General features: G+C 34.1%; 1 protein-coding gene across 1 annotated transcript; it reads left to right on the top strand.

Annotated features, from left to right (window-relative positions):
- The first annotated feature begins 67,889 nt into the window (after positions 1-67,889).
- LOC149575100 (agamous-like MADS-box protein MADS1) lies at positions 67,890-207,878 on the top strand. Its single transcript, XM_089812167.1, has 8 exons — positions 67,890-68,098; positions 134,317-134,389; positions 206,545-206,612; positions 206,714-206,813; positions 207,075-207,104; positions 207,252-207,293; positions 207,526-207,644; positions 207,812-207,878. The coding sequence occupies exons 1-8, from the start codon at positions 67,917-67,919 to the stop codon at positions 207,876-207,878; spliced, it is 681 nt and encodes a 226-aa protein (XP_089668293.1). The 5' UTR covers positions 67,890-67,916.
- Positions 207,879-288,358: the final 80,480 nt, after the last annotated feature.

Raw genomic sequence — 288,358 nt, 5'->3', positions numbered from 1 at the left:
TGATGATGATATTGAAGATATTCTAGGGGAACTGCATTCAATGATGATAAATGTTGAGGAAGAAGACAAGGAAGATGAAATGGAGGAAGAAAAAGCTGAACAAGCTAAGGAGGAAGATGATCCTATAAAAATTGCAGCCAAAGTCATTGCATCTCTTCCTCACTCTCCACCTAAAGTAGCTACATCAACTGTGGAGATAGCTTCTACTGGTGAGATTGTGTGCACAATAGCTTCATCAATTGCTCAATCTTCACCTGTCTCCTCTCAGCTCTGGGTACCATCTATGCAAGTTTCTACCACTTCATCAACTGAGCTGCAACCATCTTCATTGACCGAGTCATCATCATCTACAGCAGTAAGTTCATCAAGCATATCAACTTCTACTATAGAGTGTACAGTAAATGTACCCACTGGTACTTCAATTTTGACAATTTTATCTGCTCCAATTTTTGCATCTGTTAGTTCTCCCATTCCAACCTATACATCAATCTTGGGAGGAACATCAATTTTTGATACTATTAGCACTTCTCTCAGTCTTCCTCTAGTTAGTCCTATTCTAGTCTTGTCAGCTAGTCCAACCTCATCAACTATTGTTTCAGTTTCAAAGGGAAAAGGTGAAGTCACCGTAGGAATAGCAAAAAGATACATGTTTTCCAGCAAAGCAGTGGATGAGGAAATAGACTTGGATAAGGACATTGTCATTCCTAAGATAGATCTAGATACTACATCAGTCAATGAAATAAGAATGTTCAGTCAGCTATTAGAGCAGAAGGCAAGGCAAAAACAACTGAGGCATGAGAGAGACCAGGAATATAGTATTATTGAAAGTGCTAAGAATATTCTAACAGAGGCTATAAGTGTTGAAGTAGATTCTACTCAACACATTTTTATTTAGTTAGAAGAGGTTGTATATAAATTCAATGAGGATACCTCCAGCCAAGAAAAATTGATTGAAAAGGCAGAGAAGAAATTTGACAATAACGTGCTTGAGAACATTGCTCAGCATATTGCATTAAAACAGGTAGAATTGTCTACAATTTTGAGTAATTTTGAACATTCTTTTAATAATGTAACTTTAATTTTTGGCAAACTTTGTGATGTTACCGAGTATACTAAGGAAATCAAAGAAAAGTTGAAAAAAATTAATGAGGATATGAAGGTTAGTGCCCAAATGTTGCAGCTTGACCATAGTTCAAGTTCATCCCATCATCTCAGAATAAGATTTTTGTTAGAGAAACAGGTAGCATTGTTGAGTGAGGAAGAGAGGATCAGGTGTACTCTGATTGACAACCAAAATATGATCCTTCCTATCATGGACACAATGCAAAAGCATATTGCCCATTCCAAAACATTGATTCATGACAAAAACTTCTCAATTGCAGATCATATGATTGAACTCTCTGCAGAAGTTCAAATAGCACTCTCCACCAGCAAACTTTTGCAAGAAAATTGGGATAAGACATTGAGGTACATTATGAGTTTATCTCTCATCTAAAATCTCTGTGTAAATATATATTGTTTAATTTGGCATTATTGTCAGAAAGGGGGAGATAGCATTATAGCACACTCCAAGAGATAATTGTGCAAGAGATATGTGTAAACTATGCATATTGTATGGGGGAGATACATGTAAGAAAGATATGTGTAATAAGACTTGCAAAGATCAATTTTGAAAATTCTAAACTGTATGTCAATTTTTGCACATAAACTTTGAATCATAATTGTTTTTGTCACTAATTCCAAAGGGGGAGATTGTTGGCATAAAGTTATTTTCCATTAGTGACAACACTCGTCTTACAGTTCTAACTGAGCACCGAGTAATACAATTCAAACTGAGTGATGGCAACTCAGTTCAAACCGAGCACAGAAGACACAGTTAAAACTAAGCACTGAAGACATAGTTCAAATCGAGCATCGAAGATATAGTCCAAACCAAGCATCGAAGACACAGTGTTAATCGAGTGAAGAAGTACTTAGTGTTAACTGAGTGAAGATGCACTTAGTGTTAACCAAGTAAAGATGCACTCAGTATTAACTAAGTGAGGAAGCACTCAGTGATGACCGAGTGAGGAAGGACTCAGTGATAACCAAGCTCAGGAGGTTAATGAAGAAGTTAGTTTCTACCGAGTGACACTATATCTACTGAGTCACCAATGGTTACCGAGTTCCAGGAAAATGTTGTATGACTAGTATGAACTAAGCCCCTACCTCTACCGAGTGCATGACGATGCCGAGTAACATAGTGGATGCCGCGTATCAGAAGGTCATCAAGTCTATCTGAAGAACCTGAGTTTTTTCTACTATTTGGCCGACTCAGTTATATTTTGTTTACTTGTGTTTGGCCGACCTTGCATGAATAATTATTGGAATGGTATATATATGTAATGTATTATATCATTCAAAAGATAAAAAGAAAAAGAATATTGCACAAAAAAGGGGACATAAGATATGATATCAGAAGTGGAATATATGGAATTATGATAATGCGAATTCATCAGCAGTAAAGAATACTCAGCAAGGTCTACAAGGAGTAGAAATGATTTCATCAATCACAGAAGGTGATCTACAATAAAGAATCCAGTCAAGTTGTAAGTTGATCCATTGGTTCATCCTAACAGGTGAATCATTCTTGTAAATCCTTTAACATGGTAGACTTAACTGTCTTTATTCAAATCTCCTAACAGAGTGCATACTTGTAAAGTATGTTTGTAAATCCTTTAACAAGGTGGATCTAGCAATCCTCAGTGCTCCTAACAGGGCAGATCACCAGAAGTAATCATTGTAAGCCTTAACTGGCCAACTTCATACTACAGTAGTGAAGCTTTGTGGGTATCATCCCCACCCTAGTTTTACTTTCTATTTTGAAAGGTTTCTGGGTCACCAAATCTCTGTGCATATATGGTTTAAATGTTTAATAGTTCTTTTATGCAGCAGGCTAGATGAGTGAATGTTGTATATGGTTATTCTAAATTGACTTAAAAGTTTTATTGTTACTGATTGACCCCTCCCCTCTCAGTAACCTATTATATCTTGAATATTTCCAACATATACATGATGTACATTCTTTATGTTTGTATATATTATAATCAAGTTATGTTAGATTATAACTAAAATTTTTATTAATTAAATGTTGTAACATGTATTCTTTACGTCATACACATTCTAAGTTATATGTTCTTATTTATGTACATGTATGTTATATTCATACCTATACATGCAAATTAATCTACATTCTTATATATGTATAATTTAGGATCTCCCCTTAAGACACATGTCATCGAATTATATAGTTAATTATATACTTAGATTATTAAGACATTAAAAATAATTACACATTTAAACATAAATATTGAAAACATACATGTATGCACATCTATATCTAACACATGAACATATTTACATGTACATTTATGAAATAAAATATACATTTTAATCTACATTCTTATACATACATAATTTAGGATCTCCCCTTAAGACATGTGTCATTAAATATAGTTAATTACACTTAGTTATAAGAAAAATTAAGATCAATAGTTAACATATATATATATATATATATATATATATATATATATATATATATATATATATATATATATATATATATATATATATATATATATATATATATATACAAATTATACATATAAAAATGTGAATTTATTAAAAACATGTACATACATCTACTTTTAACCATGAACAAATGTACATGTACATCTATGTTCAAAATAAAAAATTATACATTCTAATCTATATTCTTACATGTTTAATGTAGGATCTAGACCCTTAGGATATGTCATTTAATTAAACTTCTAAGATTAAGACATTAAGATGAATTCGATGTATATATACTTATAAACATGAATATCGAAAACATACATGTCTACATTTAACATTAACATACATATATATCTATGAAATGAAATATGTATATTTTAGTCTGCATGAACGTATGTATAATTTAGGATCTCCCCTTAAGATGCATGCCATTAAATATAGTTACAATTATGTACAATTTAGATTAAGGCGCATAAAGATGAATAACATACACATAAACATGAATATAAAGCATTCAGATGAATAAAATATATACGTAAACATAAAATATTAAGATGTATTATAAAATCAATAACATACATATATTAACATTAATAAATTTATATGAATATTGAAAATATTTTTCTAAATTTTTTTAAAATATTTTTCTAATGTTTTCTAATTTTCAAGACTAATGTTTTTTCTAATATTTTTCTAATATTTTGTAATGTTTAAATCCTAATTTATTTTCTCATAGTTTTGCAATATAAAATTCTAAATTATTATTTTTTAAATATATTTTCTAATGTTTTTCTAATATTTAAATGTAAATTTTTTTCTAATGTTTTTCTAAATTTGTTTTTCAATTATACATTATATTATTATTAATTTTCTAATGTTTTTTTAATATTTTTCTAATATTTTTTCTAATGTTTTTCTAAATTTGTTTTCTAATTTTTATGTTATTATAAATTTTCTAATGTTTTTCTAATGTCTTTTTCTAATGTTTTTATAAAATTTGTTTTATAAAATTTATATTATTATAAATTTTGCAACGTTTTCCTAATATTTATTCTAAATTTGTTTTCTAAAATTTATATTAAATTTTTAATTTTCTAATGTTTTTATAATGTTTTTTGTAAAATTATTTTCTAAATTTTATATTAAATTATAAATTTTCTAATATTTTTGTAAAGTTTTTTTCTAAATTGGTTTTTAAATTTTATATTAAATTATAAATTTTCTAATATTTTTTCTAATGTTTTTCTAAATTTGTTTTCTAAATTTTATACTATTATAAATTTTCTAATTTTTTCTAATGTTATTTCTAATTTTTTTTTTAATTTGTTTTCTAAAATTTATATTATTATAAATTTTCTAACATATTTCTAATGTTTTTTCTAAATTTGTTTTCTAAAATTATATTAAATTATAAATTTTCTAAATTTTTTTAATGTTTTTTCTAAATTTATTTTCTAAATTTTATATTAAATTATAAATTTTCAAATATTTTTGTAATGTTTTTTCTAAATTTTTTTTCTAAATTTATATTATTATAGAATTTCTAATAATTTTTCTAAATTTTATATTATTATAATTTTTTTACTATTTTCCCTAATGTTTTCTAAAATTGTTTTCTAATGTTTTTTATATTATTTTTTTGTTTTCTAAATTAATATAAATAAACAATAAGAACATTAAATTAAAAAATTTAGATATGCTTTCAAATCATTAAAAAGTAAATAACATTCAAATATGATTTTAAAATATTAAAAAAATGCTTTGAAAATATTAAAATTTACTTTGAAAACATTAAAAAATGCTTTAAAAACGTAAAAAATATTAAATGAATAATATTTTAACATACCTGAAGATAAGAATTAGAAGGAAAGTGGCAGGATGATGCTGACGAAGGCAGTACAAATCATGGATTCGCTCCAACCCCTAAACTGCACAATGACCGCCGTAAAAATGAACAAAAAGGGTTAGAAAAGCGATTTTAACCGCTAGAAGTCGGTGCAACATATGTTCGCCCAAACATATTATATACAAATGTTCACCCGAACATGGCAATATATTTATTAATATGTTTGTTCGAACACATGCAAATGATATATTCATTCGAACGCTTGAACTATGTTCATGCGAACATGTACCGAATTGAGTTTCATTATTGGCTAAAAATTTTCAATTTTGTTTATCCCACTAAAGTGGAACCCATTATTGTGGGTTCACTCTTATGTAGTGTTGGATGATATTCCAAAACTTGATGTTCCATCCATTCCTCATAATGTGCAACAACCACAACAACAAATACCACACACATCGGTGAATGTTAGATGGTCAACAAGGAAAATGAGACCTCTAGAAAGATTTTCTCCCTCTTTGTATTATATTTTATTAATAGATGCTGGTGAACTTGAATGTTATGATGAAGTTGTATAAGTGGATACTAAGATTTGGTGGCAGTCTGCAATGAAAGAAGAGATGGACTCCTTGATGAAAAATAAGACTTGGGATTTATGCAAATTGTCTACCAGTAAAAAGGCTTTATAGAATAAGTGGGTTTACAAGTTGAAAGAAGAGGTAGGAGGTAAGAAAATATTTAAAGCCAAGTTAGTTGTGAAAGGATTTGCACAGACAAAGAGAATTGATTTTGATGAGATATTTTCTCCTATTGTTAAGATGGCTTCTATCCATACTATTTTAAGTCTTGTGGCTACTAAAGATTTGCATTTAAAGTAGCTTGATGTTAAAATAGCCTTCCTTCATGGTGATTTGGATGAAGAGATATATATGGCTCATCCATAGGGATTTGTAGTCAAAGGTAAGGAGAACTTAGTATGCAAATTGAAGAAAAGTTTATATGGCTTGAAGCAAGCACCTCAGCAATGGTATCTAAAATTTTATACTTTTATGCATGAGCATGGTTACAATAGGTGTCATTCAGATCATTGTGTTTACTTTAAGAGGTTGGATGATGATAGCTACATTATTTTATGTTTATATGTTGATGATATTCTTGTAGTTGGTTCTAACATGGATCACATTAAGGGGCTAAAATGCCAATTAGCACATGCATTCTCTATGAAGGATTTGGGGGCAGCAAACAAATCTTTGGTATGAAGATTTGTAGAGATAGGAAGAATAGAACATTGATGCTATCTCAGGCTGATTATGTGGAGAAGGTGTTGCAACATTTTTCTATGGAGAATTATAAAGCTGTCAGCACACCTTTACCTAGTCATTTGAAGTTGACTAAGGAGATGTGTCCTAAGACATAGGAAGAGGAGGATAAGATGTCCAAGGTACCATATGCTTTAGTTTTAGGAAGCTTGATGTATGCTATGGTATGTACTAGGCCAAATATTGCACATCCAATGGGAGTCGTTATCAGGTATATGAGTCATCTAGGAATTGAGCATTGGAATGCCATCAAATGGATGCTTAGATATTTGAGAGGAACATCTAATAAGTGTTTACACTTTGGGGGCTCTACTACTGATTTACAGGGCTATGTTGACTCAGATTTGATAGGGGATATTGATACCAGGTGGAGTACTACAGTTTATGTCTTTACTATTGGTGGGGTAGCCATGAGTTGAGTTTCTAGGTTACAAAAGTTTAATGCTTTATCCACTACAAAGGCAAAGTATGTAGCTACTACAGAGGTAGCCAAGGAGATGATATGGCTCTAGTTCTTTTTGGAAGAATTGGGACACCCTCAGAAGGATAATTATTTGTTTACAGATAGTCAAAGTGCCATTCATCTTGAAAAGCATTCAGCTTCACATTCAAAGACCAAACACATACAGTTGCGGTATCATTTCATTTGGTTAGTTTTGGAGGATGGACAAGTAAAGCTGGAGAGGATACATACAAATGAAAATCTAGCAGATATGTTGACAAAGATAGTAACAAGGGAGAAGTTGAACTCCTCTTCAGCTTTGGTTGGTCTTCTAGACTAAACATGAATAAAAGAATAGTATATTCTAGGGCGGTTTGATCTAGTGGGAGCCTCATGGAGTAGCAACATAGCTATAGGATTAGTCTCCAAGTGGGAGATTGTTGTTTAGTGTGAAGCCTAATCAGTTCCCAAGTGGGAGATTGTTAGATTGTGGTGACTGATTAGGAAAGTACTGTACATACTTCATAATTTTGTTGGGCCTTATTTTATTAATATTTTGGGCTGACATATAATTATTAATTATAACCCTAAAGTGGTAAAATACTTGTATAAAAGGGCTTAGGGTTAGGGATTATTTCATATTTGTGATGCAAAATTGGTTCTCGCAACGATATTGAGCTATAAGGGGTTATGGATTTTAATTAGGTTATAATCATTGGATTGTAATAATATCAGACTTTCTGTTTGGTGGACCTAGCCTAGGGATTGGGTGAACCATGTTAAATCTTGGTGTCTTGTGTTCTTTTCTGTGTGATCTATTATTTTTTGTTATTGGTTATATTTGCATGTAATTGTTATCTTTGTCTGTGGCTTAATCCTAACAAGAAGTTTCTAGCTAAGGATTGGGCTAGGGTGCTTCTGGTTGGGAAAGGAAAGGAAAAGGATGAAAAATAATATGATAGCCATTGAGGGTATTATGGCCCTAGTTGTTGTTTTGTTTTCGGTTGATATATGGTTTGTTGGTTTACAGCTATTACTCAGACTTGGGTTGGCTTGTTTACGCCAATAGTTTTATATTATGAACTTTAATAGTATGATTAGTAATATAGTTTTCAACACTAGAATAGATGTTACTTTGATAGATGTAAATGGTAGTGTGTTGTTTCTAGGATGGGTTGGTTTGCTTATGCCAACAGTTTATGCTTTGAACAATCATAATGTGGTTAGTACTATAGCTGTTAATTTAGTTTGGTTAATTCTTTGCTAGCTGGTAGTTTCTTGGTTATTAGTGTAGTTCTCTATTGCAACGATGTCTCCTGCTTGTTTTTGTTGGTAGTGTGTTGGTTGACAGCATTTTGTTTGTAGGGGTCAACCCCCTTGTTTTGGTCACTTTATATTTCAAAAATAAACTTTAACTTAATTTTCAAAGAAATCAAATTTTAATTTCTCACTAGTTTCTACACTCAATAAAAAAATTACATTAATATAATAATAAATTACTTCTAATAATATTTATAGGTTTAAATTTTAATAATTACTATTATATTATAACATTATTATATGTAATTAAGTGATATAATTTAAAGATATAATATGCAATTTTTGTAAAGATATAATTTAATTACTAAAAATAAACAAATGTAAATAATGTTATTAAATGTTTTCATATTCAATACATTTATTTTAATATGTATACGAATAAAATATTTATATATTATTATGTGTCAATAGACTATAGGTTTAAAATGCATAGTATTCAAATTTAATGGCTCTCTAGTTTATTTTACTTAGTTTCAATTCATAAACACATCACACTAAAACTACGTCTTTACCATTCTTATGTAATTCAAATATTTCTACAAATTATGTTTTCTCTCTATAAAACTAAAAAATTTCTTCCATTTAATAATAAGAATATAAATATATACTTCTAACTTTGAAAACAAGATTTTTTAATTACTATAAAAATAAAAGTATATTAACAAAATTCAATAGAAATTACATATGATTATACAAATAAAAATATTTAAATATATCATAAATAAATAAATTATATAATATATGATAATTTTAAGGTATTATCTATCTATATATTTATTTAAAAATAATATAATATTATTATTTTCATCAAAAAAATTTTTATAAAATCTCTCAATTACATATTCTATATTATAATATAATTATGATTCATATATTTAATAATTAAAAAATTAAACATATTTATATACTCAAAAGTAAAAAGCTAATTGGTATATCATAAATAAATAAATTATATAATATATGATAATTTTAATGTATTATCTATCTATATATTTATTTAAAAATAATATAATATTACTATTTTTATCAAAAATATTTATAAAATCGCTCAATTACATATTTTGTATTATAATATAATTATGATTCATATATTTAAAAATTAAAGGATTGGAGAGGAGAGAGAGAGAGAGAGAGAGAGAGAGAGAGTAGGCAATGGGAGAGGGAGTAGGAGAGGGAGAGCGAGAGAGAGAGTGGGGGATGGGAGAGAGAGAGAGAGTAGGGGATGGGAGAGGAGAGAGAGAGAGAGAGAGAGAGAGAGAGAGAGAGAGAGTAGGGGATGGGGGATGGTGGGCTAGGGAGATATTTATTTTCACATAGTGCATACATGCTTTATAGTTTGTACAGGCTATAGTGCATACGCACTATGTGAAATCACCAAAAAATAGTCATAAACCAAGTTTGGGTCCCTACTGATCCATATTTTGCTCTTTGTTTGTTGTGCATTCTATTGTTTTGGTAGAAAATATAGGTTTCAAGCTATTGGAAGTTAGCAAACACTATTTGAAGACTTTTGAAGCTAGCAAACACCAAATTCAATCATTGGATTTGTTATTTGAAGGCTTTTTGAATATTCTTTCTACATAAAAGGTTAGTGCAATCCTTTTTAAATATTGTTTGTTCATATATAGAGACAAATTTGATTATAATTTGACATGTTGTTTAATATATAGTGAATTCATTAAAATTTGTATGTTTGAATAAATTGTTATTTGGAAACGGTTAAAAATTTGGCAAGTTGTTTAATATATATTGTGTATTGATTGAAATAATTATAATTTTTATATGTATTTGAATGATTTATAATTTACAAATTGTAAGTAATTCAAATGTTTGAAAATTTTGACATATAGAAATCATTATCATGCCAAGGAAGAAACCAAAAATTCAAACAAAGGAAGAGAGGGAGATAGATTTGGCAATTAAAAGAGATAAAATGAAACTACTACATGAACAAAGAAAATTGCAAAGAAATAATGAAGAATTGACTTTCGAAGAGGAAAAAGAACCACTGATACAAAGAAACAAAGAGGAAGAATTGGAAAGACAAAGAGAACAAATGAGATTGTTATGCTCAAGAAGACAATTGAATTGTGAAGCTACACCATCTTCCAATGCTGGAGTCATATCATCCTCTCATGTTGAAGAGATGCTAATTTGTAGATTTGATGATGTACACACTCCATCATGTCATGTTGAAGGCACAACATCAACATATGAAGTAGGTGATATTCCATCTTTTGCATCTTATTGCCAAGGCATATCATCTTCAGTTCAAGGTACGCAAAACACTCAACCTTATGTTGATGTTCAAAATGTTGAGGGAATGCAAGAGATTATAACACCTTCTAGAATTCATTTTAGAAGACCAAAATATTTGATTGATATTGATACTAACATTTTGAAATCAATGTCTGACAAGAGTAGCAAGCATACTTGTTAAAGAAAAGTTAATCATATGTGGAGATTATTCTTTGAAGAATTAAATATTACAGGTCAATGTCAATTATTTGTTGAAATGATGAGAAATTTTAAATTTAGGCCTATCAAGAAAATTTTTGGGCTAAGAATGATGGATGATTCAAATGAAAAAAGCATTGTAAAGAATCTAATGAGTGCTTATGACAAAGTGGGTTCTAAATCATGCACCAAAGATAGTAATATCACAAGACAAGTACTTACATCAACAATAGTAAGTACCCAAATGAAGAAATCTCGACTCATGAGAAAGACAAGAAAAACATTGAAAATTGGTAGAGGTACTCTAAGGAGAGCCATGCTAAGGCATGAGAGATTGTAAGATCCAATGAAAAATGAGTTATGGACATTTAGTGGTAGACTACTGGAAAAGGATAAAGAAATTACTGAATCTTTGAAATCATTGATCGAAGATTTTTGGAAAAATAACACATGTGTTTCACCTAATCAAAGAGATGTTGTAAGGAGGATTGGTAGCCAAAATCACAACCCACATGTGAAACATTTTTTGGACTTAACTTAGACACAATTTTTTGCAAAATTTATTGGTATGTATTCTCAAATTTGAGTAAGTCATAGATTTTTTGAGATGGTAAACCTTTTTATGTGAAGATAAATCACACATGCACAACGTCTTGTTGTAGGATACATATTGAATTTTCTAACCATTTTGATGTTTTTAGGCATATATGTGTGTTTTTGCATTCAAAGTTTATCTTGCAAGATTGTGACATGAATGAGCCACCAAGATCTCCAAGGGAATTCATATCCAACATTTTATATAAAATAGGAGATGGCCAAAATTTTTACAAGGCATCATGCTTGGATGGTACATGCTTATTTTGTGGTTTTTTACAACTTTTATCAACTTGTTAACATATGGATAGTACACATGCAATTGGAAATGAAATAGTAGATTAAAAAAAATTTAAGATAGTGACATATGCTCTAAAAGATGGGAAACAGGGTAAAAGATGTGATTTAGTCATTGAAAAGATTCCAGTGTATGAGTTCATGAAGATTTTTTGTGAAAAGATTATTTACAAGTATGCAAGGCATACACATAGAGCTCGATGGCTAGATTTGCAATTCAAGTTGTGCAAGGATACATTTCCACTGGATACCATTATTTCATTTGTAGAGTTCATAGAGAACTACACACTATAGCCACAAAATGAGGTGCAAGCAAAGTATTATATTTCTCAATAGGTTCCCATATTTGTTCACATAACATTCATACATTCACCTACAAGTACAGAGGATGATAAGAAGCTTTTGAGAGAGTACCATTTTTTACATCAGCAATGATCGATCACATTCTATAGAGTTTGTACATGGTTGTTTTCAACTATTTTATGGAGATTTGGATAACATGGGCATACCAAATTGCTAGCACATTATTTGGTCAAACAATTGCGCATCTCAATTAAAGAATGCACAGATGTTCTATTGGTTGAGCAAGGTGCACAAGTTGTGTAGAATACAAAATATGTGAAATTTCAAAGAGGATGGTCATGGAAAGGGAGAGCATGATGGTGTAGGCACATGCATCAAAAGAGCCTTAGCTCATGAAGAACTAAAGTAAAAAGATGGAACAATATTGACAAATGCAAAATCCATCGTCCAATGGTGTAACAGTACAATGGGTCTAGGTAAGGAAGGTGAGTCTACAATTCATAGATTTTTTTGGTTGATAGATAATACTAACATTGCACCATACGAAGATTTTTGCACACTAATAGGATCAAGTGAGTTGTACTCTTTTAGAAGCTCTGATGCAGGTTCATGGAGTATCCACACATGAAAAATGGCATGCTATTGTCCATCATGTGCAGAGGAAAATTGGGATGACTGTGAGTTGACTGAATGGGTGGACAAATGGGATATATGGGTTTTGGACCCAATTGACACCTATCATCCCCCACAAGCACTGGAAATTGTAGAGATTGATTCATCTATTGACTTTGATCGCTTGTCTAATCTAGTGCAACTTGGTAATACATATATTCATATATCTTTGTAATTTAAATATGTAACTTTATAACTTTAACCTAAGTATTTTCTAAATTAATGACAACATTTTGTACACTTATCACTATAGGCCATGTTTTTGTTGTTATTGCACCTGAAGACAATGAAGAAGGGATAGATTATTATTTATGTCATTGTGTCCAAGCCAAAAAAAATTTGGATCACTTGATTATAGATGGTGAAGCTTTAGAGTACCATATCAGTGTGGTGGTTGTAACCAGCACATGGCTTAGACAATATTCTATGAAGAACTCTAACTTGTGGTTATTCGATGATTGGCAAACAGAGAGGAAGATTATTCATTATTCAAACCTTGTTGTTGCATAAAATGTCCACTTGATAAAATATGGTGGAAAACCACATAATAAGACTCTTTGGAAAGTTCATGAGTCAGACCATGAGGTAATATTTGAGACATTAAAATGTAGAGTAGATCTAGTTGGTTCATTAGATTGAATAGGGAGAGAGGGAGAGCAAGAAAGAGCAATCAATTGGATCCTTGGTGTTATTATAAGCTAGGATACCAAATTGAACCAAAGGTCAAATCTGAGGAATTTGAGTTATTTTGTTTGCAAAAATAATTTTTTAGGTCTTTACATAGATTTAAATGCCTTGGGATCTTTGGGAAAATATTTAGGTGTCTACAAGGTTATTAAAGCAAAAATGTCAATGTTGTCATGCAAAGGAAATGCAAAATGACAACTTTTCTTGCTAAATAATTAAAAAGGAAGTTGAACATTGATATAAAAATTTAAATGATAGTTATGACCATTGGAGGCAAGAAATACATTTTTTAAAATGTTGTACATGGAGAGGACAACATAGTTGTACAGACTAGTGAAGATTTACATGAATAAAACTCTGATTTTCTGCCTTTTTCTCTATTTTTCTGAGTTGTATGGATGTGTAAAATTTTTTGAAAGAGATAAACTATCATGGTTGGATAGCTTGATAGACTAGGTCTTATTATCATTTTTTTTGAAGGTTATATCATTTCATTTGCTTAAGTTATTGCAGTTTTTGTGAAGGTTTCTTATTTGGGCCTGAATTCAAGGGTTTTGGCAAACATGTGCCTCTAACTTGCAAACTCACAGTTGGAATTTAATGCCTCTTAGAGGGACAAAAGTTAGGGGAGTGTACTTTGATATGGCAGTTTCACACCTAGAGGAATTGGTTTGATATTTTTACCAGTCGGCCCTAGGCTTAACATCCCTATGTGATCAGCCAGGAATTGAAGAAGAAGTGGCATTTAGGCTTCCAAATTGATTGTCTAAACCCAAGTGAAGGATGAAATGGAGTTATAGGAAGGAGGGGAAGATTTCCATGGGGTTGAGTTGATTCTATGAACCCATCTTCAAGTACTTGCTTTGGAAACCCAACCTAATTAAGCCTATTAGGTCTGTGGACTAAAGTGGAGTTTGGGTATCTTGGAATGGAGCTAGTCATCGATCCTTTGAAGGCTTCAAGAACTAAGTAAAAGGTATTTGAAAAGGTGATAAGTTGGAATAATCCTATGGAAAGTTTGGAAGTTTTCCAAGGAAAACTAAATTTTGACCTAGTAGGATTTCTATGCCTAAGTTAGGGATATTAATCCTTTGAAGGTGTTGGGGCCTTGAAAGTGCATGGATTCTAGTGGTTTAGTCCTAGAAATGTTGAATCAAATCTAATTTTTAAGTCTTGAAACCTTTTACTTATTTTTCCTTATTTGGCCTAGTTGAGGGCAAGTGTTCCTAAAGCCATATTTTGATCCAAGTTTCCCAAGAGCCCTAGGAAAAGGGAAGGACCTTAGGAGAGTGGATTCCACTTGGATAAGTAAAGGTCATCATTTGAAAAAATTTGGTAACCAAAACATCATCCTAAAGTGGGTTTGGGTTCCCTTAGAGGTTTAAGAACCAAGTGGCAAAAGTAAGTTGTGTGCTCTGCTTCAATAAGGGTCATTAGACCTAGGTGTGATAGCTAGGGTGTAGGAAGTCACAATGTATTTGGAAGAGTCACTAATTGGCCTGAAAGTCAAGGCATATCTTACCATAGGGAAATGAGCAACTTAAGGGATAAGTCTCTAGCTTAGGGAAGGGTCCCTAGCATGGAATTGCTAAGGGATAGCCCATTTAACAAGTTGGAAGTGTTAGAAAGTATTTTGCATGTAGTAGAAGTTTGAATTATATAGGCGAGAATAGAAAACAGTAAAGAACATATGAAGAAAGAGAATTAAACAATGCACATATTGTTTCATCTTAAATAGTGAAGTATATTGAGATGTGACTTTCTTTAAAAGGGTTGAAAGGTAGATTGAAGGTCATCATCAACATTATTTTTGTTTAACATAACATATTCTTTATAGAAACTTGTAGGAAAAGTGATGCAGAGCAAGATGGGCCCTTCCAAGTTCTATGAGAAAATACTCTGAACAATGTGTTTTCCCAAAGGTTTTCAAATGCAACCTTAAGGCTTAAGTTTCCCAAATCAAATAAATGACTTATCCAAAGACTTATTAGTAATATAATGGTTTTGATTACCCTAATGTTAGTGTAGTTTTTTATTTTTCCTATTTTTCTAGGTTTTTCCTACACTTCTAATAATCTCGCTTAGGTTAATAAAGCATGTCTTATTAGGTGAATGGTTGTGAGGTGTCACCTTCCTACATGTAAGCATCCATTAGCTATCTTGGGAAGATACTTTTCTATCTTTAGTCCGATAGATGGTTGCTCCTCATTGGTTGGTGTTGACACCTCCTCCCTCTTCCTAGCCTATATAAGCATGCTACCTGGCTTGTATTTGCATCTCTTGTTTTTGCATCCTCTTAATGCTATTTTGCTTCTAGCATTTGCATTACTCTCTTGGAGACTAACTCTATGATGCTATTTTGATTTTGTATCATTTGCATTCATAGTTTAGATATTTACTCTTTGCACTAGTTTTATGGGTTATTAATCTTTTTAGATTCTAACATGGTATCAGAGCTTTTCTATATGCAAGAGTAGATTTTAGTTTCCTTATTTGAGAGATTCGGGGTGGGCAAATAAACTTTATTGTAGTTTTTTGAAAATCGAAGTATGCTCTTCTCTTGCATCTTTGGATGATCCTGAGAATTAGAAAAGTTTTGACAAAAACAGTTTTTCTCTGGGGTTTCAATCTCAAATTTGACAATCAACTTGCATATTTGGAGTTTTCAATCAGTTTTGTGAGTTCCAGCATGCCATTGATGGACTTAAGAAGCTGATCCAGCATTTGCATGTCATATTTTGGTTGCTGGGGTCGTTTTTTGATTTTTGGAGCCGTTTTTTACTATTAAAAGCGTTTGATTTACACTACAGCAACATCTTCTGTACATCAGCAAGAAAAATGCTTTCTGGGTTTTGTTCGCAGCCTCGAAAAACCATCTGGGTATCTTTTAGATTTTTTATGAAAGCTGTATATTTTTCAAAATCGAGCATGCAAAGCTACAGCCATACCCCTCTCTGTTGGCAGTCGCAGATTTGAACGCAGTTTTCAAATGTCTCATTCTTGCTCATATGGACTCCGATTTTGATGATTCTTTTTATGATCTTGGCTATTTTTTTGTGCTCTATCCACTAGTGGAGTTGTTTTTTGATTTTCATGCATAAATTCTTCAGAACTTGCAGATTTTCAGTCGTGACTGTGCACAGTTCTCGTTTTGGAAACTTCGAAGGATCATAACTTTCTCATACGACCTCGTATCAAGGCGATTCTTGTTTTAAAAGTGCATGATTTTTTGAGTAGATCGCAGTAGTGCTATTTGTTTCCTTGATTATTGTGCCTAAGTTTCACTTTTAGCATATGCTCTTCATGAGGAGGCCTTGTCGATTTTTCTTCCGTAACTTGAACATACGGACATATTTTTTCAATCTGAAAAATGCATCAAAAAATTAGTTCTAAGATGGAGATGATGGTACAAGTTTTTTTTATTTTTGCTACATTCTGGTTGCCTGTTTTGGCAGTCAAAGCCAGATGTTCTATTTTGCCTTTTGGGAGCCATATCTCGCTCATTCAGACTCTTTTCTAGGCTCGCCAAATATTTTTGGAAAGCTGATTCTGTGAGTTATTCAGTTGCAGAGGTCTTTTATCCAGATTTTGCTCTAGGTTCTTTCTCCTTCGAGTTTTGCACTTTCACACTCTAGCGGATTACTTGGATTCTACAGGTCCTGGAATCTCTTCTTCTATTCTTTTGGATCACTCTTCTTTCTAACTTCTGAGCATTGTATGCTTCTATTCTATTGCATTCCTTTTTCTGTAAACGCACTGAGATAAAGTGCCTGCTTTTGCATATCTGGGATCTTGTTCACCTTGTGTTTATTTGTACTCGCACTCAGTTATAAAGGGCCATCGGGGGTCATGATGTTTTTCCATTTTGTGCTCATCCACCTTTGTCAAGAGAATTTTTCTTACACAAAATTAGCCCATGCAGTGTGTCAGTGACACTGCCCTTTATCCAGTGCTTGTACTTCTATTGCACTATTGGTGTTCCTGATTCTTCTTCTTGCAGATGTTTTTGGCATTGCATTTCAGTGTTCCTGTCACCCCTCTCTCTATTCAACATTATGGGGGGGTTCACCTGTTGGCTCTATTGCTTCTTTGGTTCGGTTGAGTGATCTACATATTCAGTTTTTGTTCCTATGTACTAGGCGGATGCAGTGGCTAGGCACCTATGCATTTCAGTGAGATGGTTCATCTACTATATAGACACTCATTCATTCCTACCTTTGGAGTTCACCTCTTTGATTGATCAGCTCTTCAGACTTTGTCTTCTCTACCTGGTCATGCACTATTTCAATAAGGGTTCCAGCAGTTTCTTCTGACAGTGTTTGCAGCTTTATGCTTCGGAGATGCTTCATGCTCTTTTTTGTTCCTCTCTTTGGGACATTTCCTAGATTGGAGGCTTAGTTTCCTTCATCTAGTTCTTTTTCTTGTATTGGGTACTTGATCAGGCCTTGTTGCCGGGACCCATTTTTTTGCTTTCATAGCTTTGCTAGGTTAGCATCCACCTAAGCTTCGCTTATGGGGGGGTGTTAGTGTAATTTTTTATTTTTTCTATTTTTCTAGGTTTTTCCTACACTTCTAATAATCTCGCTTAGGTTAATAAAGCATGTCTTATTAGGTGAATGGTTGTGAGGTGTCACCTTCCTACATGTGAGCATCCATTAGCTATCCTGGGAAGATACTTTGCTAGCTTTAGTCCGATAGATGGTTGCTCCTCATTGGTTGGTGTTGACACCTCCTCCCTCTTCCTAGCCTATATAAGCATGCTACCTAGCTTGTATTTGCATCTCTTATTTTTGCATCCTCTTAATGCTATTTTGCTTCTAGCATTTGCATTACTCTCTTGGAGACTAACTCTATGATGCTATTTTGATTTTGTATCATTTGCATTCATAGTTTAGATATTTACTCTTTGCACTAGTTTTCTGGGTTATTAATCTTTTCAAATTCTAACACCTAATACACCCCAAATAACTAGTTTACCAAAAACCAAGAGCCTATCTCTAAGGTAAACCAATCATTCTAGCCTACTAGGCCTATAAGCCCTAATTAGCCCTCAAATGTTGCCCTCTTGCATTTTTCTCCACATTTCCTCATAACATTAAGAAAATAATTTGAATATTAGGATACCCATTTGGCTTCTCTATAACATATCAAAAGAGGAGGTATGGTTTTTTTGGACTAAGTCTTTGCTGTTACACTATGGGCCACATTTTAGGCATAAAAACCCCTCCATTTACAAAGAAACTATATGGAATAATTATCCCCCAACCATAAAACTTGGTAAAGTATCTTAATATGATCCTAAAGTGAAAATTATTCAATTTTATTGAACCCATCTACTCTCTATATGTGCTTTTTATGAAACCCTCACCAAACAAGGCCAAAAACTAGGCCTCTTCAAATCTGACCAAGAAATCACTTCTAGGACCTATTAGTTGATCCTAGACCATGTTTATGATAATTAATTTGACTTTTTTTACATAAAACCATGGCCTCTTTTAGGTAAATCTCCCATTTTTATACGTATGGCATCAAATTTAATGCATTTTCATGCACCCAAGCACTCCAAACTTATCCAGTTGGATGATCATCTACATCCTCTGATTGTTCTCTATATTAGTATGCATAATTAATTATTATACATGTTAATAATCCATCCCCAAGTCACAGTTAGAACAGAAAGGGGACGGTTACATGATTTTTCTTAAAGGAAACTGGTGCAGGGCACCAAGGCAAATGGATAGGGGTCCTAGTTTTGGATTTGGAACATTAATAAGACCAAAATGTAAGATCAATTGGACTTTAGGTGCCATTATAAGCCAGAGTGCTAAATTGTACCATTGGGTCAAAAATAAGCAATTTTGGTAGTTTTAAAATGCAAATAGGATTTTTGTGCTCTAGAGAAGGTTTTAATGGTCCTTAGGGTCATTTGGTCAAGTCCTAGGTGTATAGAAAGTTAGTTGTCAAAAATTGTCAAAAATTGCAAAAACTGTCAAGCAAAATTGCAAAAATGCTGACAACTTTGCAATATTGTTGCAAAAATAGTTGTACATTGGCATAACCATTTGAAATATGGTTATGACCATTGAAGACATAGAGGAAATGTTTAAATATGTTGTACATGAAGAGGAAAACATGATGGTATGGACTGGTGAACATTTGCATGAATGAAACTCTGATTTCTTGCTATTTTCATTTTTTTTGTGTTGTACAGAACCATACAGACTGGGAGAAGGGATTAGTTGACATGGTTCGATAGCCTAATGAACTAGGCTTCATTTTCTTTTGGTTTAAATGATTTATCTTTCCATTTGTTCAAGTTATTGCATTTTTTGTTCAAGTTGCTTGTTTGGGGCCAAATTCGATGGTTTTGGCAAACATGTGCCTCTACCATGTAATCCCATACTTGGAATTTGATTCCACTTGGAGGGATACAAGGTAGGGGAGTGTAATTTGATATGGTAGAGTTTCAGGCCTAGAGGAGAAGGTTTCATATTTTTACCAACCGGCCCTAGGCTGAACATCCCTATGTGTTCAGCTCAAATTTGTAGGAGAAGTGGTGATTAGACTTCCAAACAAACTGATCTAACCCAAGAAAAGGGTGAAATGGAGATGTGGCATGGAGAGGAATAGTTCCATGTAGTTTTGTTGGTTCTATGAATCCATTTCCTAACACTTGCTTTGGAAAGCTAGCCTAATTAGGCTTATTAGGTCTATGAACCAAGTGGGAGTTAGGACATGCTGGAGTAGATACAACCCAAGATATTTTGGAGTCTTCAAGAACCTAGTAAAGGGTATTTAAAAGGGTAATTTTTTTGATAACTCATTTGGAAAGTTTGGAAGTTAGCCATAGAAGATTGAAAATTGACCTACAAGGATTTCTACGCCTGATTTTGGGAATTTGGTCTTTTGGGGGTGTTAGAACTCTAAAGTGCATGAATCTCTATGGTATGGGCCTAGTGATGTTGATCCTAGCTTAAGTTTGGAGTTTGGAAACTAGATTTCACATTTTGCCTCATTTGGCCTAGTTGAGGGCTAGTGTCCCTAAAACCTATAATTGACCTAAGTTTTCTAAGAGCCCTAAAGAAGGGGAAAGACCTTAGAAAAGTAGAGTTGACTTGGAGAGATAGTGGTCAGCATTGGGTAAAGGCTAGTAAGCTCGATTGGCATCTTGCAGTGGGTTGGGTGCTACTAGGCACTTAGGAAGCTTTTGGTGAAAGAAGGTTGTAAGCTCTGCATCAGAAACAATGTGAAAATGACTATCTATAGCACTTCGTCTAAATAAATGAAAGCTTCAAATTGGACCTAGGTGTGGTAGTATGGGTATTGGATGCCATTTATTGCAAACTTGCAAACATGAAGAGTTTTATTGTTGCATTTCACCAATCTCACTATGTCCATGGTCATTGTTCTCTTTTCATTCATGTTTGGGGGTATGTTCTTGGTATAGAGCACCAAGGTACTTGGTTTATATTTTGGTTTTCATGTTTCTTTTTATCTACTTAGGCTAGAATAAACAACCCTTGGATGAGAAGTCCATGCTTGTCAAAGAAAGACACCATTTTGTATGCTTAAGGCACTTTATGCAATTTATAAGCAAGAGTTGCTGATTAGGAAAAATTAGGATTTTTTATGTTTTTTATCAAGAAATCCTAGGACTAAGTTTTTTTTAGTTAGTTTTAGGTATGTTGGATCCTTTTCCAAGTCCTAGAGGTGGAATCAAGTGAAAAATGTAAAAATTACACTTTTTGTGCAAAGTTGCATTGTTGAAAATTGTAAAAGTTGCTCAAATTTGTAACTTAGTGGGAAAAGGGTTATAACTATTAAAATATTGGTTCTAACCATTAAAATATACATAGGAGATATATATACCTCATTTGTGAGGTTTGGAGGACATTAATACACAATTTGGAAGAAGTTGTAAAGAAAGAAATTCAGTTTTTGAGCCATTTTTACTGTTGTTTTCACATTGCATGAAATGTATAAACTTTCAAACTAGATGTGATGGATCTTTGAGATAGAGCTTTGAATCAGCTTTCTTTTGCTTCTAGTCTGATCGTTCTACGTGTTTTTTAACTCAAGTTATTGCATTTTTAGTGAAACTAGATTTTTAGGACAACATTTTGGTGCACATGGAAAAAATGGGCCTCTAACTACAATTTCCTTGGCCACTTGGTAAATGGTAGTTAGTAGGGCTCTTTTTAAGATTCCAAGGGTTCAAGACTAGAGGATTTGTTTCATGATTTTTCCAATCAAGCCCTAAGTCAAGTACCATGAAAGATTTGACCTCTTGTAGCATGTTGATTTGTGAATGGCAGGAATTTGGGAATTGGTGAAGGGCTAAGAATTTGGAAATAAGTTATATTAGTTTTGTCAAACCTTCTTGAGCATTGATTTTAGTTCCAAAACCCTATTTCCTATTGGTTCCTTTGTAAACCAATCATCTACTTGACTAGGACATGTTTGGGAACTGACAATCTCCATTTAAATTGAAGTCTTCATTTAAAGGTGGAAATGAGCTTTTTGTTGTTCTATTAAGATAATTAATATATTTCATTGAAAATTTTGAGGGATCATGCCCAACTTGAGTATCCTAGCTTCCCAAGTCCTGTAAAATGCAAAGTTGCAATGTTGCTCAAAAAGTTTCTTGAGCAACTTTTGTAATTTTGTAAAAAAGTTGCAAATGGAAGTTTGGAAAGTTGTAACTATTCATTCTTAGGTATATGAGCATGGGAAACATTTTTTTGAAGGTTAGAAGGTTTCCAATCAGATTTTCATTTTTAAGCAACTTTTGCAACTTTTGCAATTTTGTACAAAGAGTGCAACTGATGCAAAGTTCATTAGATTTCACTTTTAGGATATGGAAAAGGTTCCAAACTATTAAAAAAATAAAAAAACAACTAATCCTAGGCTATCTTGACCAAAAATTCAAAAAGACTGAATTTGGCCTAATTAGCGACTTTTGCTCATATCTTGCACAAATTGGCCTAGGCATACATATCTTGCTCATATCTCTCTCACCATTCATCATTTGATCAAAATATCTATTTCGTTAGCTCTAGGTGGATAGGTAAACCCTAGCCCCATGTTCATCCTATCCCATTGAGTGCTCAAACATTCTTGGGCATGCCAAACTAAAACATCCCTAAGGGTCACTAAATAGCATAGGGCAGTGATCTTTGACAGGGCATATCTTAGAGCTTGTGTGAGGTATGGATGTGATTCTAGATCTTATAGGACCATGTTGCAAAGACATACAATAACCTCTCTCACTTTTTGGAGATCTTACTCCATTTTGATTTTTTTATGCCATCTTGGGTGATTCTGAAACTCGTAGTGTTGGCCAGCACAAAGTTGTCAACTACCAAATCTCCCTCACCATTCATTGTGGGATCGAACTCTCTATTTTGTTAGCTCCAAGTAGCAAAGTAATCCCTAACCTAATCTCATTCGATCTTGTTGAGCACTTGAACGTTCTCAGGCATGCCGAACTGAAATGTCCCTAAGGGTCACTAAATGTCATAGGGAAACGATCTTTGATGGGGCATATCTCGGAGCTCATGTGAGGTATGGATAAAATTATAGGTCCTATACGATCATGTTGTAGAGACCTACAATAACCTCTCTCACTTTTTGGAGATCTTACTTAGTTTTGATTTTACGATGTCATCTCAGGTGATGCTAAAACCTGTAATGTTGGCTAGTACAAAGTTTCCAACTGCCAAATCTCCCTCACCATTCATCATGGGATCAAACTATCTATTCTATTAGCTTTGGGTGGTCAAGTAAACCCTAGCCCCAAGCTCATCCAGTCTTGTTGAGTGCTCAAACATTCTTGGAAACACCAAACTGAAATATCCCTAAGGGTCAATAAATGCCATAGGGCAGCAATCTTTGATGGGGCATATCTTGGAGCTAATGCAAGGTATGAATGTGATTCTAGGTGCCATGGGACCATGTTGCAGAAACCTACAATAATCTCTCTCACTTTTTGGTGATCTTACTTCATTTTGATTTTGCAATGCCATCTCAAGTGATGCTGAAACTTGTAGTGTTGGCCAGTACAAAGTTTCCAATTTCCAAATCTCTCTCACCTTTTATCGTGGGATCAAACTATCTGTTCCATTAGCTCTAAGTACTTAAAATGTAAACAATTAAAACAATATGTATATTATAATGTTGGTGCCCAATATAGACACAATTTTTTAAAAATTAATTTATGGTTTCGAACCGCTTTGAACTAAGGTCCAAATTAGTTCAAAGTGGTTCAAAGAGGCATCTTGCAAGTTTAGTTCAAGCAAAGTTCAGAATCCACATTTGATTCAACACTAGAATTTAGTGGTTATCAAGATTGAAGTTTAGCCTCTAGTTTTAGTCTAAATTCAAAAGGCTTAGGAGTCAATGTTCAAAAGATAAAATACAGAGTTTTTCTCAATTCCATGTGTGATGTTGTTAAGGGAGATCCAGGCTAAGTGTTAAGAAGAAGAAAGACATTGAATCTTTATATACAAAGCAATGGAAATTACAGTTGTCTATCATGAGATGATCAGACATTGATAACTTCTAGAGACTAAAAGTAGAAATTCAAGATCTTTTCTTAAGATTCATGGTACCAGTTGTGAAGACCAAATTCATGAGGTATGCTAGGAAAATGGACTTAAAGAATATGTAGAACTATCATAGTTTGGAAGAAGAGAATAAAGTGCATTGGTTACCATTAATATCATGAGAGGCACCAAAAAGCATTTATACATTCACTCAACAAGTAGTGCAGTTTTGAATACAAAGTAGACAAATCTAAAAATGTGAGAAATGATGATGTTAGGTTGCAAAAAGAGACACTCGTTATTCTGGGATGTATTGATTATTCCCCATTTTTTATTCACATGGCCAGATACAACAATGTGGATATGCTCTTTCTTCAATATAACTTGTTTGTTTGAATATTGGTGGAAATTTAGTAGAATTAATAAAGAGACTCGGGTACATTATCTCATGGATGAAATCATTCTAGGGTGATTAGCATCTTGATCTCCACCAAGCCATTCACATGAAAGATGTAGGTTAGTTGCCCCACCAAGTATGGGAAGATATAATAGAAAGCAAAGCCATTCTATGATGACTAATCGAGACCCCCGATCCCCTCTAAGAGGCAAAAATTGGTTTGCTAGTTTTTAACACCCAAATGAAAATCACAGTTTATAATTTAGCATTAAAAGGTGAGATTCAATGCCATCATCTCCATGTTCAAAACACTAACAAGTAGAAACATGAGTGTGAAGAATTGTAAATTCATATTCACCATTCAGTTGGTGCATCCCAAGTTAAGAAGTTGGACTTAACATGAAGCCTTGGCAAGGAGGAGTCTCAAATTTAAATAAAAGAAAGAAGATTGATGCTCATCTTCTACCATGAAGAGGCAAAATTTACCAGGGAGAATTTAGAAATCTCACCACAGAATAGTCCCTGCTTGCTCTACACCAATCTGGCTATAGGTTTAAAAACAAAGCTAGTGACCTGAGTGCAAAAAAAATCATTAGATCAAATTTATTATGATGACTCTTCTTTCAAATACTGGCACCATACACTATCCATTAATGGGATTGGATCAAGCCTTGTATAGACAAATTAAAGTTTAACCCACATCCATCAAGTGTTAGTTAAAACACCTATGCACTTGCATTGAACATGATCTAACCCTAGGAGAACCTACAAGCAAAGTAAAAAGAATGTGTGTTGGATTTTATGGAAGGCTCTCGAAGACATAGAAGATAGCCACTATATAAGTGATAGAGAATTTGTGATCTTGAGGGAGATACAAGTGTATAATAAATTTTGAACTAGTATCCACTAATGTATTTCCTTTTCCTCAAGTTGGAGTAACGGTGAAAATGGTTCAATCATTAATATAGATTTGGGAGGAGGAATGTTTGAGAATAGGCATAGACATGAATATAGAGAAGGTTGACAATTAGAAGCCATCTTCAAAAAGAATATTGAAAACCTTCACATGGACAAGAATATCATAAATCATTGTTAAAATTTGTTAATATGGATAAGCAAAAAATAAATTATTTGAAATACTCACTCCTACTGTCAGAATAAAATGACACAAAATACTAAAATGAAGGATGTAGATAAGGAAGTAATCGAGCTACTAAGATGGTTAGCATCATCCCAAGCTAACACACAAAGACTCAAAGCCATGGAATTCAAATAGAAGGCAGGAGTTTTTCATGACAGGTCAAGTTATTAAAGATTCAAAGGAATCACAATTTATGGAGCACCCTCACCAAATTCAAGCCTTGTATTCCTCATCAAAAGATGACTGTCACAAATCAAAAGTTGTGGGGAACCCAAATAATGTGGTTAAAAGAAGATGTGGTGTTGGTAAACAATGACATGTGGAGGTTCATATACAAAGTACAAAGATTCCTTTAAACAAGTATAATTACTTATTTCCTAACCAAATATATATCTGAAGATGGTATCCATTTTATAAAAAAGAAGCCAATGTAATGCTAAAAGTGAATCATAATAAAATGTTAATTATGAATTAAGCACTACACACATATAGAAGTATAAGAGAATAGAGGGAGGTGGTTTTCTTTCAAGAATCAGTTATTATAACTAATAAGACCCATCAAAAAGATGAAAACTTATATAAAGGAAGAGAGCCAAAGGTAGAGGGTTCCACTTTTCTTTCCTGGGGGTAGACTGGGGTGCTATAGTAGGAAAGAGAGACAACAAATTTTGGGACTATAGGAGAGCTAATCTTTATTGTCTTTTCTAAACTTTTTGTTAGTAAGAATAGGAAATTTTGATTTTAGGTGTAATGAAGGGAGATTCTATTTTATTTTAGATAGTGATTTTGATGCAATATGTGTTGAGGTCTGTTTAATCTTATACATGTTAGGGAAGGGAAATTTAAGAGAAAATTGTATACCAAAACTTCGCATTTGGGTAGATTTCTTTCCATTTACTGTTATCTTGGTAGATTTCTTTCCACTGACTATATATTTGATTTCAAGATACCTTTAAAGTTTTGATTCTTCACTTTCTTAGAATTTTCATTCATTTTTTAATGCAACATCCAAGCAAATAGATTTTGTGTTATTTGTTGTTCTTTTCTTTCAGTCACATAGTTTCCACATCTATTTCGTGTTTACAAGTAGATGTTTGTAAACCTTTTGTGTTTTCTAGTTAAAAGAATCCATATTTAATTCATTCTAAATCATATACGAGGAGTTGTACTTGATGAAATTCAGAAGAAGGTTATCAATTCAATGATACCTATCCAACTGTTAGTGTTGATTCAATCTTCCTATCTGGGCATTTAGAGTTAATTTTTATTTATTTCTTTAGAGGATAATATGTTCACTAACATATGATAACCAATAATGTCATACATGAACAAACATATAATATACAATGTTACATGGGGATGGGGGTACTTGGGGTACTTAGGGTATGGGTATAGGTACAACTATTGTTTATAATAGGGGATGAGGGTACTTGGGTATGTCAAACTTTATTTTTAATTATACTTTTATATTAATAGAAAACCTAAATTTATGAGTCATGACAATGATTTTTCAAATCAAGAATAGTGATAAAGTTTGCAAATGTAGTGTATTTTTTTTAGTTTCAAATTTGTTATATGTTTGAAATAATAATTTATGATAAATGTTTAGATGTATAACATATAAGGAAAACTTTAAACATGAAAAAGAAGATCATAAATCATATGACAATGACATATTGCAAATGATAAACTTTTGGCTTTAACATTGATAAAGTTTATTGTTGATCAATATTGTATCAAACTTTCAAACTAATTAGGTATTGAATTAAGCTTGATAAAAAAATAACAGAGAAGGAAAAATTTAAACATGAACAAGATCATAAATCATATGACAATGACATATTGGAAATGATAAACTTATGCTTGAACAGTGATAAAGTTTATTGTTAATCAATATTCTATTGAAGTTTTGAACTAATTAGGTATTGAATTAATCTTGATAAACAATGAGATGATACACAAACAAAAAATCAAAAATCCCAATCAAGGTCCTCAGCTATGATGCTCTCCACCGAGTACTCGGTACTTAGGTACATGGGTACGAGTACCAAGGGTGTGGGTACAAGTACCCATGCAACCTCATAATATATTATGATAACCAATAATGTCAAACATGGATGAACATATAATATATTATGATAACCAATAATGTCATACATGAACAAACATATAATATATTATGATAACCAATAATGTCATACATGAACAAACATATAATATAAAATGATAACCAATAATGTCATACATTAACAAACACATATTATGATAACCAATAATGTCATACATGAACAAACATATCATATATTAGCAATAATGTCATAATTCTAATAATGTCATGCATCAAATATATGTCATACATCAAATATAAAATATCATATATACATCAAATGTATATCGAATATGTCCACTGACATAAAATCCAACATATATGTCCACTAATGCCTATACATGTGTGTCTATCAACTATATCTTCTCCTTCCCATGAGGGGAAGGAAACAAATCCCTAGAGGTCTTTGGTCATCATGTGGAGGGAGATGATGGGGATGATGGGGTCTTCCTCACATGCTCACTTGCCCTCTTGTTTAGGCTCTTCTCTAACTCAAGCTGATACAAAAAAAGTAGATATGAATCAATATTATTATACTTTGAAATCAAATATAGGAACACACAAAATTAATTATTTTCTTACCACTATCAAATAGTCACTCTGTATGTCCACGTCAAAGGCTCGTGGATGATCGGGTGTAACGGGGCCCTACAACAATTCAATGAATATAATCACTTATAAATAATATTATAAATTTTGATACTAACTATTATAAACAACTAAAAAAAAGAAAATTATTTCATACCTTAGTCAATGGCTCTGAACTAGCCATCACTATAGTAACTCCATGATCGATGGACTACCGAAGATGAGGAGGAGTCTCAAATGTCAAGAGCTACATGTCATACAATACAAGTTACATGTAACATGAAACATGAAAAAAAATATAATCAAATGAATTAAATTAACATGAAACAAATGTACCTCTACGAAGCTCATATCACGTCTAGGCTCAAAGTTCCTAGTGAATGTTGATGGTCATGTAGAGAACTAATGCACATGCATAAATTTTATTTGTCAATCCTTCATATGATTACTTAATAAATATATGTATTAATTTAAATGATTAAATTGATTCATACCTCTAGACTCATTGACGGGATGGAAAATGGGGTGGGGGGATCTCTACTAAGGCTACCAACACTCTTACCCTAAATTTTGAACAATGTAAATACATGCTAATTAATTAGTCATTCACTATACATACAAAATGTAATCAAATTAGTTTATTATAATTGTAATTTACATGTGTGTCAATGCCAAATGTCTGACTCGGGAATTGATCAGTGACTAGCCCATCATCCATACTATCTCTAGCATGACTGTCAAATGTGCATAAGGATCCACATGATGTGCACATGTGACTGTGATGCACAGAAGGCTCCTCCTCAACTAATGGACTCATGCAATGAATGAGGGTCTACATCAAAGAATTAATAGTCCCTAGAGTGCTAGTCTCTACATGTTTCTTCACAACTGAAGGAATAATCACATGCTCACCCTACGGCTTGACAACAGGTGCCCTAACTACATTAGGGTCATGACATGCCCCCGACCTCTCAAATGATGACCCCCCACCTCTACCCTAATATTCTAATATATCAATATAATTGAGGATCTCCCCAAGGACAAATTCACAATACAATTTCCTTAATAAATACATTGGGACCTTATGATTATTGCAAGGAAGGGCGTCAAAGACCATCCACCATCTATCCCAAAAATTATTTCTAATACCATTTTCTATGCACCAATGGATGGGGAATTGTTTAGTTGTCTCTCTAATAGCATTTTGTTCACCAGGACTTCTAAACAATGCACAAATTCTACCTTTTGGTATTTCTTTTCTTTTTACATCTTGATATGATAATTTTTTTTTCATAATATCTTTTTTGTTCATCCCTCTTAACACCCCAAAATATTCAATTGACCACTAACAGAAGCTACATGGGTCATAATGGACTCGAGGGAGGATGCCAATTGTGCTCTTATTGGATTGGCTTTTCCACAAGTTTTCAACATACCAATGAGTACTTCTAATTCATTTTTCCCTCTTTCCATTTCATTTATTATGTTATCTTGTGTGCCAGGAAGAGGTCTTCCAATCAGTTTAGGTTGCAAAATTTCTTGTTCTTGTTGTGGAGGGTTTTGATTCTCATCTTGTGGAGGGTTTTCATTTGGATCTTTTGGATGGTTTGATTTTGATCTTGTTGGGGATTTGCAAGTTCATTATTAACATTTCCTAATAAGAAACCAATTGCAATCTAAATAAATAAATAAATTTAAAGAAAATTTGAAAAAAACCTACAAAATAGGATAAAAACATACAAAACAATGCAAAAACAAGGGTAGAAAACATACAACATGATCTCGATCTCAAACTTTGGTGATGAGGAGGCATTTTAAGGAGGTGGGTGGCAAAAATCTTCAATTCCTTCAACTCACGTATGCATTGTGAGGAGGAAATCTTGCAAAATGAAGTTAAAATGAAATGGGTTGTGGGTTTGCAGCCTATTTATAAAAAAAAATTGTTTTATAAAGCACGTACACGCTATAGCACGTACACACTATAGTGCATAGGTGTTATGGCATGGGCAGCCCAAGCCATAGTGCATGCACACTATAGCGCATACACGCTTTTGAAAACTAGAAAAAAAAAAAAAAAAAAAAAAAGGTGTCATCTTTTTGGCACCACAAATTGGTGTACTTACCCAGGGCTTTCCTATCGATTTCTTGCCATTCAATGATTTCAATGGCAGATACTTGATCACCTATTGGTTTAGGAAGGGTACCATATACATATTGAGAAACTCCTTAATGCATTAAATGACACCACATTTTAATGGACCATATAGCATAGTTATGTAGAGTTAATGTTGGAAACTTAAAATTTTCCATGATGTAGAAAATGAAAGAAAGCTACAGAAAAGAAGAACACAACACCAAGAACACACCCCCCCCCCCTTTCACTAAATCAAGAAACCCCACTCAAAAAAGATGCTTTGGGAACTTTATATGTAGTATGATTACAATGGCCACTTGCCAATTTTGGCGTTCATGGACTTGTGATTTTGCTTTTTACAACTTCCTTATGGAGTTCAAAATTGGAATAGTACAACATATCTTAGATATACAACAATTTTAAAGATATATCAAAGTATTAAAATGCAGAAAAGGACCTAATTCTAAAAGTGACACTTTTGTCCATACAACCCTATAATCTGATTGTAGATCTAAAAAGTAGATGAAAAATAATGCATGTTGGAGATCTGATTGAAAAGCTCATTGTTGAAGATCTAAGAGGGATATTATTGCAAAGTAGGAAGATTGTTGTTTTTAGTCATTGTTTTGTCATTGATGTCAAACCTACTATTTGTAGGAATGACATTTTCTTATAAGATCCAAGTACTATCACTTAGTTGATTGATGAAGAGGATTTGATCAACAAGATGTAACAAGAGCACCTAAGGGAAAGGTTGAGTTATGATGTTGTAATGAAGTGAAAGGATTAGTTAAGACAATGGTTAAATGATGTATTAATAACATACTTAAAGATACAAAGGATGGTCACACTTAAAAACATTGGAGGAAGAAGTTGTAACAAGGTTGACTGCAAATTAAGCTTAAACTAAGATCATTAGTGGGTGCCGAGCAAGTTAGTTAAAGTCAATAAAATTATCAATTGGAGCTGAGTAACAAGATATTCCAATGTCTGCCAAGTGATCTTAAGGTGTCTAGTGAGGATCAGGTGCCAAGCATCAGAAAATCTTAGTTGGTGCCAAGTGATCTTCAAGTGCTAAGCATCAAGAAAAACACAATTGATGCCAAGTAACATAGTATGTGTTGAGCACTAGTATTTCAAAAGTGTTGAGCTACTGCATTATTTTAAATGATGAAGATTCACCAAATCTAAGCCAACAAAGTGGTTACCTTGAATTTTGTGAACTAGTTGGAAGATAAGGATGATGAGTTGGTGGCATAGAATTCTATGTAAACTATTTCAAGGCAAATTCAAGAGGATTATTCAAGAAGTTTCTAGAAGAAACAAAATATGGGTTAGATACAATAAATCCTACCTAATCCATATGAATTGAAATTTAGGAATGGAAGGATTGAGCAAGAAAAGAACTCCAAGACTTCTATTTAAGGAGTCACAAACCAAGAAGCAAATGTTGTTGATGCTACTGCTGCCAAAGAGCCAAATTACAAAGTAGTTAGAAGGGTGTCAAGGAGAAGATATCTAGGAGAAGGAAGATCATAGAGGCTTTGCTTCTACGAGTGGTCAAGAAGATATGATTGCACTAGTACATTGAGCATGAAGACTCAAGGAGACTAAGCTTGAAAAGAGGCCAAGCTATCAGAGTTGCAGAGATTGAAGGCCAAGCAATGGTATGAGTAGAGAAGTGATCTGAGATCTACAAGTTAAGTTGTATGTTGAAGTTAAGTCAGAGATTTTCTAATACTCTTTAGCAATTGTATTAGATATGAAAATCCTATGGTCTTAGGTTGGTTTAATAGCTATTTGTAAATCCTTTAATAGGGTGGCATTCCAAGTGAATGTTCTAAAGTCCTCTAACTAGGCCCACTTCTAACAGGGTGGTTAAATCCTCTAACAAGGTCACATTTAACAGTGTTTTGTAAGCCTTTAATAGGGCAGGCATTTTACATGGTGTCACTTTAGAAGAGTGAGAATTGAGTAGCATGTTGCTGGTGGTTTTTTTCCAAATTGGTGTTTTCACGTAAATCACTATGTTATGTGTTGTGCTTGCATGTTGATTTATAGTAACGTGTTGATTAGAAAAGTTAAAGCTTGGATAAATAAATGGTTGAATGGGATCACTATACCTAGTGAAAAGTTTGAATAGGACATTTGGACCTTGAATAACTAATTTACCTCCCCCTCTTAGTTATTCTAAAGCATTTCTAACAATTGGTATCTGAGCCATCTACTGATTTAGTTTCAAGGTACTAGAAGTAGTAAGATCAAGATATCCAAAAGAGAAGTTCTCAAGCACAACAAAGACAACTTTTCTACATCACAGAGTCTGATAAAATTGCACCTTGGATTAACAGGTGACTATGCACAAACCTCAACTAGAATAGAACATGTAAATCTAGTAGGACCTCTTACTATAGATGATTTGAACAAAAAGAAAGAGCACAATCAAGAAATGTTGGAGATTGCCTATGCACTTAGTTATGTAGAATATGATAACATTAAAGATTGTGACACTACATTCAAGATGTGAAAAGCCTTATCAGATATCTATGGAGGAGATCAGAATGTCCAGAGAGCAAAGAGAGAAAGCCTAGGAGGAAAGTTTGGTCACATGAAAATGGAGGAAGGTGAGAATGTTGCTCAATATGCTGCAAGAATGAAAGAAGTGATGAGTGCAATAAGAATTCTAGGTGGTCAATTGGAAGAAGAAATTTTCATCAGAAAATACTTAAGAACTTTTCTCCCTATCTATTCTATTAGAGTTTCAGCTATTCAAGAGCTAAGGTGTGTACAAGGAAACACACTAACCTTTGAAGGAATAGTGGGAAGATTTACTGCATTTGAATTGTCCAATTTTGATAACTACAGATTTGAGAACCTTGAATCTACCTTCAATGTAAAAATGACAATAAAAAACATTGAGGAAGATATATCAAGCAAGAAGAGAAGAAAGGGAAAACATGCATCTAGTGATAGTAGTGCAGATGAGGAAGATGTGGAATAGTTAGAAGCACTAATGGCTAGGAGATTCCATAGAGGCAAAGGTAAATTCAAACGTAAGCTCCCTATCATATGTTTCAATTGTAATGAAGTAGGTCATATTGTTGCAAGATGTACATAGAAGAAGAATTATAAAGAAGGAAACAAGTACAGATACAAAAGTGAAGATGATAGAAAAGACTACAAGGAAAAAGGAAAAAGATGCTACATTGTCAAAGAGAATTCAGATGAGAGTGATGATGAAGTGGTTTATGTGGCCATGAAGGATGAATTAGATAAAGATGAAGATGAAGCAACAACATTGGTTACCTGTGTGAACAAGAATGATAAGTGGATCATAGATAGTGGATGCTCACATCACATGATAGGAGATAAAAGTAAGTTCATTACCTTTACTCAATATGATGGAAATAGTGTTAGATTTGGTAATGATGCTCCATTTCAAATAAAACAAAAAGGTTCTATTAAACTCATAGAGAAAATTTTATGTGATAATGCATACTATCTTGAAGGATTGAACTACAACTTGTTGTGTATCACAGTTAGGTAATGTAGGCTGCAAAGTAGAGTTTGAAAACAAAATTGCCAAGATCTATGACACTGAAGGAAATTTGATAGGAAAAGGTGAACAAACTAGGAGTAATCTATTTTACCTAGATATGGAAGATGCAACATGTCTTCTTGTTAGACTTGATGATGTGTGGTTGTGGCATAAAAGGCTATATCATGTTAACTTTGATAATCTGATTAGTATCAACAAGAAGAAGAAGGTCAGAGGGTTGCCCAAATTAAAGAAACCTAAAAAAAATGTGTAAACAATGTCAATGAGGGAAGATGACTAAATCTAGCTTCAAAATAAAAACATACACTTCTAAAGAAGTACTATATTTAGTCCATACAAACCTATGTAGTCCAATAGAAGAGCAAAGCTACCTAGAAGACAAATACATAATGCTACTTGTAGATGAATATTCCAAGATGATGACTACTATGTTTTTAAAGAAAAAATCTGATGCATTTCAAATGTTTAAGTGGTATTTGGCCAGAGTTGAGAAGGAAATAGGAAAGAATCTAAAATGCCTAAGGTCAGATAGAGGAGGTATCAAAAAACAAACATCAGCACCAAGAACTCCACCATAGAATGGTATTGCTAAAAGAAGAAATAGGTCAGTGATTGACTATGCTAGAACCTTGATGATGCAGAAAAATGTTGCACTAAAGTATTGGAGAGAAGTTGTAAGTACTATAGTCTACACACTGAATAGAGTTCAAGTTAAGAAAGATACAAATGCAAAACCTTTTGAATTATGGTATGGTTAATCACCTAATGTCAAACATTTCAAAGTATTTGGTTGTAAATGCTATATTCTTAAAGATACTAGAAATGACAAGTTTGATGCAAAAAGTGATGAAGACATATTCCTTGGATACTCCACTAGAAGTAAGGCATATAAGTGTTTGAACACTAACACTAACAAGATTGTGGAAATTGCAAATATAAATTTTGGTGAGCATGCAGAAGTCCAAGTTGATGAAACTAAGCAATTGAAGGATTATAGATCCTTTGTATACTTCTATGAAGGAATGATTGTTGAAGACAATGTTGTAAATCAAGTTAAGAATCAGCAAAAAATTTCAGTATCAGCTGAGTCAAAGCCAGTGAATGTCAAGTTGCATTCAGAAGCCAACCTACAGAATGTAGAGAATGTACATTCTAATTCTAAAAACAATAGACATGAGAGGAATGATGAAGTGCCAGATGAAGAAGAACAAAATGACTCTGAAGCTAAAGGATCAAACATGGAAAGAAGGACAGAACCAAGGTTAGCCAAGTATGTGAGAAGACATCACTCTGCAGAACAAATCATTGGTGACAAGGATGTCATACCAATGACAAGGAATATACTAAGGAATGAATCATGTCTGCTAAGCAAGGTTGAACCTAAAATAGTGAAGGATGCACTACAATATGATGACTGGTATAAAGCCATGGAAGAGGAGATAGATTAGATTGAAAATAACAAAACATGGACCCTAGTTCCTAGACCAGGTGATAAGAAAGTAATTGGTACCAAATGGGTGTTTAGAAACAAACTTGATGAGAATGGTGAGATAACAAGAAATAAATCCAGACTAGTTTGCAAAGGCTATGCACAAGAAGAAGGACTGGATTATGGGGAAGCATTTGCCCCTATTGCAAGAAGGGAAGCAGTAAGAACATTACTTGCATATGCTGCATACAAAGGTTTCAAAGTGTACCAAATGGATGTGAAGTCTGCTTTTCTGAATGGTATACTAGAAGAGGAAGTCTATATAGAACAACCAAAGGGATTTGTTGATGAGAAGAACAAGGACATAGTCTGCAAACTACACAAGACACTTTATGGATTGAAGCAAGCACCTAGAGCATGGTATGAGAGATTGTAAAAATATCTTGTAAAGATAGGATTTGAGAGAATAGATGACAACAACTTGTACATCAAAGTTGAAAAAGGTAAAGACATTTTGATATCAGAAATCTTTGTTGATAATATAATATTTGGAGGAAAATATGTTCTTTACAAAGATTTTGTTGATCAAATGAAGCATGAATTTGAGATGTCAATGTTTGGAGAAATCAAATTATTTTTTGGATTGCAAGTACATCAATTGAAACATGGCATATTTGTGACCAAATCCAAATACATCAAGAAAATACTCAAGGAATTTGGGCTAGAAGACTCAAAAGTAGTCAGCACACCAATGGAAACAGGACATAAGCTATCCAAGAATGATGTTTCTATTGAAGTGAATTAGACATTGTATAGATCAATGATTGGAAAGCTACAATATGTTGTACATAGTAGACTAGACATTGCACTACCTGTTGGAATAGTAGCAAGATTTTTTGCAAATTCAAGAGAAAATCACTTAATGGCAGTAAAGAGAATACTATGGTACCTAAAAGGAATTGATGACTTTGGTTTGTACTACAAGAGGAGTAAAAAAATTGAACTAAAATCCTACACTGATTTAGATTGGGGAGGTAACATTGATGATAGAAAAAGCACCAGTGGAGGAGCACTTTTCTTGTGAAAAAGGTTGATTACATGGACTAGAAAAAAGCAAAGTTGTACGTCACTATCTATTGTTGAATCTGAATATGTTATGGCTACTATAAATTGCACCAATATTGTATGGATCAAACATTTGTTCTAGGGTATGAAAGAAGAGGTAATTGAGCCTATGATACTTTATTGTAATGCATGCTAAAACCAAAGCACCCTATAATGCATGCTAAAACCAAGCACATTGCAATCAAGTATCACTATGTAAGAGAGTTGGTGGAAGACAAAAAGTGAAGATGGAATATGTTAGTTCGAAAGAATAGATTGTTAACATCTTCACAAAAGCACTACCTAAAGATTCTTTTGAGTATCTTAGAGGTAAGTTAGGGGTGATTCCCCTAGCCAAGGCTACTTGAAGCAAAAGTAAGAATGCCCTGCATCAAATGAGTTGATTGTTAACATAAATTAAACATTGATGCAGAGGATGTTTACTTTAGGATTTCATTCCTAAAGTAGTAGAAGTGTTGAAGTTCCAAATCAGTCACAAGCAAGGTGACAGAGGGAGAAATTGAATGAACCTGCAAAAGCTACACTTGCATAATAAGATGCTAATATGTCTTTGGCATTATTGTCAAAGAGGGAGAAAGTGTGAGAAACTAATCTAATGTTGATGATCTAGTGATGAGAATCTGATCAAATGAAGATAGAAGGAGAAGTTGATTAGAACAGTAGAAGATAAGTAATATAGAGAGAGAGAAACAAAGAATAAGGATACATCAGCAAAAAGGGAGAAGAAAAAATCAAAACTAATAGTAGAGGGAGATGTGAAAATTGATGGTAATACAATTACTTTTTGGCATTTGACTTACTGTTCTAACCTACTTAGCCTATGGTTGAATAGTTTAGTCTGATGGTTGATCAGTTTGGTTTTCCATCAATGTCAAAGAGGGAGATTGTTGGAAATCTAATTGAAAAGCTCATTGTTGAAGATCTAAGAAGGAGATTGTTGTGAAGTAGGAAGATTGTTGTTTTCAATCATTGTTTTATCATTGATGTCAAACCTACTATTTGTAGGAATGACATTTGCTTATAAGATCCAAGTACTATCACTTAGTTGATTGATGAAGAGGATTTGATCAACAAGATATAACAAAAGCACCTAAGAGAAAGGTTGAGTTATGATGTTGTAATGAAGTGCAAGGATTAGTTAAGAAAATGGTTAAATGATGTATTGATAACATACTTAAAGATACAAAGGATGGTCACACTTAGAAACATTAGAGGAAGAAGTTGTAACAAGGTTGATTACAAAGCTTAAACTAAGATCATTAGTGGGTGTTGAGCAAGTTAGTTGAAGCCAAGAAAATTCTTAGTTGGAGCCAAGTAACAGGAAATTCTAGTGTGTGTCGAGTGATCTTCAGGTACCGAGTGAAGTTTAAGTGCCGAGCATCAGAAAATCTTAGTTGGTACCGAGTGATCTTTAAGTGTCGAGCATCAAGAAAAACACAATTGATACTGAGTAACATAGTATGTGTCGAGCACCAGTATTTCAATAGTGTCAAGCTGCTCCATTATTTTAAATGACAAAAATTTGCCAAATCTGAGTTGACAAAGTGGTTACCTTGAATTTTGTGAACTAGTTGGAAGATAAGGATGATGAGCTGTTGGCACAGAATTCTATGTGAACCATTTTTAGGCAAATTCAAGAGGGTTATTCAAGATTTTTTTAGAGGAAAAAAAAAATGGGTTAGATATAATGAAACCAACCTAATCTATACAAATTAAAATTAAAGAATGGAAGGATTAAGCGGGAAAAGAACTCCAAGACTTCTATTTAAGGAGTCACAGACCAAGAAGCAAATTTTGTTGATGTTGTTGCTGCTAAAGAGCCAAATTGTGAAGTAGTTAGAAGGGTGTCAAGGAGAAGACATCTAGGAGAAGGAAGATCACAAAGGCTCTACTTCTATGAGTGGTCAAGAAGATATGATTGCACTAGTACATTGAGCATGAAGACTCAAGGAGACTAAGCTTGAAAAGAGGCCAAGTTGTCAGAGTTACAAAGATTGAAGGCCAAGCAATGGTATGAGCTGAGAAGTGATCTAAGATCTGCAAGTTCAGTTGTATGTTGTAGTCAGGTCAAAGATTTTCTAATACTCTTTAGCAATTGTATTAGATATGAAAATCCTATGGACTTAGGTTGGTTTAATAGCTATTTGTAAATCCTTTAACAGGGTAACATTCCAAGTGAATGTTCTAAAGTCCTCTAACCAGGCCCACTTCTAATAGGGTGGTTAAATCCTCTAACAAGGTCACATTTAACAGTGTGTTGTAAGCCTTTAATAGGGCAGGCCTTTCATAGGGCATCACTTTAGAAGAGTGAGAATTGAGTAGCATGTTCCTAGTGGTTTTTCTCAAATTGGGTTTACATGTAAATCAATGTGTCATGTGTTAATTTCTTATGTGTTATGCTTGCATGTTGATTTATAGTAACTTGTTGATTATAAAAGTTAAAGCTTGGATGAATAAATGGTTGAATGGGCTCACTATACTTAGTGAAAAGTGTGAATAGGACATTTGGACCTTGAACAACTGATTCACCCCCCTTCTCTGTTATTCTAAAGCATTTCTAACAATGCACTTTCAAATATAAAAGAACCTATTTTTTTGTATAGATGAGCCTATATGAAGCGTTTAAAGTTGTAAAATGTACAATTGAATAGATACAGTTACCAAAATATGCAATTTCTGAAAAATCCTTGCACCAAAACTAGAAAAGAACTACACCACTAAAATTTTTAAGAAATTCTAGCCAAAATAAAAAAAAATTGCATAGATTTGGAGTTCGGATGACTGAGATATGGCCTCCCAAAGTCAAACTACAAAATCAAAAATCAATCTAGAGAGGGGTTGCATTAGCAAAATATAGGGTTAAATTTGTCAATCATATAGCCATTGCAGCAATTCAAATTTTCCCTAGAATTACAATCAAACATTCGTCAAATTTAGGGTTGTAAAATTGATGATATCAACAAAAACTCCACCGATAGATGACATCAATGGTATATAAAAGTATGGATTGTATAGATAGGTACAAAAAAAAATGACATGGCAGGGTATAAACTAGTTGACTTGGAGTCCACCATGGTGGCTAAGTCGGATGCATTGATTAGGTTGCACTAAGTCACTGATGAAGTGGCATGACACTTGTATAAGGTCTTGTTGCCATGTGGAGGGCAGGTTGGACCTTGTGGGTGGATGCGTGGATGGGTGCGGATGTTGCCACATGTCTACTATAGTTCGCACACGAAAGGATTAAATGTGACCGCCAGTTATAATCTACTAGTGCCAGAAAAAAGACTTCCGCAATAGGAAGAAAACCACCGGACTATGGAGAATATTTTAGGACCAGATTTTGCTCACCTACTAGAAGAGCATTTGTGATCATCGGAAGGTATTTTTTAGGTCATTAGAAATGTGGATAATTGTCCCACATTAATTGTGGGTAGAGATCCACAAACATTTAAATGAAATACCACATAGTTGTTAACTCAAACGAGTTTTCGCTAGATTATGGTGAGATGACTAGTTGCTCACCGGTGATGGCAGTGTGGTCCACTAGTGTATATTGTTGGATTATGTTGTTGGAGATGAATTTTTATTATCCACTAGTATTTCTAGAATAAATAGAGAAGCCCACTGATTCTTAAATATACAATATTATGACAAAGTTGCAGGGCCAGGGTGTCACTACCTAGTTCTGCAAAAAAAAATCTCTGCTAGCCTAACTGGGTGAAAAAGTTTTGAAATACAAATTCAAAAAATAGTGCAGAGAATTAATTAAATTTAGATGTGAAAATAAATGGACAGATAAATCAAAATGACCATACTCGGACTTGCAAATTAGGCCTTTGGGTGCCGATTTGCAAAAAAAATTGCCTCACAATCAACTTTAGCCCAACATAGGTGAATTTATAGTCAATCTTCACCAAATCGATGTTCCAAACACAATGGTGAGGTTTGATTTGGCTCTAGACACTCCCAATTTTTGCAGATTCTTTGGATTCAAATCAAGGTGTTGAAGCATGAATAGTCTTGAAAAGCTATGTGAAGAGAATCTCCCCGATCTCTGATACCATGTAAGAATTTATCTTAGGAAAAATTCACCCAAGATCAAGGAACTCAAACACAAGCACAATAGTAAACCAAAGAGAGTATGATCAGACTGATGATATATTCATTCAATATTCAGTTTGAAAGTACACTAGGAGTACCTATATATAAAGGCCTCTGGAAAGCTTCTAGAATGCATAGAAGTCAAAAACATGATAAGTCATACAACCAGATAGATGTCCACCAGATATGGGTTATCCTTCATTAAGCACAAGAATAAGTGTGATGATGAGAGGACAAGCCTAAAAAGGTGTAGCACACAAAATAATGTTCTAAACAACATGTGCTAAAATGCGAGTACGAATAACTATGTTGTCTACATGACAACTCAATGAATGATGCAAACTCTAGTGTTATAGACACCATGTACTAAATTAGACTTGTGTACTTCTATGTTGTCAACATGACAACTCATGAGAGTACACAAACTCCTAAAAGTCTCACTTAAATAAATAATAAAATAATATAATATAATAAAATAATGCATTAACCTAAGTAAACTTAAGTAAAGTGTAAAAGGTAAATACTTATTTACACCAACATATCTCATCATGAATTAGTAATTATTTTGTTACCAAAATTATTCCTCAAGTTGTACAATCCAATTTTCCATTGTGCTTTGTTTTGCACTATGTAATACTCATGTTGGTATTTTGATCATAACTCATGTTGTATTATTAGTACATACCTTCACATTGGTACATGTCATCATGACATTTTCATAGAGCTTTCATCAACTATGCATAAGCTAACTCTCAATGAGGTATTTGTAGTCATCACATCTTCTCTCTGTGCTGCTACAAACTATCTAACACCTAGACAATTTTCTATCTCTAAATGCATAAATGAAATGTTGAATACATGTTTCCATAAATGAAAACAATCAAGACATTTATATTACCATTTTGCAAACAAGATTTGCTAATATCTAAATTTTGGTGTGTTGGTTGACTATGTAGGGGTTTGCCTTTATGAACTCCCTGTTTTGGTGGTTTCCACCTCTACATATGGTTGATATGTTAAATGTAATATGTGTGATGCTTGTGTATGAACTTTGAGTGTGCATTGCAAGGATCTAAATCCTTAGATCCAAACCCTGGAATGAAGATTTATTCTTGAATGTAAATGAAGTAACAATGCATAGATCCAAGGATAACTAAAAACCATACTAAGCCCCCATAGCTAAAGTACTCTAATCTCTACTAATGAAAAATTGGAAAATATTCTTTTAAGGGCTTCAAATGAAGCCCATGATTCAAATGAATCCCCCTTATGGCTTCATTTGAATCCATGGCCATAAGGGCTTCATTCAAAGCCCCTTATGCCAACTAGCATATGGGGCTTCAAACAAAGACTTAGGGCTTTAAATGAAGCTCTAAGGGCCAATAGGTGGCTAAAAAGTGGGCCAAGGGGCTTCATTCATGTTGTCTAGTGTGGAGTCTGATCAGTCCCCAAGTGGGAGATTGCTAGTTTGTGGTGATTGATCAGAGAAGTATTGTACATACTTCATAATTCTTTGGGGTTAAAAAAAAATTTGGGCCCTATTTTATACAAGATTTTTGTCATTTGTAGTGACTGATTAGGGAAGTACTATAAAAATATTTTGGGCCCTATTTTATTTAGGGCTGACATGTTGTAATTAATTATAACCATAAATTGATAAAAATCTTGTATAAAAAATGCTTAGGGTTAGGGATTTTCATAATGTGTGATGTGAAAATTGCCTCTTGCAGCAGTATTGAGCTGTAAGGGATTATAAATTGTAATTAGGTTGTAATTACTGGATTGGAATAATATTGGTCTTGTTTTTTGGTGGATGTAGCCCAGGGTTTGGGTGAACCATGTTAAATATATATGTCTTGTGTTCTCTTTTGTGTGATTTATTATTTTTTGATATTGGTTATATTTGCATATAATTGTCATTTATGTCTATGGTTTATCCTACCAAGTGGTATTAGAGCGAGGTTATTTTTTAGTTATTCTATGTAGGAGTCTCACAGTTGAGTAGGAGTGATGGAAGACAAGATTAAGCTGAAGGTGGAGAAGTTTAATGAGAAGAACTTTCGGTTATGGAAGATGTAAATGGAGGACTATCTTTATTAGAAGGATTTATGGAAGCTATTGGAAGGAAAAGCCAAGAAATAGGGAACTATGAAAGATGAGGACTAGGAGATTTTAGATAGAAAGACACTTGGAAGTATTTGGTTATGCCTGGCACCATCAGTGAAATTTAACAATACAAAAGTGAAGACAATGGAAGAGTTGATGGCAACCCTAGCAAAATTGTATCAAAAGCCCAACACTTCAAACAAGGTATTCTCATAAAGCATTTATTTAATATGAAGATGACAAAAGACAGATTTTTTGTGGATCATTTAAATGATTTTAATACAGCTACTAGTCAGTTATCTTCTATGGGTATTAATTTTGATGAAAAAATTAGGGCTCTCTTGATTTTGTATTCTTTACCTGAAAGATGGAATGGCTTGGTAATGGTTGTGAGTAATTCTATTTCTAGATCTAATACCCTAAAATTTGATGATTTAATTAGTGTTATTTTGAATGAGGAAACTTGTAGGAAAACCTTAGGTGGATCTACATCAGGAAGTGTTTTGAATGCACAAAGCAAAGGTAGAATGACTGAAAGAAGAAACAATTTTAGAAACCATGGGAAATCAAGAGAAAAGTCAAAGGGAAAGAGGTCTCAATCTAGAGAACCAAGAGATTGCTAGTACTATGGCAAATTGGGGCATAAGGAGAAAGATTGCTAGAACTAAAAGAACAATGAAGGAGATAAACTAGAAGGGAGCAAGGAGGAAAATGTGATAAGTAACAAATCCAAAGAGGATGCTTTGATTCTTTCTTTAGAAAGTGTTGATGATTCATTGGTTTTAGATTTTGGTGCTTCATTTCATGCTATACCTCATAGAGGTTATTTTATTAATTATGTCCAAGGGAATTTTGGGCTTGTTTATTTGAGGGATAATGAATCTTGTCAGATTGTTGGAAAGGGAAAAGTTAAGATTAAGTTGTAGAATGAGAATCATTGGCTACTACATGAGGTAAGACATGTTCCAAGGTTGAGCAAAAATTTAATTTTAGCAAGGAAACTCGATGATGAGGGCTGTGTCATTACTTTTAATGATAAAAATTGGAAGGTTTGAAATTTTTTCCTTGTAGTAGCAAAAGGTTGGAAAGTAGGCACCTTATAGCTTTGTATAAGTCATATTGTTCCTTCTACTTCGATTGTTTCAAAGAAAGATGAATGTTCAAGAACAGTTGTTGTAGTTGAACAGGGAGAACAAAAAAATGTTGTAGATTCTGATGCAGTACTATGGCACCACAAACTTGGGCACATGAGTGAGAAAGGTATGAAATTACTTCATTCAAAGAAAGTCTTACTAGGTTTGAAATGTGTTAACATGGATTTCTATGAAATTTGTGTGTATGCAAAATAAAAGAGAGCGAGTTTTGTGAAGAGTGAGAAGGAAAAGAAAAGTGGGAGATTAGAGCTTGTCCATATAGATGTATGAGGACTAGTTCAAGTATCTTCCCTTGGTGGCTCTCATTATTATGTTACATTTATTGATGGTTCAACCAGAAAATTATGAGTTTTTTTCCTTAGACATAAATCTTATGTATTTCAAACTTTTGAGAAATAGAGATGTTTGGTTGAAAATGAGACTGGTAAGAAATTAAAATGTCTCAGATTTGATAATGGTGGTGAGTATTGTAGTCATGATTTTGAAGATTATTGCTCCACTAATGGTACTCATAGAAAAAAAAAAGCATTCCAAGGACTCCACAGGAAAATGGAGTGGTTGAACATATGAATATGAATATAATGAAGTGTGCAAGGAGCACGAGGTTGCATGTAGGGTCATCCTTAAACATGTGGATAGAGGAAATCAATCTTATTGTATACTTGATTAATAGAGGTCCCTCTACTCATTTGGGCTATGGAATTCTAGAGGAAGCATGGACTGGTAAGAAGGTGAGTTATTCTTTTCTCAAAACCTTTGGTTGTGAATCATTTTCTCATATAGATTATGAAAATAGAACCAAGTTAGAAGCTAAGTCAAAGAAATGTGTATTTGTTGGATATGACATTGATGAATTTGGTTATAGGTTTTAGGATTTTGAAAATCATAAAATTGTAAGAAACAGGGATGTCAAATTCAATGAGAAAGTGTTATACAAATATTTGTTGTAGCAACATGAGAAGAAATAAGATGATTATGTAGTGTTGGATGATACTCCAAAAGATGATGTTCCAACAATTTTTCATGATCTGCAACAACCACAACAACAAATACCACACACCCCAGTGAATGTTAAAAGGTCAACAAGACTAAGTAGACCTCCAACAAGATTGTCTCCTTTCCTATACTCTATTTTAATAATAGATGTTGATGAACCTAAATGCTATGATGAAGTTGTGCAAGTGGATACTAATATTTAGTGGGAGTCTACAATGGCAGATGAAATTGACTCCTTGCTGAAAAATAAGACTTTGACTATAGGTAAACGGGATTTACAAAATAAATGGGTTTATAGGTTGAAAGAAGAGGATGGAGGTAAGAAAAGATTTAAAGACAAGTTAATTGTAAAAGGATTTGCACAGTAAATAGGAATTTATTTTGATGAGATATTCTCTCCTATTGTTAAAATGACTTATATTCATATTATTTTAAGTATTGTGGCTACTGAAGATTTTTATTTGGACTAGCTTGATGTTAAAACAACCTTCTTTCATGGTGATTTGGATGAAGAGATATATATGGTAGAACTATAGGGATTTGAGGTCAAGGGTAAGGAGAACTTAGTGTGCAGATTGAAGAAAATTTTATATGGCTTGAAGCAAGCACCTTGGAAATGGTATCTAAAATTTGATAGTTTTATGCATGAGCATGGATATAGTAGGCATCATTTAGATCATTGTGTTTACCTTAATAGGTTGGATGATGACAACTACATTAGTTTATGTTTATATGTTGATGATATGCTTATAGATGGGTCTAACATGGATCATATATATCTATCTATCTATATATATCTATATATATATATATATATATATATATATATATATATATATAAGGGGCTAAAATGCTAGTTAGCACATTCATTTGCTATGAAGTATTTGGGGGCAGAAAAAAAAATCCTTAGTACGAAAAATTGTAGAGATAGGAAAAACAAAAAATTGACTTTATCTCTAGCTGATTATATTGCGAAGGTGTTGCAATGTTTCTCTATGGAGAATGTTAAAGGTGTTAGCACACCTTTACCTGGAAATTTGAAGTTGACTAAGGACATGTGTCCAAAGGCACACGAAGAGGAGGATAAGATGTCCAAGGTACCGTATGCTTCATCTTTAGGAAGATTGATGTATGCTATGGTATGTATGAGGCTAGATATTGTGCACATGTAGTGGGAGCTATTAGAAAGTATATGAGTCATCCAGGAATTTATCATTGGAATGCAGTTAAATAGATTCTTAGATATTTGAGAGGAACATCCAGTAAGTCTTTATATTTTGGGGGCTCTAATACTGATTTATAGGGCTATGTTGACTCAGATTTGGTAGCAGATATTGATACCAAGAAGAGTACTATAGGTTATGTATTTACTCTTGGTGGGGTATTAGTGAGTTGGGTTTCTTGGTTGCAAAAGGTTAATGTTTTATCCACTAAAAAGGCAAAGTATATTGCTGCTATAGAGGCAGCCAAGGAGGTGATATGGCTTCAGTTCTTCCTAGAAGATTTGGAAAACCCTTGAAAGGATAATTATTTGTTTATAAATAGTCAAAGTGTCATTCATCTCGTAAATAATTCTTCTCTACATTCAAAGACAAAATACATACAGTTATAGTACCATTTCATTCGATTAGTTTTGGATGATGGACACTTAAAGCTAGATAAGAGACATACATATGACAATCTAGTGGATATGTTTACAAAGGTAGTGAAAAGGGAGAAGTTGAACTACTCTTCAACTTTGGTTGGTCTTCTAGACTGAACATAATAAAAGAACAACATAATCCAGGGTGGTTTGATACAGTGGGACCCTCATGGAGTAGCAGCATAGCTATAGGACCAGTTTCCAAGTGGGAGATTATTGTCTAGTGTGGAGCTCGATCAGTACCCAAGTGGGAGATTATTAGTTTATGGTGACTAATCAGGGAAGTATTATACACACTTCATAATTCTTTAGGGTTCAAGGCATCACCCCAAAGAAAAAAAATTGGGCCCTATTTTATACAAGAGTTTTGGGGTGACTGATCATGGAAGTACTATAAAAAATCTCTTGGCCCTATTTCATCAAAAAATTTGGGCTGATGTGTTGTAATTAATTATAACACTAAAGTGGAAAAAATCTTGTATAAAAAGAGCTTAGGGTTAAGGATTTTCATAATGTGTGATGTGAAAAATTGCTTCTTGCGGCGATATTGAGTTGTAAGGGATTACAGATTGTAATCAAGTTGTAATCACTGGATTGTAATAACATTGGACATATTATTTGGTGGACATAGCCTAAGGTTTGGGTGAAACACATTAAGTCTTGCTTGTGTTCTCTTATGTGCGATTTATTATGTTTTGATATTGGTTATATTTGCATGTAATTGTTATTTATGTCTATGGTTTATCCTAACAATTTGAAGCCCTCATGGGGCCACCCATATCATCCCTAGGAAGTGTCCAATGAAATCCATTCATTCAAATCCTCTCCAAGGACTTCATTCAAAGGTCCCAAAATAGGAATTTTTTACAAACTTACTAAAAATTTTGTCAATGTTTTCCCTTTTGAGGGCTCAAACAAGAGCTAAATAGGTCCATGTTCTGAAACTAAATATACAAAATCTGTGTACTCTAAATAAGATTTCTAATGAATATATTTTTAGTATATATTGTTCTTATCATGATGTTTTATTTTTAGTTTTATTAAATATAGGTTGTCTAGCCATTTCACAAATCTCGATTTGAAGCTTCAAGAAAAATAGAAAATGAGAGCATAATTTTTTTCAAAAATATGTTCATCAAAGGTATGTGTGTTTCCTTTCTATAAAATCAATTAATTTTTTTTTATTTTGATAAATACAAATCAAATTATAGAGATTAAAAAAAACATGTCTAAATTATCATTAGCATCACTTTGCCACTGAATAAAATCTATATTTTTTTAATGAAATTGATTGAAACTAACTAAACTTGTTAGAAATTGATGTTACCATTCTAGCCTTGAAATAATTTTGTCATTATCATGTTTTTGAAAAAAAGTTATACTGACCGAATGACCCAGCACTCTTTGAAAATATCAATTTTCATATAAACCACTTCTCAAAGGAGATGGAAAAATGGAATTAAAATGAATTAAAAAAATAAAATAAAAAACTGTTAGAAGCTAGAAATAAAATTCTAAAAATCACTAGTTTACATCATCTTCAAATTCTTTACGGTTTTTCAATAATACACATCTAAAAATGAAGATTTTTTTAAAAGTATCTATTTCAGTGTCAAAGTTGGCCAAAAGGTGGGAACCATTACTATGGATTGACCTTACCCCATGATTGAATCTTGAATTCTTGAAAGATAAAATACAAAGAGGAAAATGAGGAGATCTCTTCCTATAAAATATGTTTCCAAGCCTCCTTGCTTCCACCTTGCAATTCTACTAAGAAAAATTGAGATGTTTATAATGAGTTGTCCACATGGGGTATGTTTATGCTTGATTCTTGATGTTAATGAAATGTACTTGTGTATGCATACTTAGTTATTCATTCCTTCCCAAATGAAGTAATTAAGGGTGCTTATAACCGATTGTAAATTAACTTTCTCTTACAGGCTGACCAAGCTCAAAAAATTTGCTCTAGACCAATCCCTAGGAAGGGACCAATGACCAGGACCCAAAATGGAACCTATGTAGGGATGCACTACTGTTAGAATTCTTTAGAATAACTAAGATTGAATCATTTATCCAAGGTCCAAATGCCCTAATAATACTTTTTCACTACTTTTAATGAATCCATACACTTTTCATCCATCCAAACTTAAAACAACCATATTAGCAAGTTACAATAAATCAACATGCAGATATAAAACATGCAAGATTAACACATGACACAATGATTTACGTGGAAACCCAATTTGGAAAAAACCACCAGTAACATGCTACTTGATTCTCACTCTTCTAAAGTGATGTCCTGTTAAAAGCCTACCCTGCAAAAGGCTTACAACACACTGTTAAATGTGATCTTGTTAGAGGATTTTACCAAACTGTTAGGAATGGGCCTGGTTAAAGGACTTTAGAACATTCACTGGAATATCACCTTGTTAAAGGATTTATCTCATGGCTATTAAACCAACCTAAGTCCATAAGATTTAAACTAACTGTTACAATTGCTCAAAAGTAACGATAATGGCCTTTTGATCTGATATAACTTACAACATACTTTGCAAATTTCAAATCACACTTTCAGTTCAATCCTTATGCTTGGCTTCAATCACTTCAGCTCTGATTGCTTGGACACTTCCTCTCAAGCTTCGTCTCCTTGAGTCTTCTTACTCATCATGCCAATGCATCCATATCTGGGGTATTCTTATTGAATAGAGTAACTATGCTCTCTTTTCTCCTTAGTACCTCCTTCAGCATTTTATGCTTTCATTCTTGACCGCCTCTCTCTCTTTTTTCATGACCTTATGACTCCTTAAATAGAGATCTGATTTGCCTTTGTCGCTCAATTCTTCTTCTCTAATTTTAGGGTTTCAAATGGATTAGGTAGGATACAATGTATCTACCCCATATCTTGCTCTTATCTAGAAACTTCGTCAATTGTATCTCTAAAAATGTTCTACATGGTGTTTTGTGCCACTAGCTCATCATTCTTATCTTCCATTTAATTCACAAACTTCTAGATAACAACCTTGTCAACTTAGATCTGGTGAATCTTCAATTTTCAAAATAATGCAACAACTCGGCATTCTTGGTTTACTGGTGCTCGGCACATCTGTGTTACTCGGCACTATTGGTTTACTGGTGCTTGGCACCTCTGTGTTACTTGGCACCTATATCTTCTCAGCACTTGTATTTTCTTGGCACTTGATAAACTCAGTATCACTTAGCATCTGAAGTTTATGATATCACTCGGCACCCGAAGTTTACTCAACATCTGTTACGATATCACTCAGCACCTGAAGTTTACTCGGCATCTGAAGTTTACAATATCACTCGACACCTACTAGCTTGCTCAGCTCCTCTCTAATGAACTTTAGTTAGGCTTTACATATGTCTTAGCTAAAACCTTAAATCTTTGATATGTTCTAGTGTGCCCATTCTCTGTGTCTTATAGTGTGTCATCAAATACACTTTTTCATCAATGGCTTAGCTGATCCTTGTACTTCATTACAACATCATAACTCCAACCTTTCTCTAGGTGTTCTTGTTACATCTTATTGATTGCCTCCTCCTTGTCAATCAACTTAATTGATAGTATTTGGATCACTAAAGAAATTTTCATTTCTGCAAGTAGCAAGTTTGACATCAATGACAAAACAATGATTGAGAACATTCTTTACCAATTCCATATATCATTCCAACAACTTTCCTCATGATCTTTTCAATCATTTCCAACAATTTCCCTCTTTGGCATTGATGGAAAACAAAACTGATCAATTAATCCACTTAGTTACCACCAAGATTGTATACGTTGTCTACTACTTTTCTTGGCTGCTGCATCTTTACTACTGATCTCATATATCTCCCTCTTTCATATATATCTCCCTATTGCTTTGTACTGATCAAGTTTCTACATATTTCTCCCTCTTTGCCATAAATGCCAAAGATGTAGCATCTTTATCATGAAAAATATAAGCTTTGGCTTCTTGATGTTTTCTCCCTTTGTCACCATGTTTGTGACTGATTTGGAGTTTCTGCTCCTGCTGTTATCCTCTGCATCATTATGTTGATATTTCAATGATTTTTTGTTGTTGATGCAGGGCAGCTTCCTTGTTGCTTTAAACTACTTGAGTTAGGGGTATTGCCCCCAACTTGCCTCTAAGATATTCATAAGCATCCTTGGGCAATGGTTTGGTGAAGATATCTGCAGTTTGTTCCTTTGTATGAATGTATTCCAACTTCACTTGTTTGTCTTCTACCAATTCTCTGACATAATGATACTTGATTGTGATGTGCTTGGTTTTTGCATGCATTACTAAATTTTTGGATATATTTATAGCACTTTTGTTATCACAATACAATATCATAGATTTTGTTACCTCTTGTTTCATTTCTTTCAATAGATGTGTGAGCCACACAATGTTTGTGCAATTGACTACTGCTGCCACATATTCTAACTCTGCAGTGGACTAGGATGTGCATGTTTGTTTCTTGCTAGTCCAGGTAACAAGCCTTTTGCGTAAAACTAATGCACCTCCACTTTTACTTTTTCTATCATCAATGTTGCCTCCCCAATCTGCATCTGGATATGCATTGAGCTCAAATTTTCCATTATTTTTGTAGTACAGACCAAAGTTATCAGTTCCTTTAAGATATCTCATTATTCTTTTTATTGCTATGAGATGATTTTCTTTAGGATTAGTAGAGAATCTAGCCACTATTCCAACTGCTAATGCTATGTTTGGTCTACTATGTACAACATATTGTAGTTTTCCAATCATAGATCTGTACATTGTTTGATTGACTTCAACTGATTCATCATTTTTGGACAGCTTATTTCCTGTTGCCATTGGTGTGCTGACTAGTTTGGACTCCTCCAATCCAAACGTTTTAAGAATCTCTTTGATGTACTTTGATTGTGTCACAAATATACCATGTTTGAGTTGATGTACTTGCAATCCAACAAAAAATTTGATTTCTCCAAACATAGACATCACAAATTCATGTTTCATTTTGTCAGCAAAGCCTTTGCAAAGCACTTCCTTTCCACCAAACACTATGTCATCCACAAAGATTTCAAATACAATAATATCCTTTCCTTCTTCTACTTTGATGTACATGTTGCTATTATCATCAGTTCTTTCAAATCCTATTTTCATTAGATACTTCTGAAGTCTCTCATACCATGCTCTAGGTGCTTGTTTCAAACCATAGAGTGCTTTATGTAGCTTACAAACCATATCCCTATTGTTCTCATCAACAAATCCTTCTGGTTGTTCAATGTAGACTTCTTCTTCTAGTATACCATTTTAAAAAATAGACTTTACATCCATCTGATAGACTTTAAAATCTTTATATGCAGCATATGCAAGTAAAGTTCTTACTCCTTCCATTCTAGCAACAGGGGCGAATGTTTCCCCATAGTCTAGTCCTTCTTCTTGAGCATAACCCTTGCATACTAGTCTAGCTTTATTTTTGGTAATCTCACCATTCTCATCTAGCTTGTTTTTGAATACCCACTTGGTGCCAATCACATTCTTGTCAACTGGTTTGGGAACCAAACTCCAAGTTTTGTTTTTCTTTATTTGATCAATCTCTTCTTCCATAGCTTTATACCAATCATCATCTTGGAATGCACCATATACTATCTTGGGTTCAGATTTTCTGATCAGACATGATTCATGTCTCAGTCTATTCCTTGTCATTGGTCTTGCATCTTTGTCACCAATTATCTGTTTAGCAGGGTGATGTCTTTTTACATATTTGGATAATCTTGGCTCTGTCCTTGTTTCCATGTTTGATCTTTCAAATTCAGGATTACTATGCACTTCATTGTCAGGTTGTTCTTCATTTATTTCATGTGTACTATCTTCAGAATCAGATTGTGCATTTCTTTCATTCTACAACTCGGCTTCTGAATGCAACTTGGCATTCATTGGTTGTGACTCGGCTGAGACTGAAATTTGTTGTTGAGTATCAATTTGATTGACATTATTCTCATCAAAAGGCATTCCTTCATAAGAATACACAAAGGTTTTGTACTCTTCCATTTTCTTTGGTTCTTCAGCTTGGACTTTTGTGTGCTCATCAAAGTTTACATTTGCACTTTCCACAATTTTGTTAGTGTTAGTATTCAAACACTTGTATGCCTTACTTCTAGTGGAGTAACCAAGAAATATGCCTTCATCACTTTTTGCATCAAATTTTCCATTTCTAGCATCTTTAAGGATAAAGCATTTGCAACCAAACACTTTGAAATGTTTCACATTGGGTGAGTGACCATACCATAATTCAAAGGGTGTTGGATTTGTACCTTTTGTTGACTTGTAGTCAGTTCAGTGTATGAACAACTACACTTACAGCTTCTCTCTAGTATTTTAGAGAAACATTCTTTTCCATCATTAATGTTCTGGCATAGTCAATCACAAATCTATTTCTTCTTTCAGCAATTCCATTCTATGGGGGAGTTCTAGGAGCTAACGTTTGTCTTTTGATTCCTTTATCATTACAAAATATCTCGAATTCATTTGATGTGAATTCACCACCTCTGTCTGATCTTAGGCATTTCAAGCTTTTTCCTGTTTCCATTTCAACTCTAGCCACATACCACTTAAACATTTGAAAAGCATTAGATTTTTGTTTTAAAAACATAATAGTCATCATCTTGGAACAGTCATCAACAAACAACATTATGTATTTGTCTCCTCTATAGCTTTCTACTTCCATTGGACCACATAAGTCAATATGAACTAACTCAAGTACTTCTTTAGATGTATAGTTTTTTCTTTTGAAGCTTGACTTTGTCATCTTTCCTAGCTGACATTGTTTGCACATGATATTATCAAGCTTCTTCAATTTTGGTAAACCTCTGACTTTCTTCATTTTACTGATGTTGACCAGATTGTCAAAGTTGACATGACATAATCTTCTATGCCATAACCATTCATCATCAAATTTTGCAATAAAACAAGAAACATCATCCATATCAAGGTAAAATAGATTACTCCTTGTTTGATCTCCTTTTCCTATCAGTTTACCATCAGTATCATAGATTTTTGCAGTTTTGTTTCCAAATTCTACTTTGCATCCTATATTGCCTAACTGTGAGACACTTAGCAAATTGTAGTTTAATCCTTCAACATAGTATGCATTATCACATGAAATTTTCTCTATGAGCTCAATGGAACCTTTTCTTTTGATTTGACATGGAGCATCATTACCAAATCTAACACTATTTCCATTATACTGAGTAAAGTTAACAAACTTACTTTTGTCTCCTGTCATGTGATGTGAGCATCCACTGTCTATGATCCACCTATCATTCTTGTTCATACATGTTACCAATGTTGTGGGCTCTTCTTCATCAGATTGATCTTTCATGGCTACATAAACAACTTCATCATCATTATCATTAGAATTTTCTTCAACAATATAACACTTCTTGCCTTTTTCTTTGTAATCTCTCTTGTCATCATCTCTTCTGAATTTGTTTTTGTTGCCTTCCTTGTAATCCTTTTTCTGTGAACACCTATCATCAATATGACCTACTTCATTGTAATTGAAACAAATGATAAGCATCTTACCTTTGAATTTTCTTTTACCTCTGTGAAATCTTCTAGCAAGCAATGCTTCCAATTGTTCCACATCTTCCTCATCAGTGCTACTGTCACTGGATACATATTTCATTTTTCTTCCTTTCTTTGATTTTACCTATTCAGCATCTTTTAGTGATAGGTTGGCCTTAAAAGCAGATTCAACATTCTATGGTTTGTAGTTGTCAAAATTAGATAACTCAAATGTAGTGAGTCTACCTATTATACCTTCAAAACTTAGATTGTTTCCTGGTACACATCTTAGTTCTTGTATTGCTGATACTCTAATAGCATAGATAGGGAGCAAGGTTCTTAAGAACTTACTATTAATAGTATCTTCATCCAATTGACCACTCAAGCATCTTATTGCACTTACCAATTCTTTTATTCTTGCACCATATTGAGCAGCATTCTCATTTTCCTCCATTTTCATATCATCAAACTTTCCTCTGAGACTTTCTCTTTTTGCTCTTTGTACATTCTGATCTCCTCCATAGATGTCTGATAGGGCTTTCCACATTTTGAATGCAGTGTCACATCCTTTGATATCATCAAATTCAGCATAGTTGAGTGCAAAGGCAATTTCCAGCATTGTCTGATTGTGTTCCTACTTGTTTTTCATGTCTTCTACAGTAAGAGTACCAGTTGGATCTACATGTTTAGTGACAATTGAATTTTGGGCATAATCTCCTATGGATCCAAGATGTAGCTTCATCAAGCTTTGCCATGCAACAAAGTTGTCTTTGTTGAGCTTGGGAACTTCTCTCTTAGGCATTTTGATCTTTTCTGCTTATAGTCCCTTTAAACTGAATCAACAGTCTTGCTCTGATACCAATTGTTAGAATTCTTTAGAATAACTGGGGGGGGGGGGGGAGGGGAATCAGTTATCCAAGGTCCAAATGCCCTAATAATAGTTTTTCACTACTTTTAATGAATCCATACACTTTTCATCCATCCAAACTTAAATCAACCATATTAGCAAGTTATAGTAAATAAACATGTAGATATAAAACATGCAAGATTAACACATGACACAATGATTTACGTGGAAACCCAATTTGGAAAAACCACCAGTAACATGCTACTTGATTCTCACTCTTCTAAAGTGATGCCCTATTAAAAGCCTGCCCTATAAAAGGCTTACAACACACTGTTAAATGTGACCTTGTTAGAGGATTTTACCAAACTGTTAGGAATGGGCCTGGTTAAAGGACTTTAGAACATTCACTTGGAATGTCACCCTATTAAAGGATTTATCTCATGGCTATTAAACCAACCTAAGTCCATAGCATTTAAACTAATTGTTACAATTGCTAGAAAGTAACGATAATGGCCTTTTGATCTGATATAACTTACAACATGCTTTGCAGATTTCAGATCACACTTTCAGTTCAATCCTTATGCTTGGCTTCAATCACTTCAGCTTTGACTGCTTGTCTTCCTCTCAAGCTTCATCTCCTTGAGTCTTCTTACTCATCATGCCAATGCATCCATATCTGGGGTCTTCTTATTGAAATAGAGTAACTATGCTCTCTTTTCTCCTTAGTACCTCCTTTAGCATTTTATGCTTTCATGCTTGACTGCCTCTCTCTCTTTTTTCATGACCTTATGACTCCTTAAATAGAGATCTGATTTTCCTTTTTCGCTCAATTCTTTTTCTCCAATTTTAGGGTTTCAAATGGATTAGGTAGGATACAATGTATCTACCCCATATCTTGCTCTTATCTAGAAAATTCATCAGTTGTATCTCTAAAAATGTTCTACATGGTCTTCTGTGCCACCAGCTCATCATTCTTATCTTCCATTTAATTCACAAACTTCTAGATAACAACCTTGTCAGCTTAGATCTGGCGAATCTTCAATTTTCAAAATAATGCAGCAACTCGACATTATTGGTTTACTGGTGCTTGGCACCTCTGTGTTACTCGGCACTATTGGTTTACTGGTGCTCGGCACCTTTGTGTTACTTAGCACCTATATCTACTCGGCACTTGTATTTGCTCGGCACTTGTATTTGCTCAGCACTTGATAAACTCTTTATCACTCGGCATCTGAAGTTTACGATATCACTTGGCACCTGAAGTTTACTTGGCATCTATTACGATATCACTCGACACCTGAAGCTTACTCGGCATCTAAAGTTTATGATATCACTCGGCACCTGAAGTTTACTCGGCATCTGAAGTTTACAATATCACTTGGCACCTACTAGCTTGCTCGAATCCTTCTCTCTAATGAACTTTAGTTAGTCTTTATAGATGTCTTAGCTAAAACCTTACATCTTTGATATGTTTTAGTGTGCCCATTCTCTATGTCTTATAGTGTGTCATCAAATACACTTTTTCATCAATAGCTTAGCTGATCCTTGTACTTCATTACAACATCATAACTTCAACCTTTCTCTAGGTTTTCCAGTTACATCTTATTGATTGTCTCCTCCTTGTCAATCAACTTAATTGATAGTATTTGGATCACTAAAGCAATTGGTATTCCTGCAAGTAGCAAGTTTGACATCAATGACAAAACAATGATAGAGAACATTCTTTGTACCAGTTCCATATATCATTCCAACAACTTTCCTCATGATCTTTTCAATCATTTCCAACATCACTGATTGGTCTAATAGGAATGCACTATATCCCTGATTGAATAGGGATACACTACATCCCTAACAACCATGTGTAACAACCCTTGGAGAAGTCTTGGTCCCCAAAATAGGTCCTAGAATCTTGAAACCAAGTCTAGATTATGCTAAAATATCAATTTGGTGTGGAAAAAGAGTTATGTTAATTGAATGAAAGGAAAGGGGAGGAAATAAGTAAATATATATTACCTCAATTTTTACTTGGTAACATAGGAATACCCAGGAGGACTTATTAGGTCCTACTTAGATCCCATTTAAGAAGAAGATATGATAGAGGTGCAAATATATCTTAAATGAAAATTTATCATTGAATTACATTAAATAAGTGCTAAATAGTCATAAATTGAAGGTCTTCTAATTTATGATGGTACACTAGTAGGACACATTGGGTTCCATTAGAACACTTAGGACCCCTTACGACCCTTTAGAACACATTACCTATTATACGACACCACCATGACACATATAAGTGGTCCTAACATATCATAAGGGGACATAAGTTCTCCTAGGACCCATTATGACCTGCATGTGTCTAATTTTTCCTAATTAATAAGGGTCCTTATCTAGGAAACACGCTTTTTTATTTTCTCATCCCTATGTCATGATTTTAGACTTAATGTTAAAAATGCCTCCATTTTAGTTATAGATTAGGGTTTTCTTACCCTCACTACACAATATGCCAAATCCATTTCTATTTATAAGAACCCTACTCATTAAACTTGGAATGAATTTAAGGAAAATATATATTCTCATTATGGGGTTTTCTCCACTAATTTTGATGACATTACTACTACTATGGGGGCATGTTTTCATTTAGGCCAATGAAAAACTCTAAAAATGTTACCCTAACCCACCATATAATTATTGTGTTGGATCAAGAGTACTTAAATTATATCTAATTTGAAGGATTTGTTTGTAATTCATATGGCTCTGGTAATGATGCTATGGAAAAGGGTAAATTTGGAGGTTCTCATTTGTCAGCTAAGGGAAAGTGAAATATTCATACCAGGTATAATTCAATGGGTGGTGGTAGGGATTCCTCTTTTCTGAAGAAACTCAAGAAGAAATTTGATATGAGCACTAATCTTATTTTGTAGTCCCCTATTTTGTGGCCTCTAGCTATTGTTGATCCTAAAGTTGGTATCCATACTAAAGTTGTAGTAAAAAATGGTCACAATTCCACTTTAGAGAAGGGTTCTTATGTTCTTGATACTATAATACTATGAATATGAAAACATATATCAAGGAAGTTATAGATATTTAAAGTGCCCTACCTTTGTGGATCATGCATGAGATTAATGCTTTAATGAATAAGATTGTTCATACTCCTTTTGCAAATGGTATGGATACAATTCTTGTAGGTACTTAGCATCTGACTTGGGGCATCAATGAGTTGAAGGGAGGGCATGAAAACATTACATCAAAACCTTGGAGTAGTCCATTACAATAAATATAGAAAAATGAGGGCCATTGTGGTAGTAAGTCACATGTGACCATGGACAATAACGTTGAAGGACTCAAGTAGTTGAATACCCAGAGTTGAGGCTAGACAAGACCTTCTGAAAGGTGTATTTGGCTCCCTACTACCAATGTAATGTTTCAAAATAATGTTCCTATTTATGAGAAAGCTTCTAGCTCTATCCCTAGTCCAACTACCAGGTTTCATAGTAAGGACAAGGGTATGAGTCCCATTGACAATATTATCCATAAGGCTCATAACATCAATGAAGATATCCTTTAAAAAATGAAAGTAAATAATGAAAAATTATATAATATTTGGGGCTTTATTCCCTTATTTTTTGCTACTTTTTATGTCCAATAATCCATTAGCACACGATTTATTTTAACTAGATGATTTGTTTGTAAAAGGTTTTACGGCCCTTGAAAATAGATTTTCCTTTGATCAAAATATAATTATCTTGTGAAACTAAATAATTCTTATCATAGTTTCAATCTATTCATATAATCCATAATTATTCAAAGTTAATAATAAATATGCAAACCCCAAGGTACTAATAGATCAAAATAAGATTATCAAATACACACATTAATTATAAGGAAAAGGTGATGCCCATTTAAAGTAATGCAAAATATTCTTCTCCTAAAGTTTTATGTTATAGGTTATGCAAAGGAAAATATAAATTCAAGGTTGTGCTTGAAATATAATGAAGAAAAAAGTTAAATATCCAATTTGAGTAGAATTACAAAATAATTTGTTAATTCTTGTTGTTACAATCTAAAGACTTAAAAAATGCAATCAATTGAGTATTATATTTATTAAAAGTGCATGATTCTTTGTAAGAAAAGGTAACAAGCTAATCTAAATAATTCATCTAATAACTTTTGCACTTACTTTTTAACATTTATTTAGATGGGGATCAAGCCTATAGAAAGTAACTTTGAACTTTCATGTATGAATTATTTGATTTGATTTCTCAATGATGAGCCTCTCATCTATATATATTTTTTTAATATTTATAAAATCTTATAGTTAAACCCTCCAATTTAAGCATTTATTGTACCACTTGTAAGGATGAACTAACCTTTTTAATAATAATGTGCACTATTTAATAGATAGCAACATATTTGTATTTATATATATTAAATTATATTAATTTGAATTAGAAAATCAGAAGATTTTTTATAGAGAATAATCCAAATTACATAGGCATGGAAGTCTTTATCATCATATAATGAATTACAACATTTTAAATGAATTACATAATGTTAGTTAGTGGAAGATCATTAGTACTTGCAAACCTCAATTTTACATACTTGTAAATCTAAACTTTATATCAAATGTATACAATTTTTTCATTTGTCTTTGTATGCAAGTTGGCATCTTAACAAATTTTCTTGGCTTTTCAATATTAACAAATTTTGTTGTAGAAATTTCAAGCATTGAAGGATAAAAATGTAGCCATTCCAAAATGTTCCCCAATACCTACTCAAAGATTCAACTAGAACCATTCAATCAAAATTGTTAGCACTTGTGAACAAATGTCTGAATTTTTGTGTACAGTTCTTCCAATAGTGATCCACAAATAGGCCAATTACTAATGAAAAATGCTAAAAAATGATTGGCTAATGACATCTGTGTTACCATTTTTGAGACCCCTTTAAAGTTAGTAATCGAAGAATCAAATATACATTTAGAATGTGTTCAGTTACCAAGTGAAGTGATCGATTAGCTGCACAAGAAAACTTCAAGCGCCTACAAATCCTGAATCGCAAGTTGGTTGTTGACATTTTTTTTTGTATAAGTTTGTTTGCGATTTAATTACTGAAAGTTAAGGTTTCACCTTTTGGGTATTCACGAATCTCTATGTAGAGACCATCAAACACTGAGTGGTCAAAAAATAACCTTTTAAAAGAGTCAATTAATACCCATTATACTCTTGCATGCTAGTCCTTGTGGTCCCAGTGTTCTTTATGCAATCTCTCAAAAGTGATACAAAAATAGGCCAATCAACAACCAAAAACTCCAAAAAATAATAGACTATTGGTACATGTGTAATCAACTATTGATACATGTTAATGGAGTCCCTAACAATCATTAAGTGATGATTATTGAATCCTTTCCTTAGCACTCTTCCCTAAGGGTCCATTTAGTTCATGCAAGATGACAAGAATTGGATTTTTCAAAATCCGGATTTAATATTTTTTACATTTGTTTCAAAATTGGCAAAATGGAATTAGAATACCAGACTTCTAATTTTGTCTCAAAACTAGGTTTTTTAGACTTCCTACTAGCAAGTTGGATTTGAAAATCAAAACCTAGCTATGCTTTTTGAGGAGTGTAAAAATAATAGATTGAACTACTTTTTGGATTCTACGTGCAACTCCAAGCTTATGCATAAAAATGTGTCTTCCCACTCACCTTCTGAGTGAAACAAATGATTCAAGTAAAATCCCAAAAAAAAAAATGAATATTTGCAAAACCTTGATTTGGCTAAATCAAGAATTGTAGAAATCTTGATTTCTATAATTCCACAAACCAAACAGACCCTAATGGTCATTTGGTTTATTTGAACTAGACTGGAATTGACTTTTGCAAATACTCAATTTGGAAAATTTTGCATTTGTGCCCAAAAAAACAAAATAGAATTAGAACTCCTGGAAACTAATTAGATGTAGCCCAAACCCCTTTCAAAACAATACTCAGAAAATAACAACACAACATAGATTTTTAAAACACCAAATTCTTCATTCAACTTCTCCAACTCTATATCTCCCTTCCAATGAAAGAAAATGCCTACTTATTACAATTTTGAAAATTACCATATTTGGTAGATTTTTAGAAAAAATAGAATTTTTCATTTTTGATAATTTCTAAAATCCATCCTACGAGTCCCAATTTTTCCCAAGAAAAGCCCCAACTAAGGCAAGATGAATTGCCAACTAATCTATGAAATCAAGAGTATGATTTCATATTTATTAAAAAAACAACTTTCTAAAAAATTGGAAAAAAAATATACAAAAACTCAATTTTAGAAGTCAAGATGAGATTTTAGGATCCCAAAAAAATGTCAAAATGGCCACTATTGAGCTGAGCTCTATCAAAAATCCAAATAACTCCTCCTCACATGACTGCCTATAAAATTTCAGCCAAAACCCATATCCAAGTCAAAAGTTATGACTCCCAAAAGTTGATACATCATTCTCCCCTTCTTGAAAGAAACACGTCTCCTACAAGTGACTATCTATGAATTGTTGCAATTTTACTAGATTCAAGTGCATTACTACCCACTCAGATAACCATGTACTCTCTCTTTTAGGTAACCTATCCCACTATATGAGGTATCTATTATGATGACCATGCCTTGTGGAGGTAGTCTGCTTGTCAAGAATGTTGGCAATCTTTTCCTTCTTCTTATTGGGGAGGTGATGTTGCCAATCCACTCCCTAGCCCTCATCTGTAGTGGGAACATCTCCATGGAATGTGTATAAATCAGAAACATTAAAAATAGGGAAAATGTCAAGATTTGTTGGTAAGCTGACCTCATAAACATTTTCATTAATCTTTTTGATGATTTTGCAAGGCCTAATCTTTTAATACTTCAATTTATGATGGGTGTTTGTAGGAAATCATTCATGCCTCAAGTAAACTATCACCAAGTCACCAACATCAAATATTTGTTGTCTTTGAGTAGCATCTACAAAAATCTTGTAATTCGCATTACTATCCTATAACTTTTGTTAGACATCTTGTTGGAGCTAGTGAAGGTGTTCATCAAAAGCAACTCCAACATCACTAATTCTTTCTCCTGATGGAAGTGACACAAGATCCAGAACACCTTAAGGGTTTTTACCATAGACAATTTGAAATGGAGACTTTTTGGTGGATCTATTAACATAACTATTATAGGAAAATTATGCCTAGGGTAATGCCAAGTCCCACTATTTAGGCTTGTCCCCCATACTGTAGTGTAACTGATTTCCCAAGCTTTGATTAACTACCTCTATTTGTCCATCCATTTGAGGATGATAAGCACTACTAAACTGTAATTGTGTTCCTAATTTCCTCCAAAGAGTCCTCCAAAAATGGCTCAAGAACTTAGTGTCTCTATCAGAGGTAATGATCTTTAGAAGGCCATGTAAATAAACAAGTTCTAAGAAGAAAAGTTCTACTACTCTAGTTCCATCGTTGGTCTTTTTACAAGAGATAAAGTGGACCATTTTTGAAAATTGATCAATAACCACAAAAATAGAATCATTACCTCACTAAGTGTGTGGGAGAACTAATACAAAATCCATACTCACGTTAGTCCATGGTTCGATGGGTACTAGTAAAGGCATGTATAATATTGTATTCTATGAATACCCTTTAGCCACTTGATAGATTTTGTACCTTGCCATGTATTTAGTGATGTCTGTCTTTATCTTGGGCCAATAATACTTATCTTCAACCAAGTGTATTGTTTTGTCCTTTCCAAAGTGTCTAGCTAGTCCACCACTATGAAATTCTCTGATAATGTTTTCCCACATGGATCTGCCTAGCATACATAGTTGTTTACCCTTAAAGAGGTACCCATCCTACATAAATAGTCACCTTTCACATGATCCAACTTACTAGAAGATGAAGCCTTTAGCTATTCTACAATTTTTGAGAAATCATTGTTAGTTTCCTACAAGGTCTTGATAGCATCAAAACCAGTGACCTATGTTTCCATTGTGATTAATATTATAGCGCACCTGCTCAAGGCATCAGTAACCTAATTTTGTTTTCCAGATTTATGCTTAAAGACAAAAGTGTATCCTTGTAAGAAAGATACCCACTTGGCATGTCGACTATTAAACTTCTTTTGTGTGTTGAGATGTTTCATAGCAACATGATTAGTAAACAACACAAACTCATGTGGGACTAGATAGTGCCTCCAATGTCTTAATGCTTGAACAATTGCATAAAACTCCAAATCATAGGTAGAATAATTCTTTCTTACTTCATTCAATTTCTCGCTAAAGAATGTCACGGGCTTACCTTCTTGGCTAAGAACAACACCTATCCTAACATGTGAAGCATCACACTCTACTTCAAAAACTTTGTCAAAATTTGGAAGTGTCAATATAGGAGCTTCAGTTACCCCTTTTTTCAAGAATTTAAAACTCTCTTCAGCATCTGGTGTCCATGTGAACTCCCTTCCTCTGGTACAGTCTGTTATGGGTGCTACAATATTGCTAAAATTTTGGATAAACTTTTGGTAGAAAGTTGCCAACCCATGAAAACTTCATACTCCTGTTATACTGGAAGGACTGAGCCATTCTAGGATTACTCTTACCTTTTTTGGATCCATTTGAATAGGTCAGCTTGAGAAATGACAAAGCCCAAAAAGGTCAAACTAGTTTGCATGAACCTACACTTCTTCAAGTTTGCAAAGAGCTTCTCCTTCCTTAACACACTCAATATGATCCTCAGATGTTGTAAGTGTTCTTCCTTGCTTCTATTATAGATCAGAATATCATCAAATTAAACTACAAAAAACTTACCAATGTAAGGTTGCATCACTGTATTCATCAACCGCATGAATGTGCTAGGTGCATTTGAAAGCCCAAAAGGCATAACCATCCATTCGTACAAACCATCTCTTGTCTTAAATGTTGTCTTCCATTCATCTCCCTCTTGAATGTGGATCTGGTGGTAACCACTTTGGAGATCAATCTAATTCATCCATCATGTCCTCTATCCAAGGAATAGGAAATCAATACTTAATGGTAATCTTATTGATTGCTCTACTATCAATGCACATCCTCCATGTGCCATCCTTCTTTGGAGTCAACAATGTAGGTATTGCACACGAACTCATGCTTTCCTTGACCAGACCCTTTTGCATCAGTTTTGTTACTTGTTTATTCAACTCTACATGTTGTGTTGGATTTAACTGATAGGCTACCTGATTAGGAAAAGTTGCTCTCGGAATAAGATCAAGATGATGTTGAATATATTTTTTGGGTCGGAGACCATTAGGTATTTTCTCAGGAGCAACATCAACAAACTCCTCTAGCACCTTCATTGCCTCGAGTGGCACCACGTTTTCTCTTTTTTTCTCCTCCTTTTAGTACTAGTGCATAACAACAACTTGTTACTTTCATTTCTTTGACAACTTCTCTTGTAGAAAACATGGTTTCATTCTTCTTTTCATCCTTAAGAGGCAACAAAACCACTTTAGAGTCATCCTTCCAAAATGTGTAAGTGTTTTTCTCCTCGTCATGCATGACCTTCCTATCATACTGCCCTAATCTTCCCAACAACATATGGTAAGCATCCATAGGGATAACATCACACCATATCTCATCCTTATTAAATTTTCCTATGGTAAATCTAACTAAACATCTTTTATCAACTGTTACTTCATTTCCTTTCTTAAATCATGCAATACGATAAGGGCAAGGGTGCTTCTCACATTGTAAATTTAATTTCTCTACCATTTCTCTAGATACCATATTCTCACAACTACCCCCATCAACAATAACTTGACATACCTTTCCACTAGAAGTGCATCTAGTTCTGAAAATGTTGGTCTGGAGCCACAAACTGTCACAGTTGTTTGTAGGAACCCCATCTTTTTTGGGGATGATCATTGATCTTCTCATCATGATGGTTTCTCCCGCATCTGGTGAGACTTCTTGCTCCTCCTCCTCTGGCTGAGCTAGGCTCACTCTAGGTTGTCTTCCTTAATTTGTTTTTGGCATGTTATAATTTGAGCATTCAAAAGTTCTATGTCCTTCTTCTCTACATCTGAAATAGGTAAAGAGCCTCCATTGGGTTTCTCATCCTCTTTCGCTACCATAACCTCATCCTCACTAAAATCCCCTTTTGCTTTCCTATTTTGCGAGATCTTGTCTAGAGTCTGTATTTCTTTCAAAGTCTTGGGAGAATTCTCCTCAGCTGTAGTTAGAACCTCCTCGAAATGGTGTTGAGGGACCCCTTCTTCCTCCTCTACTCCTCTAATTATATTGTCAGTTTTTCTTTTCTTCAACCTTTAGAGCTAATTGGTAGGCTTCCTCCATACTGTTAACACGATGCATGCTTAGTTCATCTTGGATAGAGAATTTAAGGTCATTTGTATATCTAGTAGCCACCTACTCATCATCTTCTTGATGCTCTGTTCTCATGGATAGCTTATAGAATTCATCTGTGTACTCTTGTACAAAAGGCAAATTTTGCTTCAAAGTTTGGAACTTACGAAATAGGGTTTGTGAGTAGTCTAATGGTAAGAACTTTTTCCAAAGCTTTTTCTCCACCTTGCTCCACTTTTTGATCTTTTCCTTTTGTTTTTTGGTCTCTTCCTTCTGGAGGTGATCCCACCATATCATTGCATGTCCCTTTAATTTTGTGCAGGAAAACTTCATCTTCTTTCCCTCTTCCATAGGCTTCCATTCAAAAAATGTTTCTGGCTAGTCTATCAACTCATCTGGCTTAAGAAAACCAACATAGTCTGAGACTTCGATCTTGATCCCTTCATTTTCCCCTTCTAAAGCCCGAAGCACTCTATCTTCATAGCTCAACTCTTCTAAGGGTTCTTCTTCATTTTCTTCATTTTGATTAACACCTCTTCGATTTCCCTCTTTATTTGATTCGTCCTCTCCTTGTGCTACTGGTATTCCTTGATTATCCATTCTCTCATTCAGCTGTTCAATCTGCCCTTGCATATTCAACATAAATCTTTGCATTGGAGTGACACCTCCTCTTCCTCTTCCTCTTCCTCTCCCAGCCATCTTCCCGCTCTGATACCAAATGATGTAGCCCAAACCCCTTTCAAAACAATACTCAGAAAATAATAACACAACACGAATTTTAAAAACACCAAATTCTTCATTCAACTTCTCCAACTCTATATCTCCCATCCAATGAAAGAAAACACCTACTTATTACAATTTTGAAAATTATCATATTTGGCAAATTTTCAGAAAAAATAATTTTTTTCATTTTTGGTAATTTCTAAAATCCATACTATGAATCCTAATTTTTCTCAAGAAAAGCCCCCAACTAAGGAAAGATGAATTGCCAACCAATCTACAAAATCAAGATTATGATTTCAGATTTATTAAAAAAAACTACTTTCTAAAAAATTGGAAAAAAAAATACAAAAACTCAATTCTGAAGGTCAAGATGAAATTTCAGGCTCCCAGAAAAATGTCAAAATGGCCACCTATCGAGCTAAGCTCAAGCAACAATCCAATTAAATCCTTCTCATGCGACTGCCTATAAAATTTTAGCCAAAACGCATATCCGAGTCAAAATTTATTACTCGCGAAAGTTGACACATCATAGTTTTACCTCAAAATTAGGTTATCACTCTTCCCTCTAGCTACCTAGAATTCAAAATTGTATTGGGTGACACTTTTTGGAGGAGTGTAAGAACTTGGATTCTACAGTTTTTTGAAGTTCGTCCGTAACTGAAGCACATACAAATGTGATACTTTTATCTGTTGGGTTAAAAAATAGCATCAACATTCTTTTAGGGTCCTTTTGGTTGCTGGAATAGGAATAAAAATTTTAGAATATGTTTTCTATTCTCCATTTGGTTTGTCAAATGGAATAGGGAATAGGAATACATATTCTCATTTTACCTCTAAAATGAGCTTATACCCATTCCAAAAAATAACTTTTATTAGAATAGTAATTCCTATTCCCAATATTGCATCCCTATTCTCCATTTTTATGCCTGCAACCAAATGAGCCCTTAATAGATTGACAGATTTCTCCATTCATCACATTGATCGATTGTTGAGATGTACTATTAATGATACATACTCATTCAGAACTTCTTAGAGGTAATTTTCCTTCATCAAAAGCAAAGTTTCTAAGGCAAACAAGCTTTATCATCATAGTGAGCAATACATTCACAAACTTAAAAGGAGAGATTGAGAAGGAGATAGATTAAGTTTTGCATAAATGTAAACAAATAGGCTGCAAATTTGTATTACCCTAAACACATAGCCTGTCACATATCTGATCTATGATAACACAGTTGTATAATTTATACACTAGGTTTTGGTTGTAATAGATATTTGAGCTTAGGATTTTGTTTTAGGTTTTTCTCTTGTTTGATTTGTTTTTCTAGGGTTTGGAAGGAAGAAGTGACAAATGCAATGACCTTAGAAAGAAATGATTTTGTTCTATGTAAGAACCTAACTCCAATTCCAATTTTAATTTGAGAAACCAAAAGCATATAATGTATCTTCCCACTCATCTTCTAGATGAACCAAACAATTCTAAAAGAAAATAAAAAATCATTTTGAAGATTCACAAATTTTAATTTGATTAATTCAAAATTGATGAAAATTTCTACAATTCCACAAACCAAACTAACCCTAAGAATTTTCTACAAATAAAAGTCCATACAAATTTTAGGCTAAAAGAACTTCGTCTTCGATGAATCTTTAACCATGAATGTGGACTGCCCATTTCAACAACTTACCAAATTAAGCGTTGTTTTGTCCTGTCCATTTCATTTCGTACGTTCTCTGCATGTTGTTGGTGACATGATTATGAGGAGGATTAAATTGCGGTTGAAAGCAGCACCTACCCATTGTCTTATCGTCCTTCAATACGGCTTAAAATTGCAAAGATAGTTATTTCTATTGCCCGTATCGTTCAGCTGGTTACGATTTTTGGGCAGACTTGTTTCTGTGGCAGACCATCCGCTGCACCGAAAAAGGAAAGAATGGGGAGAGGAAAGACCGAAGCCAAGAAAATTGAGGACAAAAAGAATAGAGTAATAACTTTTTGCAAAAGGCGAAATGGTCTAATGAAGAAGGCGCGTGAACTCTCCGTGTTGTGCGACGCCCAAGTTGGTCTCATTATCTTTTCTCAAACCGGCAAACTTTCTCATTTCCCCAACCCCAGGTATCTCTTCATACCCAAATATTGCTTTCAGAATTTGACTCTGTAATTTTTTTTTCAAATTCATTAATCTATGTTTAAAAGTAGTGATTCATACATGATTCCATCTTTCACTAAGTGATGTTCATAAAGATAAAATATAAGGACTTCTCCGAATCATCAATCTCAATGCTGTTTGAACTCAGAGGCTTTGTTTAATTATTTCAAATGTTTTTAATTTACATTATGTTAGTTTTTTTGATTCAATATTTCCAATCATAGTTTGAGATCTGTTATCAGAATGAGAGAACTAAACACACTCTATGGTCAAGATAAGATAATGTATCACAATATTAATCCCAAACATCTTGAATAGCTCACTATTATACAAGTTGTATTGTATTAGCTTGATTGGTTATGTAGATTGTAGATTTTCTGATGCAGTAGTTGGGTAAGTTCCTCCATTGATAAATAGGAGATACATTTCTAGGCTTTTGGATTAACTTTGTGTATCTTTTTGAATCAAAGTTTCTGATTGTATTTTATGATCTATCATCAGAATAGAAGTCATATTATCTGAATGATGGATCATCTAGAATGATCTGAAATGTGGAACTTATTGATCCATTATAAGAATAGTATATTGTACACTATTCTGATGATGGATTGTAGAGTATGATCCCAAACGTTGATTCAAGAAGCGTACAAGTATATCTATTATCCGAAATGTGTAACTCCATGATCCGTCATAAGAGTAGTATAGACATTGACTCGAGAAGCCTACAAGTATATCATTATCCATGATCCGAAATGTGTGATTCCATGATCCCTCATAAGAATAGTATATTGTATACTATTTTGATGACGGATCGTAGGGTATGATCTCAAATGTTGATTCAAGAAGCATACAAGTACATCATTATCCACGATGTCAAATGTGAAGCACCATGATCCATCATAAGATTAGTATGTATGGTACCTTGAAAGTTGATTCAAAAAGCCTGCAAGTACATCATTTTAGACTGGAGAAACTTATTTTCTTTTAAGTAGGAGATGTTTTTTTCAATTAAGTCAAATTTGTGTTATTCCAGTGTGTAGTTTTTAAGTCAAACTCATTAGCTTGCTTATATTTCATGGAACACAAGAACCTCTCATTAAAATAAATAGAACATTTAACATCACTACTTCAATATAATCCATGCAAAAATAGAATAAATACTAAATCCATTTTGAAGTCTTAGGTTAGCTATGTTATCTCCTTAAAACTCACTCCCACAAATTCACACTTGGCAGCTTTGAATTAAGCATGAGCCTTTTTGAAGAACATCTAGTATAGCTTTCTTATGAATCTTTGTTTCTCCACATGTACTAATGATTGATTATTTTTTAATTTTCTTAGTTGCTGGTCGATCTATTTGTATAAAAATTATTTTAAATTTTAAACTTTTTGACAAATTTCAATGTAAGTGTGAAAAGTTCAGCGAAAAATTTGACAAGGCCAGCCTCTACGGGATCGTTTCCATAACTGTTATTGGCATTCAATAATTAATCAGGTAAAACAGGAAACTTAAAGTACAAACAATTAATTAGTAATAACATCCGAAGTAGGTTCTTTATTGTTTACAGGACGCCAGACTGTGCCTTGTTTAGCATTTGTCTCCTAATTTATGACTGCTGCCAAGCATGTGAAGCGAAAGAATGTTGGGTATAAATTCCGCCATGTCATAAATTTTTTTTCTAACTTTTAGACAATAATGGGAAGTGGTAAGGCAGAGCGGAACGCCATTAGGTAGATTTCAGCATCTGACATTAATATGTTGAGAATTGATTCAAATTATACGTATTGAGAATTGATATGTTAAGTGGGAAATATCTACAAGTTAATATGCTTTTTATCGACTATTAAGATTTCAATTATTTTTGAATTTAATTATGTACAGTTGTGTTATTAATTTTTAGATATATTTATGATCAATTATTCTAAAAGTAAATGAATTTCCTATCAATGGCCGGTAGAATCCAAGATCTTGTTGGCCACTCATGTTTATATCTCATCTTCTTGGCTGCCCCTCTCAAACCTGTTACACTCAATTGACTCAGTTTATTAGAAGGTTTCTTTGGAACAAATGGGGAAATACCAAAGGTTTGCCAATAACTTTTTGGATGCATTGTATCCAACCAAGGGACAAAGGTGGTTTGGGCATTATTGATTCATACACACAAGGCATTTGTCTCAACACAAAATGGATTGTAAGAGTCTTAGAGTGTGATACGCCTTGGAAAAATCTGGTTCGATACCATATTCAAACAGCTACTGCTGGGAATTCATGGCATGCGGTTAGTTGGCAAGATAAAGCGTTGTTGGCCCCCTATTTTAAAACCCATGGTTCAGCTCCTTTTAATTCCATTTGGAGGGCTTGGCAAATTACTTCAAAAAAATTGTGTTGGTATGATCAGACTTTAAGTCATGATTTAAGTTTTGCGTCCTCCTCCATTTGGTGGAACCAACTGGTCTAGGAAAACAATAGTCCTCTGGCTATCTTAAAACATCTCAAGGGAAGACAATTGTTTAAGAAAGGTATTTGTGTGTTTCACGACTTGTAGGACCCCCTTAGGTTTGACTGGAAATCATGGGAGCAAATCAAATCACAGTTCAATCTGTCTTCCACTTATAGAAGACCAATCCTTCAAATCCTTCAATTGTTGAGTCCCGAGTTGTTGTGCCTCATGTCCACACCTTGCCATGATAGTTTTTTAAAGGATTGGAGATGGCCCAACACTCATACTTTTCAGAGTTTCCCGCTCAGAGCTGTGTATAAATAGTTGATCCCTACCATTCAGTGTTCCCAGTGACTTAACACCAAGTGGCAGTGTAATCTCAAAAGATACCCTTGGAACAAATTAAGCGCTCTCATCCGGAAGTCTAAAGATGATGCTTAAGCTCAGTTGTTGTCGTGGAAAATTTTGCATGTCAAAATTCCAATTGGCGACAATCTCTTTTTTATTAACCCTCCTCCAAGCTACCCATTTTGCCGTAAAAGAGAGACTATTAAGCACACCTTTTGGTTCTGCCCTCATGCCCAGAAACTTTGGAGGTGTCTCCTTTCCACCTTTTTGGCTTTGTTTCCTCCAAATTGGTCTTGGAAAAATGCATTACTTGGTTTTTCTCTAGCCCCTAATATTATCATTCAATCCTTCAGGCACATTATATTTAAGCAAATTTGGCGATTAAGGTGTATGGCTGTCTTTGCTCACACTTTACATTCACCTAAGGTTGAGTATTTGATGGTTACTACATATTTCTTTCCTTTGCTCCTTACTTTGAACGTCGTTGTTCAGACCAATATAGTTCTTAAAAATTCGCTTGAACATATAACTCATCAGCTTTGTGCTTTTGAAGAAAAGTTTAAAATTCAAGCTAATCACGATGTCATCAATTAGTTTTGTGCAATATGGTGTTCGAGTCTATGCTTTCAGCTTGGAATATGTACATCTTAGTTGCAACTTTAGTCATGGCTATTGATACTTTGAAGGAATTGCCGAGTGCATTGATGGAGATTTGGAAGCAATTGCATTATTCATCTTTAATATTCTCAATGCCGATGTTAACTGAGATGATTATTTATTGTAATATAGCTAATGTTGTTATAGTAGTTAGCACTGTATCTGCTGTCATATATTTGTAAATGTTTATTTTTGTTAATAAAATGCTTCTTTCAATAAAATAAAAAAGTAAATGAAATTTTTCTTTGAAAATTTGTTTGAGTGGTGCCATATGGCAGTTAGTCTTTTGCTGACTGGATGAGGTTTTGGAGTAGTCATAATTTACTTTTTGTATTGAATACTATTACCTGGATATTTTATTGCAAGAGTTAGTTAAATTAATTCCAGAGAGAGAGAGAGAGAGAGAGAGAGAGAGAGAGAGAGAGAGAGAGAGAGGTTAATTCCCAACTATTCAAAGCTACCTCTCTCTACATGATTTTCTCTCTCCACATACTAAAACTTTTCTCTCTCCCCATACTAAAATCATCTCTCACTATGTACTACCTCTCTACACTCAATTGACTCAGTTTATTAGAAGGTTTCTTTGGAACAAATGGGGAAATACCAAAGGTTTGCCAATAACTTTTTGGATGCATTGTATCCAACCAAGGGACAAAGGTGGTTTGGGCATTATTGATTCATACACACAAGGCATTTGTCTCAACACAAAATGGATTGTAAGAGTCTTAGAGGGTGATACGCCTTGGAAAAATCTGGTTCGATACCATATTCAAACAGCTACTGCTGGGAATTCATGGCATGCGGTTAGTTGGCAAGATAAAGCGTTGTTGGCCCCCTATTTTAAAACCCATGGTTCAGCTCCTTTTAATTCCATTTGGAGGGCTTGGCAAATTACTTCAAAAAAATTGTGTTGGTATGATCAGACTTTAAGTCATGATTTAAGTTTTGCGTCCTCCTCCATTTGGTGGAACCAACTGGTCTAGGAAAACAATAGTCCTCTGGCTATCTTAAAACATCTCAAGGGAAGACAATTGTTTAAGAAAGGTATTTGTGTGTTTCACGACTTGTGGGACCCCCTTAGGTTTGACTGGAAATCATGGGAGCAAATCAAATCACAGTTCAATCTGTCTTCCACTTATAGAAGACCAATCCTTCAAATCCTTCAATTGTTGAGTCCCGAGTTGTTGTGCCTCATGTCCACACCTTGCCATGATAGTTTTTTAAAGGATTGGAGATGGCCCAACACTCATACTTTTCAGAGTTTCCCGCTCAGAGCTGTGTATAAATAGTTGATCCCTACCATTCAGTGTTCCCAGTGACTTAACACCAAGTGGCAGTGTAATCTCAAAAGATACCCTTGGAACAAATTAAGTGCTCTCATTCGGAAGTCTAAAGATGATGCTTAGGCTCAGTTGTTGTCGTGGAAAATTTTGCATGTCAAAATTCCAATTGGCGACAATCTCTTTTTTATTAACCCTCCTCCAAGCTACCCATTTTGCCGTAAAAGAGAGACTATTAAGCACACCTTTTGGTTCTGCCCTCATGCCCAGAAACTTTGGAGGTGTCTCCTTTCCACCTTTTTGTCTTTGTTTCCTCCAAATTGGTCTTGGAAAAATGCATTACTTGGTTTTTCTCTAGCCCCTAATATTATCATTCAATCCTTCAGGCACATTATACTTAAGCAAATTTGGCGATTAAGGTGTATGGCTGTCTTTGCTCACACTTTACATTCACCTAAGGTTGAGTATTTGATGGTTACTACATATTTCTTTCCTTTGCTCCTTACTTTGAATGTCGCTGTTCAGACCAATATAGTTCTTAAAAATTCGCTTGAACATATAACTCATCAGCTTTGTGCTTTTGAAGAAAAGTTTAAAATTCAAGCTAATCACGCTGTCATCAATTAGTTTTGTGCAATATGGTGTTCGAGTCTATGCTTTCAGCTTGGAATATGTACATCTTAGTTGCAACTTTAGTCATGGCTATTGATACTTTGAAGGAATTGCCGAGTGCATTGATGGAGATTTGGAAGCAATTGCATTATTCATCTTTAATATTCTCAATGCCGATGTTAACTGAGATGATTATTTATTGTAATATAGCTAATGTTGTTATAGTAGTTAGCACTGTATCTGCTGTCATATATTTGTAAATGTTTATTTTTGTTAATAAAATGCTTCTTTCAATAAAATAAAAAAGTAAATGAAATTTTTCTTTGAAAATTTGTTTGAGTGGTGCCATATGGCAGTTAGTCTTTTGCTGACTGGATGAGGTTTTGGAGTAGTCATAATTTACTTTTTGTATTGAATACTATTACCTGGATATTTTATTGCAAGAGTTAGTTAAATTAATTCCAGAGAGAGAGAGAGAGAGAGAGAGAGAGAGAGAGAGAGGTTAATTCCCAACTATTCAAAGCTACCTCTCTCTACATGATTTTCTCTCTCCACATACTAAAACTTTTCTCTCTCCCCATACTAAAATCATCTCTCACTATGTACTACCTCTCTACACTCAATTGACTCAGTTTATTAGAAGGTTTCTTTGGAACAAATGGGGAAATACCAAAGGTTTGCCAATAACTTTTTGGATGCATTGTATCCAACCAAGGGACAAAGGTGGTTTGGGCATTATTGATTCATACACACAAGGCATTTGTCTCAACACAAAATGGATTGTAAGAGTCTTAGAGGGTGATACGCCTTGGAAAAATCTGGTTTGATACCATATTCAAACAGCTACTGCTGGGAATTCATGGCATGCGGTTAGTTGGCAAGATAAAGCATTGCTGGCACCCTATTTTAAAACCCATGGTTCAGCTCCTTTTAATTCCATTTGGAGGGCTTGGCAAATTACTTCAAAAAAATTGTGTTGGTATGATCAGACTTTAAGTCATGATTTAAGTTTTGCATCCTCCTCCATTTGGTGGAACCAACTGGTCTAGGAAAACAATAGTCCTTTGGCTATCTTAAAACATCTCAAGGGAAGACAATTGTTTAAGAAAGGTATTTGTGTTTTTCACGACTTGTGGGACCCCCTTAGGTTTGACTGGAAATCATGGGAGCAAATCAAATCACAGTTCAATCTGTCTTCCACTTATAGAAGACCAATCCTTCAAATCCTTCAATTGTTGAGTCCCGAGTTGTTGTGCCTCATGTCCACACCTTGCCATGATAGTTTTTTAAAGGATTGGAGATGGCCCAACACTCATACTTTTCAGAGTTTCCCGCTCAGAGCTGTGTATAAATAGTTGATCCCTACCATTCAGTGTTCCCAGTGACTTAACACCAAGTGGCAGTGTAATCTCAAAAGATACCCTTGGAACAAATTAAGTGCTCTCATTCGGAAGTCTAAAGATGATGCTTAGGCTCAGTTGTTGTCGTGGAAAATTTTGCATGTCAAAATTCCAATTGGCGACAATCTCTTTTTTATTAACCCTCCTCCAAGCTACCCATTTTGCCGTAAAAGAGAGACTATTAAGCACACCTTTTGGTTCTGCCCTCATGCCCATAAACTTTGGAGGTTTCTCCTTTCCACCTTTTTGGCTTTGTTTCCTCCAAATTGGTCTTGGAAAAATGCATTACTTGGTTTTTCTCTAGCCCCTAATATTATCATTCAATCCTTCAGGCACATTATACTTAAGCAAATTTGGCGATTAAGGTGTATGGCTATCTTTGCTCACACTTTACATTCACCTAAGGTTGAGTATTTGATGGTTACTACATGTTTCTTTCCTTTGCTCCTTACTTTGAACGTCGCTGTTCAGACCAATATAGTTCTTAAAAATTCTCTTGAACATATAACTCATCAGCTTTGTGCTTTTGAAGAAAAGTTTAAAATTCAAGCTAATCACGCTGTCATCAATTAGTTTTGTGCAATATGGTGTTCGAGTCTATGCTTTCAGCTTGGAATATGTACATCTTAGTTGCAACTTTAGTCATGGCTATTGATACTTTGAAGGAATTGCCGAGTGCATTGATGGAGATTTGGAAGCAATTGCATTATTCATCTTTAATATTCTCAATGCCGATGTTAACTGAGATGATTATTTATTGTAATATAGCTAATGTTGTTATAGTAGTTAGCACTGTATCTGCTGTCATATATTTGTAAATGTTTATTTTTGTTAATAAAATGCTTCTTTCAATAAAATAAAAAAGTAAATGAAATTTTTCTTTGAAAATTTGTTTGAGTGGTGCCATATGGCAGTTAGTCTTTTGCTGACTGGATGAGGTTTTGGAGTAGTCATAATTTACTTTTTGTATTGAATACTATTACCTGGATATTTTATTGCAAGAGTTAGTTAAATTAATTCCAGAGAGAGAGAGAGAGAGAGAGAGGTTAATTCCCAACTATTCAAAGCTACCTCTCTCTACATGATTTTCTCTCTCCACATACTAAAACTTTTCTCTCTCCCCATACTAAAATCATCTCTCACTATGTACTACCTCTCTCTATGTACTAAAACCTTTTCAAAGGTTAAGGTTAGGAAGTTTGAGTTTGAATCCTAACTTCATCTAAAAGTTTTCTTCCCTAACCCAAACCTCAATTGTATAACTATCTTGGAAGTGCCATTTTGAAACAGATGCAATGCTTCTTATTTGGAGGCATGTAATATTTTGACAAAGCAAGGCACATGAATAGTTTGGCTTCAACTGTAAATAAGGAAAATGAACTGCTTGGCATTATATCTCTAGGCAAATGCAATGATAAATGCAACTAGTAGGTACAAAGTGTTGATGTCCTCACAAATCTATGATTTGATGGTAGGCAAAGCATGTGAGCCATTTGATGAAGTGTTTCTTAATTAGTCCAACTATAATCATATGCAAGAATTATTTGATAGAATGCTCATTGAATATAATCAAGGTGAATCATGAACCATGTGTGTATACAATTGGTCATAAGTTGCAATCTATCAAATACCCACACTAGCTTGATAATGAACTTCCTATGTAACCCATGGCATTTAGAACAATGGTAGATGACCATGAACAAGTGAAGCCATCGACAAGCTCCCATCCATCCAAGTCTTCCAGCCCACAACATTCATAGTGATGGTAGATATGACCATAGACAAGGCATGTTAAATGTTTGGTGAAGTGCTTGTGCATCGACCGGATCATAGATTGGATATGGGGACTGTTTGACCAACTTTCCTTCATTTTCTAGCAACAAAATTCAAGATGGTAGTGGCAATTATACTCACAAATAAAGCATGTGATAATCAAGACACATGTGAATTGTTTGATAGAATATTTTCATAATCATCCCAACACCATCCAAACAAAGTGCATAGCATTACATCTGTATGGTGGTATGGTCAGTATTGGTCGCCATATGTTTGACAAAATGCTTCGATCTCCAACTATGATATAAAGGAGATATCATGTATTATCTATGATGGAATGCCTCAACTTTCAACTCTCAGCATGCCATTCATCCAGAAAGTTTGTGCATAAAGGGACTATTTTGATATGGTAAGAAAAGTGCCTCTCATTGTTTGATGTGGGTGTCTTAAGGAGGAAACTTTAAGGAAATATGGATCCATGGAGTTGCGTAAAAGTGTTTGACAAAATGTTGTGACCTTTGTAGAGAAGATGCCTCAAGATGTAAAGCATATATGATAGTCTACTAGCTCAGTAAAATGATGAGAATGTAAAGGATGTGCGCCATTTAGTATTCCAAGCCAGAGCCTCTAAAAATATCTGCTACCTTGGCTAGAGATTATTCTATTTCTCCTAGGCCAAGTGGAGATTTTGTTCTGCAAAGACTATGTGCAAAGGATGACATAAGAATTGTTTGAAAAAAAAAAGAAATAATTCCAGAGAGAGAGGGGGGGGGGTGCGGGGGGGGGGGGGGCGTGGGCGGGGGCGGGGGCCGGAGGGGGGAGGAGTTAATTTCCAACTATTCAAAACTACCTCTCTCTACGTACTTTTCTCTCTTCACGTACTAAAACTTTTCTCTCTCCCCGTACTTAAATAGATGCAATGCTTCTCATTTAGAAGCATGTAATATTTTGACAAAGCAAGGCACATGAATAGTTTTGCTTCAACTGCAGATAAGGCAAATGAACTACTTGGCATTATATCTCCAGGCAAATGCAATGACAAATGCAACTAGTATGTACAAAGTGTTGACGTCCTCACAAATCTATGATTTGATAGTAGGCAAAGCGTGTGAGCCATTTGATGAAGTTTTTCTTAATCAGTCCAGCTATAATCATACACAGGAATTGTTTGATAGAATGCTCATTGAATATAATCGAGGTGAATCATGAACCATGTGTGTATACGACTGGTCATAAGTTGCAGTCTATCAAATACCCACACTAGCTTGATAGTGAACTTCCTATGTAACCCGTGGCATTCAAAACAATGGTAGATGACCATGAACGAGTGAAACCATCGACAAGCTCCCATCCAGCCAAGTCTTCCAGCCCACGACATTCATAACGATGGTAGATAGGACCATAGACAAGGCATGTTAAATGTTTGGTGAAGTGCTTGTGCATCGACCCGATCATAGATTGGATATGGGGGCTATTTGACCAACTTTCCTTCATTTTGTAGCAGAAACATTCAAGATGGTAGTGGCAATTATACTCACAAATAAAGCATGTGATAATCAAGACGTGTGAATTGTTTGACAGAATATTTTCACAATCATCCCAACATCATCCAAACAAAGTGCATAGCATTATATCTGTATGGTGGTACGGTCAGTATTGGTTGCCATATGTTTGACAAAATGCTTCGATCTCCAACTATGATATAAAGGAGATATCATGTATTATCTATGATGGAATGCCTAAAATCTCAATTCTCAGCATGCCATTCATCTAGAAAGTTTGTGCATAAAGGGACTATTTTGATATGGTAAGAAAAGTGCCTCTCCTTGTTTGATGTGGGTGTCTTAAGGAGGAAACTTTAAGGAAATATGGATCCATGGAGTTGCGTAAAAGTGTTTAACAAAATGTTGTGACCTTTGTAGAGAAGATGCCTCAAGATGTAAAGCATATATGATAGTCTACTAGCTCAGTAAAATGATGAGAATGTAAAGGATGTGCGACATTTAGTATTCGAAGCCAGAGCCTCCAAAAATATCCGCTACCTTGGCTGTAGATTATTCTATATCTCCTAGGCCAAGTGGAGATTTTGTTCCGCAAAGACTATGTGCAAAGGATGACATAAGAATTGTTTGAAAAAAAAAAAGAATTCCAAGATCTGGATGTAAATATAGATGCACACAGCACACATGAAGTTCATCCTCTAGTTATAGTGCAACATAGTTGACTTAGATAATGAACAGGTCACCTATATTGTCATGTTTTGTGCCATGCTCTCCGCAGGTGAGATATATTCATAGTGAGAAGCATCGGCACAACTGAGCAAACACATCAAAGAATAGTTCAGTACTATCATAGTATGCTTACTTGAAACAATCAGACCAAACTTTTGTAAAGGGTGGTGCACAAATTCAACAAGTATGCAAAAACATCTAAATATCATGGGTGTGTCGAATAGAAGATGAAGAAATGTTTGATTGAATTCCAGTCATGGTGGAAGCTCATGGGGTACATGTCTTCCTCAAATATTCCCCATGCCCATGAAAGGTGAAAGAATTAATGATCAAGATGATGCATATTATGATTGTATCCAAATTCATTTTCTCCTCCTTGAGATGGATGTAAAGCAAAGTGATTCCTCCAACTCTTCAAACATAATTAGGATCCTTCACAATCTAAGCAGAGAGTGTTGGCTATGATTTCTAAGGGGTTGATTGAGCATCAATAGAAATCTCCATGTATCAAGCTTAAGTGATCTAAAAAGCTATGAAATGGAATGATCACCTTAAGATTTCAAACTTTTAAAAGAATCCAAAATTATTAAGGAACATGTGTGTTATGCTGGTGAAATGATGATAAACAAAGAAGAAGCATATGAAGATAGAAGACTACATCAACAAAACCAATCACACAAATATCTTTAAAATTGCATATTTTAAGTTATGGAGATGTCACGTGTAACTCATAAGTTAAATTTTTTACCTTGGATTTGTAAAATGGTTAGAGTTGGTTGCAATATGCATTTCAAATATCTAAACTCTAACTTTTGAGGTAGTTATGAACCCAAAAGTTTGGTCATTCTAGAATAGCTTTAAATTCTTGAATCTCAATGTAATAGGGGACTTTTTTGGAATTTGGAATAAGGGAACACTTTTTGATGATAAGACAATTTTTCGAAAGTATGTATAGAGGTTGTCTTTGTAATCGGTTTCGTCTTATGTTTTCGGTGTAGGAAAATAAAGGAACGTAGATTTTGTATTCTCTTTTCTTCAAAGTTTGAACTGTTTGTGTGTTGATTCTTGTTGTAATTAATGTTTTCACGATATGGTGTAGATGTTAGTGAATGATTGAATCATCATGAAGCTAATGCTAACCTTCAAGCATAGTTCTTGATTGTTCTTATTGGTGGTTTAAGTTAATCAAGAAAGCTGTGAAGTTGTGTGGTGCATTCGTCATCAATAGCTTTCTCTCTATCTTTCGAAGTTTTGATTCATTTATGTTGAAAAGTCAAATACACACATCATACGAGGGAGCTGGCCCTCTCAAATGCATAGGAAGATTGTTATCTATTAATGATCGGTTTCGATCTCTCCAACTGTTGGCACAATTGTCACTGTTGACAAGGCAAATAGGGTCAGTTTTAGATGTAACTATCATAGTGACAAATCTATTTACCAAAAAATACATAACAAGTTGTAGAATTGTTTTAACATTCTCCTAAATTAGTGTGCATTCATCAAATAAATAAAAAATTCTCATGTAATCATTATTATTCCTTTAATGTTCTAAGAATGTTAATTTGTTGAAATATTATATTAATTTTCTCAATATAAGGTAGTATATGGAGGAAAAGATCTAGTAATCATCAATGGAGTTAATAATATAAAAGTAGTAATCATTAATCATTCTCATCTTCAACTTAGAGTCCATCTCTTACAATGAGACCAATACAATTAATGAAAACCAAGAGTCACAACTTAAAATTCCACAAAGACGTCTCCAGTAGAATATAAATTTTCTAGTAGAAATTTTCTACTATAATGTATGTGAATATACAGATACTAATGCAATCAAAAAACTAAACTAATTACCTTGAGGCCAGAACTAAACTATGGAAAAGAATATGAACTAAATTATCTATATTGGAATATGTCTAATTCAAAAGCTACATAGAAAAAACAAGTGCCACATAGTAAAATATCTCAAATAGAATATGTTATTTTAGAAATAATTAAAATATTGACTATGGAATATTAAGAACATGTTTTGTTAATGTTAATGAGTTAACAAAATTTACTAAATGACATTATAGCCTTAGTTTTTAGCAATATTAGATATAGGTTAAAATGTGATGAAATATTATTAATTATGTGAATCATATAACTTTATTTTTGAATTTAAAATTTAAAATTTAAAATAGTTTGTAATCACTTTTAACATATTTGATTTAATATCTAAAAAAAATTCACTTCTCCAGAATTTGAATTAATTTGTACCAATCGACTATTAGTATATACATATATATCTAGCAAGACTTTAGAAATATTCAAGTTGTGAAAAATACTAATAGTCGATTGGTACAAATTAATTCAAACTTTGGAGAAGTGAATGCAGTAGTACATTACATACGACAAGTACACCAAGTGTTACTGAGTGGTTTATTACTTGCCTTAAGTTTTAGTATAAAACTTTAATTATAGATATATATATATATATATATATATATATCAAGACTTTAGAAATATTCAAGTTGTGAAAAATACTAATAGTTGATTGGTATAAATTAATTCAAATTCTGGAGAAGTGAATGCAATAGTACATTGACAAGTACAACAAGTGTTACTGACTGGCTTAGTACTTGCCTTTAAGTTTTAGTATAAAACTTTAATTTAATATTTTACTATAATATATTAAATATTTAAAGTAATAAAAGTATTGTATAGTTATGGTTTTGGTAATTATATTAATCGATATATTTTTATTATTATTATATAAAAAATTATCCATTGTTAATTATAAAATATAATTAATTTTAATTTTATTTATAAATATGTTCATTGATATATATATATTCTATTCAGAGGTTACTATTATATTATAAAAAAATTATAAGATCAAAATAATAATGTTTTTATAATATAATAATATAAAATAATATTTCTTAAAATGTCATATAAGTATATATTATTGTTTTAACATTTTAATTGAATGACAATTTAAAAAAATATAATACTATAAGTATAAAAATCTAAACTAAATATAAAAATCTCTTTTAAAAAAATATGTTTAAAAAAGTACATGATTTTAAATATATGAAATCCCACCCATATAAGAGTGTAATCGGTTTGTCCAATCAAATTATAGAAAAATATTTTGTAAAAATTATAAAGCTAAAAATCTTGCATCTATATTGTACACAATTTATTAATTTTATAATAAAACTTAAAAATGATTATTTTAATGGTGGAAATGAAAAAAATTTAATCACTAGTTAACACATGAAATCCAAAAAGTGTCACAATAGTACTTAGCCTACCGGCAAGTACTAATAACAAGTGTTATAGAATGGTTAAGTACTTGCCTCTTTAGTTGTAGTAGAAATATTTATTTGGTTAGGGGTGGATTTCAAATTAAGTTATAATAGTAACTTCATTAATAAGAAATTAATGTGAAACATAAATATTTGTATATTAAAGAATACTATGTTTTTTTTGATGAATAGTCCTTTTCTATTAATAAAAATATACTCATAATACAATTCACAAAAAAGGGGTTGGGGGATACAAGATCACCTCGCGAAAGAGTTCACACGGCCGAAGCTGAATTTAAAAACATGGCCTCAGCCAGAAACATGAACTATTCATAAAAAAAAAAAAACAAAATAAGCATCCTTAGGCTGCCAAAGTAGTGCCAACTAAGGGAGGAGGATCATCTTTATTAGGAAAACCCCCCGCATCAATGGGATTGTGGGGCGGGCTAGGAACAGACTAGCCATCATCAGCAGTAGTAGGATCAGTGACAGTCTCTGCATCTTTAACCTCGGGCCACAAAGGAGAAATCGCCAAGGCCAGGCAAGGATACTTTCCAAAATGTGCCCACCAAGGACCAAGAGGAGGATTCGGGGACCAACCAAAACCCCCACAGGGTGGGGAAGCAGAGTGGTGACTCCATCTGCCATCACCACCACTGGGAGAGCAGTGGTGAGAAGCTTGGGAGCGTGGCATGCGTGAGTGGTAGCTTGAGGACTAGCGCCAAGAACGGTGGCCACGAGGTGTCGAGACATCAGTTGAAGCATCAAGAGGCACTTTGGCAATAGTGCAGGGAGCATTGCCCCAATGATTTAACAACTCTTGTAGGTGAGCAACTTCTAGGGAAACCTTGTTAGCTTGCACCTGGATCTGCATAATAACATTGTTACAAATGCATGCCTTAGTGTACATAGCAATGTTAACATCCAAAAAACTATGAGTGAGAAGAATAGCATTCCTATCTTTCCATAGAGAAATTTTTTTTTCCATCCTCAAGGTATGCCAAATCTGTGTGAACTTCCGAGGAATTCTGGGGGAATCACCCAGCAGGATCATGTGCCATGACAATGGTTCAGGCCTAAAAGGCTTGAAAAAATCATGAATCTAGTGCCAATAGTTTTGAGCACGCTTACAAAACCAGAATATATGCAAAAAGGACTCTGGTTGACCACAAAAAGGGCATTTGGGATCAGGAACCCCAATGTGCTTGAGCCAAGGCCCCAAGGAAGACCTTGGAAGGCAAGGCACCATAAAAAGTGGGTAGTCTTGGGTGTTGTAATAGCACTCCAAATGGTGTCAAAACATTTTCTCCATTGAGAAAGTGAAGATTACAAATGCCAGCGCTGGTTAAGCATGTCTACCATTGAAAGATGGGGTGAAAGCCATTTGTACCCCATATTGGACTTGTAATTGGAAAATGGAGTGGCAGGATACCACTTCCAATTATGCCACCAAGGACAGACAGTCTGAATCCCCACTTTATGAACTAAGTGCAGGGTAAGTGCACAAAGTTGTGGTGCCAAAAGGGGGGTATAAGTGGACACCTTTTTCCTAAAATCTGCAAATTTTGAACTTCAACAAGAATTTGAAAATAGTTACGCTCAAAATTTTCAGATATGACACAAAAAAAGTCGTAGTCCTTTGAATCTAGTTTCTAAACTACTAATTTTTTTTCAAAATGGTTTAGTTTTAGGTCCTCAAAAAAGGGGGCCACAAAAAGTGGTACTGTTTATTCCAAAAAAACATAGCACAGTACAAAGTGTGGCCCCCCTAAAATTTTAACTTTTTTTTTGAAATTTTTTAATCGCTCTGGTCAAAAGTTACTTAACACTATGTAGTTTATTCCAGATTTTTCAAGTAATTTTATAATGTCTATTTTTTTTTTTTTCGAATTTTTAAACTAGACACACCCCAAAAACGTGAAATATCTGTATGCTCTCCCTAGAAATAACTGAAAACTAATCTAAAATCAAAACTTTTTTTTTTAAAAGTGTGTAGAATGGAGTCTAGTTTTTGAAAAACTAAGTTGTTACAAAATTCGATGAACGAGCTAAAATCTATAGGCCAATTAGTATGTGGTGGTTCTTGACAAAAAATGAACATACATTCAAAAGAAATTATAGATGAAAGGCTTGAAATAGTTAAAATTAAAAATAAATTATATGGTTAGATAGCTAACACAAGACCTATAATGCTATGTAACCTGATCTTATCGATACCCAACCACGAGAAATCTTGAAGGGGAGCACAGAAGAAAAAACAATCATTTTTTGTATGTTTGTTGGAAAACATGTCTCAAGCCTATTCATCAAATCCAAACCTTTGGGTTAGATCTCCAAGGCAAAACCAAGCCTTAGGCTTGGGTTTGATTAAGGTTTGAATAGCGCATGCGCCCTATAGCACGCACGCGCTATAGTGTGCACGCACTATTTAAACCTCAGCTCTAAATAGCGCGTGCGGGCTATAGGGCACAAGCACTATAGTGCGCATGCACTATTAAGATGTAAGTTGCAAAAGAGAACTAGGTGGGGGGGGGATAGGGGAATGACTATGTGTGTGCATGAAAGAGATAGAGAGAAAGTAGGGGATAAGAGAGGGGAGATAGTACAAGATGGGAGAGAGAAAGTGAGAAAGAGTAGGGGTGGCAAAGAGAGTATAGGATGAGAGAGAGAGTAGGGGTGACAAAGAGAGGAAGTGTGAGAGAGAGTACGAGTGGAAAAGAGAGAGTGCGGGATGGGGGAAAGAGATTTAAAGTAGGGGATGGGAGAGAGAGGAACTGTGAGAGAGAGTACAGGTTGGGAGAGAGAGATTAAGAGTAGGGGATGGAGGAGAGAGAGAGTAGGTGATGGGAGACAGAGTGGGAGAGGAAGAACTTGAGAGAGAGGAGGATGGGAGTGCATGTGTGTGAAAGAGAGAGAGTATGGAATGGGAGAGGGGGAAGAAAAAGTAGCTCAAGAGAGAGTAGGGGATGGAAGAGAGAGTAGGCGATGGGAGAGGGAGTGGGAGAGGGGGAGACAGGGGGGAATAGAAATTTTTGTAAGAGAGAGAGAGAGAGAGAGAGAGAGAGAGAGAGAGAGAGAGAGAGAGGAAGAAAGAGAACTTGAGAGAGATAGACAGTAGGTAGTAGGAGAGGGAGTGGGAGAGGGAGAGAAATAGGGGGATGGGAGTGTGTGTGACAGATGTAGAGATTAGGGGATGGGAGAGAAGAAGAAGAGTGGCGGGATAAGAGTGTGTGTATCTATGAAAGTGAGAGAGTAGGGGATGGGAGAGAGTGTGAAAGTGTGAAAGTAGGGGATGGAAGAGAGAGAGTCCGATGATGGGGGAGAGAAAGTAGGTGATGGGAGAGGAAAAGAGAGAGGGGGGATGGGAGTGTGTGTGTAAGAGAGATAGAGCAGGGGATGGGAGAGAGTGTAAGAGTGCGAGAGTAGGGGTGGATGAGAGAGAGAGTATGACAATGGGGGAGAGAAAGTAGGCAGTGGGAGAGGGAAAGAGAGAGGGGGGATGGGGGTGTATGTGTAAGAGAGATAGAGTAGGGGATGGGAGAGAGTGAGAGTGTGAGAGAGTAGGGGATGGGAGAGGAGAGAGAGAGTAGGGGATGGGGGAGAGTGTGAGAGTGTGAGAGAGTAGGGGATGAGAGACGAGAGAGAGAGCAAGGGATGGGGGAGAGAAAGTAGGCGGTGGGAGAGAGAGTGGGAGAGGCAGAGAGAGCTTGTACAAGATGGGAGAGAGAGAGAGTAGAGAGGGAGAGAGAGAACTTGAGAGAGAGAGATAGTAGGTAGTAGTAGTGTGAGTGTGAGAAAGAGTAGGGGGTGGTAGAGAGAGTATGACGATGGGGGAGAGAAAGTAGGCAGTGGGAGAGGGAGAGAGAGGGGGAATGAGAATGTGTGTAAGAGTGACAAATTAGGGGATGGAAGAGAAGAGAGAGAGTAGGGGATGGGGGAGAGAAATTAGGTGGTAGGAGAGGGAGAGAGATAGGGGGGATAAGAGTGTGTGTGAGAGATCTAAAGAGCCAGGGATGGGAGAGGAGAGGGGGTGAGAGAGGTAGAGAGAGTAGGTGGTGGGAGAGGGAGAGTGAGAGAGAGTAAAGGATGGGAGAGAGTAGGAAGAGAGAGGGAGGGGATGGGAGAGAGAGTAGGGAGGATGGGGAGTGATGTGTTTTGAAAAAGTAGGGGGTGGAAAAGAGAGAGAGTATGACGATAGGGGAGAGAAAGTAGGTGGTGGGAGAGGAAAAGAGAGAGGGGGGATGGGAGTGTGTGTAAGAGAGACAGAGCAGGGGATGGGACAGAGTGTGAGAGTGTGAGAGTAGGGGGTGGCAGAGAGAGAGAGTACGATGATGGGGGAGAGAAAGTAGGCGATGGGAGAGGGAAAGAAAGAGGGGGAGATGGGGGTGTATGTGTAAGAGAGATAGAGTAGGGGATGGGAGAGAGTGAGAGTGTGAGAGAGTAGGGGATGGCAGAGAAGAGAGAGAGTAGGGGATGGGGGAGAGTGTGAGAGTGTGAGAGATTAGGGGATGGGAGACGAGAGAGAGAGAGCAGGGGATGGGGGAGAGAAAGTAGGTGATGGGAGAGAGAGTGAGAGAGGCAGAGAGAGCTTGTACAAGATGGGGGAGAGAGAGTAGAGAGGGAGAGAGAGAACTTGAAAGAGAGAGATAGTAGGTAGTAGTAGTGTGAGGGTGAGAGAGAGTAGGGGGTGGTAGAGAGAGTACGATGATGGGGGAGAGAAAGTAGGTGGTGGGAGAGGGAGAGAGAGGGGGAATGGGAATGTGTGTAAGAGAGATAAAGTAGCGGATGGGAGAGAAGAGAGAGAGTAGGGGATGGGGGAGAGAAATTAGGTGGTAGGAGAGGGAGAGGGAGAGAGATAGGGGGGATAAGAGTGTGTTTGAGAGATCTAAAGAGTCAGGGATAAGAGAGGAGAGGGGGTGAGAGAGGTAGAGAGAGTAGGTGGTGGGAGAGGGAGGGTGAGAGAGAGTAAAGGATGGGAGAGAGTAGGAAGAGAGAGAGGGAGGGGATGGGAGAGAGAGTAGGGAGGATAGAGAGTAGGGAGGATGGGGAGTGATGTGTTTTGAGATAGTATAGTGTGTACGCGCTTTATAGTGCGTACACACTATAGTGCGTACGCACTATCTCAAATCACCAAAAAATGGTCAAAAACCAACCTTGGGGCCCATTTCATCCATTTTAAACTTTTGGTCTGTTATGCTCTCTGTTATTCCGACAGAAAACACGGGTTTCAACATCTAGCAAACACTATTTCAACACTTTTGGAAGCTAGCAAACACCAAATTCAATCATTGGATACGTGATTTGAAGAATTTTTGAATATTCTTTTAATAGAAAAGGTTAGTACAATCCATTTTAAATATTGTTTGTCGATATATAGATACAAATTTGATTATAATTTGATATGTTATGTAATATATAGTGAATTCATTAAAAATTGTATGTTTGAATGAAATGTTATTTCAAAATGGTTAGAAATTTGACAAGTCGTTTGATATATATTGTGTATTCATTCAAATAATTATAATTTTTATATGTAATTGAATAATTTGTAATTTACACATTTTAAGTAATTCAGATGTTTGAATAATTTGACATGTAGAAATCATCATCATGTCAAAGAAGAAACCAAAGATTCAAACAAATGCAGATAGGGAGAGAGATTTGACAATTAAAAGAGATAAAATAAAATTACTACGTGAACAAAGAAAATTGCAAAGCAATGATGAAGAATTAACTTTCGAAGAGGATTAAGAACCACCAGTACAAAGAAACAAGGAGGAAGAATTAGAAAGACAAAGAGAACGAATGAGATTGTTACGCTCAAGAAGACAATTGAATTGTGAAGCTACACCATCCTCCAATGTTGGGGTCATATCATCCGCTAAACCATCTTCGAATGTTGGAGTCATATCATCCACTACACCATCTTCCAATGTTGAAGTCATATCATCCTCTCATGTTGAAGAGACACTAATTTATAGATCTGACGATATACACACTCCATCATGTCATGTTGAAAGCACAACATCAACACATCAAGTAGGTGATATTCCATCTTTTACATCTTATTGCCAAGGCACATCATCTTCAGTTCAAGGTACACAATACACTCAACCTTATATTGATGTTCAAAATGTTGAGAGAATTGAAGAGATTAGAACACCTTCTAGAATTTGTTTTAGAAAACCAAAATATTTGATTGATATTGACACTAACATTTTGAAATCAATGCCTGACAAGATTAGCAAGCGTACTTGTCAAAGAAAAGTTAATCATATGTGGAGATTATTTTTTGAAGAATTAAATATTACAGGTCAATACCAATTATTTGTTGAAATGATGAGGAATTTGAAATTTAGGCCTATCATGAAGATTCTTGGGCTAAGAATGATGGATGATTCAAATGAAAGAAATATTGTAAAGAATCTAATGAGTGCTTATGACAAAGTGGGTTCTAAATCACGCACCAAAGATAGTAATATCACAAGACGAGTACTCACATCGACAATAGTAAGCAGCCAAATGAAGAAATCTCGACTCATGAGAAAGACAAGCAAAACATTAAAAATTGGTAGAGGTACCTTAAGGAGAGCCATGCTAAGGTGTGAGAGATTAGAAGATCCAACAAAAAATGAATTATGGACATTTAGCGATAGACTACTGTGAAAGGATAAAGAAATTAGTGAAGCCTTGAAATCATTGATCAAAGATTTTTGGAAAAATAACACACGTGTTTCTCCTAATCAAAGATATGTTGTAAGAAGGAGGATTGGTAGCCGAAATTGCGAGCCACATGCGAAACATTTTTTGGACTCAACTCAAACACAATTTTTTGCAAAATTTATTGGTATGTATCCTCAAATTTGAATAAGTCAAAGATATTTTGAGATGGGTAAACCTTTTTATGTGAAAATAAATCGCACACGCACAACTTGTTGTTGTAGGATACATATTGAATTTTCTAACCATTTTGATGTTTTTAGGCACATATGCATAGTTTTGCATTCTCAGTTTGTTTTGCAGGGTTGTGACATAAAAGAGCCACCAAGATCTTCAAGGGAATTCATATCCAACATTTTATGTGAAATAGGGGACAGCCAACAATTTTACAAGACATCATCCTTGGATGGTATGTGCTTATTTTGTGGTTCTTTGCAACTTTTATCAACTTGTCAACATATGGATAGTACACATGCAATTGGAAATGAAATAGTAGATTACAAAAAATTCAAGACAGTGACATATGCTCTAAAAGATGAGAAACATGGTAAAAGATGTGATCTAGTTATTGAAAAGATTCCAGTGTATGAGTTCATGAAGATTTTTCGTGAAAAGATTATGTACAAGTATGCAAGGCATACCCATAGAGCTTGATCGTTGGATTTGCAATTCAAGTTGTGCAAGGATACATTTCCATTGGATACCATTGTTTCGGTTGTAGATTTTGCAGAGAACTACACACTACAACCACAAAATGAGGTGCAAGCAAAGTATTATACATCTCAATAGGTTTCTATATTTGTTCACATAACATTCATGCATTCACCTACAAGTACAGAGGATGATAGGAAGATTTTGAGGGAGTACCATTTTTACATCAGCGATGATCGATCACATTCTATGGAGTTTGTACATGGTTGTTTTCAACTATTTTATGGAGATTTGGCTAATAGGGGCATATCATATCGTCAACACATTATTTGGTCAGACAATTGTGCATCTCAATTCAAGAATGGATGGATGTTCTATTGTTTGAGCAGGATGCACAGGTTGTGTAGAATTCAATATATGTAGAATTTCATAGAGGTTGGTCATGGTAAGGGAGAGCACGATGGTGCAGGCACATGCATTAAAAGAGCCTTGGCACATGAAGAACTAAAGTACAAAGATGGAGCAATATTGATAGATGCAAAATCCATCGTCCAATGGTGTAACGCTACAATGGGTCCAGGTAAGGAAGGCGAGTCTACAGTTCGTAGATTTTTTTGGTTGATAGATAATACTAACATTGCACCATATCAAGATTGTTGCACACTAATAGGATCTAGTGAGTTACACTCTTTTAGAAGCTCTAATGTAGGTTCATGGAGTATCCACACACGAAAAATGGCATGCTATTGTCCATCATGTGCAGAGGAAAATTGGGATGACTGTGAGTCAGCTGAATGGGTGGACAAATGGGATATACGAGTTTTGGAGCCAATTGACACCTATCGTCCCCCACAAGCACTAGAAATGGTAGAGATGGATTCATCTATTGACTTTGACTACTTGTCAGATTTAGTGCAACCTGGTAATATATATATCTTTGTAATTTCAATATGTAACTTTATAACTTTTACCCAAGTATTTTCTAAATTAATGATTGCATTTTGTACATTTGTCACTGCAGGTCATGTTTTTGCTATTATTGCACCTGAAGACAATGAATAAGGGACAGATTTTTATTTGTGTCATTGTGTTGAAGCCAAACAAAAATTGGATCACTCAGTTATAGATGGTGAAGGTTAGAGTACCATGTCAGTGCAATGGTTGTAATAGGCACATGGCTTAGACAATATCCTATGAAGAATCCTAACTTGTGGTTGTTCGAGGATTGGCAAACAGAGAGGAATATTCTTCATTATTCAAACCTTGTTGTCGCATCAAATGTCCACTTGATAAAATATGGTGGAAAACCACATAATAAGATTCTTTGGAAAGTTCACGAGTTATACCATGAGGCAATACTTGAGACATTAAAATATCGAGCAGATCCAGTTGGCTCATTAGATTGAATTGGGAGAGAGAGAAAAAGTGATCAGTTGGATCCAAATACAATGTTACAACCTCTTCCCCAAGACTATCACATGACTAAGGTGGACCATATTGTTATGATGTGTAAGTGATGAGATTTAGTTTTGATTTGTTTAGAATATAGATACATTATTTGAATTTATATTAGATTCTTTAATAGGACCCCATTTTTTAATCTTATCTTAGATTTTTTACTGTGCTAATTCTTCATTTTTAGGTCACCAAAGAAGAGGGCTAATAAAGTTGATGCACAAGTGATAAAGGGTGAGATGCCAAAATCATCTGTGAAATGGTATTATCAATTCACATCCTCAATATTTATTAGTGTTCTTTGTTCAAGTACCATTGTATGATAATCATCTTATGCCTGGAATTGCAGAGGTTAAATTATGTCAATACTAAGGTTTGTAGCATCAATACTAAGGTTTTTAGCATTAATTGGTCATGCTAAGTATAGTAGTTGTATCATGAATCCTTTTGAACCAATATGACTAAGATTCTCAGAAGAAGACTAAACCATATCATCTATCTACTCCCTCTTTATATAAGAGTTTGTCAAACAATGAGAATGAAACATTGATTATTACTCTCCCCTCAATGTAAAATTCTCATTGATTGCATTTTGTAAAGTTTTAACTCGCTATCAACCTCTATATCATTGTATTCTTCCTATCATCAAATTACACAACAATGAGAATATGAACAATGACTTCTTCACATGAACCTGACAATTATAAATGCTACACCTTAATAAATGTTTGGGCTTGGTCTTTACCATTCGAGCTTATAATACAATATATTGGCTTCATTTTTATTTGGAAGTATTTATTATGTTTGTTCCAAAAGTCATTCTTCATTTGCCAATATGAAAATGCGACTATCATGAAAGGCATAGTCTTATAATTTGTAATTTGTATAATGGTATAAAAGCTTGGTTGTGGGTTTGAATCCATTGCCCCAATGACCCTCCTTCTCATGCATTTATTATATTTATTCTTCTACCTCCTCCTCCGCTAGGCCATTTTGCAACACCATCTGGATGGAACTCTAGCCTTCCTCAAAACCATTATACATGACCTCTCCTTCTTCAAGATATTCTATAATAAGTTCCTCAACCCTTGAACCTTTCAAAATCCCAATCTCAATGGAAGGCTTCTAGACCAAAGGAACTAGTAGATCCAGTTCTTTAAGAGAAAGAGACAACAAATCCAATTTTCTAGTGACTAGATGGAAAATTGGGGAAATCATTTCAGTTAGTTGTAAATCAAAAGGAATTATAAGTAAACTATATCAATATAATAAGTAACTTAGTAATTATATCAATATAATTTAATTACTAAGGAAATGAATTTATTACTCTAACATATAGGACATTATTTTGCAGACAAAGGTGTTGAATTTGATGCTTAACAGATTTATATACATGTGTAATAAATAATAAGTGTTGTAGCTTTGGGATCAACACTATAAAATGAAGGATGTCATACTACATTCACAGAGGTACCAAAATATTTTATTTGATATGGAGACAAAAGAAAATGTGTATTCTTCATAACTGCATTTGAGTCTCATGTATTATCATTTTCAGCTATTGACATTAGAGATACCTTTACATCTTCATCATTGTATTGATCAACGAGTCCTTATTGCACTCACTAGTTCTAAGCCAATGACTAAGGTATGAAAGAGTTTACATTAAAATTTCATTAGTACTAAAATTCAATATTAAATTCATAGGCACAATCGAGTGGTAACTTTGATAGTTTTTGTAGGGTCTTATTATTCCTAACCATCAGTGTATCCCTGAGGTGTATATATAGAGAAATTATCAGCTAGCTATAAGAAAATATTAAGTTTTATGTGTAAATATATTTTATTTTTTTATATAAAATAGTTATTTATTCATATATAATTTTTATTGTAACATGTCGATTTACAGAAGATTCTAGACTAATGGACTAGTGAGCATGTTAGGAAGACCTCATTATATACACTGGTCATCTCCCACTTGTTGGCAATTAAAGACAATTAGGGATTTATTTTGTTCCCCTAGTTGGAAAGAGTATATATCTAATGATGTACATTTTACACCTATATGGCATTATTGGGCATATGTTTTGTATAATTTTTTCTATGTATGTCATTTTTTACATATATTTCATGTATGACATTATTAGACATATGCTTATGATGTTTCAAATTATTGATAAATGAATTATATGATATTGTTAGACCTTATCGAATCAACTTTGATTTTTTGTTATCACATTGGTTTGATGCTTGTATTCAATCAATCAACATATTTTCCTTTTAATTCTTCCACATTTGGCATATCCATCTAACAGTGAACTTATGATACTCCCATCAAGAAGTGCATGATTGCATGGTTTTATGGTGGATGTCCCTCTCTTTTTTAAATTCCAATTTTATTCATCTACATGAGTAAGGGAGATCAATTCCATTTCTTTCAATTGTATTTAAAGATCATTAAAGTTTTTTCAAACAATGTGATTAAATAAATAATTATTCAGCATTTACCTCTATCATCAAGGTTGATTCATTCCTCCTCTTATTTTACCAAATAATTTGGATGAATCACCCATGGCTCCTTACATTTCTTGAAGAAAATTTTCAAAGACTTTGCAACATGTCTTCTCTTCTTACATATAGTTCATGTTCATTGAAGACATTTGGTCAAACAATATATATGCTTTGTATATTCTCACAACACCAATAGGCATGGTACAATGCTTACAAGATCCATAGTTGAAGAGAAGCTATGTGACGCTTCTAGAACCATGGAACTATACTTAATTTAGTATTATTGCATCCATGTTACTTATGAAAGTGGAACTTTCACATAGATAAGTAGGGAAACCAAAATTGAAAGCCAAACTTAACATAGAAAAGTAAAGCAAGCCTCAACTATATTCTCATTAAACACTGTGAATTCAAATATCTTTGGCGGAGCATATCTCGAAGCTCGTGCAAGATATGGATGAGGTTACAATTCTTACAAGACCGTGTTACAGAGACCTACAATAACCTCTCTCACTTTTTGAAGATCGCATTCCATTTTCATTCTACAACGCCATCTCGGGTGATGTTGAAACTTGCAGTGTTGGTGAGTACAAAGTTGCCAACTACCAAATCTCCCTCATCTTTCATCCTTGGATCAAACTATCTTCTCCATTAGCTTCGGGTGGCCAGGTAAACCCTATCCCCAACCTCGTCTTGTCCCCTTCAGTGCTCGAACGTTCTCAAGCATGCTGAACTGGAATGTCCCTAAGGGTCACTAAATGCCACAGGGCTGCAATCTTTGACAAGGCATATCTCGGAGCTTGTGCAAGATATGGATGAGATTCTAGTTCCTATAGGACTGTGTTATAGAGACCTACAATAACCTCTCTCACTTTTTGGAGATCGCATTCTGTTTTCATTCTACAACGCCATCTTAGGTGATGCTAAAACTTGCAGTGTTGGCCAGTACAGAGTTGCCAACTGCCAAATCTCTCTCATCTTTCGTCATGGGATCAAACTGTCTACTCCATTAGCTCTGGGTGGCCGGGTAAACCATATCCCCAACCTCATCTTGTCCCTTTCAGTGCTCGAACATTCTCAGGCACGCTGAACCAGAATGTCCCTAAGGGTCACTAAATGCCATAGGGCTGCAATCTTTGACAGGGCATATCTCTGAGCTCGTGCAAGATATGGATGAGATTCTAGTTCCTACAAGATCATGTTACAGAGACCTACAATAACCTCTCTCACTTTTTGGAGATTGCATTCCGTTTTCATTCTACAATGCCATCTCGGGTGATGTTGAAACTTGCAGTGTTGGCCAGTACAAAGTTGCCAACTGCCAAATCTCTCTCATCTTTCGTCGTGGGATCAAACTGTCTGCTCCATTAGCTCCGAGTGGCCGGGTAAACCCTATCCCCAACCTTGTCTTGTCCCCTTCAGTGCTCGAACATTCTCAGGCACGCTGAATCGGAATGTCCCTAAGGGTCACTAAATCCCACAAGGCTGCAATCTTTGAAGGGGTATATCTCAGAGCTCGTGCAAGATATGGATGAGATTCTAATTCCTATAGGACTATGTTTCAGAGACCTACAATAACCTCTCTCGCTTTTTGGAGATCATATTCCATTTTCATTCTACAATGCCATCTCGGGTGATGTTGAAACTTGCAGTGTTGGCCAGTACAAAGTTGCCAACTGCCAAATCTCTCTCATCTTTCGTCATGAGATCAAACTATCTGCTCCATTAGCTCCGAGTGGCTGGGTAAACCCTATCCCCAACCTCATCTTGTCCCCTTCAGTGCTTGAACATTCTCAGGCACACAGAACCAGAATGTCCCTAAGGGTCAATAAATGCCACAAGGCTACAATCTTTGATAGGGCATATCTCGGAGCTCGTGCAAGATATGGATGAGATTCCAATTCCTACAGGACTATGTTGTAGAGATCTACAATAACCTCTCTTACTTTTTTGAGATCACATTCCATTTTCATTCTACAACGCCATCTCGGGTGATGTTGAAACTTGCAGTGTTGGCCAGTACAAAGTTGCCAACTGCCAAATCTCTCTCATCTTTCATCGTGGGATCAAACTATCTACTCTATTAGCTCTAGGTGGCTAGGTAAACCCTATCCCCAACCTCATCTTGTCCCCTTCAGTGCTTGAACGTTCTCAGGCACTCTAAATCGGAATGTCCCTAAGGGTCACTAAATCCCACAAGGCTGCAATCTTTGACAGGGCATATCTCGAAGCTCGTGCGAGATATGGATGAGATTCTTATTCCTATAGGACCGTGTCATAGAGACCTAAAATAACTTCTCTCTCTTTTTGGAGATCGCATTCCATTTTCATTCTACAACGCCATCTTGGGTGATGTTGAAACTTGCAATGTTGGCCAGTACAAAGTTGCCAACTGCCAAATCTCTCTCATCTTTCGTCGTGGGATCAAATTGTCTGCTCCATTAGCTTTGGGTGGCCGGGTAAACCCTATCCCCAACCTTGTCTTGTCCCCTTCAGTGCTCGAACGTTCCCAAGCATGCTGAACTGGAATGTCCATAAGGGTCACTAAATCCCACAGGGCTGCAATCTTTGATGAGGCATATCTCAGAGCTCATGTGAGATATGGATGAGATTCTAGTTCCTACAGGACTGTGTTTTAGAGACCTATAACAACATCTCTTTCTTTTTGGAGATCGCATTCTGTTTTCATTCTACAACGCCATCTCGGGTGATGTTGAAACTTGCAGTGTTGGCCAGTACAAAGTTACCAACTGCCAAATCTCTCTCATCTTTTGTCGTGGGATCAAACTGTCTACTCCATTAGCTCCGGGTGGCCGGGTAAACCCTATCCCCAACCTTGTCTTGTCCCCTTTAGTGCTCAAACATTCTCAGGCACGCTGAACTGGAATGTCCCTAAGGGTCACTAAATGCCACCGGGCTGCAATCTTTGACGGGGCATATCTTGGAGCTCATGCGAGATATGGATGAGATTCTAGTTCCTACAGGACCGTGTTGTAGAGACCTAAAATAACCTCTCTCACTTTTTGGAGATCACATTCTATTTTCATTCTACAATGCCATCTCGGGTGATGTTGAAACTTGCAATGTTGGCCAGTACAAAGTTTCCAACTGCCAAATCTCTCACATCTTTCATCGTGGGATCAAACTGTCTGCTCCATTAGCTCTGGGTGGCCGGGTAAACCCTATCCCCAACCTGGTCTTGTCCCCTTCAGTGCTCGAACGTTCTCAGGCACGCTGAACCGAAATGTCCCTAAGGGTCACTAAATGCCACAGGACTGCAATATTTGACGGGGCATATCTCGGAGCTCGTGCGAGATATGGATGAGATTCCAGTTCCTACATGACCGTGTTGTAGAGACTAGAGATCAACCAAGGATAAGGATAGCATAGTAAGAAAATGATTATTTATCTGGTGGATATAAGTCTTTTATATAACAAACCATTTATATGCATAGTAAAAGAACTGAATATAGATTTGAGACATATTGATCACCTGCAGTCTGATCATCTTCACAAGTATGCAACTTTTGTTTCACTATTTCATGCGGGTTTATTGAACTTTCTTTATGACGTCATTTATAGATGGGATGTTCAAAGGTTGAGTTCCTATGGGCTGTCAATACTTTGACTATACTTTAAGTCAACGATTATCAATATGGGAAAAAATGGAACTCATTGTATTTTGAAGTACTGAGAAGATGGCCTTGCCCTTCCATAGGAGTTTCAGAAATGGGAGACATTAGGTAAGAGAGTGAAAATGTTACTATCGCTTCAACGCACATGACACAATTGGAAATGCAAATTTTGATGGTAATCATTTTGTGATAAGGGAGAGACTAGGAATGATCGTTGTTACTATCTCTTTAGTAGTGGATTTTTGTTTTCTCTTGAATTTGGTGGTGGGGGATCAATGGTAATTCTCCTTGGATATTCCTTCTTATGATGTTAGTGACAAGTGTTGCTCTTTGAAAACACTTGTACAATCTTTTTTAAATTATTAGATAAAAACAAAGAATTGTAAGTATTAAACATGATTAGCATTTAGTTCCTAGAAGATCTTTATTTCCCCATCAATGCATTTAGAAAGTTAAGTTTTAAGAAGATCATAAATAAAAAAAATAAGAGAAGCGATTTAAACATTTATATTGATTGGAAACATGTGAGTCTTGAGTTTCCTCTGCCTTTTAAAGAACATTCCTTAGCTAGCATACCTAATTCCACATTCCATAAGAGTGTCATTGCGCTAAAGATTTAGGAAACCAACTGCTCTAAGATAAAGCTTCCCAGTCAATAATAATCTAACCTATTGAGGTACATAATACTTCTCAATAAAACTTGTGTTAATTCAGTATTAATTTTGTAATTAACTACAATTTCAGTATCTGTGCATAGGGGGTGACTGAGAGAACTATTTGAGGTCCAATTTGAAAATATATTTGTAAGGATCTTGACCAAGGTTCACAACTTCGATGATTAATACATTCATTCAGGCTAGAACCTCACTACGAAAAAATAATATATAAAAAAGGTAGTGAATAACGTCATGTCTAGACCCAAATCATCCAATGAAAGTCAAATCAGCATAATGTGGAACAACAATATATGCATTGAGTGGGTTGTCATAGAAAATCTTCAGAATAAAATTCATGTCTAGAATTAAAAGACCTTAAAGAAAATTTATGCTTGTAACACAAATGGCCATTCAAAATTGAATATGATTACAATATGTGAAATAGCATTACGAGAACTTGTAATGCTCTTGTGAACATCGTGTTAATTCTTGTAAGAATCCCTAAGATGCTTGTTATACTCAAAATTTTGTTGAAATTGAATTAATTTTTATCCTGTCGGTCAATTGGCTTAGGGTGATATATGCTTCTTGAATGGAATAATGAGTTTGTGATTAACTTTGTATTAAGATTCATAACATCTTCTAGTTATTTGCAAAGGAAATTTATAAATTAAGCTAATGTCATATGGCTTGCTTGAGAAAGATGTCCGTGTTCTTATTGATGGGTACTAATGACTGTCCACATTTAGTTCTTCAATATCCTATTTGACAAGCTTTCCATAGACATTTCTTTGCCATACTAAGTATTTTTGAAAACATATTTGAGTAGAAGCACTATAGTAGATACTACATGATGTTTTAACAAATAAAGTAATGGGTTAAAGACTATTATTTCCAAGGTATTATGTCATAGTATTTTAATTGTAATGATCTTAGACTAATGATATTCTTGAAGGTAACTTTGACATGCAACAAGAAAGACAACCTATAGCCAAGGCTATATTGTGCCTACAACCAAAGCCATAAATGCTTACAGCCAAAGCCACTAGTGCACATAGCCAAAGCCATGGGTGCTTATAGTCAAAGTTACAAGTGTTTGCAGCCAAAGCCATGAGTACATGAAGTCGATGATCACAATTGTTTATAACTATTCACCAGAAACAACTTCTTTGCAGTTTCTGAGAAATACTAATAAAGCAAAAAATAACATCTACTAGTTGGTAGACATAATGGCAACTCTCTAGCAATTGAATTTAATTTCATACATGTACATATCTAATTTAATGTCATACACGAACATATCTAATTTAACGTCATACATGAACAAACATATAATATAAAATAATAACCAATAATGTAATATACATTAACAAACACATAATAGATTATGATAACCAATAATGTCGTATATGAACAAACATATCATATATTAACCAATAATGTCATACATCAAATATAGAATATATATATATATATATATATATATATATATATATATATATATATATATATATATATATATATATATATATATATATATATATATATATATATATATATATATATATATATATATATATATATATATATATATATATATATATATATATATATGTATCAAATATCTCAACTACATCTTTTCCTTCCCACGAGGGGAAGGAAACAAGTCTCTCGACGTTCTCTACCGTCATGTGGAGGGAGACAGTGGAGATGGCGGGGCCCTCCTGACATGCTCACTTGACCTCTTGTTGAGGCTCTTCTCCAGGTCCAACTGATACAAAGAAAGTAGATAGGAATCAATATTTATTATACGTTGAAATAAAATATATGTACACACAAAATCAATTATTTTCTTACCGCCAAAAAATAGTCACTCTGTAAGTCCACCTCAAATGCTCGTGGATGATCAGGCATGACAAGACCCTACAACAATTCAATAAATATAATCACTTATAAATAACATTAGAAATTTTGAGATTAACTATTATAAACAACAACTAAAATGAAGAAAATTCTTTCATACCTCCGTCAGTGGCTGTGAGCTAGCCACAGCTGTGGCTACTCCACTATCAACAGACTGTCGCAGATGAGGAGGTGTGTCCGACATCATGAGCTGCATGTCATACAATACACATTATATCTAACATGAAACATGGAATAAATATAATCAAATGAATTAAATTAACATGAAACAACTATACCTGTGTGAAGCTCATATGATGTCTCTGCTCTGTGTTTGCGGTAAAGGTTGAGGGTCCTGTGGAGAACTGATGCACATGCATAATTTTTTTGTCAATCCTTAATATGATTACGTAATAAATATATGTATTAATTAAAATGATTAAATTGATACATACCTCAGGACTCGTCAAAGGGACAAAAAATGGGCCTGGACAATGGCTGCTAGGCCCAACAACACTTTGACCCTAAATTTTGAACAATGTCAATAAATGCTAATTAATTAATCATTCACTATACATATGAAATGTGATCAAATTAGTAATTTACCTGTGTGTCAATGTCAAATGTCTCGTTCAGGAACTCATCGGTGACAAGCCCATCATCCACAGCATCTCCGGCATGAGTGCCAAATGTGCATAGGGATCCGCATGAAGTGCACATGTGACCACGATGCATAGAAGGCTCCCCCTCAACTAATGGGCTCATGGAATGGATGAGGGTCTACGTCAAAGCATTAATGGTCCCTAGAGTGCTGGCCTCTACATGTTCCTTCACAATTGAAGGAATAATCACATGCTCGTGCTATGGATGGACCACAGGTGCCCTAACTACATTAGGGTCACGACGTGCTCCTGGCCTCTCAAATGATGACCCCCCACCTCTACCCTGGGAGTCTAACATATCAAAATAATTGGGGATCTCCCCAAGGACAAACTCACAATATAATTTCTTAAAAAAATACATGGGGACCTCATGATTGTTGCAAGGAGGGGCATCAAAAACCATCCACCATCTATCCCAAAAATTATTTCTAATAGCATCGTGTATACACCAATGGATGGAGAATTGTTTAGTACCCTCTCTAACAGTATTTGGCTCACCGGGTTTTCTAAATAATGCACATATACTACCTTTTGATATTTCTTTTTTTTAAACATCTTCATATGACAATTTATTTGCATAAAATCTTTTTTGTTCATCCCTCTTAGCCCACCAAATATCTAACTAACCACTAACTAAGGCTATCTGAGTGTTAATGGATTCAAGGGATGATGCCAATTGAGCCCTCATTGGATTGGTTTGTCTGAATTCTTTCAATTGAGAAATGAGTCTTTCTAATTCAGTTTTGCCTCTCTGTATTTCATTTCTTATATTTTCTTGTGTGCTTGGCGGAGGTCTTGCAATTGGTTCGGGTTGTGGAATTTGTTGTTCTTCTTGAGGAGGGTTTTGATTTTGAGGTTCTTGAGGGTTTTGTGGATTTTTCGGTTGATTATGGACATTTCTTGATAAAAAATCAATTGAAATCCAACTAAATAAACAAATCTAAATGAAATTTGTAAAAACCCTACAAAAGAATGTCAAAAACCAATAAAACAATATGAAAAACATATTAAATAATGCAAAGTTAAGTTTATATCACTTACCTCATCGTCGTCGGTGTGCTCGTTATCTTGGATTTCGTCGGTGAGGAGGCATTTTGGCAAATGGTGGTGAATTTTTGCTATCAAACCCATGTACGCACTATTAGAGAGCCAAAAAGAAAAATGAAAATGATGGGCCGTGGGTCTGCAGCCCATCATATAATTTTTTGGATTTCAGAATAGCGCGTACATGCTATAGTGCATACGTGCTATTGAAAATTGGAAAAAAAAAAAACCTTGTCATCTTTTTGGGACCACAACTCGGTGCATATGCCCTGCACAGGGATGGAAGACAACAAGAGGTCAAAAATCAGTCAATTTGTATGGACAAGGTAGTACTGGACTTGCAAATCTTCCCATGACCTGAAACTCATGGTGACTCTTGAGAAGAGATCCTTAGGAGTTCAGATGCCACGTTTAAAAAAACATAGAGCACTGGCACCTTGAGTCTTGGTGAGAGGAGTACCTTGAATGACAAATAGGGGAGACCACCAAATGTTCTATTGATTCAAGGAAAGCCCATTACGAAACTCATCTCTAGCCCAACGAAGCCAAGGCTTAATAGCTTCCCAAGCTTTCCAGATGCTCTTAATAACAAATGAGGCTTGTATGGCCATGGGTTCTCACATGATGAGAAGGGTTTGAAAACCAATCCCCTTCCACATAGGCCTATTAACAGGGAAGCTAGAAGAAATGCAGTGTCGAACCTGAATCTTCCAGGCTTCATCTCTAGAAATAGCTCAGATAATCCATTTAGCATAGAGAGCAAGGCCCTATTTTTGAGTGGAGAGCAGGCCAAGACCACTAGAATCTCTTGGGAGACAACAAAAATCCCAAGCAACTATGTGAAAACCATGATGATCAGAACCAGAAGCCCAAAGAAAGTCTTAGAGCAAACGTTCCAGCTTAAGATAGGAAGCTTTGGAGGGAGCCCAACATGAAGAATAGTACACATGAGTACCTGCTAGAATCTTCGAACAAATCTAAAATTTACTAGTAAGAGAAAGTGGCTTAGTGATCTAATATTCAAGCTTTTTGCTAATCTTGGCAAGCACAACATTCCAAAGTTCCACAGGAGAAGCCTAGAAGGAAAAGGGAATGCCAAGAAAGTGGAAGATTTCCCTGTGAGAAACCCATTTCCATTGAAACTGGCTGAGCCAAGGTAGAGTTGGCAAGAATGACTGCAAGTAGCAGAGCGTTTTATGCCATTGAATGGTAGAGCCAGAGGCTTGACAAAAGGTGTCCAAACAATTTAAAGCATTTTGGATGTTTCTTCATCCTCAAGAAGAGTAAGAAAGGAATCATCACCAAAATGACCATTGACTAACTAGGAGGAAGATCCAAGCAAGGAGATGCTACGAACCAGCCCTAAAGCCACAAAATTAGCTAGCAAATAACCAAAAATTTCAGCAGTAAGGACATAAAGTGTTGGAGCTAAAGGGAAACCTTGCCTGATTGAACAAAAAAGTCCAAAAGCCTTAGATTGTGAATTATTGGGACCAAAACCCATAGCCTGAAGCATAGCCAAAATAAAGGGCCATTCAATGCGATCATAGGCTTTACCAAAATCTATCTTTAAAAATATAGCTTGCTACTTGGACTTGCAAGCCTATTCCATACCTTCCTAGATAGCAATGATGTTGTGAAGAATATATCTAGACTTGATGAAGCCAGTTTGCTCAGGCCACACAATTAAAGGCAACACATGCCTAACTTTGAGAGAGAGTGCCTTTGCAATGATCTTATAAGACACATTTAGAAGGGTAATGGGTCTCCAATTGCATATGTCCTCAGGATCACTAGCTTTATGAATGAATTTGATATTCCCTTTATTTATTATTACTCCTAAGCTTTTAGAATGATATGCTTCAAGATAGACTTTGTGCAGATCAGGACCTATTTACTCCCAGAGGTGTTTATAAAATTCACAAGGAAATCCATCACACCCAAGGGACTTGTCATCTGCCATGGAATAAACTGCCTCTTTAAGGTCGTTGAGGGAAAGAAGTTGCTCACAGAAAGCTTGTTGCTCAACTGCTAGGCAGTTTGGAGTAACAGAGATACACATTTTGAGAGCTTCCTCCTGAGCAACTGAAGTTCCTTGCGAAGCAAAGACATTGTCATAGTGATGAATGAATGCTTGCAAGATGTCAAGGAGACTGGATAGAAAAGCCGCTCCCTGTTTGATCTTTTTAATCCCAACATTGGTATGATGGGCTCAGAGAGCCTGAAAGAACTCCTTCTTGGCCTTATCCCCAACCTCCAACTAGTGGATACGGGCCTTGATTTGGCCTCCTCAGGCAGCATAGTTTTTAGCAATTTTCTTGTCATGGCGAAGCTTGGCAAGTTGAATATGTAGATCCACATCAAAGGGGTTGAAGGTGAGAGCCTTAGAGGATTTTTTGAGGACAAGAGTGTTGGCCTTATAAGAACGTTTTATGAATATAGTTAGCTGATGCCCTTAGATGCGTAGGAACTGAGCAGCTCTGGTAATGGCATCATTCCACCATTGAATCCATCCCCTTGGGAAATGCGAACATGACTCTGAATTCCAAACATGTTGGATGTGTGAGAGGGTGGAAGCATGCAATAGAAAAGATGTGTTGAGGAAGAACTAAGACTAGGCCACCTTGGGGACAACAGTTTGCCAAGAAATGACAAAAAATATGGGGGAGTGGTTAGATAACGTCACATCTAGTAGGAGAATGATAGGAAAATCTCGATCCTTAGAAAAAGAGGAAAAAAATTGCACAATGATCATAGCATGATGAAGACATTTTAATATGCTGTCAAAGTCAGCTCAAAAGTTGGACCAAGTGTGCCAAATGCCACAATCTTGGTGGTAGTTGGTATTGGGATAAAAAAGGCCCAATTTATTGCACATGTAATACCAGGCTTGTCTTTCCCCAAGTGTCCAGCAAAAGGGTAGAATGCCATCTTTGTCAGAGGCCACTTCAACCATATTAAAGTCCCTACACAACCCAAGTAGCTAGAGGCAAATTGTCAGCCAGCCAGGCCCACAGCTGGGATCTTTCCACAACATCATTGGAAGAATAAAAATTAATGACTCCAAAAGAATGATTGTTAATGGAAAGCAAAAGCCAAATAATTTGATGCGTAGGGTCAGAACCATGCGAAATAACAACAGAATGAAGGCGAGGTGATAGGAGAGTAGCTACACCACCTTAGCCAGCTTTGTGCTAGGAAGAAAACATCACGCCATCTTGCCAAATTATGTGGCATGCCGAAGCAAGCATGAAACTAGAAATTTTAACTTCTTGCAGACAAAGAAAATCTAAATTACCAAGTCTATGATGGACATCCCGAACATAGTACTTTCTAGGGAGGTCTGTGAGACCTTGAACATTCCATGAAAGGAATTTCATGAGAACTCTTCCATATCATCTTCATCCTCAAGAGAGGAGCAACTATTTTATAAGAAGGTAGAATCATGGTTGAAGTCAAAAGGAAAACCCTCTGGACTTATAGCCTGATGCTTCACCTTTGGTATCTCTGCACGTCCAGGAGGACTACGAGAATGTCGCATCGCTAATGGTGCTATGGAAGAGGTAGCAAAAGGAGTATGCACCCTAGCCAAGGTAGAAACCCTGGCGGCTGCCTTAATCCCCTGCGAGCTAGTAGGGTTTGAAACCTATGAAATTCTGAGTGTCATTCCTTTGTCTACCACTTGTGTCCCTACGCTAGCTGGAATTGACACTCCTATAGGGAAAGGAGGAACTGCGGTGATCGCAACATAGGACCGCTTGCAGGGCAAGGGATTCAAGGGAGCCTTACCCTTATACCCAACCATAACCCATTCTTCCTTTTTCTCATCGGCCTATTTGACAGGCGCCTCTTTAGGCTTGGGCTGGACCCTAGGTGTAGCTAGAGGGCAGTCCTTGATCTTGTGTTATGCAAACTAGCACCTATAACAGGTGTTGGGGAGGTTCAAGTAAAGAACCTTCTATGAGAAGGTTGTAGTCCTAATCTGAATTTTCACAAAATCCTTGAGATCCTTGGAAAGATCCACCTCTACGCAAATACGTCATTGCGGGCGGGCATTGAAAAATTTCTCAAGCTCCTTGGTGACAACTTTTCCAAGGGCTTTGGCAATGGACTCAATGAAAGGCCAACAAGGCAGGGGTAAACTTTAGAACTCGACCCAAATAGGAACCCTAAGCTTTTTGTTATTCGAGACTATGAAGTCTTGCGACCATTTTTGAAAAACAAGCAAGGAAGAATGCATAGACCATGGTCCGTTGTTAAAGATTGCATCTACCTACAAGGGCTTAGCGAAGAAAAATAAAAAAAACCTTTGGTAAGGTTTTGCACAGCATCAAGGAAGACTCCATGAAGAGTCTAGCTCTTGTTAACCCATTCCTGTAGCATAGCTTTAGGGGGTGTCCTACCCACAAAATAACCTATCAAGGTGTGCTATTCTAACCAATCACATGCAACATCAAATTCTTTCAAAGGAAGGATTATGTCAGGATTACATCATGAAAAACCTTTAGGAGAAACTTGCACGGCCGTTTGTTTGGAGGAGGCACCATGGTAGTCTGAAGCAATAGCGTGAACATCAGAAACAACTGGTTCATCGCTGGCCAGAGCCATTATAACCTAGCCTAAAAAACTCATGTAGTAAATGCGGTGTGACAAGTGGAGCTAACAGAGGGAAAGTTCAGATGAAAAGGCGTACATATAAAATTGAAAGATCGCATGAAGCAAGAAACCCTAACAGAGCCAATACTATGTTTTTTTAGTATATATATATACTTTTAAAAACATGTTAATTTTAAAATCTTTTTTAAAAAGTTATGCAATAGTTTCATTCTAAACATATGCAAATATGAATAGAATATTAAAATATTAATTAAATAATATTAAATTTTATTATTACAATTAACTCAATTTTTATCTTATAAATAATCATTCCTTTTGAATGGTCTATAGTTATTAAATTTTTATTTTAACTACTATGCTTAATTAAACTATATGACAAAGCCACTACGTCACACTTGTTTATAAACCAGTATAGATATCTTAAATAAATCTATCTAAAGAAATGCTGATAGATATCCACTACAAAACAATTGTAATTTAATTTACATATCTAAAATTATTTATATTTCCTTTATCTCCATTTATTTAGTTTTTTTACTAAGCTTTTTATTTTAATTTCTTAAAAAATGGATAATTTATATCTCCAAATATTATAATTTAAACATATATTTTTATGTGATATTTATTAAATTATTTTTAAAAGTATATTATATTTATAATAAAATTTAAAATTTTGACATATAGATGGTTGTCAAATTTAACCTAAAAGAATAAAAGTTAACATTAACACGCTCACACCATTCCAATCCCCCATTCTACCTATGTAGAATGCCTACTAGTATAGATATCTTAAATAAATCTATCTAAAGAAATGCCGATAGATACCCACTACAAAATAATTATAATTTAATTTGCTAAATATAAAATTATTTATATTTCCTTTATATCCATTTATTTAGTTATTTTACTAATTTAAGCTTTTTATTTTAATTTCTTAAAAAATGGATTATTTATATCTACAAATATTATGGATATTTTATGTTCTATTTATTAAATTATTTGTAAAAGTATATTCTATTTATAATAAGATTTAAAATTTTGACATGTAGATGGTTGTCAAATTTAACACATAAGAATAAAAGTTAACATTAACATGCTCACACCATCTCATTACCCCATTTTGCCATTGTAGAATGCCTATCGGCATTAATCAAAATTAATTATAATTTTTCTAATTTTAAATTTTATTTTTATTATGTCTTAATTTTAATTTTATTTTATTAATATATTATTTAATTATATACAATCAATAAGATTATATATATGATATATTATTATAATATAATATTTTATAATTTATATCATTTTATATTAATATTTGTAATATTATATATTACAAATAATATTTATACAATTGAACAACTCACACCTAGATTTCACTTATGAGATATTAAAATAACGTCAAGTTAAATTTTTTTTTTTATTATTCTTAAAAAATTTAGAAAAATTAAAATAAAGGATTAAAAATTAGTAAAGAAAATAAGCTTTAAAAATAATTTTTATTAATAAAATGGTTTAATTTCAACTTGTAAATTGGTATATAAGAGTCTAATTCATTAAACCAATTAAAAATTAGAAAATTAATTTATAAAAATTATAAAGTTAAAAAATTCTGAAGTGATTTTTGAAAACATAAACTTTGTATAAAACATAAAATAAAGTGAATTTCAATTGGTATATTAAAACTCATTTAATCACTGCTTAGTAGTATTACCTATCCACAAGTACTAATAACACATGTATCAATAGCCAATCAACTTGTACTAATAGTCTATCAATCAACTTGTACTAATAGTCTATCATTTTTAGCTTTTCATATAGTTTTGGATCTCTAGGTACGTGAAGTTAAGGTGTGTGGCTCCTCTCCCTAATGCATATATGTGTTTATTTAACTTATAAGATGATTAATGAAATGAGTAGTCCTGAATCAAAATTATATATATATATATATATATATATATATATATATATATATATATATATATATATATATATATATATATATATATATATATATATATATATATATATATATATATATATATATATATATATATATATATATAATAGAATAAAAAATGTAGATATAGGCTTGAATCTAATACTTAGGATTGAGTTGAACTTCTAAAAAGATTGTCTCATTTATTGGTATACAAGTGTATGATATAGTTTTGTGAAGATATACTCCAAACAAAATGAGCATTGACATAGTCATTGCCAATTTAATCATCATATTTCTATTTTTATGTAAATGATTTGAAATCAAAGATCACACTTCATTAATGTTCAAAAATATATTGAGTGAAAAGAATCTATACCTTACAATTCTTGAGATGTTATTTTAACTTAGGGAACAACGCTTGAATCATCTAATTCTTCATTTTTCATAAATTGTTATTGTATGAAAATTTCCCTTTCACTATTTAAACACTTTAAACTCTTTTAAGGTCTAGCTGGTTAAGCTCAAATGCTTTTATATGGCAACTTAGGTCCTTTTCCTCAAAATGTTTTCATTTACAATTATACACTTCATAGTTATAGAAAATAGTAAGTTAATCTATATTTTATTCTATAAAATGAAGTTTGATTTAAAGTTTTTAAGTTGAAATAAATTTGATTTAAAATAAATTTTTAGCTATTCAAATTATTTTAGTTCATTTTAAAAATAATTTTATTTTGTAACTACTTTTAGTTTTTTAAACTAGTTTAGCTTCAAATTTTTATTATTATTTTAGTATATTTTTGTCACAATCTTTTTCATATTTTTATAATTATTTTAGTATATTTTTTGATTCAAGAAGCATACAAGTATATCTATGATTTGAAATGTGTAACTTCTATGATTGGTCATAAGTGTAGTATATTGTATACTATTCTGATGATCGATTGTAGAGTATGATCCCAAACATTGATTCAAGAATCCTACAAGTATAACATAATCCATGATCCGAAATGTGTGACTCCATGATCCCTCATAAGAATAGTATATTGTATACTATTCTGATAATGGATCATAGAGTATGATCCCAAATGTTGATTCAAGAAGTATACAAGTACATCATGATCTGAAATGTGAAACTCCATGATCCATCACAAGATTAGTATGTATAGTATTTTGATGATAAATCATAACCCTAAAAGTTGATTCAAGAAGCTTGCAAGTACATCATTATAAAATGGAGAAACTTAATATCTTTGAAGTAGGAGATTTTTTTTTTCCAGTAAGTCAAATTGTGTTATTCCACTGTGTAGTTTTTAAGTCAAACTCATTAGCTTATATTTCAAGGAACACAAGAACCTCTCATTAAAATAAATAGAAAATTTAACATCTCCCCATCTACATAATCCACACAGATATAGAATAAAATACTAAATACATTTTTAAGTCTTAGGTTAGCTATGTTATCTCCTTCAATCTTAGTTTCTATGTCTTTCCTTACATTGAATAAAAGAGGTTTTTGGATTAGGGGAATTACCTCCATAAAAAGTTCCAAAAAATAATAGTTGATCATTTTTTAATTTTCTTGGTTGCTGATTCATCCTTTTGTGCAAAAAGTACCATGGATGGTCTTCGTGGCTAGTATCAGATGAACATTTTAAAATAACAATTTTAGACCACCTGACACTCTATGATTTCTATAAAGAGCTTTGTAAATGCGAGAAAGTCTAAAGATTAGTTTTAAGCTCTTCACTCACTTATAGAGGATCACTGTAAAAATCTACAAAATTGATATACGAATTAGAAACTGTAGATATCATTCCCTCGAAATATTAGCTTTAAGCTCTTCATTCACCTACAAAGGATCACCTTAAAAATCTACAAAATTGATATACGAATTAGAAACTGTGATATCATTCCTGAAATATTAGCTTTAAGCTCTTCACCCACCTACAGATATCACCATAAAAATCTACAAAATTGATATAAGAATTAGAAAATGTAGACATATAAAGTTAGTAGAAGCAGCTACTACAAAATAGGACATTTAAGATAGAAACAATCAATTAATAACACTCAAAGTAGGTTTGTGAAATCTGTCAATTCATTGCAATGATTTATGACTACTGCCAAAGAAATGAAGGTAAAAAATGTTAGGTATAAATTCCTCTATACTATGTTTTTTTCCGACTTTAGACAATAATGGGAAGTGGGAAGCGAATGTCATTAGATAGATTTCAGCATCTGACATTAATATGTTGAGAATTTTCAAGTTATAAGTATTGAGAATTGATATGTTAAGCGGGAAATATCTAATTACCACTATTTCTAGAAACTGAGAGAGCCAATCTCTTTTTGCTAGTTGGCTTGATAAGTTAATATGCTTTTTATTGAATATAAAGATTTTAGTTGTTTTTTGAATTTAATTGTGTTATCAATTTTTAGATCACATTTACCCACTATTCAAAAAAATAAAAGAATAATTTTATTGTGAAAATTTGCTTGAGTGGTGCCATACGGTAGCTAGTATTCTGCCGACTGGATAAGGTTTCGAAGAAGAGTTGGTTTGAACAGATGAATGACGTAATGAATGCGTGAGGTCATAGTTTACCCTTTGTATTGAATACATCACAAGTTGCAGGAGTTATTTTAACATTCTCATTCATCAAACAATAATAAAAATCAGACCATATTTACAGAGGGTAAAAGTCAGGGAGATTTTTTGCTCTGCTAGGGTTTTCTTGCTTCATGCGAACTTTCAATTTTTTGCATACGACCCTTCGCTTGCACTCCCCTTCTGTCGGCACTTGTCATACTGCATTTATCGCAAGAGCTTTAGATTAGGATATAATGGCTCCGGCTAGTAGTAAACCAGTTGTTTCTGGTATTCACGCTACTGCTTCAGACTGCCATGGCGCCGCCACCGAACAAACGCCCACGCAAGTTTGTCCCAAAGGTCTTCCACGAGGTAATCCTGATATTGTCCTTCCTTTGCAAGAATTTGATGCTGCATGTGACTGGTTAAAACAACATACCTTGATAGGGTATTTTTTTGGTAGGACTCCCCCTGAAGCTATGCTCAGAGAATGGGTCAACAAAAGTTGGACTCCTCATGGAGTCTGCCTTGACACTGTGCAAAACCTTACCAAAGGTTTTTTATTTTTATTTTGCTTTGCAACCCATCACAAGCTGACATGGCTTTTACCAATGGCCCTTGGTCTGTGCGTTCCTCTCTGCTTGTTTTTCAAAAATGGTCCCGAGACTTCTTTGTCTCGGATGATAAAAAGCTTAGGGTTCCTGTTTGGGTCGAATTCCCAGGTCTACCCTTGCCCTGCCGACCCTTTATTGAGTCTATTGCCCAAGCCCTTGGCAAAGTTGTTACCAAGGAGCCAGAGAAATTTTTTAATGCTCACCCTCAGTGGCGTGTTTGCATTGAAGTTAATCTTTCTAAAGATCTCAAGGATTCTGTGGAAATCCAGATTGGTGCTCAAACCTTCTCACAGAAGGTGCTTTACTTGAACCTACCTAACACCTATTATAGGTGCCAGTCTACAGAACATAAGATCAGGGATTCCCCTTTGGCTATGCCTAGGGTCAAACCCTAGCCTAAAGTGATGCCTGTCAAACAGGTCGAAGGAAAAAAAGAAGAATGGGTTACTGTTGGGCGCAAGGGCAAGCCTGCCTTGAATCCTTTGGCCCCCAAGCCATCTTATGCAGCAGTTACCACGATTTCTCCTATTTTCATCAAAGTGTCAGCGCCTACTAGCGTGGAGATGCCAGCGACTTCCATTACACTTGTTTTGGTTTTGCAGGTTTCTAACCCTACTGGTTCACAGGGGATTAAGGCAGCCACCAGGGCCTCATCCTTGGCTGGGGCTCATTCTCTCTTGCAGTCTCTTCCATAGTTCCACCAACAACAAGGTGTTCTTGCAGTCCTCCTGGATGTACAGAGATATCAGGGGTAAAACGGCAGGTTGTAAGTTTAGAGGATTTTTTGTCTGACTTCCACCCGGTTTCTACCTTTTTTTAGAATAGTTACTCCTCTTTGGAGGACGAGGATGGTATGGAAGAGTTCTCATGAACTTCCTCTCTTGGAATGTTCAAGGTCTTAGAGATCTCCCCAGAAAGTACTATGTCTGGGATACCCATCATAGACTTAGCAATTTAGATTGTCTTTGCCTGCAAGAAGTTGAGATTTTTGGTTTCATGCTTTCTACTGCATGCTGCGTCATTTGGCAGGATAGCGTCATGTTTTCTTCTCAGCATGAAGCTGGCCGAGGTGGTGTAGTTACTCTCCTTTCACCTCGCCTTCATTCTGCTATTATCTTGCATGGTTTTGACCCCACTCACCATATTATTTGGCTTTTTCTTTCCATTAAAAATCATTCTTTTGGAGTCATTAATGTTTATGCTTCCAATGATGCTGTGGAAAGGGCACAAATGTGGGTTTAGTTTGCTGAAAACTTGCTTCTAGCTATTTGGGTCCTGTGTGGGGACTTCAATATGGTTGAAGTGACCTCTGACAAAGATGGCATTTTGCCTTTCCGTTGGATAGCTAGGGAAAGAGAAGCTTGGTTTTACATGCGTCATAAATTAGGCCTTTTTGATCCCAATACTAGCCGCCGTCATGATAGTGGGGCCTGGCACACTTGGTCCAATTTTCAAGCCGGTCCTGAACGCATATTGAAACATCTTGATTGTGCTATGATCTCGGTGCAATCATTTTTTTCCTTTTCTGAAGATCATGATCTACCTGTCATTCCCCTAATAGATGTGATGTTGTCAAACCACTATCCCATTTTTTTTGGCATTTTTTGGCAAACAACTATCCCTAAAGTGACCAAGTCTCAATTCTTCCTCAACACGTCTATGTTGTTGCATGCTTCCACCATCTCCCAAATACAACATGTCTGGAATTTAGAACCACGTCCACATTCCCATCGAGGTTGGATTCAATGGTGGAATGATGCCATTACCAGAACGGCTAGATTTTTGCACTTCTACGGGTGTCGGCTAACAATTTTTAGAAAATAGTCTTATGAAGCCAACACCCTTGCCCTCAGAAAAGCCTCTGAAGCTCTCACCTTCAACCCCTTTGATGTGGATCTTCAAATTCAACTTGCCAAGCTTCGCCATGAAAAGCAAATTGCTGATAATTATGTTGCCCGAGGAGCTCAAATCAAAGCCCGTCTCCACTGGTTAGAGGTTGGCGACAAAGCCTCAAAGGAGTTCTTCCAGGCTCTCCGAGCCCGTCATATAAATGTTGGGATTAAAAAGGTAAAATAGGGAACTGATGTTCTTTGCAATCTGCCTGACATCCTGCAAGCTTTTGTTCTTCACTATGAGAACATCTTTGCTTCGCAGGGCCATTCGGTTGCTCAGGAGGAGGCTCTTAGAAAGTGTATTACTGTTACTCCAAACCGCCTCGCGATTGAGCAATGCGCTTTTTGTGAGCAACTTCTTTCCCTCTGAGACCTTAAAGAGGCAGTTTACTCCATGGTGGATGACAAATCCCCTGGGTGTGATGGATTTCCTTGTGAATTTTACAAACATTTTTGGGAGCAAATAGGTCCTGATCTGCACAAAGTCTATCTTGAAGCATACCATTCTAAAAGCTTAGGAGTGATCATAAATAAAGGCAATATTAAATTCATACCTAAAGTTGGTGATCCTGAGGACATCTGCAACTAGAGGCCCATCACCCTCCTAAATGTGTCTTATAAGATCATTGCTAAGGTACTCTCTCTCAAAATTTGCCATATGCTTCCTCTAATTGTGCGGCCTGAACAAACTGGCTTCATCAAATCCAGGTATATTCTTGACAACATCATTGCTGTCTGGGAAGGTATGGAATGGGCTCGTAAGTCCAAGCAGCAGGCTATCTTTTAAAGATAGATTTTGCTAAAGCCTATGATCACATTGAATGGGCTTTCATTTTTGCTATGTTTCAAGCTCTGGGTTTTGGTCCCAATTGTCTTCAGTCTATGGAGATGCTCTTTGGTGACGCTAATGCTTGCATTACCATCAATAATTTGCAATCTAAAGCTTTTGGAATTTTTCGTTCCATCAGACAAGGTTGTCCGCTAGCTCCAGCGCTTTATGTCCTTGCTGCTGAAGGTTTTGGTTATTTACTTGCTCACTCTGTGTCTTCAAGACTGGTCCATTGCATTTCCTTGCCTAATTCTTCCTCCCAGTTAGTCAATGGGCATTTTGCTGATGATTCTTTTCTTACTCTTCTTGAAGATGAAGAAAACATCAAAAATGCTTTAATTTGTCCGGACACTTTTTGTCAAGCCTCTAGCTCTGCCATTCAATGGCATAAAATGCTCTGCTACCGACAGTCCTTTTTGCCAGCTCCACCTTGGTTCAGAAAATTCCAATGGAAATGGGTTACTCATGGAGAAATCTTCCACTTTCTTGGCATTCCCTTTGCTTTCCAGGCTTCCCCTATGGAACTTTGGAATGCTGTGCTTACAAAGATTAACAAAAAGCTTGATTATTGGATCACTAAGCCGCTTTCTCTTGCTGGTAAATTCCAAATTTGTTTTAAGATTTTGGCTGCCACCCATGTGTATTATTCTTCTTGTTGGGCTCCCTCCAAAGCTTCCTATCTCAAATTAGAACGTTTCCTCAGAGATTTTCTTTGGGCCTCTGGTTCTGACCATCATGGTTTTCATAGAGTTGCTTGAGATTTGTGTTGTCTCCCAAGGGAATCTGGGGGTCTCGGCCTGCTTTCCACTCGAAAGCAAGGCCTTGCCCTCTATGCTAAATGGATTATCAGAGCTATTTCTGGAGATGAAGCCTGGAAAATTCTTGTTAGGCATTGCATCTCTTCAGGCTTCCCTACTAACAGACCGGCGTAGAAGGGGATTGGTTTTCAGACCCTTCTCACTATGCGTGAACCAGTGGTCATACAGGGCTCTTTTGTTATTAAGAGCATCTAGAAAGACTGGGAAGCTGTTAAACCTTGGCTTCGTTGGGCTGGTGATGAGTTTCACAATGGGTTGTCCTTAAATCAACAAAACATTTGGTGGTCTCCCCTATTTGCCTTCCAAGGTACTCCTCTTGCCAAGACTCAAGGTGCTAGTGCTCTGCATTTCTTTAAACGTGGCATCCGCACTACCAAGGACATTTTTTCAAGAGTCACCATGAATTTTAGGTCATGGGAGGATATGCAAGTTCAATACTGCCTTGTTCATGCCGATCGCCAGACTTATGACCTTCTGTTGTCTTCCATCCTTGTGCACTTACTTCATAAAGTGGGGATTTAGTCTGTTCGTCCTTGGTGGTATGATTGGAAGTAGTTTCCTACCACTCCATTTACCAATTATAAGCCCAATATGGGATACAGATGGCTTTCGCCCCACCTTCCAATGGTGGACACACTTAATCAATGGTGGCATTTGCATTCTTTGCTTTCTCAATGGAGAAAACAGTTCGACACCATTTGGAGTGCCATTACAGAACCTAAGATTGCACACTTTTCTTGGTGCCTTGCCTTCCAAGGTCTTCCCCTGGGGCCTCGACTCAAGCACATTGGGGTTCCTGGTCCTAGATGCCCCTTTTGTGGCCAACCTGAGTCCTTTTTGCATATTTTTTGGTTTTACAATCGTGCTCAGAATTATTGGCACTGGATTCATGATTTTTTCAAGCCTTTTAGGCCCGAACCTTTTTCATGGCACATGATCCTACTGGGTGATTGCCCCAGATTTCCTTAGAAATTCTCCCAAATTTGGCATACTTTCAAGATGGAAATTTTTTTTTCTCTATGGAAAGATAGGAATGCAGTTTTATTCACTCACAATTTTTTGGATGTTAACATTGCAATGTACACTAAGGCATGCATTTGTAACAATGTCATTATGAAGATACAGGTGCAAGCTAATAAAGTTTCCCTGGAGGTTGCACATTTACAAGAATTGTCAAATCATTGGGGCAATGTTGCTTGCACCATTATCAGAGTGCCTTCTGATGCCTCGGCCGATGCCTCCTCGTCTCGCGGTCACTGTTCCTGACGCCAATCCTCTAGCTGCCATTCACACATGTTGCACTCCCAGGGTCCTCGCCATTGCTCTCCCTACGGTGGCCATGGCGGTTGGAGGTGTCACTCCGCTTCCCCACCACATGGTGGTTTTGGTTGGTCCCTGGCTCCCCCCCCTGGGCAGGCTTCTGGCCGGTCTTCTGCTCCTTCCCCTAGATGGGCGTACTCTAGCAAGTTTCCTTGGCTGGCCTTAGCAATTTCTCCTCCGCGGCCAGACAAGAAGGATGCGAAGACTACGACTACCCCAGACCCTGCTGATGCTACTGATGGCTGGACTATTCCCAGTCCGCCTCACAATCCCACCGATGCATGGGGATCTCCTGATAAAGATGATCCTCCTCCCTCTGCTGGTACTCCCTTGGTAGCTTAAAAGTTTTTTTTTTTTTTTGATGAATAGTTTATAGTTTCTAGCTAAGGCCATGTTGTTTATTCCGGCTTCAACCATTTGAACTCATTCGCGGGGTGATCCTGTATCCCCCGACCCCTTTTTTGTGAATTGTAATCTTAGTAAATTTTATTAATTAAAAAGGACTATTCATAAAAAAAAAAAAAAAAAACAATAATAAAGATCTCCTCTAATTATTACTCGTTTAATGTTCTAGTAATGTTAATAATAGTTGATATATTATATTAATTTTCTAAATATAAGGTAACATATGGATGAAAAGATTCATTAATCATTCTACCTTTTATGAATGTTAATAATTGTTGATATATTATATTAATTTCTAAATATAAGGTGGCATATGGAGGAAAAGATTGATTAATCATTCTACCTTCAACTCAGAGTTCATCTTTTACAATGAGACAAATACAACCAATATAAGATCAAGAGTCACAACTTAAAATTCACACAAAGATGTCTCTCTCTTGATATTCCAACCTTAGACTCCAAAATGACAACTCATTACTTGAACCAAGAAGATAAACCCTTTAGAATTTTATAGTAGAATTCTTCTCCTATAACATACAAATATACAGATACTAATGCCATTTGCCTGCCACTTGCCTCTTTAGTTGTAGTAGAAAGATTTATTTGATTATAATTATTTAAATATTCATTATTATATTTTTCGTAGGCTAATATTATTATCACTTGCTTTTAACTTGTGGTTAATATTTCTTATATAAATGATATTTTTATTTTTATTTTTATATTTTTGACGTTTATATTCCAAATTTCTAAGTTTTAAAATCAATAAAATTATTTTACATCAACTTGAGTAGTGCATATATTTTGATTTTTATAGGAGCTGATTTCTAGGAAGGACATCCCTATCTTATGATGATATTTTAGGATATATAGAACATATTAAATAATTTATAATAACTTATACACATTTAAAATTAGGTTATTATAGTAACTTCATAAATTATAAATTATTTTGAACCATAAATATTTTTATATTAAATAATATTATTTACTCACACATATATTGATTAAATATTGTTAAATTTTATTATTACAATTAATTCAATTTTTCTCTTATAACTATTTTTTTTTTTATGGATATATAATTATTAATTTTTTATTTTAACTATTATAATTAATTAAACTATACCACAAATACAAACCACTACCTCAAAATTGTTTATAAATTATAATTTTTTAATTGCTAATTTTTAATTTTAATTTTATTGTCTTAATTTTAATTTAATATAATTAATATATTATTTAATTATATATGATAATAAGACTATATATGATATATTATTGTCCTATAATATTTTATAGTTTATACCATTTTATATTAATATATTAATATTTTATATTAAAAATAATATTTATAGAATTTAATAGCTCACACCTAGAATTCACTAATGAAATATAAAAAAACACAAATAATAATTTTTATTTATTTTTTGATTGGTAAATGGCCAAAGTCTAGATTAATTATTGTTATTTATTGTAATTAATTATTTTTATATGTTAAGTGAATTCGAACCCAATACCTCCCACATAAGAGGCTCACAAGTTACTGTTGTGTTGTAGGCTCTTGCCTAAATAATAATTTATTATTATTAAAACACATTTAAAATAAAAATAAAAAGTGGACAGAGCCATTGAGATTTAATATTATTAATAACTAGTTCAAAAACTCCATAAGAAATAACTAGAAAAACCTACTTTCTCATTCCTTTAATAATATTATTAAAAAAACTTAGAAAAATTAAAATTAGGAATTAAAAATTATTAAAGAAAATAAGCTTTACAAATAATATTTAATAATAAAATGGATAAATTGGCATATAAGAGTCAAATTCATTTAACCAATTAAAAACTAGAAAAATAATTTATAAAAATTATAAAGTTAAAAAATTGTGAGGTGGTTTTTGAAAACATAAAATTTATATAAAACATGAAATAAAGTGAATTTCAATTGGTATTTTAAAATTCATTTAATCACTAGAAATTCAAAACATGTTACAATAGTACTTAGCCTATCAACAAGTACAAATAACACATTAGCCAATCAACATGTACTAATAGTCTATCATTTTTGGTTAATAATTGACTTATTTGTGCACCACTATTAGGATATCCAATAATGACTATAGAAACATTTGACCACAAGTACTGTTATTTCTATGCACCCAACTATTTATGCAAGAATGTAGGGAATATCAAACAATACTTTGAAATGACTATTGTTGACTACTTTGTGTTTATTGACCTAGTTGAAATCTTGACTTTAACAATCAACTCACATGCAAAGACATACTGAAAAATCATCCAAATCTAGCATATAATTTTGGATCTCTAGGTACCTGAAGTTAAGGTGTGTTGCTCCGAGATCCTTTTCCTAATGCAAATGCTTGTTTATTTAAAAAATGTAGATATAGGTTGGAATCTAATACTTAGAATTGCATCAAGATAGTGAAATAATAAATTTGATCCGTGAATATGAGGTTCCTTAAGGGGATTGAGTCCAACTTCTGAAAAAATTGTATCATTTATTAGTATACAAGTGTATGATAACATTTTGTATAGCTATTATGTTAACTTGGGGAAGAACACTTGAATCATCTAATTTTTCATATATTATTATTGTTTGAAAATCTCCATTCCATTATTAAACATTTTGAAGGTTTTTAACATTCGAAAATGGGATTGAGAATTCAAGGACTGATTTTGTTAAGCTTATATGCATTTATATGGAAACTTAGGTCTTTTTTCTCAAAACTTTTTATTTATGATTATATACCTCAAAGTTGTTAGAAAATAAAAAGTTAATCTATATTTTATTTTGAAAAATAACTTAGTTTGATTTTAATTTTTTAAGTTGATTTAGATTTAAGCTTTTAAAATTATTTTGTTTATTTTTTATATAATTTTAATTTTTAACTTTTAAAATTAATTTAATTTCTATTTTTTAAATAAGTTTAACTTTTACTTTTTAAATTAGTTTAACTTCAAATTTTTATAATTGTTTTAGTATATTTTGGTCTTATTTTTAGGCATTTTTTTCATATTACTTTAATTTTTTAATCTTTTCATGTTATTTTATTTTTTAATAATAATTTTTTATGAGATTTTTTATATAATCGTTTTATTATATATGATAAATAAATATAAATACATGATATTTTTAGTCTTTTTAAAAACATTTTTCAATTTTGAATTTTAAATTAATTAGAATTTAATTTATTTATATTTAACTATTTTAAGAAAATAAATTTATTATTCAATCATAATTTTTATGTACTAGATAAATTAATAATTTAATATAATATAATATTTTATCTATTTATTCATTAAGACTTTAATGATGACATGCTACTAAGTATTTGATGCAGGAGCATCCTGGGTTTCCTTGTAATCCTACACCTTTGTTCTTTCTACTAGTTGCTACCGAGTTCCAGTTTCCAATTGTTACCGAGTTCCAGTAGCTTTAGTTGCTACCGAGTTCTAGTTTCTAGTTGCTATCGAGTTCCAGTTGCTAGTTGCTACCGAGTTCCAATTTCCAGTTGCTACTGAGTTCCAGTCGCTAGTTGCTACCGATATCCAGTTTCCAGTTGTTACCGAGTTCAAGTAGCTTTAGTTGCTACTGACTTCCAGTTTCTAGTTGCTACCAAGTTCTTGTTGCTAGTTGTTGCCGAGTTCGTAGTTGAGCTCCAGTTGCTACCGAGTTCATAGTTGTTGTCGTGTAATCCCTTTGGATGTCGAGCTCGTATGGGTGCCGCGTGCCAGTTTTGGAAAGCTTTATTTTGCCGAGTAATCTGTGTCTGGTTCCTATTTGGGCCGACTTTGCTCGCATTTAATTTTGGTATAGGTAGTTACATTTTCTTAGAGCCAACTTGTGGCTTCTCTATGTTCTAAAATGTTCTGTAAGCCATTTTGGCAAGTATAAATAGAGTGCTTAGGCTTAGATTAAAGGGATATTTTGGGAGAGTTTAGAAAGAGCAGGATATGAGTCTGGAAATGCGAATTTGAAGCTGGATCGTGAAGTTGTATTCTATTTCTGGTCGTAACCCAAAAGGACTTACAGCTAGGCATGTATTCTATTTACTTGATGAATTAAATAAAGATCTCTTGTTCTCTCTCCTTGGTGCTATGTTTGTGTTGTGTTTTCCACCGTGTTAACTCTTGCAGGGTGGTTTGGATAGCTGGGTGTGCCTTTGGCCCTAGCTTTTCCTTCCCAAGCCCATGTCAGGTGGTATTAGAGCTTGAGGTTCGTCCTTGTGGAGATTGGATCATGTAGAACCCTGATTTGGATTTGGTTGTAGGGTGACAGATCTGCCGATTTGACCTATAACTTGCAGAGGGTTACGATCTTGCAGGAACCTGATTTGTAAAGATGGTTCAAGGTAGAGGAAATGTTGATAATGCAATATTGGATACTTTGAGACAAATTGTAGCCAGATTAGATGCTATGGAGACAACCTAGAGGAGAGGAGCACATCTAGATGATGTAAGTGATGATGAAGTAGTAGCACCAAACCCTAATCCAGAACTTGAAGAAGATCAAGATGAAGCAAGGTTGTTGAGAGTGTTGTCTAGGGAAAATAAAAAGCCTACTATGGAAGTTGTTTCTTATGATGGAAAATTGGATACCAATGTTGTGTTGGATTGAATCTCTGATATCGAGAAGTTCTTTGAGTATGAAAACACTCTTGATAATATGAAGGTGAAGATTGTAGTTATTAGGTTGAAAGGTCATGCCTCACTGTGGTGGGAGAATTCGCAAACTGATAGACAAAGGAGAGGAAAGGAAAAGATCAAAACTTGGGTGAAGATGGTGAGCAAGGTAAAGAACAAATTCCTTCTCGCTGATTACTAGGTTAGTTTGTTGAGAAAGATGCAAAATTTGAGACAAAGAGACATGACTGTGAAAGAGTATACTGAGGAATTCTATAGATTGGACATCAAATTTAGACATGTGGATGATGATGTTGAGAAAATTGCAAGGTACATTAATGGATTGAGATCAGGAATACAAGATGAGATAAGTTTTGTGATGTTGGAAAGTGTAGAAGAAGCATACCAATATGCATTGAAAGCTAAGGAGATCTTGACAAAGAAGCATGAACAAAGACAAAGAGGTAGAGGTGGCAAATTCCAGAGAGGCAGAGGTAGATCTTATGGTGAAGGTAGTAGATCTGATAATTTTGTGCAAGATAAAGGCAAATCTGAATGGAATAACGATGACAAAGGAAAAACTGAATGGAAAAGTGGTAATTCTTACTGAGGAGGCACTAATTCTTACCGAGGAAGAGGTAATTCTTATTCTAGAGGTGGATTTCATGGTAATTGTTTTAGATGTGGCAAAGAAGGGCATAGATCCTTTGAAAGTAGACCCTTTGAAAGTAGACAGAACAATAGAAATGCTAGGATTCAAGGAGATGATGAGGGTTCACCAAGTGGACTTGAGGTTGGAGAAAATATGATGATGAGAAGAACCTTATGTAATAAGGGAAGTGATGAGCAACCTATTTTAAGGAGAAGTCTTTTCAAAACAAGATGTAAGATGGCTGGAAAATGTTGCAAAGTGATCATTGACAGTGGAAGTTCTACAAATTTGGCATCAGAAGAGCTAGTTACAAAGTTGCAGTTGCAGAGGCTGAAACATCCCAAACCTTATCATGTTTAATGGATCAAAGGTGAGCATAAGATATTGGTAAGTGAGCAATGCCTTGTGAAGTTCAAGATTGGACATTACTTTGATGAAGTTTTGTGTGATATTATGCCTATGGATTGTTGTCATATTTTGTTGGGTAGACCTTGGCAATATGATAGATATGTTGTACATGATGGAAGATTGAATCAATATCCCTTTGGGTAAATGGGAAGAAACAAACATTGTTGCCTTTGATTGAAGTTCCAAATGAGGTAAATTGTACTGCTATAAAAATTTGCATGATTAATGGAAAACAATTTGAAAAGGAACTGAAGAAGAATCAAGTTTGTTTTGCTATAATTCCAAGAAAATCAAGTTTTATCAATGGTGACTGAGAAACCAATGGAAGCTGAGTACTAGGAGAAATTGTAGAGTTGCTGAATGAGTATAAAGGTATTATTGCTGAAGATATTCCTGATGGTTTGCCTCCTGTAAGAAGTATAAGTCATTGTATGGATCTGATTCCTAGAGCTAGTTTGCCGAATAAAGCACCATATAGATTGACACCTACAAAGAATGAAGAACTTAACATATAAGTGCATGAGTTGTTGCAGAAAGGTTTGATTAGAGAAAGTTTGAGTCCATGTACTATACCTACTATATTAGCACCTAAAAAGAATGGAGAATGGAGAATGTGTACTGATTCCAGAGCCATTAACAAGATAACAGTGAAATATAGGTTTCCTATGCCGAGGATGGATGACATAATGGATTGTTTGAGTGGAGCAAAGTATTTTACCAAGATTGATTTGAAGAGTGGCTATCATCAGATTAGAATTAGAGAAGGTGATGAATGGAAGACTGCTTTCAAGACAAAAGAGGGTTTGTATGAATGGTTGGTTATGCCTTTTGGTTTGACTAATGCACCTAGTACTTTCATGAGGTTGATGAATGAAGTTCTGAAAAGATTCTTGGGTAAGTTTGTGATTGTTTATTTGGATGATATTCTAATATTCAATAAGACTAAGGAAGAACATCTTGAGCATATTAGGAAAGTATTGCAGAGGTTGAAAGAGGAAAAGTTGCTGATAAATCTAAAAAAGCGTTCTTTGATGCAAGAGGAGATTGTGTATCTAGGATTTGTGATTTTAGCTGATGGTTTGAAGATGGATCTTGAGAAGGTAAAAGCAATTTTGGAATGACCTACACCTAAGAATGTGGGTGAGGTAAGATCATTTCATGGTTTGGCTAGTTTTTAGAAAAAGTTTATAAGGAATTTTTTAGTTCTGTTTGTAATGTTATGACTAAGACAATGAGAGGAGACAAAAATGAATTCAAGTGGACACAAGGAGCTGATAACAATTTTGAGACTTTGAAACAAAAGTTTGCTGAGTTGCCTGCATTGGCTTTACCTAATTTCAACAAAGTATTTCAAGTTGAATGTGATGCAAGTGGTAATGCAATAGGAGCTGTATTAAGTCAAGAAGGTAAGCCTATTGCTTTCTTTAGTGAAAAATTGAATGATGCTAAAAAGAAATATTCAGTGTATGATCAAGAGTTTTATGCTATTGTTCAAGCATTGAAGAAGTGGAGACATTATTTGATGCCTAAGGAGTTTGTGTTGTATATTGATCATAAAGCTTTACAATACTTGGGAAGTCAACATCTATTGAATCAAAGATATATGAAGTGGGTTGAGTACTTGCAAAGTTTTACATTTGTGATCAAGCATAAGAGTGGAATTACTAACAAAGTTGCTGATGCATTGAGTAGAAGACGTTCTTTGTTGACTGAAATGAAGGTTGAAGTTCTTGGTTTTGATGAGATGAAAGAGTTATATGATGCTGATCCTGTTTTTTTGAGGCATGGAGAGAGTGCAAAGCACCAAATCTGACAGATCACATAAGTAAGTATGATGAGTATTTCATTCAAGAAGGTGTGTTGTTCAAAGGTATTCAGTTGTGTATTCCTAGAAGTTCTATGAGGTTGAATCTGATTAAGGAAAAACATAGTGGTGGATTAGCTAGACATTTTGGAATTGATAAGACATTGAGTTTGCTGAAAGAGAAATATTATTGGCCACAAATGTACAAGGATGTTCAAAAGTTTGTAAAGAGTTGTGGATTTTGTCAAGTTGCAAAGGGAGTGAGTCAAAATATTGGTTTGTATACACCTATTACTGTTCCTGAGAAACCTTGGACTGACATCAATATGGATTTTGTTATGGGATTGCCTAAGACAGTGAAGGGGTATGATTCCATATTTGTTGTAGTGGACAGATTTTCTAAGATGGCTCATTTTATACCTTGTAAGAAGACATCAGATGTTGAGCATCTCGCTAAACTTTTCTTTATAGAGATTGTGAGATTGCATGGATTACTAAGAAGCATTATTTCAGACAGAGATAGTAAGTTTGTTGGTTATTTTTGGAAGACTTTGTGGAAGAAGATGGGTACTGAATTGAAGTTTAGTTCTACATTCCATCCACAAATAGATGGAAAGACAAAGGTTGTGAATATAAGCTTGGAAAATTTACTGAGATGTTTAGTTGGAAACAAGCCAAGTAATTGGGAAGTTGTGTTAGCACAAGCTGAATTTGCATATAACAATTCTGTAAATAGGAGTACAGGGAAGAAACCTTTTGAGATTGTTACCAGAATGCATCCTAGGGGTATATCAGATTTGAGAGATGTTGCTGGTGAAGAAAAGAAAAGTGCTGTAGGAGAAGAATTTGCCGATTTTATGGAGTCTTTGCATAAGGAAGTGAAGTTGAGGTTGGAACAAAGTAATCAAAAGTATAAGAAGAATGTTGATCAATCTAGAAGACACCATGATTTTCAAGTTGGTGATGAGGTGATGGTTCATCTAAAGAAAGGAAGATTCCTAGTTGGAACATACAGTAAGCTGAAGATGAAGAAATTTGGACCTTGTAAGATCTTGAAGAAGTTTGACAGTGGTAATGCATATGAAGTTGAGTTACCTAATGACATGGATATATCTCCTATATTCAATATTGCTGATTTGTATAAGTATCATGAGTCAGATGATGAAGTTGTTAAACCTAATGATTATCCTAAGAAGCAAATTGAAGAGGTTGAATAGATATTGGACCAGAGATTTAGTAAAAGTACAAGAGGAAAAGACTACTATGAATATTTGGTGAAGTGGAAGAATAGACCAATTGAAGATGCTACATGGATTTCTCAATCCGAGTTGGATTCAACTCAGGTTGTGACACTTGCATGATTCAGGAGAATCATTTTCTCCAACCCTAGTTGTTTGATGCAGGAGAATCCTAGGTTTCCTTGTAATCCTCCACCTTTGTTCTTTCTGCTAGTTGCTACCGAGTTCCAATTTCCAGTTGTTACCGAGTTCCAGTAGCTTTAGTTGCTATCAAGTTCCAGTTTCTAGTTGCTACTGAGTTCTAGTTGCTAGTTGCTACCGAGTTCATAGTTGAGTTCCAGTTGCTACTGAGTTCATAGTTGCTGTTGTGTAATCCCTTTGGATGCCAAGCTCGTATGGATGTTGTGTGCCAATTTTGGAAAGCTTTATTTTGCCAAGAAATTTGTGTCTGGTTCCTATTTGAGCCAACTTTGCTCACATTTAATTTTGGTATAGGTAGTTACATTTGGTTAGAGCTGACTTGTGGCTTCTCTATGTTCTAGAATGTTCTGTAAGCCATTTTGGCAAGTATAAATAGAGCGCTTAGGCTTAGATTAAAGGGAGATTTTGGGAGATTTTAGAAAGAGCAGGATATGAGTCTAGAAATGCGAATTTGAAGTTGGATCATGAAGTTGTATTCTATTTCTAGTCGTAACCTAGAAGGCCTTACAGCTGGGCATGTATTCTATTTACTTGATGAATTAAATAAAGATCTCTTGTTCTCTCTCCTTAGTTCTATGTTTATGTTGTTTTTTCCACTATGTTAACTCTTGTAGGGTGGTTTGGATAGTTGGGTGTGCCTTTGGCCCTAGCTTTTCCTTCCCTAGCCTGCGTCCGTATTGACCCTTTGATTATCACTAATGCTTATTTATTACTAACTAGTTCTTAGTTTTTATATAAAAAACCTATATATGATTACTAACAACTAAACGTAAGATAAAACTTAATTTGCACCAATCATGAGTAATTTTGTTCTCATTAATTCAATATTTTTAATGTATAAATTTTATTTATTAATTTTTAATATCATATAAATATAATATATTTTTACTACTAAATAACTAATAAATTAGAGATGGGAATCGAGGGGATGATGATAGAGCTATGGGTAGGGGCTAAGGTGGCTAAGGTATCTATGCCCTAGTCTGCTCTTCCTTGGCATTTCCTATTGTGGACAATGGGTCATGGTGCCCTTGTTGCTATCGGCTACTAGTTGCTGGTGGGTGGAGAAGGAGCTATTGAAAATAATCAAGACTAGCTCAGTTACTAAGAGGGGAGGGGTGAATTAGTAGCCTTGAAACTTTTAACAAATTCAGCACTTAACAACATAATCCATTCACCATTAATTGATCTAATCTACTGTATGCATGAGAAACTAAAAGATAAACATTCATGGCACATGAACACAATATTTGGTGATCTAGAAACCTTCCAAATAGAAAGTAAAACTGGGGTGGGGATGATACCCACAAAACTTCAATACTGCAGTATAAAGTTGGCCTATTAAGGCTTACAATGATCACTTATGATGATCTTCCCTATTAGGAGCAATTGGGACTACTAGGTCCACCTTGTTAGAGGTTATACAAACATACAATGAAGTATGCACTCGATAAAGAGATTTAAAGAAAAGACTGTTAAGTCTACCCTATTAAAGGATTTGAATCTAATTCACCTATTAGGATGAAATAGTAGATCTGTCTTACAACTGAATTGCTGATTAGATCCTTGAAATGTTGATCACCTATTTGAGATAGATATAACTTGACTACTCCTTATTTGACCTTGCTAAACAATTTACTCTATTGCTAATTCACATTCACATGCTTATCATCACATTCACTTTCACTCTTTTCATAAAAGTACTATCTCATCATGCTTGGGTATGATACAATACATTACATATATACCATCCCAATTCTCATAATTAGAAGGTCGACCAAAACACAAGATAACACCAATATTACTAAGTTGGCCCAAATATAGAAACTTGGGTTCTGAAAGCTAACTTGTGACCTTCTAATACTTGGCGTCCACTGCATTACTCAGCATTGTCATGCATTTGGTAGAAGTAGAGGATCGATCCATACTAATCACTCAATGTAGCTTCAAACTCAGTGAACATTGGAGACTCGGTAGATATAGTGTCACTCGATAGAAATTGAATTCCATGTTTACCTTGCTTTCACTTAGTAAACACTACTCATCCCATCACTCAATTAACACTGGCTTCACATCACAAGAACTGATGACTCGGTGGACACTGTGAAGTATGGTAACCACTAAACTGCTTGGTGTGGACTGAACTACTCAATCTGAACTGCTAAACTTCACACTATCTATATTCACTCGGTAACGACTGGAATTCTCGGTGTGAACGGTGAAACTTGGTAACCACTAAATGGCTCGGTAAACACTAGAGAGTGAATGATGAACTTAGTAACCATACATAATCTAAATAAGTGTTGCCACTAATAACAAACAAGACTTAATGCCAACAATCTCCCCCTTTGGCATTAGTGACAAAAACACTTATTAGCCAAAACTTATGTACAGTGTCATGCTGACTTTGATTTTTGATTTTTCAAAAATTGTCTTTGTAATTTTTCTATATATACATTTACACATATCTCCCCTATACAATATACATATCATATCATAATATCATGCAAAGCTTATATACAAATATCTCTTCTTAATTTCTCCCCCTTTATTATTATGCACAAGTCTTTCCCCCTTTTATTCTGCACATATGTATCTCCCCTTTTTTTGACAATAATGCCAAACATTTATACACAACATACTTATACAGAGACACTAAAATGTGAGAGAAAATCATAATGTACTTTAAGAATAAGAGCTAATGTCTTATCCCAATTTTCTTGCAAAATTTTGCAGGTTTGAAGTGTAACTTGAACTTCTGCTAAGAGTACAATCATATGGTCTGCAATTGAAAAATTGTTATCATGGATCAATGTTTTTGAATAGGCAATATGCTTTTGCATTGTTTCCATGATTGGAAGGATCATATTCTTGATGTCTATTAGTGTAGACCAAATCCTAGCTTCCTCTCTCAACAACTCATCCTACATGTCTGATAGGAATCTGACCCTCATGTGATGTGCCAATCTTGAGCTGGGGTCAAGCTGCAACTTTTGGGCACTGGCCTTTAGATCCTCATCTATCATATTTAATTTTCCCTTTATTTCCTTTGTATACTCAGTAACATCACATAGCTTAGCAAAAAGAGATGTTAGATTTGTAAAAGAATGATTAGCCAAAATTGAGGAAAGATCTACCTGATGAATACCAATATGCTGAGCAATGTGCTCGAGCACTTTATTGTCAAACTTTTTCTCAGCTTTTTCTATCAAACTTTCTTGGCTAGTAGAGTCATTATTGAATTTATTTACTGCTTCTTCTAATTGTAACAAAATATGTTGAGATGAATCAACATCAACACCTATGTCCTCTGTCAAGATATTCTTGGCACTCTCTATTATTTGAAATTCTCTGTCCCTTTCTTCTCTGAGCTGCTTCTGCTTTGCCTTCATCTCAAGAAGTTGGCTGACCAATCTCATTTGTTCAACAATAGCATTATCAAAATCCAACTTGGGAATTTCAATTTCCTTGTGCAAGTCTATTTCTTCATCAATTTCTTTTCCACTAATCATAAGTTTAAGTGATGTCTTTGGTTCAACTTCTGATATTACCACTTTGGATTTTGAAACAAAAATAATGGTAGAAATAGTAGGGCTTGAAGTAAAAAAATTTATGGGGCCTACTAATAGAATATTAACTAGAAGAATCCAAAATTGACGTGCTACCCAAAATTGATCTAATTACAAGAGGAATGCCAACTGACGTACATACAACAGGAGTACTTATAGGAGTATGCAAAGTTAAAGTAGATAAAACTGTAGAACTAGGTGCTACACTTACTGTTGATGTTCTTGACTCAGGAGCTAAAGAAAAGGAGGAGTGTAGCTTGGTGGATGAAGTGGTAGACACTTCCATTAGTGATACCTGGAGGTGAGAGGGAGAAAATAGTGATTGGGAAGATGATGTATCTATTGTAGTCACAATCACACTTGTTGAAGCTGTCTCCATGCCTGATGATGTGGCTGATTTTACTGGAGAGTGAGGAAGGGAGGCTATAACTTTTGTAGCTATCCTAATTGGATCACTTTCTTTATCTTCTTCTTCTTCCCTATCTTCCTCTTTAGCTTCTTCTTGTTCTCTTCTTCACCATCCTTCATCAACACCTAATAATCGTCAACATTAATAGTGACACAAGGTGTATTATCTTTTTCATTTTCACCTTTACCCTTGGTAAGCATAAGAGGGGCACTTGCAGTTTTCAGTTTTGAAATCCTCCTCTTACCTTTGTTCACTGCCTATGGAAGCTTAATTTCTAGCTCTATTCTAGCTTTTTCTTCCTCATATGTTCCAAAGATGGGTACCTTTGGATCTATAGGCTCATTTACTAGGGCTTCAATTATCTCCTTTGTTCCATCAATATTAACCTCATAAGGAAGAGGTTTCACCCATACTACTCTAGGCCTTACTACCTGAATGTATACTCTATCACAGTCAACCATGAAACAAACATCATCCTTGTAGTCTTCAACTAATTTTGGTAGAATCCAGAACCTATTGTTCATCTTCTCCTTAAAGGCTTCAAAATAGTTGTCCATTATATTGTCAAAATTCTCACCCATCTCTGCAATAAATTTATTAATCTGGTACAAAACTGGAGTTTCCTTTCTCCATACCACTATTCCTTTAGAGGGATATGATTTAATTTTTAATTTTTTTGATATGATTTAATATTTTTTTCTTTCTCAAAATTGACATCTTTTCGAGTGTTAAAATATGTGCTTGGAGAATTTTTTTACAATATACTATATCTAATTAAAACACTATAAGCTCTATATGAGAATATTCTTGACTTTGAGCTCTATAAAATGGTGTTTAAATGTTACTAAAAAATATCGTAAAAAATAGTCATAGTTATTGAAACGTCAATTTTCTGAAACAATTTTATTTCTTTAGTAATTGGATACAAACTAGTATAAAATATGCATTTAATAGACTTTTTCAATTGGAAAACTATGACACCATATATAACTTAGATAGAATGAATTTATCTAGATGATATGTTTGAAAAATATATATTTTTGGATAGAAATACTCAAATTTAGTCATTCTGATAAGTCCGCTTGAAAGGTGACACAACTTTGTACTTTTACCTAGGTAAGTCATCTATTTATTTCTTTAATACTCCACAGCTGATCTAGCATAGAATTTTTAGGATTATTAGGTTTTAGATTGGCTCTCTTCCTCTAATTCACCTTGGATTCCCCTTGGCTCTGGGAGTTCAGTTGAAGGACTACTAGCAAGACCTTTTAGATAAATTCGATAGCAAGGTGAGTCACTGGACTGATAGGTGGCTTTCTTCTGTTGGGAGAGTTATCCTCCTCAAGATAGTGATTTAGGCTCTTCCCATTTATAGGTGTCTTGTGCAAACTCCTCGTACTAGTTTTATGAATGAATTTGATGCTCTATCTCAACAATTTCTTTGGTGAAGAAATCTTCTTTCTTTAAAGTAGAGCTTTGTCAATTGGGACACAGTCTTCTTGCTAAAGTTTGCTAGGGGTCTAGGTCTCAAATCTATGGATCTTGTTGCCAAGGCTTTGGCTGCTGAGTTATACTAGAGGTGGTGCAATAATTAGGATCGAGATTGGCCAAAGATTCTAGCCCACAAGTATTTTCTAGGAGTGGATTGTCAGGATATCCCAAGACTAGGTCTTGCTTGGAAAGGTTCCTTTAGTTGGGATACTTTTAAAAAGGGGGCACTTCTTATCAAGGAAGGACTTTTCTGGATATGTAATGAGGGATCAAGTGCTTTGTTCTTGTGGAATTCATGGGATGACCATCCTCCCATTCTTTCCAACTACCCCCATTTCTAGCCTCTTTTTCCATATATTTACGGTTGCTAGGTGGACTAAGCTGACACATTTCAAGAATGTCAAACTATGTGGTTCTGTAGATGTGGGTTGTTGGAAGGACCTACGGGAGTGGCCTTTGGGTGGTCCCATGAAGATTCAAAATGAAATTGCTAGCCTTCTCTCTGATAGGCTATGCAACTCTTCTAAAGACAAGGATATCCTTGCTTTGGGTCCGTGTCCTAAAGGAAAGCTTAGTGTAGCCAAAGGCTATGCTTGGCTGGATAAACAATGACATAGACTTATTGAAGTTCCTCGATGGAAAAAGGTTTAGTATAAGTTTTCTTGGCCTAAGTTTAAATTTTTCTTATGGTTGGTGGCTCAAAATAAATGTCTTACTTGGGATAACCTTCAAAGGAGAGGGTTCCATGGGCCATCTCTTTGTTCCCTCTGTATGTTGAATGGGGAAAGCATCTCCCACTTATTTTTCTCATACCCTCTCTCTAAAGAAATCTGGCATAAGTAGTGGGAGATGTGGTGTCATGGTTGCATTCATGCTAAGTCTCTTATTGAATTTTGGGAGAGCCTTGGTAGACCCCTGGTAAAAACCACTTTCCTCCAGGTGGCTTGGGTTGTTGGACCTACTTTCATTATATGGAATCTTTGGCTAGAATGTAATCGTAGGCTTTTTTGCAACTCCAGTTTGGGAGTCACTAAATTGTGGCAGACGACTTTGAGCAAACTCCAAGAAACTATTCAGATGACTTTGAGAAGACTCCAAGAAACTATCTATGTTAAGTTAGATATGATTGAACATGTGGATCCTGGAGATTATATGGTAGTAAGGAATTTGGTACTAGTGGACGAAGGAATGGAGGGCACAAATGGCAAGAGATCTCAGCTGTTCAAGAGAAAGGCTTGTAGAATTGGGAAGTGGAGGCCACTTCCAATTGGCATCCTTAAAATTAATACTAATGGCTCTTCCCATGAGAACCTTGGGTAGACAGGTGTTGGGGCTATTGAAAGAGGCAAGGATGGTGAAGTTTTCTTTCTTTTCTTGGTTTATAAAGGAATTCATTCTAATAATTAGATGGAGACCCTTGCCATCAGCCTAGCTATTGAGCGGGGATGTTCTTTGGGATGGAGGAAGATTATTTGTGACTCAGACTCTTAGAGTTTTGTGGATATGATAAACAACCAGAGTGTGCATGATGTTAACTGCCAGTTAGCCTCTATTATTAGAGAGATTTTGTATCTGAGTAGCTATGTGGATTGGATCTCTTTTTGTCACATTCCTAGGGAATGGAATGGAGTGGCTGATGTCTTGGCAAAATGGACGTCGGAGAAAGGAGTTGGTTGGGATGTTGTAGGAAGGGATGGACTTCCTACAGATTACACTAGGATTTTTTAGTAGTTAGTGGAAAATGATAGGGTTTAATTGTTATTGTGACTTGTATTTGGTTCTTTGGGGCTTGAGGCCTTCTATATTGTTTTAGCTCTAATTGAATAAATTTTTACCCCTCTTTTTAAAAAAAGAAACAAAAAAAACTAATAAATAAAATTATACTAACAATTATTAATATATCTTTAACAATGTTGTAATATATATCACAATTATATACCAAGTATAATATATGTTATTTCTTTTATGTTGTAACAAATATTTTTATCATAATTAGAAATCAATCTTTCACTAAAGAATATCAGTGATGTCTTAACATCCATTGTATTTTATATAAAAGTAGAGAATACTATGAAAACACAATTTTTTATTTTTATTTTTGTATTTCATCATTATTAATTAACATCTTTTAACATTGATTTAGAGATGCTTATTCTCAAATTCAATATATATTATGCATTTCAAATAAAATATATCATATAAAATTAATCGAGCACTAAATTTCTACAATTAATAAATATAAGAAATATTACCATATGGTTCCCATTATATAAATCCAACCTACACAAGGTTAAGTTTTTAAAACTCTTATAAAAGATCCTAATCTGCTAAATCATCTCTTCACATTTTGTTATTGATTTTGATTTTGTCTATGTGCACCACTTATAGTTTTCAAATAAGAATTTTTATTTACTTATTATATTATTATTTCCACGAAATTCATACTAATACTTTTAATATGTCTATAATTAAGAAGTTTACATAATTCATACTAACAATTTGAATGATTTGATTTTTATTTTAGGATGCATGTATATATAAAAATATGTTTTTTAATTCCATCTCAAATATTAAAATATTAATAAAATATGAATTATATTATATTTTTATATTATAATTACAATCAATTCAGTTTGTTCTCTTATAGTTATAATTTTTTAAATATAAATTAGATACTACTCTATCTAATTAAATTAACACAACTTATGCCAACTACAAGCCAACCACTACATGACACTTGTTTACATTAGTAAATAACTAAATATTATATATATACTAAGAATACTTTTATTTTATTTATTTTCTTTATAATATTATATATATAGTATCGGTGCCTTCCCATACCAGCTTCAACAACACCAATCATCAGAGTCCCTCCCCAACCGAAATCATCTGAGTCTAAATCAATATAAATATCTAGCAAGTGAATGGGTGAGTCACCCATGGCTCCTAAAGCTAATTTTGACAGGGAGTCAGCTTCATTGTTTGCCTCTCTATATATGTGCTCGGTTGGCACGAGGGATGAACCTACCCAAGCCCATGAACATGCAATTTGAAAAATAATTTATTATTATCTAAAACTCTAAATTAAGACAAATCAATTTTATTATTGTCTAAAACTCTAAATTAAGCCAAATCAATTTTATTATTGCCTAAAATTCTAAATTAAGTCAAATCAATTTTATATATTTTTTCACATATGTTAACTACATTTCTAGAACAATTTTAACCATTTTGACAGTAAAAAATAGACAGATTGTGGAAATCTAATAGATCTAATAAATTCAATGAACAAGAATCTTACAATTTACTTGTGAGTGTTTTCTTCAAAATACATCCAAATTAGAATAGCTTAAATAAATTATATAATTGTATCCTTAAAATATGAAATTTTATTCTTAGTAAATTAAAAAGTATAATTAAAACTACCAGGTCCTAATCTTAGAATTTTGTGGCAGGGACATGGATACAATTATTCAAGCATATCATGAAAATGCTAGAAATAGTGGCAATATGCCATCTAAGTTCCAGGTATGGTCTCTTTCCCTAGGTTTAGAAGGTATTGGTTTATGTCACAAATACACTCGAGAGGAATCACATATATATATATTTCTTTAATTCCTTAACTAGCTTAGCTTCCTTTTATTATAAAAATAATCTTTGTTCTATCATGTGAAAAATCAGTAAAATCAATACCTAGAGTAAATGGTAATAAGAAGATATTGAGAAAATAAGAGCGTTAAATAAAAATATCACAATCATTGAAGGAGGTAATTGAATTTATTTAATAATATATTTTCTAAATATTACTAATCTACATTTAATTAAATATAAATAATTTATTTATATATAAGATTTTTAATTTAGTGTGTATTAGTTTTGATATGTTTGATTTGTGATTTCAGTTCTTTGAAACATAAATAATACTTTTTTGAATATATGATATATGATTATCAAAGTTAGATAGAAAACTTGGTGAGAATTTCTTGAAGTTAAATGATCCTAATAAAAATTCTCACATGCTCTTGATATTGAACTTATGTAGAGAAAAAAAAAGACATCTTACTTTTATTTTGAAACATATAGTTTTTTAACAAAGTGACAAAATTCAGCCTAAAATAGACTTCCACTTCATTAAATTACTTGACCAGTGTGAATTTTGTTGGTATGAATAAGGAGTTTCCTAACTGGTTCTTGGTTATCACCTATTCATGCATGTCAAGATTACTTTGGATAGCTTAGTTGTCACATAATTCAGAGTTTTATTATTGTATAGATTAGGTTTCACCACATTAGCCCCCTTTTTTTTAATAATGTTGCATTTTATTTTCTTTCTTGAGAGTAGGTGTAACTAGTCCAACATCACTTGCTTATAACATCTCTTTTGTACATTTGTATCATCAATTCATATCTATTAATTGTAATTTTTTCTCAAATTTTTAGTTGAGTCTTGTTTTTCTTCATTTTTCAAATTTCAATATTCTTGTGTGTTTGGATGGTTTCTTGGTTTCATCCCTTAGTCTGTGGCCTAGGTATCATTTTTAACTACTTGGGTAAAATAAGTTTGCACCATTTTAATAAAACATTTATGTACAATTTCCATAACATTTTGGCTCCTAGAGCATTATTTTAAGCTTCCTTGCAAGTATGGTCCAACCTCCAAATTAATGTTTAGGAATGTACAAACTTTACACAAATAAAGAAGAGGAATGTTTTCCTTATTAAGGAATACTAACTTTACTCTAAGAAAGATGATAAATCTTTTCTTTATTCTTCATATTTGTCTATCAAAAGAAATATTTGGTTTATGAGAGAAATTTTTTTAGCACTTAATTGAGAATGGAAAAGTAGGTAGTGATTGCATTTAGAACTTATTTGATCACTAATATTTTACAACTAATTATCAAGAAAATATTTTCTTTGAAATTGAAGATATGATCTTTTGCTCAAAAAATGATGTTTTTCAAGACCCAAGAAGAATAGAATACCTAAATATTTCCAAGGGAGAGACAAAACCAAAAAGTTGGAAATTCCTTTTAAGTTGATATTAAACTAAATGAGCAAGATTCATAAAAAAAAAATAGCTTGGATTTTGACTTGATCATCAATTGACACAAAGATGAACAATAAGAGAGAATATTCATGATATTTTTGGATTTAGACAGACATGTGACCAAAGAGTAAAATATAATTTGTGAATAGGTTATGTGTGGATAAGTTTGGTATACTCATTATTTTGAAACCCTTCCAACTTCTTCATCCATTAGATATGTAAGATTTGGCTATGAAGATAGCCACCTAAATTCTAGAGATCAAATGGAGAGCACAATCACAAGAGAGAATTAATATGACAAGAATAAATTGTAATTACACCAAGAGTCTAATTTAGTAATTGGATTGAATCAACTCAAATCAAGTGGAATGAATATTACATAGGAAATTCCTTGGTTATAGAGCCAAGGTGAGTACAAATGAGTGAATTAGACACCCCTTGGTTATATAAGGGTAAAAGTACAAAGTTGTGTCACTTTTTAGGCTGACTTATTAAAAGCATTGAATTTGAGTATTTCTATATAAAAATCAATTTTGTTCAAATATTTGATGTAGATAAATTAATACTAGCTAAGTTATATATGGTTTCACACATTTCCAATTGGAAATGTCTATTAAATGCATGTTTTATACTAGTTTGTATCCAATTACTAAAGAAATAAAATTATTTCAGAAAAGTGGCATTTCAATAACTCTTATTATTTTTTATGATATTTTTTTAATAATATATAAACACCAATTTATAGAGCTCAAAGTCAAGAATATTCTCATATAGAGTTTATAGTGTTTTAATTAGATATAGTATATTGTAATTAAAAAATTCTACAAGGACGTATTTTAACACTTGAAAAGATGTCAATTTTGAGGATGAAAAATAATTAAATCATATTAAAAAAATTAAAAATTATACGACATTCTAGAGGAGAGAGTCCTTTTCTGAACATATAATTTTTCTTTTGGTTAGAATAGATTTTTTTTGAAAAATGTCATGGGAGATGAAAGCTATCAATTTTAGTTGAGTTGAAATTTGAATTATTATAAAAGAGAAACTATAGGTCTAAAGATAATTTTTATTTTTGATTGTTCTAGCTATATATGTTATCTATAATATAGTCTGAGATCAAAGGGAAATAAGTTCATTTCCATATAGTTTTGTAGTGGGAACTAGACCCCTAATTTTCAATGTTTTTCAACAATTAAAAAAATATCTATAAAAATTAGAAAAATATATCAATTATTATTTCAAATAATTTTTAAAAATTATTATCCTAAACTTCATCCATTTCTACACATTTTATTAGTTTACTTCATTTTCAAATTCAAAATAATAATACCAATTTCATGTCATTGAAGGTGAACAATTATATTTTTGTTAGCCCTTTCCTTTACAAAAGGGTGACACAGGTTTGTGCTTTCACCCATAAAGGATAGTGTAAAGGATTGAATGAGAAAATGAAAGTGTCATTGTTTCATTGCATGATAGTCCACATGAAAAGATACCAATACACAAAATGTGGATATGTGATAGTGTGATAACATTGAAAAATATGGATCACATCTAAATTGGAAAATTCCATCCACTATAAGTGGATGTGATGAAATAGTAACATGATAAGCCCACACAAAGTATAAATAATACAACTACTCTTATGCATTTTCTCAATAAGCTTAATTAAAGTGGAATTAGTACTAAGCTGAACAATAAATATGGTAAAATACCTTAATTATAGTGATAACCCCTCACTTAAGTGTTCCTTAGGGATAGAGCTCAAAAACTAACAATGTAAAATTGGTCCCAACTACTAAGCCATATTGTGATGCATGGGCATCTTGGGTTTTTCGACAATCTTGTATCAACCACCAAGATTTCATTTCTTTGTTCTTGTTTTCTATTTGGAGAATAGTAATTATTGTTCATGTTTTCTCATTCCACATAGTCAACTCCCTAATGTGGACATATTGTGGATCCTTTTCCTAAGCTCACATATTTAAATTTTATTATTTGTAGAAGTTATCCTTCTCTTTATTCGAGGCATGTTGATTTCTTGGTAGCTCAAGTAGTGTGCAAGTTTGGCTTTGGAAATATCTTGTTTAATATAATGGCATCATGCACACTTGGGAATCTATCCTAGGATCATGTGTGGACCTATCCTTGGCCCCACAAAAGTTAACTTTCATATTTGTAAGCTCATTGAATTATCCTTTGGGGCAAGATCTATAAGGTGTAATGAATTTCCTGACAATATGACTTGTGGTATTGCTAGCTATAAAAGTAGAGATCAAGGATTAGGAAAAGTAGCATGAAGTTAGATAGAAGGAAAATACTAATAATTGGATCTATAGGCCCAAGTGCTTAATCTCACTAATTATAATTTGAATTTATATGGTTGCAACTAGGTAGGCCTTATGCTTGACATATTGAATAAAGAATGTCTTATCAGATTTGTATTGACTTCTCTATAATTTCTTTTGGTTTCTCCTATTTGGTCGCTTCCATGTGTAACTTTGATTGAAGGTAGCTAGGAGGTAAATTCCATCCCCTCCTACCTTGTGTCAGGCAATATGAAAGTGATTTTCTTTCTTGGCAAAGTTTGGGATCTTGTAGAACTTTGTTGAAGATTGGTTGTAGGGTGGGAGAATTGGTTTCTGACCTATAACTTGCAAAATGATATGATTCTTGCAAGAACTATTGTTAAGATGGTTTGAGGTAGAGAAAATGTAGACAATGCTATTATGGATATGTTGAGAAAATTTACAACTAGACTTGAACCTATTGAAACAACCTAGAGGAGTACATCTTGAAGATTTTAATGAAGAAGAAGAAGTAGTAGCAACACTAAATCCTGAACTTGTGGTGGAACAAGATAAATAAAGACTTTTGAGAGCTTTGAATAGAGAAAAGTGAAGACCTATTTTTAAACTTTCTACATATAGTGGAAGACTTTATATACTGATCCTTTGTTGGATTGGGAGATTAAGAAATATATTAACTATGAAAGTATTCCTAAGGATAAGAAAGTAAGGATAGTAGCTACAAAATTGAAAGAACATGGATTTATTTGGTGGGAACATTTGCAAAATAATAGACAAAGTAGATGAAAAGAAAAGATCAATACTTTGGTAAAGATGGTTGCTAAGTTGAAAAAGAAAATCCTTCTTGTTGATTATCTAGAAGAAGTTATTGACACACCTAATGAACCTAAAAAAAGGAGAGAGCCTTTTGATGATGAGAACTTTGTGGAATGAACAATAGGATAATGAACTAGTTTTAAGGAAAATACTCTTTAAGACCATATGTAAGATTGAAGATAAATGTTGCAAAGTGATTATTAGCAGTGTTCATTCTGAAAATTTGGCATCTAAAGAATTGGTAACTAAGTTGAAATTGCAATTCAATTATGAAACCTTAACCCTTATCCCATTGCTTGGATCAAGGATAAACATAAATTTCCAATAAGAGAACAATGCCTTCTAAAATTCAAGATTGGAAATTACTTTGATGAAGTTTTGTGTGTTATTATGCCTATGGATTGTGGTGATATATTTTACAGAAGATGTTGGAAGTATGATAATAAAGCTTTGAATTATGGTAGATTGAATTAGTATACTATTTGTGCTAATGGAAAGAAACAATTATTGTTGTCTTTGGTTGAGAAATCTGAGGGAAGTCAATGTACTTCTTTAAGGGTTTGTTTAGTTCAGGAAAATTAGTTTGTGAAACAAGATGAACTTGAACATACACTTAAGGTTAGATCTTTGTTGGATGAGTTTGAAGATATTATTTCTGATAATTTCCCTAATGGATTACCTCCTATGGGAAGTACAAGTCATTGTATGGATATGATACATGAAGGTAGTTTTCCTAATGAAGCACCACATAGATTAACACCCATAGAGAATGGAGAATTGAATAGACAAGTGAAAGAATTTCTTGAGAAGGGTTTGATTATAGAAAGTTTGAGTCCAAGTTATGTAGTACCTATTGTATTAACACCTACTTGAAGAATGGATAATGGGGAACATACACTGCTTCTAGAGTTATAAATATGATAATAATAAAGTATAGGTTTCATTTGTGTAAGATGGATGATATTATGGATAGACTGAGTTTAACAAAATATTTTTAAAAGATTGATTTGAAAACTTGTTGCCATTAGATTAGGCTCAGAGAAGGAGATGAATGAAAGACCTCTTGTAAGACTAATGAAGATTTGTATAAGTGGTTAGTTATGTCTTTTGTCTTAACTAATGTGCCTAGTACAAGTTTATGAGGTTGATGAATGAAATCTTGAAGAAATTTTTGGGTAAGTTTATGATTATATACCTTGATGATATATGCTAATCTATTGTAAGATTAAAGAGAAACACCTAGAGCATATCTGACAAGTTTTATAGAGGCTAAAAGAGGAGAAGTCACATTGATAAATCTGAATAATTATTCTTTTATGAAGGAGGAGCTTGTGCATTTTGGTTTTGTGATTTCTACTGATGGTTAGGGATAACTTTAAGAAACCCCTCCCTAAAAAATGTCTAAAATGCTAGCGAATCCAACATTTTGTGGGTGGGAAAATTTTAAACTTGACGGCAATTTTTTGTTCCATGTAGGGGAAAAAAAGTTATATGTTGATGATTTTTTTTCTTACCCTAACAAATATCATTTTAAATGTGGCGAATTAAATATTTTTCTTGCTGACAGATAAATAAATGATGACTATTTTTTTCTTGGAAAAAATGAGATTGTAATATCAGAGGTGAATGACATGTTTTGTAGGAAAATGAATAATAATGGTCTTGGCTAATCTTTAGTGGTAAACTATATATTTTTTTTAAAATCTAAAAGTGAATGTGCAAGTGTATTGGCTAGTGACCATTAGTATCCAAGTGTACTGACTAGTGTAGTTTCTATTATTAATAATGTTAGTGTCACTACTAGCTAGTGACCAACTGTACTAACTACTAACTAGTGTATTGTCTATTATTAAGAACATCAGTTTCAGTGATCACCATTAGTAATTACCAACTTGGGTACCGTCACTTTAGTAACATTAATATATTAGTTTTATTGATCATTGATTAATTAGAGATCAATAATAGAAGATGCATTTTGGGGCCAGTTTCTTGAAAAGACCTGGAGCGACACAAAAATCTCTAGAATGGAGACACATGCCATGTTTTGCACGAAAACATTAAATAGAATGTAGTGAACATTACATCAAGATTAAAATCATAAATGTGGTACTGACAATTACAATTATTATATTTCATTTACAACCACCTTGGTAGGCACTCCGATTGTTTGACATTAATGCGAGTACATTTCCCACACTTACAAATTACTAGGAATATTAAAACAAGATATGAAAGATCATGAAAACCAAACAATTTAATGCAACTATCATTAAAGAGTTTCTTTGATTCCCCTTTCATTATCATTTCTCAAATTCTCAAATATCAATTCAGTTTACAAAGTTTCTTAGAATCTTAGGGTTGTAAATTGTAATTGTCATGGATAGACCAATTCAATTGAAATGTACCACAATTGATATGAAAAAGCCCTTTTTGGGCATGATACCTAAGGATTTCCTAGCCATAGTTTGTAAGGAAGATGCCACAGGTCCTTTTATCCACCCTACTTTGTTCATAGTCCTAGGCCATTAAATCTTAGGAAATGAGAAGAGGTACTATGTGTCCATAGATATTACCTCCTTCTTCCTCACGTCTCCTCTCAAACTTATAGATAATCAAGTAGACATTTTGATGCTTCTGTGAAATATTTTTAAGGAAACATTTTTAGAAGACAATGCCAAAATTCTTGTACTGGCGAAGAAGTTACTAGCGCTAGGCATTGGCATCCCTTTTGTAGATGTAGCAGACATGTGTTAGGAGCAAGGCATAGGGAGCATTGTATAGAAGGATCCCTTCTCAACATGAATGAATGCTAATTGACTCACCATTGGAAGTGGCTGTGGCTTGGGAGGATTTTTTTGTAGAAGTGGTTGTTGGTGAACAACGTTAGCAACACCGACTTCACATGACTGCACAAGTTTAATGACATTATCATCTCCAAGTGATTCCTCATGAAGGGGCTTGAAGACCCTTTTGATTGAAGACTTCAAGTCCTCAGCTTATTGATTCTCCCTATTCCCTGATTCCCTATTTCCTATTTCCTTGGCCCTTGCCCTTTGAGAAAAAAAAAATTTAAGATATTTTTTTTCTTTGGATTGGGTTTTGCCCTTTAATGCAAATTATGAAATAGTAAAATTACGTTGATTTAATCAACTATTTTGATTATCTATATTATGAAATAGTAGTATGTACATTGTATAATCTCAAATATAATCAATGAAAACAATATATTTTTTCTTCTCAAATTATTGTTATCATTAGTCTACGACTCTATTTTTGGCTTCTCAAAATCTTAATGCAATGTTCAAATGTTAGTTTGTGACTGTTATAAAAAATTAACTATTATAAAGTTAGAAACAAAAAAAGGGTTTCAACAATCCCTTAATGGTTTCATATTTGATTAATGATTTATAATTAAAAAATTATTCAATTGGAAATTATCCAATGAAAATTTGTATTATTAATATACTAATATGTATTTGTATGTCCTTTAAATTTCAATACCTGCAAGTTAATAGTTATTACTTATTTAATAGTTTTAGCTATTATTAATTTACTTAAAAACAATTTTAAAAAAAGTTTATTAAAGTTTAACTTATGATACATGTAGCTTCAATTGATTGTTGCTGCCCTTCAGGGAATCCCTATTTATTTCCTATCCATATTTAAGATTAATCTTAATATGGCCGAGAAAATTGAGAGAATTAAAAGGAATTTCCTGTGGTCAGGGACTGAAGAGAAAAATAAATTGAATCTGGTCAACTGGGAGGAGGTGTATGAACCAAAAGCTAAGGGGAGGCTTGAGATTAGAAGAATGAAAGACCTTAATAAAGCTCTCCTTACAAAAATTGGATGGAGACTGGCAGAAGGAAACACGGGGTGGGGAAATATTATGAAAGTTAAATATTTGTCTAATACCTCCTTTCGGTGGAACCTGTATAATAATGACCTCCCTAGTGGTTCAAAGATCTGGTAGAACATTATTAGAAATAGAGGACTACTAAGAGAAGGATTGAGGTTGATTATGGGAAATGGCTTCAATATAAGGTTTTGGGAAGACAGGTCGACAGAGGGGAAACCACTGGCTTTAAGTAAATTTAGTGGTTTAAAGGAACACCTTAAAGAGGACATAGGGGTTAGAGTGGGAGACTACATTGATCAGGGGAGGAGATGGAAGAATCTGTTGAAGGAGCATCATCCACGGGAGATAGGTATTCTCATAGAGGAACTAGAAGAACTAATAAAGGAACAGAGGATCCCAATGCTACCACAGGAAGATGTTTTAGCTTAGGATTTAACTCTGACTAGGAACTTCACTATCAAATTTTCTTATACCCTAATGTTCAGTAAGGAACTATGCCCAACTACGTGGAGTAAGGTATGGATTAGTAACCTTATACCTAAGATTAATTTCTTTCGGTGGACGGTTCAACATGGAAAAATCATAACAATCAATAATTTAAAAAAAAAAGGGGATTCTACATAACAAACCGTTGCTGCCTTTGTGAACAAAAGAAAGAAAGTATTTACCACTTGTTCATTGAATGTAAGTTTACGGTTGACATCTAGACTAAGGTTTGGGAAAGATTGGGGGTGGTATGGGTCATGAAAGATAACTTGGGACAGTTTGTGGATAATTGGGATTGCCCATTCCATCATCCAAGACTAATCCTCTTATGGAAGTTTATCCCACCATATGTATGTTGGCACATATGGAAAGAAAGGAATAAAAAGATATTCAGGGGAGAAAATAGGACGGTTGAAGTGGTTTTTGGAGTGATGAACAAACTGTTGAACGAAAATATAAGAGTAGCTAAATAAAAGATGCCAAAGGAGGAACCTAGAAGACTTGAAGGTATTGTGGCTGAGAATTGGGGTTGTCAAGAGGAATTCTTCCTTTTTGATAGCTCTACTAGGAGGAGGAGACAACAGACAATATGGAGACCACCCACCATCACACAGTATAAACTGAATTTTGACAGAGCTGCGAAAGGAGGATAGGGAGCAGCTGGTGGTGTGCTGAGAGACAGGAATGGTGATGTTCTATTAGTTTATGCAGGCCAGGTGGGGATTGGTAGCAATAATGTGGTAGAAGCTATGGTGTTATTATGGTGTCTATAACTCTCTAGGGAAAGAAACATTTTAGAGTTAACTATAGAAGGGGACTCCAAACTGGTGATCGATTGGGTCAAGGGGGAGGCAAAATTGGGATGGAAGATTAGAAATATCATCCTTGATATTAAAAATATATTGGAGGAAATGAGAATGGTCCACCTAAATCATATCTACCGGGAGGTAATCAAGTGGCAGACACTACAGCTACCATGGGGTTTAATGTTAGGGCAATCACGTGCTGGGAAAATTTAGTTGATATCAACAAAAATCAAAGGACGTTGATAATCAAGGAAAAAGGCGACAGAATTCAAAATGATGATTATTGAATTTAAAAGCAAGGCCAATTTTGGCGAGATGGAGAACTTTATCGCTAAATTTAACTTTAGCGTTTTGGAAATAAGAGACAGACGTGGCCGTACAAATGTCAAATGGAGGAATTACGAATTAAGAAATTTGTCTTTTCGCAATTATGGTAACTCGGGGCAAGCTTCGAATAGCTTCCCAAATGGAAGTATGATAGATATGATGGATTGGGATGTTAGAAATCGACGGGGAGAGAAAATTAGGTTTTTAATACCCACAAATCTCATAATAAGATGCTATGGGATTCTGGTGCTCATCATACACGGGTCTATAATTTTGATCCCTATTCCCCCAAAGGATTAAAGCAAGAGAGAAGCCATAGAGAATTGGAAAGCGATAAAGTTCTGATGCATATTTCTGAGGAAGAGAGGCAGGATAGTGGAGAAATTAATATGGGAGATGATTTGAATCGACTGGAACCAACGAGACTTGAGAACTTCAAGGACAGGATGGCGACTTGGTATCTCCTGAAGGAAGGGGGTTTTTTGCCATATATGTTGTCCATGGCTGGGCACGATGAAAATTGTGCATTATAGTTTGTGAATAATTGGGATGATAGGAAGGTCATAATCAACTGCATTACTTTTCAAGTCACGAAGGAGGTTATTGCCATGGCAACAGGACTCACAATGAAGGGAAAAAAGTGGAAGAAAGTCACCAAAGTCTTGGATGAGAATAGCATGAAAGACTTCTTTGTGGAGAATGAGGAGCCAATTCACTACAGAGGAGGGTTTAAAAGGGATAAGCTTCCTGAGCCCTGGGATGATGTGTGTCTGGTCCTGATGAAGTATCTGACCCTGGAAGGCAGGTTTGGAGTGTGATATTACTATCATTTTCCCTTGTTGAATCATTTTAGAAATAGGGATTTCATTTCCATTTTGTTTTTTCTTCTACATTCGCTTGAGGATATGATTAAGGATGTTAAGGAGAAAAAAAGTAAAGGCCTAAACTTCACCATTATTCATCAGGGGTTAATTTTTTGTCTATATCAGTTCCACTTAGCTTTATGTCCCCTTAGAGAGGTTTTTGTGGAAAACCCTCGCCATAGTAGGATTTCCCCCCCAAGCTCCAATACGGGGACGAAAATCCATACTCCTAGGCCATCTCCTAGTAAAGACACTAAGAAAAAGAAAAAAATTGACATAGCCATAGAACAAAAGGGAAAAAAGAAATTAAAAGTTGATAAGGTGGTAGAGGTTGTTGGAGAGGATTCTGGTGAAGATATTGAGGGAAAAGCAAGAAGAAGGTTTGGTTGGCTAGCTCAGACCTAGGCTAGGGGTAAGCAGAAGTCTATTAGATACCCTGTTGAGGAAGTTGAAGAAGATAGCTCTGACAATAACATTGACAAAAGGGAGGAGGAAATAATTTCCAACTCAAAAAAGGATGATGGTAATGAGGAGGGGGAAAAAAGTTTCAATTCTGGGAGCATTTTCATGGATGACACTCAAACTCAAGTGTCGGACGACAAGGAAAGGAATACTGAGACAACCCATGTTTCAGCTAGCTTCTCACTTAAACCCCTTACTTTTTGTGATGAGATGAGCAAAAAGAATAATTCCCCAATTACCATTTCTTCCCTTGTTAAAGAAAATTCAAAGATTTCTTCTAACCCACAGGTGCTACAAGATAAACCAAAGGGATAAAAAATGAAGGAGGTTGCTGCTACAAAGGTCGAAGAGCATAAAGAGGAGATGGTGACGGTGGAGGAGCATTATAGAAACCTCGAGGAAAGAGTCAAAGCTTTGGAGGAGGGGTTTTTCACCTTCTCCAAGTTTGGACTTAAAGTTACTCATGCTGCTGCAACTACCCTCCAATTACTGGCACAGGAGAAGGAGGAAGTTGGCTTGGACATGGAGTACAATAAATTGCTCTTTAAGTTCCTTGCTGACGACTGGGCCCAAATTTTTCTTTGTGTAAGAGGAAAAGGGAAAAAAGAAATCTAAGTTTTTTTAAATTTTTGTTCAGTTATGGGGTCCATGGATCCAAAGACTTTATATATTGTTATGATAGTTATAGTTTTGCTGGTTATCAGCTGTAATTATATTTTTATTAGGCTTGGGTGCCTCGTTGGACTTTTGTTAGTTGCTAGGGTTACTTTCTAGTTCTAGCTCTCTTGTTTTAGGTTCTTTCTCTGACTGCTGGTTCTATTTTTGTTGACTATTTTTGCTACTGGTTGGTAATGTGCTGGTTACCAGCCTTTTGACTGTTAAGGGCTGACACCCTTGCTTTTGGTCGCTTTTAATTTCAAAAACATCATGATTCCTGGTCAAGGATCATGCAATTTAAATTCGATAAGATAAGATAGATAAGGTAAGATAAGTTTATTAATTTGTCAAATGAGAGACCAATAAATAATATTGAAATTTGATTTGAAAATTTAAAAAGCTCAAATGAAAACACTTATATATAAATGTTCATGTAAAATATTGAATATTAATTTATTTACTCATTACTTTCTATTTTCAAATGTAAATTTATTGAAATATCACGATCATCATAATATTTTAACTTTTTATCATATTTTGAATGAAACAAAAAATGCCATGATTATTTAAATTTAAATTAAGTTATCACTTATCATTATCAAGTTGAAACAATTTAGCAAATACTGATTATAATTTAAATTAATTTTAATATAGTAAAAATGCTACTATTATTAAATCAAGTTATCATTATCAAGCAATTGCCAATTATTGATCGATGAATGATAATTGATTACATTTTACAAATAATAATTTTATATTTTCAAAAATTTGATGTTTCATTAATTTTACATGTTTAATTTTATTCTAATCGAAATTAGGAATTTTGAAAATTCTCAAGAAATTCAAATAATTTGTATGTTTTAACTAAATCATTTAGTTAAAATGTGTGCAACTGGTTATTGCACTTTGTGATTTAAATTTAAATTTGCATTGTGCAACAATAAGATAAATCATAATTTAAATAATTAATATTATTTATGTATAAGTTTAATGATTCGTGAAATGATTTGGATCGTTCAATGAACAATATATCAATGACTGCGGCTCTATTTTGGGCCAAATTTTAAAAGATTTAAGTTATATTCTATTTCTACTCAAAATTAGGACACATTTACTCAAAGATTCTTTCTTATAGTTATTTCCAAGTCGCGACTATTGATTGAAAGAAAGATCGATAACCCTTGATGAATTTTGGGTAACTTTTGGGAATGCTATCATTGTTGTCAAGAAACATCCATAATTGTGACACGTGTCCATGAGAAAATTCCACTAACTAAAATTGGGACACATGTAGTACAAGATACTTTCTTATAGTTATGTCCATTATTCTATTACTAACCATTAATTAAAAGAAATATTAATGACCTGAGATGAAATTTAGATCAATTTTGGGTATGTTTTTCCATGTGCCTAGATTCATCCAGAACCGTGATACATGTATGGTCATTACAATACTCAACTAAGTGTCAGGATTGAGTTAATAATTATTATGTGTTGTCTTTTAAACTTTTTATTAGTTAATCTTGACTGTTAAGTAAAAGATAGATCAATCGCCTGAGACAGATTTTAGATAAATTTTGGGAATGTTATTTCTATTGTCAAGAAACATCCAGAATCGTGACATGTGTTAAGGATATGTATCCGTAACAAGTGTCACAATTCTGAATGACTCTTGACAACAACAATAACATTACACAAATTTATCTGAAAATCATATTGATTATTAAGTTCAATTTTTATTATTTAATTTATTTAAAATGTACAAATTTAAAATTTCAACTTGTACATTGTATATTAATGTAATTAATTATTACTTTTTATTATTATAATTATGTACATTATTGAGTATTGATGTCATTTACATGTACATTATACATAGTATTAGTAAAGTACTTTAAACCTTTTATGATTTTAGACTATTAAGTTCAGAGTTGTTGACAGTTTGATACTATAGGGTATTCAAATTTCAACTTATTGAATTCCATTTTCTATTTTGAAGACTGAAAGTTTGAAACTTGAGTATCGTAGGATAACACCAATTATTTGAGTATTTGCTAGCCAATATTATCACATCTTGAATCTCAATTCTAGGTATTTAAATATTTTAATTTTTTTTGCAGTACAATTGCAACAATAGAAATCTTGATTCTTACTGTCTTAGGTTTACACTTCAATTTTTTTTAAATAGGGCCTCAAGAAGAATTTTGTGCAAATAGTAATAAAAAGTAGTAGGCATTGGCAAATAAAGTCAAAAATTTCTAGTATGAGTGCAAGCATAAAGGAAAAGAAAGACATTATAGAACTCAAGCAAGTGCTACAAACCCTAGGATTCACTGATAAATGCCATGATGTTTTTGATCCTGTTATCCATGGAGATATGTGAATAATGAGAATTAGACATTCTTTGTTTAATAAGTGAAAATATCCACAAAATGGAAGAAGTGTAAAAGTACAAACTTGTGTCACCCTTTTACAAAGGAAAAGGCTAACAAAAATATAACTGTTCAACTTCAATGACATAAATCTTGTATTAGTATTTAGAATTTGAAAATTAAGTAAACTAATAAAATGTGTGGAAATGGATGAAGTTTAGGATTATAATTTTTAATAATTATTTGCAAAAAGAAATGATAGATTTTGTAATTTTTTAAAGATAACTTTTTAGTTGCTGAAAAATGCTAGAAATTAGGGGTCTAGTTCCCACCACCAAACTACAAGGAAATAAACTTATTTCCTTTTGATCTAAAAATATGCTATAGATAATATATGTAGCTAGAACAATCAAAAACAAAAATTGAGTTTAGACCTATATTTTCTCTTTTATAACAATTCAAATTTCAACCTATTCAAATCAATAGTTTTCATCCCCCACCACATTTTTGAAAATAAATCTATTCTAACCAAAAGATAAATTATATATTGTTAAAGAGGAATCTCTCCTCTAGAATGCCATATAATTTTAAAAAATTTCTAATATGATTTACTATTTTTTTCTTTCTCAAAATTAACATCTTCTCAAGTGTTAAAATGCGTACTTGTAGAAATTGTAAATTATAATATATTATATCTAATTAAAACACTATGAACTCTATATGAGAATATTCTTGACTTTGAGCTCTATAAAATGGTGTTTATATGTTATTAAAAATATCATAAGAAACATAGTAAGAGTTATTGTAATATCAGTTTTTTGAAATAATTTAATTTCTTCGGTAATTTGATATTAACCACTATCAAACATGCATTTAATAAACATTTGCAATTGGAAAAGTGGGAGACCATATATAACTTAGCTAGAATAAATTTAACAAGATCATATGTTTGAAAAAAATGATTTTTAGATAGAAATACTAAAATTTAGTCATTCTGATTAGTCAACCTGAAAGGTGACACAACTTTATACTTTCACCCAAAAATTATTTCAAATGTAACAAAAGTATTGGTGCAAATGCAAATAAACTATTTGCTTTGGTTAGTGGATTAGCAAACATCGTTGTACCAAAAGTATTCCCTTGCCTTGAATTGTAATGCTATGCACTCAAAACTATGATTAAAATAGAAAGACAATTGTAAACCAAAACACTCACAAGAAAATTTTATCCATAATTGAGAGTGAGTTTTTCACTCTATTAGACCTAGGGCTAGGGTTTAAGCTAGAAAGCTTTAATGAGCACATTGACTTGGATAAACTAGCACGTGCTTATGAAAAGTTAGATAGATTTTTTCAAGATTCATATATTAAGGGTTTAGTAAACTCAGAGTCATCTACTGATCATACTAGTGTTACTGTTACACTAGACATAGACCATAAGCTTCCTTATCAGTATGATATTTTTGTGCCATAGGTTCAGAATACTATTTCTTTATTATCATTTCATCTAAGATTGGATAATAACAAGGAAGTGGGGGCTGATATTCTTGAAATGATTTATAATATCCATTGTCTGGGTTGGTCAGTTGAGAAGGTAGAAGTAAGATATAATTATGTTCAACACATTGTTGAATTTGTGCAAGAATAATTACTAATGATTAAACAAAGTACAACTATAGGCAAGATGAAGAGATATAGGTTCACAAGTTACTTGTGCTACCTTCTTTTAGCAAAGCATTGCCCAATATTTGAGCCATAGAACAACAAGCTTGACATTGAGGTCTATATGTTTGATGAGAAAACCCAGAAGAAATCAGAGACTCCAAGTCTAGTATATGATTGGACACATAAGATGAGGATGACTAATAACAATAATAACTACAACTATTTTGTAGACTTGTTTTTGGCAGCTATTTACCAAAAAATCATAGGCACTTTGATGTCTAGATTATTCGTGTCTTGTAAAGATTGCATTTAAGTGGGATGTCAAATTTAATTGGCTGACTGGTTCTCTATGGAAGACTACACCATGTTAAGGTCTTATAGTTCAGTGGTTGAACCATGAAATCTTTCAATGCATCTGGAATATGTATGAAAGATGGTGAATGCAAATAAACTTTTCACTAGAAAGCAAAATAAAATGATATTTCTTTCCTTGCCTTTTGCAATTGGAGGCCTCACATTTGAGAGAAAGGCTTTCAAAGTAGCAAATGAATTAGTAATTTTTGTTGCTTTTGATTTTTTCAATTACTGAAATTATGATCCACTAAACATAATAAAAACAAGACTTATTGCCAATGGGAACTCTACAAGAAAATATCAACATCAGGTGATGCAATTGATAGAAAATTTAATAAAACATGGATTTGTGGGATGAGGTTAAGAAAGAGATGAAGAAACATGCAACAAAGAATAATATTTCAATACAAGAATTTTCATCCCAAATTATGACACTGCACATATCAGAGTCACACAAATCAAAACCTCTTACATAAATTTCTACAAGAAAGCATGTCAACCTTCTAAGAGTTCTATGTCGAAAGAAATTAAAGATGCATGCAAATCTAAATTATGGTGTCAAATCAAGATGATTAATTTTTGGAAAATGAGGCAAAATTGAGTTGAACTAGAGACCTTAGTAGGTTTTGATGAAATTAAGTAGGATGAACATTTTAACAATTATTGGAATAAAGCACATCCAACTGTAGTATATGATTTTGGAACTTGGAGTGATAGTGATAGACAAAGACAGAAGGACCTCGACTCTAGTGGAGACATTCAAGGTACTCAGGATCCCAAGTCAACCAAGCATATTGTTAATCTTGAAATGAGTGATTCTATTAAACAAACATATAATATAGGGCCGATTAATGCAAGTGGTGAAGGGATTTGGAATCCAATTGCAGTTCTAGACCCACCTAAAAGTGGAAGTAAATTGGTCATTGGAGTCTCCAATGAGATTGAAGATGATTCATCTAGAAGAAAGGGAAAAAAATATTATTCTTCTACTTCTGAAGGTCATCCTAACATAAAATTTGTTAAATCTTCAAATCTAGTTGTAGCTGATCCCGCTGGCACTGGCACTAGCATGGGTGAACCATGTCCAAAAAATTAAAACATTATGACAATTATAACACAAGCAATGTCAATGGTTACTTCACCAATGTATGCACAAGTAGCTTTTGTACAAAACCCTTAAAATAGTCCTACAACACTAGGATTTGGAATGGTCCATCTTTAGTATGTTGGCAATTCTCAAAATACAATTGGAGTTGGAGGAGAATTCATCAATACAATTAATTATTCACTTTTCAAATACTCAATTGTGTCAGCAAACCCAAATTTTAGTTTAAATGACTTTGCATTAAGGTTTGATCAGACAAGAAAAAGAAATAGGAAAATTATGAAGACTTTGAAAAGTGATGCAATTGTTGAACATCAAGGATCTAGTAATAGTATACTTCCTATATTTCCAGCATATGATCCAAACATTGAAATGATGAACTTCATGGTTGTGATGCCCCAAGCTATAGAGATAATAATTCACCAAAAAATCTAATAAATCATAATGATGTTCAAGCTACCAATCTTCAAATGAATTTCTCAAAAGTGAAAATTATTGACAAAATAAATATATCAAAAGAGAGAAACAAAATGGTCTACTCTACACTTTTGAAAGGAGAGAGCGAAAACAAAAGGTCTGCAAATAAAATAGAAAAGTTACATGAAGACCTTGATAATGTGAAGGCCAAGGAGAAAGCAGTAAGCAATAGGTTGAAATAATTGAAAAATAGGATAAAGAATTCTTCTTCTACAAAGGCAATTGTCCAGAAAGAAAAGATGAATGAAAAACTAAAAAATATGGCTAAAGAATTGGATGAGTGCAAAAAAAATATTTCAGCATAAAAAGCCTCTACTACGTAGTTGTTCAAGTCTGTAGAGAGTAGTGCACAGGTAAATAATAAATTGTAGTGCATAAAAATAATTTGAAATGGCATTGAAGAATGAAAAGAAAAATGGGGATCTAATGCAAGGATAATTGATAATTTTCAAAAGGAATTGGGGAATGAGAAGACAAAAAGAGGAGTCTAGTGGAAATACAATCCACAATTTGAAGAAGCAATTGGAGAATATGAAGAAAAAAGAGGAGTCAACTACAAAAACAATTCTTGATTTGAAGAAGGAATTGGAGAATGCAAAGACAACAGAGTCTATTACAATTGCAAAAGGTTTCACAATCCACCATATGAAGAAAGAATTGGAGAATGCAAAGACAACAGAGTCTATTGCAACTACAAAAGGTTTCACAATCCACCATATGAAGAAGGAATTGGAGAATGTAAAGAAAATAAAGGAGTCAACTACAAAGAAAATCCTTGATTAGAAGAATGAATTGGAGAATAAAAAGAAAGAGGAGTCTACTCATATTACAAATAGACTCCATGATTTGAAGAAAGAATTGGATAGTGCAAAGAAAAATGAGAAGTCCATTGTGAAGACATGTTGGTGTAAATAATTATTCACTATTTACAATTTACTTAAGTTTACTGAGGTTAATGCATTATTTTATTATTTATTAGTGAGACACTTAGGAGTTTGCAAACTCTTATGTGTTGTCATGTTGACAACACTAGAGTAAGCAACTCTAATTTAGCACATGGTGTCTGCAACACTGGAGTTTACATAATGAATTAAGTTTTCATGTAGATAACATAATTATATGCACTCTTAATTAAGCACATGGTGTTTACAACACAATTTTATGAGCTACACCTTTGTAGACTTATCCTCTCATCATTGCACTAACTCCTATGCTTAATGGAGGATAATCCACTCTTGGTGGACATGTGCCTTGTTGTAAGACTTATCAGTGTGCTAACTCCTAGATATTCTAGAAGTATTCTAGAGGCCTTTATATTTAGGCACTCCTAGTGTATATGTACATGACATTACATCAATTCAGTTGATATTGTTATTGTGATCATACTATTTTGGTCTATTCCTGTGCTTTTGCTTGAGTTCCTTGATCTTAGGTGATTTTTCCCTAAGGAAAATTTTTACTTGGTATCAGAGTTGAGGGAAATTCTCTTCACATAGTCATTAGAGACTAATCTTGCTTCACCTCTTTGAGGACACCTCGACCCAGATCCAAAGTATTGCAGTTATTGGGAGCATCTAGAGCCAAAGTGGACCTTGCCATTGCGTCTGGAATGTTGATTAAGTGAAAATCGACTATAAATTTGCCTATATTGGGCCATAGTTGAATCTGAGGCAAAATTTTTTTTACAAACTAGCACCCAAAGGCCTGATTTACAAGTACAATATGATCATTTTTTAGATCTACAATTTTATTTTTAGATCAGATTTATTTTTCTCTGCAAAATTATCTGCATTTTTCGGTGCAAATTTTTGGAATTTTTTAAAAGCCCAGTAGGGCCTGCAGAGATTTTTTTTTTCAAGAACTAAGCATTGAAATCCAAACCCTTGTAGGTGAATATTCAAAATTCTAGCATATTCCATCATTTGGTGGCATCTACACTTGGTGGTCTATAATTCCCATCGGCACATTTCCAAATTTCTAGTGACAATATCCACTATTTCATGATAGATTGAACGACTCTCCAACTGGCGGCCTTGGTTTGATTTAACATTGCGGGCTATTGTTTTTATTTACAACTTAAACAAGCTATTTAGTGCATGTGAGATTTTTATTCCCAACCAGCAATGGCGTTTCAAACTTTTTGGTGGCACTAGAAGCATTATACAGACCACCTGTGAATATTTTTTGACATCAGCTTCGAAAGTCTAGTGTGTTTTATATATTCCAGCCACTCTGACATGGTGATTTAAGAAAAAAGGAGGGTTGCCATTGCTACAGTTTCTTGGCCCTACATAAAGCTTCAGTGGACCATAAACCCTCCTCGACAACAAGTTCAACATTGGCATTGCCATCTGTTCCCATGGCATCCACGCGGCGTACATGGGATAGTACAATAGCCTACCCCATTCATGTGCAATAAGCGACCAGTTAGCTCCCACATGGAGCCCATGTCTGCACTGTTAGCCCTCCATGTCACCATAGTGACATATAAGCATCAACTCAGCCTATGACAGCTCATAGCTATACATTGCCACATGTCGAGACCGTACAGTCCATACTAGCTATATGTCTAGTTAGCCTGCCACGTCAGCAAGGGGACATTTTTTTTGACATTAGAATTTTATGAGCCTAAATTTGATGGTAATTTGACCATCATTTCTAAAATTTTTTTAACTATAGTGATGGTCATTTGATTTTCAAATTTAACCTAGTCTTTTGCTGCCCAGACCCCTCTCCAAATGCAGTTTTGATTTTGCTGTTTGACTTTGGGAGGCCATAACTCAATCATCCAAACTTCAAATTAGGTGGAATTTTTATTTTATTTTAGGTAGAATTTCTTGAGCTTTTTAGTGGTGCAATTCGTTTCTAGTTTTGGTGCATGGATTTGTTAGACATTCCATTTTTTGGCCACTATACTTGTCTAATCCTGTATTTGCAACTTCGAATGCTCCGTACGGGCTCTTTTGGACACATTTTAAGGTTTTTTTTTTTGAAAGTGCTTAATTTTTCATTTACTTTCCATATTTTCAATTAGATTATAGGGTTGTGTGGAAAAAAATATCACTTTCAGACTTAGGGCCTTTTCTACATTGTATTGCTTTGATTACTTTTCAAAATTGTTGTAAATCTAAACTACAATGCTTAATGATAGATTTGAGTCTCAAAAGGTAGTTGTAAACAACAAAACTAGAAGTCCACTTTGTACATTTTGACAAGTGACCTATTGTACATGCACTACATATAAAGTGCCAAAAACATCTTTTTTGAGGGGTCTTTTGATTGAGTAAATAGGGGGGGTGTCTCTTGTATTTTTGTGTCTCTCTTTTGTGCTCTTTTTCATTTTTTGCATCATGGGTTCACCTAAAAGTCAACTTCTAACTTCACTCAATTATACTACATGGAAAGATATTGTATGGAGTAGATTAATGGAAAAATGTTTAAATCTTTATGTTGATGGTACAATCACCAAACCTACTAATGCTACAACACTAGTTGATTGAAAAATCAAAGATAATTAGGCTTTAGGAATTATAAGTTTTGTACATAGAGATCTCTTCTTCCACATTTCTAGCTTTAAGGAAGCCAAGCCTGCTTGGGACAAAGTTGAAGGGTTGTGTGGTAAGGTGGATGAGGAAAAGGGATACCAGATTGAGGATGACCTACTTCTCTTGGATCTAAAGAATTTTGACACAATTAAAGATTATATCAACAAAGCCAACGAATTAAGAGCACTACTTAAAGATTATGGTAATCCCATGAAGGATGATCAATTGATTCATCACATCTTTAAGACGCTACCTTTAGAGTATGCATCTTTTGTGTTGAGTTACAACACTCATAGGTTAACCATGGGAAGTGCCTTCACTAAGCCTACATTTGATGCATTTGCAAAAATCTTATTGTTGGAACAATCCAATTTGATAGATATAGGAATTCTCAAGTCATCAAAGACCAAGGCACTGATGGCTACTAATGAGAACCAATCAAATCAACAAGGTGGAAAAAGTACTACCAATAGCAAGAAGAAGTAGTGGAAGAAAAAATCACAATTTGAGACACAACAATCTTCCTCCTCACAACAAGGCAGTTCTTCTTCCACTAAGAAGGGAAACAATGATAAGAAGGATAAAAAAAATTTGTGCATATTGCAAGAAATTGAATCATGATGAGCATCATTTCAAGACTAAGAAAATTGATGAGTTGGAACACCTGCTTAAGATGAACAAAATTAATGTGCCAAATTCTTCCAAGAATTCAACTCCACCCACTTCAAAGGGAAAAGGGCAAGCACTTATGGTAAGTTCAAGTTCTTCAGTGGAATGGATTCTTGACTCAGGCTGCTTGTATCATATGGGTTCTTCAAAAGGAGACTTTTCTTCATTGAAGCAATTTAAGGTACCACACATCTTTGTAGGAGATGATACAAAAATAGAAGTTGAAGGGAAAGGACAAGTGGAGATGGAAAATGGGGAGTTCAAAGAAGTTCTTTATGTTCCCAACCTAAGTTCTAATCTCCTCTCAATCTACCAAATCACTCACTATGGAGATGATAATAAAGTTGAGTTCCTTCCTAGTTGAGTAATGGTGCACAATCTTAAATTCAATCATCATAAAAGGCTTTATTATTTTTCCCACTTTGTGCCTAAATCTCTTTCACATGCTTTGTTGACACAATCTTAATCACAAAGTACATTATAACATGAGCGGTATGGTCATCTTTCCTTCTGCTATCTTCATCAACTTTGCTTAAACAATATGGTTAGAGGTCTACCTACAATCAACTCTTCCAAGGGTGTGTGTTCAACTTGTTTAATGGATATGCATCTAGAGGAGAATTTTAATAAAGGGAAGTCTTGGAGAGCATTAGTTGCTCTTGAGTTGGTTCATACAGTTATAGCAAGTCCTTTTGCAGTAACATCAGTTAGCAAGGGTCACTATATCCTCACTTTCATTGATGAATTTTTGTGCTACACATGGGTCTACTTTCTTGATCACAAGAATGAAGTGTTTGATAATCTTATAACCTTCAAGAGTTGTGTTGCAAAGCAATCACGGAAAGTCATCAAGGTTCTCCATATGGACAATGAAAGCATATATGTGAACTCAAGACTTAAAGAATTTTGTAAACTTGAGGGTATTGATCTTTAGAATCCAGTAGCATTCAGTCCACAAAAGATAAGTGTTGCAAAAATGAGGATTTGAACTCTTAAGTCAATGGAAAGTTGCATGATTCAAGCCAAGTCTCTTGATCCATCACTTGAAGTCAAAGCCATAAGTAGTGCCAATCACATACTTAATAGATCTCCTCATAATGCCTTAGATGGAAAGACTTCTTTTGAGGATGGTGTGGCAGAAAACTAGTTGTGAAACATTTTAGAGTCTTTGGTTGTCCAACATGGGCAAACATATCTTCTAGGGATTGCAAGGCACCACCTCCAAGGCCTTGTACTTTCATCGGATATGAAGACTGTGTTAAGGCATATAGAATTATGGATCTTGAGACTCATGATATTTTCATAGAGAGGAATGTTCACTTTGAGGAAAGTTCACCCAACTTATCCTCTAATCCTCTCTGTACTTCATACATTATGGAAACTAATAGTGATACCAATGATAGTGATGCAACAGATTCAGATATGTGGGGTCCTATTAATAGATACAACACGATGTCACAACATCAACATATTCCACATGCATACATAGCCACAGTGATAGGTCCATGTCATTCAACACAGTAGGGTACACCTTGTCTCCTAAGTCCAGCATCAGGGGATGACTACATGACCGATATTTCAGGTTTGTTTGTGGAGTCACACATAGAAAATTTGGGAGACATCATTGATGATATACATCTTCTATTTGATGAAGAATATCCTTCTTCAATTGTTGCGAGGGTTACCTTTGACCCTCCTGCCCACTATCTACATGATCAATCTTTACAGGTTGATATGATTATGGATTGCTATGTACAGTAGTTGCAGGAGGTCTCTTTATCATTTGAGGAGACACTTGGTTCTTTGGGACTGGTTCTACATCCATCCTTTCTAGATTTGACATTATTATTTTCAATAGTCTTGGAAGGGGCAATAGTCAGTATCGACACAGGGATAGTTGAGCAAGTTTTAGAGACACCGTTCATCATTGGGATTCTTTCTACACATAGTAGAAGCATCTCTTTTGTACCTATGATATTGTTTCTTTCACAGGGGATGAACATTATTCAGCAATCATGGATCAACTTCTACATTGGAGCAGCTATCACTGATCATCATTCTACATTTGGGTGGGGGGGGGGGGTGGGGGGGGCGGGGGACTACCTTGTCTCTCTTCTTCTCTTTTGTGGGAGGGACCTTTTCCTCTTTAAGGATTGTGTTCTTCTCATACTTCTCTATTTGATATACTTTATGTATGCCATAATGGGGGGTCTTGATTATTCCATCCATCTATGCATACTAATTTTTCATCTCTCTTTTTGAGGGAGGGTTTTTCCCATGAGATTTTCCCTCTTTCTCTGCTTTATGAGAGATTACATTGCATTATGTACATGGGTACTTAACATAGCCTAGTAGCTAGGACCCATCATGCATTTTCATCCTAGCTTTCATAAGCATAAGTGCATTCCCCTAAGTTGCACTTAAGGGGGGGGGGTGTTGGTGTAAATAATTATTTACTATTTATACTTTACTTAAGTTAGGTCAATGCATTATTTTATTATTTATTAGTGAGAAACTTATGAGTTTGCATACTCTTATGTGTTGTCATGTTGACAACACTAGAGTAAGCAACTCTAATTCAGCACATCATGTCTACAACACTAGAGTTTTCATAATTAATTGAGTTGTCATGTAGACAACATAGTTATACACACTCTTAATTAAGCACATGGTGTATACAACATAATTTTACATGCTACACCTTTGTAGGCTTATCCTCTCATCATTCCACTAACTCTTGTGCTTAATGGAGGATAATGCACTCTTGGTGGACATGTGCCTTGTTGTAAGACTTATCAGTGTGCTAACTCTTAGACATTCTAGAAGTATTCTAGAGGCTTTTATATTTAGGCACTCCTAGTGTGTATGTACATGATATTACATGAATTCAGTTGATATTGTTATTCTGATCATACTCTTTTGGTCTATTCCTATGCTTGTGCTTGAGTTCCTTGATCTTGGGTGATTTTTCTCAAAGGAAAATTCTTACAAGACAATCCATGATTTGAAAAGGGAACTCGAGGATGAGAAGAAAAAAGAGGTAATTACTACAAAGACAATCCAAGATTTGAAGAAGAAATTGGAGGATGAGAAGAAGAGAGAAACTAATTGGCAAAGGCAACTAGAGGAAATACAAAAAACTAGTGAAATAGAGATGTCTAAAATAAAGAAAAAGATGATGAATGAAATTGCACAAAATATAACTAAATCTTCCAAAGACCATCATGTCAAGGATACTATAATAAACATGGTTAAGCTTATCAAACAAGAACAGTAGAAGAAACTAATGCAGAATAGTGATAGCTTGTTTGAATGGCTTGATTTAAATATCAATATTAGAGATGTCTTTGAAAATGTAAAAAAATGATGTTGATGGTAAAAAAAAAAAAATATCCACCACTTCCTTAAAAAATCTTCAAATTTACAAATTTTAAATAAATTACAAAGATCAAGTGACAAGGATTTGGCAAACCAAGGAATAAACAACTGCTGCGATGCCTCTATAATGACCTTTGTTGTCTGTCACAATTGTGACTAATTAATGAAAATAGATGAAGCTTTTAAATTTGCTTCCTGAGACTTGATGAAGATGAATCACAACATACTAAACTTGCTAAATGCTAGATTACCAAATCTAGTTGACTCAGATGAAAATTCATTGGAAAAGAAGATTACATGAAAAAGTTGTACAACACCATGAACTTTGATTTAGGCAACTTGCCTGAGGAAACCACTCCAGAAAGAATTGCAAGTTGCATCAAACCACTATAAAAAATGAATGCAGATATATATAAATTTCTCGATTCATATAAAAATATCTCTTTGAAGTTTTAATTGTTAATGAGGTTACAACTATTTAGGGACAACCTCAAAAAAATGGAGCTTCCAAATGATGTAGAATGGAGCGCCCCAAAGAACATCATTAGAGTTGGCTCATCTACTCAATATTGTTGTTAGTGTCAGTCATAGCTAATAGAATTAAGAACTAAGAACTTAATAAGTGATAATACTATAATCATTTTATTACTTATAACTTGTTGCTCTTTAATTTCAAATTTCAAATTTAATTTCAACTTTATTTAATGTTAATTGTTATAGGAATGAATAGCCAATATATCAGGATAGCTAGATAGCTAGCTAGTACTACATATAGTAGATGGAAATATAACTCTACTCCTACTTCAAAAAATTGTACAATTGGCAATGTGGTAATGTGATTGTACATGTATAATGTAGTAATAATCTAATTATATATACAATTACAAACAAACCTATAACTATTGTTGCTCCTTTGTATCTGTAGAAGGGAATTCAAGGTCATTTGACATTGAGTCATTTACAAAGAGTTTTAATATTCTACTTCTTTAGGCTCTATATTTGTATAATTGTTTCTAATTGTTAAATGTATTATGTTACATGCTGATTTATAATTATAAATTATAATACATTTTTTTTAAAAGAAAGTTTATTCTATAAAATGCATTATGTTACAATTTCTTAAAGAAACTAGAATCAATGCAAATTTAAAAATGTCTAAAAACTAGAATGAATGAAAATCTCAAGTGCAACATGTATAGAAACTAAAATTGATGAAAGTCTCAACATGTTTAAAAAATACAATCAATGAAAATCTCAACATCTATAAAAATTAGAATCAATGAAAATCTCAACATGTTACTTTAAAACATCAAAATGTTTAAAAAAATTTAAGAATCTATAATAGGATAGTGAATGAAGGGTTTAAATGAACTTCTACAAAAATAATTAATTAGTAGATAGAGTCTTAGACATTGGTAAGACCAAAACACATAAATTAATTTGAATTGAAATTGGTAAGAACAGAGCTACTAGCCTACTACTTGACTCACACAAAAGTTAGAACTTGAAGTTGAGAAGCTATAGTTGCCACTGTGCCTGGACTAGCTCAACATCACTATCATTAGAATCGCCCTCATTTATTGCACATAACATTTCATTGTTCATTGTGTTTTCTTTAGATTCACTGTTAGTATTGTATATGTAAAATGTAGGCCTTAGATCCTCACACACACTTCAACATGATCATTATTTGAAAGATCATCCCAAAATGAATATGAGATTATTCATCCGAGTAATTCAAAAGTTTGACTTGTTGCCTTCTAACAAGAAGCGGGCAACTAGACCTCTAGAATGAAGGATTTTAAGCTATATGAGATATGCAAGATTAGCCTAAATTTATGCAAGATTATTCTAAGAATAAGAAAGAATAAATAATCTAAATGGATGCATTATTAAACTATATGAGATTGATATGAAAGAATATTAAGCTAGCAATTCAAGAGCAAATGAGTAGATATCACAACATAAGTTTGATGCAAATTCAATTCAACCTCCGTAATGAGGAATCAAAGGCTTCTTAAATAGAACCCCAAGATCAATTGATGGTCTAGATTAATTAGAACGGATGGTCAAGATTGAAGATGAGACTCGGTCATAATGGAAGATTCCTTATGAAAAATGAGTTAACTGATTTCTTTTGAGTGGAAACAGGAGTTAACTGATTTGATTTTGAGTGGAATGAGAAGTTAACTGATTTGATTTTGAGTGGAATAAGAAGTTAACTAATTTAATTCCTTTTTTGATTTTTTAGTTCGCCTAGAGTTTCCATTTCTAAACTAAAGAGAAGATTTGGAGAGAATATTTAATTTAATAAAATAGAATATGACCTCATAAATGGATAAACTTTAATTAATTCAATAATTAAAAAGAGGAGTTATCTTATTAAATCAAATATATTTAATTCCTTTGTATATTAGCTAAAGAGGTAATTTTAATTTAATTAAAGTATGAATACTTATAATTAAATTAAATCAAATCAATACGTTTATTATAGCTAATTTAAGTTGATACTTAGGAATTAAATAAATAGTGTGATTAATGTAGTTTAGGGTTTTCTACTTTTGACACCTAGCTCAATTAGCAATTATCAGAATTAGAATTGTCTAGTAAAATAGGACTTAGGAATGATTAAATAGACCAGAATTGGTTTAGCATGGCAATGTGCCAATTTTGGGGTATTACATTTGCCCCTCTTTGAATGAATGTGTGAACAACATATTTGATTCAAAGAAATCAGAAGAATGAAGCATAGATCAAAAAATGAGATTGGTTTTGAAATTGATAACATAGAGACCAATTGAATTTTTTTTTAAGGTTATCTCTAGGACAAAGCTTAACTTTAGGGGATCTAGATAGAACACCTAGATACCAATATGTGATGAGATTGGTTATGAGATTGATGACATGTAAACCAATTAATAAGCATTTTAAGGTTATCTCTAGAACAAATATTAACCTTAGGGGATCCAAGTAGAACACCTAGATACCAAGATTAATAAGCTTTTCAAGGTTATCTCCAAAATGAAGCTTAACCTTAGGGGATATAGACAGAGCACCTAGATACTGAAGTTGATAAGCTTTTTAAGGTTATCTCTAGAATGAAGCTTAATCATAAGGAATATAGATAGAACACCTAGTTACAAAGATTGATAGTGCAAATATTGTCAAACTTCATAGAATTTTTCCCAGAATGAGACTCAGTTCTCAAGAGTTAGGGTTAGACTGTCATCCCTAGAATGAGGCTTAATCCTCAGAACTTAGGATTTAGACTCTCCTGATACCTATCCATTGAATAGTGATTGAAAGAAAGATCTTAGAATTATCTCAGTAATGAACCTTAATTCCTTAGAGTCTAGATAGAACACCTGAATACTAGTCCATAGAAGATAACAAGATGCAATTGTGAGTCATAGAATCATGTCTAGAATGAGGTTTGATCCTTAGGAGTTAGGTTTTAGATTGTCCCGATACTTGTCCATCGAGATCTAATAAGAATTGATATAAGATGTGATCAGCTAATGAAAAGATGAGATACATGCCATATATGTCAGATAGAGGGGAACAAGATGCCCGAAATGATGAGATGCCCCAAGTGATGAGGACATAAGATTTAGAATAAGTTGAAATTTAGATTCAATTATGTAATCATCCTACCCCCTCGAGAGAGAAATCGAAAGATGAAACACCAAAAATAGAGATGCAGAGAAACATATCAATAGATATAGAAGAAATATGAGATTTTGAAGAATAGAGAAGAGAATAGAATGATTAGAAGAAAATTTAGAGTCAATTCAAAGTGATTGTGAGGTCTAGAAGACTAAGATTGACCAAAGTTGACTAGATTTGACAAGAGTTGACTTTTACCATAAATTTTGAAAACATTGAAGAAAATGTGATTTGAAAATATTCCAAGATTGACAAATTATCAAAAAATTGGATTGCACAAGCATTCGATCGCATCGGTCCCAAAATTTTAAAATGTGTTTTGAGCTATTTAAGTGTGTCAGGTTTTGAATTCAATCTTGAAGATAGATTCAGAACGGTCAAATTAGCCAAGGGGTGATTTTCATGAAAATTGAAGCACTTTGAAAAATTAGGTCAAAACCTATATAAGGGCCCAAAGGGTCATTTTCAAATCATTTTGCATTTTTTTCTTTTGTGGAGAAGAGAGCTCTAAGGTGAAAATGGTGCTCTCCTTGTCTACACATCGATTCGAGCATTCTTGACAACACAGCCGGCTGACAGAGTATGGATATTTGGCTGAGTAGTCGATAATCTTGCTTTGAATTTAATTTTGAATGTGTTTTGAGGTATATTTAGCATTTTTAAGGTGTTTTTAATTCATTGTATGTCAGTTCTCACATAAGGATGTCTCTCCTCACATGAAGTCAATCTCTTCTCACGCAAAGAAGTTCAGGCCCATATGTTCCACGAGATGCACGAGATAGTCTACCACAAGAAGAGGAGCATGGTAGCTGATGTATATGTTCTTCAAATATGGGCATGGGAGCACTTGCCATTTATGAGACCTATTTTTATGTATGAGAGGTAGCACATAGAGCCTTATATTTGTTGTTATAGAGGCTAGTTGACCCAGATAGCTCTGGGGATGACTGAGCAGTGGAGGGCTCGATTAGATGACCTAGTGGTTGTAGTGTGGAGACCATGGAGAGAGACAGAGGTCTAGGATGATACACAGGTAGAGCTTGGATATATGTTTGCCTCTTGACCACTGATTGGCCAGTCGATATTAGTCATTGAGAGATTTCTTTTGACTCCCATGTGGTGATAGTACGATCGACCAAATGATATTTCACAAGAGTATTGTTTGTATGTGTGGTTGGCTACAAATGTAGATTGAGGGTGGTTGCCGACATTAGATCCAGGATGATTGATAATTGACATTCACAACATAGTGACCATCTAGTGGGACTATCTACTAGCATTAGTAGATGGGGGAATGACTCCTGTATATCAGGCATACTTTTCTAGTCATCCCTTTCTACGGTTCACAAACCTAGTAGGGATGGCGAGGCCTATTCAGCTAGTACAAGCACCGTAGGCACCACCATAGTAGGCCCAGTAGGAGGGCGTGAGACATAAGACATGTCAGGTGTAGATCTTGGCTTGGAAAATGAGAGTGGGCCCAAGTATAGGTGGTAGTGGAATAGAGTAGAGGGGGCCATGAGGGGAGATGGGATCTCTAGGACTCATAGGAGGTGACATGCAAAGACCTTGCATAGAGGAGTAGTGGCCAGTCAAGCAGGTAGCTGAGAAAGGGTATGAGGAGATGTAGGACCAGCCTGCTACAAGGATATATGAGGCTCTAAGGAGTATTAGAGGGTGGATATGCACTACACAACGGTAGCCAAGAGAACTATAGATCTAGGTGGTTGTGAGAGACTCTCAAATTTTAGACTGAGAGCATGAGATCCACGAGCTATGAGAGCAATTAGAGCTAGTAGATAGGAGGTTTGAGCAGTAGTAAGATGAGATCCTGCTATAGTTGGCTAGGGTGGCTTCCTATTTTGTGCTTATGCAATAGTTATACCAGATGAGGCTAAGTAGGTGCCTCAAAATTCATGATATGCCCAAGAGTTTGGGGGTGCACGACCTGCAATGACACTGGATATGCCTCCTCCTCCTCCTCCACCACCACCAAAGAGAAGTGAGGCAGAAGGAGAGAGTTAGCTTCATTTTACACCATTTTTAGTCTGACTATGTATCCATTGGTGTGCTAGCACCAGGTTCTACCATTTTGAGATTGACAAAGCTTGAGTAGTGTCTAGTTTTGCACATATGTACACTTTTGATAGATATATATATATATATATATATATATATATATATATTCTATCTTTATAGCTTGTTGTACATGAGATGTTTAATGCTTATGATTATGAATGAAATTTGATGTGATGTATGAATGCAAAGTTGATTTTGATGTATGAATGTAGTGTAGATGAGATGAATCAAGAAATTATGTATGAAATGAAAAATATGAATGAACTAACATCTCATGTAGTGTTATTTTTGTTGTTGATAGTGACTAGTATTCCTTGAAGAACGAGAGGATGAACCAAATAATCAAAAGCTTGTGCAGCTATGGAGAAGTAGATACTTTCAATAAACCAACAATTTTTCATCACCAAGCATGTAAGTATATCTGCAATTGAACCATGTACTTATGCAATGCAATCCTATGCTAGATTCCACCTTGAGCTAGATGCAGCCCTAGGTCTAGTTACCAACCTTCAATAATTATCATTACTAAGCATGTAGTGAAAGACTATATATCATACAATCCCCACTGACATTGCAATCATAGGAATATGAATAGGACATCTATTCTAGTTTTGTTAGGATTAAATGTAAGCATTCGAGTCACAAGAAGCCAGAATGACCAAAACATTTGTCACTTTTAAAGTAGCAAGTTAACATATGAATCAAAACATAAATGCCAGGATGACTAGAACATTTCTTGTGTGTTGACACACTAGACACATGAGAGATCCTTTTTATGCTAAGTAATCAATAATTATTTTTTCTGCAACGACCCTTGCATTTGTAACCTGAGACAGAAGTGTGCTAGGTATACTCACAATGACCTGTACATTCACTTATAAGGATGTGTATTAGTAGTTACTATAACATAAATAGTTCACTCCAACAAGCAAGGGAAGAACCAACCTGATTGATTTATCCATGTAGAAGAAGTCAAGGTACACATGACCACCCAATATGAGATGGAGGTTCTTATAGTAGAAACCCCCTTTAGATGGATGCTTCAGATCATTGGAACTAAACCACAAACAAAAAGAAAAGAAAAGATCATATCCCTAATCCCCACTTCTTTAGTTGAAAATGACATCATTGAGTTGCTCAAAGAGACATGATAAAGCAAAAGCAAAGAAAACAAAGAAAAGCTTAGCATATTGCAAACAAGTTCATCGTGTTGAGTTCATTATTTTGTGTTATAGGATTGAACTCAAGTGTCAATGTTTAGAACATATTTGAAAGAAATCTCTTTAGTAGAGTGATGACAATAGATAGACTCAGTTAAAACAACTAGTGACTGAAGTCAAAGAGGAATCTTCAGTAAGAAGAACCTTGGTAGAAAATTGAGCAATAGTAGATAGGCACAGTTAGAATAACTGGTGATTGACACGAGAGAGATCTTCCATGAGAGGAATCTCAAAAAGTAACACTAGTGACAGTAGGTAGATGTAGTTAGAACAACTAGTGACTAACACAAGAGAGATCTTCCATGAGAGGAATCTTGAAAATAACACTAGCGAAAGTAGGCAGACGTAGTTAGAATAACTAGTGACTGTCGAGAGGGAGATTCCTATGACACTATAGGGTGTTGCCCCTGAGTTATGACAAGATTCAATCCTTGGATACATGACCGAAAGTAGCAAACTAAAGTAGGAAAGAAACTGTACAAGAGCCAGAAGATGCACTGCAAGATATAGCATTTGGAACAAGAGGCACCTGTTTATTAGATTTTCACCTTCTTGGCAAAGATTCTATTTTTGCTACCATGATGCCTATTTGCCAGGTTTTCATCAATGATACTTTTTTGTGTTTGATTTTTTTTGTATTTTTCTCATTTTTCTTTTTTTTTTTCTTTTTTTTAATTTTTCCTTTTTTTTGGTGTTACCAACACACCTATTGCTAGGTTTTCACCTGGGTAATGTTTTTTTTGGACCTTTTTGCAATTTTTAGATATTTTTTGGGACATTTTGCCATTTTAAATTTTTTTTAGGATATTTTAAAATTTTTAGATTTTTCTTAGGACATTTTGCAATTTTAAGATATTTTTTCCAAGACACGTTAAGTATATACAAAGAGCTTTGGAAATCAAAACAATTGTAGAACTACTTCAGATGGAGAGTATTGATAGGCTCCTTGAGCACCTCTCCCTCGACTGTAGAAAGTTGGTAAGCACCAGATCCAAACACTACAGTGACTATGTAGAGACCAAGCTAGTTGCGTTTGAACTTCCCGTTTTGTACATATTGTTGTTGATTCTTAGGGTTTTCTCTCAGAATGAGATCGCCTAGTTGGAAGTTGCATGGCTTAACTTTCTTATTGTAACTTCTAGACATACACTGCTGATAATCTCAAAGATGATTGCATGCCACTTGTTGATGTTCATCTAACAATACTAGCTCTTTAGGCTGAGATATTCTATAGTCATCATTAGTAATGAGGCCCTTCATGGAGATTCTCAAAGTAGGAATCTCAACTTCAATGGGAAGCACATCATTTGCTCCATATACTAAAGAAAAGGGCATTGTACTCATAGAAGTTCTGATACTTGTTTTGTATGCCTATAAAGATGGATTAATCTAGAGGTGTTAGTCCCTTCCAAATTTGGTAACTGTGCAATGGGGGATTTTAAGGATTGTCTTGTTGGATGCCTCTACTTGACCATTACCATGGGGATAATAGATAGAAGACCAATGTTGCATGATTCTAAACTTTTTGCATAACTCCTTAAGGTCCTTGTTTTTAAACTATCCTCCATTGTCAGTGATAATGGAGGAAGGTACAACATACCTACATATGATATAATTTGTGATGAATAGAGTTATAGCTTTTCCATTAGCTATAGAGAGAGGGACTGCCTCTACCCATTTTGTGAAGTAGTCTGTAACTATAATAATGAACTTGTGTCCATTTGAATAATGCGAGTGAATCTAACCCATGAGATCAAAGGCCAATTGTTGGAATGGACACAGTGTGATAGATGGAATAAGCTCCCAGGTTGGAGCATGAATTAGATTCCCATAGGGTTGGCATTATTTATAGGACTTGGCATATTTGATTGCCTCTTGCTCCATATTCAGCCATTAGTAACTAGATCTAATAAGTTTACAAGCTAGTGTCAAGCCATTAGTGTGAAATTTACAAATACCCTCATGGACGTCAATTAACACAAATTTGGACTCATTAGGTTCTCAAAACCTAAGGAGAATTCCATTGAGACCTCTCCTAAATAATTCATCAGCAATAATAACATATTGTGAAGCATTGCAAATAAGATGACATTTTTTTAATTTTGGGTTAGACCATTTGGAATTGTTTGATCATGTAGATAAGAGTATATATGGTGGTAGCAGGATGAATGATCTCCTACAATATAAAAGATCATCTAAGATTGATGCATGAGAATCTTGGGTTGCCTTGTAATCTTGTACTTTTGTTCATTTTGCTAGTTGTTGCCAAGTTCTAGTTATTGCTGAGCATTTAGTTGATGTCAAGTTCTTAGCTATTGCCAAGTGATCGTTTGGTTACTAAGTTCTTTGTGGTTGCTAAGATCTCCATGGTTGCCAAGCATTGGAGGATGTCAAATTCATAGTAGTTGTTGAGTGATTCCTTTGGATGCTGAGTGCCAGTATTTTGTGATGTCTTCATTTGCCAAGTAGTCTATGTCTGGTTCCAGTTTGGGCTGACCTTTGTTGCATTTAATTTTTCCATAGATTGTTATTGTGAGCCAACTTATGGATGTGGATGAATTTAATGTAAGATTTAATTCTGTGAAGGGCCAACTTGTGGCCGCTAAGGTATGTAAGGAAGTCTAGGGCTAAGTTTTATGGAGATTAGTAGATAGAGAGGAACAAAATTAGGCGATATGTGTCTGGAGATGCAAACTTGAAGTTGGATCATAAATTTGGAAGTTGTATATTGTAATTAACCGTAACCTAGAAGGCCTTATAGTTGAGCATGTATGCTTATTATCTAATGAATATATAAACATTGTGTTCTCTCTCTCCCCTTGGAATTGTTCTTGGGTTGTGTTTTCCACTGTGTTAACTTTTGTAGGGTGGATTGGATAGTTGGGTGTGCCTTTGGCCCTATTTATTTCTTTCCTCACTGCAGCAGGTGGTATCAAAGCTTGAGGTTCATCCTTGTGGTGATTGGATTGTATAGAACCCTAAGTGAATTTGGTCGTGGGGTACCATATCTGCAAATTTGACCTATAACTTGCATAGGGTTATGATCTTGCAGGAACCTAATTTGTAAAGATGGTTTCAAGTAGAGGAAATGCTGATAGTGCAATATTAGATACATTAAAACAAATTGCAGCTAGATTAGATGCTGTGGAGACAACCCAAAGGAGAGGAGCACATCTTCATGATGTAAGTGATGAAGAAGTAGTTGCACTGAACCCTAATATAGAACTTGAAGAGGACCAAGATGAAGCACGGTTATTGAGAGTATTATCTAGGGAAAATTCAAAGCCTACTACAGAAGTTTTAAATATAATGGGATATTGGAGGAGTTCTTTGAGTATGAAAACACTCTTAATAATAAGAAGGTGAATATTGTAGTTACAAGGTTGAAAGGACATACCTCACTGTAGTGGGAGCATTTGTAAACTGATAGACAAAGGAGAGTAAAGGAGAAGATTAGAACTTGGGTGAAGATGGTAAACAAGGTAAAGAACAAATTCCTTCTTACTGATTATCAAGTTAGCTTGTTTAGAAAGATGCAAAATTTGAGACAAAGAGACATGAGTGTGAAGGAGTATACTGAGGAATTCTATAGATTTGACATCAGATCTAGATAAGTGGATGATGACATTGAGAAAATTACAAGGTACATAAATGGATTGAGATCTAGAATTCAAGATAAAATAAGTTTTATGAAATTGGAAAGTGTGGAAGAAGCATACCAATATTCCTTGAAGGTTGAGGAGATTTTAACAAAGAAGCATGTACAAAGACAAAGATGTAGAGGTGGTAGATTCTAGAGGGGTAGAGGTAGATCTTATGGAGAAGGTAGTAGATCTGACTATTTTGTGCAAGAGAAGGGAAAATTTGAATGAAACAATGATGAAAAAAGAAAGATTGAGTGGAAAGGTGGTGATTCTTACCGAGGAGGTACTAGTTCTTACCAAGTAAGAGGTAATTCATATTCTAGAAGTAGTTTTCATGGTAATTGTTTTAGATGTGGTAAAGAAGGGCATAGATCCTTTGAATGTAGATCATTTGAAAGTAGGCAAGGTAATATAAATACTATGATTCAAGGAGATGATAAAGGTTCACCAAGTGGACTTGAGGCTAGAGAAAATCTAATGGTGAGAAGAACCTTATGTAATAAGGGAAGTTATGAGGAACCTATTTTAAGGAGAAGTCTTTTCAAAACTTGGTGTAAGATGGCTGGAAAATGCTACAAAGTGATCATTGATAGTGGAAATTCAAAAAATTTGGCATTAGAAGAGCTAGTTACAAAGTTGCAGTTGTAGAGGCTGAAGCATCCCAAACCCTATCATGTTTCATGGATTAAAGATGAGCATAAAATATTGATAAGTGACCAATGCCTTGTGAAGTTCAAGATTGGACATTACTTTGATGAATTTTTGTGTGATATTATGCCTATGGATCGTTGTCATATTTTGTTAGGTAGACCTTGGCAATATGATAGATATGTTGTACATAATGGAAGATTGAATCAATATACTCTTTGGGTAAATGAGAAGAAACAAATATCGTTGCCTTTGATTGAAATTCTGGATGAGGTTAATTATACTACTATAAAAGTTTGCATGGTTAATGGAAAGAAAAATGAAAAAGAAGTAAAGAAGAATCAAGTTTTTTTGTTGTAGTTCTTAGAGGACTGAGTATTGGTAGTAATGACCAAGAAACAAAAGATGGTAATGACTAACTAACAACAGATAGTGGTAGCCGAGTACTAGAAGAAATTACATAATTGCTAAATGAGTATAAAGACATTGTTATTGAGGATATTCCTAATGTTTTACCACCTTGAAGAGACATACATCATTGTGTGGACCTGATTCCTAGAGCTAGCTTGCCAAACAAAGCACCATATAGATTGACAGCTATAGAGAATGAGGAAATTAATAGACAAGTGCATGAGTTGTTGTAGAAAGGTTTGATCAGAGAAAGCTTGAGTCCATGTGTTATACCTACTGTATTAGCACAAAAAATGAATAGAGAATGGAGAATGTCTACAGATTCCAGAGCTATTAACAAGAACATAGTGAAATTTAGGTTTCCTATGCCAAGGATGGATGACATAATGGATTGTTTGAGTGGAGAAAAGTATTTTACCAAGATTGACTTAAAGAGTGGCTATCATTAGATCAAAATCAGAGAAGGTGATGAATGGAAGACTACTTTCAAGATAAAAGATGATTTGTATGAATGGTTGGTTATGCCTTTTGGTTTGACTAATGCACCTAGTACTTTCATGAGTTTGATGAATGAAGTTCTAAAGAGATTCTTGGGTAAGTTTATAGTAATTTTTTATTTGGGTGATATTCTAATATTCAATAAGACTAAGGAAGAACATCTTGAGCATATTAGACAAGTATTATAGAGATTGAAAAAGGAGATGTTGATGATTAATTTGAAGAAGTGTTCTTTTATACAAGAGGAGATTGTGTATTTGGGATTTGTGATTTCAGCTAATGGTTTGAAAATGGATCATGAGAAGGTTAAAGCAATTTTGGAGTGCCCTACACCTAAGAATGTGGGTGAGGTAAGATCATTTCATGATTTGGCTAGTTTTTATAGGAGGTTTATAAAGAATTTCAGTGCTATTTGTAGTGCTATGATTGAGACAATGAGGGGAGATAAAAAGGTATTCAAATGGACACATGGAGTTGATACTTGAGTTTTGAGACTTTCAAACAAAAGGTTTCTGAATTACCTATATTGGCTTTTCCTAATTTCAATAAGGTCTTTCAAGTTGAATGTGATGCTAGTGGTAGTGCAATAGGAGCTGTATTGAGACAAGCATGAAAACCTATTGCTATCTTTAGTGAAAATTTGAACGCCATTAAAAGGAAGTATTCTATGTATGATAAAGAGTTTTATGCTATTGTACTTCAAGCCTTGAAGAAGTGGAGACATTATTTGATTCCTATGGAGTTTGTGTTGTATACTAATCATAAAGCTTTGCAGTACTTGGGAAGTCAACATAAATTTAATCAAAGACATATGAAATGGGTTGAGTACTTGTAGAGTTTCAAATTTGTGACTAAGCATAAGAGTGGAGTTACTAACAGAGTTGTTGATGCATTGAGTAGAAGACATTCTTTATTGACTGAGATGAAGTTTGAAGTTCTTGGTTTTGATCAAATGAAAGAGTTGTATGATACTGACCTTGATTTTTTTGAGACATGGAGAGAGTGTGGAGCACTAAATCTAATAGATTACATAAATGAGTATGATGAGTATTTCATTCAAGAAGGTATGTTGTTTAAAGGTATTCATTTGTATATTCCTAGAAGTTCTATGAGAGTCTATTTGATTAAGGAAAAACATAGTGGTGGATTGGTTGGACATTTTGGAATTGATAAAACATTGAGTTTGCTGAAGGATAAGTATTATTGGCCCCAAATGTGTAAGGATATTCAAAAATTTGTAAAAAGTTGTCCAGTTTATCAAGTTGTAAAAGGAGTAAGTTAGAATACTAGTTTGTATACACCTATTGCTATTCCTGAGAAACCTTGGAGTAACATCAGTATGGATTTTGTTCTTGGATTGCCTAAAATAGTAAACGGGTATGATTCTATATTTGTTGTTGTAGATGAATTTTCTAAAATGGCTCATTTCATACCTTGTAAGAAGACATCAGATGCTGAGCATGTTGCTAAACTTTTCTTTAAAGAGATTGTGAGATTGCATGGACTGCCAAGAAGTGCTATTTCTAATAGAGACAGTAAGTTTGTCGGTTATTTTTGGAAGAACTTTTGGAAGAAGGTGGGGACTGAGTTGAAGTTTAGTTCTAAATTCCATCCACAAATAGAGGGATAGACAAAGATTTTGAATAGAATCTTGGGCAATTTGTTGAGATTTTTAGTGGGAGATAAGCCAAGTAATTGGGAAGTAGTTTTAGCACAAGCTGAATTTGCATATAATAATTATTTGAATATGAGTATAGGGAAGACACCTTTTGAGATTGTTACTAGAATACAACCTAGAGGAGTATCAGATTTTGATATATTGTTGGTGAAGAAAAGAGCAGTGTTGCAGGGGAGCATCTATTGATCTTATGGAGTCTTTGCATAAAGGATTGAAATTGAGGTTGGAACAAAGTAATCTTAAGTATAAGGAGAATGCTGATTAGTCTAGAAGGCATCATGATTTTCAAGTTTATGATGAGGTGATGGTTCATCTAAAGAAATGAAGATTTCCTATTGGAACATACTATAATCTAATGATGAAGAAGTTTGGACCTTGTAAAATCTTGAAGAAGTTTGACAGTGGAAATGCCTATGAAGTTGAGTTACCTAATGACATGGATATATCTCCTATATTCAATGTTGCTGATTTATATAAGTATCATGAATTAGATAATGAAGTTGTTGTATTAGAAGATTATCCTAAGAAACAGATTAAAGAAGTTGAATAAATATTGGATCAAAGAGTTGGTAAAAGCACAAGAGGAAATGATTACTATGAATATTTTGTAAAATGGAAGAATAGACCAGTTGAAGATGCTACATAGATTTCTCAATCTGAGTTGGATTCAACTTAGGTTGTGATACTTGCATGATTTAGGAGAATCATTTCTTCCAACCTTGGTTGTCTGATGCAAGAGCATCTTTGGTTACCTTGTAATCCTACACTTTTGTTCATTCTACCAATTGATTCTGAGTTCTAGTTATCACCGAGCATTTAATTGATAATGAGTTCTTAGCTGTTGCCAAGTGATCCTTTGATTGCCAAATTGATCCTTTTTTTTTGAGTTACCAATGGTTGTCAAGCATTAGAGGATGTTGAGTTTATAGTAGCTTTCGAGTGATTCCTTTGGATGCCAAGTTTGTACAGATGTTGAGTGCCATTATTTTGTGAGGTTTCCATTTGTCGAGTACTCTGTGCCTAGTTCCAATTTTGGTTGAACATTGTTGCATTTAATTTTGGTATACATAGTTATTGTGAGATGACTTGTGGCTATGCATGAATTTAATGTAAGATTTAATTCTATGATGGGCCAACCTATGGTTGCTCAAGTATTTAAGGAAGTCTTAGGTTGAGTTTTAGGGAGATTAATAAATAGAGAGGAACAAAATTAGGTGATATGTGTCTAGAGATTTGAACTTGAAGTTGGATCATGAATCTAGATGTTGTATATTGTAATTGGCCATAACCTAGAAGGTCGTATAGCTAGGCATGTGTGTTGATTGTTTGATGAATATATAAACATTGTGTTCTCTCTCTCTGCTTGGTATTGTTCTTGGGTTGTTTTTTCAATTGTGTTAACTCTTGTAGGGTGTATTGGATAGCTGGGTGTGCCTTTAGCCCTAGTTATTTCTTTCCTTGCTACACCAGAGATTCAAGGGAGTTATAGGTAGGGTAGAGTAACATTTCCACTAGGAACTTGTATCAAAGATCATTCTTTTACATCTATAATATGGAAGCAAGAGTAGCCATGACATCAATTGCTTTGTTTTCTGCTTGAGAAATTTGTAGAAAAGTGATATGATAAAAGTATTTCTTTATGTCATCCACCATGCATTTATACAAGATCAACTTCTCATCCTTTGTCTGATATATGCCATTGACCTAGTTGATTATGAGCTATGAATCACCAAAGATGTTCAATTGATCTACTCTCCATTCAACTACCATTTTCATGCCATTAATGAGAGCTTTATATTCAATAGTATTATTCGTACAAGGAAACATAATCTTGTATGCCTTAGGCAATGAATACTTCTAAGGTGTTATGAATAGTAGCCCAACATCAGATCCCTATTGTGTGAAGGAACTATCAAAGAACATCACCCAAGTTTGGTGTGTAAGCATTAGAATTGATTCATCAAGAAAGTCAACGTGTAGCAAAAGAAGATTTTGCATTGGTGCTTTTGATTAGCAATCACTTGTCCTTTGATAGCCTTCCATTCAAAATACTAAATATCAAACTTTCTTAAGATCATGACCCACTTAGGCAACCTTCCTTTTAGAGATGCCTTGCTGAGTAAGTATTTTAGTGGATCAATCTTAGCAACTAGTTGCATAGTATGCGAAAGGATGTAGTGTCTCAACTATTGGGAAGTGCAGACAATTGCCAAGAAGGCTTTCTAAATAATACTATAATTCATTTCATAGGAGATCAATGTACAACTCAGATAGTAAATAGCTCTTTTCTTATTATCATTGTCTTCTTGAGATAGCAAGATACCCAAAAATGTAATAAGATGCTTCCCATGAATAGGAGGCATCATAACTGATGGATGAGCAAGGTACTTCTTTATCTGTGTTAGACTCTGTTCGCAATCTTGGCTCCAATTATATTTTACCCCTTTATGTAGCATTTTGGTAAAAGGTTGCAACCTATCTGCCAGCTATGAGATGAATCTACAAATGGATTCAAGTCTACCTTGTAAGCCCCTCATCTTACTAATATTATGAGGTGGAGGCATATCCATGATTGCTTGAACTTTCTTGGGATCAACCTTGATTCCTTTTGTAGACACGATGTAGCCAAGTAATTTACCAGATGTTACACAAAACACATATATCTTGGGATTAAGTCTCAGACTAAATTTCTCCATGTGATCCAGGATAGGTCCCAAATCTTGAATGTGAGAGTTGCATTTTGTGCTCTTAACTAGAGTATCATCCACATAGTCTTCCATTATTTTGTGCATCATGTCATGAAAAATTGTAGTAACTACTCTTTGATATGTAGCACTGTCATTTTTCAAGCCAAATAACATCATGTTCCAATAGAAAGTTCCCCATGCATAACTGAAAGTAGTTTTTTCTTGATCTTCTAGTGCAATTTTGATTTGATTATAACCATAAAATCTATCCATGAGTGAGTGCATTTCATATCCTACCATCATGTCCACTATCATATCAATGTTAGGTAGCAAAAAATCATCCTTTGCACATGCTAAGTTTAGATCTTAGAAATTTGTAAAGATTATGATAGATTTGTCATGCTTAGAGACCAGAATGATGTTTTATATCCATTTAGCTTAAACAATAGCTCAGACAAAACAAACTTTCAGAATCTTTTCTAGTTCAGCTTTGACAAGCAATGCAACATAAGGATGCATTTTTCTAAGTTTTTGTTTGACTTGTTTAACTCCTGGTGCAATGGACAAGTGATGTATTATTAGATCAGAATCTAGTCCTAGCATATTTGAATATGTTCATGAAAAGTTTTTCTTTTCCTCTTGGAAGAAAGCAATAAATTCCTCTTTCTCTTCAAGAGACAGTGATTGTGCAAGATGTATTATGTGAGGATGTTCTTTTATTCCCGAGTTGATCAGTTTTGTTGGCTCCATCAATACTGATGATCTTTCTTAAAAATGATTAGGAAGTGCATCAAATATCTCATCTACAGGCACCTTAGAGAGGTTTTCATCCTTGGATACGTTTTTAATTTTTAATTTTTTAGGTTTCTACACTATCACAATGTGGTTTTCAGTATAGTACATTCTATTTCTTTTCATTTTGATTGTATGATTGAGATATTTGATGTGAGCTTTAGTCATGTTGACAATTTGTTTGCTGGTGCAAGACATTAACGATTCAAAAATGTTTATGTAACAGGCAAGAGCATAGTCATTCTAGAATGTAGGGACTTCACTAGATGCATTCAAATTCTAGTCTATGAGCTCAAGATAGGTGAGTGAATGAGATGTGGTGGGTTCGACTACATTCAGAGTATAATAAATGCTTGGACAAGAAATGTAAGACCTAGAATAGCTTCATCCACAAGTGTGTTTGAATCCCTTTAAGTACTAATGTCATTAATTAAAGACTTGAGGACACTAGTTGGATAGGACTCATCCAACCTAACTCTAGAAAATTCACCTACTTCAAGGAAATTTTCATAGACATGAACTTGATCTATGTCTTTGTTTGTAGTTGCTTCTAATAGAGTCAAATTCATACTAGATCAAAAATCTATACTACATGGAGATAGACTATAGAATTCCTCAACAGTGATAGGAAAAATTTGTCCTTCATCATTTGGATTTTTACAAAGGTAATCAAAGTGTAAAGCATGACCAAACTCTCCTTGTTCTTGTTGGGTATGATGTGAATTAGTAGTATCATTAGAAAAATCAATATCACCATCCATGGCACTGACACATGGTACAAAGTCATTTGGTTCTGCAAAGAATTTAGCTAGATCATCAGGAATTGGATAAGGATAGGGATCCTCATTGTCAACATTGTCTTCATGGTCATCAAACTCAGCTTGTGACTCATGTTTGGATCAACTCTCATGTTTTGGTATGAATTTGTTAATTCCTAGATGGAAGGGAATCTTCTTGAAGCCTAGACCATATTATCTTGATTCCTTCTAGCTATCACTTTGATAGGGTCAATCAAACCATTTTTGTTGCATCCAATAGGATTGATTCCCTTATAGCCAAAGCATTTCATGAGTTTAAGACTAGGACCATACTTTTCGGGATACTATAGCTAGTACCCATAGAAGTTGTTGCAAGTTTTGTTCCTTTGTTAGATGGACTAGAAAGAGGTTTGTCTTTGTGTTGTTCTAGCTTAGGAGTAGAAGGCACATGACCTTTGAGTACCACTTAGCATGAGAGCACATAATAGCATTGGCACAAGATTGTGATGGTTCATTGTCAGATTTATTGGAAGCAAGACCCCTTAAGACAAATGGTATTTTAGGTTTAGTTTTGTCTTGCTTTCCCTTTATGGTGATAACATCACAATACTCAACATCCATGAGTTCAACCATGTGGACTATCTCATCATCATCATTAGAGTACATATAGTTGATCTTGTTATGAGGTTTTTTGTTTGAGTTTTCTCCTTTTTCATAAGATGGGAATGGCTCCTTGAAAGTCTTGTGATCTAGTTCTTGTTATGTCCATCCACAACAATGTCACCATCATCAATTAGGTCTTGGATTTTGTGATGCAAGATGATGCAATTGCTGGTTTTGCAACCTTTTTTTTGGTGATATTTTCAAAATATAGTTTCGTTGCACCATGGTGGTCATGGTTGTGGATCATAAGGATGAGATTTATGCATCAGAGAAATGAGCTTTTTTTGTAGCAAGGTCTTGTAGACCACATCCAAAGGTTCACCAAGAGGTGTAAATTCTTGTTTTAGGTGCATAACCAAAGATAAGATCTTTGGTTTATTTCCAAACATCTTGTTATTAGAAAGAGGTTTCTTGACATTCTTGGAAGCTTTGAGATTGTATATGAGATTGAAAGCTACCTTAGTAGGTTTAGGAGTAACATTATCAACAACTCCATCATGCACAACCTCTCAGTTTTTGTTCACATACTTGGATTTGTCCTTATTAGAGGTGGATAATTGTTTAGTATCCTTTTGGAAGATTAACTCACCCTTTTTGACCATGAATTCCTCTATCCGGATAGCTTGTGTGACCATATCTTCTAAGGTGTGTGGACCTTGAAGTTGAACTTTATACCCAAAATTAGGTAAAAGATTATCCATAAAGATATCAAGTCTTTCTATTTCAAGGATTTTACGTGAGTATTTGGTGTAGAGTTGTCTCCATCTCTGAAGGAATGTGAGGAAAGGTTCCCCAATTCTTTGTTTAAGGTTACACAAGTCTTGAATGTTAACCAGATGTTGTATATTGTGAGAGTACAATTGGACAAATAGGTATGCAATTTGATCGAATGTTTTGATTCCCATAGGTAAGTGTGAAAACCACTCCATAGCCTGACCACCTAGACTTCTTGGAAATAGACGCATGAGATATGTCAAATTATGCATAAATTCCACAGACAAGGCACTAAATTCTCACAAATTATCTTGGGGATCCATAGTTCCAAAGTATTTATCATACTTAGGTAACTCAACTCCTCTTGGAAAAGGAGGCATGTCTATACTCTTGTCAAAAGGAAATGGACAAAGAGCATCGAGAGTGTATATGTTTGTCGGTTTGTCTTTATCATGCATCATTTGGGATAGTTGGTCTTGCATGATCTGTAATTGTTTTTGCAATTTAGATGTTTCAGATTACTCTTCAGGTGAAATGATAGTTTCAACATTAAAGTGATGAGGTAGCTCGGCTCCCTTTTGATGAAGTTTGATAAAGTATTTCTCTTTCTCTTCATTAAAGAAAATCTCCATGACTTTTTGAAGATTTTTGTCTTTATGACATTTTTTGGCATGCTCGGCGAGTACTTCTACCTCTTCTTCATTCTTATTAGTAAAATGTTCCCTATGTCTTTCAATCCTGTGTTGATCTTGGTCTCTACTATGTTCTCCATGTTTTGGTTCTTGATCAACCATTTTATTTATGTGATAAATTTTAGTGTATGTTGGTTGAAAAGGTTGTCTAAATAAGAATTTAGCTATGTTGTCTAGAGGTGTATGACCTTTGCTAGTTTTAGGATCCTCTTGGTACAAGGGGTTCCTAATTTGTTTTAAGTTTATAGGAAATGATCTCTAAACACGAGAAGTTCTGACAAGTGAAAGAGATCATGAAGACTCCTCACTAGATGAATTGGACAAAAACCATGTATAAAGTAAAGAGTGACCTCTACCTCATCTAAATATAGACGGATATAACATGTTTCCACTTCTCATTGCTACAGTCATAGACAAGGACAAAAAGTGAAAGCCTAGACAAGGATCACACTAGATCATAGTCTTAAAAAAGAAAAATAAGAGTGTTATATACTAAGGTATGAGTTGTTTGAGTAATAACTAGAACAACCAAAGATTATGACTATCATGACACAAAGTATGACAAACATGAGGGGAAAAAGGTGAGATAACTGAGCAATAAGACTAGTTCATGTATCTAGAATATAAGTTGTTAGCTAAGCAAGAAGTCATTGTTTCACACTATTTACAAATAGAAAATTGGTAAAAAGTTGTAGGTATAGACCAGAGTTAGAGTGTAGATAGCTCTAATAGAATAGTTTGATAGTTTTAAGACACGATTCTATGTGAGGATTCCTAAGGAACCACACAAAAAGACTTGAAGGACTAGGTGAATATTTAGAACAATAAATTTAGGAAAAATTTCTCACATGAGGATGTGTAGAGAGCCACACGAGGGTGTGCTATGTAGACAGAAAGATAGGATTATGACATAAAAGGATAGATTTGCAAGATCTTGTGCAGAGATTTGCACAGGACTATGTGAGGATTTGGATAGAGCCATGTGAAGAAGTACAAGCTCAAAAGGTTTTAATGCAAAATTTTGCAAAACTAGGCATGAATTTGTACACCAGACTGACAACTAAGATATAATTTTGAAGAGATTTTCCAAGTTTCAGATAGTGTTGGACAAATTGTTGATTGTTTTGACAGATTTTAGACAAATACGAAGATAGTTTTCAATTTTTTGAACAAAATTTTGGTTTCAAAAAGACAATTTGTTTTCAAATAACATGGGAAGCAAGTAATAGTCACAAACAATCCAACCGAGAGCAAAGTAACTTAGAGTGATGGGGGAGTTTTAACCTTCAATTTGTTTGACAAGTTTGGATAAGTTAAAAGACTCAATAACAAACACAATTTATCCCTATAACCAAAAATGATAGAGGAAGCAACGCCTTTATCTGACAAGTTATGTGGATGTGTTCACCTCACATAGCCGTGTCACCCCACTAGAGGGCACTTGTGTTTCTGGTGTATTCCAAGGGCTCAATAACATATACATTGAATGAATACCCTTGGGGCAGGGGTCAAGCATGTATACCACCTTCTAATGCCCAGGTACATGCCTATGGTGAGTTCTATAGAAGAGATTCTTCCCCATCCTTGCACAAAGATTATGCCCCCTTTCAGAGGTGAATTGAGTAGCAAATAACTAAGAGGTTTTTACTTGGCTTCCATTCATATTAACCCTAGGTAGCTTCATAAGTGAAGTTGAGGCTAACAACCCACACTAACATCTAAAAGTGCACACACTTGACTAGCAAAACTTGGGCTAGCACCAGCCAGTGCAATAGATAGAGCCTCTTCTTGATATGAGATATCAAAATGAAGAAGATGAAATTAATATGGCTTTGGAGTCTTTCACTCTACAAAGCTTCTTTATTATAGCAAGTTGAAATCTCTGGAAAAAGGAGTGTGCTCACTTGGGTTGTTCCCAAAAGTTGGATTCTCTGACAGGCCCTCTAAAGGTTGACTCAGACTGGTGGTTCAGATCTAAGGGTCCAAGTTTCTGATTACCCTTAAGGGGAAAGAGCATACTCCTCTACCTTGTCACCGTACCAAAACACACAAAACATTTTCATCACCGAGTTATCTTATCGATCCCACCTTGTCCTATTCCAAGACTTTGATCCCCTAAAAGGAAATCATCATCTCTTCATTAATGACTTTATTTGGCAGAACCATTAACTTGTTTATCTCCCTTGGGTACCATCTTTTAAAGGCTTCTAGGTTTCTGATTTACTCTTGGACATCACTTCCAAGTAGTAAAGAACATACTCCTCTATTCCCTTATCTTGCACCCTACAAAGTTAACAAGCCCTATTTATACTATGTGTGGAAAGAAATAAAAGAAAACACAAAATTTAAGTGGGTTTGAAATGAGTCTTTGATGTGCATATCTTTGACAAAGTGTCTTGCAATCACACAATTAGTGCTTTTTTCAAGTGTTTTGATAAGGTGTCTTTGACATGCATCCTACAAACTACTGACAAGTTGTTTGAAAACCAGAAGTTGGAAATAAAATGCTTCATAAAACACCGTTAGTCAAATGCATAATGAATAATTTGAATTCTAGAAACTATATTTGCATATGCTATTGCAAGATTTTGTGCAAAATCACACATAGGCCCATGTGGCAAAATGACATGCACTGCGTGAGAAACCATGTATTTATGCACATTTTCACATGAGGAAGTGCAATGAAAGGGGTGAAATTCTCAGTTCTTCACATGAAAATGAGATTTCTCACATGAAAATTTGGAAAATGGTATGGATTAGGGTGATAGAATCATAAAAAATACAGAACAAAGAGTTAATGGGGCTAGAAAATTTGATTTCTCGGCCCCACAATGGGCGCCATAAATATATATGTGAAATGTGAGCCTCAGATCCTCACACACACTTCAACACAGTCATTATCTGAAAGATCATCACCAAATGAATATGAGATTATTTATTTGAGTAATCCAATAGTTTGACCTATTGCCTTCTAACTAGAACAATTTTTCCTTTTCTCTTAGAATGAGATGCAGACAACCAAACCTCTAGAACAAAGGATTTTAAGCTATATGAGTTATGCAAGATTATTCTAAAAATAAGAAAGAACAATTAATCAAAATAAATGCATTAGCAAACTAAGAATATTAAGCTAAGAATGCAAGAGCAAATGAGTAGATATCCCAACATAAGTTCAATGCACATTCAATTCAACCTCTGTAATGAGGAATCAAAGGCTTCTTAAATAGAACCTTAGGATTGATCAATGGTCAAGATTAAAGATGAGACTTAGTCATAATGGAAGATTCCTTATGAAAAGGGAGTTAATTGATTTCTTTTGAGTGGAAAAAGGATTTAACTGATTTGATTTTGAGTGGAATGAGAAGTTAACTGATTTGATTTTGAGTGGAATAAGAAGTTAATTGATTTAATTCCTTTTTTGATATTTTAGTTCACCTAGAGTTTTCATTTTTGAACTGAAGAGAAGATTTGGAGAGAATACTTAATTTAATAAAATAGAATATGACCTCATAAATGGATAAACTTTAGTTGATTGAATAATTAAATTCAATAATTAGAAAAAGGAGATATCTTATTAAATGAAATATATTTAATTCCTTTGTATATTAGCTAGAACGGTAATTTTAATTTAATTAAAGCATGAACACTTATAATTAAATTAACTGCTACTACCACTAACACTTGTCTTTGAAATTTTGGTCATTACTCTTCTTTGCCTTTTGTTTCTCCAAATGATGAGAGTTATAACTAATTTCTTTGACCAAGGTTTATCCAAAGCTTTGTCACTACTCCCTCCTCATTTGGGTTCTCGATAAGATCATATTCTTCCCTCATTATGTTTGCAAAAGAATATGATTGATCTCTCAATTGAAATTCATCTAAAACTCCATTTATAGTTATTCCATTGATTACTTTAGGTTTTCAAAAATGTTGAATCAAAGTTGTCATCATTCTTCAAAAGTCACTCGAATAGTTCAGAGACCAATATTGAAGAAAAACAATAGACATTACTTCGAATAATTCCTTATGAGGGAATCTGAATCTAATATGTGATGAAAGATTGTAGCAAACTCCCTTGACATATTCAAGAACAAAATCTTTAATCTTCTTGAAGTCTTCACTTGTAACATGTGAAAGTACCTTCTCTGGTTCTAATTCTACTTCACTTCCTGCTTTGTTGAGGTTGGACTTAGGGTCAACACGGGCAAGTACTACATTGGTATGTCAATTCCATGTACCCTAGCACATACCTCATCATTTGCACCAATGTATTAAAATTTCTCAGGATTGTTCAAATCTGTAATTTCTATCCACTTTGCAAACTTTGATTCATCTAATGGTTCTAATCGATAAAGAGTATCCAGGCTATTTCATGTCATTTTATATAGCTTATTATATTCTACAATGTACATAACTCTATGTTGAACCTTTTTCGTAATATTTCTCATGTCTTGTAGCATGGAGAGAATAATTGCTAAGTGTAGGAGTATCTTAACATTAGTTAGACTTGAATATAGTTGAGGGAATCTATCTCGCACAGAGGGATTAGTCCAACCAATGATGGATATTCAAAGAATACTTGATGCACTGGTCCATCCAAAGAGATCCATCTAGTACCATTTTCTTTAAGAAGCTTCCTCCCATTAGTAAGTCCTTTAGTAAAGTGTTGAAATTCTTAGACTCATTTTGGCCTTCAACAGAAGTATTGGTAAATCTCTTTGATTAAATATTCTACTTTACTTACACAACCAAAATCATTAATAATTCCAAATGTTAGATTCATTCGATGGGCCATGTAGTGAATGGGAATAGTGTAGGGTTCCAAATCATTCTTGATCATTTTGCAAAGACCACCTTTATGATCTTGCATAACTAAAGCTCCATTCGCTCATTTACACACACCAACTTTTTGGCAATCTCCATATTATCCATACCTCCACAATAAATTAGAGTACTCTTTAATAAATCATATAGATTTTTAGTTGTCACACTACAATTCAATTTAGCAACAAATAGTAGAAATGGTTGACGACAAAGATCATTTATAGTATAATTGTGCATGCACACCCAAGAAGTATTATCAATTGTTGTAACTTCATTTAGAGACAATGCAATAAAATTTGTCTATTTTATTTTTCCTTCATATCTTCTATTTCAACCTGTGCAAAATAACTAGCCCATTCCCACCAACTTTTACTAACCAGTGACTATTTAAATAGTTTCAAACTTTAAAAAAGTGTGATAAACTAGTAATTGAAGGGTAATCTGTCATAGGATGTCCTCTACAAAAAATATAAAAGACCACACTTAATTCAACAAAATTTCCCAGATTTTCCACTTTCATTGCTTTCCCAATGAAATCTTTAATGGAACATTTTATTGTAAAATGCTTCTCCTATAATTGCACATGTATCTCATATAATTCAACATTCTTGATATGCAGACAATTGTCCTTAATTTTCCAAGTTAGCCTAGATTTTTCAACTCTATCTATAGTTTCCTTTTTGTAACTTTACTGACATGATTTTCTATGGTATCTATTAGAGTTTTAGGTGACTCTACAACACCCCCAAGATCAAATGAAATACCAAGATAACTTCCACAAGACAATGACAAGAAAATTGCATGAATATGCAAGAATGCTATTATTGATAATAAACTTGATTGACATCCAATGGATTGATTTGAAATGTACATAATAGGCCTCATTATATAGGATATGCGATAAGAGACAATGATAAGGATAAGATAAGCTATCACCCACACAAGGTGGAATCACATGTCTAGGAAAGGTGGATCATCCTCCATTATGCAATGAAGTATGTGTGATGATGAGGATGATAATGTGATAAGTAGACTAAAGGTGGAATGAGATAACAACTATGACCAACCAGAGTGGAATTCTCCTACACCATGTGTTTAATTGAGGTGCAAACTCCCAAGTGTCTCAATCACAAATTACTATGTAATGCATTATCCAAAGTAAGCTTAGGTAAGTGTAATTAGTAAATATTTAATCACACCAACACCCCACCTTAAGTGTAACTTAGGGGAATGCACTTAAACTCACAATGCAATATGGGTCCTAGCTACTAGGCCATTTAAGGTACCCATGGACAATTTGCAATGCAATACATGAAATGTAATCTCTCATAACATTGAGAAAGAGAGAAAACCTCATGGGAAAAACCCTCTCCCAAAAAGAGAAATGAAAACAAGATGCATGGATGGATGGATTACTCAAGACCCCCCAAAAATTGCATACATTATGGATATATACAAAGAATGATCCCCCCATAGGAAGGAATAAGGAGACATGATATCCCCCCCATAATGAAGAAGATCCAATGTAGATGAATAGTACCTACAAGGAAAATATAGTCCAATGCCTACAAGAAACATGTATCCCCTTAGGAAGAGATAAATACATCAAATGATGAAGAAGCCACTCCATGTGAAAAGTGAGGAAGGAGCAAGAAGGTCTCCATGTATATATCTCTGGAGACTGAATAGGTATCTCCAAGCTCAAAGATTCTATCACACCATCAAGTTGACCTACGAGATGTGAAAAATCAAGAGAACATGAAGAGTTGGTAAATCCAATCTCCAAAGAAGGTGAAGAAGTATCTCAAAGAGAAACTCCCTTATATGTATTAACCAAATCTACATTATGAGACTCATCTGAAAGACATCTAGGAATTCATCCCACACTAAAAGATCTAAAACATAAAGATCATCCCATTGAATAGTAGAACTCATGTCTAAAGAAGTAGGAGTTGGAGGAGTAAGAAGTTCAACACTTGTCTGAAAAACAAAATGATTCAAGTGTCCAATGTTCTCCTCATATGAACTATTCACCCTTGATAAAGGGTTAGTTACATCATGAATATCATCATCATGATCAACAAAATGTCCAAACAAATACAAGCATGATGTATGATCAACAACTCCCATAGCTATGACATCTCTAGTCTCCATGTCCCTAATATAGACATAATCAGGAGTGAAATCAACAATTTTACCTTGTTCCCATGAGTAATTTAGTAAATGGAAAGGATATTAGTGGTCAAGGATGGTACACAAAGAACATCATTAAATGTACCCTATCCCATAGGAATAAATTTTTTCCCACAAACCTTCACGTATGTATACCCATCAATATAGGTGGAGAATTACAAGGCTAAATAGAAGAAAACATATCCATTGAAGATCCTATATGATGTGATGCACCTGAATCAAGAAGCCATTTACCTTTCTCAAGATGTGTGGAAGCAATGAGTGCTTGTCCTTTACCTTTGGATGATGATGTAGATGTAGTAGATGCTTGATATGTAGAAGAAGGAGAAGACACTGATGAGGGTAATTGGATATTGTTCTTTTGAAGAATGTCACTAAACTCATCAATCTTCTTATGGAAACATTTATGCTCATCATGTCCTAAATTTTTGCAATAAGCACATTTATCTCTCTTTCTTCTAGATGATTCCTCTCTTGAAGAGAACTTGGATTCAATATTATATTGTGATGGAGACTTGTCACCTTTTTAATAGTTCTTAGGATCCTTGTGTTATTTGTTTCCCTTTCATTTGGGAGCCTTTGGAGAGGGGTCATTTGTAACCAATGCTTGATACTTGGAATTTTTTAATTGGCCCATGTGTGCTAACTTTTCTTGTTCCCTTGTGACTTGAGCTACAAATTCATAAAGAGAAGGCATTTTGTATGCACTACCAAGAGCATCCATAGTATCATAGAATATAGAAACAAAGATTGAATATTCAGAACCTAGCTTGGAAAGAATAGATAATATCAATTGCTCATCATCTTTAGTAATACCACAATTAGAAAGCTCCAATCTAATGGAATTCGACCTAGAGAAAAAGTCTTGAATATTTTCATAATCATATGGACTTAGACCTATAAGCTCATTCTCCAATTTGAATTTTCTTATTCTATCAGGTTTACCAAAGATTCCTTTCAATGTACTCTAGGCATCATGAGGATGTGTGCAAGATGAAATATGATATAGCAAATCATTAGAGATGGTAGATCTAAGAGAGCCAAGTGCTTTAACCCTTCTATCAAACCATTTCCTTCTTTCTGCAACACCTGTAGCTAGTTCTAGATCCTGTCAAAGAATCATTTTAAACAATCCAATACTCATCAACTGATTAGAAAATGCTTGTTTCCATTCATGATAGTTATATGGAGTGAGTTATAGAACTTTTGAAAAATTCATAATGAAATCAAATAATGAATGAAATCAATTGATAACTCCTTCAAATTGTTGACTCAATTAATAAAATAGAAATCCAAGTATTCACCAAGTGCAAATATAGCCAAAAAAGACCTATTTTTGAAAGTGATATGCCCACTCCAAATTACTGAGATCTAATTACAGATCTAGAAATTAGAGGAAAAATCATGCACTTTCAGAAAAATTGCACCTGAAAATGTTACTGAATGTGCCTAAATAGAGCCTTGAAAGTTGTAGAAAATGGGATTTGTGATTTTCAAAAAACTCAAAGCTAGAGATCCAAAATCACCTGCACCACTGTGTAGATTGTGAGATTCTACTCGAAAACAAAATAAATTGCTTGGAAAAAGGAGTATGTATGAAGGAGATATCACTATTTGAAAATCGCCTCTAAAATTATTTTTTCTGAATCGCTGCCACCGCACTGTCAAAAATCAAATTGCTTTAGATTTTGCCTTAGATGTTCAATTTGGATGAAACAAAATTTGATTTAGGGGTTCTTGGACATCCTCTATATGATGCCAACCTCTGACTTGCACCAACAAGCACCAATTTTCACCTATAATAGAAGGTCACAAAATAGGACTGCCAAAATCTCCTCCAAATTGTGATGTCCAAAATGCCAAATGTTGCACAAACAATGAGTCAATCCAAGATTGAACTTCTTTAGAAGAATTCTTCAAACCATGAGAGCTCTGATACCATGTTAGATTTTTAGGTGACTCTACAACACCCCCAGGATTAGATGAAAGACCAAGATAACTTCCACAAGAGAATGGAAAGACAATTGCATGAAGATGCAAGAAAGCTATTATTGATAATGGACTTGATTAACATCCAACGGATTGATTTGAAATGTACATGATAGGCCTCCTTATATAGGAGAGGCGATAAGAGACAATGATAAGGAGAAGATAAGCTATTACCCACATAAGGTGGAATCACATGTCCACGAAAGGTGGATCAATATCCATTATGTAATGAAGTATGTGTGATGATGAGGACGATAATGTGATAAGTACACTAAAGGTGGAATGAGATAACAACTATGACCACCCAGAGTGGAATTCTCCTACACCATGTGTTTAATTGAGCTACAAACTCCCAATTTTTTCAATCACAAATTACTATGCAATGCATTATCCTAAGTAAGCTTAAGTAAGTGTAATTAGTGAATATTTAATTATACCAACTGTATCAAGTTTAAGCTGCAACCACTTGTCTTTCTTTGTTATCTTTGTGCAAATCTTACATCTGCATTCTATAGGAGGCTCACCATCAACTGGATTGGCCATTATTTCTATGAACCAAAACTTTTCCACCCATTCTAATTGAAAATTTGTTTTGGATAGATCCCAGTGAGATCAATCTTTTTATTATTCCAATTTTCTTTATCTCTTCTGTGCATGAACATGATTTATGGAATCACTTTTGGTTTTCTCACCAAACTCCAAGTCTATAATATCATTTTTTGACTCCCTTCTCAGGGGAAATGCCTCCAAATCATGTTCAAGTTCATACTCAACTAAGATATTAGGTTTACCAACTTCAATTTTTTCAATATGGTCTACAACCTGTGATGAATCTCGTTTTTCAATATGCACTGGAGATCTAATTTTTAAATCTTGTATGTTTCCAACATTTCCACCTCCAAAATAGGTGGATATGATTCTACATTTTGGTAATGGTGGCCTCTCTTGGCTTTCAGGGATCCTACTAGAACTCCAATTACCCCTCTTGTTTGACATTGTAAATCGATAAAGGGTACAATAACTAAATCAAGTTTCAACTTGTTTGAGTTGTTGAACAAAAGACTCAAAGAGTGATGAGTCAAAGACTCTGATAGTAGACTACTTGGACTACATATAATAATAATAAGATGAATCATTCTCATGTAAAAAGGGTACTACAATACTACAGTCTACCTTACTACCCAATAAAATTTGCAAACCTATCTTAGCATGTGAGATATCTAGTGGATAGTAAAAAATAACTAGTACTAGTACCACATAAAAAATAAATTAAAAATCTCTTACCTTTTATGAAAACTATAGTCTACGAGTCAATGGGAAATGCACTCAACACTTTGAAACTTCAGCAGCAATAAGAAATCTGAGTCTCCTCTTCCAGACTAGAAAAAGTGAATTGTATAGAATGAATGTATATATACTACCAATCGAGGTTGGTGAATTACACATGATTAACAAGTAGGAATGTCAAATGTAATTGAAACACACCTTCCTATGCAAGCCCATAATTGGAAAGAGTTGGCTAAATGGAGTTGGTGGATACAAACATTAGGAAAATGGTAGGTGACACCCAACCCAAGGGAAAATTAGTTGGTTGTAGTAATGGTGAAAGAACATTTTCCAATATGAAACACCATGAAAGCCTTGGATGGAAATTTTTTTAAAATAAATCTATCCAAAACATATATTATAGTGGTGATTGGACTAAGATTTTTGACCAATCATGTAAAATCTAATGGGAAACTACCATATGAATTGGACCCAAATTGTATAAATATCTGGCGACATGGTTGACCTACATTACATTTTCTATTCACCAAATGATGATCGAACGGTGAGATGGGATCACCAAATGTATGAAAGTGACCTTGATTTTCCAAAACCATGAAAAGCTTGTAAGAACCTTATAACCGATGAAAAAGATAAGTTGGTTGATTATTTCATTTAGGAAGACATGTCGTTTAAAGGAATTCAGTTGTATATACCTGAGGGATCTATGAGGGAAAATATTATTAAAAAAAAAAAGTGGTGGACTTTCAAGACATTTTTGAATCAATAAGACAATAATGATGATTTTATAAGGATGTTTAGACAATGGTAAGAAGTTGCATAATATGTCAAGTTGCTAAAGGAAGTAGTCATAATGTTGGATTCTATACATATTTTCCTATTCCTCATAGACCTTGGAAAGATATTAGTATGGGTTTTGTTCTAGGATTCCATGGAACTCGATGAGGTAATGATTCTATCTTTGTAGTGGTTGACAGTTTTTCAAAAATGACACATTTGATACCTTGTAAGAAGATATCAAATGCAATACACATAGCATACTTATTTTTCAGAGAATTTGTGAGACTTGATGGATTGTCCAAGACTATTTTTTTAGATAGAGATACTGAGTTACTAGTTATTTTTGGAGGATACTTTGGAAGAAGCTAAATATTGATCTTAAGTTTAGTTCTATATTTTATCCATAGACTAGTGGAAAAACTAAAGTTGTTAAGACAAGTTTTGGTAACCTTTTGAGATGTTTCATTGGAGATAGACCTTCTAATTAAGGATTTGATTTTGGCAGAAGTTGAGTTTGCATATAATAATTATGTGAATATAAGTACAAAGAAGACTCCTTTTGAGATTGTAAATGACATAATTCCTGTACGAACTAATGAATTGAGGAAATTGGATGTTGAACTAAGAACGGTGCTAAAGCTAAAAAAATTGTGGACTTCATGAAGAATTTGCATGAAGAAGTGAAAAGTAATCTATATGAAAAATTAATCAAGGATATAAAAACAAAGAAAATAAGAAGAGGAGACATAAAAATTTTGAGGTTGGAGATTAGGTAATGGTACATTTGAAGAAGAATAGATTTCTAGTTGGTACTTATAGCAAGCTAAAGATGAAGTTTGGGCCTTGTAGAATCTTGAAGAATTATGAAATTGGTAATGCTTTTGAAGTTCAATTTCCCGAGGATATGGATATTTCACCAGTGTTAAATATTGTAGACATATTTGAATATCATGAATATGATAAAGAAATAGTTGATAAATTTGACTATCCTAAGAAGAAGAAATAAGCAATTGAAAAGATTTTGGATACCAAAATTAGTAAGAGCACCTGAGGAAAGAATTACAAAGAATACTTGGTTCAGTGGCATAGTAAACCTATTGAAGATGGTTCTTGGATCAAAAAATGCCTGTTGAATCTTTTTGATACTTCTTAGAGAATCACAACTTCCTATGTGGACATCAATTCTCTATTTACCCCAGGAGTTTGATGCAAGAGCATCTTGGGTACTTTGGCAATATTGCATCAACCAATAATATTTCCTTTCTTTGTTCTTGTTTGGAGTATGGAGAATGGTCATTTATTTTTCTTTCCAAGTAGTTAGCTCCCTAATGTAGAAATATCATGGATCCTTTGGCTAATATTGTATAATTTAATTCCATCATTTGTAGAAGTTATCCTTCTCTTTGTTTGAGGCATGTTGATTTTCCAAGCAACTTGAGTAACATGCAAGTTTGGGTTTGGCAAGGTTGTGTTTTACATCATGGTGTTCCACGCACTTGGGAATCTATCCTTGGATCATGTGTGGACCTAACCTTATCCTTGCTAAAGTCAATTTTCTTATTTGTAAGGTAGTTGTATTATCTTTAGGGTTAGGACCTATAATCTGTAATGAATTGCCGGTCATGCTGACTTGTGGTCTTACTGGCTACAAAAGTAGAGATCTAGGATTAGGAAGAGTAGAGTGAAGTTAGATAGAAGGAAATTAATAAGATTTGGCTCTATATACCCAACCTCTTAAGCACAGTCATTATAATTCAAGAATGTATATGGTTGCAACCAAGTACGCCTTATGCTTAGTACATTAAATACAAATTGTCTCATCAAATATGTATTGATTTCTCTATAATTTCTTGTGGCTTCTCCTAATTGGTGGCTTCTATGTGTAACTCAGAGTGTGAGTAGTGGGGAGGTAAATTCTATCCCCTCCTACCTTGTGTCATATTAGGTGCTCATGTAGAAGTGTACTGCAATCCCTCACAATTTGAGAAATTGTGGAATCCTAGTGGGAAAAACTTGTCTTCAAAAGAGAGATGAGAACACCTAATTCCCAAAATGATTAGTGAGAATTGAACAAAGCCTTACACAATAATAATTTTCTTTCATTAAAGATGAGGAAAGAACTTCAAGCCCCACCTCAATGTCAAATATTTTGCAAAGATGATCTGAAATAATAACTACTACTCCTCCATAGAAGGAAACTAGAGCCAATGTTGCACCAAGAATGTCAAATGAAAAAAAAATTGTATCAATGTTGGTGACAAAATTATGATGAACCACTCACTATAATACGATAGAGATTAGGCATGAAGAAACTTACTTGAACATCAACCAATACTTGCCAATGATAGATTAGTACATTCTAATTTTTGATTGTAGTCATGCACCAAATCTTACAATATACTTCTAATTAACTAAGAACAAGAAAATTACATAAAATATATCATCAATAATAAAGTAAAAAAAAGGACAACACTTGATATAAGTGCCTATATACCATAGCTGATATAAGTTCCTGCACTACATAGCCCATACAATAGAATACACCAAAAGATGCAATTGCATGATGATGCCACCAAGAATGTGTCGCAAGTGATCATTGAGGATGCCCTATGATTGGATTGATATGCCAAGAAAACATAGTTTTAACTAACCCCTCTACCTTGCAATTAGAGGATTGATTCTTTCAATAGTTATGTAGGTGGACCAAATAATTGTTCCCAATTTGCATACTTATTGAAAATAGTGTTTTATTAAAAAACTAATTTGTAGGATAAACATTTATTAAAAACACATTTGCAAAACTTTATGAAAATATAAATAGAGGAAAACATAATTTCTTATTGGAAATCATTTAGAAAAATAAAGAAAATGTATTTTTTTATTTTTCTTTTCTTTAAAGGTAAAAGAAATTTTAAAATTTATTAGATTTTAAAAAAATACTTAAATCATAAACATTAGAAGATATTGCCACTTCTTTCAAGAATGACGATGTAAACAATTGATGTAGTGGAGATGATTAATTATATTTTTATTTAGGAGTTGGCTTGGCATGCCGTTTCAATTTCATTCTAGAGTTTTCATTTCTAGGTATTTGGTGGTGCCTTTTGCCCTCCATTTTTGTCTTTCTTAAGCATTACACTATGTTTCTTGTTTACTACATCTCTATATTTTTCACATTTTTAGAAGGGAGGGTTGTAGGTAGTCATGGGTGGTGGCTAAATCAAATTGAACCTAATAAGTGTGATGAACATAGTAGTAACAATAGGGTCTAGAAGATTATTGAGAATGAGCGCATGACAAAATATCTGGAGGGTATTCAAAGTTATAACCCAAATTTGTCCTAGAAGTTTTTTGAAACTTGGGAGGATGGAAAAGTCACCAATTGGGGAGTTCCCTTCTTGTTATGGTAGAAACCATCACCGTAGTTATCAAGTTTATCATGGAGGGTTCTACAATTCTTCAGAAGACCAAAGATTCCTTCAAAGATGATGTTTGGCTTTTCTTGGACCCTAGGGAAATAATCCATAAATTCTAAAGTGGTTTCAATCATGAGAATCTTTCGGGGGATTGGAAGGTGGTGGCATAGATCCTTATCAGGTTCATTACTCTTGAATGAAGGTAGACACTCTTTCATTCCCATCTATTCTCTTTTCTTAATCATTTTAGAGGGAATGTGAAATTCTATTTTCCTTTCTAAATTTTCTCTTCTTTGTCACTTTTGGTTGACAAAGCTAATCTAAAGGGTGGAGCCCCTCTTCACTAGAGTTTAATTTTATTGCTATACAATTTTCATGGTATTTTGACCCCTCAGGCAAGGTCTACCCTTACCTTGTCCACTGAGCTTACCAATTTGGTGTTTAACCATGTTTCTTCCTTAGCCAAGTTGTTGTAGGATCCCCAAAATATTCCCTCTATTACTAGTATAAGGGTTAACCCTATCCACAAAGCCAGGTTTAAAAATACCTCATAGAAAGAGAAATAAGAAGATATTGCGGATATTTTAGATGATTTAGCCTCTGGTTCTTCTTGGGCTATGGAATCGGTCTGGCCGCTAATAATGCCACCCCTAATATTGTCCCTAACATGCCTTCTACCAATCTTCCCCTTCCCTCTCCAAAATCCCATCTCAGTTACCCCGATGACTCTAATATCCCTCAATCTACCTCCCCTACTCTACTCCCTAAAGTTTTTAATGGTCTTATTGATCTTGAATATATGGTTCTCAAATTTAATGAATTATGCTTGACTTAAAGTAGTTATCAAGTGGCTTCTCTACTAGTTGCAAATTGTGATAAGAAAGATAAATAAACTAGAAGTGCTAGCTAAATCTGAGTGAAAGGTGAATGACTAGAAAAAATGGAAGAGAGATAAAGCCCTATGGGAAGTGGGGAGAGATTTTGGGGAGAAGTTGCACAACTGGGCCGAAAATGATGGAGGAACGTATTGTTGAAAACTATAATTGGAACAATTTTTATGCTGTCGTTGATGTCAAATCTTACTAGTGAGATATTAACTAACAATGTAGAGTTTCATATCAATTGATTGATGAAGATAATTTGAAAAGAGAGATAACTAGATGAACTAGTGAAGTTGTTGAGTATAGAGGGGCAAGTATGTTGGAATTACAATGGGCACTTGATCAGTTTTCCTTTGACAAGATAATGTGTTGTTTAATCATTATATAAAGTGAAGTAGATAGTTGAGCTGACGTATAGAAGAGACAAGAAGAAGTCGAGTAGAATAGTAAGCTTGACCGAGTGATAGTTTCACTCGGTCAATGAGGCAGAAGATTAAGGAACTTAAGAGGTAATCGAGCAAATAGTATCAACCTAGTGTTAATTATGGATGAGCAACATGATGAAGGAAAATGTAGAATTGACTGAGCATAGTGAAAATCAAGTGAGGCAATGCAAGAAAAATGAGACATAATAGTAGAGACTGAGCTACCTAATAATGATCAAGTAGAAGAACATAGTGATGACCAAGTGTCAACATTTTGACAATTGTGAAGAATCAAGTTTTGAGGATGACATAGTTAAATTTTTGGATTTGTCAAAATGCAAGAATGATAAGGACTGATCAATTGGCATATTCAATGCATGAATTAAATTTGTTAAGCGATCAAAGGCAAAGATTTAAAGATTATTTTCTAGTAATTTGAAGAAAGGAGAAGAAGGACAAAATGTTGGACATATTTAATGAATCTGATCAAACCCTATGATCTATGGTGATTTTTAAGGGGAAAAAGATCAAGGCTACCTATTTAAGGAGGAATAAGAGATGCTTATTAAAAATTGGTTCATTGTTGATTTGAGTTTTTTTTGAGAACCTATGAAGAACAAAGTAGGAGAGAAAAAGTGAAAAGATTGGCGAAGTGTGATTTCTTGAAGGGTTTCCAAGCAGATCAAAGATGAAGGGTATATTGAAGTCTAGTGATTGAACCCACAAATGAGTTGAAAGGAGATATGAATTTAAAAAGTGAGTTGTATCTTGACAAATCAAACCTCGTTGTTACTCTCTAATCATTGCGGTAGTACAATCCTTTAAACAAGGTTGACCTAACAACCATTTGTAAATTATTTAATCATGGTGGCATTCTAATGAAATTATACAAAGTCCTCTAACTAGGCCACTCCTAATAGGGTGATTAAATCCTTTAACAAGGTCACACCTAGCAACGTGTTTTGTAACCTTCATTAGGGTTGGCTCTAAACTAGTCTCACTTTAGGAGAGTGAAAAGTGGTAGCATGTTACTTGGTCGGTTTTTCTAAATTGGGTTTCAAAATTAAATCCTAGTTTCATATATGTGTGAATGTTTTTTTTTATGCATGTTTTTTATGATTGTTTATTTTTCTTAGTTGACATTTACTAAATAGAGAGCTAGTGATGAATGAATAAGTCAAGTTTCTAATATGTTTCTATATTATCTATGTGATTTTATATGTTTGAATAAGTTGTTTGAAGTTGTTAAAAGTTGAATTGGTACATTTGGACACAAAGATAATTGATGCATACCCCATTCCAATTATTCTAAATATTCTAACAATATCTATCAAAGATTTGGTGCTTGTAAGGAAATTTTAAATGGACTTAAGCTAAAGATCAAGATGTACAAGGGAGAAGTACCTAAGTTGAACAAATAGAATATCCCAATATGACAATGATCTATGAGATTGCATCTATCTAGAGTTGGAGATTTTGTACTATAATACCTAGCTAATGAATATATTGAAATACCTAGACTTGTGATTATTGAACAAATGAAGGAGAAGTGAGAGCACAATCAAATGATGATAGATGTGGCATGTTACTTGAGTTATGTTGAATTTGATGATGTAAAGGTTTGTACTACTGCAAATAAAATGTGGGATAAGTTTGGTACACATCCATGGAGGAGAAAAAAATGTGAAAAGAGCTAAAGAAGAAAGTTTGAGAGGCAAGTTTGATGATATGAGAATGAAAGGAGAGACTATTGCATAGTATTGTGTTGAATCAAGGAGGTTTTGTACACTATTAGAGGAGCTAGAGAAGACATATCTGGTGAGACTCTTATAAGAAAGGTATTCAGGACTTTACTTCCTATCTATGCAATTAGAGTATTTGCAATTCAAGAACTGAAATGTACACCTGGTAATGATCTAACCTTGGATAGCCTAATTGGTAGACTCATTGTATTTGAATTTTCAAATTTTGATAGCTACATGCATTCTAATATTGAATGTTCTTTCAAGTCTCAACTAACCCTTGATGAATCTAAAAGAATGAAATATAATAAGATTCTGGACAATAATAGTGAATCAGGTGATGATCTTGATGATCTTGAACCATTTTTGGCAAGAAGGCTACCTAGAGGAAAAGGAAATATAGAGGTAAACTTCCTATTATCTATTTTACATATAACATAGTTGGTCATATTGCTACAAGATGTTTTGATAGAGATGAGAAAGAGGAGAGGTAAGAAAAAAATACCAAGGAAGGAGAGACAATAGAGAGAACAGAAGTAACAAAGACTACAAAGGAAAAGGTAAGAAATCTTGTTACATTGTTGAAGAAGATGGTTTTGATAATCATAGTGATGAAAATGAGAAAATTGCTTTAATTTCACATGTGAATAAGAATTACAAATGGATAATTGATAGTGGTTGTTCACATCATATGATTGGTGATACAAGTTTGAAAAGATAGAACATTATAATTGGAGTAGTGTTAAGTTTGGAAATGATGCACCATGTTATGTGAAAGATAAATGATCAATAATATTGAATGATAAGATCAAATGTGATAATGCTTGAATTTTTCAAATTTGTGCAATGAATCTTCTGAGGGATTTCAATTTCTAGCCAACAACCATTCCTAAGATCAGGGGTAGATAGGCTATGCTCGACTAATGATCATCCTGCTAAGGAAATTTTTTGATTGGCTAACACAACACGATAAACATTTTTTAGTCAATTGGTGGTGGTAGGGAGGTGGACCATAGAGGGTAAGGGGTTCAATTGATTGATATATTAGGTTGATGGTTTGAAATACTTGTTCGGTGTGGCATAGTTGAATAGTTCGAGCTACTAAGTTGAATTCAAAAATACGAAGGAAAAGATTTATAATGCTACTGGTAAACTAATTGGAACTTGAGAGCAAACAAGAGGTAGCTTATTCTATCTAGACCAATCTAAAGATATTTTTCTAAATGCACAATTTAAAGATGTTTGGTTATGGTATAAGAAGCTATGTCATGTGAATTTTGATAATTTGGTAATCATTAGTAAGATGAAAAGAGTAAGAGCATTCCTAAGATTGAGAAAACTTGATAAAGTAATGTGCAAACAATGTCAATTGAAAAAAAATGACAAAGTTTAGTTTCAAGAGAAAAAAATATTCTTCTGATGATATTTTGGAGTTGGTTCATACTAATTTATGTGGTCCTATTGGAGTGCAAAGCTACTATGGTGGTGAATAATTTATTGTATTTGCTGAAAACTTCTTTAGAATGATGACTCTGATGTTTTTTAAAGAAAAATCTGATGCATTTTTTATGAGTTCAATATATTTTGCAATGACAAAGCAATCAAGAGACAAATGAGTGCACCAAGGGCTCCACCACAAAATGGGATAGCTAAAAGAAGGAATAGATCAATCATGAACTATGCAATAACATTGATGATGGAGAAAATATTTCATAAAAATATTGGATAAAATTTGTAAGTATTCATCTTTATACACTAAACTGAATTTAAGATAAGAAATGTACAAACAAAACCCCTTTTGAAGTTTGGCATGATTATACACCTAATGTCAATTATTTCAAACTCTTTGGAAGAAAGTGTTACATATTGAAAGATGCAAGGCAGGGAAAATTTGATGCAAAGAGTGAAAAAGATATATTCCTAGGATATTCCACTAAAAGAAAGACATACACGTGTTGCAATTTTCACACTAACAAAATTGTGGAAAGTTAAAATGTTAGAGTTGATGAATTTTGAGAAAATAATGAAGAGGAATGAAAGAAAGAACCTAAAGATTATAGGAACGTTTTCTAGATTTATGAAGGAGAACCTAGTACATTACTTGAACCATATAAAGAGGCCACCGAGGATAAACAACCTGACACTACTGAGGTTCAGTAGAAAAGCTCTACCAAGTATCAACATGTTGTTGAGAATTAGGTTGTAGGAGTTGAGTCACACCAAGAAGAAGCCAAACATTAACGAGAAGATGGAAAACACCTAATATACAATGCTGAGTTACAACTAGAGATGCTTGAAGAAGATAAGCAAGAAGGACCAAGAGATATACCACAAGAAGAAATAAAATCTGAACCTATCTTAGCAAAATATGCGAGAAGACATCATACACCAAAAAAATCATTGGAGATGAAGATTTAGGAGTCATGACAAGAAACAAGTTGAAGAAAGATACATGTTTACTATGTGAAATTGAATCTAAATCAATTAAAGATGCTCTTGAGAGTGATGATTGGGTTATAGAAATGAATCAAGAGATTGATCAAATAGAGAGAAAAAAAGACATGGACATTGGTACCAAGGCCAAAGGATAATAATTTTATTAGAACAAAGTGGGTACATTCAAAAGTGAGGTTGCAAGAAATAGAGAAAGACAAGTTTGTAAGGGATATGCACACTAAGAAGGAGTTGACTATGGAGAGACATTTTCCTCAGTTGCAAGGTTGGAAGGAGAAAGAAATTTACTTGTATATGTTCCTTACAAAGGATTCAAAGTAAATGAAATGGATGTGAAATTTGCATTTCTAAATGGATTCTTGGAAGAAAAAGTCTACATTGAACAACCATAAGCATTTGTTGACTCTAGCAAGAGGAACATGGTATGAAAATTGCACAAAGCATTATATGATTTGAAAGAAACCCCTAGAGCATGGTATGAAAGGTTACATACTTATTTGGTAAAAATCAGTTTTGCAAGAAATAATGATAATAACAATATGTACTTGAAAAGTGAATATGAGAGTAAGGTATTGCTAGCTGAAATATTTTTTGATGGTATCATATTTGGAGGATATGATTTGTTATGCAAATTATTCGCTAATGACATGAAGAAAGAATTTGAGATGTCAATGTTTGGAGCTCGATTAAATTCTTTGTTGGGTTGCAAGTTTATCATATGACGAAAGGTATTTACATTACACAATCAAAGTATATCAAGGAGATATTGAAGAATTTTGGAATGGAATATTCAAGATTAGCTGGAACACCTATGGTGATTGGACATAAGCTTTCAAAGAACCATGATTCTCCTAAAGTATATCAAACATTGTATAGGTCAATGATTGGAAAATTGTAATATGTTGTACATAGTAGACTTGACATTGTGTTAGCAATTGGTATTGTTGCAATATTTTTTGCTAATCCTAAGGAGAATCACATGATGGATTTGAAAATGATACTAAGATATTTCAAAGGAACAGAAGACTATGGATTATGGTACAAGAAGTTTGAGCTAAAGTTTACACAGATGTTGATTGGGCTAGAAACATTGATGATAAAAAAAGTACAAGTGGAGGAGCTTTCTTTCTTGGAAAGAAAATGATTTCATGGACAACCAAGAAGCACAACTATATTTATCAATCCATATCAGAGATTGAGTATGTTGAACTATAGCAATTAATTGTTCAAAAGTATAAATAAAGAGATTAGTGAATTTGTGGTGATATATTGTGATAACACAAGTGCTATAAACATGTCTAAGAGTCTTGTGATGCATACAAAGACCAAGCATATTTTAATCAAGTATCATTAGTTGAGAGAATTAGTACAACACAAAGAAGTGTGACTAGAATATGTGAACACAAAGGGAGAAGATAGTTGATATATTCACTAAGGCATTACCTAAGGATGTTCTTTAGTATCTAAGAGGTAATTTAGGGGTCATTCCCCTATATGAAGCAAGCTAAGTAGAGATGTAACATTGCATCAATTGTTATGATCACAATATCTTACACATTAATGTAGGAGGTCACACTTTAGGAGCTACCTAAAGTTTTGGAAAGATGGACATAGGTATAAGTAGATAAAGCTACAAGTCAAAGATGAAAGAGGGAGTGATCATTGCAAGAGTATTCAGATAGTGACATAGTGAGGATGATGTGTATGTAGTGGATGATGCCTTTCGCATTGTTGTCAAAGAGGGTGAATATGTATCCAATTACCATTGAATACATGTGGATATATGAGAGGGATAAATGTTATCAATATCAAAATTAAGTGTGGGAGAAGTATGTGTTGAGTTGCTATCTAATGAAGGAGGGAGAAGCTGACTTACAAAAAGAAATGACAAAGAGGGAGCCAATATAGTTGGCTATGCAATTGGTGTTAGACATCCATGCACCTATGGATGAGAATCATAATGAAAATAAGGATATTAATGAAGATCTAAAATAGATTAGATAGGGAGTTGTTAATGACAAATCTTGCAAAATTATTTTGTATTTGCATGGTAACTAGAGGTGTTGCTATCAATTTCAAAGAGGGAGATTATTGGAAACTACAGTTAGAATAATTGTTATGGTTTTATTGATGTCAAACCTTACTAGTGAGGCATTTTCTAATAGTGTAGAGTGTCATATTAGCTGATTGATGAAAAAGATTTGAAAAGAGAGATAACTAGATAAACTAGTCAAGTTGTTGAGTATAGAGGAGGAAGTTTGTTGGAGGGTAAAAGTACAAAGTTGTGTCACATTTCAAGATGGCATATTAGAATGACTAAATGTGAGTATTTCTATCTTAAAATCAATTTTGTTCAAACATATGATCTAGATAAATTCATTCTAGCTAAGTTATATATGGTCTTAAACTTTCCCAATTAGAAATTTCTATTAAATGCAAGTTTTCTACTAGTTTATATCCAATTACTAAAGAAATCAAATTATTTCAGAAAAGTGGCATTTCAATATCTCTTATTATTTTTTAAGATAGTTTTTTAATAACATATAAACACCATTTTATAGAGCTCAGAGTCAAGAATATTCTCAAGTAGAGTTTATAGTGTTTTAATTAGATATAGTATATTGTAATTAAAAAATTCTACAAGCACATATTTTAACACTAAAAAAAAATGTCAAGTTTGAAAAAAAAAAAAATATCAAATCATATCAAATTTTTAAAAAAAATTATATGATGTTCTAGAGGAGAGATTCCTCTTCTAGAATGTATAATTTTTCTCTAGGTTAGGATAGATTTGTTTTAAAAAATGTAGTGGGAGCTGAAAACTATTGATTTCAGGTGAGTTGAAATTTGAATCATTATAAAAGAGAAAATATAAGTCTAAACCTTATTTTTATTTTTGATTTTTCTAACTATATATGTTATCTATAACATAGTCTGAGATCAAAGGGAAATAGGTTTATTTCCATATAGTTTTGTGGTGGGAACTAGACCACTAATTTTCAGCATTTTGTAGTGGGTAAAAAATTATCTATAAAAATTAGGAACATATATCAATTCTTATTCCAAATAATTATTAAAAATTATAATCCTAAACTTCATCCATTTCTACACATTTCATTAGTTTACTTCATTTTCAAATTCAAAATAATAATACCAATTTTATGTCATTGAAAGTGAACAATTATACTTTTGTTAGCCTTTTCATTTACAAAAGAGTGACATGGGTTTGTGCTTTTACCCTAGAATTACAATGGACACTTGATCAATTAGCCTTTGACAAGATAATGCTTTTTTTTAATCATTATATGTAGTGAAGCAGATAGTTAAATTGATGTTAAGAAGAGAAGACAAGAAGCTAAGTAAATCACTAAGCTTGACTAAGTGACAATTTCACTAGGTCAATGGAATAGAAGATTAAGGGGCTTAAGAGATAGTCGAGCAAACAATATCAATCGAGTGTTAGTTATGGATGACCAAGATGAAGAAGCAAAAATGTGGTATTGATCGAGCGTAATGAACATCGAGATAGCTGGTAAAATGAGCGACATAGAACTATAGAGACTGAGCTACCCAAGGATGATTGAATAGAAGAACATAGTGATGACCAAGTGTCAGCATTTTGACAGTTTGTGAAGAATCAAGTTTTGAGGTTGACATAGTTGAAGTTTCAGATTTATCAAAATGTGTGTGTGATAAGGATTGATGAGTTGGGGTACTTAATGCATGATTTGATTTTTTTAAGTTATCAAAGGCAAGGATTTAAAGATAAGTTTCTAGTAATTTCAAGAAAGGAGAAGAAGGAAAAAATAATGAACAGATTCAAAGAGTCTGATCAAACTCTAAGATCTACGATGATGTTTAAGTGGCAAAAAAACAAAGCTACCTATTTAAGGAGATATAAGAGATATTTATTAAGGTTGGTTCATTGTTGATTGGCAATTTAATGGAGAACCTATGAATAACAAAGTAGTAGAGGAAAAGTGAGAAGATTGGTGAAGTGTGATTACTTGAAGGGTTGCCAAGTAGATCAGAGATGGAGAGTATAATGAAGTCTAGCCAATAAACTAGAAAATGAGCCGAATGGAGATCTAAATTTGCAAATTGAGTTGTATCTTGATAGATCACACCTAGCTATTACTTTCTAACCATTATGGAAGTAAAATCATTAAATCAAGGTTGACCTAAAAATCACTTGTAAATCCTTTAATCAAGGTGTAATTCTAATGGAATGGTCCAAAGTCCTATTAGAACTAGGACAATCCCAATAGGGTAATTAAATCCTTTAGCAGGGTCATACCTAACAATGTGTTTTGTAACTTTTAACAGGGTTGGCTCTTAACTGAGCTCAATTCAAAAGAGTGAAAAGTCGTAGCATGTTACTTGGTGGTTTTTCTCAAATTGGATTTCCACATTAAATCCTAGTTTGATATATGTATCAATGTTGTTTAGTTGGCATATACTGAACAAAGAGCTAGTGATGAATGAATAAGTTAAGTTGTTGATAAGTTTCTATATTGGCCAAGTGATTTTATGAGTTTGAAAAGTTGTTTGAATTTGTAAAAAGTTGAATTGGTACATCTGGACTTGAGGATAATAGATTCACCCGCCTCAGTTTTTCAGAATAGTCTAACACATGTTTTAGAGCTTAGAGGCCTTGTGCTTTCAGAAGAAGAGAAGAACGAGGTTCTCATTTCCGTTGCATCTATGAAAGAGTCATAGGTTTAGTTGGGTGATCAAATTTAGGACATGAAAGCTCAGGACAAAGTGGAAAAGGCTATTGGTGGGATTCAATTTGAGCTAGAAGAAAGGAAATTGAAACGGAAAGAAAAGAGGAAAGTTACGATAAAGATGAGGGTCTTCAACTAGATACTAAGCAAGAGGTTATTTCAAGGGATGTGGTTTCATATAGGCCTTCTAAGAAGCTCTCCTTTGAGTAAGTAGTGGTCGTGTCCTGTGATTGTTGGGTTGGGTGTTTGTGTTGGTTTGTGGTGGTTCCTAGTTTTGTTCCTGCATGTTCTTTTTAGTTGTTGGTCTAGTTGTTTTATTTTTGGGTAATCACTTTATCTAATTAGAATTATATGAAAAAAAATTGAATAAAATTTTAAAGGTTGTACTTTTTCTATAATCCAAGATGTGGACTAGTTACAGGGAAGTAGGGTAGCCTATGAGAAACTATGACATCTTCCTCTAATGTCCAAGATTTTTAATATTCTTCATTTCTTTTGTCCTAAACTCTTTGACATTTTTGTTGGCATGATCTTTTATGGTTCAACCTTCTAATAATACTGAGTCCTTTCTTCCCCTCTTATTACTGCATTCCATTCTTGTGCTATAGTGGTACACATAAAGTTTACCCAACTGAAATAATGTGAAAAAAGGAGTTGAGAGGGGTTTTTTATATTGCTTTAAGTCATTATGGTTCTAGAGTTGCAATTGTATACTACATCTGATGTAGTTTGCATCTTTTGATATGGTGCATATTGTCCTTCCTATGTTTTGATCTTTTGTATTGGTCACAATTCATCAAATTATCATGGTAAAAAAACAAGATTCAAATAATATAAAGATGATAAAATAATAGAATTAATGTATTCTCTGTCTCAATAAATCATCATTTTCATTTCATAGATAAATTAGAGATGCTCTCCCAAACCCTAATTTTATCCTAATAAAATAAGTCATATCATAAAATAAATAGAAAAAGTGGGTTGGAGACGGTCTCCGAAACCGTAATTTTACCCCAATAAAAAGTTATATCATAAAGTGAATTGAACTAAGTTAAGACATGCTTCTACAGTACAAAATGTTTTGAATTAGGATTGGTTGATAGAAACCAGCTCAATTATGTAAAGAAAACTGATAGACACTCTTAATAAGTTATGTACATACTGGTTTAACGTAATTTTGACATTAAAATCGGTCCCATCCCATCTCATGTTTTTACATTGAAGTTTTGTTGAAACAACCTTGAAAGTTAGCTCGGCCTTATCGCCATTGCTCAACAACTTCAGTGAGACCATTGCTTAAACATCTTAGATTCACATACTGGATTCCTCAAAGGCTTAATAACTATTTTGGTTGTCATCAATTTTTTTCATTAACAATTTTGGGGACGACGTCTAATTTTTCATTATCCAGGACCACCATTAGCATGTACATGCGCATGCACTTCTAATGTTGAAAATAAATTTTAAACATTTTTTCTTCACCTAGGATCTCTTTACCAGACTCAAATTTATGGCTAACAAGTTTCTATATAATTGAGTTGATCATTAACAACCTTGCACAGATTTTTAATATGACTGAGTTGATCATGCTTAATTCTGTTGTCATTGTGTAGTCATCGTCTAAATCAGAAAAGGTGACTGCATTGAGGGAAAATATACAGGCCACGGAGAAAATGGTTAGGTAAGCTCACAATGGCAGCATGCCCAGTAATACCCTTTGTGTCTTACATGATCTGACTTTAAGGAAGAACTCCATTTTAATGTGCATTTTTTTCCTATTAGGAATTTAAATGGTGAGGAATTATCTTCTTTGGATCTCACTGACTTGGAACAATTGGAGAACCAGATTCAACTTGGGATGAATAGAATAAAAACGAGGAAGGTAACTATTTTTCATTTTGTTGCATATTGAATTTGTTTGAAACAAATATATATATGGATAATCTTATTTAAAATATCTATAAGTGAATCTTAACAAATTAAGGATATGTAAAAAGAATTGTAGGTGGTGGTAAACACAAATGACAAAAACTAGTCCTCTTACACACATAAAAGGAATTGTATGTAAAAAATATCGTGTCCATTGTGGCACCCATAGTTTCCTTTCTTCAGTTTAACTGATAACTGATAGACTATGTGACAGAACCAACTTGTGGAGGAGCTCCAAAGGAGGGTAAGAACTTTGATTAGTCAGTTAAATGTTTGAGATTTTATGTACAAATACTGAACATTCTTATCTAGTTTTTAATTTTTTAATTCGTTGAATAAGGTGGTTTTTATCAGTGACTGACCCTCAACTGACCCACTTGTAATAATTCAGGGGGATGACTTGAAAAAGAATAATGATGAACTACACAAAATGGTATGTCAAGATTTTTTTTTTGTCATTTTATATGGTATATGTTTTATATAATATAATTATCTATTGCGGATTTTGAAAGAGACATCATAAGTTGAAATTCTATTAAGAGTAGACTATGTACACTTTGTTTTGTAGTACAATCAGGTGCCTCCCCAAGAAATATCAGATAGTAGTAACATATGACTGATATCATAGAATATAAAAGAGCTTTTCTCTTTCTTTTATCTTTTAGATGCAGCATTTGGAAGAGAGGAGATATTTTGAAAGAATCCTGAATGATAATGTTAGAATGCCATCAACTGTAATCGCTACCAACCCTTGGCACCAAAACACTCAACAACCATGGCAGAGGTAAATTCTATTCTTCAATTTTTTGGAGTTTAACAAATGTAGTGCTGACTGTTTACTTTGTATCCTGTTTAGTATGAAACCTGCATGTTGGCTTTGAAATGCACATATACATTTAGTATCACCTGAAATGTAACTCATGAGCAGGGAATTGTATTAAATGTTTGCAGAATTTATTCATCGGGACGTCTACCTGAGCAGGATCATCATCTCACCACACTGCAAGGGTGGCAGTGATCCAAAAAATTTATTTACAAAACGATGTCATATTTTATTGTGCTATTTGATGTAATAAAATAAGTAGTTTTACATGGTTCTGAGTTATAGTTGAGCCAAATGGTTATAGACAAATAATTATAACGTGTCAAGGGCTGTTTTGATTTAACTCTATTGTAAATGAATATGATGTTTTAATTAATTAGACAGCCTATGAAAACAAATATCCTTATTGAATTTGATTTGATATCTGATCAGGAAAATAATAGGAATGATCTTTCAAGTGTGAGACCTTATTAAATTGAAATTAAAATTTTACAAAATCGCTAGGCAAGTGTGTTGCTGTACAAATAAACTTATTAACTTGCTTTAGAAACTTTACATATGCCTCTTTTATGGATAATTTAGAAGAAATAATGAAACGTTGTAGAAAAGACTTAGGCTAATTTGAAACAAAATTATATAGAATGCAACTTGCCCACTAGATCCTTCTGAAAATAGTCAACAATGTTTATGATCTCTTTTGTTTGAGCACGGTAATGAAATCTTAGATTTGATCACATAACTTCTTACCAGCATAATTATCATAAATTTAGTTTCAATAGAGACGCAACATAATTTACAATGAAAGAAACATGATATCGTTTTCTGTAATATTTATATTTACAAAACATGAAAAGACATTCACATGAATGCTGAAAAATAATATGAAGTTAAGAATATATTAAATGCCGAGTAAAGTATTCAACACCATAACCCAATACTGTGTCGACATTTGCAATTTACCACAAGCTGAAAATCAAGAACATAATAGAGAAGCAACCAAGGTAACCAGAGTTGTCCTATGCTTCAAAATAATGAAGTTCATTTTCATTGTTGAGTAGATCAGGCCAAAGAATATTGGCATGGATGTACACTTGTATTTGGTGGGAAGAAATGCACTCTGTTTGGAGTTCTGCTTGTAAACATTTGAACAGTAGAACAAAGAAAAGAAAAACAGAGTTAACACAGAGCAGAGTATAATGAAAGAAAAGACTGGTCTACAGAAGAGCAGAATAAACAAATACACACTAAAATATTATGACTCTATTAATAGACCACTGCAGATTTGTTACACCAAAACTTCAAGAGAGGGCCTTATTTGTAAGCTCTATAGAGCCCTTCAGAATTTCTGCAGGAGTCTTCCTCGCAGCATTGTTAAGAGAATTATGGAATTGTTCGTTAAATGTGCACTTGCCATGTACTGTTGGTTTTGATTAAATAAACATTATTCTAACACTCCCCATAATGTTTATTTGGAGAGAATAGGAAATTCCTTGAGCTGTAATAGGTCTCTAAACTTGGTAAATTTAACAATAGACAATGCTTTTGTAAATATATCAGGACTTGATATCTTGTTTGACAAAATTGTAGCTCTACCTCTTGTCTTTCAATCAGATTTCAAGAAAAATGATGATGCACTTCTATTTGCTTAGACCTGACAAGATATACTGAATTTTTGCGATTTGTGGATGGTGTAATTCTTCAAGTAATTGTCTAAGCCACAACACTTTTTGAGATGCCTTTGATGAGCCAACATATTCAGCTTCAACAGATGAAAGTGACTCTGATGATTGCTTCTTGCTGCTCTGTGAAATTGGTTCTGATCCAAGATGAAAGATGTACCAGTAACTAATTTTCTATCATCAATGTCACGTCACGTGCATTGTTGGAAACAATTGATTAATTGTGTATTGTTTTTGATGTTACACAAAATGTCATATCATTGTCAGTCGGTATATGTCGAGCTCACTCGGGCGTTGAAGAATGTTTCCTGTGTCTCTCGAGCATTCCAGAGTCTGCCTAGTTCAGAAGACAGTGTCTACCAAGTTCACTTAGGTGACAAAGTAAAGCTTGTAGAAGTTGAGTGTTAACTGAGCTCACTTGGTTAATGAAGAAAATGTTGGATGGAACTAGTGTTAACCGAGCTCACTTGGTTACCAAAGGAACTTTATGAATATGTAGTGTTAACCAGTTTACTAGTTAACATTGGATTTTCTTGCTTTGACATATTAAGTTAAATAGTTTTGTTTGTTGGTTCTAGCCGACTAAGAAGATGAATATTAATTATTCTAACTTATATTCAAGTTGACTTGATAATGTGTAAGATATAAATATAAGGTCAAGTTGAGGACTAAATGTATAGAACATAATTGAAGGTTTGATGATGCTTAGAGAAAGTAAATTAGAAAGATAAGACGAATATCCTTGTTGAGATGCAAAGATACATTCAATTAGGAAGGATCAAGTATACAAGCCAGAATTGAGATTTGTAATCAGCAATTCAGTTGCATCAAAATTTAGGTCATCTCATTGTTACTCTCTAACCATTGTAGTAGTGATCTAAATCTCTTAACAGAGTTGGCTTAATAACTATTTGTAAATCTTCTAACAAGATGACATTACTATTGAATTGTCAAAAGACCTGTAACAAGGCCACTCCTAACAGGGTGATTAAATCCTCTAATAGGGCTACACCTAACAATGTGTTTTGTAACTTTCAATAGAGTTGGCTTCTAATAAGGCTGACTTCAGAAGAGTGAAAATCAATAACTAGTTGCAATTGGTGGTTTGTCCCAAATTGGGTTTTCACATTAAAATCTTAGTGTCAATTGTGTTCATGTTATTTCTTTTATGTATTTTCAACTAACATCAATCACAGATAATATCTTAAGATTTTCACATCACAACATTTACTGCTCAATGCATATGTGTTTACCGAGTTACAACATAATATAGTTTAATCAGAGTTTTGATTTATATTGACATCTAAGGGATTTGAGTTTTTTTTTTTGTGGTAACCGATTCACCTCTCCCCTCTTAGTTATTCCTCTTATATTTCCAACAATTAGTATCAGAGCTTTTGGTGCTTGTAGAGAAGGTTTTAAGGACCAAAGCTAAAGATCAAGATGTCTTACAGAAGAGAGATTCCCAAGTTGAACCAAGACAACTTTGCAATATGACAAGGACTTATGAGGTTACATTTGGCAACTATCAATAATTCGGGTTGTAAATATCTTGATAATGAATGTAAGACTCCTACTGGAACATTATCTATTTAAGATATTTTTGAAAAGAAAAATCATAATATCATGATAATTGACATTGTTTCTACTTTTAATTATGCTAAATTCAATGAAGTCAAAAGTTGTAATACAACTTATGATATGTGGATCAAACTACAAGCCATCTATGGAGGAGATGATAATGTAAGAAGAGCTAAGGCTGAAAGTCTTAGAGGACAGTTTGATTAGATGAAGATGAGAGAAGATGAAAACATTACAAAATATGTTAAGTGAATTAAAGCAAGTGTGAGCACGATCAAAACATCCAGAGGAGACATTGATAACAAAACAATTGTAAGCAAGGTACTCAGAACCCTTCTTCCTACCTATGCAATTAGAGTGTCTACTATTCAAGAAATGAGATGTGATCCAAATAGCAATATAACTTTGGATGCTCTAGTTGGAAGATTGATAGCTTTTGAGTTGGATAACTATGATAACTATGTCCCTAGTTCCAAAGGTATTGAGTTTGCATTTGAAGCCAAGCTTTCACTCAAGAAAAAGAGTAAGAAATCAAAAGTCAATCAATTAGAAAGTGAAGAAGAAGTAGAAAATTCAAATAGTGATCTTGAAGTAGTTGAAGCTCTACTTACAAAGAAATATTTTAAAGGTAGAGGAAAGTACAAAAATAAGATTTCTTTAATTTCTTTTGTTGTGAAGAAGTTGGTCACATTGCTGCAAGGTGCCCAAACAAAGAAGACAAGGATGAAAAGAAAAGAAATAAGTTCAAAGATAAGAAGGAATTCAAAAACTACAGGGACTACAAGGGCAAAGGTAATAAATCTTGTTTTATGGCTAAAGATTCTGATAACAATGAAGATGAAATGGTATATAATGTTGCAAAAGATGAATTTGATGATAAAGGAAATAAAATGACACTTATCTCTCATGTTAGCAAAAATAACACATGGATTATTGATGATGGTTGCTCACATCATATGACTAAAGACAAAAAAAAATTTGAACACATGAAATATTATGATGGTGGTAGTGTGAGACTTGGAAACAATTGGCCTTGTTGCATAAAGGGAAAAGGGTGTATCTCATTAACCAATGAACTTAGATGCGAAAATGCTTATTGGGTTGAAGTAATATGCATAATTTATCAAGTGTGATACAATTGAATAACATTGGATTTAAGGTAGAATTTATGAATGGGAAGGCCAAAATGCTAGATGGAAAAGGAAATCTAGTTAGATTTGACAAACAAACAAAAGGTTATCTATTCTATCTTATCTTATTGCTCAAGGAGAAGAAAGTTGGTTATGACGCAAAAGATTATGTCATGTGAACTTTTATAATCTAGTCAAGATAAGCAAAAATATAAGAGTTATAGGTATTCCTAGCTTGAGAAAACTTGATATGGGTCTATGCAAAAGTTGTCAAATTGGTAAGATGGAAAAAATTAGCTTCAAAAGCAAGAACTAGATCATTCTAAAGAAATCATAGAGCTTATACAAATTTATGTGGACCTATTTGAATAGAGAGTTACAGTGGAGATACAATTTTCATTCTTTTTGTTAATGATTATTCTAGAATGATGATTGTAATGTATCTAAAAGAAAAATTTGAAGCTTTTCGAAAATTTAATTGGTATCTAGCAAGAGTAGAAAAAGAAACTAGAAAGAAGCTGAGATGTTTGAGATCAAACAGAGGTCGTGAATTCATTTCTAATGAGTTCAATGAATTTCGCATCGATAAAGGAATTAAGAGACATGCATTAGCCCCTAGTACATTTCAAGAAAATGGTATACCTGAAAGAAGGAATAGATCCATTATGGATTGTGCAAGAAAATTGATGATAGAGATCAAGGATCCAATGATTATATATTGTGATAACACCAGTGCAATTAATATATCAAAGAATCCAATGATGCATACCAAAATGTAAGATATTGCTATAAAATATCATTATTTGAGAGAACTTGTAAAAGATAAGGAGGTAAGATTGGAATATGTGAATACTAAAGAACAAATTGCAAACATATTTACTAAGCCATTACCTAAGGATGCATTTCTATATCTAAGAGGTAAGTTAGGGGTCATTCTCCTATTTGAAGCTCACTAAATGAAGCTTAATGATGCATCAACCAGAGCATGTTGAAGATTAGTCAGTTGATACAACATTGACAAGGGCATATTGAAAATGAATCAGAACATTAGGTACATTGATATTCACTGAATATTGGCTTTGGCATGAGATGTCAAAGAGGGAGAAGTTTACTGTCATATGAAATTTTATAAAAAGAGAAATAAATTTCAAAGAAGGAAAATGAACTTGGTCTGATATCAAAGGCAGAGGTTTGCTATCAAAAGAAGATACTAAATCTAGAGGGAGTTCACACTGATAGAGTGAGTTGAGTTCTCATGGATGAGAATTAGAATGAAACTACAGATATGTTCCTTACTTTATTCTTGCTCTAAAAAATTTATTGCATTATGACATGTTGTGTTGTCATCAATGCCAAAGAAGGAGATTGTTGTAATCAATTGATTAATTATGTATTGTTTTTTATGTTACACAAAATGTCATATCATTTCAAGTTAGTGTATGTCAAGCTCACTCAGGCATCGAAGACAATTTCTTGTGTTTGCCAAGCATTCTAGAGTTTGCCTAGTTCACAAGACAGTGTCTATTGAGTTCACTTGGGTGACAATGTAAAGCTTGCAAAAGTTGAGTGTCTAATAAGCTCACTTGGTTACAAAGGAACATTGTAAATATGCAGTGTTAACCGAGTTCACTTGGTTAATGCAAAAAAATCACTTTGAGTTAGTATCTTTTGAGTAGGGTTGACTAATGAAGGATTTTCTTGCTTTGACATATTGAGTTGAATAGTTTTGTTTGTTGGTTCTAGCTGACTGAAAAGATGAATATTAATTATTAGAAGTTGAATTCAAGCTGACTTGATAATGTGTAAGATATAAATATAAGGTCAAGTTGAGGACTGAATGTATGGAACATAATTGAAGATTTGATGATGCTTAGAGGAAGCAAATTAGAAGGATAAGCAAAATATCCTTGTTGAGATGCAAAGATACATTCAATCAGGAATGATCAAGTATACAAGCTAGAATTGAGATCTATAATCAACAATTCAATTGCATCAATATTTAGGGCATCTCATTGTTACTCTCTAAGTATTGTAGCAATGATCTAAATATCTTAACGGAGTTATCTTAAAAACTATTTGTAAATCCTCTAACAACATGGCATTTCTATTGAATTGTCAAAAGACCTCTAACAAGGCCACTCTGATTAAATCCTCTAATAGGGCCACACCTAACAGTGTGTTTTGTAACCTTTAACAAGGCTAGCTCCTCACAGGGATCACTTCAAAGGAGTGAAAATTAGTAACTAGTTGCAATTGGTGATGTTTACCAAATTGAGTTTCCACATTAAAATCTTGGTGTCAATTGTGTTCATGCTATTTCTTTTATATGTTTGCAACGAACATCAATCATAGATAATAGCTTGATATTTTAATGTCACAATTTATTTATCAAGTGCATGTGTGTTTATCGAGTTACAACAACATATAGTTTAATTAGATTTTTGAGTTATATTGACATTTAAGGGATCTGAGATTTTTGTGGTAACTAATTCACCCCTCCCCTCTTAATTACTCTTATATTCCCAATAATATAACTAGAATCTATATATCCAAGTAGAGTAGGTTCTCCTCCATATCTAGTAAGTACACTTAATGTATCTTAATATTGTTTAGGCTTCTTTCTAATGTTCAATGTGTGGATTTTCCATGCAACTTGATACAGTACCAAAACATTTGGTCTAGTTATAGTAAGATACAAAATATTTCCAACAAGATGCCTATACACTTCTCCGTCCACCTTCTTTTGAGTATCTGGTTAGTACTCAACTTCTGTCCTACTGCACATGGTGTATTAGGTAGTTTACAATCACTCATATTAAATCTCTTTAATGCATCAAGAACATATTTAGTTTGAGAAAGCATGATCCTTCCTTCTTCTTTCCATAAAAGTGTATGCCCAAAAAGTAGTGCATTAGCCTTAAATCAGTTATTTCAAAAACTTTTTTGAGTTGATCTTTAGTTATTTGAATATCACGTGTGTCATCTACTGTAATAATCAAGTCATCCATATACAATATAATGATAACACTTTTATCATCACTTTATTTTGCATACACATCTAGATTAACTTTACTTCTTTTTTAATCCTATTAGAGTAAATAATTATTATTTACACTTTACTTAAGTGTACTTAGATAAATGCATTTCATTATTAGTTGTCATCTAGGAGTTGTTGACAACACAAGAGTTTGTTCCTAGTATCTAGTCATACTTATCTTCTCACCTACATGGAGGATAATCCACTTTTTGTGGACGCATGCTTAGTTGTCACACTTATCTCCTAGCGCTTTCTAGCTTGTTCTACAAGCTTCCTAGAGGCCTTTATAAATAGGCTCTCCTAGTATATTTTCATATCATATTGTATAAAAATTCCATTTTTCATTGTTACAATATAATTTCTCTCACTACCTTGAGATTCTCCAAGCGCTACCTTTCCTTCGTTGATTTCTCTTCAGTAGGTTATTTTAATGCAAGTAATCTTAGCAAGCTGTGAAGTTGGCTTTCATCAACTTCTACATAGTATCAGAGCCTCCCTATTGCTTCCTAGTTTGAAGGATTTTTGAAGCCATGATTTAGAGACACAAACCCTAGTTTGATTGTGAATTTCTCTTCAATTGGGAGACCAAATTTTCTTCACCATGTTTAATAACTCCTACCAAAATTTGCAATTAAAGAAACTATTATACGAATGGAAGTCATTTTGGAAATTGGAGCAAAGGTTTGAGTATAATTTATACCTTTTATTTGTGAGAAACCTTAAGCCATTGACCTTGCTTTTTATTTTTCAATAGGTCCATCTGATGTAAACTTTGTTCTATATTTCCACTTGCAACCTACCACATTTTTTCCTTCTAGAAGTGTTGTTAATTTCGACATTATATTCTTTATCAAGGTGTTGTATTCTTCTTGCATAACTTCTTCCCATTCATCTTTTCCTTTTTCTTCTTCATATGTGCTTGGAGTGTCAACCCAAATCATTGTATTCATATGAGAATAGTTAGCAAATATATTTCTAGGACCTTCTTGATAGATTTCTTGAATGCTTCTAAATTTTGTTGGATTTTCATTATCACTTTGACTTGATGCTTCACCTTGTGTTTCTTATCCTATATAAGATTGCACAAAATAACCTTGACCATTGGCAGAAGTAGACTTTTCTTCTTCAATCGAAATTGGAAATAAAGATAATGTTGGAGAGTTACCATTCTTAACATCTTCATCAAACCATACATTTTTTTTTTAACTGTTGGAGAGTTCCCTAATAAAACATTTTAGATCACATTGCATGCATTACTAGAGCAAAACTATCCATCTCTACCATTGCTGAAGAAACCTTAGGCCCTTCCATACCTCACTTACTACACACTTCACCTACAAACCCTTTATAGTTTTAGTTCTACACTTCATTTATTATAAATAGATTGATTCATCACTTTTTTTCAAGTTGGTTTTGGCATGTCTAATTAAAATAATTTTTTTCCTTGGTAGGGTTTTCCAATTTTTTTTACTGTAAGTTTTGCCCATTTTTTCTCATAAGCACCTTTGGGTATTTAACTAATACATTTTTTGAATTCTTTCTTGTTATCTATTAAATATATATTTTTCTATAGTTTTGTCTATGGCCATTTTTATATATGACCTATTGTGAGAACCTCATTAGTATCTTTAGGCGTAGGGATTTTGAACCATGAAATGAATTTTCTCAACTGTTGTAATATTGAAATCTACCATAGATTTAAGGATATGTCTGGGTAGATAGACTATCTATTTTTCCTATACATCTGATTAGTTACATATGTGAACCATAAGCTCTGACATATCATAAGTTGCAAATATAGTCTTTATACTTTAGCCTATACATCATTATCATCGTTGACCCTATGTCAAGGAATATTGGCAATTAGTGACAAACCCTTAAGCTATCCAGGAAGGTCAATTAATAATGCAACCAAGAGTTTCACTAGGGATTAGATTTTAGTGTAGCCCAAGTAGACAAAGGTATACTATATTAACTAAGCTCATAGTATGAACTAAGTTATTCAAAATTATCACTAGGAATGAAGTCTCATGTGTGAACTGAGTTCATAGAGATAACTGAGCTCTCTATATACACTAAGCTAACTATATTACCTGAGTTTCCTAGTGCTATCTGAGCTTCCAGTATGAACCAAGAAATAATGTCACCCAAGGTCACTATATTTCCTGAGTGACAATAGAAGTTTAGAAGCACTATATTTCTCGAGCATCATTATTTGGGCTGATCTAAATGTATAAATTGATTATATCTATTATGGAAACCAACATGGTATAGAGTTATTTTTTAAAGGGTGTATAAGAAAGAAAAATTCATTTACATCTAAAGTGTGTAATATGTAAGAATATAAGATACATGATTATTTTCAAGACAAGAAGTGAATATGGAGCATAATATGTAATTAGGCTACAAGGAAATATAAAGAGCAGAGTATAAAATCATCCAACACAGTCAGGTGATTATATTATTCAAAGGATCTAATTCATAAAATTAATTTCCAAAGAAAATATTTTATTAATGATTAATCCTAACAAGTGCGTCAGTCAAATCCTTTAATCAGGTGAACCTAATAGTCTTTTGCTAAGTCTCTTAATAGAGAAGATACTTCATTGTATTGTAAAATTCTTTTACAAGGTGGACCTAATAGTCCTTCATACCCCTAATAGGGTAGATCACCAAAAGTGATCAATCGTAATCCCCAACATGTCAACTTTATTACTGTAATAGTGAAGCTTATGGGTGTCATCCGCACCCCAATTTTTTTGGGTGATGCGATGCGCTCCCCTGCCCACAGGTGGTTAATTACGTGGTGTTCCATGTTCACTAACAGTCATGGCTTTTGGTGCAATGGTAAATGGGCCCTACAAATTTTACCTTCTACTTGGAGGGTTTCCAGGTTACCATGTCTTGTGTCAAAGTTTTATGGTGAAATGATTTCTTTTTTTCTTTATGTTCATGTATAGAAATATATTAGATAATATAAAGAAGTAAAGATGAAATAATCTTAGAGAGAAAAGTTCTATTGGTTCCTAATTCACCCCTTGTCTTCCTCTCAATCACTTTCTTGTCATTACATTTCCAGCAATTGGTATTAGATATAGAGAGTAAAGATATGAGGAAATGAAAGTGTGCAAGTTAGAGAAAGCTATTGACAATGAAAAACTGGATCTACATATGGCTATAGAAAAAGTTAAGAAACTCAAGGAACAACTTACTCACTCTCTAAAAAGAAGAAAGGAATTGGCTATACAAATGAATGAAAATCTCTACATAGAAGAAATAATAGAAGCTTATGCAACCATAGAATATCTACTGGTGAGGAATGCTAATCTACAAGAAGAAGTGAGAAAATTGAAAAGAGAACAAGAAAGTCACTCAGACGAGCTATGTGAAGTCATGGCACAAAAGAAAAAAGAAATAAGTGAAAAAGAAATGACAGATGAAGAGAATAGATTCCTTTCTACAAGTCTAGAGGAAAAGATCAATTAAGTTCAACAGTTATCACAAAATCAAGGAAACATGGTAGATCAACTAGATGATACAAATCAAGGAATCAACAATTTGAGAGCATAAAATGAAAGACTCTAGGATGAAAAGGAACTAAATGATATAAGATTGAAATCACAAGAAAGTGTTAATCAATTATATGAGCAAAATGTTGATCTCAGATTTGTTTTGACAATTGAGTGTCAACACACTTAAGAAATTATCTAAGTTGATGCCAAGTATAATATAGATTTTGAGTTACAATATGTGCCAAGCTAGAAATTAAATAAGTGTTAAATCATTTAGATGTCGAGAAAAAAGATAGTGCCAAGCAAGTTTTAGATGTTGAGAGACTAATAGATGCCAAGCAAAGTTCAAGTGTCAACCAAGATAGAATTTAGTATGTGTTCCATCAGTAATCAGTAAGTGTCGAGTAAAATAGAATCAGCATAAGAGTTTGTGCCTTCACAGACTAAGATGTAAACCATTTTTGAGCCAACATAACAATAAATCTCAAAGGATTAAAAGATAAGAACAAATCTATTTTTATTCACAATGCAATCAACATGCAACCAATCAGAAAAATGGAAAGATTTGAGTGGAAAAAGATGGATAAATCTCAATTGTGGATTCATACCTAACCCTAAGCCACAAAATCCTTTTAAGGAGGTTAAAGCCCCACAATTCAAAGAGAGATAGAATGTGCGAAAAGAGAATGCATGCAAGGAGAGAATACTAGCAAAGTTTGAAGGAAGTGAAATGAGTGAGTTCACATAGAAGAAGGACAACATTGTAGAATAAGTTAGCAAAATAGAGAATCAAGGTCACAATAGTTTCATACCATATCAGTGAGGATCAGATTGGATAGAACAAAGATTTGAAATCAGCAATAGTAGATTGCGAGTAATTAGGTCAAACATTCTACTATACTTCCTAACAACTGTATGAGCAAAATGAAATCCTATGTAGATAGGTTGGTTTAATAGCCATTCTATAAAACCTTTAATAGGGTGACACTCTAAGTGAATGTTTTGTAAATCCTTTAGCCAAGTGCACTTTTTATAGAATTTTAAAATCATTTAATAGGGTAGGATCTAAAAATCCTTGTAAGATTTTAACAAGGTAGGCCTTTTACAGGGTAGATCATGAGAATGGTCAAAAATATGTAACCTTAATAAGTGAACTTTATTGCTATAGTAGTGAAGTGTTATCCCCACCCCAATTTTAACATCACATTGGAGGGTTTTTGGGCAATCATATCTAGTGTCAAGTTTTTTTGTGGATGCATTTACTTTACATGTTATTTTCATATGTTTATGTATACAATATTTTAAAGATAAAAGTATTATTGGTTAAAGTTTACTACTTCTGATTCACCACCTCCAAAAGTATACTTCCCACTTGTAAATCCAAAAAATTGGAATCAAAGCCTAGTTCCCATCAGGAGAGGCCTTACAACTTGGAGAAAAGATCTTAAGATGGAAGTCTACAAATTGGGAAAAACCATTGAGACTCAGGAAATTGACATACACCTCTTACTGCAACAATTGGATGAAGCCAGAAATGTCTTGAGGAGTTTGCTAAAGAGAAGGAAAGAGATTGCCATAGCTAAGAATGACACTCACTATAAGGAGATCAACACCACAAAGTTATTTGTAGATGGTAACTCATGTGAGTTTGATGCAGCAATTGCAAATCTCATAGACAAGAATAGCGCATAAGCTGAAGAGATTAGAAATCTCAAGTTGGAGCAAGAATCACAAGAAATACATCTATGTGAAGTAATTAAACAAAAGAAGAAATCCATTGAGGATAAGGTCATGATTGAAGAAGATCAAAGAATTTTGTCAAACAGATTGGAAGAAAAATTAGCAGACTTTTCTAGGATCTCAAACATGTAGTTGGATATCTTGAGCCAAATGATGAATGCCCATCATGAGTTGAATGTCAAGGACATTGAAATAACTACATTGGAATTGCAAAATGAGCAACTATAGAATGACCTAAAAAGAGAGAAGGAGTTTATTGAAAGCTTCAACAAGACAAATGAGGCTATCAAGTACTTTGAGCAACTACTGAAATCCCCTAGATCCAATAAAGACACATCAGGCTTGGGCTACACAAAAAATGAAGAAGGAGAGTTATCCAACACTACTAAACAAAGGGATGAAAAAGGTAAGAACAAAAATCCCACTTGTCATCATTGTGGTAGGAAATTACATATAGCTAATGTTTGCAGGAACAAGAATGCTAGTCAAAATGCTATGCCAAAGAAAATGATCCATTGTTACAAGTGTAACAAATAAGGTCACCAATCACATGAATGCAGGATAAGGTCCATGTATGCACCAAGATTTGAAGGACACTACTACAAGTGTTAGAATTTTGGACACAAAGCCTTTGAATGCATATCCAAGTGCACATGGTCATCAAACAAGGGAAGAAGCCATGAAAATTCCTACAATTGGGATTACAACACAAGACATAGCTATCACTACTATCAAGAGTATGGACATATCCTTAAAAATTGCATAAGGACACATTTCAATGGAAGCTACAACAAATGGTTGAGTCAAACTACATGCTTTAGTTGTTTGAAGATTGGTCATATCAGCAAGTACTGTCCAACAAGATCAAGGGAACCTAACTCAGACTCAAACAAGGGAAAATGCAAGGTAGATGTTGAGCATATTAGAGAAAAGATGAATAAGACATGGAAGAAGAAAGATTGAAGCAACACATCAAATGAAGGGATCACTTCACCTAAAGGGTCAAGTGGTCATACTTCATCAAACTAAGCAAGAAGGTATGTGGGATTGATATTTAAATGCTTCATCATACATCCGTTCCTAGAATGAGTTAGCACTGAAAAAGATAGCATGAATAAAGATGCAAGGTTAAGTCTTCAAAAATTTTCACACTGTTGATGAGCAAGGAAAGTTGCATTCAGATGCTGAGTGAAATCCTAGTGTATGCCGAAGTTCTCTACCAAAGTCAGTAGAAGCTGACTTAGTAGTGGTTGTCGAGTAAAAGGAAATTCTTATTGAAGCTGAGTAAGGGAAACTCTAGTGGATGCCAAGTGTTGGAAAATTAATGGAGGCCAAGTAAAGTAGAATTACATAAGGAGCTAAGTGGACAGTTGTATATGCACTAAGCATTAAATGCTATGAAATAAAGGGTATAAGTCAAGTTTTTGATCATTTATCATCATTAAAAACATAGAGCGAGAGTGATAAGAGCACATAAATGATTTCCAAGAAGAGATTAATGCTTTTGCAAAGGTTCCAACTAAGATTCAACATTGTTTCATCAATCTAAGGTATTTATTCAAGTGCCAAGCTACGCAGTTACAAAATTTCTATATCTTGAAGCCCTAGTTTTTTAGAAATGGCATCTAGCTGTAGGAATCCCAAGGACAAGGAACTGTTTAAGGTTTAGTTCATCAGCAATGAAGTAAAACAACTAGGTTTCAAACTAATTCCTGAAGTTTCCTACAAAAATGACCCTGATGGCTCTTTGTCTATTATTCCACCTAAGGTTGTTATGTTGCAAGATGTCCAAAATTTTATAATTATAAACTTGGAGAGCTAGGTGGACATGGATATTAGGAAAGCCTATGAAAAACTTTGTGAGAATATGTTATTAAAGGAAGAATTTTAGATTGTTGAAAGGAAGGGCTTAACTTGTGCCCTAGATTTCCTTGCATTTTTCAAAATTGAATGAATAAGAATAATGTTGAGTAGAATTCATGAAGGATTCCTTTGGTTGGAGGATGGACCCATTAAATTTTCAAAGGGAATCATACATAGGTAATAGGGTGCCCAACCCTAGAATGACCAAAGACCTTGAGGAGTGATTCAAAAGAAGCCATAGAGAAGTACAATAGAGCTAAGTGGAATAAAATGGGCATGACAATAGATACAATCAGAGATTCACTTGTAGAATTTTCTATTAGGGTTATATCCAATAAATTCTACTAGTTAAGGTGACTAAACAATGTACCATGCATTGCAGTTGATGTAGGATAAAAACTTGTCAAGAAAGATCATACATATGATCTAGTAGAACTACAACTGCAACAGATTATGGAGAATTTGGGAGCAATAAGGACATCCAAGAGTACGCAGTGTAAGTTTGGATCAATATTGATATGCATATTTTTCTATGTTTAGAATGAATTTCCTTCTTTTGGTAAAATAAGTTGGAAAAAAAATAGGTCTATAGAAGTACAAGTTAATGAATACATAGAGTAGATCAAAGCCAATTTTGAAACCTTAATGACAAGCTATTTTGAAGATTTTAAAAAGTCTATGAAGCAAAGGCTTAAAATACCGCTTTCTCTAGTGGATCAATACATCAATAAAATTTGTTTCTTAGTTGACATTGATTATACATATATCTAAGCAGCAGTACCAAGGGTGAGATGGCTAAGGCCACTTGGATATGAAATTAACATTGATGAGGCATCAACAACAATCACAACATTGCTTGTAGAAGACATTTATAAAAGTACAAAACCCTTTGGCACTTTTGATGGTGGGAGATGTAAGATAGAGATGGAGTTGAAGACTACTTCAACCCTAAAGAAGAAGGATGAATTGGTTAAAAAGCTAAATGCCAAATTTGGTGAAGGGACAACAAAAGTAGAAGAAGAAGAAGCAAAAGAAAAAGAAGAAGTACAGGGCCAAGGGCCACTTGCCTTGTCACATGGCATGGGTGAAAATTCTAAAGGGGAAGAAGGTGGTGAGGTGAAAGAGCAACCCAAGGAAACACCTACCAAGCCAGAGCCAAAGAAAAGAAAAGCTCAAAAATAGCCCGTAGCTCAGCCCAAAGACAAAAAGATAGCCAAGCCAAGTCCAACTAAGCCTACTACAAGGCCAAGTATAAGAGCTACAAGAAAGGAGGTTAAGAAGAAATAGAAGAAGAAAGCTACCGAGCAAGAAGGTCAAGCAAAGAAGAAGCTAAGAGTAAAATATGTTGCACCTCCTGAATTAGATGAGGAAAGGACTAAATCTAAAGACTCTAGCCAATTTAGAGTGGTAAGTCACACCACCAAGTTAGATTTACAAAATATATGTGATAATATTAGAGATAATGCAGACTTATCTGGCTTGAAAAGCATTGATTTTAATAAGTTAAGTAGAGAAGAAAAGAAAACAGTTGAAGAATCACTCTACACTATAATGGTAAAGTTCAAGAGCACTCCTCTTGAACTTGACAATTCTATGCCCAAAGAGTTGTATATTATTGTTGAAAATAAATGGCATTATTGCCTTAATATGGAAAAAGAAATAAGAGAGTCAACATTGGCTCGAGTAATGCTTGAACTCACAAAAGGGAAAACAAGCAAGGTAAATAAGAAGCATGGGAGCAAATTTGCACCTGAATGTAGAGCATTTAGTATTCTTCAAAATAAGATTGAGGATGTTGTGAAAAATTCCACTCAAATGTGGAAGTTAACCTATGGCCTCACAACTATAAAGGAAGGAGAAGAAGATCCTTTTGAAGGGAGAAACGATGGAGAAGAGGATGAAAAAGAAAAGGAAGGTGAAGAAGAAAAAGAAAAGGTAGATACAGTGGAAAAAGAAACACAAAAAGATGATATGGATATTTTCAAAGAGTAACAAATAGAACAGAGTGTGCAAGACATGCAATTGCCACCTCTAAGTCATCCACATGACACTTCTACACCTATAGAAACAATAAAAGTAAAGGATGTTCTTGACAATTCTAGTTTGAATGTAAACCCATTAACTATAGAGGATCACGAGAAAATCCATGACCAGACAACTCTACAAGCCCAATTATGCAGCAATTCAGTGTTGGTTAGTGTAGATGAGTTGTAAAAAGTAGAAGTTGACTTGACTAGGGATAATATGGCAACACAAGAAACATCTTCTATCATCCCTACAACTACAATTTGACAACCCAAAGAGCACACTACACAAGATACATCAGCTAAGGTTGACTCCATGGTTAAAGTCACAACAACTGTCGATGAGCCAACAAAGGACCCAACAGGATAGATGGATACTTCTATTCCTACTGCACAAGTACAAGGTGCACCACCTCAAATAATAGTTATTGATCAAGGAAGATTAGAGGAGGAGAAGGAGACCCCAAAGGAGAACTAACAACAAGCAATTCAAACTTTGGTTAATCTGCCAACCTCTAGGACTCCAACAAAAATGTCACAAAAGTTGAGCACTAAAGCAGTACCACTTCAAATTTCAGCACTAGACTTGAGCTCTAAAAAGGTTGTAAGGGTACTTTACTATGGAGACCCTACACTAGATAAAGAAATAGTCACTCCTAAGTATGACTATGAAACTATGAATATTGATTAGATCAATGAAGTGCAAGAGGCACTAGAAAGGAAAAATAAGTAGGAGATACTCAGAAATGAGTATAAATAGAGATAAGCATTAAATGAAATAAAGGACATTTTTCTAGATGCTTTTAGCTTGCAAACACCTGATGAAACATAGCCCGTTATGGAGAAACTTTCAAACATAGTGGACCAGGTGTAAAGTGAAGACCATGATAATAATGTAAATTTGATGGAATGGTCAGAAAGGAAGTTTCAAACAAAGGTAAATGAAAGAATATCTAGTGAGATAGCACTATCACAGGCAGAGCTAGCCAAGAAAATTGAAAAGATGAAGATAGTACTTGAGAATATCTTTTCATTGTACTCAAATTTGTGTGATCCTTCTATCTTCACATAGGAAACTAGCTAGAGAATCATGAGCTTGGAGATGAAATTAAAGATATCAAGCATGCAACTACCCAAAGATCTAGCTCAAAGTTAGAAAAACTTTAATATAATGCTTCACACTCAAAAGGAACTAGCTGTATTAACAACAAAAGAGGCTAAAACAAAAGCCAAGTTGGTACACATACAAGCCTCCCTAACCCCTCACATGGAAATTTTGCAAAACTAACTAGCCTATGAAGAGAATATGATAAATAAATATCCCAATATTTCCACATTAGATGGCTTAGTTCACTTTGCAGAAGAGAGAACCATTCAAAATGAATCCCTAGAAGTTGCAATACAAAATTGGGATGTTGCTTTGGGAGTTGTAATGGAAGTGAACATGAACTTCTTGACCAAATATTTAGTCAATCTCTAGACTCTTTGACATAAGTGTCAAAAAGGGGGAGAAATTAAAAGAGAAAAAAAGGGGAGAAATGGTAAACCTAGAAGAACACTTAAAATTGCAAGGGGGACATGTGAATGGGAGAGAAAAAATAAAAGGGGGAGAAATAAAAAAAACAAAAAAGGAGAAAAATAGATCATAACAAGAACACATTAGATAAAGAGTTTCATAATTAAAGAGAAGGAGTATCAGCTGAGGCGCATCAATCTATTAAGAGATATTTTGGTTACAAGGATATGACGCATCAACTTAGGGGGAGATACAACATTTTGAGGTATATAGTCCTTCACAAAATTTTGAATTTTTTTGAAGTTTTATATATATGTTGAATAGAATGTATATTATACTCAAAGAGATTAGTTTCATCATGTATAGTTAAGTGTTTTTGACACTGATGTCAAAGGAAGAGATTGTTGATCTCAGATTGGTTTTGACAATTGAGTGTCAAGACACTTAAGAAATTTTCTAATTTGATGCTGAGTATAATATAGATACCGAGTTACAATATGTGCCAAGCTAGAAATTCAGCAAGTTTTGAGTCATTCAGATGCCAAGAAAATAGATAGTGCTGAGAAAGTTTCAGATGCTGAGTGACTAATAGATGCCAAGAAAAGTTCAAGTGTCGAGCAAGACTAAATTTAGTATGTGCCAAGCATAAGTAATTAGTAAATGCCAAGTAATAGAGAATCAACATAAGAGTTTGTGTCTTCAAAAACTAAGATGTAAACCATTTTTGAGCCAAAATATGGATAAATCTTGAAGGATTAAAATATAAGAACAAATCTATTTTGATTCCCTATGCAATCAACATGCAACCAATCGAAAAATATTAGAGTGGGAAAGATGGATGAATCTCAATTGTAGATTCATACCTAACCCTAAGTCATGCAATCCTTTTAAGAAGGTCAAAGCCCCACAATTTAGAGAGAGATAGAATGTGTGAAAAGAGAATGCATGCAAGGAGAGAATTCTAGAAAAGTTTGAAGGAATTGAAAGGTATGAATTGACTTAGAAGAAGGACAACATTATAGAATCAGTTAATAGAATAGAGAATCAAGGTCACAATAGTTTCATACTAGATTAGTGAGGATCAAACTAGATAGAACAAGGATCTGAAATCAGCAATAGCAAATTGCAAGTAATTAGGTCAAACATTCTACTATACTTTCTAACAATTGTGTTAGCAGAATGAAATCCTATGCATATAGGTTGGTATAACAACCATTGTATAAAGCCTTTAATAGGGTGACATTCCAAGTGAATGTTTTGTAAATCCTTTAGCTAGGTACACTTCTGATAGAGTGTTAAAATCCTTTAATAGGCTAGGATCTAAAAATCCTCGTAAGCTTTTAACAAGGTAGGCCTTTCACAAGGTAGATCTTGAGAATGGTAAAAAATATTTAACCTTAACAGGTGAACCTTATTGCTGCAGTAGTGAAGAGTTGTGGGTATCATCCCCACCCTAGTTTTATCTTATCATTGGAGGGTTTTTGGGTAATCATACTTGGTGTCAAGTGTTTATGTGGATGCATTTACTTTACAAGTTATTTTCATGTGTTTATACATACAATGTTTTATAGATAAAAGTTTTATTGGTTAAAGTTTAGTAATTTTGATTCACCCCCTCCTCTCAGAAGTATACTTCCCAATTGTGAATCCAAACACAAAATCTGAATAGACACTATTGGTTTAGGGTATACCAATCAAGGAGAATCATCACAAAAATGAGCACAAAAGGACAAAATGCCTACATACAACACTTGTGGAAAAATAGGCCATACATCAAATGTTTGTTGGAGCAATACCATGCAAATGAATTTCAAACATCAATGTTACAATTGCAACACATATGGTCACACGACTAATGAATGTAGAGCCAAATCAAAGTTTGAAGGAAATTTTTTCACATGTCATTAATAAGGTTACAAATATTAAGAGTTGAAATTAAATCCAAACATTCAACACAATGGAAATAAAAAAATAGCATTTATTGGTTTGGACTAAAGTACATGGGGAAGATGTCATTACTATGGAGAATATGGGCACATTGGAGTAAATTGCATAGAAAATCACATCATGAAAAGATATACCAATATAACATGATATGAATGCAAAAAGATAGGTCACTTGGCAAGAAACTATATGAATAGAGATACAAAAAATAATAGTGAGGAAAACAAAGGAAAGTCAAAGATAGAACAAATCATAACTTAGAGGAATCAAAAATGGGTAAGGAAATTAGAAGAAAGCCCAAATTAAGAAGCCATAATAATCTAATCCAATGGGTTGGGTGAAGTATCCACATCCAACTAGGTAGTTAGGCAGATGAATAAAACTAAGCAATAAAGAAAATATTAGATCAATTCCATATGTGAAAAAGGGAGCAATTAAAATAAGCATAGAAAGATGTATAAGGTCAAGTATCAAAGTTATATTTTAACTGTGTTATAGTTTAGTTGTAACCAAGTTGCTTGTTATCACTGAGAAGAGACATGTTAGAACCTAGTTCTAACCAAGGTGTAAAAGCCTAATCAGTTTATGCCAAGCTTGAATGACTTAATTGACCTATCCTACCTACCACTATATGATACATTAAAGAGGTCCTGAAATTTGAAATTTTTTGATAAAAGGAAAATTGGGTTTTAGTTTTACCTTGCATTCAGTTTTTAGAGTGATTTTGAGCTCCAAGTGATCTACAAGTGAATTAGTGTTGAAGACAGAACTTATAGTGAATGTTTCAATTTTCATGAATTTCATCTTTCATTGAGTAACATGGCATCTAACTCCAACTCAAAGGTAAAGAAGGGTTTAGAAATGTTAGTGAAGAATGTCATTTTCTAGGCACCCAAGTTTAAGATTCATCCAACAATTGTCAAGAAAAATGATCCAATGGGAGTGCATTCATCTATAAAACCAATGGTATTTTTGATTAATGGTATCAGGTCATTCTATAACTGCACTATTAAATGATTATGCACATTTGAGATTATCCAAGTATATAATGCCCTATGTGATAATGGAATACTAAAGTTGGAACATAGGCATTTGGAGATTAAATATTTAACACACACCCTCTACATGTCAAAGGATTTCAAAATAAAGTGGATCATATTTTTTCTAAGTAAAGTGTACAACATATCTTTTGGGTTAGAACAACCTATGTAGATTATGAATAAGATGGTTCACCAAGTTATGGGTTACCCTATAGTGGATAGACCCAAAGAAACAAAAACCCTAGCTTGTAGTGAATTGGTAAAAAATACCCTAGCTAAATGGGATGGTAGGGGAATGAAGCTAAATAATGTCACTAACATGGAGATTAAATTCAAGATCAATGCCATTGCTTAAAAAATCAACAACTTGAGGAGACCGAACAGTGTCCCCCAATGGTCTAATTTTTCACAATATAGAGAAATTCCAAAAATACATGTGAAAAATCATGTGATCCGTGTATCTTGTAAATTAGGGTTTCTTTTCTTATCATTTAAAAAAATCTTGTGTTACCCTAGTTATGCCCTGATCTCTATGTTGTTTGAATTCTATTAAATTCTCAATGTTTGTCATCAACGTAGTCATTAAAATGTCCTGAGTATGTTAACACCCTAGGTTTATCTTCTTTTTTCGAAAGGGTTTGCAAAATTCCTATGATCCTCTCCTTTATAGTTTTACGATGTTAGGGTTTCATGTAGGAGTGCTATGCTCTCTTTCTTTCTTTTCCATGGTCACACTTCACTGAATGGCATAAGGGCATAAAATAATTTTTGGTTTACGAGTATATAGTTGTGTAATGTGTAATAGTGAAGTGATGAACTTTGAAGCTTTTTTAGCATACAATTGCTCCTTAGGCGAAGGGGCATAAAAGGCTTTCATAATTTGTAAGTTTTGACTTATAGTTCCATGGTGACAAGTTAGCCTAGATGAACAAAAGCTTTTCATTAAGGTACCTCTGGCTATACATTTTCCTTTTAAGTGTATGAGTGAAATAAGATTTAAAATGGTAATGTATGTTGATTTATGGGGGTAGGAGTAACAAGTTGAGTGGATGAGTTGAAGGATGGATTGGTTTGGTTCACACCCTTACATTTTACTAAATGGCATAAGGGCATAAAGGCTTGTGATGGCATAAAGGATATCTCACAAAAATATTAAATGGTTTTATGGTTCTACGCACAAGGGAAGCTCGTAAGAGGGAAGCAAGGTTTGATTTTGTCTACGTGCTTCCACTGTTTTGGTTTGCCAACAACTGTAAGGTGATGTCATACAAAGGAATGTGCCATGTGGGACCTGATAAATTTCCACTTGGGCCCTAAGAAGAATGAATCAAATTATGACATGTCACATATGTCAGATGGGCCGAGCCCACGTGGAAGATAACTTAAGTCATTCATTTTGTATGTGCTTAAATCAACAATGATGTTTTTTCTAAGATCTAATTTGAGTCTTTGATTTTTTGAAGAGAGAAATTTTCCATTACACTCTTACGTTTGCAAGGATACCATGTGGATGAAGAGGTGCCTCACATCTTTCTCTACAGATATGAGATTGGTCTAGCATATGAGTGTAAAAGATAAAATGAGGAATGAAATGAATGCTTTACACTGGTAAGAGATGTGTTGAAGTGTAAGCATGTAAAGGTATGTTGAGAGGGTTTGAGATCCTATGATAAAAGGGGCCACATAGGAGCATAAAACAAATTGCAAGGCCATGCTTAAAGAACCCTAACGCTTCTATGCTTGAAGTTTTCTAAAGCATCACTGGACAAACATATGGGTTTGATAGCTATATCTCTAGAGTTATGAGGATTGAAGGGTTTGGACTCAACATATAAGTGGAAGAACAAATTTGAAAAAGGAGGTTGGGTGAGGTGTCATACCAATTTAAAAAAGGACAAATTCATTGTAGCAAAGTAAAAACAAAAACAAAAAAGTACTTCAAGATCAAATTACACGGCTGATATTCTTTGCTGCCACCCTAAAAAGATGCTATTAAAGCTTGTGCATGCAAAATTTATTAAAGCTAGTAGATTTCATGATTAAAGTATAAAGATTTGATTGAAGGTTTAGAGAATTTTCCATTTCTGAAGGGGTTGTGTTTCCTATTCTAAAAATCCTTCATGCATTCATAGCTTTGTGTTTTTTGTGCTATTGTTGCAAGAGATTGAGTTGCATGTTTGCAAAAAATTATGGCTGACATGGATGTTTAGGAGGTCCCTACTGATGAAGTAGAATTTGAAGAGGAAGGTGATGATGTTGTAGAGGTCATAGTAGAAGGAAAGAAGAAGAAGGGGACACTAAAAACTAAAAAGAAAACCTGAGTCAGAAAGCTAAACAAACATGTAGAGGAATGGTTGAAAATACTCCCAAGGTCATCTAATGTAGTTTTAGCTAATGACCATGTTTTTAAAGACCCTTACATCACATGCAAAGATGCAAAGTGCCCCAAGATTGATGGGTTTAATTTGTTCATGTATTTTTACCAGAACTGAACTGAAAATGTACGAGTATGCAACCCATGGAATAGGAATATGGAAAAATTAATATTTCTTGAAGTATTTGTTGATGTGGACTTGTTGAAGGCATTGATAAAATCTTAAAATCCAATCATGAGGTCATTCCATAGAAATAATGGGAGTATTTTATGCACACTTGATACGACTTCTTTCATAGAAGCTTTTGGTTTGGAGGGGAAAATGGATGTGCCCATAGATTTTGATGACTTACAGGAAAATTTTGGGAGAAATAAGACTCATTATCTGAATAATGTGATGCTACCCCATATCCCCTAAAATGTCAAAAAGATAGGGCATATACCAAAGAAAGTAGAAGACTATTTGCCACTAAGCAGATTCAAACACTACTTCAAGAATATAGTGTATGGATTACACAAGGTTTTGGGAAGTGATGCAGTAGAGGATTGTGTATATGGCTCATTGTTTCTAATGGCATGTGATATACAAGACCCTTTTCACAATAGGGAATATGATTATGTGGGATTCATTATGGATAGCATGCACCATCAGATTGTGAATGCCAAGAAAGGAGATATGAAGGACTTCAAATTTCATTATTACTCACTGCTAATGCACTTGACCCTATACAAAAATATTGGTAATATCAGTTAGGATTTCATTCATCAAATGTTTGATGAATTTGGTGAGTTGCCTATGCAATTATGGACCCATATTTGGGATAGAAATTTTCACTATTCAAATGGAATTGAGTTTTTCAATTTGTTTAGTTTTGTGATCATGAGGATGGTAGATCATACTTTCTTTAGGGCCCCTAATATTTTGAAAACATTACTCAGATCTTCCTTTTTGATGAAAAATGAAATTATACCATAATTGGGGTGATATATATATTTTTAAAGAGTGTACCTTATTGAGAGTTTATGCATGCCAACAACCACCTCATATATTACCCAAATATATGCCTTCTAGGTTAGCTATTATTGAATTCTTTTGGAAATTCCTATTGATGAACAAAGAAATGATTCCTCCTTCCTTGCATAAACCTACATTTTTCTGTAGAAGTTTTAAAGTAGGAGATTTTATAATAAAAAAAAATGCCTATGAACAACTTAGTGAGTATCTAGGTTAGTATAAATTTGCTACTAGACCTTACAAAATGTATGACCTAGAAAATTATATAACTAGTGAGGTCAAAGACATTAGGGGTTACATTCTTCCTCCCAGCAAACCCATCCTTATAGAAGATTTAATTGCTAATATAGTAGCAACAGTGGAGTCTGATGAGTTGTTGGGGAAGTATGGTGAGATTAGAAAAGTAGAAGATGCCTTAAAAAGGACCAACCTAGACTTCAAGGGTTCTTACATAGATATCCCATATCCAGGCAATTTGAGGAAAATAATTGAGAATTTTGATCATATTATGGCCTAAATGCCAAGTGAGCCAGTAGGAGAAGAGGCAATAGTGAACAGAGAATCCCCTAAGTTTGATGTCTAGTTGGAAATTGATGTTGAGGAAGAAAAACCATCATCTTCTACATGGGTGGCTAAAGGAAATAAGAGACAAAAAACCATGCATATCCTAGAAAGGGTGGTGAGCAGAGCCCTACAATTCATACCAGGAAATGATCATTATTTTAATAATACTAGGTAGAATTACTTGCATGAGAGGGAAACAAAGGAAGGAAGAGCCTCAACTGATTTACAAATTGTAGCCTCTAGATTGGATGATAGGATCGTCCAATCTAAGAAATTCATGGGAGATGATGATTTCATTAAATCATCAAAATTTAAAAGTTTATTTATATAGAATTAAGCAAAATGAGCACACATTGACCCTTATGCTAGGAGAAGATCCTAAGAAGAATAAAGAACTAGTGGATAAACTATTGGTATATGATCCAAATAGTGAGACCATGACCCTTGTAAAAGCCAGGGAGTTGGTGCATAGAAGTGGTATGATTTTAGTGCTAGGATGGGACATTGAAAGGGCCTTTATACTTGGAAAAATTAGAAGGCAAGACAAGGAAATTAGTTATGAAGCTAGTAGCAATGATGGATTGAAGAAAGGGTCTAGTTTTAATATAGATACTAAGACCCTAGCTATATGGAGTGTTTCCCCTGACAGTAAGAAACCTAAAATGATGAATAAAGAGGAGATTGCTTAGGGTAATATGATTGTTTGGACATTAGACAACACTGGAAAGGAAATCTCTGGCATGGTTAAATACTTTGCACTCATGAATGAGGCAAAGGTTGATTAGATTGAGGATAGCCTTGCTGCTGCCTATAATAAATGCCTAGATGCTAGAAAGTTGTATGAAGAAGAGATCAAAACAAGTTATGTGAAAAAATAAAGAATAGAAGAGTTGTAGGGAAAAGTTAAGGGCCTAGAAGAGGAAGTTATATCTGTTAACATCATGATGTTTTGGACACTTGAGTGCCAACATACTTAATCATATTCCACATTGGATGCCGAGTACATCATGCATGCCGAGTAAAGATCAGCTACCGAGTAAAGATCAGCTACTGAGTAAAGATCAGCTACCAAGTGAAGATCAGATATCGAGTGAAGTACAAGTGCTGAGTTACACAAGTGCCAAGTGTTAATAGGCACTGAGTGTTAATAAGTGTCGAGTAATACAATTTTGTTAAGGTGCCAAGCTATCCAGAAAATAGCATGTGCTGAGCATCAACAATACGTCAGGAGCCGAGTAACTTAGTATATCAGCATAAGAGTTTGTAATTGCACAAACTATGATGCAAACAAATTTTACAGCTGACATAAGGTAAATATCAAAGGATTTAATGATGAGATCAAATATTTTATTTTTCCTATGCAATTTGCATGCAGCCAATAAGAAAAATGCTAAAGGCATGCAACCAATCAGCAAAAGATAAGTATTGAGCGGAAAATGAAGATTGAATATGGATCATAGATCCATACCTAACCCTTCAAATGTCTTTATAAGGAAGACAAAACTTTATTGTAAAGTGTAAGAGACGAGAGGTGTGAGAAGACATACAAGGGTTCGTAAGGAATTTTATTTTCAGAAGTGAGGATTATCATATCACAAAAGGATCCAGATTAGAGAAAGCAGAACAAGTGCTTGCAATCAGCAATGAAGGATTGTAATCTATCAGGTTTATTGTATCTAATACTCTCTAGCAATTGTATTAGAATGAAAATCCTATGGTGATAGGTTAGCTTTACAACTATTTTGTAGATCCTTTTGATAAGGTGATCAAAATCCTTTAACAGGGTGACACTTCATGTTAAGTGTTTGAAAATCCTCTAACTAGGTCACTATTAATACAATGTAAAGCCTATAACAGGGAAAACCATCAGAAGTGGTTGAACAATATTACTACAGTAATTTTTGTGGGTATCATCCCCACCCCAGTTTTACCTTCTTATTCCTAGAGGGTTTCTGCATTACCATATTCTAGTGTTATGTGTTATTGATGCATGTGTTTTGTTACATGTTTGTTTGATGTATTTACATGCATGCAATTTACTTTCAGTTAAAAGTTTTATTGGCTAAAGTATGATACTTATGATTCACTGCCCCCCCCCCCCCCCTTCTCATAAGTACTCTTTCCATGTTTGACTATTCCAACAATTGGTATCAGAGCTTAATCTAGGTTCTCTTAAAGAAAAATCCTAACAGCTTAGAGGAAAAGATCTAAAGATGGAAGCTTTCAAACTTGGAAAGATCATTGAAAATCAGGTGATAGATGTGCAACTTGCTTTGCATAGCTTGGAGGAATTCAAAAACAAGTTGAGAAACTCATTAAAAAAGAGGAAGGATCTATCCATAGCTGAAAATGATATACACTACAAGGAGATTGATACCACCAACATATTTTTCAGTGGAGACACTAAAGAGTTTGATGCAGAAATAGTAGAACTGATGGAGAAAAATAAAATTCAAGCAGATGAGATAAGATCTCTCAAGATGGAACAAGAATCACAGGCCATAATGATATGTGAAATTACTGAACACAAGAAAAGAGCAGTTGAAGATAAAGTGATGTTGGAAAATGACAAATGAAATCTTACAAATAGACTTGAAGAAAAATGTACTGAACTAACAAGGATCTCAAACATGCAGATGGATACAGTTGCCCAAATGATGAACCTTCATCATGAACTCAATATAAAAGATATTGAGATCTCCACCTTGAAGATGCAGAATGAACAAATGCAGAATGAATTGAACAGAGAAAAGGAGGTAGCAGAGAATCTCAATAAATCAAGTGAAGCCATCAAGTATTTTGAACAGTTGCTGAAATCACCAAAATCTTCTCATGATACATCAGGACTAGGATACAATAGCACTGAAGTTGGAGAATCATCAAAGAGTGCTGAACAAAGAAATGATAAAAGTAAGAATTCAAAACCCACTTGTCATTACTATAATAAGAAGGGACATACAGCTAATGTGTGCAGGAGTAGAAGATTCAATCAATCAAACATACCCAAAAGTTTCTGTCACAAGTGCAACATGCAAGGACATATGACACAAAATTGCAAATCCAATGTCACAAGGACTCAAAGATTTGATGGACATTGTTATAATTGCAAAAAGTATGGACATAGGGCATTTGAATGCAGATCAAAACCTATGTGGACATCAAATCAACCAGCAAAAATAGAAGGAAATGAAAGTCATTATCATTGGGATTACAACACCAGGTATAGTTGTCACTATTGTCAAGAATATGGACATATACCACAGAACTGTCTAAGAACACATTTCAAGGGAAACTAAAAAAGATGGTTAAATCAAACTACATGTTTTAGTTGTTTAAAACCTGGTCATATCAGCAGAAACTATCCTACAAGATCAAAGGCACCCAAGACTGAAGATAATAAATGAAAACAAAAGATTGACATTGAAAAGATAAGAAGGAAAATGAATAAGACTTGGAAAAAGAAGGAAGAGTGCAACACATCAAGTGGAGGGATCACTTCACCCAATGGGTCAAGTGATCACACTTCATCAAACTAAGCACAAGAAGTACATAGGACTGATATACAAAGCTATATCATACATTAGTCCCAAAACAAAGAAGCTAAGCAAAGTATAAATCTACATGAAACAAGATGTCAAGACGAAAAAACTAAATGTTGATGCCGAGGTGACTTTGGATACCGAGTTAAACTCCAAAAAATGTCAAGCTCCCAAAAGCGACCAAGCAAATAACTGATGCCGAGTTGGAAAACTCCAATGGAAGCCGAGTAAAAATGAAATATAGTGGAAGCCGAGTTAGGTCAAAATTTCTTCAGAAGCCGAGTTGGCAGTTGAGCATTCAATGAGATGAAATTAGGGTATATTATCGCAATTTCAATCAGTTTTCGCATCGCGATCAAGAAGCAAAGGAGAAGAAAGAGAGCTGAGCGAATTCATAGCAAGAATCTAGTATTTCAAGCAAATTGCAAACACATTCAACACGTTTTCCATTGATCTAAAGGTATTTTCATTTGTGCCGAGCTACGTAGTTTCATACCCATTTGTTGTATAAACCCTAGTTTACAAAAATGGCATCAAGTTCAAAGAAACTCGGGGAAAAAGAGTCTTTTGAAGTCCATATAGTTTCAAATGAAGTGAAGCAACCTGATTTTTGCCCTATTCTCGAAGTTGCTTACAAAAATGACCCAGCTGGAGCTCTCTCCCACATTGCCCCAAAAGTTGTAATGGTTCAAGATGTGGGAAAATGTTACAATTGCAAGATAGGAGCTCTAGGAGATATGGAAATTAGACAAGCTTATGATAAACTATGTGTAGATGGAGCATTGAAAGAAGAATTTAAAATCGTTGAAACAAAGGGTTTGACCCGAGTTTTAAGTTTTCCCACCGTATTCAAAATTGAATGGATTAGACTTGTATTGAGCAGAATCCATGGTGGAAACTTGTGGTTAGAAGATATGCCCATCAAATTGACAAAGGAAATTATACATAGAGTAATAGGGTACCCAACCATAGATCGGTACAAGACCCTAAGAAGTGAATCAAAGGAGGTCATTGAAAGGAATACTAGTGCACAATGGAACAAAAGAGGAATGACAATTCATACTATAAAGGATCCTCTAGTTGAGTTTGATGTTAGACTCATTGCCCATAAATTCTATCAATCCTATAGACTCAACAGTGTACCATGCATTGCAGTAGATGTAGGTTACAAATTGGTGAAAAAGGATCATACCTATGATCTTGCAGAACTGCAATTGCAACAGATCAACGAAAACCTAGCTGCCATAAGAAGAACAAAGGGCACACAATGCAAATTTGGAGCAATCCTAGTTTGCATATTCTTTTATGTACAGAATGAATTTCCCTCTTTTGGTAAAATAGCATGGAGGAATGATAGAACCATCATTGCACAAATTAATGAATATATAGAGCAAATGGGAGAAAATTTTGATACTTTGATGACAAGCTATTTTGAAGATTTCAAGAAATCCATGAAGCAAAGGTCAAAGATACCAGCTTCATTAGTGAAAAAGCATACTAATGACATATGTTTCTTATTTGACATTGATTTTACTTACATTCAAGTAGTAATACCAAGATTAAGATGGCTAAGGCCATTTGGATACGAAATCAATATTGATGAAGCATCAGCAACAATAACTGCATTATTGGCAAAGGAAGCAGATAAAAATGCACCACATTTTGGCACTTATGATGTGGTAAGATCAAAAATAAACATGGAATTAAAAACTACTTCTACATTGAAGTAGAAAGATAAATTAATCAAGAAGATCAAGAAGAAATTTGGCAAAGAAATTGAGGTTGTGGCAGAAGAAGAAGAAGATGATAGTGAGGATGAAGATGAACAAGAACAAGGGCCAATGGAACTAACTCAAGGTCTTGGAGAAGACAAGGAGGAAGGTGCAGAGGAAGAAGAAGCCAAGGAAGCACCAACTAAAGCTGAGCCAAAGAAGAGAAAGGAAACAGAACAGCCTTCAGCCAAGCCCAAATCGAAGAAAGATGCCACTCCATCACCTCAAAAGCCAACAACACAAGCATCAACAAGAGCCTCTACTCAAAAGGCTAAAGAGGAAGTTACCAAGAAGAAACAAGTTAAGGAATCACAAGAAGAGCTGAGGAAAAGAAGAAGGTATGTGGCTCAACCTGACACTAATGACGAAGAGAAAACAGAAAAGGTAAGCAATTCATCAGTTGACACCCTATGTAAAAAGATTGCAAGTGATGACTTGAATAATTTAAATAAAGTTGATTTTAGTAAATTTAATAAAGAAGAACAAAATAAAATAGAAGAAATAGTGTATGGAATGATGGTACAATTCAAGTACACTCCACTTGAACTAGATGGTCAATTGCCAAAGGAGCTGTCAAAAATTGTAGAAGACAGATGGCATTTTTGCTTTAAAATGGAGAAGGAGATGAGGGAATCAACCCTAGCCAGTGTATTGCCAGATTTGACTAGAGAACAAGTCAGAAAAGTAGTCAAAAGGCATAATAATAGGTTTACACCCAAATATAGGGCATTCTTTATACTTCAAAATAGAATGGAAGAGATTGTTCAAAGAACAATGAAATTGTGGAAGAACTTGTATAAAAAGATTGAAGATTTTCTTGAGGAAGAATACAAGGAAGAAGTAGCTATACCAATAGAGGAGAGGAGAAAAAGAAAAGAAGAAGAAGAAAAGAGAAGAGAACAAGAGAGGAAAGAAGAAGAAGAAAAGAAAAGAAAAGAAGAAAAGAGAGATGGAGAGGAGGAAGAGACACAAAAATAGGATACAATGGCAATAGCTGAGCAAGAGCAGCAACCAGAATAGAGTGTGCAAGACACACAATTGTCACCCCCTAGCCTCCACAAGCATTCATCTCACCTCCAAAAACTGTGATGATTACTAATGTTCCTGATACTTCTGGTCAGAATATCAATCCATTAACTGCAGAAGATCTGAAAAGAATTCTTGACCAATCAACACAACAGGCAATATTATGTACAGAACCAGTCTTGGTCAGTATAGATGAGTTATAGAAACTAGTAGAAAGTATAGATAAAGATAAGGTGAATACACAAGAATCACCTTCTATCAAAAATACTAGTAGTCAATTTGAAATACCAACAAGTATAATTGATGCTGCAAGACAAAAGCAAAGTGCAACTGTAGAAAAAGGAACAAAACAAATAGGACAAACTATTACATCTGATCCTATAGCACAAACACAAGGTGCACTTCCACAGATAACAATAATTGATCATGGCAAACAGAAGGAGGAGGAAATAGTAAAAACCCCTAAAGAACAGAAGGCAATTCAAACACTAATAAATTTGCCTACCTCGGGAACTCCTTCACACTAGCCATTGCAGATTTCACTACCATCATCCAGTACTACCAGAGTTGCAAGGGTACTTCACTATGGAGACCCTGAATTAGATGAAGAGATAGTCATACTAAGCTATGACTCAAAATCAATAACCATTGATCAAATCAATGAGGTGCAGGATGCATTAAATAGAAGGAAAAGATAGGAAATACTCAGGAAGGAGTATAAACATAAGAAAACACTTTATGAGATCAAGGGCATCTTTATGGATGCCTTTAGTTTGCAATCACTAGATGAGTTAAAGCATATCACAGAGCAACTAATAGATATTGTTGACTAGGTGATAAGTGAAGACCTAGAAACCAATGCAAAACTTATGGAATGGTCAGAAAGAAAATTTCAAGGGAAAGTGAATGAGAAAATATCAAGACAAATTTCACTTTCACAAGTTGAATTGGCAAAGCTTATTGACAAGGTGAAGAAGGTACTTGAGAATATATTCTCACTGTACAAAAAGTTGTGTGATTTTTCATACTTCACACAAGAAACAAGCCAAAAGATACTGAGCTTGGAACGAAATTTAAACATTTCAAGCATGCAACTATCGAGTGATCCAGCTCAAAGTGAGAAGCATTTTTCTCAATCGCTTCACACTCACAAAGAAATAGCTATCTTAACAGCAGATGAGGCTAATATTAAGGCCAAAGTAATACAGCTCCAGTCCTCCATTACCCCACATTTAGAGATACTCCATAAAGAGCAAGTATATGCTAAAAATGTACTCAAGAAAGATCCAAATCTTTCTACATTAGATGGACTTATTTAACTTGCTACCGAGACTGCTATCCAACATTAGTCACTAGAAATCACTTTGAACAATTGGGATGCAGCTCTCAGAATGATTATGGAGGTAAATAGCACATTTTTGGCTAAATATGGTCTTAACCCTTAAACATTCTTTGACATAAGTGTCAAAAAAGGGGGAGATATAGATTAATAAGGGAGATATAGATTGTAAAGGGGGAGATACAGATTAATAAGGGGAGAACAGATACAAAGGAGGAGCATTGATATATAGATAAGGCACAATTAACTCAGGGGGAGTTAGAAAATTTTTGAGGTAAGTCACAAATTTTGATCAAAGTTTTCAATATGTACATACCAATCAGATTAGTAAATGTATTTATAAGGTCAGTTGAGTGTTTTTGTCACTCATGTCAAAGGGGGAGATTGTTAACATCATAATGTTTTTGACACTTGAGTGCCAACACACTTAATCATATTCCACATTGGATGTCGAGTACATCATGCATGCCAAGTAAAGATCAGCTACTGAGTAAAGGTCAGCTATTGAGTAAAGATCAGCTACCGAGTGAAGATCAGATACCAAGTGAAGTACAAGTGCCGAGTTACACAAGTGCTGAGTGTTAACAAGCACTGAGTGTTAACAAGTGCCAAGTAATACAATTTTATTAAGGTGTCGAGCTATCCAAAAAATAGCATGTGCCAAGCATCAGCAATACTTCAGGAGCCGAGTAACTCAGTATATCAGTATAAGAGTTTGTAATTGCACAAACTATGATGCAAACAGTTTTTACAGCCGACATAAGGTAAATCTCAAAGGATTTAATGATGAGATCAAATATTTTATTTTTCCTATGCAATTTGCATGCAGCCAATAAGAAAAATGCTAAATGCATGCAACCAATCAGCAAAAGATAAGTATTGAGCGGAAAATGAAGATTGAATATGGATTGTAGATCCATACCTAACCCTAAATCTTCAAATGTCTTTATAAGGAAGATGAAACTTTATTGTAAAGTGTAAGAGACAAGAGGTGTGAGAAGACATACAAGGGTTCGTAAGGAATTTTATTTTCAGAAGTGAGGATTATCATATCACAAAAGGATCTAGATCAGAGAAAGCAGAACAAGTGCCTGCAATCAGCAATGAAGGATTGTAATCTATCAGGTTTATTGTATCTAATACTCTCTAGCAATTGTATTAGAATGAAAATCCTATGGTGATAGGTTAGCTTTACAACTATTTTGCAGATCCTTTTGATTAGGTGATTAAAATCCTTTAATAGGGTGACACTTTCATGTTAAGTGTTTGAAAATCCTCTAACTAGGTCACTATTAATACAGTGTAAAGCCTTTAACAGGGCAAGCCTTTAACAGGGCAAACCATTAGAAGTGGTTGAACAATATTGCTGCAATAATTTTTGTGGGTATCATCCCCACCCCAGTTTTACCTTCTTATTCCTGGAGGGTTTCTGGGTTACCAAATTCCAGTGTTATGTGTTATTGATGCATGTGTTTTGTTACATGTTTGTTTGATGTATTTACATGCATGCAATTTACTTTTAGTTAAAAGTTTTATTGGCTAAAGTTGTATACATGAAAATGCGGCCTATGCTAACACACACACTTCAACACAGTCCTTATTTGCGGATTCATCCCGAAATGAACATTGGATTGTTCATCCAAAAATTAGCCTGCAAAGTGACCTGTTGCCTTTTATCTAGAGGGAATTACTTATCAGATATCCTCAGATCCAAGGTGTTTAAGCAACTAGACCCTCTAAGAATGAAGGATTTGACAAAGAAATTAAGCTAAGAATGAGTATGCAGATTAATCTAGAATGAAAGATGCAATGTAATCTAAGAACAAATAAAGCAAACTAGATTAAGCATATGCATGATTAAACTAAAATGAGATTAAACTAAGAATGAGAATATATGCAAGAAATGTAAGAAAACATGAGTATGAATTCCAGCAGCAATTCGATGCAAATTCTTCAAATTCATCCTCTCCTGAAATGAAGAGAGGAGGGTCTCTTAAATAGACTTTCCTAGAATCCATCAACGGTTGAGTTCGATTTCAATCAATGGTCAGGATTGAAGATGAAGTTCAGTCATAAAGGAAGATTCCCAAATTAAATGGAGTTAACTGATTTCTTTTGAGTCGAAAAAGGAGTTAACTGATTTAATTTGAGTAAAGTAAGGAGTTAATTGATTTAATTCCTTTTTTATCCACAGTGAACTGGGAATTTCCCTTTTTGAACTGAAGAGAGATTTTGTTGAGATATTTAATTTAATAAAATGTGATATGCTCTCATAATTACTTTTTCTATTTAATTAAATAATCCTTTAATTAATTAGAGACACTTTTCTTATTTAATTAAATATCTTCATTTAATTAATTAGGAATGGTTTCCTATTTAATTAAATAACTTTGTTTAATTAATTAGAAGTAAGTACTGCATTTAATTGAATAATTTTGTTTAATTAATTAGAAATACCTTTCCCATTTAATTAAATAATTACATTTAATTAATCAAGATAGGCATATTTATTAAATTAAATAAATTTAATTCCATAGTACATTAGCCTTATGATATAATTTAATTTAATTAAAGTATAAATACTTAATAATCAAATTATAATTAAATCAAGTAGGTTTAATGCGACTAATATGAGTACGTACTATACAAATTAAATAAGAAATATGATGAATGCAGATTAAGGTTTTCTACATCTGACAATTAAGTCTAGCGAATAGCAGAATGAGAATTGCCTATTAGAATAGGTCTTTAGGATTGGTCATAAATAGACCAGAATTGGTATAATGGCAATGAGCCAATTTTGGGGTATTACATTTTTCCCCTCTTTGAATGAATGTGTGAGTAGCACGTTCAATTCAAAGAAAATCAGAAAGCATGATGCAAAGATGAGATTGGTTCCGAAGTTGATGACACGAAGACCAATTGATAAGCTTTTAAGGACTATCTCTAGAACAGAGCTTAATCCTAAGGAATCCAAGTAGAGCAGTTAGATAGCTAAGATTGATAGCATTTAAAAGACTATCTTCAGAACGAAGCGTAATCTTTAAGGATCTAGATAGAACATCTAGATACTTGAAATTGGTAGCATTTAGAAGATTATCTCCAGAACAGAGCTTAACCTTCAAGGATCCAGATAGAACACCTAGATACCTAAGAATAATAGCATTTAGAAGACTATCTCCAAAATGGAGCTTAACCTTCAAGGATCTAGATAGAACACCTAGATACCTGAGATTGAAAGCATTTAGAAGACTATCTCCAGAACGGAGCTTAACCTTCAAGGATCTAGATGGAACACCTAGATACCTAAGATTGATAAAAGATAACAAGGTCCCATCATGAGTCATAGAATCATCCTCAGAACGAGGTTTGATCCTCAGGAGTTGGGGTTTAGATTGTCCCAATACCTGTCTATCGAACTCTGAGAAGAGTTTTTATAAGGTTGATTAATTGATGAAAAGATAAGATAGATGGCAAAGATGCCAAATAGAAGGGAACAAAATGCCCCAAGTGATGAGATGCCCCAAGTGACTAGTATATAATATGGGAACTAGATGCCCTGAGCAGTAAGTATTTAATGATGTAATCATCCTACCCCCTCGGGAGCGAAATCGAAAGATGACACACCAAAAATAGATGTGAAGCAATATAGCTATAGATACAGAAGAAATCTAATATTCAATAGAATGTAGAAGAGATCAGAACGATTAGAAGAAATATGAAGAGATCAGAACAATTAGAAGAAATATGAAGAGATCAGAATGATCAGAAGAAATATGAAGAGATCAGAACGATCTGAAGAAATATGAAGAGATCAGAATGATCAGAAGAAATATAAAGAGATCAAAATGATCTGAAGAAATATGAAGAGATCAAAACTATCTGAAGAAATTTGGAGAGATCAGAATGATCTGAAGAAATATGAAGAGATCAGAACGATCTAAAGAAATATAAAGAGATCAAAATGATCTGAAGAAATATGAAGAGATCAAAATGATCAAGTTTGAGTTGAAAAGATTCCAAGAATTGCAAAGTATCAGAAAGATTTGGATTGCACCAACAAAAAAAATTTAAAATTAAAATGCATTTTGAGCCACTTAAGTGTGTCATATTTCAAATTCGATCCCAAAAAATGGGTTCAGAGAAACCAAAGTAGCCAAGAGGGTGATTAATCAATCATTGTACAGTTTGTGAAAGAACATGATACTTTGAAGAGATCAGCAATCCCTCATTAGAGAAGGTGAAAGTAGATTTGAAATTTAATCGCATGCTTATGCAAGTGAAGTATGTAATGCAAGACTATGTTAAATGCAACCCTAGGTATGGTTACCAAGCCTCAATATTTAATCATCACCAGATATAAAATAAAGCTCGTATGTTATACAATTCCCACTCACATTGCAATCATGGAAATATGAATATAACATACGTTATTGGTTTGTCGGGATTAAATGTAATCATTTGAGGCACAAGAAGCCATAATGACCAGAACATTTGCCCCTTTTAATGTAGCAAGTTAACATAAGCATCAAAGCATAAATGCTAGGATGACCTGAATGTTGCTTGCATGACAAGCACACCAAATACACCAAAGATTCCTCTTATGCTAAGTATTTAGTATTCATTCTGTCTGCAATGACCCTTGCATTCGTAACCTGAGATAGAAGTGTGCTAGATATACTCGCAGTGACCCGTACATTCACTTAGCAGGATGAGTATCAGTATTTACTGTAGCATGAAGAGTTTACTCCAAAAAACAAGGAGAAGAACCAACATTATTGGCATAATCATATAAAAGGAGTCAAGGTACACATGGCCATCCATTACGAGATAGAGGCTCTTATAGTGGACACTCCTCTTATAGGAATATATCAACTTATTGGGACTAAACCGCAAATATAAAGCAAAGAAAAGGATCATGCCCCCAATCATTACTTCTCTAGTCGAAGATGACATCATCGAGTTGCTCGAGGAGATATGATAAAGAAAAACAAAGCAAACAAAGAAAATGCACAACATATCCAAACAAGTATATCATTTTTTTGAGTTCAATGTTTTTGGGATTGATGTCAAGTGCTAATGTCCAGAATATGTAAGAAAGAAATCTCTTCAGTAGGGTGACAATAGTAGGTAGATGCAGTCAGAATGACTAGTGACTGAGGTCAAAGAGGAATCTTCACAATGAAGAACCTAAGAAGGACTAAGCGATAGTAGACAGACACAGCCAGGATGACTGGTGACTAACGCAAAAGAGATCTTCCATAAAGGAATCTTGAGACATGACCCGAGCAATGGTAGGCAGACACAACTAAAACAATTAGTGATTGTTGCGAAAGAGATTCTATGAGGAGAATATCGAAAAGAGTGACACTAGCAATAGTAGGCAGACGCAGTCAAAATGACTGGTGACTGTTGCGATGGAGATTCTATGAGAAGAATCTCAAAAAGAGTGACACTGGCGATAGTAGGAAAACGCAGTCAGAACGACTGGTGACTGTTGTGAAGGAGATTCTATGAGGAGAATCTCAAAAAGAGAGTGACACTGGCGACAGTAGGCAGACGCAGTGAGGACCATTGGTGACTATTGTGAAGGAGATTCTATGAGGAGAATCTGGAAAAGAGTGACACTAGCAATAGTAGGCAGACACAGTGAGGACCACTGGTGACTGTCACGAAGGAAATTCTATGAGAATCTCAAAAATAGTGACACTAAGGGGGAATGCCCCCGAGCTGTGACAAGACTCAATCCATGGATACATGACTAGGAAGCAGGAAAGTGAAAGCGACTGTACAGAGTAGCCAAAAGATGCACTGCAAGATGAAGTATTGGGAACAAGAGGCACCTATTTACCAGGTTTTCACCTTCTTGGCAAGATTCTCTTTTTTTGCTACCATGATGCCTGTTTCCAAGTTTTCATCAATGGCACTATTCTTGTTTTTCAATTTTCTTTTTGTATTTTTCTCTTCTTTTTTTTTGTATTTTTTGGAATTTTCAAATTTTTTTTTGGTGTTACCAAGGCACCTATTGCTAGGTTTTCACTAGGGTAACAATTTTTTCAGGACTTTTTTTGATTTTTAGATTTTTTTGCAAAATTTTAGAACTTTTTCAGAGATTACTAGCTCTCAAGAAGGATTACCTTGATTTTGTTCCAGTGTTTAGCAAGGTGCAAGACAATATGTAGGAGCAAGCTAGTGGATAAGCAGAGATGGAAAGGCAAGGAGTATGAAGTAATGAATGTTACCCTCAAGGAAAGCCTTCACAAGATTACCCAAGCTAGGGAAAAGGATATAACAATATAAGCTCATGGTGTAATGAAGGGTATCATGTAAGTAATCCACAAAAATGACCATGTCAAGAGATTGCTAAGAACTGAGTTTTCTTCTTTCTTTCGTTGATCAAGACCAAAGGGTTAACTGAATAGGACAACAAAGTTTGTTATGGAGGTTATGAGTGAATGACTTTAGGAATGAGGACATCTGAAGGATAAGCAAGATCATGATAGGATGTCATGGATGGAAGAATTACGCATGACGCTTGTTTACCAGGTTTTCACCATGGTACTTATCCAAGGTGCCACAAGAAGTGGTTTTCACCATAGGATGGATTTATTTTTCTTTACTTTTGCTACCAAGGTGCCTGTTTCCAGGTTTTCACCAAGGCACATTTTTTCTTTTTTCTTTTTTTGGATTTTTAGAGTTTTTCAAAAGAATTCAAGCCTTTCTCAAGTTAGATAGCACTCCTATAAGAAAGATAAGTTATGATAAGCCAAGGCCATAGCAAGGTACACTCAAAGATGCTGATAAGGTAATGGAAGACTGAAACAAGCAAGGATGGCAAGTAGGCATAAGATTTAGAGGATCTCATGAGGGTGGATGAGATATTAGGCAAGATCAACATTGACACACACCTTGAAGGGTAGTGGAATGATGGAGGAAATATGGATGAAATAGATTAAGGCTTAGATATATGAGGTAGCAAAGCCATTTTGGAGGAAGGTGGAGTAGAAGGCTTTGAAACCTTTTTAGGAAGATGTTGGGAAGAAGGTGGAGTCAAAGCCTTTGGAAGCTTGAATGTAAACTTTGATTTGTTTTCAATATTAAAGTCCTTCAAAAGAGACTTGGGAATCCATATAGCTTTTGATTTTTCATTAGATGCTTTGGAATGCATTTCTTCAATAACAGATTTAAGAACCCATACTTTCTTTGGTTGAGCTCTTTGAATAGTGGACCTTTGCGGTCTCTTTTTTGTTTTTTTCTTCTTGACATTCACATGTTGATTAGGGAAGACATATTGAACTTTTGAGGATGGATTCATGCACTTTTGTTTGTGTTGATCATCCAAATTTCTTCCAAAGGACTTGGGACTTGTGGATGAATGAGGCCAATATGACTGGTTTAGATGGAAAGGTGAATGTGAAGAGTTCAAGTATGTGCATCTTTGTTGATCTTGGGGTAGGGTAGGAGGAATTTATAATGAGCTAAGAGTGGAAGTAGGAGATAGAGGAACATAAGGTCCCAATATGGATGGAAGACTTGAAGGTTTTAGCTTAGATGGGTAGGGACCAAGGATAGATTTAGAAGATGTGAATGGACCATGAGTATGGATATAAACATCTTTAGAGTGAGCAATATGACCAAAGCCATCAATAGATATATGAGTAACTGTTATAGGAGCAATACCTTTGATAGGAGTATTTAAAGCTTGAGCATAGTTTGGAAGTGAATGTAGCGAGGTAGAATAGGAGAGCGAGGGAACACTTTTCTCTTCAAAAGGAATTTTGGATAACATAGGAAAAGTATCCTTCTCTTGGTCTTTTGTAATCTTCTTAAGGATGGTGGAAGAAATATCTTGATCTTGCTTAGTAGAGGTGCATAACATGGGAGATGGAGGACTATGTGGCTCTTGATATGGAGGCATGAGATCTTGGAAGACTTGAAAGGGGATGAAGGAATCTTGATCTTGATCAACACTTGTTTCTTCATCATTTAAGTGGTCCTCTTGACATCAAACTAAAACCAAGGATGAGGGAGTATCTGAATCTATATTCGAATATATTTCTAGAGTCTCCATAACAAGCTCTTGAAGGGACAATGGAGGAATAGTTGGATTGGGGATAATAGGAGGAGCAACACATGGAGGTTTTGGATCTTTGCTTTGTGTAGTATGGGAGAGGTTTGCAGCTAAGTCAATATTAGCTTGAGTTTCCTTTATAGGTAGTCCTTGAGGGTACACATAGTCAAATGGGGGAGTAGTGAGTTCTTTTGGTGAATATGGGTTGGAAAGATTGGACAATTTAGAAGGTGGATGTATGTTGGAGGCAGTAGAAGTTGTGTTTGAACCATTACTAGACATGGTTTCATGAGGTTGATCCTTCTTGAGAGTAGAATCTTTAGTAGCTGAGAGCTTAGATTTTTGAATTATGCCATTATCAAAGAGATCTTGAATCATTTTTTTCAGCTCCTTACAATGTGAAGTTTTATGTAAATTATGTCTATGATAGGCACAATAGTTACTCATAAAGGAAACTCCTTCCAAAGTGAGCTTAGGTAAAGTAATGATTTTTTCTTCAAGAAGTTATTCCAAGGTTAAATTCATAAGATTTTCCAAAAGGGGTGAAATCACACTTTCGTTTAGGCTCCCAAGGTTTTTCTTCAAAAATATTTCTAGATTTCCTGGGTGTTTGCAGATTGTTTTGAGATGGCTTGGACTCAAGATCACAAGAATGTGATTTTTGGTTGTCATAGGAGAAATGGAAAATTTCTCTCAAGGAGAATTTGTTCGATGATGTTTCATCTTTCTCCTTTAGTTTTTGAAGTTGAGCACTCATTGATTGGATTTGTTGCTTCATGTTTGCAATTAGAATCCCTTCTTCCTCACTAGGAATATTGGATTTAGCACATTTATTGTTAGCCATTTTGATGTACTATGTTTCAAGTAGTGACAACCAAGTTTTAGAACATAAGTCAAGTTGCCATAGTCATAGACAATGACAAAGAGAAAAAGCTTAGACAAGGACCACACTAAAATGTAGTCTCAGAAAAGCAAGATAAGAGTGCAGTATACTAAGGTATGAATAGTCTGATTTAAAGGCTAGAACAGCCAGAGATTATGACTATCACGACCTGGAGTACAACAAGCACTAAAGGACAAGAGCAAGATAACTGAGAGACAAGACTAGTTAAAGTATGGATCAAAAGTCATTAGCTAAGCGGGATGTCACTGTTTTAGGACTATTTGCAGATAGAGAAGTAGTAAACTGATGCAAGAAACAGACTTGGTACAGAGCACAGATAGCTCTAACAAACTAACTTGATAGTTCAAACTCAAGATCTCATATGAAGATCCTCAAAAAGGCACAGGAGAAAGTACACAGAGCCATGCAAAGACTCAGGATAGCATAAAGATTTCACACGAGGATGTGTTGTAGGCCACGCAAAGTAGTGCAAGGTTAACTTGGATAGCATAAAGATCTCGCATGGAGATGTGTAACTGTTTGCACAAGAACTTGGACAAAGCTTCGTGAAGAAGCAGTAGGACAACAACAAGTATTCGCGCAAAAGTTTGCAAATTGTGTGCAAAAATGGAAACTAGACTGACAATTGAACTAGATTTTGAGAAGACTTTGAAGATTTCAGATAGTTTTGGATAGATTTTTGATGTGTTTCAATAACCAGGTAGATAAACAAGAACATAGAATAGCAAGCAGGTGATTTCAAGCACGTCTGAAAACAATGAGCAAGGGCAAAAGCTACCTTGTGCATGAACAATCAAGTGACTTAGTTTGTGCTAATCCCTAGGAGAGCTATTTGTGTATGTTTTCAAAAGGTTTTGCAATCACGCATACATCCCTAGAAAATAAAATTTTGGCCTCTCTAAGGTTTTTAGTAATGGTTTGACTCTGCAACTTTTATGACTCATAGGGGTGACCTCCAATCCTGGCGCACCGAGGTTTTGACACAGTCCGAAAAATTAATCTTCAAGAGCTACTAGGGAGATCTGAAAAACCCACAATGAACCACACCCATGGAGATTTCTTCCACAAGGACATTTATATAGCGGTTGTCACTACCATGGTGAAAATGGCTATTACCGCTTGAGGTTCCGTCAACGCAGTTTTTCTTGTAGAGGGATTGTCTACTATGGTTAACCCTCTCTAAAGGTGACCGACTCACAATAGTGTACGACAAGGGGACTTAGCTTCCAGATTCAAGGTTTTGACACCTTTTCACCTTTAGCCCAATCAAAGCAGATAGATTAATCTGACATGCTAAACTAAGAGTATCTCTTAAAGATCTATGATATCAACTCCCAGTGATCTATCAACCTCTCCGGAGAAAGGATGCCTTAATCAACAAGTTGAAGATTCATCTATCTGAAGAGATGCTCAAAGTATCCTCCCCACCTACAAGGAATCTGTCTTAGAGAGGAGTTTCACTAGGAACCCACTCCCTCAAGATCCACAAATAGTGTTCATGGGGGGCCTAATTACTATGTGTGTACAGATGTTAATTCCCGAAAGAAAATCTATCCAAAAGCAATCAAAAATCACAAGGTGGTACACTTAACACTTTAACTAATGTGAGGTGAGTCCAAAGATGTGGAACATTTAACCCCTCACACAAACCAAAACGAGTCCACAACCCAGAAACTAGTGAGTTCTAGAAAGCACAAAAGGGTTGCCTAGTGGAGCATTTAACGCTTCTTTCCTATAGACCCCTCCCCTTTAACGTGGTGCTGATCTTGCAACCATAGGGTGGAACGAGGGGCCGACAGAGTAGCGAGTCCAATAACCCAAGATAGCTAATTAGATCTATCACTAGTAACTAAGCTTGCTAGATGAAACTAATAGAGATCACAACCTAGTATCAAATTATCCATGTGTTGTAAAATGAAAACATGGAAGGAAACACACACGAGCTTGACATGAGAGATGTTTATTTTAGATCCAAATGAATTGTTATCAGCTAAGGAAGGTTACCTGGTGATCCTCGCAATGCGCTTAGTAGATTTTACCTGATTTTTAACCATTCTTGTGCTATTTTCGAAGCTAGCAAAAGCGAGATGCATTTTTTTTTCTTTCTTTCTTTTGTCATATTTGGATGGCCTTTCTTTATTCCTTGTTGTTTTCCAAAAAAAACCTGTAATAAAAATCATTGATTAAAATTCCAAGATTTGCATCATGAGTTAATAATTTTTTTATGAAAACACATAAAAAAATTATTAAAAATACAATTATAATCCAAAAAATCTAAAATTTTTACTATAGTCTACAGAACGCCTCCCAAACATTCAATAAAATTTTTGGATTTAAATTCTTTGACTTATGTCAAGAATTAATTTTTTTCTGAAAATATATAAAAAAATAATAAAAAATCATTTTTTGCCCAAAAAAATTAGAAATATGTTTTGTAAACTAAGAAGCATGTCCTAAATCTAAATTAAAAGTTTTAGATTTAAGTTCAATGATTTGCTATGCAAATTAATTTTTCAATGAAAACACAATTAACGAATTACTAAAATTCCAATTTTGATCTAAAAATTTCACAATTTTTACTGTACATGCCAGAAATTGTTGCAAATCTTTTATAAAAAAAATCAGGTCAAAACATGTTATTTTACTTGCTCAAATAATTCACATATGACAAAACCATTAAAAAAATATATAAAATAAATCTTTAATCAGAAAAATATAAAATTTTGCATGTGATTTGTTCCTATTCTCTAGAACCCTTAGTAAAAATTTCAGACCAAAATTCATCAAGTTGGTCTACGTTTTATGATTTTTATGAAAAATCATAAAAATGATTTAAAATAAAAGAATTTTGATCAATTTCTTTTTTATAAAATTTTAGAACATGAGAAGGAAGAAGAAGAATATGAGAAATAGAAGAAGATTAAGACAAAGAAGAGGAAGAGGTTTCTCAAATGCTCATTTTCTCATAATTGTTGGATGTCTTCTCAAAGTGCTTCAAACTTGCAACAAGACAAACCTGCAAAACACGATATAAATAAAAAATTAAAATGCAAAACAAAAGGAATGAGGCTAGAAAATTGATTTCTCAGCCCCACGATGGGCACCAAAAATGTATGCATGAAAATGCGGCCTATGCTAACACACACACTTCAACACGGTCCTTATTTGCGGATTCATCCCAGAATGAACATTGGATTGTTCATCCGAAAATTAGCCTGCAAAGCGACCTGTTGCCTTCTATCTAGAGGGAATTACTTATCAGATATCCTCATATCCAAGGTGTTTAAGCAACCAGACCCTCTAAGAATGAAGGATTTGACAATGAAATTAAGCTAAGAATGAGTATGCAGATTAATCTAGAATGAAAGATGCAATGTAATCTAAGAACAAATAAAGCAAACTAGATTAAGCATATGCATGATTAAACTAAAATGAGATTAAACTAAGAATGAGAATGTATGCAAGAAATGTAAGCAAACATGAGTATGAATTCCAGCATCAATTCGATACAAATTCTCCAAATTCATCATCTCCTGAAATGAAGAGAGGAGGGTCTCTTAAATAGACTTTCCTAGAATCCATCAACGGTTGAGATCGATTTCAATCAATGGTCAGGATTGAAGATGAAGTTCAGTCATAAAGGAAGATTCCCAAATTAAAGGGAGTTAACTAATTTCTTTTGAGTAGAAAAAGGAGTTAACTAATTTAATTTGAGTAAAGTAAGGAGTTAATTGATTTAATTCCTTTTTTATCCACAGTGAAAGAGGAATTTCTCTTTTTGAACTGAAGAGAGATTTTGTTGAGATATTTAATTTAATAAAATGTGATATGCTCTCATAATTACTTTTTCTATTTAATTAAATAATCCTTTAATTAATTAGAGACACTTTTCTTATTTAATTAAATATCTTCATTTAATTAATTAGGAATGGCTTCCTATTTAATTAAATAACTTTGCTTAATTAATTAGAAGTAACTACTCCATTTAATTAAATAATTTTGTTTAATTAATTAGAAATACCTTTCCCATTTAATTAAATAATTACATTTAATTAATCAAGATAGGCGTATTTAATTCCATAGTACATTAGCCTTAGGATATAATTTAATTTAATTAAAGTATAAATACTTAATAATTAAATTATAATTAAATCAAGTAGGTTTAATGCGACTAATATGAGTACGTACTATAGGAATTAAATAAAAAATATGATGAATGCAGATTAGGGTTTTCTGCATCTGACAATTAAGTCAAGTAGCGAATAGCAGAATGAGAATTGCCTATTAGAATACGTCTTTAGGATTGGTCAGAAATAGACTAGAATTGGTATAATGGCAATGAGCCAATTTTGGGGTATTAAAAAAGTCTGATACTTATGATTCACCCCCCCTCTCATAAGTACTCTTTCCATATTTGAATATTCCAACAATATCCCTAAAGGACCAACTCAAGACTGTAGTAGAGGTAGAACAAGCACAAGGGAATGTGGAGGAGGTTAGGTACACTATTGAAGCAGAGATCCAAATAGAGGATATACCCATAGGGGTAACAATGCTAGTGCCAATGGTAAGTAGGGAAGTTGAGGTTTCTCAATCTAATAGTGCACCAAAAAGGGGTGTAATGCTGAGTATGATAATTCACAGGGTAGGCATCTTGAAGAGAATCTCTTAAGATGCATATAATGCATTCACCAATCTGCAAGCTACTAAGAAAATGTACAAAGAACCAATAGGTGTGCTTGACCCCATTTTTTTACCAGTGGGGCTTATATTCAATTTTTTGATAGATTGATACCTCTGCTAGCTAAGAAGTTAGGCCTTACTGATAAGGTCATTTTTGTTAAAGAGGATATGGATAACGTGAAGGATTTGTTATAGTTCTTTATAAGAAAATTGGAAATCATTTAGAATAAGATGAAAGTGTTGGTCAATGGTTTTTATTCCTTAATCCTTTCTATCCTTAATTTTGATAGCCAAATAAAACATTGGAATGAATGGTCTAGTTCTTCTAACCATATTGTAAACTTTCCATAGGTGGTATCCATTTTTGAAGGTCACACTGATGAGTTTTCTTTCAATGAACTTATTGATACTCTATTCAAGATTGAAAATAAAATGAATAGATTCATCCTAGAAGGGAAGTAGTTACAGATGCCAAGTGGCAAAATTTTGTTGGTGAGTTAACAACAATTAAAGCACGTGAGTGGCCAACAAAAAGAGAAGTCATTGTATGGGAGGCAATCACAGAAATAAAGGCTTTACCAATAGGGGGCATGTGAAGAAGATGACAAAATTTAACGATTTGATGCTCCAGCTATCATGTGCAACTGTTTCTATTTTTTCTATTTGTGTTAAGGATTCAAAGATATTTTGATAGTTTGTTGTATTCCTTTTTGTAAAAGGACACCTATCAGTCACATTTTTTCCTTTGCTTGTTGCAACTCATGCTTATATAAATAAGTTTTCAAGGCATTGGGATGGGTCTAAAGGCTTGTATAATTTTTGGTCCTATCAAGAAAAGTATAGTCAGTCTAGTTGTATGTAGTAATTTTGAGTTTACTTTCAATTCTGTACTCTCTGATAATATATAGAAATGATAGAATCAACAAGATATTATGGAATTTTCATTGAGTTTCTATTGGTCATTGTATTAATCATCTAAAAGGACAATACAAAGGGTTACTTACATTATATCTATGTCACCAATTTCTCTCTCCATTTTATGAGTTTGTTTACTTTGAAGTCATTTGAATAAGGCTTAATTGATTGAATGTAGTCTGGATGAGTTGTATACTAGTTCTATTGTTGCTTTTAATTCAAGGAATTATGTAAATGCTTCAGTAAATCAGTAGAGTTTATGATTTTATGAAATGGATATTTCATAAGAATGGAAATAGGTGATTACAATTGATAGATTCATTTACAAGTTATTTGAACTAGATCTCCTGCAAATAGTTAACCTTTTTCCCAATGGATAAGGCACTGGTCACATAAATCAGTAGTGAGTAAGAGTAAATTCTAGTACTACATATCAAATCATTTATAAAATCAAAATCATTTCCATTCTATTTTGTTCAAAGTTATAAATGTTGGTTAGCACTCATTTATATCTAATTTCAGAGTATTAGGTAGCTACTATTTCGAAAAATATTTGTAAACCCAAGGAGAATTGTGACCAAACCTTCTTATGAGGGATGTATATGACTCTAAGAATGCCAAAAAATGGATAAACTATGTATGTGTCTGAAGATAGAAGATGAGAATAAGAATGAAACTAGTATAATTCTCATACAATAGTATGCATTTTAATCATCCCCTAGGTATACCCACCTTGGTTCTATAGAGCCTAAAGAGTAGAAAACTAGCCTTGGTTTTGTTGAAGTTGGATACAAGTGGTTTCCACATGTGATTATTGATAGGAAGTGGCTAATCCTTAGGTTATGTGAGTATTATCACTTTGATATTGAGCATTTTTTTGTTCAGTAATGTTAAACGCCAACATTCCCTATGAAGTTGTTGACTTTGATTACAAGGTGGTGAAGAACAACCTATCATTTGACCTTGTCAGGTTGCAACTCAGCTATAAAAAATCATGGATAGCATCTGAGCATCAAAGAAGAACATATGTAAGTTTGGATCCCTCTTATTGACTCTTGATTTAAGAGTTTTTGAATAACCCAATGATAAGAACAAATATATCTAGGATGTAGTTAATTCCCATATTCAACATGCCTATTTAGACATCAAAGCCAACTATAAGGCTAAACTCCTTCTTTCTTAAGTTCTGCAAGACCTAGGGGGGTAGACCTTAGATTCTATTATGTGACTAGTGCAAAAACCATAAATTTGAATCTATATAAAGCATATGAAAAGCCTAAATTATTCCATACATATGCAATAAAAGAGGCATGAAACAACTAATAACATGACCAATGCATTCACAAGCTAAGTGAGGGTTAACTTTTTCAACTCTTCAACATGAAAGGGAAAAGTTATTGATTATGAATGGATATCAACATAACCCACATATCAAGTAATAAGAAACATGACTAATCCTCTAATTGAGTAGTGCCTTATCAATTGGGCATTCCATAAATCATAAACATACATCAGGGATATTAATGATATATCACACACATAAAGATATTAGATCTATCCATTCACCTTGTGAATCAAACATTTGTGCTCAGAATGAATCTCATAATCATATTATTCTTCTCATGAAACATGCAACCCTATAAGGATATGTAAGCATTTACTTGATTCCTTGAATCAATATAGAACCTATCAAGATATTCAACTTTAAGGAGTTGTGACTAGATTTAAGATCTTTGTTCATAAACTACAAAATATTGTAGACAATAGAGATAGGAGATGAGAATTAGAATGAAACTAAAAATAATTTTCTACTATTTATTAATTTTTTTTAAATACATACATTAAAGATGTATGAAAATAACTCATGAAATAAATAATAGATCAAAACTTTCACTAAAAAACCCCATTAATGTTGTTCATACAAGATAAAGATGTTGTGCATGTGAAAACAAAGATAGACCTTTGCTCAATAGATTCAAACCAACAAACCCTAAAGAAAGAGAAAAGAAGAGAATAAGTAGAAGAGGAAGAATTCCAAGATCTGATATGAAATTTTCACTTGTCTATTTGAAAATCTTCCACTTGCTACCTGCAAAACATCTCCCCTTTTCATGTTCCAACTAAAAAATCAAATATAATCATTCACCTTAATAAAATGATCCAAATGTCCCCAAATGATGAAGACAACCAACTACAAAAGATGTTAGATTTACTATTAAAACTGTTGGAATTCTTTAGAATAATTGAGAGAGTAGTGAATCAATTATCCAAGGTCCATATGTAAAAATAAAACTTTTCAATGCCTAGTAGACCCATATCCATATAACATTATGATGCATGCATCTATTAGATCATACAATACTTAAACTTTATATGTTACTATCCTAGATCAAAACAAATTTACAGAATTATAAAGATGAAACATCATAAGAACATTCACATAATTTGACAAAGAGATTTTACATGGAAACCCAATTTTGGAAAAACCACCAGTAACATGCTAATAACTCTCACTTTTCTAAAGTGACACCCTGTGAAAGGCCAACCATGTTAAATGTTACAATACACTTTGTTAAATGTGACTCTGTTAAAGGATTTCAATCACCATGTTAGGAGTGAGCCTTGTTAGAGGACTTTAGACCATTCCATTAGAATGTGACCCAATTAAAGGATTTACAAATTATTGTTAGGTCAATATTAATCCAAAGGATTTACCTAGACTGATACAATGATTAGAAAGTACTAGTAAGGCTTGATTGGATAACAAATTACAACTCACTTGCATATTATAGATCTCTATGCCAGTCCTCCATTCTTCTTGGAATTCACACACTTAAGCTTAGATAACTTGTTCATCCTTCAAGCATTCATACTCTTAAGCCTTCTTACTTTGCATTCTAACTACAGTCACCTCTATTTGGCCACTGAATGAAGCAATAATCTAGACTCCTTGTCTTCCTTAGGTTCTCACACATGACAACCTTTAATTCTTACCAACTATCTCTATAAATGGAGAATTCAAATATTTTGCTACTTAATCATAATCATTCATTTTAGGGTTAGGTAGGATTAGGTAGGATACAATGAATTTACCCATTTTTTATTTGGTTCCTCTAGAAACTTCTTCTATAATCTTCTTTGAATTTACCTCAAAATGGTTTACCTTAAATTTTGTGCTACCAGCTCATAATAGTTATCTTCCACACACTTCACATAATTCAATAAAAAAAAATAATCAACTTAGATTCCTCAAATCTTTGATTTAACATATTTATTGGCACTCAACATCAATATGCTATCACTCAACATCCATACCAAATAACTTAACCTTTATCGAGGTTCTATTGTTATCTCCTCTTTTCAAATTCTCTTCATCAATCAACTAAATGATAGCTTTCATACCAATAAGAAATTGTCTCATCGGTAAGAAGTAGGTTTGACATCATTGAAAAAATAATGATTGTTCCATTATAGGTTCTTCACTTCAAAAAAATCTTATATCAAAAATCTTTGTCTTTAGCACTGGCGAAAAACCAATACCTACAACAGTACCCAAAAGAAAATAAATCTTTGATATTTCTACCTCTATCAGTGTAGTATATTTCCTTCCTCTGTGCCAGATAATGTGAGCTTTTTCAAGTTCCTTTGTTGCTTCTTCTCCCTCTAACTTGTTCAATTTTCTACTCCCTCTTTCTTGTAGCTCCCTCAAAGTATCTCTCCCTCTTTCTAATATTTAGGTGTTATATATTAATATCTCCCTCTTTGACAACAATGCCAAAGACATATCATCTCTATATGCAAATATAATCAATTCAAGTTCTCCCTCTTTCACCTTTTATGTGATTACAAATCTTCTAATTTAGCTCGTTCATTACTTTAGGTAGCTCCTAAAGTAAGATCCACTGCATCAAATCATAAGATACAACATTCAGATTAGTTGATGCAAGGCACTACTCATGCTTCTTAAGTAGCATTGGATAGGGGTATCATCCCTAGTTTACCTTTTAGATACTCATGAGCATCCTTAGGTAAATCTTTTGTGAATATATCAGCTATCTATTCTTTTGTATTCGCATATTCCATCCTCACTTCTTTATCTTGAACCAACTCTCTCATGTAATGATACTTCATTTCAATGTGATTAGTATTTGTATGCATCACAAGGTTCTTTGATATGTTTATAAAACTTGTATTGTCATAGTAAAGTACCATAGGTTTAGTGATTTCCTCCTTCATCCCTTTGAGTAGTAGTTTAATCAATACCAAATTTGTAAAATTTACTACATTAGCACAATATTTGGCTTCAATAGTAGATTGAGATATGCAATTTTGTTTCTTGTTCATCTAGCTAACCAACTTCTTTCCTTAGAAAAATGTTCCACCACTTGTGCTTTTTTTGTCATCAATGTTACAACCCAATCAACATCTATGCAGACTTTCAATTCAAAATTTTCATTTTTCTTGTAGTATAGACCATAGTGTTTTGGTCATTTTTGAAATATCTCATAATTATCTTAATAACCATCAAATGATTCTCCTTAGGATTTCTAGAGAATCTTGTAACAATCCTAGTAGATAATGCAATGTCAGGTCTTATATGTACCACATATTGAAATTTGTTAATTATAGACTTGTACAATGTTTGATTCACATCAAAAAAATCATCATTCTTTGATAGTTTGTGTCTCATCACCATAGGTGTGCTAACTAGTTTTGAATCTCCCAATCCAAAAGTTTTCAATATTTTTTTCACATACTTAGACTGAGTGATGTATATACCATATTTTATCTGATATACTTGCAAACCAACAAAGAAGTTGATCTCTCCAAACATAGACATCTCAAATTCTTTCTTCATTTCATTTGAAAATTCCTTAGATAATCTATCTTGACCTCCAAATATGATATTATCAGCAAAAAATTTCAGCTAGTAAAATACCTTTGCCTCCTTTTATCTTCAAGTACAGATTTTTGTTACCATTAGTCCTCTCAAAAACAATGTTCACAAGATAATTGGGAACCCTTTTATGCCATGCTCTTGGGGTTTACTTGAAAACATATAAAGCTTTGTGTAGTTTTCATACCATGTTCTTATTGTTAGCATCAACAAGTCCTTCTAGCCATTATATGTAAACGTCTTCTTCTAATATGCCATTTAGAAATGCTAACTTCACATCCATTTAATAAACATTAAATCCTTTGTATGTAGAGTAAGAAAGCTAAGCTCTCTCTGCTTCCAATCATGGAACAAGGGAAAATGTTTCTTGATAGTCTATTCCTTCTTCTTGTGCATACCCCTTGCAAACTAATCTTACCTTATTCCTTGTGACTTCACCATTTTCATCTAACTTGTTTTTGTACACCCACTTGGTTCCAATCACATTCGTGTCCTCTGGTCTAGGAACTAGACTCCATGTTTTGTTATTCTCAATCTGATCAATCTCTTCTTTTATGGATTTACTCTAGTCCTTATTTTCTAAGGAATCTTTCATTTTCTTAGGCTTATGGATGCTCAACAAACATGTATCGCTTGTCAGCATGTTCCTTGTCATTGGTCTAGCATCTTTATCTCCAATAATTTGTTGAGCAGGGTGATTTCCTTTGACATACCTCAAGAAAATCTTTTTTTTTCTCTTCTTTCCTCAATAGGTCTATCAACTTTAGAGTCACTATACATTTCTATATTAGGTAACTCAACATATATTTCATGTACACTTATCTCAGAATCAAAATGTGCCTTAGCTTCTATCTGCAAATTGGTTCCTAAATGTAACTCAATATGCATTGTATGTGACTCAGTAGTCACTAAAACTTGTTGTTGATTCACAACTTGGTTTACAACATCTTCATCAGTAGACATACCCTCATAGAGGTATGTAAATGATTTTTATTCTTTAGGTTTCTTCATAAGTTCAGCTTCATGTACCTTTGTATATTCATCAAACTTCACATTTGCACTTTCCACAACTTTGTTAGTGTTAGTATTTAAACACTTATAAGCTTTACTTCTTGTAAAATAACCAAAGAATATACATTCTTCACTTTTAGCATCTAATGAATTATTCTTGAAATCCTTAAGAATGTAGCACTTACTTCCAAATACCTTAAAATATTTTACATTGGGTGAGTGTCCATACCATAATTCAAAATGTGTTGAATGAGTACCTTTCTTAACTTGTACATGGTTCAAGGTATAGACAACTATACTTATAACCTCTCTCCATTATTTCCAAGAAATATTCTTCTCCATCATGAGTGTCTTGGCATAGTCCATTATAGATCTATTCCTCCTTTTAGCAATTCCATTTTGTGTAGGGGTCATAGGTGTAGAAGTCCATCTTTTGATTCCTCTATCATTACAAAACCTCTCAAACTCATTTAATGTTAATTCTCCACCTCTGTTAGATCTAAGACATTTCAAGATTTTTTCTATCTCCTTTTCAACTCTAGCTAAGTACCACTTAAGCATTTGGAAAGCACCATATTTCTATCTTAGAAACATAACTAACATCATCCTAGAATAATCATCAACAAATAGGATAATATATTTGTCACCTTTGTAGCTTTGCACATCAATTGCTCCACACAAATCAACATGAACAATCTCAAGAATTTCTTTAGAGGTGTGAGTCTTACTTTTAAAACTAGATTTTGTCATATTGCCTAACTAACATTGTTTGGAAATCATATTGTTAGGTTTCTTCAATTTAGCAAATCCTATGAATCTTTTTATCTTACTGATATTTACTAAGTTATCAAAGTTAACATGACATAACCTCTTGTTCCATAACCACACATCATCAAATTATACAAAAAGACAAGCAACACCATTCATATCAAGATAAAATAGATTACATCTATTTTGATCACCTTTCCCAATTAGTTTCCCATTAATGTCATAGATCTTTTCTATCTTTTTCTCAAACTCAACTTTGCAACTTGACCTATTCAGCTATGACACACTCAACAAGTTATAGTTAAGTCCTACATAATAAGCACTGTCACACATGATTTTTTCTATGAGTTTTATTGATCCTTTTCCTTTTATTAGACAGAGTGCATAATTACCAAACCTTACACTATTTTTATCATAATAATAAAATATAATGAACTTACTTTTATCTCTAGTTATGTGATGTGAACACCCACTATCAATGATCCATCAATCACTCTTGTTTACATAAGACACTAGTGTAGTCAGATCATCAGAATTAGAATCATCTTTCATTGTAACATACACCACTTCATCATCATTGTTGTCAGATCCATCTTTGGTTTCCTCTTCAAAAATGTAGCAATACTTTTTTCCTTTCCCTTTATAATCTTTGTTGTCCTCATCTCTTTTACTTTTGTATTTGTCTCCACTTCTATTGTTCTTCTTCTATAGACATCTAATAGCAATATGACCAACCTCATTATAATTAAAGCACATGATAGGTAACTTAAGTTTGAATTTGCACTTGCCTTTGTGAAATCTCTTTGCTAGTAGTGCTTCAAGTTTTTATACATCTTCCTCATTTGTATCACTATCACTAGAAACATATTTGACCTTTTTCTTCTTCTCTTTAGGTTCTTCTAATGACAGTTTAGCTTTGAAAGTAGATTCAACATTCTCAGATTTGAAATTATCAAAATTAGAGAGTTAAAATGAAGTGAGCCTACCTATCAATCCTTCAAGGGTCAAATCATTTCCAAGTGTGCACCTTAGTTCTTGTATGGTAGAGGCTCTAATAGCATAGATGGGTAGTAGGGTTCTTAGTACTTTTCTGATCACAATCTCATCTTCAATCTAACCAATTTATCCTCTAATAAAATTAACTACTTCTTTTACTTTGGCACAATATTGAACTATATTCTCACCTTCTTGCATTCTCATATCATCGAACTTAGCTCATAGACTTTTAGATTTGTCTCTTAGCACATTTTTGTCTCCTCCATAGATCTTTTTTGTAACATCCCACATATTCTTAGTAGTATCACATTCCTTCATATCATCAAACTCAATGTAGCTTAGGGAAGATGCAATCTCTAACATAGCCTAATTGTGTTCATTTTTTTTTCAAATCTTCAATAGTTAGGGCTATAGTAGGGTCAACATGCTCAGTGGTGATGGTAAATCATGCATGTTCTCCAAGACTTTCTAGGTGTAGCTTTATTAGAATTTTTCATTTGCTTCCTCTAGAATCTTCTTTAATCTTCTTTGAATTCACCTCAAAATAGTTTACCTTGAATTTTGTGCCACCAACTTATCATAGTTATCTTCCACATGCTTCACATAATTCAAGAAAATGAAATAGTCAGCTTAGATTCATCAAATTTTGATTTAACACATTTACTAGAACTCAACATCAATATTCTATCACTTGGTATCCATACCATTCTATTACTCGATCAACATTGTTCACTTGACAAACACTAAAGTTTAGTGATGCTTGACATCAACTAAACTTTACTTGATATATACTAACAATCACTCGGTTTGCATTATTTTTAATCTTTGCTCGACATCTCTCTTTTTTCACATGGCTTCTACTAATTTGTGCTTGGCTTGCACTGATTTCTCGGCAAGGCTTGGCAGACATTTTTCTTACTTTATCTTCTTCCAATCTTGAGTAATCTTTCATTTCAGAATTTAAGTAGATAAACAATACACTATAGTATCAATGTCTTTCTTGGTCTTAATGGCTCTTTTACATAACAAATAACTCAACCTTTCTATAGATGCTACTGTTATCTCCTCTTTTCAAATCCTCTTCATCAATCAACTAAATGATAACTAATTGACCAAAAAGCAATTGCCCTATCAACATGTAGTAGGTTTGAAATCATTGACAAAATAATGATTATTCTATTATAGGTTCTTCACTTCAAAAAAAATCTTATATCAACAAAAACAAGTTCCAAAATGCCCACTAAAAGATTTTAAATGCAAAATATCACTCCTAGTCACATCCCTACTAAATTTAGAGACAAACCATTTCACCATTTTCTCTAAAATTGAAAAAGAACCTCCAAGGTAAAATAAAACTATCTATTGAGAATGCCCCCTATTTTACAAAATTGAAAATATCTTTTACCTTCTTGGACCTTCTCACAAATTTATGGAAAAAATATATTCCTCATATTCTCCCCTTTCCAATGATATATAATACTCATATGTCAAGATACAAAAAAAGCCATGGGTGTGCATTTGAATTTACAGGTCTTGAGGATGAAACCATTTTTGAAATATTTAAAAATATTTCATTTAATGATAAGGTTCAAACTATATAGAAAAAAATCTCATCAAAAAGGTATGCACAAGGATTTTGGAGGAAATATTTTAATTATACTAAATGAAGACACTTGAGTTTTTCAATTCACCATCAAATCCAAAGTCAAACTTAGGTAAACTAGCTCTATGTGCCATTTGTCAACATCTGATTTTATCAACTCTACAAAATCATCACCTAGTCATTGCCATTTTTATTATCCAATTGGCTCTTGAAACTACATCTTTTGCTATTTATGTCACCTCTCTACCCTGCCATCATTGTGCGAACATTCCACATGTAAAAATTTCTTGTCTTCTCAAACTTTAACCATAACCTTAATCAAATCATGGAGATGTCACATTAAGCTTTAGTCTCACTGTTAGAGCCTTGGACCTTAACTACATCTTAACTATGGAGATGTCATGACTAACTTCTAGTGGTTGGTCATGATATCGAGGCCTTTAACCTCTAATTATCACCTTGGGTGGAGATGTTGCAATCAAGCCTTGTTGCCACCTCTTGACCTTCATCACTAACTACGCACTTCAATTTGTGAAATCATGACCAGTTTGGGAAACATGCCATGTGACACACATGCGTTCATCCTTGGATCTATACATGTCATTCATTTTGTTCTTACATTTCATAGTGCTAAGTGAGCACCAAGGCATGTTTGATATGTTTTAAAACCAGTAGTATGATCCATCACATTTTGGTTTTAATTTTCACTTTCTCCACACATATTTCAATCTAAAACATACATATCCACACAATGCTACAACTTATGAATTTGAGTTCCCATTTCCAAGGAAGAGTGTGTAACACATTTTAACATAAGGAATACATTTAGAACATAGTTTCACAAGAGGCAAGGTTACTAAAGTTGATCTAAATTGGCATGAGAAATGGGATCTCCTTGTTATGCCCAATTCCCTCCTTTATCAATCACATCAATACCCTTTTCCAATTGGTTATTCATTACTTTCATAATAAATATACTACTAGTGCACTTCTTCATAATTGTTACTTCAACTCTTGCATAAATCCATGTATTCACACTTGCCATAGATTTCACCTGAGTGTCTTTGCCTCCGCATGTGGACCCTAGAGAATTATAAGGTATCTCTTTCAAATTTCAATTTTCTATACTTTTGCAATTTTGGTATGAAATGATGCTTCCCCTTTATAAAAAGGGACCCCTCTTTGTATACATTGTAGCTTTTCCTTTATCGATGTGGTGTTACAAACTCACCCATCATATTGTAAATGTTTCACATCAAGGGTCATCTCCATCTAAAAATTTCCATTGCATATTCAATTCTTTGCACAATGGTTGTTAAAAATAATCACCAATATGGTTAGTTCTTCTGATCATGCTAGTTTAGAAAAAATCTATCACTTTTCTCTTGTTTAGAGTGCAAGCTGGGACAAACATTCATCTACACTTGTTCAGAACATATATTCTACTAATATAACTAGGAGGGACCCGGGGGGGTTGAATCAATTATTCAACTATTAATACAGACATTAACCTTAAACAAACTTAACCATGTGAGTAATATAAACTGAAACGACAACAAGATACTCATACATAATTAACAACAAATATGTTAACTAGGGAAACCATTGGTTAAAGGGAAAACCCTAGTGGGGATGGTACCCACAAGATGATGTACTAATATAAATATTCCTTGTTAGAGGATATATCCTATTAGGACTCTATTACAACATTTAGTACATATGAGTCCCTATTAGGAGACTTTGAATCCCTGTTAGGATATTCCAACCCTATAAAGAATTGTGCCAACTCTATTAGGAGTTATGGAAGACAACTGGACCCATTGCCTAAATAGATTCAAGGATAAGATCAAAGAACCCTCTTTCCAAATGATCTTTGTATTAATCCTTTTAGAATAATAGAATTGAAATGTACTTCTTCCTTTGTCTCTATCCTATCAACCAGACTTCTACTTTTTCAAATCTTGTAACTAGATCTCATATTACACATCCAATGATCCTTTGGATCACTTACATGCATTCACCAAGCATTTTACTCCTTCTTTCTTTGCATAGTAATCATTTGCATTCAAATTGAACCTCTTCCTCAAGATTCTTACAAATAAGGAAAATAAATTTCCTTTATATGTGTAAGAATTTGGTATAGCTTTTATACCATGTAAGAATTTTCCTAAGGAAATAATTCAACACCAAGATCAAGAAGCTCAGTAGATAGCACAAGAGAGACAAATGATGATCAAATGAGAATTGATATTAGATCATTGGATTAATTAGATAATTAGATGAATACATTATAGAAGTTCCTTGTATATAAAGGCAATTAATATGACTAGGAGTTAGCAAAGAGATAATTATAACAACTAAGAAAATGTCCAGTAAGAGTGGATTATCCTCCATTGTGCATGAATGTACATGCAAAAATGAGAGGATAAGAATGCAGAGGTGTATCTCATAAAGAGATGTAGTAGACAACATGTGCTCAATTGGAGTGCAAATTGTTGTGTTGTCTACATGACAACTGAAATGAATATGCAAACTCCTAGGTGTCTACATGAAAACTAGTATACTAATGCATTAACCTAAGTAAACTTAAGTAAAGTGTAATTAGTAAATACTTAATTAACCAACACCCCTTTAAGTGCAACTTAGGGAAATGCACTTAAGCTCACAAAAGCTAAATAATAATGCAAGATGGGTCCTAGTTACTAGACCATGTTAAGTACCCATGTATAATGTACAAGTGCAAATGATATGAAATTAAATCTCTCATAAAGTAGAGAAGGAGGAAAAATCAGATGGGAAAAACCCTCCCCCAAAAAGAGAGAAGAAAAATAAAGTAAGATGAATGTATGGATGGAGTAATCAAGACCCCTCCATTATGGCATACATCATGCATATACAATATAGAATCCTTCCATAAGAAGGAAATAAGGAGAAATAAAATCCCCCCATAGTGAATGATCTCCTACAAGAATGATGAGTGCTTAAATACAAAAGAGAATACAATGCTTACAAACAACATTTCTCCCCTTAAAAAGAGGATACACCAAATATAAATGCAAGAAGGCTTCCCATTGTGGATAGGAATATGGAAGGGGAATCCATATGAGGTATGTTATCTCTGAAGTCTAAAGATGTGTCACCATGTCCTTGAATATTGAAGATGTCATGAACCAATCAAGATCAAGTCCAATAGAAGAAGGTGACAAACAAGGAACCAATTGTAAATGCTCCATATAGGAATGTGGATCAAACCCCAAATACCAAGATGGCTCCTCAAAAGAAGAAGTAGGAAGAGAAATAAAGAAGCCCCACCTCAATGTAGAATCTACACCCATTAAATATGCTCCTAGATCAATGTATAAACTGCACCATGGAAACTAAATGATATTTCTCCCTTGAGGAAGAAATGGTGGTATGAGTGTACAAAAGAATCCTCCCCAATCAATAGGAACAACTCTCAAAATGTAATTTGTCTTAGTAAACTACAAAGGAATATGGAAGACATGAGTATGATCAACCATGCAATCTGACATCTTGAGTGAAGTTTGAGATTTATGTAAAGCAATGTCCAAGACTCAAATGTCTTCTCTGAAGTGAAAGGGACATCCTACAAATGTTGTAAGAAAGTATCCACAATCATGTCAAACTTGAAAGAAAGATCAAGTGGAGAATCATGAGGGTTAGAGTGTTCCCTCACAACAACTAAAGAAGGATCATCCTCAATAATGTCTCCCATATCCTCAATATAACTATAATGTCTATCAAGAAGTCATCCCAAGGAATTGACTCTAGACTATGATGAATATCTTGTTGCATTGAATCATGTGAATCCACAATTGTGTGAATATAAGCATTATCAAGAGCAATAATAGCACAATATTAATAGGAGAATTAGTAGCTAGAACAGGAGGTAAAATATCTTTTAGGAATGGAGGAACATGTGGATCTCCATACATCTCCAAAAGATAGATCCAAATATCATAAAAATTAGTTTACTTCATGTCATCAAGTGAATCCATAACCTTCATATCCATATGTAGAAAGAGTGCATGAAAAATTATTGTAATAGTGTCACCATTGTATGAAAGTCCTTTCACATATGGAAATGCATTATTCTCACTAAGATAAGTGAGAACTAATTCACTCCATTGCTTATAGTTTAGTGTTGTCAAGATAACTAAATCTTCCTCATCCATGATGTATTAATCAATGCAACCTCTCCTAAATAGATTTTTGGCACTTTATACAAAGTGCACGTACAATTTTCACTTGTCAAAATGAACCAAATTGAACTTCTAATTTGATGGTTAAAATAACAAATATGAAGCTATATATGACTCAACAAGATTCTCAAGGATCTACTTAATTACAAGTGCCAAAATAGGCCAAAAAATGACCAAATGCTAAAAGTACTATTTCTACTCAAAATTACTCCAAATTGATACTAGATCTGGAAAGTAGACAAAAAAATTATTCACTTTCAAAAAAAATAGCACCTGAATATGTGTCCATATGAGACCAAAAAAAGCCTCTAAAGTTGTAGAAATTGGGACTAGCAATTTTTAGATGAATTTAGGAATATTGATCACAAACAACATACACTAATGTGTAGATCAATAAATTCTATCCTAAAACAAAAAAAAATTGCTCAAATAATAGAGTTCGTATGAGGAAGATATCATTGTTTGAAAATAACCTCTATACTTATTTTTCTTGAATCGTCATCATTGCCCTCCAAAAATCAAATGACTCTAGATTTCACCTTAGATGTCTAATTTTGATGAAAGAAAAGTCAATTTGGGGGTTTTTGGACCTTCAAATGTGATACCAATATCTAATTTGCACCAATAAGCTCCAATCTTGACCTACAAACAAAATCTCTCCAATGGCTATGCAATGAAACTCCTATGGCTCTGGTACCATGTAAGAATTTGGTATAGCTCTCATGCCATGTAAGAATTTTCCTAAAACAATAATTCAACACCAAGATCAAGAAGCTCAGTAGATAACACAACAGAGACAAATGATAGCACAAGAGAGACAAATGATGATCAAATGAGAATGGATATCAGATGATTGGATTAATTAGATAATTGGATGAATTCATTATAGAAGTGCCTTGTATATAAAGGTAACTGATATGACTAGGAGTCAACAAAGAGATAAGCATAACAACAAAGCACATGTCCACCAAGAGTGGATTATCCTCCATTATGCATGAATGTATGTGCAACAATGAGAGGATAAGAATGGAAAGGTGTATCTCATAAAGAGGTGTAGTAGACAACATGTGCTCAATTAGAGTGCAAACTACTGTGTTGTCTACATGACAACTCATATGAATATGCAAACTCCTAGTGTCCACATGACAACTAATATAATAATGCATTAACCTGAGTAAACTTAAGTAAAGTGTAATTAGTAAATACTCTATTATACCAACAATATGTTATCCTCATAATAATTCCTTGTGTCAACCTTGAGTCTTTCCCAATTAATTAAAATAAGATAATTAATTAATTACAACTCCACTATTGGCTCACAGTTAATAAAAACTTCATATGTAAGAAACTATGTCTTGTGCACAAGCTGGCATCACCATACAACTATTCTCTACCACTGTGTAACTATACATCTCTTAATTACATTTCATATGAAAGATAGTGATGGATCATCAAAGCTTTGTTTACCAATGCTCTATTTTTGCACTACTTCTAGCAAAACAAGTGTAACTTTCGTACAACATTGAATAAAACTTAGTACTTTAAACCATGTCATCAAGACAACCTTAGGAACATATCCTCCACTGCACATCATCTGCAACAGCCTCAACTTTTGTCCATCTTAAGATTACTAACTACTATTCTTCCAGCCATAACAAAATTACTGCTATGTTGACATCAATGACAAATACAATAATGAATGCAACATATCAATATTATCCAATTCTTAGGATAATCCCCCAATATAGTATCATCAACATTCATATTAACAATCTCCCCCTTTGGCATTGATGGAAACATAGATGAAAAATCTAAGTTCCAAGAATACCAAACAATACTTTGTTGCTATCATCTTCTCAAATGCTCTTCATCAATCAAATCTAAAATTATTTGGAACACTACTCTATTTTTATTCTTCTTTTAGGATCGACAATAGTTGTTCATAGTAAATAATTTACAATACTTTTTTGCTACATCTATGCACTTACACATCCTTCAGTGCACTTACACATTCTTTCTTGCATCTGCACACTTACATATCCTTCTATGCACGTACACTAATCTTTCTAAATCTCCCTAAGGAGACAACTCTCCCCTATTGCCATCTCAAAAGGTGCTTCTCTTCCCATTGACATCAATGTCAAAGGTGTCAATAAAAATACCAATTGTTACATGCTAATTGCTAATTAGTTGCTCAAATCATCAACTAGCTTGAGTGTCCAAAGACACTGTTCAATACCAAATACCAAGAGTCATTCATGAATTAGTGCATATTGGATACTCCCCCATACAGGAAGCATCATCATTTAGTCTAGTCTAACCATAGTTCTTTGTACCACTCGACAAATGCACTCTTTGCATCATCTACTTTGAAGTAGTTAGTGGTATAACCCCTTGCATATCTCTTAGGTACTCAAAAGTATCTTTAGACAAAGGCTTCATAAAGATATCTACAATTCGATCTTTAGTACTTACATACTCCAATCATATTTCCTTTTTAGTTTTCTCTTCTCTCAAAACATGATATTTAATGGATATGTGCTTTGTCCTAGAATGTAATACTGGATTCTTAAGCATACTATACTTGTGTTATAACAATAAATGATAGTAGGTTCTGTAACTAAATTCCAATATCCTTCAACATTTGTTTCATCCACATAACTTGATTATAGTTATTTGCGACTACAACATACTCTACCTTAGTTGTACTATGAGATATATAGTCTTGTTTCTTGCTCAACCAAGAAACCAATTTTCCTCCAAGAAAGAATGCTCAATCACTGGTGCTCTTTCTTTTATCCATACTACCTACCCAACCTACATTAGTAAATGTGCACAAGGAGAAATCACTTGATCTATCATATCAAATTCCATAATCAGATGTACCCTTCAAATATCTGAATATCCTCTTTACTAATGCATAATGATATTCTTTTGGATTAGCTTGAAATCTTTCTACAATCCCAAATAGGGTGTTTTTTAGTGATGAATATTCATAATTTTGTGAATTTTGGAATTTTTTTGCTAGTAATTTGCATAACTTAAGATTTAATGCAACCTAAATCACCACATTTTTTTTATTTTTTTCTAAAATATTTAAAATTGCTCAAAAATTTATTTTATCATAATCATTAAGCTCAAACATTTTCCACAATATTCGATATATGATTAGATTTGATTCACCTAAATATTATATATTATCAAAGAAATTAAACTTAATTCACCAATAATTATCATAATTATTAGTTGCTTTAGGTATATATTACCAATATATACTTTTCACAATTTATTTAAAATATAATGTAAATATCCTCATAATTTTCATGAGATAAAACATGTTCAATTTTGATTTGTAATATTCCATGACGATTAGCGAACTTCCTATTATTATTGAGATTTGCCAATATTTTCTACTAAAAAATTATGATTCCAAAATAATCACCAATGTAAATAATATTTAAAATAAATAAATTTAGAGATTCATCGATAAAAATATTTTGGCTTTTCAAAATAATGAAAGATTCACCAATAATTTATATCTTTTTCTAGAGGGGGTTTCTTAAAGTTTACCTTGATCCTAACTACATTCGCTATATTTATTTTGGTGTGAGTTAGATATTGCAATCCTCCAATCATAGATCTATACTTTCTCTATTCAATTGTAGGTTTCTCATCATTATTGGATAACTTGTGACTAGTATCATGGGTGTACCAATAGGTTTCCAACTTTCCAAACCAAATATTTTCAAAAAATCTTTTAGATACTTAGTTTGTGAAATAAATATTCCTTCTTTTTTCTGTGCAATCTACAATCCTAGGAAAAACTTCATTTCTGCTCTCATGCTCATTTCAAATTCATTTCTCATCCCTTCAGAAAACTTGTCACTTTCTTCATCATTTCCTCCAAATATTATGTCATCCACAAATATTACAATGATAAATAAAGCATCATCAATTTTTCTCAAGTACAAATTACCATCTCATGTACCTTTGATAAATTCAATCTTTGATAATTACATGTCCAACCTTGCATACCAGGTTCTAGGTGCTTGCCTCAGACCATACAATGCTTTCTTTAGTCTACATAAAAAATCTTTATCTTCTATTAGAGGGAATCTATTAGGCTGCTCAATATAGACTTCTTCTTCAAATTCTCTATCCAAAAAAGATGACTTGACATCCATCTGATAAACCTTGAAATTCTATCTTGCATATTTGTCTTTGATAATGCAAGTATTTTCTATAAACTACAATAGATATCCCTTGTCTACCAACTTTCCAACACATATAAAATTATGTTTCAAACCATCAACAAAGCAAAAATCATCAGTGTTAGTTTTACCATCAAGAGTAATAGATCCAATCTCTATAATATGCTAGTCTATATTTTTACCAACTCTAATAATACTTCCATCATGATTTCTAAATTTAACAATTTGTTCATATCACAAGTCATGTGATGTGAACATCCACTATCAATTATCTAATCTGATTTCTTCTCAAATTGGGTAACTAGAGCTCTCTCTTCTCTAATTTCTCTATCAAGATCATCTTCCTTGATAGCCACAAATCCAAGTTCATCATCACTTTCACTTTGATCTTTTTCATCAAATTCTTCATCTTCATTAGCATATAAACATTTTCTATCTTTATCTCTTCTAGGCTTAAATTTTCCTCTAATTTTTCTTTATCTCTTTTAGGACATTTAGATGCATAATGACCATATTAATCATAAGACCAATATTTAAATATTTTCTTACCATCTTTCTCTCTTCTTACTAGAAGGGTTATTCCTTCTTCACTTTTCTTATCTTCTTCAGATCTACTACTACTGGCAAGCTATCCTCTTGCCCTTGCACTTCTTTATAGATTAGGTCAAATATTCATAGCACTGAAAGCTATCTCAACTTTGGCTAATTTTCAAAACTTTCTCATTTTTTATTCTTGAGATTCTAATCTTCCAACAAATGTTTCTTTTGTGAAATCTTTGGTGCAGGGCATAACTAGCTAAATCATCTAAATTATTTTCTTGAATGGTGGTGTTAAAATTTCAAGATCTTCCATATAACCTCATCATCTTCTTTAGTTCCACTAGGAGACCAAATTTCTATAACAATTTCTGATATTATTCATACATAACTTCTTATAGATTCATTTGCCATCATCTTATTATTTTGAAATGCATAAATCTGATTTTGTAATCTCATTCTTTTTGCATGAGCATCACCTTCAAAAGTAACTTCTAATGCTTTCCAAATTTCATGAGGAGTTTGAAATTTCTTTACCTGATTATAGTCATTCTCTGGAAGAGCTGACAATAGGGTTTTTCTTGATCTCATGTTACACATGAATAGATCTCTTTCTCACTCACTACAGTCCTCTAACTGTGATTCTTTAACAATTTCCTTCTTAGTTTTCATTAAAAGATAATATCCTAGAACCATGCATAGCAAATGAGTCTTCATCCTTTTCTTCCAACTATCATAGTTGGACCCATCAAATCTTAGACTATCTTTCCTAAATATATTTTCCATTGATCTGCCAAAGCTGTTAAGCCTTATCTTCAAGGACCTTATGCTTTGATACCAATTGTTAGAATATAAAGTCCACTAATATAACTAGTGGGGGGGTGTGAATCAGTTATCCAAATATCAATACAAACATTAACTTTAAAAAAACTTAACTATATGATTAATATAAAATAAAACCACAAAAATATACTCATACACAATAAACACTAGATATGTTAACCAGGGAAACCCTTGATCAAAGGGAAAACTTTGGTGAAGATGATAACCACAAGATGATGTGCTAATATAAATATTCCTTATTAGAGGATAGACCATGTTAGGAGTCTATTACAATATTCAGTACATATGAGTCCTTGTTAGGAGACTTTGAATCCCTATTAGGAGATTCCAAACCTATTAGAAGTCAGGCCAACCTTGTTTGGAGTTGTGGAAGACAATTGGACCCACTGCTCAAACAAATTCAAGGTTAAGATCAAAGAACCCACTGTCTAAATGATCTTTGTATTATTCCTCTATCTCTATCTTGGCAACCAGACTTCTACTCCTTTAGATCTTGTAACCAAATCTCATACTACACATCCAATGATCCATTGGATCACTTATATGCATTCAACAAGCATTTTGTTCCTTGCTCTGTGCACTAATCCTTCATATTCCACTTGGTCCTCTTCCACAAAATTCTTGCAAATAAGGAAAAAAACTTTCCTTTATAGCTTATCATCATAATAATTCCTTGAGTTAGCCTTGAGGCTTTCCCAATTAATTAAAATAAGATAATTAATTAATTACAACAACACTATCGGCTCATAGTCAATATAAAACTTCATAAGTGTGAAACCACATCTTGCACACATGTTGGTGTCACCACAAAAATGTTCTCTACCACTATATGAATGCACATCTCTTAATTACATCATAGATGAAAGATAGTGATGGATCATCATAACTTTATTTCCCAATGATCTTTTTCTAGACTACTTCTAGTAAAACAAGTGTAACTTACTTATAACATCGAATTAGACTTAGTCCTTTAAACCACATCATTAGAAAAGTCTTAGAAACATATCCTCCAGTATGCATCATGTGAAATATCCTTAGATTCTGTGCATCTTAAGATTACTAATTGCTATTCCTCTAGTCTTAATAGAATTAGTGCTATGTTGACATCAATGAAAAATACAGTCATGAATGCAACATATCAATATTCTCCAATGCTCAAGATACTCCCCCAAAGTAGTATTGTAATACCTGAAAATTGGCCCATTGCCATTATACCAATTTTGGTCTATTTTGATCAATCCTAAGACCTATTCTAATAGGCAATTCTCATTCTACTACTCGCTACTTGACTTAATTGTCAAATACAGAAAACCCTAATCTGCATTCATCATACTCATTATTTAATCTATATAGTATGCACTCATATTAGCCACATTAAACCTATTTGACTTCAATTTAATTTAATCTAAAGTATTCATACTTTATTAAATTAAATTATCTCCTAAGGCTAATGTACTATGGAATTAAATTTATTTAATTTAATAAATATGCCTATTTTCATTAATTAAATAGAATTATTTAATTAAATAGAAAATCTATTTCTAATTAACTAAGAAAAGTTATTTAATTAAATAAGAAAAGTGTCTCTAATTAATTAAATAAAATTATTTAATTAAATGGAAAAGGTATTTATGAGAGCATATCTCATTTTATTAAATAAATATTCTTTCTAATTCTTCGCTTCAGTTCAAAAATGGAAATTCCCAGTTCATTGCTGATCAAATTAGAAGTGACCCATATCACTTGCTTTCTCACTAAAGTCTATCTGAGCCGACTAACTCTTACACTCAGATCTGAGTTAGTTAACTCCCTTTAATTTAGGAATCTTCCACCTTAATTGAACCTCATCTTTAATCTTGACCGTTGATTGAAATCGATCTCAATCCTCATTTCTTCATTTTAGGAGGTTGAATTGAAGAAGCATCGAATTGTTGTTGCATTTTACACTCATCTAGCTTTAAGATATTCTCATATATTTTCATTCTTAGCTTAATGTCATCTAGATTTAATATGCATGCATTTAGTATAATTTCCTTTACATGTTTTTAGATTAAAAAAGCATATATCATTCTAGATTAATCTGCATACTCATATAGACTAATTGCATTCTCAAATCCTTCATTCTTAGAGGCTCAGGTTGCTTACACCTCAAATCTAAGGATATTAATGGGAAAAATCCTTTAGATAGAAGGAAACAGGTCAGCTTGTAGGGAAAATCTTGGGTGAACAATCTCATGTTCATTCCAGGATGAATCTGCAAATAATGACCGTGTTGAAGTGTGTGTGTGTTAATAGAGGCCACATTCCACGCATACATTTCTGGCACCCATCGTGGGGCCAAAAAAATCAATTTCTTAGGCCTTTTTTGCACTTTTTAAATCAATTTTCAAGCTCTCTATTCTCACAGTTCCATACAGTTCCATGCAGGGTCATGAATATTCACACTTGATAATCCATTTTCAAGCCAGGATTCTTAATCTTCACACAAAGATTCTTTTGGTTCACGCGAGAAAGTGCCCAAGCATGTGAACTTTCACATGGAACCTTGTTTCTTTGCATAGGCTGTAAAAATATTTTGCACGGGTCTGCTAGAGATTTTGTGCGAGATCTTGTAACAGTAGATTTTTTTTCAAGCATTTTTATTTTGTAATTTGTTCAATCTTCTTAACATACTTTTCTTGGAATTTGTGTTGCTCTATATCTCTAATTTTCTACAGCTTAACCATTTTTTGTAGGACAATTTGTTGAAGATTTCTCATACAACCCACTCAAACATGGATTAACAATTTTCTTGCAGGATGTTGTCAAAGATACGTTTGTCAAAGATCAATTTTCAAACCCACAAAACATGTCTTATTTTCTTGTTTTTCAAACTAGATTAATTAGGGCTTGTGAACTTCTTAGGGTGCAAGATAGAAGAATAGGGGATTATGCTCTTCACTACTTGGAGGTCATGACCAAGGGTGAATCAAAAACCTAGACGCTTCTGAAAGATGGCATTTCGAGGGAGGCAAGCAACTTAGTGGTTCTGCCAAACGAAGCCTTTAATGAAGGGATGATGATTTCATTTTAGGGAATCAAAGTCTTGCAATACGCCAAGGTGGGATTGATTAAGCTAAGTTAGTGATTAACTTATTTTGTGTGTTTGGGTGAGAAAGTAAGGTAGAGGAGTATGCTCTTTCCCCTTGAGGGAAATGAAAAACTTTGGTCCTTATGATCAAACCACCAATCCATGTCAATCCTTTAGAGGGCCTACTGGAGTGATCCAACCTCCGAGAATGATCGAAGTGAGCACACTCCTTTCGCTAGAGATTCCAACTTACTATAATCAAGATGCTTTGTAGGACAAAAGACTCCAAAGCCAAATTAATTTCTTCCCCTTGATTCTTGATATCGCATATCAAGGGGAAGCTCTATCTGTGCACTGGTCGGTACCGGCCCCTAGCTTGCTAAGCAAGTAGTGTGCACTTTTACATGTTGGTGTGGGCTGCTGGCCTCAACTCTGCTTGCAGAGCCACCAGGGATTAATTCGAATGGAAGCCAGGTAAAAAACCTCTTAGTTAGAAACCACCTGGTTCACCTCCGAAAGGAGGCATAATCTTTGTGCAAGGAGGGGGAAGAATCTCTCCTGTAGAACTCACCATAGGCATACTACTAGAGGTTTGAAGGTGGTATACGTGCTTGTCCCCTACCACAAGGGTGCTTGTTCAGCATATACTACTGATTCCTTTGAATATACCAAAAACATGGGCACCCTCTAGGGGGTGACATGGTTGTGTGAGGTACATGCATGCACATAAGATGTGGGACAAAATTTTTTCCTTCTCTACCAATTTTTGTTTTTAGGGATAAAATAGTGTTTTTTCTTGAGTCATAAACAAGTCCAAAATTGTCTACAACAAACAAAGGTCAAGACTCCCCTATCCTGTCGAGTTGCTTTGCCCTCGGCAGGACTGTTTTTGACTACTGCTTGCTTCCCACTATCTTGTTTAAACACATTACCTGAATTGAATCTTAAACATTGTCCAAATGTCCTACCAAGCTAACTTCACTATTTGCCCAATCAAATTTGTCTGGTAAATCTATCCAATCTATCCAAATAGTCTAAAAATCTCTTTTAAATCCAACACTGTTGTTAATCTAGTCCTAATTTTCTCGTAGACTTGTACTTTTGCATGCAAGAATTCATCTTTTTGCACGAGCCCATTCAGGTCTTTGTGCGAGATCTTGCATATATCGACACCAAATTAAACCACTATCATGAGTCTTCATGTGACCTGTAAAAATTTCTCACATGAAATTAAACCACTTTCATGAGTCTTCGCATGACCTGGTGAAATTCTTCACGCGGCTTACAGAGAATCTTCATGCAAAATCCTACTCTAAAACTGTCAAATCAGTCAGTTTGATCAATCTATGATGTTAGTCCATTCAGTTTTTGGCACTGAGTTGTCCTTTTTTGTCTATGTATAGTCCTGAAATAGTGGCACTTTTCTTAGCTAAAGACTTGTGTCTTGTACTTTGATTAGTCTTGTTTCTTGAGTTATCTTTTGTCTTCATCTCTTAAATGCTTGTCATACTTTGTGTCACATTGGTCATAATCTCTGGCTATTCTAGCCTTTAAATCAGACCATTTGTGACTTGGTGGACAACATTCTTACTGTTATCTTCTCCTTTTGAGACTTAGTTCTAGTGCAGTACTTGTCTAGGTTTTTGCTCTTTGCCCTTGTCGATGACTGTAGTGACAAGGAGTGGAAATGTGTTTTATCCCCATAACCTTAGACTTGGTTGTGCTAGGGGTCATAATCATGGTAGAGGTCGCTTACCTTTCATTACACAATCTGTATCTAGTTCAGCTAGTGAGGCATCTTCACGATGTACCTCACCTGCTAGGTCACCTTCAACTCGGCAAATATTTTCCATAAACTTGCAACAAATTAGGAATCCTTTGTATCAAGATGATACTGAGATAGGTAGAGGTCTTGCATCACCGAACATGATGTCTAATTCCTTTTTTAGAGAACCTTTTGAAACACAACACATTGAAACTAAACACGTTCCTACAAATCATGAACCTGAACATGGTGGTCATAGTAGACATCAAGAACCACCTAAGAATGACAAAGAGAAAGAGAAAGACTATGACACCGATGAGGAATAGGAAGAGGTGGAAATACTCCCTGAAAACATAGCAAAATGTTGAAGAGACAAAAACTTTCAAAAGGTCATGAGAATCGTACTCAATAAAGAAAAAGAAAAGTACTTTCTCAAACTTGCCCAAGAGGGAGCTAAGCTACCCTCTCATTTCGATGTGGAAACCATTATCATGCATGAAGAAGAAACTGAGACTTCTAAACTCCAAAAAAAATTGAAATTATGCAAGACCAACTGGTTCAAATGATTCATGAGAAGGAGAAACCCACAAAGACATACACATTGGATGCTCTTTGTCCATTTCCATTAGACAAAAGCATAAACATGTCACCTTTCCCCTGAGGCATAGAGCTACCCAAGTATGACAAGTACTTTGGCACTATAGATCTCCAAGATCACTTGTGGGAATTTGGTGCTTTTTCTATAGAGTTAATACACAACCAAACATACCTCATGCATTTATTCCCTAGAAGCCTAGGTGGTCAAGCTTTGGAGTGGTTCTCACATTTACCTCCTAGTATCAAGACATTTGACAAAATTGCCAATCTATTTGTTTAGCAGTATTCTCATAACATACAACACCCTGTCAACATTCAAGATTTATGAAATTTTAAACAGAAAGTTGGAGAGCCTTTTCTCACATTCCTCCAATGGTGGAGACAATTGTACACTAAGTATTCCTACAAAATTCTAGAAACAGAGAAGCTTGACATTTTCACTGATAACCTCCTACCTGATTTTGGATATAAAGTTCAACTTCAAGGTCCACGTACCTTTGAAGACATGATCATGTAGGCTATCCGTATTGAGGAATTTATGGTCAATAAAGGTGAACTTACTCTTCAGAGGGACATAAAACAAGGTTCCCCTTCCAACAGGGATAAAACCAAACATGTCAACAAGAACCAAGAAATTGTACATGATGGATTCATTGACAATGTCACACCCTAACCTGCTAAAGTGGCATTTATTCTCATAGATGGCCTCAAAATGGCCAAAAATGCTAAAAAACCTCCTCCTGAAAATAAAACATCCAAGAACAAATCAAGAAATTCTTGGGCCACACACCCTAAGCGGGAGTATACACCCTTGGGAGAACCTTTGGATGTGGTTTACAAAACATTGCTACAACATAAGCTTATTTCACCAATGAATAATCCTCATCCCTATGATCCAGAACCATGTGCACCATGGTGGAATGAAACCTCATTTTGTGAGTATCACCAAAATAAGGGACACAAAACTAGCAACTGCATAAACTTGCACCATAAAGTCCAAGACATTATTGATGATGGTGATCTTGTGGTAGATGGACATAACAAAAACTCAGATCACAAGGTATTCAAAGAACCTTTTCCAGCTTATGAAAAAGGAGAGACTTCAAAATCACAACCCTACAACAAGGTCAACTATACATATTCAAATGATGACAATGTCATTCACATGGTTGAACCTATGGATTATGAATACTACAATGTTATTACCATTAAGGAAAACAAGATGATGGCAAACCCAAGACACCATTTTTCTTAAGGGGCCCTACTCTCAACGCAATGGATAATACACCCTCGCAACACTGTGCTAATGTTGTCACACATTCTCATGCCGATTTGGTGCTCAAAGGCCCTACACCTCCTACTTCAGATCTTGAACAACACAAAGACAAAGCCCTTGCTGGTCCATCTGGTAAAGGTGCAAAACCCACAAAAAACATGACAACAACTAGTTATAGTGTTCTCGATCAATTGAAATGAACTAATGCTCAGATTTCCATCTTTGAGCTACTTAAAATCTCGTCTGCTCATAGGCATATTCTGGACAAAGCCCTTGCAGAGGAAATTGTTCCTCAAGATTTTGATCTTGAGTGATTTCAATCCATGGTAAGTCACCTAACCTCACCTTATCTCATGACCTTCTCCAAGGAGGATGATAACTCACTGAGTCACCCACACAATTAACCTCTACATATTGAGGTTATGATCCACCAAACATGTGTTCATCGGGTACTCATCAATAATGGTGCTGGCCTAAATATTGTCTTTGCTGGTCTCCATAGACAAATAAATTATTCTAAGGACTCTATTGATCCTTAATGTAAGATCACTATCAAAGCGTATGACAAAGTGAAATGAAAGTCTCTAGGTATTGTGGTTTTACCCATTCACATCGGTCCTATAGAAAGGGATGTCACTTGTTAGGTGCTTGACATTCCCTTGGCTTACAATATTCTATTAGGATGACCATGGATACATGAGATGCATGATGTACCATCCACATACCATAAATGCATCAAGTTCCCATTTCATGGTTCTGAAGTTACTATTCCTGCCACTACTAGCTATACCTACAATTTGCTCAAGGCTGCTGAAACTTTCATCCCTGCTAACCATGAATCCACTGATTATCATGACAATAAGTTGAAAAAAATCAAAAAATCATTAACTTTGAAAGAAACTAGCATGGGAGAGTATCACATTGAACTAGTTCTATCATTAACATCTTTCCCAGAGTCTCCTCAACATTATGGGAGACCTTCAGAGGCAAAGAAGACATTCGTACTAACACCTCAGACCAAGTATAATATCACTTTCATCAAGGCTATAGTGCCCTTAGAAGATGAAAGTGAAAATAGAGCCATTTCAATATGGCTTTGTAGAGAAGAGGCTCTAGTGGACCTAACAGAGCAAGCTCAAGAAATCAGTCCTGATAAATATGGGCCTGTTCTTAGGCTTATGAAGCATTTTGGTTACAAGGGAGCTGGCCCTATTGGGTGTAATAACAATGACCTAATTGATCCTATCAAAGCAAGAGCTTGAAGCAATTGTGATACAATTGTCCTAGGATTTAAGAAGGTTCCTTTTCATTTGGGACCAAATAAATTCATACCAACACCTGAGAGTTCATCCAAAAATGAGTCACATGTTGAGTGAGATACTCAAGAGGAAGAATCTAATGATGAGGATTCCTATCCTCATCCTATTCCTTATGATCTCGCTAAATTCTTTGCTGAGCCAAATGACCATGTGCCATGTGTTAGTACTGTGGATGATACTAGTGACTCTTCTGAGGACAATACTGAGAAACTCAAATATCATTCAGAAAAGGGAGAATCTAGTCAGTCATTCCATATTGATTATTTGTGTAAGAACCTAAAGGATGAAGATCAGTATGTCCCTATCACTATTGGGGAGTTCTATAATCTTTCACCATGTAGCACTGATTCTAAGGAATATGAGTTTGACTCTCTTTCACAACCGACTACTGATAAAGACATTGACCAAGTTCATGTCTATAAAAACTAAATCAAAGTGGGTAAAACGTCTAGAGTTAGGTCACATGGGTCTGATCCAACTAGTGTCTTAGAGTCATCAATTACTGACATTTGTACTTTGAGGCATTTGAACACACCTGTGGATGAGGTCGCCATAGGTCTCAAATTGCTAGTGCAAGTACTTAATGACTATACTATGAATGCAATTGAACTAGCCACTACTCTCTCACTCACACATCCTAAGCTTATAGACTGGAACCCTAATGCATCTAGCGAAGTCCCCACATTCCAGAATGACTATGCTCTTGCCTGTTACCTAAATGCTATCAAACTTGTAACGTCTTCCACCAATAAGAAGAGTATCAACATGACTGAGGCTAACATCAAATATCTCAGTCATACATGAATTAAAAGCAAATAATGAAAAAGGTTCGATGGTGAAAACCACATTGTGGTAGTGTCAGAACCCAAAAAAGTAAAAAAAAAAGACATATCCAATGGTGAAAACCTCTCTAAGGCACCTACAAATGAGATATTTGATGCACTTCCCAGTCACTTTTAGGAGAGATCATCAGTGTTGATAGAGTTAACACAATAAATTAATCTGGACATGGAAGAACATCCTCATATGATACATCTAGCATAGTCGCTATCACCTGAAGAGAAGGAAGAATTCATTGCCTTTTTCAAAGAAAAGAAAATAAATTTTGCTTGGGCATACTCTAACATGCCAGGATTGGAACCTGATCTTATAATGCATCACTTGTCCATAGCACCAGGCATCAAACTAATTAAACAAAAGCTTCAAAAAATGCATCCTCACATTACATTGCTCGTCAAAGAAGAATTGGAGAAACTTCTAAAAGCTGGTTTCATCCGTGCAATTAATTATGCTAAATGGATATCCAATATTGTTCAAGTTTCCAAGCATGATAAATCTATCAGGGTTTGTAAAAACTTATGTGATCTTAACTTGGCATTTCCTAAAGATGACTTTCCACTACCTAATATTGATATGATCATGGACATGACGGCTGGATATTAGATGTACTCACTTAGGGATGGTTTTTCTGGATACAATCAGATAAAAATTGCACCAAAAGACCAGGAGAAAATGGCTTTCACATGTGCATGGGGAACCTTTTGTTGGAATGTGATGCCATTTGGTTTGAAGAATGTTGGTACTACAATTTTCCATGACATGATGCATAGAACCATGGAGGACTATGTTGATGATACCTTGGTCAAAAGTGCTAAATGTAATACTCATCTGCAAGATTTGGGGCCCATCCTAGATCATATGGAAAAATTCAGTCTTCAACTCAATCTTAAGAAATGTGCATTTGGTGTCACATTAGGAAAGTTGTTGGGATACATTATTTCTGCAAAAGGAATTAAGGTAGATCTGGAGAAAGTACATGCAATCAAGGACATGCCACCACCTCAAAACATCAATCAGATGAGAGGACTATAGGGAAGGCTTCAATCTATTCATAGGTTTATTTCACAATTGGCAGATAGATCACAACCCTTCACAAAGACCCTACATAAGGGTGTGAAATTGAATTGGAGCCACGATTGTGAGCAAAGCTTAACATAGATCAAACAATATCTTATCAATCCACCAATCTTGATGCCTCCCATCCATGGGAAGCCTTTGCCTTTATACATCTCAGCAATTGAAACGTCTCTAGGAATCTTTTTGGCTCAGGAAGATGATGACAACAAAGATAGAGCTATTTACAACTTGAGCTGAATACTGGTCTCTTATGAGAAGAACTACAACATTATTGAGAAAGCTTGCTTGGTAGTTGTCTTTGCTTTCCAGAAGTTCAGACACTACATGCTTTCCCACACTACAAGGCTCATGGCTAAGATAGACCCACTAAAGTACTTTCTCAGTAAGGTAGCTCTCACAAGAAGATTGGCTAAATGGGTTCTGATACTCAGTGAGTTTGACATCCAATACGTTGAATGCAAGGCTATCAAGGGATAGGTAATTGTAGATCAGCTCGCCGATGCACCCATACAAAGTCTTTTTCCAATGAACATTGATTTTTTAGATGAGTCGATTCTAACACTCACGTAGTGCACATGGGTTATGTCCTTTGATGGGCCCTTTACACAGAAAGGATTAGGTGGTGGATTACTCTTTATTACACCACAGAGATACTCACTGTCCAAAGCATACAACATTATGTTTCCTTGTACAAACAACATTGCTAAATAAGAGGCTTTGATCAATGGCATGAAAATTGCAGTTGAATAGAGAGTGGATCAGTTAGACATCTTTGGTGACTCTTAGCTTATCATCAACCAGGTTAATGATGTGTACCAAAAAAAGGATGAGAAACTAATTCCTTACAAGTGCATGGTTGATGACTTAAAGAATTATTTTGCACACATCACCTTCCAGCAAGTTCCACGAGCAGAAAATAAAGCAGTTGATGCCATGGCCACTCTAGCCTCCCTGCTACAAATGCCTAAAAATGATCTCTGACATGAGTTGTTGGTGGAAGCGTTACACTACCTAGCCTATGACACTCTTGATTCTAAGATGATCTATTCTATTATAGGACAAGAATCATCTCGCTACCATTACATTTATTCCTACCTTTGCAATCAAACAATTCTGGAAGGTCTGACCTGGAATTAGAAATGTTACCTAATCTGTAATGCTTCACATTATGTAATAATTGCTGAAGATCTATATAGGAGAGGTCTTGGTAGAACACTCCTTAGATGTTTAGAACCTGAAGAGTCCAAACACGCACTAATTGACATTAATGAGGGCATTTGTGGATCTCATTCCAATGGCCTGACACTAGCTTGCAAACTCCTTCATGCTGGTTACTACTAGCCCAAAATGGAGCAAGAAGCTATCAAGTATGTTAGATCCTACAAGTAATGTCATCTACATGGGAATCTCATCCACACTCCAGCCAGAGAGCTAATTCCCTCTACTACAACATGGCCATTCCAACAATGGGCCTTTGACTTGGTGGGACAGATCCACCCAACCTCCTCTAATGGACATAAGTTCATTATCATGGCTACAGATTATTTCACAAAGTGGGTAGAGGCAGTACCTCTCACAGTTGCTAATGGAAAAACTGTAGCACTTTTCATCACAAACTACAACATTTGTAGACATGGTGTGCCATCCTTAATCATTATTGATAATGGAGGACAATTCAAGAATAAAGACCTCAAGGAATTATGCAAGAAATTCAAAATCACACAACATTGGTCTTCCATTTATTACCCCCAAGGTAATGGCTGGGCTGAGGCATCCAATAAGGTGATCCTTAAAATTATTCATCGCACAGTCACCAAATAAGGGAGAGACTGGCATCTCCAGATCAATGCAACCCTGTGGGCATATAGGACAAGCATCAGGACCCCAATAGGCACGACTCCCTTTACTTTGGTATATGGCACAGATGTTATGCTTCCAATAGAGGTCAAGATTCCTACCTTGAGAATCTCTATGAAGGGCCTTATCATTGATGATGAATACAGGATAGCTCGAATTGAAGAGATTGTGTTACTAGATGAAGGTTGACAAGTGGCATGTGATCATCTACGAACATATCAACAAAAAATGGCATGAAGCTACAATCAGAGGGTCAAGCCACGTGACTTCCAACTGGGTGACCTCGTACTGAGAGAGAACCCTAACAATCAATAGCAACGAGTCCAAAAAGGAAAGTTTGAAATAAATTGGCTCATTCCTTACATTATTATTACAATATATGGATCTAGCACCTATCAACTTTCCACAACCGAAGAAAAAGTGCTTAAAGAATCTATCAACACTCTGTACTTGAAGCACTTTTACAGTTGATCTAATGTCAGTAAGCTCTTTGTACATATCTATATGTCCTAAAAAAATCTTTAAAATTAGAAAAACTCTGGAAAAAAAATTGTTACCCTGGTGAAAACCTAGCAATAGGCACCTTGGTAACACCAAAAAAATTGAAAAACTCAAAATACAAAAAAAATCAAAAAAGAGAAAAATACAAAAAAAAATTGAAAAAAAAAAAAACAAGAAAAGTGCTATTGGTGAAAACTTGGAAACAGGCATCATGGTAGCAAAAAAAGGAAAATCCTGCCAAGAAGGTGAAAACCTAGTAAACAGGCGCCTCTTCTTCCCAATGCTCCATCTTGCAACGTACCTTCTAGCTTTCTGTATAGTTGCTTTACTACTTTTCCTACTTTTTGCTCATGTATCCATGGATTGAGTCTTGTTACAACTCAAGGGCATTCCCCTTTAGTGTCACTACTTTCAAGATTCTCCTCATAGAATCTCCTTCGTGATGGTCACTAGTGGTCCTCACTACGTCTACCTACTATCACCACTATACCTTGTTTTCAAGATTCTCCTCATAGAATCTCTTTTGCAATAGTCACTAGTTGTTTTAGTTGTGTCTGCCTACTATTGCTGGGGTCACATCTCCAAATTCCTTTATGGAAGATCTCTCTTGCATCAGTCACCGATCATTCTGGCTATGTCCATCTACAATTGCTTAGTCTTCTTTAGGTTATTCATTGTGAAGTCTCCTCTTTGACCTCAATCACTAGTCATTCTGACTGTGTTTACCTACTATTGTCACCCTACTGAAGGGATTTCTCTTAAACATGTTCTGGACACTGACACTTGACATCAATCCCAAAAACATTGAACTCAAAAAATGATATACTTGTTTGGATATGCTGAGCATTTTCTTTGTTTGCTTTGTTTTTCTTTATCATATCTCCTCGAGCAACTCAATGATGTCATCTTCAACTAGAGAAGTAATGACTAGGGGCATGATCTTTTATTTTCTTTATGTCTGTGGTTTAGTTCCAATAAGTTGATCTATTCCTATAAAAGGGGTGTCTACTATAAGAGCCTCAATCTCGTATTGGATGGTCGTGTGTACCTTGACTCCTTTTATTAGAATATGTCAATAATGTTGGTTCTTTTCCTTGTTTGTTGGAGTGAACCCTTCATGCTATAGTAAATAATGATACTCATCCTGCTAAGTGAACATATGGGTCACTGCGAGTATACCTAGCACACTTCTGTCTCAGGTTACGAATGTAAGGGTCATTGTGGAAAAAATACTTACTTATATTAATATTGAGCATAAGATAGATCTCCCATGTGTTTGGTGTGCCTGTCATGCAAGCAACATTCTAGTCATCCTAGCATTTATGCTTTGATGCTTATGTTAACTTGCTACATTAAAAGGGACAAATGTTCTGGTCATTCTGGCTTCTTGTGCCTCAAATTCTTACATTTAATCCTGACAAACCTATAACGTATGTTCTATTCATATTCCCATGATTGCAATGTCAGTGGGAATTGTATAACATACGAGCTTTGTTCTATATCCAGTGATGATAAATTGTCAAGGCTTGGTAACTAGACCTAGGGTTGCATTTAATAGAGTCTTGCATTACATACTTCACATGCATAAGCATGCAATTCAGTTCTGATTCCATTTCTCCCCTATGTGATGAAGGATTGGGCATCTTCAAACATATCAGGTTTCTCCACAGCTGCACAAGCATTTGATTCATCAATTTGCACTCCTCAATGGACTAGTTGTCACTGTTAGACAAAAACATGCAACACTACATGAGATGTCAGTCCATTTTCCATATGCATTGCATCCATATACTCATAATATCTACTCTACATGCTCATAATTACATCACATCATATCAAAATACATTCACATTCATATCCAAGTATAACATACATCTCATAATCATCATATTGACATCTCATGTACATCAAAGTGAAACAGACACAGATAATGACATGTACACACTGATACTCAGCTCAAAAAATCTCGTATATATATATATATATAATGGCTCAGTACAAAAATGGGCACTACTT

Source organism: Cupressus sempervirens, chromosome 2, assembly GCF_028749045.1.
Source record: "Cupressus sempervirens isolate cs-2001-9-10 chromosome 2, ASM2874904v1, whole genome shotgun sequence".
NCBI classification, from domain to species: domain Eukaryota; kingdom Viridiplantae; phylum Streptophyta; class Pinopsida; order Cupressales; family Cupressaceae; genus Cupressus; species Cupressus sempervirens.
Note: the sequence above shows the minus strand (reverse complement) of the source record. Positions and strands in the feature narration are given on the sequence as shown.

Coding starts and splice junctions, on each gene's coding strand:
- LOC149575100 (XM_089812167.1), top strand. CDS start 67,917: ATGGGGAGAGGAAAGACCGAAGCCAAGAAAATTGAGGACAAAAAGAAT. Junction 68,099..134,316: donor TCTCATTTCCCCAACCCCAG/GTATCTCTTCAT, acceptor ATTTTGTGGCAG/GGACATGGATACAATTATTC. Junction 207,645..207,811: donor ACTCAACAACCATGGCAGAG/GTAAATTCTATT, acceptor AAATGTTTGCAG/AATTTATTCATCGGGACGTC.